The sequence below is a fragment of the Apostichopus japonicus genome, chromosome 2 (genome assembly GCF_037975245.1).
Source record: "Apostichopus japonicus isolate 1M-3 chromosome 2, ASM3797524v1, whole genome shotgun sequence".
NCBI lineage: Eukaryota > Metazoa > Echinodermata > Holothuroidea > Aspidochirotida > Stichopodidae > Apostichopus > Apostichopus japonicus.
Window position 1 is genome coordinate 12,361,867 of NC_092562.1, and position 233,134 is coordinate 12,595,000.

Below are 233,134 nucleotides of genomic sequence, written 5' to 3' on the forward strand. Positions count from 1 at the left end.
TACTGAATCGCCAAGCTGCTTGCATGTTCTATAGTATATTGTACCGTACGGACCTATTGACGCTCCGCTATGTAAAAGATGCTTCCATTTGAATGGAAATTTTGCTAATAAAATAACCAATTAAACTAAATTTTCTTCTTAAAATTGTCTTAAAACTATTTTTTTACCTTCATGTGTTCTTGTTTTAAGCTAACAGCTTTTCAAACGCTCAAAATTGGAAGTCAAATACAGTACAATTGTTCGCTATCTGTGTATAAACAGTGCCATATCAGCGTTTGATTTTCGCGGTATACAATCAATGACGTCTCACGGTGACCAGAGGCTCCTTTGGGTCAATCTCTGTGTTTTCAGACATTCCAGAGGTTCATGTCACGTAGCTACCCAAAATGTCCATTTTCGTGGTCGTTTTTTGATGGGTTACAGAAGGTTTTCGAAATTTTTTTTTTACACATGTTGATTATGGGTATGTAAACTCCCAAATTAATGGAAAATCCCCCAAAAAAAATTTGTCTCCATAGTTGGTCTCTAAGACCCATAAAATTTTTAGGGAGTGCATGTTACTCATTACCCCCACCATCCACCGAGTGACCCTCTGAGACACAATGCAGTTCGGTAAACTTCTTTATCCCCAAAAAGTCTAGACTTATCGTATTTTCTTTAAAAAAAAGTTGGGGGATGAGCTTATTTTTCATTTTCAACCTAATAAAGTGTTGTTGCAAAAATAAAGTAGCTTAAACATTGTATACAAATAACTGATACTTGAATTAGGTGATATGTTGCATAATTATCGATCGTGATTTACTTTCACATTTTCACAGTTGTCCGACATCTCATGAGTTTCTGGGGCACCATACACATGAGGCCCCGATTGATCAGCGGGAAACAAAGTAGGGAAGCATTCTTTCGTTGTTAAATTTGTAAACTGACATTAATAATTCATGACTGTTTACAGAAATGCGAGCACGTATTTCTTAACTATTTTAACACCTGTTATAATCGGATCTTTGAAGATGTTTAATCTCGAAATTTCAAACATTTAATATTATAATTTTCCTTTGAATTGTTATCGCGGCTATTTATTTGGAAATTATCACAAATATATAAAGTTGCCATTGTTTCATTGAAATATTTACTTTTCATGTCATGTTGAAATTTCGAGAAGGGAAATCGAAAATGCACAGAGGTATATAGTAAATGAGTCAATAAAGTTGATCATTCTCATATAGATCCAGTGTAATGCATAACATCAATAATTTGACTGAAAAGTTAGCATGATGGCCACACAGATAATATAGGGCGCCCGTACAAAACTCTGGAAAGACATAAACTTGCTCGAGTCTTTATTGTTCAGTGGCATATGTAAATAGATGTTTATATATTTCATAGAACCATGTCCTCGTTTGAGTAAACAGTAGACGATGATCAATATACCTTGGTATTAGAAGATCACTAGTAAAAAAATCGATATATGCACTACATGTTGAATAATAGGATAATTTATTTAATTATTTCTTGACAACAAGTGTTCATTCATACAATTACTCCCGACAACCGACTTTTCAACACTTTTCTTTACCTGAGTATCTGGTCAAAAGATGAATCGAAACAATGAAAAATGTCTACTTCCCCCTGAGAACAATATCAGTGTCAATCTTGCAAGAATGGCCCACCAATATTGCATTAGTTTCATAGACACACTCGAGCGCACTGTCTTTGGGAATATCGAGATAGCTATAGTCAATCTAAGTAGATGCGTATACATCTCAGTTGATTTGTTTTATTTACATCGATAAACTAGTCCATACGTAGGCAGAGTACTGGCTGTCAGTAAGGGTGGCGTATGTCGACAGACTACACAAACTCTACATGAGCTTCTTCTTCATCTCGCTTATATTTGTAACTTGTGTGATATTATATGATATTTGAATAGCTCGCAGGGATTCGGAAGCGCTATGCATGAATGAGGCTGCACTGTCGGTCAAAGCGCGCTAAGTTTTGGAAATGATTTGTGATTTTTAATCTTTAAAAGATGATTTGCGGTGTTTTGTTCAGTTTATCTTTGGGATGTCCCATCATTATAAATTGATTTTAATGATGAAAGATGCTTGTAAACACTGTAACTCAAAAGATACACCTTTATTGTACTTAATGTATGGTAGGCTATGTAGATCTCCTTTTGTAATTCAGGAAATTAAACGTGTAAAATTGACGGCGGTTGAAGGTCATTTGATGTTAAATGAAGTTTAACCTAAAAGCGTTGTAAACACGATAAATTCAATAGTAAAGCTTGGCTGAACATCACCCTTATTGGTAAATAGACTCCCGAAGTAATGTCGAGTGGAATTCATCAACTTTGAAGATCCCTTTAGTTAGAATCCTAATTCATGCAAAAGTCAAAGATTTAGGTCAAATACAGGTGACCGCTGAAAACATTGTTAGCATGATAACTGCAACAGTAAAACGTTCAGTAAATTCATATGCTGTTCACCACATACACATCAACCTACGTGCATTCTTGCTGTCCGTGGAAGTAAAATGTCAACAATGATGCCGTCAACGTATAAAAAACTGTGTCAACACGACAAATTACATCTTTAAGTTTAGTAACAATAATAACACACCGTTGTTCTGGTTCTATCAGCAAGGCAGGAAAAATCTGTGTTAATGTGTCATATGCAATTTGTATTGTTGTTGAAAGTAACAGGTTTTCTTGTGATTTCATCAGCTCTGCTGTTATAGCAACTGTGACGTTGTTAGTCTTACATCTCTCGCAGCAGACGAACACTATAGCTTGCATTTTTGGACTAGTCCTTGGGTGTAGAGCTGTAAACTCTATTACTGCTGGATATTCATGCTAAATTGCTGAGTAATCACCCGATACTCATAGATAGTACAGTAACTACTGTTCATGTTCCACAACCGTGCATCAGTTAATACTGCGCTGTTTTCGTAACACGGTAACATGTGTTACAGGTGGCACAATAAATACTGCAAAGCTGTTACACGTTCCCATGAAAGACAAAGAACTGCGCGACTGGACAAGGAGTCTATGAGTAGATGACGCGGTTGACTATTACTATATTAAAGCCTAATTTAGACGTGGAGCTACCCATAAGGCTAATATAGGTTCACCCTCCCCCACCTTAGGTCCCATTTTGTGTAACTGTTTTGTATTTATTTGAGACTTGCACACACTCACCTGTCCGTGAAGAATGTTTCAATCAAATGGATTTACTAATACGATTATAAAAAGTTAGGCTACCATCTGAATCTCGCATGCAGTATAAAATAACCACCGCAGTGTGTCGGCTTCGTGTTGTGCCAGCGCCGACCATGAACTCCGTATTGTATGGCTACAGAGTAGTCTTCGTCACCCAGCCGCCTCGCATTGCCACCTTTCGGACTCGTAGTTCAACGTGTAACAGCTTTGCAGTAATCACTGTGCCACTTGAAACACATGTTACCGAGTTGCGAACACAGCGTAGTAGATACTGATGCACGGCTATGGAACATGAACAGTAGTTACTGTACTAGCTATGAGTATATCGGGTGACTGTGCATATTTTGAAAGGATAGGGGAGGGACCCGCTGAAAGAGGCGGTAACAAAACGGAATGGCTCGTCTGCAGTAAAGTCAGAGACCACGTAAGCAAAGAGGACCAAGATCTGCTTCCATCTTACTTCCGGACTCCATACATAGATACCAAAAATGGTCAACAGTATGACATCTCTTCTATAAAATGATGAAAACTTCTCTTAAAATCTCTTGGCGTTGAGCTAAATTTTCTGCAACTTTTGACAGCTGGCGTGGATGAGCAGCTTAGCTTGGGCAGAAAGTAGCATCCAACCAAACTGACCCTCGCTGGGCGTATGAATACATACTACACATCCAATTTACTCAACAAATTCAAAGTATAAATGGTTATTTGAAATATGTACGGTTGATTAAGGTAAGGAAAGAGCTTTAGAGTTTTACTTATTCAACAATTAAAAAAAATAAAGAAACAAACTGTGGCCCAGCTTTATGTGGCGAACTTGTAACTGTATGAAAAGGCTGCACGAGGACCATAATTACAAAGCCTTGGGCCTCATTATGCAGAGCCTCATGAATTACTTCCACAAAGAGGCAGCCAGCAATAATGAATACAGATGAGGAACTGAAACTTCAGTATACTACAGTTTCATGTGGTTAGAATTTCGTCAATATGCAGCGTTGGTTGTAGAAATATTCTTTCTGTGGATAGTATACATGATTTAGATATTCGAACATAAACATCAGATACATTACCATCATCCACTTATTGCTGTTGCCAGATTATTCACAAAATATCACCACAGTAGACAAATCCAAATTTTCACCTACACAATTTTTTTGAGGATGGGATTGTGACATAAGGACAATGAGAGACTTAAATGATGGCTTCCTGACCTTTTGTTCCAAGGGTGTAACTGAGTACTGACTGCGTTGTTTTAGAGAAAAATTCTTTCAGAGAATCACTTTTAAATAATATTCAACTTGAACAATACTCCCTTGATCTGTTAAGAAACAACTCAAATCTCAAGAGAGGGCAACAGTGGATTTATCTATTAATCATAGTCTGTAATTGTTGAGTTCATTACATATTCAACGTACCCATATTCTTCTGGGATTCACTGGAGGTGAATCCGGCCCCGGCTTGGTGGGCCTCCCTACAGTCTATAGCTGGCTGAAACCCCTGGCAGCCCCTCTATTTCTGTCTGTGCCTCTCTGGTAGCTACTATACGGCCTCTGCCGGCTGCTTCCTCTCGAGTAGGAGTTGCTGTTGCATCGATCAAAGGTGACTCGAATTGGTCTGTAAATGCTTAATTGAAGGTACGGTAGTTTCCGTGCCCTCGGTTCCTAAGAGTTCTGCGTCGTTTGCTCTTCCATCAAATGCACCCGAACTTCCCTCCTAAGATGTCGTCACCTGTGAAGGGGAGGTAACGGAAATGATTCTATACTGCTGGAGATGGCCTGTCTAGGGAAATTTAGACCAAGTCTCTTCTCTCCATATGGTAACTCTCACCATCACTCCTGCGAACTGATCGAGTCCAGTCCAGACATTGGACCTATAGAAGCCCCAGTGTCCTTTCTCGAAACTCCTGCTAAGCCTGCTTGGTGATATGATTGTAGCCAACAAAACTTCAGCGAAGAGTATCATCGCGGCGGACTGGTACTTAATCCCTACTATGGATGCGCGGTCCAGATTTTTTAGGACTTTGTCCGATCTGTGTGTGGCCTGATCCACGAAGCTGTCTTTCCGATCGAAGACTCCGGTAGCCCGAAGTTCTCGCCAGCTTCCTCTGGGATTTTCATAGTGTCAAACATTTCGTTTGGTTCGGTTCAGTTCGGATTAATAGAGAAAAAGGTTCAGGAGGGACACTCAAGTCCCTACCAAGGACCCTATAGGTTAGGGGGGAAATGAAGACACAAACACTCAGACCCGATAACAATGCCTAAAGTGCTTGTCCACAGCATTCTTAAACCCATTCACACTACTTGTAAGTACAACTTTCCCAGGCAAACCATTCCACTCATTAACAACCCTCTTAGAAAAAAGTTATGCCGAATACTAATCCTACTTTGTGACTTGGTACGCCAATCGGTCTCTGAATTCTACCCGGAAAACCCTCATTGGTTTGCTTTCGAAGGCTCTCCATTTCTTTGCTTTCGCTGTGGCTTCGAAACATTCCAAAGATTCTGCATCTACAATATTCTGTGTCAGTATTCAGTGAAAGCTTTGACATGCTACCCTCAGACGCAGGTGCGGTTGGCTGCTCAGGGCCCAAGATCCAACAAAAGATGTCCACCGCCCCTTCAAAAGCTAAGCCTCCTTCGGGATCTCCGTACCAGTTAATGGATCATCGGAGTCGTCTCTACTTCCGATCTCAGGAAAAATGCAAAAAAAGCAGCATTAGAAAATCGTTTGACATGCTTTCAATCAGAATCTGGTTTTCTGTGGCTTGCATGTTGAAGAGCATGATTGGAAGTACATGTGGTGCAAATATTGTGTCAATCTGAAGCAATTTTAGACCCCTTCCTCCCAGAAGCAGCTTACGAAAATTGTCTACTAATGAGTAAAGAGATTGCTTTAGAAGTGACGAAAACTTCAGCCTTTCATAGTGAAAATCTGCACGTTCATGATACGGAATATTGATGGTGCCGTGAATTTTAAGCGTTTATAGCTAGTGAAAACTAGACTTACAATACTTTTGTGATTTAGTATAATAGTCAATGGGGCGTCTAATAGGCGTATGCTACCTTACAGGTTGCTTACAATTGTGTCATTTGACAGTTACAAAATGCAAACAGCATAATTGATTATGTTGGCATACTCCATATATTCTATATTAATCCGTCCGGTTGTTTTTTTCGGAAAAATACTGATGCTGCTGAATTGAGGCAATTTTACACCACTTTAGGCTTTCCAAGAGCAGTGTACGAAAACTGTTTACTACTGAGAAAGAGGTATGATGACGAAAAATTCAGGTTCTCCTATCTTTACATGGTCATGAGAAAGAAATTCGAATGTGCCATGTATAGCCAAGGTGTCAGCTATGCAATGAGGGCGAAAAGTTCAGCTAGTGAGATATTCTACAAGAACGTAGGTACCACATCATACTTTAGTGTGGGAGTCAATGTTTTTTTTATGGAGTTTGCTATCTGAATCCACAATTGCAGCAGTTCACTTTGGCAAGGACCTACATTTTTTATATCAGTGCTGACAAATGGAAGTACAGATATGTCCCTAGAATGGAATGAATGTTTTTCAGTTGATCAAGGTGACAATTCTTAGTGGAAGGCCTTACGAAGTACCTTTAGTGCTACTGTATACCAACCATATATACTATTCCCACTGCTCATCATCTCTTGCAGATCCATGATCCATGTATCCAGTTTAATTAACCCTTAGCCCACCAAGTGGTCTCTAGTGCATGTCTGCCAGGTATAAACATAACCACGATATGGAGATAACATAAATTGATTAGCGGTTTGGGCGAGTCTTCAATGCCGAAGCAAACTTAGATCAAGAATTCTCTTTCCTCATTTTCAACGTCATTTTTATCTCAGCCGGTTGCTAGCTTTCAGCTGAGCTATAGCGATTCTGCAGAAGTTCTGTCACTTTTTGCTACCGTGTTTGATTGACTGCCATTTCGTCATATTTTCAGTAGATTTGGCTGAAATTCGTAGATGTTAATTTAAAATGACTTATCCCATTAATTCAACATATCATCTCTTTTAATCTACATATACCAATTTGTAACATAATCGACACCAGCTACCAGTTTTTATCGATGATTTGTCAAATTTAATTGGTATATGGCATTTTAAATCGACATATGCCCATTTATATCGACATAAACCAATTTAATGACCGATGATATGTAATATCGGTATATATATATATATATATATATATATATATATATATATATATATATATATATATATATATATATATATATATATATATATATATATATATATAACGGCCCTTCCCGAGTGTTCATTCTGGTTCCCTGGCCTCTTGCTAACTTGAGACACCTAAATTTTTATGTAGAAAAAGGGCTCATTTTTAACCTGAGGAAAAGTGGGTGGGGGGAGGGGCAAAAATTCAGACACAGTTAATTTCTTGGTGTACAAATATTAAAACCTCTTATAACGGCTATTATATAACTTGGTTGAAGGAAATGAAAATATAGCAGATATTTCCGAAACCGAACAATACACACATAGGCGTAGGAGGCGGGGGGTTGGGGCTGCAGCCCCTAATTCGCCATTACTAATGTAAAAGAGAGTTTTAACATAATTGGACTTCCATGATTTTTCTCCATCTACATAAGACATTTCGTTGTTTACATTAGCATCCCGCGGTATACTGTGCCACTTTCACGGACCGTACGGTACACGATGGCATCTGATGTAATAACCGATGCTTGCTTATATGATATTGACATTAACACGTTGGACGCGCGCGGAGCGCTTGAAAATTTTTGGTTATTTTTAGCGGGCAAGTCGGACAATTTTGAGGCTGTTCATCCTGGAACGGCATATTCATGCTCACTGATATGATGTGATATCTGCTGTTTGCTTTACTAATTCGAACAGGCGCGTAGCGAGGAATTTGCCAAGGAAAGGGCGAAGCCTGTAGGCAAATTATCTAAGCGTAGCGCCCCATTAGTTGGCGCGAAGCGTATAAGAAAATTTTGGCCGAAATGCCTCCCAGATCGCTGGAAGTTGCACTACCCAGGACCATTTGTTGGCGCGAAGCGTACAAGCAAATTTTGGCCGAAAATGCCTCCCAGATCGCTGGAAATGACACTTCCCAGGCCTTGTAAGTTGCATCTAAGCACTTTCTATTTTGAAATTACTAGCGATATCATTAAATAATATGCTGAAGGGGGGGGGGGGGCGGTCGCCCCCTTCCCGAAATTTGTCATGTTCCCCGATGGAGTTCGAGACCAGCCACAGTTGGTTTCATAGCACCGTTCTACAATTGATTAAGGCGTATATACACACACACGCGTTATGATATACCATATGTAGTATATATATAGATCATGAGTAAGAGAAGAAAAATGGAAACGTCAAAAATTGAGTTGTCGGTGTAAGGGGTAGGGTGAGGCACACGCCTCTTCCGAAATCCTTGATCCGTCACTGGCTACCCTGTGTATATAATAGGGATCAGCGCTGTAATAATGTCACTGTTCCTCTTTCTCTTCCCGGTGTCTTGGCGTTTTTCTCCTCCTCCTTTTCTCCTTTTTCTCTCTTTCTTCTTTTTCTTTTCCCTTCCTTCCTCTCCTCCTCCTCTTTCCCCCCTCTTTTTTCCTCTTTTCTTCTCTTTTTTTTCTCTCCTCTTTTTCTTACCCGGGGGGCGCGCGCCCCCAACGCCCCCCCATGGATACGCACCTGCAAATGGTTATCGTAAATTGAAGAACAAAATGTTTTGCTATTTATAAGTATGTTTTGTAATTTAACTAACCGTCACAGCACATATTTGTATCACATGATAATACATTTGTAACGTGTATTTTGGTATCTGTATTTGTATTTCATATCTCTTCAGAAATGTTTTGTTATATTGCAGTGAGTATTCCAAGCAATAATTGAGGGAAAATACCCCCTCTCAACTATGTTAACTATTCATCAATGGTAATGTTACATGTTTTCTTATGTAATATAATGATTTTACACTACAGTGGTATTCATACGGACGCTTCATTAATATTGTTACAAAAATAGGTGACATTTTTGTTTAATCATAATTATATTGTAGTGCATAATAAGCTACCGTAGATTACGGCTGTTAAGCGTCATGGCGATGAGTGCACATGAAGGCCTCGTGGGCCGGAAGTTGAGCTTCCGCTACTATTGTTTAACTTTGTTCAGTAACTTCCTGACACGTGCTGTGTGAAAGTTACGGCCAGCCTGCACTGATACGCAGGGTTAGGACACACCTGTTTTTGCAGCCGAAGAGAAAGGATCTTTATCAAAGTGGTCGTTATATATATAGATTAGAATTAGAATCGTCAAGTTGTGATTGAACTTTTGTCGTTTGTATAGTCAGTCAATTTCTCTGTGTTCGATTTGGGTAAACCAACTGTTAGTTAGCCCTAATAACTTTATATTCTGGAGTCGTTGTGCACCGTCGCCGTAGAAGTTTTGCCGTGAATCTAACAGGGCCTAGAGTAAGTACCAGTAATCAACCTATATATATAAATCGGTCGTATAGAGACCAGACGTTGAACACCTAAATTAACGGTGACATTAATCGGGCAGAGTGTAACTCGACATCTGGCTGGGGGTTAAATTATTCCGTATCAAGGGGGAAATTACATTTACATATTTCTGCTGGTATTCTGGACCTAACGGGAGTGCCTCTTTCATTTTTACGGAACCACATATTTTAGCTGCTGTTATATTCTAGATGTAGGGACCATCTTTCCACCCCATACCCGCGGAATTGTCGGTAATTCGCCTAACAGCGGAACACAGGGCTATTCCGCCTACCCGCGGAATTGACGGTATTCCGCCTAACAGCGGAACAGAGGGTATTCCGCCTACCCGCGGAATTGACGGTATTCCGCCTAACAGCGGAACAGAGGGTATTCCGCCTACCCGCGGAATTGAGTGGATTCCGCCGAACAACGGAAAGGAGGCTTGTTCCGCCTATTTTTGCGGAATATACTATAATACTGGTTTCTGGCGGAATTAGGAATATTCCGCAGGTCATATACTGGGACTCTACACCTGACTAGTTGTCACCAGGGTCCTACATTGTGTTGCATTGATGTTTCTTCATATATATACTACATAAATGTATTCAGATGTTCATTTAATGCCTGTAGCATGAAACTGAAAGCAAGTCGTGTTGTAAATAGATTGTTTATACCTACGACCTTGTGTGCCTGAGTATTTATTTCAGAACAGAACTCCGTTCCAGTGATCCTAGACTCCAGTCGAGACCTGATCTCACACCACGGACGAGGTAGCGTTACAATATGTTTGTGGCTGTCCGCAACACAAAAGCGAAAAAAAATAGTCCTCACAACCGACATTATACAAATAATCAGACCTATTTCAAAAATTTATACTTTGAGAAATTACTGCTGGGGCCCCTGGCGGGCCACCAGTCTCAAATCGTGGGGAATCGAAATATACCTTTTTAAATCGACATATACAAATTTCTCTAAATATATATATATATATATATATATATATATATATATATATATATATATATATATATATATATATAACGGCACACCCTGGATGAAGAAAGGAAACAACGACCTCTTTGATGTCACAATGGGCAGCTACGATGGGGCCGAGGTATGCGAGCTTGTAGGACTCTACATCCTAAACACACTAGCAAGAGAATATGGGAAGGAATACATCGGGCTATACAGGGACGACGGCCTAGCAGCCTTCAAAAACACCAACGGAAGTAAAGCAGACCGGATAAGAAAACACATGATCAGCTTATTCAAAGAACTGGGGCTCAACATCACCATCGATTGCAACCTGAAGATCACCAACTTCCTCGACGTAACATTCAACCTCAACACCGGAAAACACTACCCTTACAGGAAGCCCAACGATCACCCAGTGTACATCCACAGGAATTCCAACCACCCACCAAACATCATCAGGTCCCTGCCAGCCTCAATCAGCAGACGTATCTCCGCCATCTCCCACGACGAGGAGATCTTTAAGAAAGCCGCACCAGCCTACGAGGAAGCACTCAAGTCAAGTAATTACACCGAGGGTCTCTCATACATCGCCCACCAACCTACCAAGAACAACCGAAACAACTGCAAGACATACATCGGCCTTACAGAACCCCCCTTCAAGCTCAGATACGGTAACCACAAGATGTCGATGGTTTTCACTTCGGCCTTGTATATGATGTTAGATGCCTGGCAGTTTCCATTTAGTGGGCATGTGTCCTTTTTTCGGCAGTTGCAGGCTTCCTTTTCTTTCGATGTGTGGGTGGCTGCTATACGTTTGTTGTGTCCTTTGATGATGCTGGCGATGTTGGGCATGCAACTGTAACTGACTTTCACGGTGTTTCTGTTGAAAATCTTGTGTAGTTTCGATGTCTTCGGGAAGTGTTTGTTGATAAGTTTCAGGAATGTGCCTCCTATGTTCGTGGCTACGTTGCTGCTAAAAGGTGGGTTGAACCAGATGATGTTGCGCTTTCTGTTTCGGTTGTTCTTGGTAGGTTGGTGGGCGATGTATGAGAGACCCTCGGTGTAATTACTTGACTTGAGTGCTTCCTCGTAGGCTGGTGCGGCTTTCTTAAAGATCTCCTCGTCGTGGGAGATGGCGGAGATACGTCTGCTGATTGAGGCTGGCAGGGACCTGATGATGTTTGGTGGGTGGTTGGAATTCCTGTGGATGTACACTGGGTGATCGTTGGGCTTCCTGTAAGGGTAGTGTTTTCCGGGGTTGAGGTTGAATGTTACGTCGAGGAAGTTGGTGATCTTCAGGTTGCAATCGATGGTGATGTTGAGCCCCAGTTCTTTGAATAAGCTGATCATGTGTTTTCTTATCCGGTCTGCTTTACTTCCGTTGGTGTTTTTGAAGGCTGCTAGGCCGTCGTCCCTGTATAGCCCGATGTATTCCTTCCCATATTCTCTTGCTAGTGTGTTTAGGATGTAGAGTCCTACAAGCTCGCATACCTCGGCCCCATCGTAGCTGCCCATTGTGACATCAAAGAGGTCGTTGTTTCCTTTCTTCATCCAGGGTGTGCCGTTATATATATATATATATATATATATATATATATATATATATATATATATATATATATATATATATATATATATATATATATATATATATATATATATATATATTTAGAGAAATTTGTATATGTCGATTTAAAAAGGTATATTTCGATTCCCCACGATTTGAGACTGGTGGCCCGCCAGGGGCCCCAGCAGTAATTTCTCAAAGTATAAATTTTTGAAATAGGTCTGATTATTTGTATAATGTCGGTTGTGAGGACTATTTTTTTTCGCTTTTGTGTTGCGGACAGCCACAAACATATTGTAACGCTACCTCGTCCGTGGTGTGAGATCAGGTCTCGACTGGAGTCTAGGATCACTGGAACGGAGTTCTGTTCTGAAATAAATACTCAGGCACACAAGGTCGTAGGTATAAACAATCTATTTACAACACGACTTGCTTTCAGTTTCATGCTACAGGCATTAAATGAACATCTGAATACATTTATGTAGTATATATATGAAGAAACATCAATGCAACACAATGTAGGACCCTGGTGACAACTAGTCAGGTGTAGAGTCCCAGTATATGACCTGCGGAATATTCCTAATTCCGCCAGAAACCAGTATTATAGTATATTCCGCAAAAATAGGCGGAACAAGCCTCCTTTCCGTTGTTCGGCGGAATCCACTCAATTCCGCGGGTAGGCGGAATACCCTCTGTTCCGCTGTTAGGCGGAATACCGTCAATTCCGCGGGTAGGCGGAATACCCTCTGTTCCGCTGTTAGGCGGAATACCGTCAATTCCGCGGGTAGGCGGAATAGCCCTGTGTTCCGCTGTTAGGCGAATTACCGACAATTCCGCGGGTATGGGGTGGAAAGATGGTCCCTACATCTAGAATATAACAGCAGCTAAAATATGTGGTTCCGTAAAAATGAAAGAGGCACTCCCGTTAGGTCCAGAATACCAGCAGAAATATGTAAATGTAATTTCCCCCTTGATACGGAATAATTTAACCCCCAGCCAGATGTCGAGTTACACTCTGCCCGATTAATGTCACCGTTAATTTAGGTGTTCAACGTCTGGTCTCTATACGACCGATTTATATATATAGGTTGATTACTGGTACTTACTCTAGGCCCTGTTAGATTCACGGCAAAACTTCTACGGCGACGGTGCACAACGACTCCAGAATATAAAGTTATTAGGGCTAACTAACAGTTGGTTTACCCAAATCGAACACAGAGAAATTGACTGACTATACAAACGACAAAAGTTCAATCACAACTTGACGATTCTAATTCTAATCTATATATATAACGACCACTTTGATAAAGATCCTTTCTCTTCGGCTGCAAAAACAGGTGTGTCCTAACCCTGCGTATCAGTGCAGGCTGGCCGTAACTTTCACACAGCACGTGTCAGGAAGTTACTGAACAAAGTTAAACAATAGTAGCGGAAGCTCAACTTCCGGCCCACGAGGCCTTCATGTGCACTCATCGCCATGACGCTTAACAGCCGTAATCTACGGTAGCTTATTATGCACTACAATATAATTATGATTAAACAAAAATGTCACCTATTTTTGTAACAATATTAATGAAGCGTCCGTATGAATACCACTGTAGTGTAAAATCATTATATTACATAAGAAAACATGTAACATTACCATTGATGAATAGTTAACATAGTTGAGAGGGGGTATTTTCCCTCAATTATTGCTTGGAATACTCACTGCAATATAACAAAACATTTCTGAAGAGATATGAAATACAAATACAGATACCAAAATACACGTTACAAATGTATTATCATGTGATACAAATATGTGCTGTGACGGTTAGTTAAATTACAAAACATACTTATAAATAGCAAAACATTTTGTTCTTCAATTTACGATAACCATTTGCAGGTGCGTATCCATGGGGGGGCGTTGGGGGCGCGCGCCCCCCGGGTAAGAAAAAGAGGAGAGAAAAAAAAGAGAAGAAAAGAGGAAAAAAGAGGGGGGAAAGAGGAGGAGGAGAGGAAGGAAGGGAAAAGAAAAAGAAGAAAGAGAGAAAAAGGAGAAAAGGAGGAGGAGAAAAACGCCAAGACACCGGGAAGAGAAAGAGGAACAGTGACATTATTACAGCGCTGATCCCTATTATATACACAGGGTAGCCAGTGACGGATCAAGGATTTCGGAAGAGGCGTGTGCCTCACCCTACCCCTTACACCGACAACTCAATTTTTGACGTTTCCATTTTTCTTCTCTTACTCATGATCTATATATATACTACATATGGTATATCATAACGCGTGTGTGTGTATATACGCCTTAATCAATTGTAGAACGGTGCTATGAAACCAACTGTGGCTGGTCTCGAACTCCATCGGGGAACATGACAAATTTCGGGAAGGGGGCGACCGCCCCCCCCCTTTCAGCATATTATTTAATGATATCGCTAGTAATTTCAAAATAGAAAGTGCTTAGATGCAACTTACAAGGCCTGGGAAGTGTCATTTCCAGCGATCTGGGAGGCATTTTCGGCCAAAATTTGCTTGTACGCTTCGCGCCAACAAATGGTCCTGGGTAGTGCAACTTCCAGCGATCTGGGAGGCATTTCGGCCAAAATTTTCTTATACGCTTGCGCCAACTAATGGGGCGCTACGCTTAGATAATTTGCCTACAGGCTTCGCCCTTTCCTTGGCAAATTCCTCGCTACGCGCCTGTTCGAATTAGTAAAGCAAACAGCAGATATCACATCATATCAGTGAGCATGAATATGCCGTTCCAGGATGAACAGCCTCAAAATTGTCCGACTTGCCCGCTAAAAATAACCAAAAATTTTCAAGCGCTCCGCGCGCGTCCAACGTGTTAATGTCAATATCATATAAGCAAGCATCGGTTATTACATCAGATGCCATCGTGTACCGTACGGTCCGTGAAAGTGGCACAGTATACCGCGGGATGCTAATGTAAACAACGAAATGTCTTATGTAGATGGAGAAAAATCATGGAAGTCCAATTATGTTAAAACTCTCTTTTACATTAGTAATGGCGAATTAGGGGCTGCAGCCCCAACCCCCCGCCTCCTACGCCTATGTGTGTATTGTTCGGTTTCGGAAATATCTGCTATATTTTCATTTCCTTCAACCAAGTTATATAATAGCCGTTATAAGAGGTTTTAATATTTGTACACCAAGAAATTAACTGTGTCTGAATTTTTGCCCCTCCCCCCACCCACTTTTCCTCAGGTTAAAAATGAGCCTTTTTTCTACATAAAAATTTAGGTGTCTCAAGTTAGCAAGAGGCCAGGGAACCAGAATGAACACTCGGGAAGGGCCGTTTCCGGCCATCTGAGGGGTTTGTAAAACCAAAAAACATCTTGCACGCTACGCGCCAACTGATGGTGGCGCTCCGCTCAGATAGTCGTGCATACAACTTTGCAAATCCTGGCTACGCCGCTGACTTTCTAATGAATTTCTGTCGGTCAAACTCAAAGCTATTTCGAATGGAAAAAAATCGTAAGATATTAACAAGAAATAAATTCTAATTCGGAAGATTCGTACATTAGCAACTAGCATGATTTCACCTCATTTTGTCTCAAAAGAAAACTTGTTCCATGTTTCCTAATTTGCACATTGGATATTGCAGTGCTAGTATGCATATGTTCCTTGGGGGAGGGGGGGGGGCGTTGATGGGATGATGTGTATACGCAAATAAGATAAATACAATAAGATTTATAAAGGGTACTAAATATAAGGCTGCATCAGTCCAATCGAATATCTGCAAAGTGCCCTTTGATGTCGGTGCCCCCCCCCCCAGATTAAAAGTGCTTCCGCCGCCCTTGGGTTTTTCTATATTGGTTGTCCATAGATGAAATTTTGTGCAACATTATGGGTATTTTTTGAATTGAGTTTAATCACGAGATACGTAAATTTTCAAACTCTGAACAAATAATGGGCTTAAAACCTTGAAAAGTTGGGCTGACGGATATTGTGGGCCGCGACGTAGAATCACCTACAAAAGCAATGATCCAAAGGACATGCGATGAGGTTGAACATCATGTGTGACTTGTGACAAACTTCAAAAAGGTTATGGATGGAAAAAAAACTATTGGGAAATACTTGGTTCTCAGGCAAAAAGTGTACATCTGGTTGGTCATTTTCAAGCCCGAGAAGTGCCATTTCCGGTGATCTGGGTGGTATCAAAACCAGAAAATTTCTTGTACGCTGCGCGCCAACCGATGGTGGCGCTCCGCTTAGATAGTAATTCGCGCCCCCCGGGTTAGAAAATCCTGGATACGCCCCTGCCTAGTAAATATAAGGCTGCATCAGTCCAATCGAATATCTGCAAAGTGCCCTTTGATGTCGGTCCCCCCCCCCAGATTAAAAGTGCTTCCGTCGCCCTTGGGTTTTTCTATATTGGTTGTTAATAGATGAAATTTTGTGCAACATTATGGGTATTTTTTGAATTGAGTTTAATCACGAGAAACGTAAATTTTCAAATTCTGAACAAATAATGGGCTTAAAACCTTGAAAAGTTGGGCTGACGGATATTGTGGGCCGCGACGTAGAATCACCTACAAATGCAATGATCCACAGGACATGCGATGAGGTCGAACATGATGTGTGACTGGTGACAAACTTCAAAAAGGTTATGGATGGAAAAAAACTATTGGGAAATACTTGGTTCTCAGGCAAAAAGTGTACATCTGGTTGGTCATTTTCAAGCCCGAGAAGTGCCATTTCCGGTGATCTGGGTGGTATCAAAACCAGAAAATTTCTCAGCAGCGCAAACTACGAACTGCATTCCTGGGATAAGCCTGAGAAATATGCTACAGGCTACATTCCCGAGATGACCCTAACAATTCCACCATTCGGACTTGAATACTTATTAACCCAGACACTGTTATACAGTCGGCGGACTGTAACTTATAAGCCTATACCTGATTGTGTACAATGTTAAGTAGTAGACTGTGTTGGTTGCACCTTTGCTATCAATAGCAATGTACGTGTGCTGACATAACCACAACATCAATGATGAACATTGTCTAAACATAACATTCAAATGGCACACAGTTTATACGTATAAAGGAGGTACCTCCTTTCTCAACGAGATTACATTTGAAACTTATTCCCAACAGCGCCCCTAGCTGTGTCCTTCACCTGGACTACACACTGGTAACATTTTAGCACTGTGACCTATTAACCCACTTTGGTGTCAACTACTTTCACTTTTTTTCCCGAATAGCATCAACAAGGTCGACTGAAAAGCCTCGGAATAATAGAGCCTAGGAAACAGGTACGAGGGGAAGAGGAGTAAACCACCCCAGTCTGTGCGACAAATGACTTTCATATGAATTGGTGGTAGTTCAAGGACCTACAAGAAATACAGCAAAAGTAAAATAATAATAATAATAATAACAATTTATGAAAACAATTTTCCCTAGCAACTCTGAGAGTTAAGTTTCGGAGCTATTGGTGTATAAAAGCTTCTACTTCGGTACAAATAGTGTATAAAATATGTGCAAGTACACATACGACGTAAAATTTTCAACACATGTATACTCAGGAGAGACAAATTTGGTTACTATTCGGACTAGTTATACTTTCCTGGCAAATCGATCCGTCTGAATACTGCTATTGTAGGTCTATATTTGATCTTAATTCAAAATTGACTCCCCTTGTTAGTACTGTCATCGATGTAAGGGGACTGGGGTTGAAAGTCGATCAAGTTTATTTGCTCGTGCCCAGGCCATATTTTAGGTGACAAATTTCCTTTGAAAAAGATGATACTTTCATATGAGCATTCCCAGTACACCCCCACACATACAGTGCACTGGTGAAGTTCGGTAGCATTCAGAGATCAAGGAAGTAGTGTTACATACAATCTGCGCTTTGAACGAACCAAATGCCAGGACGGTCGCTGCTAAACAACGGGACGCCGACACTGCCAAGATCGTACATGACGCTTACAGAAATTGAGGATGTTGGGAAAGTTGTGCCGTCTCTCGATTGTAAGTAGAGTTGATCCAGCTATGAAGTTTTACTTTTCATTTTTTTTTCTTCAAGAAATTGGATTGTTTCAGGTTTTCCTTTATGCCTGCAAACTTTGTATTCCGTAGTTAAGTTGTTACTTTCTCTCTGTATACAAAGTCTATTGCAAGTATCAGATTTGCGACATGTACAAATGCAAACTGCCAACTTCCAACATTGTGTGAAACCAATTACCACGTTGTTTGCTTCTGTCAATAGAATAGAAATTTAATGTAACATTGAACTTGACAAGGCCTATGCGTAATAAAGAGATTGTTCCCCTTTGTGATGAAATCATGTGTTAATGAATGTTCTAGTAAATAGTATAGGCTAGCCTATACTAACGTTAGGCCTAACATTAGTATAGCCTAGCCTATATCACTAGTGGTTCTATAATAGGTAGTGTGAGTATGAATATTGATAAGGACATGGGAATGGAAGTTTTAGATTGCATCTGAATATTTAAAATTGCATGAGGCTTTTTTTTAATTATTTTTTTATACATTTTAAGTAATCTTCCAGATTTTGAAAAACTCCAATGGCATTGCTACAGGGAGGTGTGAGAACTTAATTGAAGGATTAAAGGAATTGTCTGGTAAAAGATTTTGATACGTATACGTTGTACTAATAGTTCTTAATTTTCTCTTTCTAACCATGTGAAAATTGTCCCCATTCGATGTTTTCTTCTTGTAGAAATCTGGTTTTCAAATTCACCAGTTTCTCACCAAAAGTACTGTTTGTTCGAACATTCTTCACGTAGGAGCTGGATAGCACGATACATGTATAAACAATGGAGAGTCTGCTGTTCAAACTAATCTTGTGTTACACAAAGATCACGAAACCACAGATCTACTTCATATATGGTGGCTTAAGGAGATTTTGAAAACATCTAATTTATAAGAAATTTCACCAAAAATTAAGGAAGAAATTAATCTGTATACAAACACGGTTTTTGTTGTGATTACTGGGTACTGTATGGAGCGTGGGTTTTGTCGCAATCTGCATTAGCGTAGATGACGTAACGTTCTGTATTGTTCAAATCATATTGGAAGTATCCATCCTTTACGATTAAAAAATCGTTTCTCTGTCAAACGCAACATAAGTGTTCTCATACTTTGACAACATGTTTGGAAAATTATTTATCATTTTTTAAGGAAACTTCTTTGGGCCACCAGACAATCCTTTTAAACCTGTACTAGCCTATGCAATCTAGGCACCGATTGTTTAAAATTATCCGTTGTAAAGGGATTTTTGCAACTGAAAGAAAAACCATGAATTCAATGAGTTTCTTGTATCTCTTTTGTTTTCTTTAGTATGTAGGTGATATTTCAAATGCTGACATAGCCATTGCAAGATGAATTGGCAAAGATCAGAAACAAAGAATGGAATTCCATACTATATCAAGTAAGGTTTTTTACATACTCACAAATACTGTTGGTTTAGAATTTCAATATTGGATAATAATATTTATTATTAAAGTACATTCATAAATTTCAAAGGTTTGTAAACTGTGCTAAACTTGTTAAGTGGGTCAAAACATTTCTTGTTTTGTATATAAACAGGTAATTAATTGCTACAGGTCTATTATCTGGAAAGCTATATTACAAACTGGAATGAAATGGTTGTGACTATGTAGATCATTTAGACTTTTATAGTATCCATTATCCAAGTATGTGCCGATATAACATGTGGGTGGAAGGAGGTAGGGGGCAGAAATAATGCATTCACAAACCCATGAAAATGACAATGGTAAGGGGTGCTCAGAATTCATTTACTCTTAATAATAATCGACATCCAATGGGTTTGATGTTATAGTTTTAATTAGAATATGTTAAAGAGTAAGAGGACTATAATTTATTTTCTGTGTGTTTTTTGTTCGAGAAACTTATATAGCCTACCTGTACTAACAGTCTTCTTGCCCATTCCCTATTGTATTGATTACTGTAGAAAATATTAAGATGATAGATTATTATGGGACTAAGTGACACAGAAAATGTTTAGATTGGCCATCAAAGAGATGGAAAACTATAGTTGTATATTTGACAAGAACAATCTCTGAAGTAAAAAGGAAACACAATAAACCAGTTGAACAATTGTTGTTGTTTTTTGACTACATTAGTTAGTTTCTATTGATAAAGCAGAATTATGGACTGGTCATTGGAATCAAAACCTGAATTGTGGGTTTTGATCCTTGCAGTGATTGCTTTCAAAGTGGAGATAATATACAACAACTTTCCCTTAAATAAAATTTTCCCTGTACTGGGAATTAATATTTATCTCAACTGCATTTTGTTAATGTAAATCTCCAATAATGCATTATATTAAAGGGTGTGAAGACTCGCGCACAAAGAAACGCCTCATGTCGGTAATCTGACTTAGTTTCAAATGAGGTGTAACAGAAGTTTTAGACACCACCATCGATCCCAGAAAATACACACACAGCTCGCTACCGTCGGTATTTAGACACTAGTGTACAGTCAACACATACAGCTACGATCAATACCCACAACACAATGTACACAGCAGGGATGGACATCTCAGGTCAAGATTAAAGATAACATGGTATAATGTTTCATTACTGTCTGCATTTTGTAGCGACAAGAAGAAAACTTCACTTGCAAGTAACTAAAGTTAACTTTTTCAGAGTGCTGCACGTGGTTTGGGGCAAGTCTTCAATGCCTTTAAATCATTCAATAAAATCATGGCAACTTTATTTTCATATGCATATATATTAATTTGATTTGACAGCCACATGACAGAGAGAACCCAATGGGATCACCCAAAACTTGTCAAAGCTATGACAGACATCGGTTTGTTGCACATTCTTTAATCTATTTTATAAATTTACTAAAATTCTGACATGTTTGTACTTTGTATTATAACATAAATGTTTTGCATATCTTGCCTTCCATCCCTAAGACACAGTCACATTGAAGATCTAACTTGGATGTGAAGCTAACTTAATGCAGTTTGAACAGAATGATTATTGGTAGGATTATACATGATAGCCCCTCTCCATACTCACACTCTGTCGATTCAACTCCCCTTGGTTTGGAAATCTACATATTAAATGCATTTTTAGATGGTTTCTCCCTGCTTTTATATTTTCTCTACTTTTTGGTCTATTAAATATCCATTGGGCAACTATATGCTTTTGTTTATGCTTTTCTTCAATGTTCTATATATATATGTTCTTTTCGTACAAAAGCCTACTGTAGAAATGAGAGACAATTTTTTTCATTCTTTGCTTTTTAAGGGATGATGGATAATATCTGTTACACAGCTTACCGGTCTGCCATGAAACTTAGACACCTACAGAAGGTCCTCAGATGTAAGTTATTAACCATTTGCCCTGTGTTGGTTTTTCTCATTTACAACACATTAGGATTTTTGTTTCAATTCTACAAAGACAAGCATTGTTATTCAGTGTATTGAATACTGAAGAAGGGCTTCAAAGCCATATCTCTTTGATTTGACATCATGATATGATACACAAGTTAATTTCATCACCAGTCTCTGTGCTGCTGGAATATGGGCATCAATACAGGGAGGAAAAGGGGCATTTTACTTCTACAGTTTGAGTGGAAATGATACAATGCATTCTGTTCCCCATGTCCCTCCCTGTCCCTGTAACACGATCCTTTATTTCAATAGTATTTTTTTTTATTTTATTTTTTTTTATTTCAATAACCTAATTTTCTTGTACATTTTTCATTTATACTTTTGTGAGCAGAAAGCATGACACTTTTACCTGGTTCATTCCCCTTCCTACAACTTGTGACTTTTTAATATCGTATTGAGATGCACATGTGCTGCTTGATATCCCAAAGTCAGACCACAGAATGTATCTCTAATCTTATATTGATGTTATGTAAAAGAACCATTCCTTTTCCTGTCTAATATTGAAAATATAAGTAAATATTTCAAGAAAGCATTTGAATCTGTTCAGTGGTTATATTTCAATCCACCAGTTGATGTTTTTTTTGTCCAACTTGAAAAGCACTATTATCAGTTTCTGACTGCTCTCTAGATTACATTTTAAGTCCTCTTACAGAAGACAATCTTCCACTTCATCTCTACTTCCATTTACAGTGGATCTCATCGAACTGTCCTCTCTAAGTAACGCACTCGATAATTGTTTGCCGCAAACTCGCATGGACGACTTTATCATGGATGCACACCAGTTACGTAAAGTCGTGCAGGAGATCTATAGCCTCACCAGGAACAGAGGTCACAGTGGTAGGGTCAGCACCTATGAATGCACAGATCTGCTGGTCAATTGGATTCTTAATGTCTATGACAGGTAATCATGTATAAATGACCAGTCTTGATGACCAAGACAGGGCATCGGGGGGTCTACAGGGCCAGGTTTCAACTGTGGAATAAAGACCAAATTAATGTATTCTCTCATTTTTTATAGTATTGAGTGAAGACATTTAAGGAACCTGCCCTGTCTCTGTACACCACTAACAGTGTTTCTATAGTGTTGGAGATATTTGATCATATTTCTTGATCATAGTTGAAATTCAGAACATGTATTGATAAACATTGATATCTCCAATGGAATTCTTAACACAAACTAGGGTAGGTATGGACAGTGTTATGAATACCCCACAATGGAAGCTCATCAGGAGCTCCCATCAAGATAGTAGAAGCCTAAGCCTTTGAAATTTTGAAATCATTATAAATGGTATTTGAATTTGATTCTTTTGACAAAATTTTTGCAGTATATGACTGCGTATAACACTACAGATGAAATATAAATACACGTAGAGTATAGGTATAAACTTAATAGAGATAAAACAATCCTGGTGTGTGTGTGCGCATGTGTTTGTATTTTGGTTTGTTTTAGTTTTAGCATTACTTATGAATTGTTGTCAATAAGAGGTAATGTCGGCTATAATTTGGCCAGTTTGGCCTTCCAAGCCAATTTGGCTTTACATTTTCTGGTTTAGTACACAGATTTACCTTACCTTTTTTATCAGACTTTTATAGATAACTGTGGAGTTGTTTTTGTGGTCAAAGTTGCAGTCTTTGACAAGTCCTGCCATATCAGATTTTCGAAACATTTACTATTCTCAACCATCATATTCATGTGTTAAAAGAGAACTATGACAGTATGAAAAACTTGAATTGTGAAAGAAATAGTTTAGCAGTTCCTGGTGTAATGATAAAATTATTTTACATTTCAATCTAAGCTTTCTTTCTCCGTTTTAATTTTTCTATTGTTTTATTTGAACAGCCAAAGAACTGGTTTTATCTTTCTCAAATCATTTGAAGCAGCTGTCGCTGCTCTCTGTTCTGGCAGGATACTGCAGAAGTACAAATGTAAGTTATTATTCAGCTCTCGGTAACATAGGAAATCTCATATCACTGAACAATCAGTATGCATTCATCCTAAGAACCTGTACTCAGTGTATATAAGTACAGAGTATGCCCACTAGTAGCAATGTCTGTATGTACAGTAAGGGTGCATTAATTTGTGAATTTTATTCACTCAGTGTATGTAAGTATATGTACCCCGTGTATATAAGTACAGAATATGCCGACTGGTAGCGATGTCTGTATGTACAGTAACATCGGTAAGGGTGCATTGAGTTGTGAGTTTTATTCACTTAGTGTATGTTAGTATACTGTATGTACTCAGTGTATATGAGTACAGAGTATGCCGACTGGTAGTGATGTCTGTATGTACGCTAAGGGTGCATTGAGTTGTGAGTTTTATTCACTCAGTGTATGTAAGTATATGTACCCCGTGTATATAAGTACAGAGTATGCCCACTAGTAGCAATGTCTGTATGAACAGTAACGTCGGTAAGCGTGCATTGAGTTGTGAGTTTTATTCACTTAGTGTATGTTAGTATACTGTATGTATTCAGTGTATATAAGTACAGAGTATGCCGACTGGTAGCGATGTCTGTATGTACGCTAAGGGTGCATTGAGTTGTGAGTTTTATTCACTCAGTGTATGTAAGTATATGTACCCCGTGTATATAAGTACAGAGTATGCCCACTAGTAGCAATGTCTGTATGTACAGTAACGTCGGTAAGGGTGCATTGAGTTGTGAGTTTTATTCACTTAGTGTATGTTAGTATACTGTATGTACTCAGTGTATATAAGTACAGAGTATGCCGACTGGTAGCGATGTTTGTATGTACGGTAAGGGTGCAATGAATTGTGAGTTTTATTGATCATCGCTATCATCCTTGTCATCATCATGGTTGTTTTGTGTATAAATTGTACAATGTAATTTACTCTCTCCATGTTGAAAAATGTTTAGTTTGCATTTACAAATCAAACTGTGTGTACACTGTGTATGAGCTGGAACAATTTTTTTGTTGGAGTGAGGTGGGGGGGGGTGGAGTTTTACCGATCTGGAAACTGCACGGTTATTGGTGTCCCCTTATTTACACTGTTATGTCAGTGGGAAGAAGTTAGAACATGCCATGCATCGCAGGAAAGGTTGTATATTGTTGCTGTTACAATGAACTGTGCCCGGTAATTAATCTTCTGTATAGAAATACTCTGGAGCATTATTTTGTATGATGAGAAGTTACTCCTGTCTTGTATAAAGTGAATCTGGTAGGATTTTGAAGAATGTGGTCAATGCAAATTTGAAGAGTGGCATGGCATTTCACCATAATTGAGTTTTGGAATTGGCTGAATGGGCAATGTCTGCCTATGTGAGCAAAAGTAATGAGCACAGTGGTGAAAATTAAATTTTCAATGTTGTTTTGATGGTTTCAGCCCCATTGACTTCTTACAGTTTGTTCGAAGAACAATGAAGAATTGCAGATCAAGATCATTTTCCGTAATTAGTGTCAATCCGTGGCTGCCAAAACTCAAGTTTAGATGCCTCAGTTGTCTTTGTTTTAAGCCAAGGGGTTTATGTTTTCTTGTTCTGTTTATGCTTTGTTATTGAAAAAATCTATGATTTGACATTCCATCTGAGTGCAAAGCGCACTATCTGCACAACCAAAAAGACATTGTAGCTAGTAGGTTCTATATGTTTTTTCGAAAAAAAAAGGGATGCCTTTTTTTTTTCTCTCTTTTTTTTTGTCAAGCCCCGCCAGTTCTATTAAGGAATGTGCCACAAATGAGCTACAATGTAAAGAACCATTTATACTGATAGAGTTGAACCAATGACATTGTTTATGATACCATGTTTCTCTTTCAGATCTATTTCAAGCATTCTGTTTTGATGGTGGCCATATGTCAAAACAAGGCTTAGAGAAAATTATCAGAGCATTTGTGCAGGTATGTGGAAAAAGCAACACTGACTTTTGTTATGCAACTCACAAGATTAACTGCGCAGGTATTTGGTAACTTTTCCCTCCAAAACAACACTGACTGTGTTATGATTCTTACTAGTTATCTTTGCAGATATGCAGTAATTTTTACCTCCAATAAATCACTGACTATGTAAATTATGGTATTTAATTGACCATAGTTTAGCTTTAAATAGCAGGTTGCCTTTAAAACTTGCAAAACTGATAGCCTAGGATCTTAAACCTATTTGCAGATGTGTGTCTTTTGACAGTAACTTTAACTTTCTTAAATATAATTAGTTTATCAAAAGGATTTAAATTACTGATATTATATCTTCCATCCTTTCTTGTCAGATTACAGACTTTCTCGGGGAAACCACCAATCTTGGCGCAGGTGTTTCTGCTACTGTGAACAGTTGTTTATCGACGGTAAGTAGTTGAATTTTTATTTGTAATGTGGCAAGGGAATATGGGAAAGTTGAAGAGAAGGAGCATTTGAAACAGTTATTTGCAACATTATTATTGTAAGCTGAGAGTTATGTTTTATTGTATTGCCACTGATTAATAGCGAGGAGAGAGATTACAACCAATGTCATCACCAGTCACCTAACGCTCTTCACATAGTTGTTACTCTTAATTCATATCTTCAGCAAGTCAGTCTAGTCTCACAGGTAATTGTTAGACTATTTTGTACATGTTCTTCAATATTCGATGTCTACATGTGTTTTACCCTCTGATGCCACCAGATTTAGAAAACACTAGAATGTCACATTAACAAAAAGATTAAAGGGAGTGAAGACTCGCACACAAAGAAATGTCTGATGCCGGTAATCTGACGTAGTTTCGAATGAGGTGTAACAAAAGTGTTAGACACCACCATCGACCCCAGAAAATACACACACAGCTTGCTACCGTCAGTAATTAGACACTAGTGTACAGTCAATACACACAGCTAACGGTCAATACCCACAACACAGTGTACATAGCAGTGATGGACATCTCAGCAGTAAGTTGTTATGGATCTACCTGATCTCAGGTCCAGATAAAAGATAACAAGGTATCACATTTCATTACTGTCTGCATTTTGTAGGGACAAGGAGAAAATTTCTCATGCAAGCAACAGAAAGTTAACTTTTTTCGGAAGCCGGCACGCGGTTTGGGGGGAGTCTTCAATGCCTTTAAAGTTTACAGTCATGTTTCAAGGCAAGGCCTTCTAACATGACTGTTACAACAGTTAATGATGTTTGTCATCTCAGCAGAATCCAACAGTATTGTATGCCAGATTTTGATGATTTCACCGCTTTCCCATTTCTGAAGTGTGATTGAGAGCCGACATTAGTTCATATATGACAGTAGTTCATATATATATGGATAGTAAAAAACCCCAAAACAGCACAGTAATGATGAGCACTATAATTACGGAATCAACGTACGTGGAAAATATGGTGCTTAGCATCGTTGAGTGTCGCAGTATAAACTGCAGATTCAACAATACAAACTGTTGAGGCCTCACCTTTGACCCCGAGTCATTGGTTACTTGTCACACTCATACACCCAAGTGTATACAATTCAAACAGTCGCTCCTGGGGCACTATTTGCACCACATGAATGTGTCCCCTTGACTTCATGAATAAATTTTGTAATCCTGATTTTTGATCCAATAATACTTCTTTAGGTGTTCATGAGTTCTGTGTCACAAGATGAGTTTGTATCGTGGATGATGTCAGAACCACAAACATTTATCTGGTTGCCAACACTCCACAGATTGTCAGCTGCAGAAACAGGTAAGAAAGAGTGACACAATACAACCACTGTTCCCATCCCCTCCTCTTCCACCACCTCTTCTCCCATTCCATTTCCCCTCCTCTAGTCCAAAGAAAAATCAAGTGAGAAATGTATACTTGTAGCAGATATTTATTAACAGCACAATAGTAAGATGATATAGTAAATAGTAACAGAGACATAGAAACTGTTGGTGGGCTGTGATGCCAGCAGTTACAATGACACTGTAATAACTCTGTCAGGCAGGAACCTGACTATCAACACAAATACAACACTCATCCTTATAACATTATTTTTACAATGGGGTGCCTCAATTCTGAAATTTCTCCTTGCCTGAACTGATAATTTAAATGAATATTGATATAATACCAGCAGGTCTGTTTGCCTTTAAACTTCATAACATGAGAAATATCCATATAATGTGACAACTTCTGTTGGGAAGGTATTCCCACATATACCCTGCTTTCTTAAGAATTACTACCCATTATGTATTGTTAAATTAATGTGCAACTGAGATCTACTGAGGTTGCACATGGAGGAAGTAAGGAAGCAAAAAAACCACCAGGAACAAAGAGTAAGAGTAGCTAGCTGCATTTACATTGCTATGTCTCTAACTGGAAATATAAACTTGAGCATAACCTAAAGTTTAAGTATGTGGTATTTATATTCCAACACTAGCAATATTTAAAGCCCACCCAAAACAATATGCTACTGTTCCCCATTGTACATCAGTGCTATGCAGCCTACGCCTAAGTTTACAGCACTTTTATTGCAGATTAACCTAGGCTTAGCCTATGCATCAAATATGTAGGAATAAACTTGAGGTAGTGTTGCTGTGATTAACTGGTAAGGCTACTTACCAGCTAGTTGAACATAAAGGGTCTGGAAAATGAAATACTCAAAATGTGTTTATTTAATAGTTATTAGCCTTTAAAAAATTCTTTTTCTGTTCTGGTTGCAGTGAAACACGAGGCTAAATGCAACATATGCAAATGTCACCCAATGGTTGGTTTCAGATATCAGTGTCTGAAATGTTTGAACTTTGACATTTGTCAAACATGTTTCCTAACGGGTAGATCAACCAGACATCATCGCTACACACACCCAATCCAGGAGTACTGTTTGGTGGTGAGTGAGAGACTCCTTTTTGAAATAATTTATCAAGTTTAATTTGCAGAGGTGAATTTTACTAGTGGATATAAATGTGAAGTTTAAACTGAACTCATTCAGAGTTAGTTTTTAGTGTTTTTTTTATGGTTACATGCAGTATATAAGGAGTTAAACCCTTCCTGTACCATTAATAATGGTTTCATGCTGACAAACAGTGTGAAGCTTATATTGAAAATATTCAACACTGTTTAGTTGAAAAGCCCCATCTCATTATCTTTCCCCTAACTCCAGATATAGTTACTTGTATGTAAATTTCCTATTTTTAGTGGATAAACATTCAAGTACTCCAGGAAGTTGGATCACAGTAGGGGGTCTGTGATATCACCTGGACGAATACTCTTGAAAAGCTTTTGAAAAAGACTATTATAATCTTCATGTTGATGTATCCTTGAAACCTCAATACATTTTGGAATGTTTAATGCTTAGCTTTTTAAGTTCTCCGCATGTACTTAAAATTTCATCAAAATGTGTCTCTTTGTAGAAATATCCTTTGCTCTCTGGATAAATGATTGATAATTTAAAAAGGAAAACCCAGAAAAGTTCAACTGAATTACCTTTATGTCATCATCCATTCTGTTGACATAGCCAGATGCGTTTACAAAATTTTTAAAATTCATATCTTTGCACTCCAAAAGGCAACGAGGATGTGGATTTCAACTAAAAATTCAGGAAAAAGAATTTCTTAAAGTTTGCTTAGCATTCACCTTTAGCCACCAGATTATTCATTTAAGGATTGATTAATGATCAGTTAAGACAGCAGGGAAAGTCAGCTTGCTATTCCTGAGGGGTATATTTATTTAAATCCAAATTCAAAACTTGCAAAGCTTCATTAAACTCTGTCACAATGTCCTGGTGAAGCTGCAATAACAGGTGAAATTTCACATGACTTCCAAGCCAGCTCGAAACTTTTATAGGGTGAGCAACGCTCAGATTACAGCAAACTTTGAATACCACTGAATGGTACACATACATGCGACGCAAGTTGATTGAATCACATGTGTTCATCCTTATTAATAAACAAATGTACAGGGTGACTTTGAGTGTGATTTAGAGTTTAACAGTATGACAAGGAATCGTATTAAATATATATATATCACTATGCCACAGGGCTTCAATTGTAGTATTTGCATTGCAGATGCAATGTTTCTAGTCTTTAACTAGGAGCTCTTTGTAGAAGCAAACATTTTTGCTACGTTCCAACTAGCAAGGATAATGACCATTCAATCCAATACGGAAAATGCTGTGTCCCACGGATTTGATGCGTTTTTTTCAAGTTTTAATGATCGAGTTTCAACAGATGTTCCCTGATTGTTACAAATTAAACTGAAAGTGCAGTGAAATAGATATGATATAATCTAGCTGCCATACTATTACCATTGATGCACATTGTGTTCCTTTAGGCTTCTTCTAGGGATGAAATGAAAGCCTTTGTCAGGACAGTAAGAAACAAGGTCAGCAAGAAACATGGACGCAGGCTGAAGCAAAAGTACTTGGCTATTGAGGAGGACAAACAGACAGATGGACAAGACCACCAGTAAGACATTTATTACAGACTTTTATTACAGATGAAAATCTATTCTACCTTATAGTGTCAACTGATGAAGAAGGGCTCAATTATCTATTGTCTTTATTTTGAATATTTAACTACATTTAAGTACCAAACAATAGTGGTAACAGTCTGTTCATATTCAGAATTTGTGTTTGTTATTGCTCAAACAAGACTGTGAAGCATTGACAGTCATGGTTTGAAAACCTGGTGAGAAATTCAGGTATATTTCCCAATCATTAGCCAGGAAACCTATCCAAATTTATATTTTCTTATCAATGCTTAAGACTCATTTGGTGACCTGGTCTCCACTTTCAATACCGGTGCTCTAAATAGCTGAGGAGCTTTCCTATAAGAGGTTTATATAAGGTTTTATATAAGGTTTATATAAGGTTTTTATTAAAAGAGAAGGTTAGCGTTCCTCCCTAGCTCTTAACATACTTCTGTAATGAAACTTGTTGGCATTTGCTGAGTTTTATATTAAGTTTGTGTAGTAACAAATCAGGGCATCAAACATTCATGTGACAATATTTTGCAGCAAGCAGCAATGTATGTTGTGCACAGATGTAAACACTATCCACTGCTAGATAAAATGTAGCCTTTAGGTTAACAACATTCACCAGAAATATGCAAGAAAGTTGAATAACATTTTATGCTGGAGAGATGTGAGGTGTGGTAAACAGCCTCCATTGAGTTATCATACACTAATCAAATGTAGCTAACAGTATTTACTCCACATATGCTAGACAGTCAAACCATGCTCCATCCTGCACGAACTGTGCCAAACAATTTATTGCATCAATTTTAGGACAATTACTTCAAATTTTGTTGTTTTAGGCACAATAATTTTGATATGAGTGTTAGCCAGGAGTGTTAGCTCAGTGGTTAACACCGGTGCCTTCCAATCATAAGGTCCCGAGTTCGAGTCACTCCAAGATTAATGTATGTCGTCCAGTTACAGAGTTGTTGACAATTGACAATTCATAATCATGGACGTTAAATATGGATGTAAGAGACTTACTTCGGTCAGCTTGCGGCTTTGATAAGCCAATTAGGCTTCTTCGCCAGTTCCTGCTTGCAGGAGGATCGAAAATACATACATACATACAAAATACATATTTGCAGACTGTTAAAAATTACTGCTAGTAGTCCATGTTGTATTGCTACAACACCATTAAGTTTTAAGAAGTGATCCTTTAAACAGCTGCATCCAATATACAGTGACTGGATGTTTTAGTCTAATACACAGACCAATAGATCATTTCCTAAGATGCAGCACAAACTCAATGGCAAAACATCCAATGACAAAAGGTGCTGAATGTCATCCAGTGGTACTCTGTTTATATGAATTTAAAAGAACATGTTTTGATTGAGTTTTTACAATTTATAATACAAGTGGTTAACAGTAAGGCATGTTCTGAGGAGTGAACGGCAATGCCAATTTATCCTTTAAGGAGCAATTTCAGAGATGCGACATTTTAGAGATGAATAAACTTGAAACAAAGGAGAACAGCTAAAGAAACATTCATAGCACTCCAATGTTTCTTTGATCTTGTACAATAACAAAACAAGACTAAATTTCTGATGGAGTCATCCATCAATTATTGAATTGAGCACTCTTTAATGTCTAAGGATATTGATGGAGGGATGGGAAATTATGGGAATATGCTTTTGAAAATTGTCAGTAATTGTTGTATACCTTTATACTTTAGTAGAGATTTGGATGATCTGTAATGAGAAATGCTTCAAATCCTTAATATCATGCATGTTTCATTCATTCTATCCTCTTAAGGTATCACCATGACAACCATTTCCAAACTCATCTTCACCTTGGTCAGCTGTCAAAACAGTGAGTTCATCCCCGACTTTGAATTTATTGCTCTTTTTATTAGAAGCAACATGAGTTTATACTTACTGCTATGAAAAATTGTATATGAAACACACATATTTTAATATTTATAGCCAAACAAAGATTGGAAACATTTACCGAGGTGACACCAGAAAGTGATAACTCTGTGAGCCTTGTATTTTAGGATGAAACTTGGGTAATGGACGTAATAAAATGCCAATTTTCAAGAAAGTAACATTTAGCAAAATATATATTTGAACATGTGGACAAAAGTGAAATCTTGCAAACTAACCAAAAGGCAGCGGTCACGGCAATTCACAAGATCACACAGTTGGTGGGTATGATGCAGTAAGAACGTGGTCACTTACATCTCAAAGTGGCACAAAAATAATAATAATAGTAATCATAATCCGAAGTGTAAGCTAGTTTAAAAATCCCAAACTCACATTAAACAAAATGGAAACCCTTTATTCACTAGAAGAGTCAGACATAAACATTCCTCGTTGTATTTCAATAAATCCAAAAGAAAGGTCACATTGAGTCGATGACCGATTATTGTCCCTTTTCTGGTTACGTGCTACATTTCATGCTAATACTGACCTAATCAGAGTACAGTGCCTTACAGTAAACAGAGCTCAGTGCATGTTATCATCATAATGATGTGGATCACATGATCATCATAGCGCTGTGTGTGAAATGTTCAATTTTGTTTAAAACAATTGACAATGTTTGTGCACATTTTACCATCATAGGTGATCCTTTAAAGGTTCTTATGCTCATCCCCCCCTTGCTTTCCCCAACATGCTCCCCAAATCATTCTCCTACCCCTCTCCACCTAAAAATAACTCAAGAATCATGTTAGTTTTGTGGTGCTCCTTTCAGCCCTCAGAACATTTTAGGCAAATTGGCAATCTATTGTTATGCATATAAATAAAAAAAAATATTTGGAAGTACTAAGATTAAGTTTTGAGTTTGTTTCATTCTAAACAGATTAGAAGCAGTTGAATTAGACCCTGTGTTCCAAAGCAGGAACCAGGGGGCTACAAATAAGCAGAATGATGATTCTATTAGCCAAAAAAGCCAAGCAGGAGTTAAGGACAATCTCGAAGAATTGATTGATGCCTTGGAGAAAGAAAATGAGTAAGAAATTTTGCAACCTTTTTTTTTTGTCATTTTTTCTCGTTCTTCTTTTCTATATCTTCCTTAACTTCTGATATTACAACCTGTCCCAGGAAGTGGAGCCAGTATTTATTCTCAACAGCAATTCTATCATATTATGATGTCATATTTTAAAGGTCTCGTCGTGCACCTTGATGGCTTTGTCCTGTGTGGCCGGGAAAGTGGACCTTTTCTTTCTGGCTTGTAGGTTTTCAATCCTGTCGAAGAAGATTGTGATTCCTTGTTTGTCATCCGTAGCTTGGACGTCCGTTCCGATGGCTTGGGAGCTGGTTGGGTTTCAAAGCCTAGTCTCTTTGAGAAAATATCGAAGGCTTTAGCGACGAGGTCTGCAGTTAAATCTATTCCTTTGACGTCCACCTCCTGGTTGTCCCCATCCTCTGCTTTCTCTGTCCTGGAATCGTAACGCTCCAAGCAGGAGGTCCCGTCCCTGCATTCTGACCACGTCTTTGAGGCCAACAGCTCTAGGGCATCCTGGCCCTGGCCCTCCGCAGATGGCTTCTAGGGACCGGTAGAAGTCGCCCCCGTTCCCGCTCTGGGGGTATCTCTGGCTGGACCAGTACCTGCGGAGCAACTGCCCTGTCGGTCTAATTAGGGTTCTGTGTGGCAGCTATCTGAGTAACTAGCGGCTGGAACATTGCGGACAGTAGTAACCACTCCCAGTCAGCCAGAGGTTGCTGGGAATGTTGGTCACGAGGTGTTTTGATGCTTCTTGAAAGTGACGGGAAAGGTGTTCCAGTATACGGATATCCTAGTTCTCATCCCATAAACTTATGAAAAAAGATAGCAAATTTTTGCTCACCAAAAGTGTTGTGCTCTTCCTGGGTGGAAGAAAACTAAACTTTCTACTTTTTTTTTGGTGTCTAGTTTGTTTGATAGAGCACATTTGTTGATTATGTTCCCATATATCAATGTTTTAATAGCCAAAAAATTCAACTTAAAAAGTCCCCTTAATTCAAAGAAGCCTTAGTAATCACTTCTTGTGTAATGGCGCCAATTATATGTTCAGATATTCTGAGCGTTACGTTAAATACAAAGCAAGTTTGTGCATACTGAAATGTTATCTATTGACAAAGTGATAAATTCGTGATTAAAAATATTAAGGAATGGTGACTTTAAATTTTTACCACTATCTAGTAACAATATAGCAGATGAACATTCCAGTTCAGCCCAAACCCTCTTCCCTTCCCCTACAACATCCCTAGTTACTCTCACCCTCCCTAAATATCTGTCCATTAATATCACCCCTCTATTTTATATCATTTCACCATGTTTGCAGGTACTAAGCTCAAAGAATATAGTGTGAAAAGTAAGCAGGTTGTTAATTAATCCAGTTGAAATTAGTTTTATATAACTTACATTCATGATGACCCATGTACCAATAAATATTTTCTTCCAGGGGTGTGTGGAAGAAGTAGTAAAGGTTTTTCACTAAAACTGTCTGGTTATCCCAGAGAATATCAAACTAGAAAGTTCCCCTTTTTGCAGAAATGAACAATATTGGATATGTTTCCTTGTGATTTAATGTACTATATTCTTTTCCTTTTCATTGCCCACAGAAATCTTGCTGCTGAGCTGGTTAATTATTACCAAGAGATGCAAGATAAACAGAGAGCACCAGTTCCCAAGATGACGTCAGCTTCATCATCAGTTAGTTCCAGAGAGGATGAAGAGAGGCGAGTGAAGCAGGAAATTCTTGAAGAGCACAACAAGCGACTGGAAGACGAATTACTCCGATACAGAGAGCTAATCAGGGCAAGCATGAATTACTTTTCTTATGGAGACATACATACCCGATTAATGTAGGCCCATTGTTTTCATTGCTGTTCGATGGGGCTTATTCAACAATGTCTTGCAGTTAGTTAGCACAACCTTGCCAGAAATGGTCTTGGTGTAATATTAAGTCATTGTTCGTGAACACGTTTTGGAAAAGAATGCTTAGTTGTAGGACCCAATATGAGCAATGCAAAGTATTAGCCTCACTTTGACCTTTACTGGGGATTTATTAACTTGTTTTACACCAAGCCAAGTTGAACTACAAGCAAGATAATAAGCAAAGTTATATACAAATTGTAGACTATTGTTAACTTTTTTTTGTGTATGTTAGAAAATAGCAGTGATAGAGATAACATCACTTAAGTGTCTAAGTTCATTCATAATTTGGTGACAAAGCTTTATTAGCAAAGGGATAAATAAGCCATACATAGTGTGATAAACTTGACATTTTCATGATTGGAAAATTGATGTGGAATGGTTCTTCCACCCAGCGGGAACTGGTGTTCTTACAATGGCCAAAAAGGCCCTTTCATTTGCTGTGAGGATATTTCTCTTTAGCAACCTCTGGACTCTAGCACATGCATGTTTTTGGAAAGGATTTAAATTGCTTTCAAAATAGTTCATACCATGATAAACGACTGAGATGAGATTTATTTGGCCTGACGTCACTGAATGTAGAGATGACATGGCTTAAATTCCCACTTACAATTTCACCATCGGGCTTGTAATATGTTTTCAATTCACCGTTGGGTTTTATACCAACAATGATATTTTCACATTCAATTGTCTCCACTTTATGATGGCGATAAAATATTTCACTCTAATAACACTACGTTTCACATTTTCTGTTTCAATTCTCAATATATTTGGATATTATATTTATATAAGTATCTAAAATCACTATTAGTTTGATGTCTTCACTGTCTGTCTCACATGGTGACCAAATCACTTTTAAATAAATTCTCTTTGCAGAAGGAACAACATTTTGAACAGAGACCAACGTATCATCCGGCCTCTCTTGACAAGACTGCCCCACCAAGACTGGAACCCTATGGCCAATCAGAGCCTCAGCTTGACAAAATTGGTACCACTTCATATAATCAGCACGCTAGTATAGTCTCCCGAAGCTCAGATCCAATGCCATCTATGTCACAGAGTTTCTTTAGAACCCCTGCTAACCCTGACCTTGTAGCACCCCTTTCTAAGGGACACACTAGTTTAGTTTCTCAAAGTTCAGATCCGATGCCATTCATACAGTCAAGTTTCTTCAAAACCCCTGCTAATCCCAAAGCACCCTTTCCAAAGGATTACGCAATCAGTAGCTCCGACCATACCCCAGAAAGGTTTCCGAACGGCTCACTGGATGCCCTACACACTCACAAATCAGCATACAGTTCTCTCCAAACTCAAGTAGTAGTCACAGCAGATCCAGCAGTGGATTACAATTCCTTCAGGATATCAGGTGTGAATGACCGAACTACCAGCCCAGATGGGTTTTCATTTCAATCTCGTGACGAACCAGATTCACAATCTTTGACGATTGGCAACAGGGTATGGCCACCTCATCTGGTAGATGAGTCTACAGTTAGATTCCCTAACATGAGTGTGACTCGGGTGTTTCCTACGGATGAGGCAAAACTTGACGAAATGGTGGAGAAGATGACGGCTGCCCTGGACCATAGTAACATTGATGGTAAGGAGCAATATGTAGGGGGACCTACTGTAGATAATTCCTGTACTTCCTGGTTGTTCTGCTTGTTTTCTCCTAACTGGGTATTTGTTGTTCACTTCCATAAAATTTGTACTCTATACTGAATGACATAATAAACACTGTAAAGTATTTCAACAGCCAACTGTTTTAGGTCAGCAAGAAAGACTGTTCACATAAATATTGCTAATTCTGCTACCAAGAATGAGATGGCATAATGTTATTGTTTGACATAAGTTTCGTATATACGCTAACGTATCAGATATTTAGTTACATGTGACCCAACTCAAGCATTGTGACCTACCACTCCTCCTGCCCCCCTCCCCCCATCAACATTGAACAATAACTGATGAGGGCACTCAACAACTGTTTTCTGTTATGACCAGTGCTCAATTCAGGTCATATGCAGAATTATTTCCTTGTGATTGGTTAACTTTGCTAAACCTATGCAGTTTTTAGTAGGTACCTGCTGCACAGTGCCGGCTTGAATGGTAATACAGTCAAGAAAGCGCTTCATGTTGAATTTCCTCCTAGCATTGAAGCCAATATGACTTAGGAACTGACAAATTTTGATCAAAGCCTCAAGCACATGTAGACAGCTTAACTGTTCACAATTTTACCTTACATACAATGGTCGAATCGAGTCTGGTCAGGACCAGTAGGGATGTGTGCAGCAGGCTTTAGCCTGTACTCTCTATGTATTAATAATAATAATGACTAGTCTTATATAGCGCAGACTCCAACAAAAGTTGTTCAATGTGCTTTACAGGTGCTGAAAGTACAAAAACTAATAGAGTTGAGAGAAAAGTGAAGTTTTAAGACAGTGCTTGAATTGAATAATAGAATCTAAAGACCTAATTTCAACCGGGAGGGAGTTCCATAAAAGTGGTGCAGCATTAAGAAAGCTACGGTCACCAAAAGATCTTGTATGTGACACTGGAAACTGAAATGAAAAATATGAATTACAGATTTGATTTTTCACTTCTTGGGCAAAATTTCACTTCTTGGTGAACACTTCACTATACACATAGGTAATAGACCACTTTTGAAATTCATTTGAAATAATAATACAGTATCTGAAATTCTGAATACAGAACTGAAATCACATGTATCAAATCATTAATATTGCCATGGTAACAGAGTATTACTAATTCAAGTGTACATTTCTTCCTCCTTTCAGGACATCCAAAGGCAGACAGTAACACATTCTGTGCTGTTAACAGACTGGGAGAGGCTATGCAAAAACTGGTATCAGAGATCACCATGGCAACAAACGTTGTTTAGAAGCAGCTGAGTGAATATTACCGCATGAATCCAGAAAAGTCTTTAGAATTTGAAGGTGGTTAAGATCTGCAACAACGCTTCAAACTTAAAGAGTCTTTGGCTTAGAAATTATGAGGTATCAAATGGTACAATGAAATTTAAAAAATAGACTTAAGGTGCATTGCATTGTGAGTGTGATTACCATGTGTCATTTGTGTAACATCCATTTTATACTATGTGATGCATTATTTTACAAAAGTTCACAAACTATGCAAATTGGGAAATGACAAACAAGGCTGGATAGTTAAGAAAAAATTCTTTAATGAATCAGTTATTTTCTCTCATGGCTCCCTTTGTTAAAGATTCATTTGATGAGGTAAAGAACAAGATGAAGAAATCATCCATGATTGTACAGTATATGCAGTGTTATGCCAGTCAGGAAGGGTACTCATTAGCACCCTTAAAAGAATTCCCCTCCCCCTCTCTAGATGCAAAAGGACTGAAAGATGTTTACTGCATGTTAGCAAAAGCCGACAATGTCACTCAAATTATGATTCATCATGTCTTAAGATCAGGGATGAGACTGAGCCGGGGAAAAAAAATCTGAAATTTATTGATCGCCGTCCTGGGGGAGGGGTTTAAGGGGAGGGGGTGTCCCCCTCCCCTTTAGAATTTTTTTGTCAGGTAAGGAGGGCTTAAATGCAAAATGGTAAACTCTAGATGGAATCTATCACATCACGTAACTCGCCAAAAAATTGTGGAATTTCTGCTTGTATAATTTATCCATTAGCTTTTTTGAACAAAAAAAAGGCTTTTTTGCTTGCTTTGTGCTACTTGATTCCACCACTGGTCAAATTTGGTGTTCCTTCCCTTCACAGTCCAGCATGTTCGGCAAAAAAAAAAAAAATTAAATAAAAAAAAATAATAAAAAACGCGAATTACGAGAAAAAACGCGAAAATGAAAAAAAAAAATAATCTGAAATCCGCGTTTCCGCGGAAGAGTCTCATGCCTGTAAGATATAGTGTGAATGTTCTGTAATTGAATGTGTCAAATTCATTATAATTCTTTGTAATTGTATATAAATCAATCAGTTAATTTGTTAATTTGTTTGATCAAATATTTCATGTAGCAACCTCTTATTTAAAGACTCCTCATACAGTAGTTCATAATGTACATCAACCTTTGAAAAACTTTGTGAATTCGAACCATGTGAGTGACATGTTCTGGCCACAATACAACACACACTCTACAACACACATACAACACACACTCATGCCAAAAATTAACAGAGGGCGCCAATCACTTACTTAATGCTGTCAAACTGCACATGTGGAACCTTGAACTAGTCAATCACCCAGCGAGTCTGTATGCAAAGTTCATGGGGCCAATACTTTCACACCATAATGTTACTGTGATTTAGAGATCTGTAAACGGTGTAAATTGTGTACATTAGAACTGACAAGACAGCCCTATATGTAACAGCACTGCAGAGCCCCATTGAATAGAAGATTAATGTATACACTATACCACACCAACACATAGGGCATTAGTGCAACCAGGCTATATATCTGTCTCTAACTTTAATCTGTATCGATTTTTCCCTTTCATAATTGCCTTATTATATTATACAATGTCTTCAGTAACATACATTTGCAGGAAATTTCTCTTCATTAAATTTCTTCTGGTTTTCATCAACTTTAATTGCACTTTATGTATTCCATGCATGGCAAAGGACACTGTATAATTAACATAACAATTTAGCTGCCGAAGTGCAGCACTTTGCTACAGTGTAATTCTTTAATGTTTGAGCTTTAGTGGAAAGTTACTCTCTGTCTTTCAAAAGAATTTTTATTTTGGACTTTCTATTTTTTATTCCTTTGTAATTGTAATGACCGCACCGTGAAGAGAAAATAATGATGAACCTCATTTGAAATTATTTTGTCTGTTGTCATTTTTACAGGACTTCAGGGTTTCATTGAGCTACTAAAACAATGTAAGGCTAACATGTACAGCAAGCATGGATAGCACAACCAAGAAATTAAGGAAACCCTAGAGTGGACCCAGCAAAATAAAGAATGCAGCATTCCCATTTTTATAAGATACTCGGGGAAAAATCAACTGTACAAAAAAGGGTGACCTGGCCGGTGAAATAATTGTCCACTGTGCCCGATCCGGTTTGTGATACCTCAGATGCTCTGTAACGCCATGCAAGGAAAGTAATGAACAGCTAGTAGTAATAAACAATAAGGTCAAGGGTTTCCTAACTGATGAACTTTGAAAGCACAGTTCCAAAATCCATACTTCACTTGATTCAGTCTGCAGGTACTGTAGAACTGCTAATGTACTAATCAGATCCTGCCAGTAGAGGAGCACACAATACTGCTATTGTATATGTACATTCAGTGTCAGATGTACAGTGAATCCACTGAATTGAGGAATCAACAGACAGTATGAAATGTGTCCCACAAGGTAATGAGGGCCAGAGGGCGGTATTGAACAACTACTGTAAGCATACATAGACTCCGGATGTGCGACCTGATTACTTTGCTTCGGCTTTGAGTAAAACGTTTCTGTATACTGCCGTGTTGGACGAATCGAACCAGAATAGTAATTACCGACTTTGCGATCAGCATTATTGTTTACACCTTCACAACAAATCACATTGCATAAGATACTGTACAGTACTGTATCCTACAATACACAACTACATGATGCCAAAAATAATGTACAAAACTGTACCCAAGATACTTTGTTGACTGTGCAAAATTCACAAAGTGCTACAGTATTAACAGTTTATACAAACACATTTTATGGAAGCATTGCCAGTATGTTTAAATCTGCTTTGCAAACTTAAATATCTTATTCTTTCCTGAAAGTCCTGGGATCTCTAGAGGTATCAATTTTAAAATTTCTGTACACATTAATTTTAAAGTTCTGTACACACCTTCCTGGAGGATCAGACCCTTGACATATTTTGCAATATTGCCTTTACATAAATAGTGCGCTACAATGGTTATAAAAGACCTGACCTTGCTATTTTCTGACCTTGCTAAGCTAAGATTCTGTAAGATTCTGACCTTGCTATTTCCTCTCAGATAAAGACATATTTATTAACCTAAAATGGATACAATACTTTGGGGAGGCTAAAAGTTGCTGCAGTTTGAGGATGGGTGACAATCCTTTCGCACTTTCTAGCATACCGTATTTTGCGGATGGCCTCTGCTCAATTTGCAAGCAATCGAGTTGAAAACGCTCTAATTCACAAGAAATGATCAAATTTGAAGAATAACTATACTGTAGTGTAAACAACTTCTTTTTATATACATAGACCATAAAATTAAAAAAAAACCTGCTATCATGGTTACTTTCTTTAGTTTTAAATTTTTTGGAGATGACCCTTGTAACGCTCACGCAGACCATTTCGTCAGTTCCTCGGTATGTAACCCAAACCTAAGTATGAATTTAACTAAGAAACCAAGGCCTTTTATGGCCTCTGACATGTACAATTCTCTACCAAAAGACAACTGGTGATGAATGTCATCCATTCCAAGAGTGCTTTGTTGAACATGTACTTTAAAGAACATGTTTTGGTTCAGCTATTAGAAATTTAATACAACGGATTAACACACATTTTTGAGACATGACCCTTTAAACATCTGAGTCTCATCAATTAAAGTGACTTATGTCTACAGAAACACTCACACAGACAATTTCACATTTAGGTCTGAATCGAGGGGCTGTTGCCAACATCAATCAAGTTAGCTTTAATAGGAGCATTCCATTATACAATTTATCATACTGTGTTATTTGAATTTATTTCAAAGTTGAATATCTTGAAAACTGGAATAACTATGCTTTTCTGTACTCTAATTTGTCATTTCCCTTGGGCTATGGTTTATCAAGACTAAAATTCTGCCTAGTCACACTTGACACAAGTGGCTGATATACTGTACCATGATCAATTGCAGGAGTACTACTAGTGATATAACCCAGTGCTGGATTCAATATCCAGGCAGATAAAGGAAAGTGATGAAGGGCTGGTCAACATCAAGGAGCCCCAGTAATATCACTTTCATGAAAGAGACACATGTGCTAACTTTCTGTTTGGCGAGCTGTACCTGAGAAGTAATAGTGTGTGTGTGTAAGGTGGGGAGAGGGGGGGGCATGGAGGGGCGTAGGGAGAGTGAAGGATATTGATTGAATGATTGAATAATGCTTTCTAGTGTCCGTTATCAGTATCAGTTCTCTAGTACTACAACAGAACAGTGATCGATCACAACTGATTTACTGTACAATACATGAAAGTTGATGCAACAAACTTAAAGCACACATGAGGGATGCCCTCCACATGTCATGGTTAAGCGTTAATAACAACACCTAAATTGATTTAACGCAGAGTATACAGAGAATATATATTCAATCAGGCTGAAAATTGTATGCCATACTGTACGACTGTCTTGAGAAAGTTTTGGCAATATTAGTACAACAAACTGTAATTTATGTTGTAAATACACTGGTTGCTTAAAATACAATGTTCATCAGAAGTGGGGATGGTTAACTTGGCAATGGCACATAAAATGATCTGCTCTCAAGGTCTGAATGGCTCCCATCTTGATCTGCTGATGGAATTGAACCACCTGTAGATAAAATCTACATCACCTGAACAGATTTGAGAGAGACGGAGCTTGACTTTCCTTCAAAGCATATCAGAAAATTTGAAAACAGTTTGTGTAGGCCATAACTCACTACTCCCTATCATCTGACATGTGGTTGGAAGAGCAAAATGTAATTTCTAAACAGACACAATGGCCCCATATAACTCACAGCCTCACGGGTCTCTTTGATTTGATATTTCTAAACACCAAACATGATCCACTTTTGAATGATAATTTAAGCAACTTTCTGTCTGTGAGTATAGTACCTACTGTAGTTCTTTAGCACTGAGTAAGAAACACATCTTCAATTTAAAGTGAATGTAGACAGATGCACTTATCCAGAACTGTGTACAGTTAAGTAACAAGACTTTGTGTCTAGAGAACAACTGTAGGAAATTATTCATTTTTAACAGACTGCAGTTTTGTAAGATGTTGGTGATACCGTGATAGGCTTCAGAAATTGGAAGCTATGGGACATTTTTGCTTCTGATTTCCAGAAGGATAAAACTGGGGTTGATTTAATTTTAAGTTTTCATTCGCAACTTTTTGGAAACACACAAGGTAGACACTTTCGGATTCTGTGATAATAAAATGTATTGTAGATTTACAGCTAAATGATGATCACACATTGATCTGACAATTTGCTGTACAACAACATATCAATGACAACCAAGTGTTGCATAAACTTAAAAACAAACTTGTTGGGTTTATCTCAGTCTGGTGGTTGCCAATTTCATTTTTGAGTCCCGTACCTGCAGTCTAAGAGCTGAAATCACACATGAAAATGTCTTGGAGTAATTCTGGACAATAGTCCTTAATGATACTGTAAGGTCTATACAAACATTATCAGCAAGTTGCTGTCAAATAAATGCACACAGCACAGTGTTTGAACTTCCTCAAGGATAACACATTCATATTTGAACCTACACCCAGTTCCACATTGAACATTCTTCTACAGCATGTCAATGACCAATTCCAACAACCACTTCCTAGGAAGTTTCGAACAAAATGTACACTAAGAGGCACCTCAAATTTACTGTCATCTGTAACCTACAAATCTCAGAGTGACAATGTCACAAAAAAAAAACACAACAGTGAGTTGACTGCCCAGTATTTACTCAAAATATTATTTTATTATTATCAAAATAGTATTTATTCACTGAAAAACCTGTTGATTACAGCAAATGAAAATCCCTTTCTGTAGATGCAATACCTTCTTGGTATTACACCTCTTTCACAGACAAACTGTAGCAAGCATGTACAGCACTGCAGCTGTGCAAGTGATTGTTTTTATTGTGACTTCTACTGCACATTCCATGTTACCTGTACATTACAGTACACTACAGTAGGAGAGCATTCGTTACTTTGAGAGGCAAATTAATGATAATGGACTCATTTTTGTAAACATTCAAAATTCTAAGCAGAATCTTAGTCTTACAAATGACTGTTGTACCTGAAGGTGATTCTTAGTGTTTACACGGGTCCAAAAATCGGGAACCCTCGTGTATCGCCCTTTTCAAGAAATTGAATATTAGATGCAATGAATTATATTCTCCACTGATGTTTTCATGTTCAAATAGGTGTAAGACAAGGTATAAAACTTTCTTCAATAATTTCTATTTGCTTTTGTTCCTTTCATTCACTTCATATAATTAACATTGCACTGCCGCCACTACTTATGATTGCTCCCAACCTTATATGAATATCCAACTTAGCTCTTAAACAGTTTTTACTACTACTATCTATTGTGCAGGCCCAGGGTTTGCAATAGCCGCGGGATTGCGCGATTCCAGCAATTTGATCGCATTTGGAGTAAACGTTTGATAAAAGCCACTTGCGATTATTATTTTTTAGTTATCCCGTCTATACTCCATAAGTAAGTTAGTAACATCTTGTAAATTACCTTGTAAGTCTTTCCTTCTATGAAATATTTTTAAACGAATAAAAAAATAATAATTGTGAGAATTCTTCTAATTTCTTCCTAACACCACATTAAGTCAAGGGGAAATATAGCCTACCCATCTGTTTATTCGCTGAAATTGTGACACAGTTATAAGATATCTATGGAAGAATAGTTCATTATTGCTGTTATCTTCGACCACAAGGGAGCCTAACACCACACTAAGTCAATGGGAAAATCTATCCTAACCATCCGTTTATTTGTGAAATTGTGACACAGTTATAAGATACCCATGGAATACTTTCATTATTGCTGCTGTCTTTGAACTCATGGTAGCCTAACACCACACTAAGTCAATAGGAAAATTTTGTCTAACCATCGGTTTTCCTAAAAAAAATCAAACTTTGCATAGGATTCGGGTAACTAATTAGGATCCGGGATGTACCAGTGCTCTAGTGCAAACACTAGTGATTGTACATGAGAAAGTGTTAATATGATGAAGTCAGTTGTTTTGTTGAAGCTCTCAAATTCTGAAATGAGGAGAATTGGATGAAACAGTATAGCTGAACTACTGTAAACTATGATTTCTGTGGGTTTTGGAGTTAATATCTTGTCCCTGTCACAGTAGCTTATTCTAACAGGTGAGAAGGCTCTGACCTTCACATAGCAAAAATTACTGGACTATGAATCTATGACATGTTACTAAGGGTAACAAACCCCTGAAAGTTTGATTGACACTGATATCCCCTTAGGTTCTTCCCCAAAATCCAACCATGTTATGTGACATCAATCTGTAAAGAGCTACTGCCCAACTTATGTGTACATCCTGATTGAAGACAAATACATTGATCTTTTATTTTCTAAAGATGAGGCAAATGTATTCGAAAATTACATTGGCTGTCTTCCTACTGCAGGCCTTATTTGCATGTAAGAGACACTGCTCTACCAATTAAATGAGAACCTTGGCCTATCATACAGCAAAACCTTGTCAGGCTATTTAATTTATGTGGAATAATGCATGATGTTGTGGAGTCCTGGACTCAGCTTGAGTTAGATTGTTAAGAATGTCTCAACAGCCAAACTATTCAACTTTTATTAGCATATAATTAAGGACATATGCAGGCTTTGGCCTAGTACTATACTTACCTAACTTGGCTTGTACTTTTCTAAGTTTCTAGATAACAGAGCCCAATGTTGTGCAAACTAATGATATAACCTAATTATTCGGATGCTGTGTTAAAATTCAGCAGCAAGTTAACTTGAACTTTGCTTCATTATTCATGGTAGTCATAGTAGCTTAACTATATAGGCCTAGGCCATCACATTCACATAACATGAAATGTTGTTTAACACCCTCACTTAGTTTTCCTGCTTTACCAAGCCTTGACATGTCTCACTTTGAGTTAAATATTGTTTTCTACACAAAATATTGACCTGATATACCTAAAATGTTAAACTAAGCAGGCATACACCTAAGTTGCACTACTTGTAACCACCAAAATGAACTCCAACGCTTTTACTGGTAATGTCTCAAAGGAAACTACAAAAACATAATTGCTACACCTAACGAAGTCAATCTGAAGTGTTCGTATCATCAATAACATCGCGAAATCTACAACTCCCGCGAACGGCAATACAGCTAATGACGTCACAAGGAAGCCGAATTACCCAACATACTTTGCAACGCTAGCAGTACATATACACACTACTTGTCAGTGAGATGGTCTCCACTTACACGTGAGGGATGCCCTCCACTTTGGTTCTCCTTGGACGGCCGTCTTCGGTCAGATGACGTCCAGCCCTGCCCAAATTCGGGAGCTACTGCTCAAGTCTATCGATAAGGATGCCAAAGTAAGCTATTTTAGGGTTGAACAACTTGAAAATGTCAAGTTTTGGTCATTAATGTGAGACCGCCGTTGCGTGATTGTGTCGTCCACTGAAAATGTACAGGAACAAAATGGCCGTCGGGTGGAGCCGATCGCCAAAATTCAAGGTTCTGTAAATTACCAAGGAGACCATATTTGACCAGAATCGTCCCACAGAATCGAAGATTAATTACCCGTGATTAAATATATAAGCAATCGGTTACCTTCTATCCTCGCAGCACTGCAAACGAAGGCATTTTCAAATGTGCGTTTCAAAGATCGCGAGATGTGTATTCCATGTAGACAGGCGGCTCGCTCGTTGCAGAATGACTGTTGACCCAATCACAGACCAAATGAGCGACAGTGTAGGACGCATGCGTAGTTTGTGCTGCAATCTCGCATGCAGGGCAAAGGTGTAAAACTTATCCTGCAGCTTTGTACTGTATTTCTACTGCAAGCCTAGTAACAGCGCTTGTCGCTGTACAATGTAAATTAAGGCTAGGCCGAACTGTTAGTTATGCACATAGTGTAGGCCTAATGTTTTGTACAGTGCCTAGCCTAACATGGTAGAGTGATTTTAGTTCGATTACAGTAAAACTGGATCCAACATTAACTGCAGTTTAGATTTGAACTAGACAAAGTCAACACACGATGTTTTCATCCTCCATTAGCAAGACTAGTAATACTGGTAGTGGTAGAAACAGTCAATGTATTTAGATATATACATATAGTTGTACAGTGTTACTGTAATGTTAGGCTATTCAGTGTTACTGACAGTATTATTAGGCCTATATGTGTAAAGCATGTCTAGGCCTAACTTTGGGCCAAGGCCCACCATGGCAGTAGGTTATGTGATGACATGTTTGCAAGGATACTTTTTTGGGGGCAAGAACAGAAAGATGGGCTAATAAGTTAAGGGTGAAGGTTATACATTTTGCAAATGCCTAGCATGTCAATTGGCCAGACTGATGCCGGATTAACATACATGTGCAAACTTTCAAGAAATTCACTGTTGCAATAAAAGTTAGTCTTTGTGTCGTCGTTGTCAAATCAGTCTAACCTTCTGATGTAAATATCAGAACAGAAATATTTCATAATAAGTAGGCATGCTAAAGGTTTGTTGTTTAAAGTGAATTTGAATAGCAAGATCATGTCAATTAAACGGAAGCTGGTCACTTCGCCCAACAACCATTTCGCCCAACTGCCATTTCGCCCAAACTTACCATATCGCCCAACCTTGTTGGTCATTTCGCCCAACCAGCATGGTCAATTCGACCAACATTGATTAAATATTATACTTAAATATAACAGACAGGTTTTATATTATTATTTTCAATTTACTAAGGAAACGTTCCGAAATTGTTAGCAGGTAGGATGGATCAGTGGGGTGAAATGGTTGTTGGGCGAAGTGACCAGAAAACAAGAAAAGAAACTTCAGATATCAGCTTTCTTAAAGATGGTTGTTTGTTCAGTCATTTTCAGTGTTGACTCTAGTCAAGATATTTTGTGGTTGGACTTACTGAAATCAAGCCACCAGAAAATGCAGTTCACATACAGAAGTCTGTGAATTATTCACATCAGAGGTCACTTGGAATTCACAAGAACATTCCATAAATTTGTCAATCCTCTCCAATAGCATGATTGTAGTAGAAAATGAAGGAAGAACCATGAGTTGCTTCATAGGTGCTGTGAGGGTGATAGGGTTCGATCCCCAATGTGTGATAGCTTAAGGTGATGAAATCTCTTTGTTTCCCAGGTGGCAGAAGGTTATTGCTTCTTGCAAAGAAGCCAGAATTAGGTAACATAAAACCAATAAAATTCTTTGCAAAAACTGTCTGCAACAAAGAAAGAAAAGCAATTTTTTGAAAGAAAGAAAATGCTGCTAAAGTGCAAAGATGTATAGGTGTTTTTGTTTACACGGGAACCAATGAATCATAGTAGTATGAGAGACAAAACTGGAACTTCAAACTGCTACACAAAATTTGGCCCCAAAGAAGTCCCTGCTAGCTGATATTAGTCTTCATAAAAAGAAAATTAAGAAACACCATTCGTTACAAGTTGAAAAGCTTTGATCATTATCTTGGTGTGTTGTACTTTGGATGACTTGAAGAGGTTCAGGTATAGATAGTTATTAACAGCTAGCTGTGCATATTTTTTCATGACTTCAGAGGCCAGTTAGTAACGCACCAAATATACTAGACGAGCAAGTAGTGGACATTCATATGAAAACAAATTAAGACAGGCAGACCGACTTCTAACCTAAAAATATATACCTAACCTCAGAGATATCATCCCTTGTCAACTTCAGAAAGGTTCAAATACATGTCTGTTGAATAATTTGGATGAGTAGCACATACAGCAAACTCCTTTGCCAATGTATCACAACTTGGTGACCAGAAATCATCGATATCTGTGTATTTCATTTACCTTTCCTTGTCCTAGCATCATGTACTGTCCTTGGTAATATCACTCAAATCATAAAATGGAACTGAATAATTTGACCTGTTTGTAAAAAACAGCTTGAATGTAAAAGCAGTGATTATTTAGATTGTACAGACAAAAAGACAGCCCATATCATTTAGTAATTTCATAGCCTGTTATTCATGTGGAAAATGCCCTTTTTTTGAATTAGTGATTCCAGTTACCTCCAAGTTTTATGGCTTACATGCGGTGTTCTTTACTGGGTCATTTGACCATGAAACAAAATTAGTAAGAGGTTCTCAAAATTCCACCACTCATAGGTAACTAAGTTGTAAGTACTGTGACTTTTGATATCAACATAAGGCAAACAACATCATGTCCTTGGATTTCCTGAAAAAAATGGTCACCTTTCATTAGCCTGCAAGAGTTTTGTACAAAAATATGAACAAGACTACCACGATACCGAAAGATTTGTAAACCAATCATGGCTCATTCGATGAAACTTTTGATGAGCTGTTCCAACATCAGTGCAGCCCTGCCTCATGATTTAGTCTTAAAATAACTGCAAGGATAATCTTCAAGCTTTGCCACTTGAGCATATTAATTCACTGCAAAGTATATGGTAGGGAAGTCAAAGTAATTTCTTTTAATTTTGAAGTGACCATTTTCAGTTCCATCTCACTGCATATATGTCTATTACAGCTTGCATCACATGACCTTAAAGGAGTATACCTTACTTTCAAATGTTAATAAAATATGTCATTGAAATTATATCTGTCAATCCAATGTAGTATCATCCACAGCAATAACCAGTTGGTTTCACCAATGTCCTACATGAGAGTGTGTCATGTAGACTGTTATCTCAGTCTGTTGATAAATAACATTATTGAATATCAATTTTATTTATTTGGGGGGGGGGGGGTTGAGGTGAAAATGGATTTTCTTGCCTCATTGCCATTTCATGCCTTTCCAGTAAAAAGTGCATTTGAACTATGGCGCCACTAAGGGCAAGGGGTGGCTGGGGAGGCCCTTGCCCCCCCCAAAAAAAAATTGGGCTCCCTAGATGCAATATGTAGTGTTAAAGAAAGAGCTTCAAACAAACTCTATCTGCGTCAATTAAAAACATGAATATTGGACAGACTAAACCTGAAAATTCTGGAACATAAGTACTTCAAGTTGCAAAATATAGCACCAGATTGCATCTAAGGACTCTTAAGTAATCAAAAAAATTTCAAAGGGAACCCTTCCCCTTCCCCAGGACGGCATTCAAAAATAAACATTGTGTCCCCTAATTAAGTGCTGTGCCCCCTCCCCCTCCCCCCCCCAAGATTGAAATATCTGGCAACACCATTGCATTTGAACTTTTGTCACTTCTCATTTAATAGAGAAGGTGTGAAAAGGGCTTATTCAGCCATATTCTGTATTTTAAACAAAATATTCAAATTTTGGGTCATTCCTGTGATGCCATATCTTGCTTTCTTAATCTTACAGGTGGTTAATACTGGAGGTGTTACAAAGGCAATACTTGCTCTTGAAAAGATGACACTTACAAAAGAGGCTTTAGAGGTAGGTACAGCAAGTCTGCAGGCTCTATTCTGGGGCCTGGCAAAGACTTAATCTAGTGTTGCATAATTCTTCTGCATCAACTGTATACTATTCTTTAGTGCGGCAAGGGATGCACAGCATCTAAGTTATTTTGATCTGGGCAAAACTGGATTTTTCCGGATCCTGCACAAAATCTGACCCACCTAATTTTGCCAAGAGGAAATTAAATCGAAAATAGAACTGAAAAATTTTCCTCCTTTATTGCAATGTGTGAAGATATGCGCAGAATAATAGTGAAAGAAGGTAAAACGGATTTATATTGTAGGTCTGGCCTGAGTTGGAACAGGATAATTTTTCATTGTCCAGTTGGATAATCCAGCCAAGGGTTAATGATTCTTTACAGTGTTCATTCAAGCTTGGTGGTTCTTAACGTTTGCCTGTATCTAACGACTTATGAAGTGTCAAACAGTGTGTCAAGTTTATTTTGCAATTTTCAAAGAGAGGATGGCATCAAGGCACCCTTCAGACACCAAGTGTATTAACACCTTGGTAAATGCCTCAGACAGCAAGATGAATTATTTGGGGCGGTTGACTGGTGGTGCATTGTAAATATCTCTCTACGATATAAGCTCCAGGTGATGTTTGCTTTTGTGTCTCCTTTTAAGTTTGTAACTAAATGGGAGTGACTCTACATGGACTCGTTCTCAACATAGTCAATTATTGACTGACATTTTGTCTTCTTTCATTTCACAGGGGACAAGGCTGGGCAGGCTTGTCAACGACATTCGTAAAGCTTCGACTGATGACAAGCTGAGGGAGAGATGTCGACGTCTCATCCAAAAATGGAAGAATCAGTTTGTTGGATCGATCAAATCCAAACCGGCCGATGGCCGCGGAAGTCCTACAACCTCACAGCTGAAACAGAAGAGTGCAAGCAAGTCCTCCCCAAAGGCAGGCTCGCTGATATCCCAGACCCCGGTCACCACCGGTGGCACACCGGTAGATCAGACAAAGTCAGAAAATCGGAAAAGGAGGAAGCCTGACAGCGCCACCAGCTCTCCCGAAGATAAACGCCCTCCCAAAAAGCAACAGATCGTAGATTCAGCCAAACAGAAAACAAAAGAACATTCAGCTAAAGATGGCATTAAACGCAGGGAAGACTCTGTAACCGATCAGACAGATAGCTGTCCGCCAAAAGTCGTCATCGGAAAAGCAGGAAAGACGAGATCAAGTAAAGTTAAGAGCAACGATGGAAACAAAGAGACCAAGTCTCTGCATAAACTGGTAGTCGTTTCTAATGCCACAAAAGCGGTTGGGATAGTCGAAAAGAAGCAATCTCAAAATCAACCAAAAACTAGTCAAAGTAAAAAGTCTCCCAAAGGTGCCAGGCACGGCATCAATAGTGGCAGCAGCAGTAGCAGCAGTAAGAGGAACGGTAGCGCGGGCGACTCCTCACCCAGCCAAAGTTTACGGTATGAAGAAACAAACCAGACCAGTGTACTATCACCTCACAGAGTCATAGCAGCAAGCCCGGAATCTGTCAGTTATGACGAGAACACTCAGGATTCGTACGATGAGAGTGGAGAGGTGTCATTGTTTGACATGGACAAGGAGGACGAGGAGAGACGGGACACTCTTGACGAACTGACAATGTCCTCCATGCCAGACAGTCCAGTTACTTCTCAGGATAGCGGCTCTTCTCAACATTCTCACGGAAGTAATCAAATGTCCGATATCGTAGACGACACCACCCGAGTGGCAGAGGAACCGGTAGAGGAAGAAGATCTGTCGACGACAAGGAGGAGAGAAGTTAAAGTCGAGGACGTGAACAGATTGCACGATGAACATTGGGAGGGTATGAACGGAAACTTCAACAGCGACGGAGGGTGGAGCTCTTGGGACAGCTGCTTAGTGTTAGACACCGGTGGAGGGAACAGTCTTCATATACTACCATATGTATGCATCGATTGACGATAGCAACACAATAGAAACTATTCTCTAGGTCTCAAGTATTAAGCTTCTCTTCGAAGCTTATATTTATCATGGATATTTTTTCTCTCCATTGTGGTATGCAAACTATAGTAGTACTTTTGCAGTGCTAAGGTGTTTGTCCCCAGCTTACAAGATGCCCCTTTGTCTGGTACTTACATCCTTGTTAATTTGAAGTTTAATTCAGATTTAGAAGACAGTCACTATGCTTCCTAGAGTCTGTGATGATTGAAAGCATCGAAAATTTAGTTTTTATCCAACTGCTTCTACCGTCCATAACAAGTCATTGCGCAAATGGCCTTTGCTCTCTTCTTGCATCACCCGTCAATGTGATGTTAACATTTGACATTTGGTCTACTAATATTGTATGTGACTTTGCTGAATAGGCTCAATAGTCAGGTGATACAAGATCAGGTGCCATGTGTTATACATGACATGAATTTACTATTTTGAAAGACTTGGGTATGGCTGCCATGTCACTCATTGTTGCTTATTCATTTATTTCCAACTTCACTGATTATTGTCAAATGTAACTGCTGGTAGTATTAAGACCCCATTGGTTCCTTTTGTAGCTTGAAAAGGTCACAACCCGGTATTTGCAGAATTAAATTGTTGTTGACAATCAGTTATTGATCATGTTGGCTGACGTTCGTCTGTATCGCTTCCGTGGCAATGGTGATACGTCATTCACGTCCCAGTGACATCATAGTAGTGAAGACTGTCAGAGACATGTGACAAATTCCCTAAAGAGAAAAATGGGACATCTGTTACCACCCCCGCCCCCACCCACCCCCACCTCTCTAGAGGTAGAGCCGTAACTCAAGTCAAGGAAATTAACCTTAAAGAATAGAGTAACCTGGTACAATTTCGACCATACAGTAGCAGGGGCAGACTAAACCCTTACAAGGTTGGACCAATTATTACCAATTGTTTTTTTGTTTGTTAGTATGCAAGCTTAACTTGCAAAGTGAAAGAAAAAAACCTGTGTGTGAGCCTTATGTCATATAAATTTTGTTAGCTTCAATATGCCTATTTCATACTGTATAACTTCATAATAGTCAGTGTGCCAAGAAACTATTTACAAGTCCAATTTGGTGGTAAAACATGCTATTCATTTTTCAGTTGTAATATTGATAGTGGAGGGTTAACTTTTGTTGGAAATTATCTTCAGTAAGTTCTGTCAATACCTCTCTCTCTCTTTCTGTAACTTTCTACCTTTTTTTGGTTGTACCCATTTTCAAGATTCTGAGATTTTTTTCATAAATTACTTTTGTTTTGGTTTGGTCAAATTATCAAATTGAGATATGGTCAGATACATTAAATGTCACCTGATATAAGGAACTTAAGTAGTGTCACAAGAGCTTTTGTGTTGATGTTTAGAAGGAGAGGATGAAGAAGTAGAAAAAATTGTGATCTTTATCTATTTATGCTAATTTTCGGTTCATTGTATTGATTCAAGAAAAGTTTTGATTGAGCTGAGATTTTCTCCAGGCTGTGCGTAGCTAAATGCGGTATTAAATTCAGTTTTGCACAAACTGGCATTCTGTTATATATCAAGATGCCCCTTTTGGCTCAGTGGGACTTTAATTCATAAAGTATATGTGTGATATTTCAAGGGAATTTTTGTTGTAAAATGCAATCAATACCAGATGCCAGAGTTAATTTTTTAGTGACATTTGTTGTAATAGAAGACCTTTATGGTTGGACTGATCTCAATAGCATATCTATCTGTACAGACTATGTAAGAAAGGTACAAGGTTCATATGAACTTGCTGTGTACTTACTGGACCAAAGGAATGACCTTTATGGTTATGTTTTATTTCCTAAAGAAGGTTCTTTAAAAACTGAGAGTATTACTAATGGTATGGAAGAAGTTGTATGCTAACATATTACATACACACACCTATTTCTGCATATGTGTGTTTTTGTGACACATTTCGATGCCGTTTGAAAATGATATACCTTACACCACAAATTCGAACCATTGTGCAACGTATCCATCAGCCAGGATAAAGCTTAAGGTCACCAGGCAAGCACCATTGATTGGAATAAGGGAAAACAAGACCCAATTATATAGCATTTAATTATTGTAGTTTGGACAAATATCCCATTCTTTTCTCTCCAAACCCCATTGGCTCATGCTTTATTGAAAATCGATGGGTAAATCTGAGTATTGCAACCACTCTGAAACGCTGATACCTCTTCCATGCAAGTGTTGTGCAGTGCAGTGCAATTGATAGTTTCATATTACTGGACCTTTTCTGCCAAGTTTTGTTTAAGAATTTACAGGTTTACAGATGATAATAATAGTCCTAATTGTTTCAAGAGTCGTGGTGTATGCCGAAAAGACTCAATCGTGTAACAATGGATGCATTGTTCAAAGAGAGGTTTTTTTTCTTCAAGTAATACAATGTCAAAATTTGTGTCCTCCCTTTGACTGCGTGAAACACTACTGTCCAAACAAATAACAACTTTACTTCATGTCAAGTTTGGCAGTCCAGTCACGACGGTGTGTTGCAAAGTAGCTGCCTCGGTACAGTAATTGCTTTCTTGTTTGTCTCGTTTACCACACCCCGGTCAATTCCATAGTTAACAAAGGGTTTAATTAATGACAATATGAACAAAAATTGGTAGAAGAACAAGAAAGGTTTTGTATTTTCCATGAAAATTTCGCCATGATGATATTGTTTCTTTTTTCCGTTTGATTCTCATTTTAAGTTCGTTCTTCTGTTAACATTTTTTTTTCTTTTTTTTTAGAACTGAGAACTTTCTTTAATTAGATGAAAAATTGGCAGAAAAAATGATAAATTATTACAATGCTGTCTATTGTCTCTCTTTTGTTTCTTGCTTTTTAAGGGGGAGCAATTCCAACCTTCATCCTTGGTTTGTGTTGTAGATTAGAAATATCTGTCATGAACAACTTTACAAAACAGCTTAGAAGAGTCTTTTCCATTTGTGAGATAACACAGACAGTATTTAATGTCCATTTAATACACAAGTCAACAAACCTCAATATGACATCACATTGTGAGTTACGAATAAATAAGTTTATAATGGTTTTCTATATTGATTACACCTTTATTTTTCTGTAACAAAGATTGTTTTTGTGAGTAAGAAATGTAAAATTTGGAGTTCTTAACCTGGCGTGTGTTTGGGGAGGGGATCACGCATGTTTCGGACGTGACAGAGCATACTCAGAGTCCTGAACACTGATTGGTCAATTGAATAATATGTTAACATATAACCTCGCTGCTAGAAAGAGAAAGTTTACACCGAAGGCCTAATGCCCTTTTAATCTAAAGAATGTACATGTCTAGTCTATTTTAAAACTTTAATAACTACTTGGTCGATTTCCTGGCCCTCGTTGGTCAGCATCCAAAACACGTTATATGCCATGCACCGACACGGCCAATCGTATACGTACAATAGTATTGCTCCAAGTGCCTATGGTGCCATATTCCAATTAAAGTCTTTATCAATCCGCCCGGAAGTTCTCCTATTTTAGGTAAAGTGCCAAAATGCAGAACTTATTTTTTAATACATTATCAAACAGGATCTGGTTACTTTTGGCTTGAATGTTGAAGGGCATGAATGGAAGTACATGTGGTGCAAACATTGGGTCAATCAAGACAATTTTAGAACCCTTTTGGCCTCCCAGGAGCAGCTTACGAAAATTGTTTACTAGTGAGTGAAGAGGTTTGTTTACAAGTGACGAAAACTTCCGATAGCAAAAAATCTACATAGTCATGATACAAAAAATTGATGGTGCTGTAAGAGGCCAACTTGTTAGCTATCCGGTGATGGGTAGCGTTTAGCTAGTGAGAACTTCTGTCTAGACTTAGAGACCACATTACTTTTATGATTTAGTATGTAAGTCAATGGGGCTTGCAACTTTTTTGCAAGATGCTGTTAACTCAAATGCGTTCAAATGTTACCGGTCTTGTTCAATTCGAGAATAACAAATAGTAGAGAATTTTACGTATTGTTTTGATAAAGTATGCTACTCAAGGAGATCTATTTTCTTTATGTGTGCAGAATTAACAGTTCGCCGCCAAATTCTTTGCAAATCTAGGTCTGGAATTTTTCCTGCGTAGCCAACCTGTGAATTTGAGATTGCTATGAAAAGTGTTTTGTTCAGCTGAATTTTGTATTCAAATTATCCATCTTGAACATTTAGCAACATAACTGTTAAATATACTTGAGGAAATAATCAGTTTGCGACAGTACGTGTATCAAATGTAAACATACGTATATATGACAGAGATCAAGTTATCACTTTTCTTCCAAAACGTCAACATTTGCTGAATTTGTGAAGAAATTTGAAGGCACATTTTGTAGAGAATTTGAACAAGAGAAATAAGTAATTCCATTATTACTTTTCAAGCTGCAATAGATATATCTCAATTCACCATTTTTGTTGCATATTGCAGTATAAGTCTGCAATTCAACATTTAAGCTGATACTTGTTATAAGGGATATTCCGATGGCAATAAATATTGTACATCGGTAGTTGAATACTGAATCTTGGATAAATCAAGCAAGGAAAGCTGTGGAAGGAACATTTCCCTAGATGACATCACTGAACTGCTACTGTGATCCATCTGCTTGGAGTAGCTGAAGGTTTAGCCAGTCAAAATAGGTTATATTTGATCAAACTATATCTCGAGTTAGGTACAGAAGGGGGAGGAGGAGGGGGGGGGGGAATAGAAAGGAAAGGGAGACAGATACAAGGAATATGGACAAGTTAGATGAAACAAAAGGTCACAGACAATAAATATGAGAAATAACTTCTACAGTTTATTTTTAAATTCATACATTTGTTTGTCGTTTTACATGCTACTTCTGTGTTGTTATAGTTCACAATAATGTATATCTTTATACACAGTACACATTTACATAGAGCTACTGACTATACAAATCCTCATATTCGAAATCCAGGAGCTTGTACAGAAACCTCAAAACAGACTATATCATTGTCTTGAACTCACCCCCTCCCCCCCCCCCCCGGACCGGCTATTGCATGATTAAGAACAGTTAGAAACACTAATAACATATAATTCCACAAAGGCACCCTGGAGTTCAAACTTAACCAACCAAAGTATTGTTCTGTAACAAACAAAGAGAATGAAAAAGAACACCAAGCACAGGAAATTAATGAAAAATGTAAGTTTAAGAATGTCCAGCAACTTTGTTTCCTTCAGTTGGATGAATGAAACCACCAGAATTACTGAGTTATAGGCAATACGTCCAAGAAAAAACTGTGCAAACACTTGAAGACGTTTAAAAACCAAAACGCAATGTTCACAATATACATTTAATAAATCACAATTTGTCACGTTTAGATTGTTTATTATTAGATTACTAAGCAAACCTTGTTGAATCCGAACCAAAATGTTGTCGTCTGGGCACTTTTTCCATTACGGTTAATTACACCCTTCATGGCAGTGTAGGATGTCCTAGATACCTATGTAACGATCCACTTACAGACTACAAGCAGCACTAGGTCAGTCCCTGATGTATGTCAAGTTCCTTTCCATATTTTGGATTATAATACTAGCAGGCCTGGGGATATTTGATAAGCAATCTTTTTAACATCACATAAATGACCATGCAGAGATTCTCAGGGCTTTGTTGATCATTCTTGCCAGAACTCTTACTAGTTGCGTGTGGACTACGGGTGGGGAAGAGGATAAGTGGTGTACATCAAGGTGTTCATATTATCGAGGACGAAACCCAGAGAAGTGTTAGATGGTTAACCAAAAAAGTTAGCAATGGAATTTATACAGAGAGATCATTACACAAGAAATGGTTGATCATTTCAGCAGGGAGATGCCGTACATCGAACGATCATCTCTGACCTTTGACCAGCTGATCTTGAAGTAAAAGGTTGTATTCATCCACCTGTTCTTTCATCTTTGTGACTAGAGGTCTGTAATCGGACTCCTTACTCTTGGATGCTATGACTGTTAGAAAAAAGAGGTTTGATTTAAGGAAAAGTAATATCCACAAAAAATGGCGACACAGTCTGAGAAAATGTCAACAATTCCTAGGAGGCAATGCAGTGGTAGCAGTTGCATGTCTTTAAAATCCAGGCAAAAGTACTGCTGAACATTCAATTAATAAAGGTTGTTGATATTGGTGTTATTTCTGTTGTTGATATTGCTGTTGCTATTGTTGTAACTTTTAATGATTGTTGTTGTTGATATTGCTGTTGTTATTATTGATACTATTATTGTTGCAATTGTTAACATAGTATTGCTGTTAATATTACTGTTGTTGATATTGGTAATGATGTTGTTAATGTTGTTGTTCTTATTATTGTTGTTGTGATTGTTAATGATACTGTTGTTGGTATCGTTATCATTTTTGTTGTTATTATCTTTTATTTTTATTGGTGTTGTAACTGACCCCTGGTGCTAAATCCCCTCTGAACACCTCCCCCTTCTGTCAGGCCATGTACTAAGTGTGAGAGGTGCCATCACCCCCATGTTGCCCTTGCAATATGGACAGTCTGGAATGTTACAATAGTGATCCAATAATGAGAGGGAAGAAACAAAAACAATTGTAAAAGGATACATTCTTTCATGACAAAGTTGTTTTGTTCGTGGTGCTGCCATTTACGTTCCAGGTTGCCCAGTTGGGTGTGCGTCTCGTTTTCGTGGAGCTCTGCTTTCACCGTGTCATACTTGGAACTCAGTTCTTGGACAACTGTTTCATGGAAGACAAGATTCAAGAAAGGATATATATTCATTTATATATACATAATAGGAAATTTGGTGTGTTGGACAATTGTTAGAAAGAGCCCACTCGGCCCATCCCCCCCCCCACCCGAGAAAAAAACACCTGATAAACGGTCAAAAAGTCCAAAAACTGATGATGTGGTAAACTATCTGGAACGAAAGTGTTTACACGCATCATTCTGCACAACCACTCTTCATGCAGCAAAGCAAGTTAGCAAAACTACACCACAAGTCTGAGAAGGGTTGTCAAAATTTATTAACTTATGGGGAACTAACTAATTATCTAGATGTCTTTCAGAACGATCTTTGGACCAGGCATGTCAGGATAATACAGGTGGCGTCGTATTATAATTATACCCAAAGCCATGATGGTCAACAAGGTCTAAGAACAAAACTGGTGTCAACTAGATCGTAGTTACTGTTAACGACAAACCTTGTTTAGAATTCTTCTTTCTCTTCTCCAGGTTAACTCTGTCTTCCATAAGTTTCTGAAATTGCAAAAAATAAATCAAAAATAACTTCATAATTTATAACTTGGTAAAGGATTAAAACGAGAAAAGCCTCACAAAAAGGAAGTCCCATTTCATGAGCATCCAGATAAAAATAATGGAAATGCCAAGTTTGTTGTGTCATTAAAAAGTAAAGAAATTAAAGAAACAAAGGTACAGGACCATAAAATCAGGGTTACCACTATGACATTCACAAAGAAAAGTAACCAATTTTAACTGAAAAGACAAAATGGGTGGGGGGAAGGGGGGGACGGGGGAAGGATGCCCCATCTCTCATAAAAGGAGTCCAACAAACTGTCAGTGTTTTACTTTCCTGAAAATCAACTAATTAGCACTCTGGAGAGCAACAAACCTTTTTCTTGTTGTCTGATTCTCGCTTTAATTTCTCCAAGTCTGAATACAAGACTAATTCTTCTTCCATTTGCTTGATGCTGTTGGTCAGAGTTTCCAGCTCTAGTTTAATCTTCTCTTCTAGCTGCTCCACCTTCTGCAGATCCATCTGTAACTTCTGACTCTCTGGAGTAAAAAACAAGGTTGTTTGTCTTTTCAAAATAAGAGATGTTCTAAGGACGGATCATTGAATCATCCCAAATTCAAGATTAAAAACATTCGGGTGATTTTTATGCAAAATAATTCTCTGAGAATCCACTGTTTGTGATATATATGGAGGACTTAAAGATGGGGGGGGGTGGGGGGTGACATATTTGTTATAAATTGTAAGGTAAATTACGGACAAGCTGCTAAACAGTGGAAGTTATAGTTTTTCCATATTTTCCACTTTCCGGTCAGTTTTCATATCGTACATTAAACGTAAAGTTTCATTCGAGATCGATGCTTGCTGTCCAAAAATTCCCACTTTTGTCTTACACTGTCTGTTTATCTCCATTCAGACCTATATCTTTTGTCCCCATTCTTTCCATTCAGTCTATTTCCCATCTATATTTCATGTCCCCATATTCCTGTTTTAGTATCATACATTTGAGATGTTATTCACATCTATGCATATTGCCTCTAAATGCTGCCCCCAAATTGACTGTCTTTAGTCTTACACTGTTTGTCTATTTTATTCAGACCAGCTCACATCATTGCCATGTGTTTGGTTTTAACCTAGTTTCCCATTACTCAGACCTAACATGCACCTAGCTACATGCTCCCTGATTACCTACAGTCTTTTACATCTCAAGTGTTTACCTTCACTCAGACCGAGACTGGTAGCTTCTAACCTAACATGCACCCAGCTAAATGCTCTCTGACTACCTGCGGTCTTTTACATCTCAAGTGTTTACCTTCACTCAGAGCAAGACTGGTAGCTTCTAACCTAACATGCACCCAGCTACATGCTCCCTGATTACCTGCGGTCTTTTACATCTCAAGTGTTTACCTTCACTCAGACCGAGACTGGTAGCTTCTAACCTAACATGCACCCAGCTAAATGCTCTCTGACTACCTGCGGTCTTTTACATCTCAAGTGTTTACCTTCACTCAGACCGAGACTGGTAGCTTCTAACCTAACATGCACCCAGCTAAATGCTCTCTGACTACCTGCGGTCTTTTACATCTCAAGTGTTTACCTTCACTCAGACCAAGACTGGTTGCTTCTAACCTAACATGCACCTAGCTACATGCTCCCTGATTACCTACGGTCTTTCACATCTCAAGTGTTTACCTTCACTCAGACCAAGACTGGTTGCTTCTAACCTAACATGCACCCAGCTACATGCTCCCTGACTACCTGTGGTCTTTTACATCACAAGTGTTTACCTTCACTCAGACCGAGACTGGTAGCTTCTAACCTAACATGCACCCAGCTAAATGCTCTCTGACTACCTGCGGTCTTTTACATCTCAAGTGTTTACCTTCACTCAGACCGAGACTGGTTGCTTCTAACCTAACATGCTCCCAGCTACATGCTCCCTGACTACCTACAGTCTTTTACATCACAAGTGTTTACCTTCACTCAGACCCACACTGGTTGCTTCTGATTTGTGCATCTCGTTCTGTTTGAAGTTCAGGTCGTCCTGCATCCTAGCTAACTCCTTCGGTGTAGGCATGTGCTTTTGTCTGGCTAAATTCTGAAAACGGAATAAGAACATGACAGTGGAGAAGTCTGTAATATTTGCAAATTGTAAATATCTTCTTCAGACACATTCATTTCAGACACTGTCACTTGACTGTACATACTGTGTTGGAAGCCTGTAACTGACAGTGAATGTAACAGCTGTGTTGTGACTTCAGTACAAAATCTTTCTTAACCTTTTAATTAAAGATGAGCAACATTATATTGTTCTAAAGTGTTCATGTACACGACAACCAAACACACAAGTCAGTTTACAAAGTGTTCAAATCTTGCGGAACATTTTTCATAAACTGATGCGTCATTGGCAATCTGTATGCACACTTTAACTTTATACTCACCAATATGATACTACTCTGGATTTTATTAACTTTGTATATTGATACCGTAAATGAACACCCTTTGATACCACAAATGAACCCCCTCTGATGCAATAAATGAACCCCCTTTAAGACCGCAAATGAACCCCCTTTAATACCACAAATGAACCCCCTCTAATGGCATAAATGAACCCCTTTAAGACCGTAAATGAACCCCCTTTGATACCATAAACAAATCCCCTTTAATACCGTAAAATGAATCCCCTCTGATACCACAAATGAACACCCTTTATGTAATTCACACACTGAAATTTATTTCTTATTCGCTGCAGTATCGATGAGTACACAAAGTTTGTGAGGCACGCTTTTATACGTAGCAACATCATAGTCAAACTGAAGCTAACAATTGAAGCTTACCTTACTCATGTGAGACAAAATGCCCACGATCGATTCTTCCATGGCTTGCTTCCTCTCAACTTCAAATTTCTTACTTTCCTCAAAACTCTCCAAAAATTCTAAAAGGAGATAGCAATCAACAACAGAAACAAACTTTGAAATCAGGATTAAATTAAGAAAAATGCAATGTGAGAGAAACTGGTTAACTGTTTTGGTGAAGTAATCATTTATTAAATATATAATGCAACCAGGAAAGAAGGGAGGGGGTAGTATAGGGGGGTTGATTTATGGGAGGAGAAAGTAGCATGTGGGATGCATGTGAGGAGGTGTGGCAGAGATGTTGACTGGAGTAGAAGACAGTTGTACTTTGATACCTATTATTGGGCTCTTCACATCTAGGGCTATGTACAATTACATCTAGGGCTATGTACAATTACATCTAGGGCTATGTACAATTACTTTGTAATTGAATTTACACGAACATCTGAGAACTTTGCCAAAAGGCCATTTTAATCTGTATTTGTTCATTACCACTATAGGGTTTAATGTGAAGTCTTGGCAGATGCGATAGTTATTAACAGTTATCCAGATTGCGCGCTCTGGCCACCAAATTCAAAGGCTTCATTCTACAATGCAGGCTCATAAATTGTGCAAACTTGAACACATTTCTGATGCTTGCTGCAAACACTTGAGGTAAAACTTAAATATATTTTGGTGCCCATAGGAACAACCATTGAGGAATATAGAAAGAGAGTTTTACCATTCATTGTTTCTTCACATCTAGGGCTATGTACAACTACTTCGTAACAAAATTTACACGAACATCTGAGAACTATCCACAAAGTTCATTTTAATCTGTATTTGTTTATTACATACTATAGTGTTTGATCTGAAGTCTTGGCAGATGCGATAGTTATTAACAGTTATCCAGATTGCACGCTCTGGCCACCAAATTGAAAAGGCTTCATTCTACAATGCAGGCTCAAAAACTGTGCAACCTTGAACACAATTTTGACGCATGCTGCAAACGGCAATCACGTGAGGTTATAATTAAATATATTTTGGTTGCCATGAAAAGAGAGTTTTACCATTCATTGTTTCTTCCCTCTTTTTCAGTTCTTTATACTTTTGGTTCTTCTCTCCTAAATGGTCCTCTAACTCCATATCCAGGGCTTTGATCTCCTCCTGCATGTTACTGATTTCTCCTTTGATCTCTTTGGTTCTGTATGAAAGAAAAAATTATTTGAAGAAAAAAAAAGTACTGAAATGTAAGTTTTGCAATGCTGGTAAATGTTTGCTCTTTAATATAATTTCTAGTTTGAATGTTTCTTGTGTAAGTCCCATTGCATTTTATTCTGATGAATATGGGAATATTCAACTTAATTTCCATATGATTATACAATACGCTTCAAAGAACTAGACAAAGGTTGCTTCTTTACTTGCTGTTCAGGCAGCTATGAGCTATGTCTTCTTGATGCTTTACAGGTATCTCTTCTATGCCTTCTTTGCCGCTATACAGGTATGTATGCTATGCCTGACTTACTGCTATTCAGGTATGTATGCTATGCCTTCTTTGCTGCTGTTCAGGTATGTATGCTATGCCTGACTTATTGCTATTCAGGTATGTATGCTATGCCTTCTTTACTGCTGTTCAGGTATGTATGCTATGCCTTCTTTGCTGCTGTTCAGGTATGTATGCTATGCCTGACTTATTGCTATTCAGGTATGTATGCTATGCCTGACTTAATGCTGTTCAGGTATGTATGCTATGCCTGACTTAATGCTGTTCAGGTAGCTATAAGCTAGGTTTTCTTTGCTGCTATCCAGGTATGTAACTTATGCCTTCTTGACTGCTATTCAGGTATGCTAGCTACGCCTTCTCTCCTGTCATTAAGGGTCTAGGATATTTCAGACGTACTTCCTTTCCATGCTGGCCATCTCTTGGTTATTGATCTTGACCTGCTTCAACAGTCTATCTCTCTCCTCTGCCGGTGTACCTTTGGCTTTCTCTTCCTCTTCCAGTTGTTTCTTCTTCTCCTCCAGCTCATGGAGTTGATTGTAGAGTTTCACAGCTTCCTGCTTAATCGGCGAGTGTTTCAACTCCTATCAAACGTAACATGTCAAAAAAATAAATGAAATAATGGAATGAAACACTTTAACCTTTTACTTAATCATCTCACATGCCTTTATCCCAGTAATGCAGAGATAAAAGTGGGGTACATGACATCGAGGGAGGGAGAGGACCACCCAGTTTCCCTATCAAGTTACACAGAAATTAAAGGACAGATTGACACGTCCTACTTATGCTGGGCTATGACCGATATTATTCCAGAGAGCACAGGTAGATCAGACATCAGCCTCAAAAGATTACATCTAGGATAGGCATCATTGCCAGGACCAATGTCACCACAAGACAATTGAAGACAATTATTGTCATGGTGGCAGAGATCTGTGTCTCATATATGAATTTGATTTGCAAGGTCTTATCTAATATACGCAGTGATTGGATAGAAAGAAAAAGGGTAGGGTGAGGTTTGGGCTAGGCTAGATTGGCATTGGTGGGAGGGTGGGAGGGAGCAGGGGGGTGTAGGGTAAGTTACCTCTTCCATATTGTCCTTCTTGGTGATGAGAGCGTCTAGTCTCTGCTGTTTCTCCTCCAGTGTACTCTGAAGTTGACTGTTTGTGTCCTTCAGACCAGTGTACTTGTGACGCAATTGAGGACTCTGTGGAAATAGTCAAAGAATTTAGAAACAGGAAGAAAATATGTAATAAATTATCTGAGATTAACAGGCAGCAAATGACTTGATTTCTGGTGAGAGATGCAAGCAAACCGGATGCAACAGTTTCACCCTCAGGGACTGTTGACTTTGTAGCATGTAGCCACTGGAAGTCAGTGTAGGCATAATTGCTACAATAATTGTAAACAAGCTTTTCCAGGTCATTTATGTGACTGCGTTGAGATCCTCTATTTTCAAGTAATATTATAAACCCTATTCAAGGTCGTTTCCTTCAACTTTTGAAAAAAATATTGTTTCATTTTATCTGACCAATTTCTTGAACGTTTGAAAGCAATTGTCAACATAGCAACCATTGGCAAATTTATGTAAGTTGTGTCTACATATTGAATGGTCTAAATCCTTGGAGCAAAATACCCCTGAGAATCTCCATGGTTACTGTTATCATACATCCTTACATCCCGGGATATGTCCTGGTTTTCTACCTTTCGTGAGTCTCTGGGTGGATTTGCCAAATTTAAAAACAAAAAATGTCTGACCATCTGGCAATTCCAGTTTTAATACAGAAAGCCAAATTTCAATTGTTGCACTCCTTCAACCATGCTGATCTTACATGGCATAATGCAATTCTGTCACAATTTTCGTGAAGGTACGTTTTTCGTGAATCCAATTTTCGTGAATCCAAATAATTCACCTTTTTCCCCTACAAAGGGTAACAGGAACCCTCAGCTTAGATCCTTCTCCCTTCCCTCAGCCACTTTCTTCAGATGGAAATACTGTAACCCTCCCCACATGGCCATCACATCTTCATCTGCATACAAGACAAGTATTAATCTTACCATATGTTCTACTAGTGTATCAGCCATCATTCTACACTGGTTAACTTCATTTTCTGCATTTTTTATCAGCTCTTCAACCCTGCCAACAAGAATAAAAACACGATAAGCATTTAATAGTGGTGCCAGTACATATCTGAGATGGCAGCAGAGAAACGAGGTTGGGTTTCCAAACTTTTCTTAGGGTCAAACAATGCACAGTATTTATGACATGCTGACATTTATACAGACATTCATACACAAGAATGGTGTGCCGATGTTGAGAGTAATGCCCAATGTAAAGTTTAACCATATCTTTAAAAAGAATCTTAAGTTTGAAATTGATTTAAGTAGTCTTCCATTGTGTAACAGGCTTACTTGTTGTAGGCTATGTTGTAGCAATAGTAAAATACCAACTGTCAGTGGTAGGTATAAGAATATTATTTTTCAGAATAGAATCTATACCCTTTGTAATCAGGAGAAATTCGGAAGTGAATTTCATTAATCATTTCAAATGTCATTCGTTTTCTCAAGTAAGGAAAACAAAATATATCTAGCTTCTTACTTCTATAGGAACCCAAACAATTTGAAAATGGAAAAATTATTTTAATACAAAAGTAAAAAGGCTTTACTAGAATAACTTACTCTTGTCTCTGAGTAAAGATCTTGTCTACACTGCGTTGCTCCATTTCATTTTGGATTTTCAACTGTGGAAACAAATATGAATTTTAGTATTACATCTTTAGTGTAACTTGTAATACAATTTCAAATCCCAAAGTTGTACAACCATGGTGTGCACATCAAGTCAAATCCACTGTTTCTTTAAAACTAAAAGGTAAACTGAGACATCCATTATGTGGTAATACTGTTAAGTACATTGTCTTTATGCCCATTTATCCTTACGGTTAGGCTATTTTTAGCTCTTGATAATGACAAACAATGGCCTCCAAAGTTTCACATGCAAAGAAAGAATAGGCCTAGGTATAATACCCACCATGAAAGTAGATTGCGGTAGATGGTCTGAGACCTCATCCTAGGAATTGTTGTTCAGACGTTTTACCTTCCTATCATTATCATCTTCTTCTTGATTTTCTTTGAAATGTGATACATTTAGAAATGTTTGCTAAGCGGCCAATCAATGCTGACTGTGCTTCAAATTTTATCGAAGTGCAACTTCTCTAATCAAAATATTATTATTTTTCGTTTTTGATAAACGATTAAAATATTATTAACCAAAACCTTTCAACTCAATTACCATGATGATATCATTCACTCTGCTTGTTGCTAGATGCAGTCACCTATTTTTATTACCAAATTTGAAAAAATCAACTTCATCCACTAGGACATCCCCCCTTTAAAGTCTATTAATTACGTCACAATACACAATGAACAGGCAAATGACTTTGAATGGAGTACCTCATTATAATCCTCTTGAACCTGGTCCATCTCGGTGTCTGTGTTTAGCTTATCAACTAGCTGTAAATGAAGAAGGAAGATTAAATAGAAATGTTAAATGCAGACACAAACCCAGCCATCACTCTCGATTTATGCAATAGATTTAACTGTCTTATTCCATTTGGGAGATACCATTATTGTTACTTCACATGTAACAAGGCTGAAGACTTGATCAAGTTTAACTATGACATCATCGAGCCACATGGGGCTTTTTTGGCAATATTTTACTTAACTATTCTTGCAATGTTTAATTTTCTGTAATGGATATGGGTTTTGAAAGTTATGCTAATATATTGAAGCTGGTCACATGACCTAATGTTGGCATTGGTGCCAGGGTCAAAAATGTTAACATTTCACTTACAAAATATGAAAAAGAAAAAAGAAAGAGAGAAATTAACAGGTTTTAGATCCTAGTGACACTATGACATCACATATTTACTAAACGACAGCTCCCAGACACGACTTCTAAACCAGGATATCTCTGAAACGGAACAACGATTTTTATAATTGTTTCAGCAAGCTGTTCTTCACAAAGATCTCTGTCATATAAACTAAAGATGGTTGGGTCTGTTTCCCCTTTAAAGTAGGATAGTATCTTGTTGATTTCATTGTTTTCTACTCACACACTATTTGTCCATTGAAGACCTGGTATTCAAATTTGGGGTCGCAACTCTTTTGAGTGCCACCAGAATGGTTTGGAGGGTTGACAAAAATTATGCGGAAGAAAAAGCCGCTTACCAATGTTCACGGAAGAAGTAAGTGGAAAGATGTTGAACGTAAATTCCTTTAAAAAGTCACAAAATATAACACCATTTTGCGAGTAACGAACCCTTCATTATATAAAAATTTCTCATTTCGGCTATACCTGGAACTCTTTATCATTTTTAATTGAAACCGTTCCTATAATGTTAATTCTTTTCAAAACCAACTTCAGACTCATCATTTCAATTCATATCTTTTTTATTGTTCAGCACCATGAGCAGTTTCTTCTCTAAATTTTAGAGCTTATACAACAACAAAATATTACTATTACTCTAAGGTTGACATTGATTGGATATTATACCTGTTCATAAGGGCAACAAGTTTCTATATTAGAAAATTGAAATAACTGACAAGTTTCTCGGCCTTTCGTAAAACTTACCGTGTTGTAGTCTCCAAGTTGTCCTTGCAATTCCTTAAGCTCACTTGCCATGGTTTCAGCTCTGCAGTGAAAATAATTAAAAAATTATGTAAATATGACCAAGAATGCAAAACACATCTCTCTGTATTACTAGGGTGGTATCTTTATTGTCAAATTTTCCCATCTGAAATGTTCTACCAAAATTAAAAAAAGAAAAAGAAAAAAGAGGGAAGTCTAAAATGAGCTAACAACTATAACTTGGATAGCAACCTGACCTGAAGTGTAATGAGTTATCAGTCAGTCAGCCTCCCAACTTACAAATGCAGCCACTTTAATACTAGTGTAAATAATAATCTACCTTCCAGGCTGATATTATTATGTTATCAAATATATTTTTGAGTCAACTTTCTTTCAAGGACATTGTTTTTCAGATGAATTACTCATAATAATCTGAGGGAAAACAATGTCTTATAGGGTGATGGAATAATAAACACAAACTATGGAAATATAAAAAAACAATAGATACAATTGTCTCTTCCACACAAACCAAATATCAACCCCTGTAAAGATCAAAAGTCAGGTGTGTGTAAACTAACTTATACCCCCTTGTTTTGCTCAGCTTCAAATACTTTAAGCACATTTTGGCCTTGCTGCTTATCAAGACACACCAACCCCCCCACCCTGCCCCAAGCCCCCACCACTACCTACCCCTCCATTTACTGTGCAATCACCGGTAACACCAGGGGTCGAAATTTACGCTATTCCGCTATCCCGAGATAGTGAAATCATGAATGGAATACCAAGTTGCTTGGGTTCACTATTCCGTATGGATAGTGCTAAAAGTGATAGCTAACAACAAACTTTGACAAATCCATCTAAATTTACTTCCCTGTCACTAGTCAGGCAACAATTTTAATTTTATTTGTTTCCCGAGCGTAAAAACTTGCCTAGAAATACAAACGAAACTCTCTTTACACGTGCCAGTTGCAGTTACGTACAGTACAATACATCAGTTTACAACTGCAGTGTTTAACACTACTTAAATACTACTACGTTAGGCTACTGTACATCCCCTACGCTCATCCCCTGTCTAACACCTGTTTGTTAACATTTTCTGGCACATTTCCAAGAAACGTTACATGGAGTTAAACTGTTTTGGCTCCATTCTAGAATTAAGTAGGTCAGTCAGTAAAGGATCGGTAAAGTTATGCGAACTACTATCTTAGACGTTCAAGAAAAGTAGGTCAAATATCCCTGTACCATTTACAGTAGGTGAGTAAAACACACCTCAAAGCCAACTGACTCCACCGCATGAACAAAACAATCTATTCCCCATGATACACGAGGCACAGTCCATATTATAGCATAGCACGATATCCAGGCCCCTACAGCTATATATGGCCATCTTTATGAGAGTAACCCTTGTAATGACATGTTTTAGGCCACTTGGCATGATTCAACTAAATGCTTAATATTTTTCCCATGTTCTTGTAGAAAACGTCAAGTTCGCAAAATACAGTTAGTTGTGTTTTTTAGTTACGTGAGATCCGTAACCGCAGAGGTGGTTAGGCTATTTGCTACGATTGAGGATATAACTTATGTCATGAAATGATGATCGATGTTCCAAAGCTTGTGGGAGACCCCTGCGGCTGATATATTTGACGATGTTAATACAGATAAAGAAGTACACAATAAAAAAACGCACGCAGAAAGATCACACTAAATGTGATGAAATTGTTCTACTTTGCACAGTTATAAATAGATAAGAGTATTAGTACACTGATGTTGAAACCAGTATAATATATATATGTAACAGCAGAGGTTTAAACAGGATTCCTGTTAAGTTATCCAACTCAAATTGCTTGGTTTTGCTTCAAAAACCTATTTTATTAGACATGCTGGACATACATGTGTCCAGTGTGAAGTCTTGCAGCATGGAGGACAGTGCACTGAAATTCTCTGGTATGTCCAGCCTAATGGCATCTGGTCACGATAATCAGTCATCATGAGATTGTACCACAGATATTAACTACAAGAAGGCCAGACAATCAATTTGATAACCCTCTCTTACCTCTTCTCATAGGATAAGTAGCTGTCATTTTCCTCATTTGCTGTGTTGATTTCTCTCTCCAGTCGGCTGTTCTCTGTGGCAACCTCTGTCATCTTAGTCCTTAGAATGCCCAAGAAGTAAGATCTATCCATTACTATCCGCTGTGGTCCTAAGGGGCAGAAATTTACAGAAAATAGTGAATACTTATCTATCTCTTTTTATCAACACAGGTAAAATTTTAGTTTGTATGACGCATTAGACAGGAGTTATTTTGTAGAGGTGTTACCAGGTGGCAATGTTTCATATTTCCTAATAAAAAATCTTTTAGTCACAATGCAGGTAAGATAATTAAACTGGTATTGTGATACCATGTTTTATGCTTGTCATGCATACAGGGGTTTAGGTAGCCAGCCGTCTGTTGCACGGCCAGTTTTGCAAAATGACGGCCTATTTTTACTTGCACGGCTTGCAAAATATATGAAGCCATGCAAAGTTTTCAGTACAGAGTACACAAATATACAGAGTTACAGAAATTACACAATGATGTCAATATTGTTTTATTTTTTTCCCAAAATCTTTTATTGACTATCTAAACAGCTTGCATTTAACCCTCAGATACCTCAAATATACAAAGTTTCTAAGGGGGTTGCCCCCTTAACCCCCAAGGGCCCCTCAGGCGGACCCATTGACCCCCTCTGTGAGAGGGCGATAGCTTTGTGAACTCAACAATGCCTTCTGCATCATGTTGCCCCAAAAAGGTAGGACACCCAATTTAAAGATTTGGACACCCACATTTCTGCCTACATCCCTGCATGTATGGTTTGTTTCTATTGCAGGACTGCTAGTCTGGTGATATTCACAGCAGACATAGTACAAAATAAGCCCCTTTTCCTCCTTCTTTTAATCTACAGTTTTGTAATTACTACCCTCCCTCAGACAAGCATTTTTTCCAAATTAATTTAAACTGAGGTCATAGGTCAACAGATAATTCCTACACACTGTACCTTTCTTGCCAGTTTTCAATCCACCAAGACCTTGTTGCGTGGTTGGTCTTTCAGCAACACTTATCTTGGAGTCCAAAGCTGAGAACAAAACAGAAACAACATTTCATTCAGTCACTTCATGCATATCTCCTTTTTATTTCGAAACCTTTCAAGTTACTTGAAAATCCCCTTTGTGAGTGAGTTTATATCTCTACAAGCCAATCCCACTTTAATTACTTGAGATGCAAACTTGCACTGTTGTATACATGACCAAACCCACTGACTCTCTGAATCGCTTGCTGATCCAGTTAAGATGGTTGGGTATGGTCTTCGTTGGTTGGTATAGTCTTAGATGGTTGGGTATGGTCGCATATGGTCTAAGCTGGTTGAGTGTGGTCTCATATGGTTGGGAAGGTCTTAGATGGTTGGTTATGGGTCTCAGATGGTTGGGAATCATCTACGTTGTGTATGGTCTAAGATAGGTGTATATGGTCTTAAATGGTTGGTTATGGTATAAGATGGATGGATATGGTCAAATAATTATTTCTGCTGCCCTTAATGTTAAGCTATTTATATCACATTATCCATCATTGATACACCTACGCTCTGAAAGCCATGCCTTTTATGACAACTTGCATTACATAAGAATTCATAATTTCTTTCTGTTACAACTTCCCATTGAATTACCATCTTCTCCTATCTCACATACAAGCAATTTCAGAGAAGTATGTAAAACATTGTTATCTTAAATGAAATCATCAAAGCAACAGATTACCTGGTTATGGTTATCACAAACTTATCCCAGTTTATAGTCAGTGACTCAGTACAGCCTGTCCTTTACCAAGTGTCATATCATATGACTTACACACACACACACATGCACACCCAAACAGCAGTGAGCAATGAACAAAATTAATGATTAAAATTATGCCTGACTTAAAACTCACCTCCACCTTGTCCAGGGACTCCACCACCTCTGGTTCCAGGTCTCGCTGTACCAGGAGCCTACGGAAATCAAAAGGGTAATTACCAGGATATATATATGGCAAAAATGTCCTGTTGTGTTAGCAAATTAAAAGCAGTCCAAAGGATGCACGTTTAGATCATGATTTGCGCTCTCAAAATGTGATGGCAACCTGCTGCAGAAAATCTAAACTTTCTTTGATGTGATTCACTGCTAGCTTAAGGAATGCCCCAGTATGTCACTGTTGGGAACTCATTAGAAAAATTACTTATTATCTGACCTGTATCTACTACATCTCAAAATTCAGAGGGGACTCACTAGACATTACTCAAAGAAAAGTAACTGTACTTATTACCCTAACTAGTACCAACATCTCAAATTCAGACTGTTAGTAGAGAGGGAAAACAAATTCTGCCAGTGTAGACATATATTGCTTTTTGTGCGTATGCAAGGCAAATGCCAGTGGGAATTCGGTATTTAAGAGTAGATTTTTATAAGCACCAGTTGGCATTTTTTCTTAAGCAAGTGGCTACATTTTGTGAAACTTTAGGCTTAATCTACATACACACACTATGAACACTGTAATATTCACTTACTTTGAATGTTATATTTCCTTGATTTGTTGTAAATTTGATTGTCTTACTCTTACCCCTGTTCCAGGCATTCTCATTTGAGGTGCTTGTTTCATAGAGGAGGATGGTCTAATCCCACTTGCAGGTCTTCTACTGCCACTGGTAGGTGGTCGATTCCTGCACGAAAAAGGGAAGGACAATAAATATATTTTGAGTGGTGAGTGGGGGAAATTAACCCTAAGACAATGTTGTAACTCTTCTTTGATGATGAAAGGTCTTACAGGACTTAAGGTTTGAAGAGCCTGTGTCTTGCAAATAGCAGAAGTACAAGGAAAATCATGGCATATAATACACAGATTCAACCATGACTGCAGTCACCATGGTGAACCCTGACTACCATCAATAGCACAGTAAGGAGCACTACTCAAAAGAAGCCTACACCTGAAGTACATGAGTTAGGCATACACAATTACAGTAGGTTGGGTTTTTAGGGTTAGCCACCACTAGAACCATTGGATTCATGAAATGTTCTATATAGCTAATAATTTGCTAAGATTATCTGCATTGGGCCTAACGCTTTACCAGACGTTAGACGATATAGGCTAGCCTAGCCAAAAATAGGCCTAGGCCTACACTGTGAAGTGACGTACATTTTTGTTATTTGATTTATATTGATACGATCTCAAATGTTTTCACAATCGAAGGAAATGCAGCAGATCCCTTTCAACCAACTTATCGTTTGACTGAAGCTCTAAAACAGAAACAAACTGTCAAGATATGTTGAATGCCGCAATCACTGTACTCTCTCCTACTTTTGTGTGCCTAGGCAACCACAGACGCCAGGATTGGACTAGTCGACTTTGCAGGAATGTGCAAAACTAAAATGATGGCGCTATAAATGTTTAACTGAAAGAGTCGTTTTCAAGAGAACCCACCTGTGCAACTAGAACAACGTACTGTATTTGCATACATGCAAATACCTGTCATTGTAGTGCATGGTGGTGGTGAAAATAAGTTAGTTGTTTTGAAAAAGTACCTTCTTTTACGTGTGAATTAACTGTTCGCCGCCACAGTTTCTTGCAAATCTGGGTCTGGATATTTCCCCCTGCGTAGCCAACCTGTGAATTTGAGATATGAAGAGTGTATATGTCCAGCTGGCACTCACCAGCCAGCCATGTAGATGATGGAGCGAGCAAGTAATCCCAATATTGTAGCGCGCTTGCGCAGTACAATGACAAAAGATAAAATATATCGCTTTTCTTTGTTTTGCTTTTCTCGAAAACTAGAAGGTTCACGATTCATGTTCACTTCCTTTTTTATTTTGGGAGAAATGAACACGAACAAGCTGATTTTTCTTTTTGTCGAACAATTTAGTTTAGGCGAGATAATATTTAAGTTGTTTCAAATATGTTTCGGCCAGAATGAGCTGTTTTTCTGTTTCGAGAAAATGATATCCTTGGAATAAACCCTTCTTTGCCAAAATCGCTTTGTGTAGATATTTCTTTTTGACAAACACAAATATGTAAAAAAAAAAAGGCAAAATATCCTTATCAAATCATTTTTTTCCCGGTTAAATTTAAACTACCGGGATATCAGTTAAAGAAACTTGTGCAAGTTTTATAGTAACCTCATGGTGTATCTGGTGAATCCTACGGAAATTTCCTATTGGACGGCCCTTCTGCAAATTACTATGTAAGTTCTCAAGCCACTGAGCTACCATATTAAAGGCATTGAAGATTTGCCAAAACAGCATGCCGCCATCTTAAAAAGTTCACTTTCCGTTGCTTGCAAGTGAAGTTTATCTCTTGTCGCTACAAAATGCAGACAGTTATGAAACGTGATACCTTGTTATCTTAGCTGGACATGAGATATCGTTTGTACACTGTGCTGTGGGTATTGACCGCAGCTGTATGTACCGACTGTACACTAGTAATTACCGACGGTAGCAAGCTGTGTGTATATTTTCTGGGATCGATGGTGGTGTCTAACCAGGGAGTTGTTCCATAAGTCCCTGGTCTAACATGACTTCTGTTACACCTCATTCGAAACTAGGTCAGATTACCGGCATTAGACGTTTTTTTTGCGCGAGTCTTCATACCCTTTAAATAAATCAGGACGTGAAGTCATTTTTCGTACGAGCAATGAGTATCTCTGATGCTTTCTAATGCTGGACGGGGACAATAAGTATCGATCATGGAAGTAAATATAAATTATAGCAAAAATATTTCATTGCTTGGATTATGGGCAAGACCGGCCAACCTGTCGTTTAAAAAAAGATGGAAATGTGCCGCAATTTTCAATCCGAAAAAAACATGGACTCCATTCTGCGACTCCAAATAAAACAAGATAGGGATATTAGAAGCAATCGCATAGAACTATTTTTTTTTTGGTTTATACACGGCACCTCTAAAAATATATATAAGGCTTGAATAAGCTACCGGTTCGTGAAAGTACCGTGTCATTTATAATACTTTCAGTGCATGTTATATAGGACTACGTCGTTAAAGGCATTGAAGACTCTCCCCAAACAGCGTGCCTCGCTCTGAAAAAGTTAACTTTCCGTTGCTTGCAAGTGAAGTTTTACTCTTGTTGCTACAAAACGCAGACAGTAATGAAACGTGAAACCGTGTTATCTTTAGCTGGGCCTGAGATGTCCATCGCTGTATCGTTTGTACACTGTGATGTGGGTATTGACCGCAGCTGTATGTACTGACTGTACACTATAGTGTCTAATTACCGACGGTAGCAAGCTATTTTCTGGGATCGAAGGTGGTGTCTAACAAATTTGTTACACCTCATTTGAAACTAGGTCAGATTACCTGCATTAGATGTTTCTTTTTGCGCGAGTCTTCACACCATTTAAAACTAACCTTCTCTCCCGGTGGTCGAATCTAAAGCAAGATAAGGATCTGAGATACGGTCCAAATAATTTATTGATATGCTTCATCGCTCATCAAAAGCTTATCGACCTCATTATGGATATTGTTTCTCTCCTGTTCCTTTCTTTTTCATCTTTTCTTTTAATCTGATCTATCTCAAATTTCAGAAAAAAACCAACCAATCTTTAAAGACTTTCCCAAATTTCTCTTTACTTTCCAACTTTCTGAATAAGAAAACAAAAACAGTATGCCTCCTTGCGCAAGAGTTATTACTAGACGATAAACATTAAAATATTCATCCCCCGAGGACATCTTCGAGGTATAAAATCAAACGCAAAAAAAAAACAGACAAAACCTTCTGCCAAACGTTCAACCCAGCTTATAGTGTTTTGAGTGGAGCTCCGACACCAAAGCTCTATTGTAGAAGAGTGCTATGTTCTCTTTTGTTAATGGCACAATTGGAGTGTGCTGGGATCAACAAACGAAATACACAGCCCATGCTTTCTTATACGCTTCATGCAATGCAGCAACGGTCAGTGTATCAACGCCGTATATACAGTAGTATCACATAGACTATTACACACACAGCTGGAAACCTAGCTGTTTGTAATCAAACGGCTCATATTGCGCTCTGGTTGATACACGGCGCCCAGAAGGGACATATCGCCACGCTGTAAAACTGCTCCGGTAAGTAAGAGTTTCTTCGCTTTGTTTGTATAGAAAAGACATTGCAGTTTGGTGATAAATCAAGTAGGAAATTTCTTTATTCCTTGTCACTTTCTGAGTCGAGAGTTATTTCGGGATAATTTGACTAACAAATTTGACTAACAAATTTGACTAACAAATTTGACTAACAAATTTGACTAACAAATTTGACTAACAAATTTGACTAACAACTGTAGCCTAAAGGAAGAGCGACAAGCTAAAGGAAGTTATGTTTTTTTGACTTGTCTTTGTCTCAAGTTGAAGACAATTTGTATATTGTTCACATGTCTGTTCCCTTGTTATGTCAAAATAATGTCAGCATCCAATTACAATACTAGCGTCTACCCCGATTATTTTATGCAAAACACGTAGACATATTACATAGGCGATATACGCTATGTAGAATTTTCCGTGAACTTGTGCAGGTTAGGCCTAGATAGATCTGTGTAAATGTTAATGATAGTTTTAGAAGACAATAGTTATTTTCATTTTTCCTTGAACATGCAACATTTTGTGACATTTTCGACCCGCCGTCGAGGTTATGAAAAACAAATCAAATCTACTTTTTCAAACTTATTCGATTGTGACCCGAATGATTTGCATACGCATCTGGGTTATGTAGTTGGTATTTTAAGTAGGCCTCAAACTAAAAGTAACACCTATTCTTTCAAATTTAAATTACATTGTGAAAATTGTTATTGATTTATAGCCGTAATAAAACGTATAGGCCTATTTTAATGTTCACGCTCACACCGTACATCGATCACGGTATAGTGTACGTTGAATAACTCAGCTTGCGTCATTTTAACCATTAGAAAATGTGTTTCTGTAGTATCCAACGCTACATTTTTATTGTACCCCAAAATTGCACCGATAAATAACTATATATCAACTTTCCATTGCATAAGTTACATACACTCCTTACGAAGTGGGTGGAGGGTGGTTGAAAGGGGGTGGGGGGGGGGGAGAGGCTCGAGTGCGCGAGTATAAGCAATATGTTTATAGTTAGTGGAAATTGTATTATTTGAATAGCACGTGCAGCCTATACGTGTACAGTGATTCTCATTATTAGTGTTCATCGATTGAAAATGTCATTTCTGTATTGGTATAAATTCTTTTGGGGCTATGCCAGGAAGAGTCAAGAAGTGTTTTAACCATATGTTATATCAAGTGCCTTATAAGACGACACTTTCTCATCGACACTTTCTCATTCCTATCAAGTGAATACTCATGTCCCAAATACTTCCAGTATTCAGTATGATTTTCCCACTCAGACATATAATTTACAATGTAGGTGCATTTGCCGCCATACACAGTTCCTCTTTCAACAGAATGATATAAACAGTGGTATATGCCTATTAAGCTACGTGTGTTCAAAGATTAGTTGTACGATTTCGGGGATTTACTAGAACGACATTCAGACGAATCAAGATGCTTGCTAATAGTTTTATTAAAAAGAAAAACAGCCGTAAATCCTCGGATTAGAAGCAGTAGGCCTATAATTTCATGTCAATACACCTGCATTAATACGTCATGCAGTCGCACACAACGCTATAAGAAACGCCTGTTGCTAGGCTTTGGTACTGCGTTATATATACTTGTAACTCTCACTTGTGATAAATCAACAAGAACTCATTCAGCCGAAACTGTTCTGTGTGATCATATTTTACTTACTTAGGGGTACTTGACCGACTAACTTATATTGCTGTATTGAATCTTCGCAAGCACTGTATATCTTGTTTGTATGTTATTCACAGTTCAGTGAAAAGTCACAGGAACAGAGTTGTGACGTACAGTTGCGTATATTGATGGCGCACTGTGCCTATACACGTCCCTCTTCGATCTCTCACCGAACAAAAAAACAAAAACAAAAGCAGCCATTAGCTGTTATTAGAACAATTCTATTTACCCTTTTTATTCTGATGGAGGCTGCTCCCTGACCTCAATTACGTGGAACCGGTCTAATTCAATGACACCTGGGCCACACCCTCCCCTCCTTTGAATCCTGAATCCGCCTCTATACATGTGTGCCTATATAAAAAAAATATGGAAAATGTGTCTCGCGTTGCAGCGTAACAGGTTGTTGTTGATTGTTGTTATTTTGCTGTTGTAATTTTTTTCTATGTTGCTTCATCCTGTTGTGTTTTACGTTTGTACATTGTGAACGCATGAATGAATGAATGAATGAATGAATGAATAATTCAATGACTGAATTCACGCATATATGAGTAAACGATGAACGAATGAAAGATATTATAATTGAGAATGCACTCGATCGTTGGGTGGTTTTATGTTTTCTTTGGAGGGGTATCTTACCCCTTCTAGATCTAATTCTATATCATAGCTATACTCCAAAATGAGCATTATTACAATGACTCTACCAGCAGATCGATAAAGTGGTGTTGAGAAAAAACCCGCACATCAGTATTATACTGATTGTACCGTCCAACCTGTACGGTAGTCAGATATTACCAGCGTAGTTAGTTCGAGGTCATAAGCAATTGATAAAGGTGTATGAGGCATATTACTGTAAAACTCATTTCATCATGATGAAACATATAAATATATATATAATTGTAATCGTAGTGAGTTGCATAATCCAGAACAGTGAAAACACTTCCAGCCTCCACCGGGATTCGAACCCGGGCCTCCCGCTTTATATGCGAACACCCTAACCACTAGGCTATGGACGCGGGTTGTATGTCCAGAGGTTCGTAACCGTCCGCGGTAAAGGAAGGTCGTAATTCCACTGTATAGGCGTTTGTCACCTGTATCGAACAATATATGCTACTAGTTCTGTTTTAGATATCAAACATGATGCCAGCCAACTAACTCGAAATCATTTGTGATTCCTAAAGCCGGATCTCAATGGGACACTTTAAAAGACTATATGTTAATGAAATGGAGGTAAACGACAAAGGCAAATGAATTTTTATTTCCCCAATTTTCCGGATGAAATCCGTAGTGTCCTGCACATAGGACGATAGGGCCGAAACAAGAGGTTGGATGAGAAGATCCACAAATTTGGAAATTTTATCAGTCGCTGTTCCATTACCATTTTATGGGCCTCCTGTTTATGCCTTCTTTGTGAAATTTGGGCAGAAAATAAAAGCGACCATGTTTTGGGTCGTTTTCAAGAAGGTTTTGGCCTAACTTGCGGTCAATGGAACCGTTAGAGACTATCTTTTGGGTGACTCTTTTCACGTTTTATGTGATTCCTTGAGTAGGATCAGAGTCCAGGAGTTTGAAGTGTTTAGGGTTGCCGAGTAGTCTGTTGGCTTCCTCTCTGTAGAATTGTTTACCCATAGCGACAATTGCAAATCCATTGTCGGCTGGCCTGATGACAATGTCATCGCGCTTCTTGCGTTCATTCGTCTCTCAGTTTTGCTGATCAGCAATCTCGAGATTGTCGCGGAAGTCTGGGGCAAGGGTCTGTGTTTTATTACATCCTCTTCAATGATGATATTATTATACACATACCAATCGTTTTATGATCCATTTAGCGTAGGCTATATCCCCCATTCCCCACACACTCACTCCCAACAAACACACCCACTTCAGTTCTAACCTATATAGTTTAATCCCCCACCCCTTTAAATCGTTCATTAAACCCATCCACCTGCTTCTACGCAAATGTTGCACTATAACATCGGCCTATACAGCACAGTTTAAATATATACACCATATCCATCCCGTTGTTTCTGTCGTCCACATTATAAACAATGTAGGCCTACTGATTCTACTTGGAAAAATTCACAGTTGACTGGTTAATCGGTTATTCAAAGCCAGACTTAAATGATACAAATGAAAGAAGACTTACATTAACTCCACAAATATCATACATAATGGGACGTACCGCTTAGCTGGTTTACAATAGCCTTGCTGACCTCGATCTCGTATAGTGGAACCACTTGTGGGTATATATGGTTGGCTTTCGTTTTCAAGGTTTTCACCCGTGTATATAAAGGTACGTATATCCAATTGTACCATAGCTGGTTAACAACTTGTTGGATATAGCTAGCAGACAGTAGATCCACATAAACAACTCACTAAGTTCATCGACAAAACCACTTGGCATAGTCTGGATGACGAATTTCTAAGTAGAAAGCTCAACATCTTTGGAGATTATCAGGGCGCAATGATACATAGCGAGGTATAAGAGGTATAATACTACAATATGTAAATCTGTGCACCCAAACACACTCTGCAGGTAGTATATATATATATATATATATATATATATATATATATATACAGTATATATATATAACTATATATATATATATATATATATATATATATATATATATATATATATATATACATATATATATATATATATATATATATATATATATATATATACATATATATCCATACAGAGGTCCATACAGAGTACTCTACTTTGGATATGAAATTGCATATTTCCAGTCGATTGCATTATCGTGAGTGAGAAGGCGAAACAGTGTTTCGTATACCGTCGTTCGCATATACACGGAACAATGCATGGCTATATAATCAGATAATTAATTGGAAGTTGTGCGATATATTTTGCATCGTTTAACGGCTTGTGGCTTGTATAGCAGGTGTAGTAACGCAGAGAGCTGTTTTCTATATACGGTCACACACACACACATGATATACTAAAGACTTGAGCAAGTCAAAACACATAAAATTCTCTTGGTATACAACATAAAGACCCTGCAATGAATACAAGGGCGGTTTGCATATTAAAGGTTGTTTCTTTTACTAATTACCTCTTTTATTTTTCTTAGTATCTGAAGATGCGGTTTACTGACCTAACACGTATAACATGTTAAAGGTTTCGATGCCAGTAAATAAATTGCTTACTTTGACCCTGAAATTATCATGAAGAGAATAACTAAGTGAAACTATAGTGAGATTTCACCTCTCATATGACATATATATATCTCACCGTACTGCCATGACTATCCATACAGGATATGTCCACAAACGGAACTAAATGTTTGTTAGTACTTAAGTGGGGGTGGGGGGGGGGTTGAATGTTCATTACAGATATCTCTATCATATTACAGACATTGGATGAAGTCTCAATTGGGCTGGCTTTTCTGTTAACACTGTAACTTAGTTTTGAAGGTTTTTGTATATTTTGTTTATAGTTAATTTTAAAAGTTAATATTTGTAGCAAATTTGTTTTGCTTATCAAGTATTGTTCGAATTATGATTCCATTCAATTTCTCAAAATAATACAGCCCTTAGCTCAGTTTCATACCTATACATTTGGATGTGTTAAAGAGTTCGTTCCCTTATATTTCCAACAATGTGTATGTCATCACTGCAAACAAATTGGTTTCATTGTAAAGACATATATCCCAAACCAAAACCAACATTGAATCAGATTTCAAGCGCAGTTTCTGATATTTAGCTTTTTTTTTGAATTTTTAACCGGATTATAAGATATCCTAGAAAAATCTTGACATTTTCAACAGGAAAAAGACCTCTAATTATTTCCTATGTCCTTTCTGGAAACTATATAAAGCTCCACCCCTCACCCCCCCCCCCTACATCCCAACAAACTATATCATAATGTGAATCACTCGACCTAAGTGTAAATATAACAATAAAAGAAATGACGGTCAAGATTCAGAGACAAAGTGCTTTGCATGCATTTAAAACTTTTCATTTTTTGTTAAATACATCGATTAATTTTGTGTAATTTTATATATCAAGTTTCATTAAAGAGACTTGTTATAATGTTTCCTTTTTTCTTCGCAATTTTTCTTTTTCATTGAACCTCATCAAGAAAGAAGGACAGAAAATGGCTGCGAAGCACGACAAGTTACTAATCTTACTTACCGTTCTGGTTTTCATTTTCTCTTTGGTGGCTTTCTTCGGGGTCGGTATCTTTATAGCATCAACGGACGAAAATGGTGAGTTGAATTGAATTGGCAAAAAATATACGGTAGTGTACTTGGAAAAATATGTTATCTATGCACCAGTTTTTATAGGGCTTATTAACCTAGTCGAATTTAGGCACAAAATTAGATTTGATATATTGCAGATTAAAACACACCAGCTATCAATCTAGAGTGGATTTCTGTAACACTTTTAATGTTTTAGGAATGACACTTTAGGCAGATGAAGGTCATCAACTGAAGCGACTGGACTATAAAATCTAATACGCCGACCGTAATGTCAATTCCATAACAAACAAATCAATGAGACAACAAATATTTGTTTATGGCTTCAAATAACGGTTTACTGTACATTAGTAAAATGTGAAGAAGATGTCGTGTTGAATGTCAAACAAGGGTGTTATCTTGTTTATATGAAGTTAAAAGAACATATTTAGGTCGAGGTATTAGAATTTATGAAACATTGGATTAACATTAAGGCCTGCACCGATGAGCTGAAGTCATCATCTCTGAAGTCTTACTGGAGCTATCCAGAGTTGAAGCATATTTTAATGGCGAGTATCTTGAAAAGCTTAATAGGCTATACCAAAATAACTATGGCAACCAAACGTTTCTTTGTTCTTGGGCTAGGATATATCAAGACTAAAATTAGGCTGTCAAAAATCATCCCATTTTAAAGAATCCTAAATCTCAGAACTGCTCCTTGAAAGCTCATAGCAGAATACAAACACTGCACAATCTCAAATATGTTATTTCCATAAACTTATATATATATGGACTTCCTTATTCGTTATAGAAATATAATATGACGTAAGAGGCAAAGCGTAGTCCGGTCATGAAATATAAATGGGATACGTATAGGCCTACACTCTACAAAACTCGAGACCGATAAATAAAAGAAAAAAATATGAACACAATGGCTCATTGCTTTTTTGATACGAGCCAATTAAAGAGAATATGTAGCATAACAAATAGACACAATTGCTCACCCATAATAACCAGTTACACATGCCCCTGACCAGTTCATTTGCATAATAACAGTAAAATAATCATTTATACTACTACAATATGTGAAACGTGCACGTCCCAATGACATTCGGTGCTGCAATTTAAACATTTGATTAATTTAAATGCCTTATGTTTGTCTATCAAGTTTTACGTTGCCATCTGAGGATCTGACCTATAGTTGTCTACGTGTTATATTAAGTAGTCCAGCCACTTTCATTGATGAGCCCCAGATGTGCGTTTCTAAAAATTGGAAAGTGGTACAGAAATACAACCTAGACTGAAAATCAGTGCTTAGTTAGCGGTCTAAAGCACACCAATATCTATTTTGTGCCTCGAGTCATGCTTTAATCCCTGCATTATCTAGTTTGTAGATAAAAAACCATACTATATATAGTTATACTCCGGCTCCCTATCCCCGTTGCCTTTCCGTTACTCATCCGTCACATGACCCCCACCCCCACCCCGACACCTATAGTGTTTATATGACTCTGTATGAACGACAGAAGCACAACATTTTTTATGATTTTAAGGTATTGTTTTGTTTTTCTAGGCGGCCTTGCTAACATTTTGGACAAATACGTAACCAAATTGTCGCCACCTGTTTGGTCATACGCCATTTGGTTCGTCATCGGTCTGTGGCAGACGATATGGGTAATTTACGTGTTCACAACGATGTGCCGGCACACCGAGATGGGACCGATGTATCGCAATCCACCGGTTATCAGTAAACTCTTCATGTGGTCGATGCTGGTGGCCTTGGTCATTAATTGTGTGGCGTTTCTGTTCCTGATCAACGACTGGCTGCTTCTATTCGTTATCTTCATGTTGGGTCTCTGGTTCACGTTATCTTTGGCACTGGTATACCTTCATGTTAGACTCGATGAATACTGGGTACTATTGGGACTCAAGTACAGGTGAGTTGTCACGGTACATTACATTATTTATAGTTTGTTACATTTTCTTCTTTCATATCGGCCTTCCACGAATAGGTGTCGAAGCGCACGGATTTATTTAAACAAGGAGAAGGTATAACAATTGTGGACATGGGGTATATGAGGTACATTGACACAGGCAATGGAGGTGAGTGTAAGTTAACATGATAGGATACATGCTTGCTACACTGACTATGGCCAATGGCGCTTGTATTTGTCCAAGATAATTCCTTTACTCTGTGCATCAAGTTCTAAACCCACACAGATATCCCTTTCGTCACATAATCTTAAAATCGATCGTTTTGATTCAGACTCCAATCAACGAGTTTCATGACACTATAGAGATGTGATAAGTTGCCACTCAGTTGCCACTCAGTTGCCACTCAGTTGCCACTGTAGACACCTGTGGTATACATGGTGCTGGTTTACAAACTGCCAGATATCCTGGAATCCATGTATAAAGTGCACACGGTTGCGCATGAACAAATCACATCACTCATGAGTGTTCAAGGTGATGTGAGAAGGGGCTATTCCACATCAGTGAAGATGCATTAAAAGATTTACCCCAGTCCCGTTGCCATGAATTCCATCGTGACTATTGGCGTGAGCCTATAAACTGGATAAATACGTATATTTTTACATGTTTTTTCCCACTTTCACAGGAACGAACTAACGATCCTAGTCATTGGCATACACAATGGCGTCTCAATTGCTACTACTTGGGTAGCACTTACATGTATTTCTACTATAGCATCTCTCGGTGTCTCCGTCGCCGGTTTATCGCCAACTCTTTCGGAGTGTCTTGTATTTACATTATTTCTGATTCTAATGACGGCGTATTTTATTCTCGACCTCACCATTTGGGACCGTTACTTGAGGTTTACCTTTACTGTTTATCCGATTGTCTCCTGGATTCTGCTTACCACCGTCGTTGAACGTTGGGAACCTTGGAGCGGTGTTAATCTCTTTACTACATTAGGGTTAATCGTATCTTTGGCGATGTTCATCGTCAAGATTGTCATGGTGATCATTAGGAGAGACAAAAATTGGGGTCTCTTCGTTGATAGGAACGACGTCGATATTGCATAGTGGTTTCATAGTGGTAAAGTTATAGTATTCCTGACTGTAATGGAACCAAAGAAGATAAGAAAATAAAACAATAATAATATAAAAGACTTTGGTTTGTATATGATGTCTACGTTCGCACAGTGTTAGATGAAATTAGTTCACTAGAACCATGGCAACCAAAAGCAAACAAAAATGTGGTTGTTGCTATTACTGCTTGCATGTCTTCATGTTTGGATAGGCTGCTTCTAGCAAAATGAACAAGTTACTAAACAGCATCATTTTTTTTTATTAATATTTTGCTTACGCTGCTATATATTTGTCATTCGAACACATATGTAGCCAATCTATAGTTAAATTGCAAGTATTGTTTTACATATAAATATATATATATATATATATATATATATATATAATATATAAAGCACATCTTTTACTAATTCAACAATCATCTCTTGCATTTTCACTAACAGGGAGGAATTAATCAGCCTTATAATACTCGTCCAAAATGGCGTCGCATTTTATGCCAGCGTCACCGCTATCTTCTCAACAGCCGCCATATGTTCGGGAGGTGTATATGTCGGTGGCCTGTCACTAACCTCGAGCTCTTGTCTGGCTGTAGCAATCTTCTTCATCCTTTTAGTTGCCTATTTCGTGCTAGAGGTCACACTTTGGGACCGCTACCTTCGTTTTACATTTTCCGTCTATCCAGCGATTATATGGACCCTCCTTGTTACAGTCATCGATAAGTGGGAACCGTGGAATGCAAGCAACGGACTCACTCTAGTTTTACTTATCATCTCTGCGGTGATGTTCCTCATTAAGTTAATTGTTGTTATTGTCAGACAGAAGAAGGATTGGTCATTGTACGTTGAAGGAAGATTCGTAAGAATATGACATGATTTTACGCCGCCATTTTGCGTTGTTAATTTTGGGGATTCAGATATTACTGTAGACTGCAATCCTATCTGAATAGACGTGCAGTACAGGGATTGAAGACCAACAGTTCTATTTTCATAACAAGGACATTGAAATTACTAATATACAATCAAGAATACCTCGAAAGAAAAACCACAATATACATAGTAACATACAAACACAATGCGTATTGTTTATAGCCGACCCTGCACGCATGATAAAGTAATGTTACTCGTGTATGCATGCTAAAACAACTAGGCTTTATATGTATGTCATGATCATCATTCACTCACATCAGTTTGCAGTTTGTTGTATGAATAAGTTGGAAACAGATCAATATGATGGTTGTCTGGTATGTACAAAATGCAAGTGACATTCGATATGTTTACTTTTTTTTAGTCGATATATTTGAGGAGCACAATTTTTAATATAGCAAGTCAATAGTAGGTAAAGAGTACTCGGGCGCCTTTGTATTTATTACGGCACGTTTGTCTGTATAGGCCTTTATGTATATATGCCTTAGTTTTGTTTTAATCATAGTAGAAATGTTTTGAGGTAAATTGGGGTTATTGTGCTAAAAATGCTATAGTAAATGGAGGATTACTGTAAGAGAAAAATGTTCACCATAAACGCATTTAAGACTTTAATTGGTACTGGCAAATTTTACTCATTTTTCAAATGCAATTCTCTAACAAAATCCCCCCAAAACAACTTACACACTTTTAGAGACCTGCTATAGCGTACTTCAAGTTGAGCTTTCTTTCGGTTGCCATGGTAAACTAATACAATGTACAAACATGTACAAATTGATCGGCGCCATTATAGGTATTTATTATAACAAGTGGTTGTAACTTAGAGAAGGCTTGGAACTCTTTCATTTACAGAGTGATGTCATAGCGCGATATGAATATGCATGAATATTTTCCGTAATTTCCAAAGTCGATCTCCTCTCGGCATACATCTTGCATGAGAATATTGATATCTGATACCATGTATTTAACTGTTTTTATCTTTTAACTCATCTTTTAATTTCATGTAAATTTTTAGCATATTGTGCTATAGGTAAAAAACACGTTAATAATTTGTATACAGTTTGGTTTTAGAAGCATATAGAGTCATATGTAATACGTGTTTTTTTTATGCGTTAGTGGTCACAACCCTATTGAAGGCTAAAACGTTTGTATTTTGATGGTTCTGTGTTTTTAAGGTGAAATGTATTGCCTCTTTTCCCCTAAATATGATATATTGTATGGTCCAAGGGCGTAGGAACCGGGGGGGGGGCTGGGGGCGCCAGCCCCCCCAGTGAAAAATGTGGAGGGGCGGAAGTATCATTCCGCCCCCCGGTTCGCAAGTCAGAGAACCCCTTTTTCATTTCCAAATGAAAAAAAAAAATCATTTGGAGCACCAAATTGCATCTAAGGCCAGGTGAAAATACAAAATTAAGTTTACAAAATGGAGTGGGTGTTGAAGTGTGCTATATTTCACCAAATTGCATCTGAGGCCACCTGGAAATGCAAAAAATTCCAAAGACCCCTCCCCCAGGCTGGCCATCAGTCTTCAGCCCCCCCCCCCCCCACTCAAAAGTACCTTCCTACGCCACTGATATGGTAACTCATGTTACGATTATCGTGCATTCTATATTGCCACTTTCAAATCATTTTGCTTTCATTAAGACATATTTTGCTTTATTATATAGAAACTCCTCAAGGTCTGGGTATATACAGTAAGTTCGGAATTAGGTCTTTTCCATGGGAAAAGAAAGGAAAAAGACGTTTGAAAAGTTTTAACAATTTTTAGCAAACAATGGTAAAAGTGGCCCAAAAGTACTAAACTGTGATGATCTTGGTTTCTTGCGCAGTTTAAATGATAAATTTCTAAGTTCTATGCAAGTTATAAATTTTTGTTGGAAACAAAAGTTCCGTTATGGTGAAGTCACCACTACACGTTCTAAATTTTAAGGTCTTACTTATTTTAATGTTTCTTTCATTAAAAATGTCCAACTTGAAGAGAAGTGGGGTGGGTGGGGGGGGGGGTGCATCTCGGAATACTTATGTGGCTTAACATTGTTTGCTGGCTGTGTGCCTTCACTTCTAGCCGTGGATGGTCACGTGTCTAAGTACGTAGGAAAACTAAGATTAAAGGAGAATCAATCCAAAACAACATCATTAAATTTTGTTACAAGAACGCTCATGTTATCCCTTTAACCAAAGAATAACATTCTGTTTAGGAGACATATTTCCGATTGTTTAGGAGACATATTTCCGATTAATATCCATTGGTATTGTAAACATATGACTTAAGCAAGTCCAAAAATGTCATCATATAATTTACAAATGTTGATTTTAATTTTTTTGCTAAGAATTTGTAAAGATCAAATTTTGTATATTATTTATGTTATAATGTTTGCTTATATTTTACTGGGTCCTCAGGAATTGACTGGGTGTATATATATGGCAAATCATAATCTTGATATAACTTTTAATTATCTATCTTGATAGTTTTGAACATGTAATGTGTATTTTAGTCCTAATTAAAGACCTAAATTAAAGTTTCAATAATGCTTCAGAATGTACCATTTGGCATCTCAACGCTTAATGTTTTACTGGTACCACATCCCGTAAGTTGTAAAACTCCCTGACCCTCCTCTGGTCCTTCCGTAAAAATACATTCCCCTCTACCTAAATCTGTCGGGGAAATTTAGAATCCCCGCCCTCACCCCCCCCCCCCTCCCCCAACACACCTTTCAAATCCTGTATACCCCACTGATCTGTAACTCGTCAGTACATTACACCAGTTTATGAGTATGCGACCATATATACGCCTATACACCTATTCCCTTGACTAGATTTATCCACAATCACGTGACATGTCCTTGCCCGAGCGCAATTCAATTTCCTAACGTAACTCCAATGCGTCAAAGTTGTAAAGTTATACTGTAACCATAAAAAAAAACATGCTACTCACTATACAAACGCCACAGCTCCTCGCCTAGTATTCTCTTCCATGCTACAAAGAAAGTATACGCCGCCTGTGTTGAATATTTCAAGCTGGCTACGCCCATGACGTCACCCTTGATGACACCCTTAATTGGCTACACCTATATATGTCTTATCGTCCGCCTTATTAGTTTTCTTGGATCTCAATATTTTCGTCAATTTTGTACCAAATAGTCACCAGTGGCACGGAGAGTTAATTTACCATCAAGTGATTATAATATTAATAAATAACATAACTTATTTCTCACTTAATTTGGACTTTTTGGAGACACGCATAAATACATGTTATGTGAGAGAAAATGTACATTTTGTCCAGTGTTTTTCTCCATCTTGACTTAACTTTTTATCAATTTTATCATTTTGATAAACGTGAACTGAACACAATACATATACTTGCCGTACGGAAAGGATTGTATACACATCACTGAATATCGACACACAATATGGATAGCTTGCGCTGAAAGAAAATACTGCTAAGAAAACAAAACCTGAATAAAAACAAACGTGTAACAGGCAGCAATCAATACACCGATGAGATTAGGCTGATGACTGGAATAATTCATTATACGTAGCCACAGGATGTCCTCCTTTAGTCCTTACTCGATCTTTGTCAATAGAATTTATTTCAAATGTTGGAATTGACATTTGAACTGAGATTTGACATTTTGCACCAAAATACGTGCAATTTTCCAACAATGACGTACAATTGATTGTACGATCAATGAATGAACAGAGGGCAAAATGTTTGAGAGGGTAAGTACAGATTTAACCCTCTAAGAGACGCATTGGAATACATACAAGGGCGGCGGAAGCACTTTTAATCTGGGGGGCACCGACATCAAAGGGCACTGCAGAAATTCGATTGGACTGATGCAGCCTTATATTTAGTACCCTTTTTAACTCTTATTGTATTATCTTATTTGCGTATACACATCACTCCATCAAGCCCCCCCCCCCCCCTTCAAGGAAAATATGCATACAGCACTGCAATATCCAATGAACAAATTGGGAAACACGTGCACGTGCCCCCTGTGCCCCCCCCCCCGGTTCCGCCGCCCTTTAATACATATATAGGTCATATCGTAAGGGACTATAATCTTATTCGTGCAGACGCCGGAAAGCTATATGCTGCTTTATGAAGTTTTTATTTTAATGATTTTTGAGGAAAATATTCATTAAAAGCATAACTGTAATATCTGTAAAAAGACCAACACGATGGCCGGGTCTAGTATAAGAATTAACTCCTGTAAGTGATAACCTTATCAACTTATCATCCAAATACAAAGACATTAAACCGTAAAATAATATGTGAAAATATCAATTTCTATGATAAAAACGGACCTTAATTATTCAACAGTTCAAGCTATTTGTGTATAGAGTTTGTCCGGAGAGCATATATATGTCACCGATCCCCAGTTTATTTGAAGTCTTCATTATTCTTATAGGTATATTATGAGAAAGCAATTTCCTTTATCCCATTGACCACGGGCCTCGGACTGTAGCCTCACTGACCCCCAACCCCTCCCCTCTCGTCTGCAGGCCAACACACAAATAATATCATATTCTATATATGTGAGCACCGATGAGCTAGAAAATGACATTTTCTCTAATTGTTTAAAATCGTCAAGTGTAGGTAGACTTTACTGCAAGTTCATTAAAAAAAAAACGATTGCGTTTGATAACCTAAGAGGGGACTATGTATGTGAGGGTTGGGGGTTGGGTTGGCCCCTGGCGCTAATGTTTAGTAGTCCGGGCGAGGAGGTCTAAAGGGAGGGGTCCCCCTCTCCTGTGATAAAGTTTGTTAAGAATGGATTGTGCTACGATTCATGAGAGTTGGTGCTCTATTTTGCCACTTTTGAAACAATGTAAGTAGTACCGGAAGTGTTATATAATTAGGTAGGCTACTGTGCACTTGGATTTTGTTTGAAATTTTCTGTCTGCCAGTGGGGCCGGTGGGGGTGGCTCTTTTGTTGTCTGGAAATACACGTACATGGTGGTGTCCCTAATTGTATATGGTGAGACTGTCTTGCTCAGTTGCTCTTTCGGAAACTGTAGCCTGTGCGTGAATTTAAGGTTGAGGGAAGTTAATTACCTCCCCCAATCCCCTCCGGTCATACCAAACTTTACCACCACCTTCAGTTAGAGGAAAAGCAAATTGTTACCAGCACATTTCCGGTCAGTAGTGTCATGAACAGATGTGCATCTTGAATCTCTAAACGTTTGTCTGTACTTACGGGGGGGGGGGGGGGATAGAAGGGGTGTGTATGCTCATCCATGATCCCCGCCCGATTATACAGCTCCACGTACTCGTACTGGGCTCTCTTCATTCCCATTCCAGTACTTTGCCAATACCCGACGTATTCCTCAATTTGTTTTGAAATACTGAAGGAAGAGAAACAACTCAAATTGTCTTGTGGAGGATTGAAAGGAGGATGGTTGGGAAGGAACTTGCAGTTATGTGAAAGGTAACCTAGCTCAGTGTACCGTACGTATTAAGGGAAATGACATATGAGCATGCATTGAGGAAACGGCATGGGAATAGGGGGACTGGATGGGAACTTGACATTCAAGGTTCTGTTTATTATTGTATGTTCTTTCGATACATACATTTTACCTCCCCCTCCCCCACAACCTCCCTTTTGCTTCAGGAACCATGGAATACCAACTTATTTTGGCAAGGCGGAGTGTATAGCCTAGTGGTTAACGCCGGCGTCTCCCAGTCATGAGATCCCCGGTTCGATTCCCCGCCGACAGCAATGTGTGTCGTCTGGCAAGGGTGTTGTTCAATAACAACTTCCTGACATGGACGTTAAATGGATGTGTGCCGAGAGATTGGCTTCGGTCAGCTTGCGAGTCTACAAGCCTCCATGGCTTCTTTCGCGAGTTCCTGCTTGCGGGAAGATCACATATACATACATACATATTTGACAGTGTACGGGGTAATTGTACTACGTCACCCTAGTATCAACCACTGCGTTGACGATTACGTAATCGTTTACTGTACAAGTGTACAGCACTACAGAATACACCGTACAGAGCCATCATCCGGTAATATCCAGGCAAGCTTTATAACCGTTCCCACATGCGACGTGCATTGTGCATTGACTGTATTCATAAGCCCGGAGTACTTACGGGAACACGAAGCGCGTTACCACCTCCACCTTTTTAAAATTATTCACGTAACCAGTAACTAGGTTACATCGATCACAATGATGGAGGTAAAATAAAATTACAAAAAAATCTTCTGGATGCAAAAATTAAGAGACTTTGATTTGAATTAGGCCTAAGCCTAACATTAATGGTAGACCTAGGCTATAGCCTAGGCATAAGTAAGTTAGGCCTATGCTATGTATAGCTCAGTCCAGCTATAGTCTGTGGCATAGCCTAGGCAATGCTTACAGTTGATACTCAAAAGTTAGCCGTAACTTCAACTTAAGGGTTTCCGTTATGTTTTTCAGTCGATTGCTTTGAAGCATGATTTGAGAGTACAGTATGGAGCACTTGGTGTATATTCAGCCTAGCAAACCTGAGAACATTGTCTTGCATCCACTGTGCAACAGTAACTTAACTTCTATTGAATGTTAATTTTAACTTTAAACTGAATGTCACACCACATTCCGGTTCTCTCATCTAAGTCAGTGCATGAAATATCCTAGAACTAAAGACTAATACTAGTACTACTACTAGTACTAGTAATGTGTTATCGTCCCGTTACTGTGTGAATGCAGTTGCTAACTTTAATTGTCATAGAGTTAAATGATAAAAATGGCAAGACCTATGTGGGAGGATAATACCACTTTGCTGTTCTAGTGCAAACAGTAAAAAAGGTATATTCCAGTGAAAAAGTGATAATTTTTTCTCACAATTTACCCAATGCGAACTTTGTAAGATCGTATCTGTTGGGTAGAGGCAATTGCTAATACAGCTAGAAATAATCTAGTTCAATTAACAAGAGTTTTCACTATATGCCTACTGTAACAGTGGTTCCCCATACCTACTGAAATTTACTGGAATAAATGTGAGCAAAACCAAAAGAAAACAGCCTTCTGGAAAGCCTCAGTTACAAAGATATTAATGTCGTAAAATTTGATGCATCTGTATGTCATCGACTATCATAAGCAATTGCTGTATCTGTCCTGACTAATAACGTTCATTTAGTGACCTGAAGAATAGTAAATTACTACACATCCATCTTTCTGTTATTTAAAATGCATGCTAGGCTTACATCATCGTACAGAAAATCCAGACATTGAAAGATTGACAGTAAAGTGAGTGAACGTTTGCACAACAATAACAGCTGGGTTTCTGTTTCAACATCGTTCGGTATTCTGTAATAGGATAAGATACCGTTGGAGCTTTGATTGCAATGCCCAGTGCCGGGTTGCTTACAAGCTACAAGATTGGGTAAGGTGTTGATAATGACATGTATCTAATTTACTTCTCTCTAACAGGTTTTGATATATCATGCTTCCAGTGGAAAAGAGCTATGCAAAGTCTCTAATGTAAGTATAGTAATGTCATCCTATATTAAATTGTATATTTACTCTGAGGGAGACCAGCATGATAGCATTCAATTGGGTGCTATAACTTTAGTTTACAAACTAACCTCAGTTTTGAGGTTGATAAGTTACTCCCATGTAGTGAAGTTGGGTATTAAGTGAACTGCTCTATGCCACAATATACTGTCTTGAAGATAACAGCCAGAGTTGATTTATCAGAAAAAGCTTGCTGTAAAATGAGACTTTTAATTGGGTATTTTTAAAAATTTGTTGATGCTTTTTGGTACTGTTGTATTATATAAAAACAATATCTGTAGCAAGTACTTAAATTGTATATATGTTTATTTTAATTCTATCTTTGTGTTTTACATTGTTTCTAGCTGAAGAAAACATCCACTATTTCAGATGTTAAGAAACAGTATCAGCTGAATAGTAAGTATATAGAAAATAATATTTGTATGTATGTATGTATGTATATTAGATCCTCCTGTAAGCAGGAACTCGCGAAGAAGCCTTATTGGCTTATCAAAGCCGCAAGCTGACCGAAGTCAGTCTCTCACATTCATATTTAACGTCCATGATTATGAATCGTTAATTGTCAACAACTCTGTAACTGGACGACTTACATTAATCTGGGAGTGACTCGAACCGGGGACCTTATGATTGAAAGGCACCGGTGTTAACCACTGAGCTAACACTCCGTATTTGAATATCTCTGTTGAAAAAAGGAATATTTTTCATTGAAATGAAGTCATTCTTCATATATATATTATTATTGAAATTGTAGTGAGTTGAAAAATCCAGAACAGGGAAAAAACTTCTAGTCTCCACCTGGATTTGAACTCGGGCCTCCTGCTTTACATGTGGACACCCTAACCACTAGGCTATGGACGCTGATTGTGTGTCCAGAGGTTCGAAACCGGTGAGGAAGGTCACCTGTATCGAAAAGTGCTAGTTCTGTTTTGGTGACATAGTTTTTGCCTTACTCAAACATGTTGCTAACCAACTCGAAATAATTTGTGTTGCCTAAAGTCGGATCTCAAAGAGATACATGTCTATATATATATATATTAATATACATACCACTAGTGAATAAAGGGAACATGTATAGGGAGACTTGGTGTGCGTGGAGAATTTTTGCAAACAGTAAGTGCATTTGCCTTTTTGAAAAGAAGTGGTTGATTGTTCAGCTGTGAACGTACAGACTGCATCTCATGCAGTGCTAACTTTTAACCTTTAACCTCCAACCATCACATTCATGCATGCCACTACTCTCAATGTAACATAGCAGTTTGTGTTTCAATGTGTTGAATACATCGGAAAGTGTGTGTATAAGGTACTCGCTTTCAGACTGTTTTTAGTTGAAATTGCAAGCCATTAATATCAAACATTCAAATGATCCCGTTTAGGTCAAGTACAATAAAGAAACAATTGGCTGAGTACATGTTATATCAAAAGTGATACGATCTTCATAGCTGATGGTGTCATAAGAAAGTTAGTTTTCACATATTGACCTTCCGCTTAATTTAGTTGTTTTCCTCTTACAGAAAAATCTGCATATCCAAGTCGCCAGTCATACAGGCTTGAACCAAGTAAGATGAATTATGATCTTTGATCCTTATTTTCTTATTGAGCACGTTGTATTGAAATCATGACAGACTGTAACAAAAATTTGAAATTCTATTTGAATTGTCAAATAGAGTACGTAATGAATATCAAATGGAATTACCTTAAGGGGCCAGACATTGTGTCGATGGGGATATAAAGTTGTTTCATTTTGCAATCAAAACTTTATCAATGTTTTAATCTGATCTTGAAAGGGTAGTTGAACGATTTTGTAAAAGATATTCAATTTTTTTCCGCATGGAAATAATATGATATAACCAGACATGTTGGTTCGCAGCTGGTTTCAAGAATTAAAGTTGGGGAGGAGATTGGTTGTTTGAAGACTAATAGCCTATCCTGCAATGTGTGTCATTGGACTGGGACCATTGGAAACATCTCATTTTACAATATGTTGTCTCTCCTTGTCATGCTTGTCTTGTCTTGCATTCCAGAGGGTAAAAGTCTGAAAGATGAGCAGACTCTGAACTCGCTTGGCCTTCGAAGTGGAAGCAAGTTATACTTCAAGGACCTCGGTCCCCAAGTTGGGTGGTCTACGGTAAGTATTCATGAGTACCCCGAGTTTGAAGAAGCTCGCAGGTACAGAAAGAGGGGTTTGGATGTACATCTGCATGTACATGCATCCACTTGTCCAACAGCAAAACTCGTTGTGGGCAAAGGTCACCGAGGATAACTGCAGATATTTATAATATTATATTGAATGTCCAACATACATGAGTTACAGTCACGTTTAGGTGATATCTTTTTCCCTCCTATTCACCTCAGGTATTTCTGACAGAATATTTTGGACCATTGGTTATTTACCTGATTTTCTACGTCAGACCAAGTATCATCTACGGTGCTGACGCTGCTGACCAACCGAGAGACATCGCTGTCCAGTAAGTTCATTTGTCCATTTGAAAGAATCCATGAAAGAATCTCAGTTGCTAGTGATGTTCTCTAATATATAAGTATAATGTTATGTTATGTAAATTAAATAAAATCTTTTATACAACACCTAATTATATTCCGGCCATTTGATTGGTCAATTGCTCGTCAATTGCATGCAAAATCCGCTCTATTGCATGCTATGATGATAGAACCATGCGTTATACTTTTTTGATAGCACTTTTTTCAATGGTAAGAGAGCAGAGAAACCTGTCTGTTCAAAACAATCTGTTGCATGAGTGCATTTTACATCCAAGTATATCCAAATTTGAAGGTGTTGTATAAAACAAATAATGAATGGTTTCCATTCGTGCAATAGTGCAAATATTTCATTCGTTGAAAGATGTAATTTGTTCCATTCAACTCGGCTGCGCCTCGTTGAATGGAACATTCCATCTTTCAACCCATGAAATATTTGCACTATTGCACTCATAACCATTCATTATTTGTATTATATTGCGCACTACGCGTGATGCATCTGTGCGCTTAACAAACAATCTAGAATATACTGTGACATAAAACAGTAAATACATAAAACAGTAAATTACATATACCATATACAGATATATACAGGAATAAAAGATTGAAAAATGATTAAAAGTACTGGTGAAGAGTAAGCGATAAAACAGATTGACTACAAAATCTACAAATAACCTACTGTACAGTTTAAATGGAAACTTTGTATTGTATTGTACCATTGTATGTCCAAGCAATAGAACCAATAACATGTTATTCTGGCAGAGACACTAAAGTGAAAGGCAATGCTTGATGGATGGAATGCTTCAGGAGGTGGACTTTCAGGCTACCCAAATGTAGGCATTTTTCTTTGCGGTCAAATTTTGGAAAAGTAAAGTGTTCTATCAAAATGACCATTGGGTCAATTATTACTATGGAAGTAGAGAAATGAAAGGTTTTTTATCTCAATACATTACATGTATAGAGATATTGTAACAGTAAGTGGGACTCTCTCTTCTCTTAAAAATTTTTCAGCGTCTTCAAACAAAGTTCTTTTTCTCTGGAATTTCCAGAGCAAGAATATATCATATAGACCAACAAAAGTTACTATTTTTTATTCCAGAATTGTATCTCATTCTGTGACTTTTTCACCAATTTATGTCCAAATCGGGCCAATTTGGACTGAAAACACACTTTGGCAGACCTGTTTTGCACACGCTCCAAAACTTATGTTTTATGAAAGAGAATAGAATAGAACTGTCTTTCAACAGTGGTATCGTCTAAGATAGGGTCCTACTGTATGTATTATATATTTTATTAGCATTTTAAACTTTCATTTGTTGTTTACAGGTAGGTATTAATAAGAATTTTACTACCTATATATGACATTTTATGGCATTTATTTGCTTTATTTGATGTTTAAATGATTTTTCTTTCTTAAAATAACACTGAGCTGCCGCCCCTACTATTAGTAAAAAGGTCCGTTTTTGATGATTAAGCCCCGCCCCCAAGTCTGTTTTGTAGCAGATTGGCTATGACTCATAACATCTACACGAAAATGGCTACGCTCGCGACCAATTTCTGTAGTGTAGTTAGGTACGCGAGGTGTTAGTGTATTGCATGCTAATTACATTCTGTACTGCTGAATTCTACGTAGTGCATTTAATTTATATTAGGCCTTCGTTTTTTAACATCCATTTAAGGATAGTACTGGTGTTCAGGTAGCTTTTCAGAGCAAGGGCCATGATAAGTTTGTTTGATTGCCCTTCATGTATTTTGAATAATTACGTATACACATTCTTGTATTTCTGAAGGCTACTTACTGTAGGCCTAGTGCATTTAAAAAATATATATATATAGGCCTAGGCCTATTAGGCTTTCAGTGATAGCCACATTAGCATTGTACTGGTGTTCAGACAGCTTTTCCTAGGAAGGACCAGGGTAAGTTTGTTTGATGGGTACGTATAAAAGAGGAGCCGGCCATAGCATCACAACTTTTATAAGACTATAAAAATTGTATAAGGTTATGTTTTATTTATAAGGATATAAGATGTATAAGGTTATATGAAGTATGTTTAGCTTTCTTTTGAACCTGTAATGTTTGACATCAAATGTACAAAGAATTAAAATAAAATAACAAAATGGAGAGGAACTGAGGTGGCTATTAGGGGAAGAGGAGGCCACCCATCACTTGCATATAAAAACTTGTAATCTTCTTTTACATTATTTTTTTCCAAGTCATAAATCCATGAAATCTTCATGTCCAAAAAATTGAGATGGAAAAACGTGGGTTGTTTTGATATCTAGAAATGGACACAGTTTTGATGGTAGTCACCACTACAGTAACATACAGTAGGTCAATAGGCCTAGCTCTCAAGGCAGGCATCAAGAATATGGTCGAGTTGTTCGCCTCTTCTAATTTGGCTGTTGTCATTGACGTCAAACTATATGACCAAAAAGTCCAACAGAGACTGACCTAAGATGAAGGATACCACATAAAAAACAAGTTCTTAGGTATTCTATGACATTACTAAACCTTGCAACGTCGTTCTTTCGACTAACAGGCAATGAGCGCTAAAGGCAAGACTAGCAGGATAAAGTGTAACCTGCAGAGACTATTCGTGGCAAAGTAGCAAAAATGCAAGTTATGTATTTGTTGTACCATGATTGATCTTGATAATTGTAGAGACAGAGCAAAGATTTGAAATTAGGAATCAAAATTAAAACTTCCAGTATTGAGATACTGCATCATTGATGCTCTTGTCTCAGAGATGTTTCACAGTTTTATATTAGTTGCCATCATTATTGTGTTTTTGTTTCGTATGCCGATTATTTAGAGCAGAGTATTTGGCATGAATGTATGCTCTTTGAGAGCCTGTAGGATACAAGAGAACTTTTTGGTACATAACCCTGTCTTGTTTTATAAGGGTACTGCATGTTGTTACTGTATTTAGTATGTTTATCTAAAGCACCTGCATATGGTTTGTTATATGTCCTGATATAATTGTTGAATATGCAAAGCATGTAATACAGTATAATACAGTCACTTATTACGAAAAAGTTAACACAGGAGAACATGTTTCCATCTTTCAGTCTCACTCCACCCTTTATAACAATCACTGGCGTGATGTTTCTTGTAAAATGTAGGAAATGTAGTTCATACTGTGGAGAGAAGTGCTCTACCATCTAACCGAAGAGAGAAGAGAAAAACCCAGTTTTATATATGGTTACTTGTGTAATACCTTTGTCTCCAGGAGTTAACATTAAAAGTATGATTATATTTTTCATAGCAGCTTAGAAGTGAATGATTATTTGTTTTTCATAAAGTATTAAAGATGCAAAAGCTGCATAGATACATATTAAGCTGCTACACAACTTTGTAAATGTTTTGTGGTAATAAATAGCCATTCTGCATATGAATGCATGTTGCTATGATATACTACATGTTTCTATGATATAATGCATGTTTCTATGTAATATCAAATGCATTGTTCCAGGCTGGTATTTTGTACCACTTTTCTGTCAGTGTAGAGCATTATGTAACATCATCTCTTCTTACAGTTTATATATTTTGACATCATTCTGTAGTTACAGTAGATTGGTAAAGTAGTCTCTCTTCTCTTCAGTATCGCAGCTGCTTGCTGGACGTTTCATTACGCCAAGCGACTGTTGGAAACCATCTTTGTTCATCGTTTCTCTCACGCCACCATGCCCATCATGAATATCTTTAAGGTATATTTGCATTCAAGATTTAAAGTAAGATCATTATTATTTTATGTCTATTTCCTTCACACTGCTATGCCACCGAAGTGCATGTTCTTTAGTACAGTGTGTTTACATAACAGGGTAAGCCATGCTGTAAGTTACATCATGATTGAGATTCTTCATAGTTTTGACATCATCGGGTAAATTACACTGTTATTACATAATGAGGTATATTACTCTGTTATTACATAATGAGGTAATATTACTCTGGTATTACATAATGAGGTAATATTACTCTGTTATTACATACTAAGGTAACTTACTCTGTTATTACATCAAGAGATAATGCACAGTTATAAGATATATTTTATTAGCTACTAAACAGCTGAGGTTCATCAGTTAAAGTGACGGGATTATCTAGTCTAATACACAGCCCAATAGGTCAGTTACTCAGGTGCACCAGAAAGCTCAATAAGGAAAACATGAGAGTATCATGGCCTCAAATGACATGTTTACAACCGGTGCATTATGAATTAATCATTAAGCATGGTGCTCCATTGTTTATACACAATTAAAACAAAATGTTACCTTCACATTATTAGAACTTACAAACCAATTAATTAACATTCATTACAAGTTCAACTTGGATAGCCCTCGCTTGGTTTATACCCAGAATAAAACGAAGATTTTCCGGGTATTAACATGATCTACGTAGAAAACAAAACTCTCTCCCTTATCTCACTCCTCAAGGTCTTTTTTAAAGTTTATTCCTAATACAGCTGCTTCATGAGCCAATATAAGGAAGACAGCATTGGTGATTTTGTAGATCATGTGATACTCAGAAAATTTTTTTGCCGGGTATAAACCCAATAGAAGGCTAACCAGGTTGAACTTGTAATGTTTAGGCCTGTACTGAGTAGCCGAGTCATCAGTTTAGTCTATCATGTGCATACCAGATGTTTAGCATATATTCTAAAAGTCAACACCTTGGAAACATGGAACAGCTATCAAAACATGACAAGCAGTTGAAATTTATCTTTTCTCTTGGACTATGACCACATGTAGTTCTTGCTTAATTTGTTTTAAAAGAATTTTACATATAAAGGTCATTATTGCTGTGTGAAGGATTGAAATTTTTCAAAAATGAGAATTATCTGTTACAGTGCAGTTTACTATGTGTTTGTTTTCCAGAATCTGTTGAATGTGCATGGAAAATATGAGTCTCCTTTGCCATAAGTCTATTTCTTAAAATTGTTGCTTATTGAAATGTCTTCTATAAAGTCTTCTAATTATTTCCTTTCCCGCAGAATTCCAGCTATTATTGGGGATTTGCTGCCTTTGTGGCGTACTTTATCAATCATCCCTTATATACACCTCCTCGTGAGTACAAACGTTATTAGTCTCCTATTTTAACAGCTTCTTGTACAAAGATGTCCTTGTTTTTATTGTAATGCTCCATACTTTTGGCACTTGTGAAATAAAACAATTTAATCAATTAACAAAAGAAAACCCTCTGGTAAATGATAAAAACCAAAATATGTTTTGGCTAGAACAGAGTTCACACCAGTGGCTTGTGGAATAGAAGCCTTATGCATGACCAACTCTTCTTTCATCAACAGAGTTTGGGAACGCTCAATTGTATGGTGGTTTGGCAGGATTTTTGGTAAGTTTGAAGAGGAGTCACTTAAAACTATCAATAAAGTGATAAATATAACTAATATAAAATGTTACAAAAATATATCCTGGTAGGGATAAATTTTTTGTTTTCATGTTCATATCGGTACATAAAGAGAGGAGTTGGGTAAGAGTGAACATGACAGCATAGAACCACAATTGTTCAGACTATATTGTCTGTCTTTGTGGTGGTGTTGTTATAAATAGCAATGTTTTCTAATTCTTACCCGTGTCAAGTTTTCTTGGCACTGTTTGATGTTGCTGACTTTGCCATAATTGCTAGTCCTACCACCTGTATAGTAGCATGAAACAAGAATTAAATTTAAAACGGTTACACCATAGAAACATGTTATTGTTGAAGACTAACACACAGCATACACTTTTACACCCTGGTTCACTTTGCCTATATACTGTTCTCTTGGTGTAACTTCTTTGACAGTGGTTAGCATCTGTCAGGAGTGTTGTCTTCCTGCTGCATTTAACGGCATGCATGTTTGTGTCTATTCCTGCACAGTTTGCAGAGTACGGTAACTGGCGCATCCACATGGCTTTCCGCAACCTCCGAACGCCTGGCACCAAGGAACGTCGTATTCCAAATGCTACAGGAGACCCCATGACCATCCTGTTTAATCTGGTAACCTGTCCTAATTATACATATGAGACCATCGCCTGGGTTAGCTTTAGTGTCATGACACAGTGTCTTCCAGGTAATTTCATAATCTGTGCTTGTTTTACAGATTATTTTTTGTAATCGTTCAAATACTGTAAAAGGTGTATGTTTACATGTTTATGCTGCTCATTTCAATGGGATGGTGCATTAGTTACCATAGTAACACTAATACACCAAAACAACCACCTGAAAACCTTTGCTGGTTTTCTCATGAAAGAAGACCATAGAACCCAACCAACATCTTGACCTGAATTGATATAAATGCTTGCATACAATGAACAACACCTTCAAAATTAATATCTGAGGGAAGATTTTTCTTTGCTTAGGAAATAAATGCTTCAAAAGCAAATATTTTTGAATAGAATTTGGTACAGAAGCTGGCAGTTGGTATTGCAAATGTTAGAATGCACAGTTTGTCCCTTGTATATGAATATAGCTATCTGCAGCTATTTCGCGAACCATATTCTTAGAAACCCACTGTGCTGCATTTTAAACTGATTTTATTGTTTGATACATATCATATGTAAGCTTCTTGGATTTTGCTACAAATTTTTCAAAAATTTTTCATTTTGATACATATATTTTGAAATGTGTTTGAATTTCCGGGCATATGCTTCATAAGCGATTTGCATGCGATACATATTTTTCGGTATACTCTATTTTAATGCAGATATTTCATAAACCATTTTGATAGTTTTCACAAACTGATTGCTTTTCTACAAATATGTTACATAATTAAGCTATTTGGATTTTACATTTGTATGTGTCATAAACTATGAAATACGTCGTTGACAGGGCTGAAAACATCATTGATGTAAAATGCTATTCTATTTTGTTTATCACATAATGAATGCTACATGGAATTTTTACTTTTTAACCTTTCAGCTCTGATGTTTGGCGTTTGTGGGTTTGTTCAGATGGCTATCTGGGCGAAAGGAAAGCACCGTAATTACCTGAAGGAGTTCAAGAATTACCCGAGAGGGAGGAAGGCAATTCTGCCGTTTCTTATTTGATGACCCTGTCCTGCAATTTTTTGAAAATTAACGAATTAAAAGAATGATTCATCATAATTTGTTTTTTTTCTTTTTTGTTCTTCTTCCAACTGGAAATTAATTGACATGAATTTTTTTCTATTCCTGATTTTATTTTTCAGTCACCTCCTTTCAATTATTTAATTTTTTTGTTTTTCAATTTGTAAATGGTGGTTTTGTGACAAATATTATATCTTTAAAAGGCAATGTTTTCATGAATAAGGAATTAATGTCATCCACATTTTTACATTAGTCATTGTGCATTAAGTACTGTGATCCACAGTGTGGCAAAATAAACCATATCATGTACCCATTTGGGTGTGCAAGTCAGTGTTTTGAGTCAATTCTATATCCCAGCTGAATCACTCTCTGTTTCTCTTAGTTTAATGTTCCATGTCAGCATTATGAATTGTGAAAACCTTACTACATTCCTTCTTGTCCAAAATGGTGCAGTCAGCTGGTAATTTGCATATTGTCTCCTCTACACTAAAGAACTTGAGCCAGGTTTGTATTGCTGTTTAAGGTTATCTTATGTAGCTGTATGATTGAGAATGTGCATGTGTTGTGATAGCAATGCAACAAAGTAACAAAACAGAAAACCATGACAGGCCTTTGCGTAGTTTCAAATGTTACATCGCAATCAACGCTTTGGAATAATTATCTTTATGATAATACAATGCTTTGGAATAATTATCTTTATGATAATAACTGTTGTGTCCTTGTGTAATGTTCATATTTTATATAAAAGTGCTGTATTCGTTAAATGAAGCATGAGCACCTCATTGTTCACCAAAGAACAGGTGAATAATGCATTTGTGTAAAGAAAATGCATTCCTTGAATTTGTTGTTGTGTTGTTTTGTTGTATGATGTACTGAACTGTCTGGTGGTTATTCATTGCATGATATTAAATTATTGAATGGGGATCTCTATATAAATATATCTGCATTAAATCTCTAACTATTGCTTTGAATATAAAGTTTGGTATCTGAAATGTTTAATATTGGTGGCCTTTCATTTTGCCTTGTTTGATGGTGTCTGTTCTGTTTATAAACTGAATCTGAAAATAACTTTTATGTAATTAATGGTGGTAAAAGATTCAAAGGATATCTCTCATGTACTTGTAATGGTAGAATTCCTCAAAGTGTAATGTATTTTCCCTGCATGTTCAAATTCTCCATATTGCTGAAAATATCTAGGGTTAGTTAACTGTGTCATTTGAGGAAAGATACATTTGTATGAGCTGTAGTCCTAAAGGAGATGTTAAAATTTGACCATTGTTAACCGATGGTTGGAAACTTTCTAGTAATTTTTGTTGTGTTTTGGGGGACAGGGGAAATTGATGACCTGTCACATAATTACTGTGTGTTGTGCAAAAAATGTACAAATTATCCATTTAGGACTTTTATTATCAAAGCCACCATTTGAATAGTTATTTGCCATTTGGCAAAGTTTTGGAAGGCATAAAGTTTGGAAGACTATTGCATGGGAGGCCGAGGCTTCTATGGCACAGGTACTGTGTGGCCAGATGTATAACGTATTAGTGCTTAAGCATTTACCCTCCAAGGGTTGTTTGAAATTTGTATTCCTTCAAAAGCCTTGGCATGTATGGGATACATTGAAGTTTCGAATGACTGTGCAATGCTTAAGTGTATTGTCTGTCCCTCAGAACATGAAATTTGAAGATCTTTATGTGTGAAGGGTTTGTGACCAGTATAGTAGTCACCAAAAAGCTGGTACTTTCCACTCTTTGAAGGTAACTCGGTGTAGTTCAGATTCCTGATATAAGGCCCCTAATCTCCATATTAAGAAGCTGTATATTACCTCAAAACAAGAACACCAAAGTGCTGGACATTCCTTTGTTTTGAGTTAATTACCACAACCTTCCAAAAGTTCAAATAAATTCAATATCCCAGAATAAAGCTGCAGTGACTCGTGGTTAAGGCCAAGCCTCAGTCTGTGATGTTAGCATTAGTAATGTTGTGGTATGTATGTTTTTCTGTTTATTGTGGATCATTGAGGTATCACCTAAGACGCAAGCAAGGCTTGAGATGTAGATGTCACATTGAGAGATGCCATGCAAATCAAACTTGTCTAAGGAGGGGTATCAACACTAGCACACAGGGTTCTGTTTATGGTCGTTATAAACATTTATGTAATACAATTTTAACAGGATTGAATCACTTTTCAATGTAAGTAAGCAATCTGGTGCTGATATTACACATTTTGATCATAAATAGGTGTCGATGCATTTTTTTTCCTTTTTTGATACACACCTTGATTGTATGAAAATTTTGTGGTGGAAAACAAATAGAAATGATGAGTTCCTAATTAACAAATTCAAAATCTTGTAGTTATCTTTTCACTTATTTTTGGTTCTTACAGGAAAGACAATACACTCTACAATGATGGGTATTCTAGTGGTAAATGGTGAACCCCCAGAAATTCCCAGAGGCTAGTGTTTCACGTAGCTTATAATGCCATCGCCATTATCCACTCTACCATACGACTGGTGACTAGTAGGCAGATTTTTGTTTCCACAAATATAAACAAATAAATGAAATCTAGTCTTATACACTTATTTAACAAAATGATTTATTTAACTCATGACAAGGTCCAATAAACCAACCGTGACCAGTTTACAAAGAATAGAAACATTTAAAAATAATCTCATAAAGACATCCTTTGGCCTATCAGTGCATTTTTTCCCAACACTGTTGTGTGTAAATAACATTTGATGATGAAAAAAAAAATAAAGTTCCATGGAATTGCTCATCATATTCTTTATGTTACCTTTCAAAGACTTTTTCATATCCATGCAACCAGTGGCGTAGGAAGGTACTTTTGAGTGGGGGGGCTGAAGACTGATGGCCGGTCTGGGGGAGGGGTCTAAGGGGAGGGAGTGTCCCCCTCCCCTTTGGATTTTTTTTTGCATTTCCAGGTGGCCTCAGATGCAATTTGGTGCAATATAGCACACTTCAACCCACCCACTCCATTTTTGTATATAATTTTGCATTTTCACCTGGCCTTAGATGCAATTTGGTGCTCCAAATGAGATTTTTTCTCATTTGGAAATGAAAAAGGGGTTTTCTGACTTGCGAAGTGGGGGGGCGGAATGATACTTCCGCCCCTCCACATTTTTCACTGGGGGGCTAGCGCCCCCCAGCCCCCCCGGTTCCTACGCCCTTGCATGCAACTAATCTAGCCTCCCCTATTAGAAATATTGTCTAAACTGAAAGAGGTGCAATGTTAATTGTAGTTTTGCTTTATATTAAATTTGACAGCCTAGGACAGCAGCCAAATAAATTGAAAAATCTTTTGAAGCTATGGAACTTTTAATACCCCATCCCCTATCAGATATAACCCTGAGACAAAATCTTCTTCCATCTGACAACTAATTTGATAAATCCATTAAACTCATTGGTCTCTCTTTTGGAAGTACAGGGCTGCTCAGGTCAAGGCACATGAACGATAGAAATATCTAACAGTAAAGAGTAATATCAAATATTTTGAACACATTTAATTATATAACTTTCATATAATTGCTAAAAGTAGTAAGAAACTATATTACAAGGCACAGAATTGAACTGCTTAAGGATTTGCTTGGTGGTTGCGATTGCAAATATGAGGACGGAAAATTCACTCAAGGCATATTATTATTATTGGAAAGTCTGACAAAATCTTATTTTATAGTTAATAATTATTCTTTTACTTTTTACTTATTCTTTATACACACACACAACAAGGAAACGTTTGGAAGGAATCTTACTGATCCAATTTTCTCCGTAACAGTAAGTAACTTCTTTGTTTTCAAAGACTGTAATTATGTCCAAATTTAAAAACCTATGCCATAGCATCATTTTTCACTGGGCTACCATTGGAGGTAGTTTGGTCCCAGACGGTGGCCTGTCTGAGGCAAAGGTCTCTAAATCTGTCAAGAGAGCTCGTAACTTTTTAATTTCGTTCTTCTGAATATCGATGATTCTAATGTTCTCATCGTGTTTCCCTTCTCGGTCTGACATGGTCCCGTTGACCACGTTGTTGTTCATCGACATGAGGGGGTCGGGACCTTGGCTTTTGTTCTTCTTGTTAATACCCATGGCAGCTTCCAGATCATGCACCTGAGTGCGAGATATCTTCAGCTCGCGGCGCAAGTCATTGATTTCCTTGATCAGAGACACATTTTCCTGTGAAAAGCAAGGATGTAATAAATATGTCAGGAAACGTCATGTATGAGTTACAAAAGCTATGATAAGCTTTGTTAAAATCTTAGGATAACACCACCAAAACCATGGTTGTTTTACCTAACGTTAAAAAACTCATCGACAGGCACACGACCACCAGAACATAAAGAGTTTTGATTAGAATTGACCAAGGTTGCTAAAAAGCACTTTAAATTCCTTGCCAATAATGAATGTTGAAAAGAAAAAAAATGGCTAGCAATAATTTTACACCCCACCCCACCCCAATACAAATATATATATTTGTCCTACTTGTTACACCAGGGGAGCTTTCTAAACTTTCATGAATTATGTGTTTAGTCATAACAAGTCAGTATTGTGTGTTAGTCATTACAAGTCAGTATTGTGTGTTAGCCTTACAAGTCAGTATTGTTTTAGTCATTACAAGTCCGTATTGGGTGTCAGTCATTACAAGTCAGTATTGTGTGTTAGTCATTACAAGTCAGTATTGTGTGTTAGTCATTACAAGTCAGTATTGTGTGTTAGTCATTACAAGTCAGTAGTGTGTGTTAGTTATTACAAGTCTGTATTGTGTGTGTTGTTCATCACAAGTCAGTATTGTGTGTTAGTCACTACAAGTCATCATTGGATATTTACCTGCATAATCCTAACGTTATCAGCTCTGTGTATCTCTGTGTCTTTGGCAAGTTTCTTTCTGAGTGATGCTACGCTCTGTTCAAGATGCTTCCTCTGTCGGCTGTATTCCTTCTGGATGTCAGCGTCCACACTGGCTGACTCAATCTGAATGTCAATCAACAAAATAGCAACATAGAAATAATTACACAATACATATTAAAATGGAACTGGAAACAAAATATCAACAACAGCAATTATCATAAATACATATCTCAAGTGTCTGGTTGCTTTTTAAATAAATTTACCTTACGAGTATTTTCAACGTACATTGACACAGTGTTTCAAAGACTGCAAACAGGAGCTGCAAACATAAATGTGTCATGCGACTTTTCTTGTGCTAGGTTGAGAGACTGACTAGCATGCAGACTATACCTAGGGTCATGTAACCATCACCACCTGTAACCCCCCCCCCCCCCTTGTATGTATGCTGTTCTAATAAATTCCCAAATTGAATGGTTAGAAGCAACAGATACCAGAAAATATGATGATGGCAACATTGCTTGAATGCAAGTGTTGACAATGATAGCTATCTCGTAATATATAATCCTCAATAGATTGATGAACTGTTACAAGGAAAACACAATTCTCATGAACCAAAGCAATCATGTTAATAATATGTAATTCATTATAACTAGGACACGTAACATGTTCCCAACAGTAATTTCCTGCCGGTTTTAACTGCCAATATAAGTATTGGACACAAAGGTCCCTATTGGGAACAAAATAAGTGTGTTTGTGTCAGAGGTGTAACAGTTTGAGAGTAGGTGAGGTTTGGTCTCTGAGCTATGTTTGTTGACAGTTACAATGTCCTTCAAAAGGAATATTCTGGTGGCAGACGATGTGACATTGACTACATTCTACTATATTAGTTGATATGTCTAATTCTCTTCTTGCTAAGCCTAGACTTCAATCCAATGGTCTGTCTGTATAACTTACGTTATCGTCCTGGACATGTTTCTTGTAGACTTGTTTGATACTCTCCTTCAGTTTCTTAGGGTCCTGCACGAATCCCACACAATTGTGCAAGTCAGTCTTGATGCGTTTGCAGATCGCTTCCAGATCGTGGTTCTGTGAAACAGTAGATATATATAAGAAGATGTGTAAATGTGTAAATCACTTTCAGTGACATATATTAAATACTGCAAATAAGGAGCTCTCTCAACCTTACCTTAACACAAGAACCCCGATAAAACGAATAGAACTGTCCGCCTAGAGTTAAAGGTCATTGACAGTATAATCCCAAAATATGCTAGAAAGTTAACTAATGGTCACTCACACTACAAATATTTACTGGCATTTTACTATGATACCCTTGAGACATTTAATGTCACAGAGACATTTAATTCTCCATAGTGAGCACACTTGAATGTCTGCAAGTAATCATTACAGTCAGAATTACCAGGAATGTACTTTTGATAACATCTGTCAATTTTTAACATACTGCTTAAGTTTGGGGCCGATACAGATCACCTTTAACATTAGACCAAGTGATAGAAATATTTGATAGACATAATTTTGCACCAGTTCTTGTTTTCCTTCTCTCCACATCTGGTTCCATACCTTTTGTCTCTCAAGGTGCATCTCCTTTTCTGTTGCTTTCAATTTCTGTCGTAGTTCTGTGATGTTCAACTCTAACTGAGTGTTCTGCTTGTGGAATCTCTCCAGCTCACTCTCCATCTGAGAAAATTAAAGAAGTAAAAGTACACTTCACTGACGGCAATCTTTATTTGTTTTGGCAAACATTTTACTCCATTGAGAGGCACTTCATTAACACAACTGGTGAAGTATCATTTGAAATTTTTTAGGAAAAAAAAAGAATATGAAAAGTTTTTCAGAAATGAATCACCTCTTGAATCTGGTCCTTCATGGCCTTGATGTCGTTTTCACGAGGTTCAATCTGCTTCTTAAGTTCTTTGATCTTGAAGTCCAAAACAAACTTAAATTTCTCCAGCTCTTGGTTCTTTTTCTTCAGATCATAGATTCTCTTCTCCTATAACAGTGAAAAGTACAGTGAAATGTGAATGTAACTTCTGTTAAATTAATAGGCACTCAGTAGAACTTACTTGGTAGGCAGCTCATGGTTACTTTGCTTACAGTGAAGAGTTAAGTCTTGTACACAAACTTGCAGAAAAAGGCACTGTTACTTGTATAATAAAATAAAACAAATTGAAAAGAGGAACATTGAAAAATATTGATATATGTCTGATATAGCATGTGTAGCTGGCATAGCCATACATTGTTAATATCAATAGCTTCAAACATGAGCTTGTATATAACATATGTTTAGCTGCCATAGTCATACAGTGTTATTGTCAATAGCTTCATACATGAGCTTGTATATAACATATGTGTAGCTGCCATAGTCACACAGTGTTATTGTCAATAGCCTCATACATGAGCTTGTATATAACGTATGTGTAGCTGGCATAGCCATACAGTGTTATTGTCAATAGCTTCAAACATGAGCTTGTATGTAACATATGTGTAGCTGGTGTAGAGCCATGCCCTTTTGGCATAGCTGGCCTGCCTTAGCATCTAACTCCACCGGAACTGGTCAAACCCTTCCGTTCAGATTGGGAGACCCTTCAGGGCGTGGTGTAGTCTTGAAATCCATTGTTCTAAGATAACGTTACTTTTACTAGTTAGCTCAACACCTGCAAGAATTCTATTTACCTTTCAACTACGTTTTTGTCTGCTTTTGCAGCACAATTGAAGTTGTTTCTTTAATAGCTCAATGAGAGCTCGCTAGTCGGTGTCAGAGAACACGCTAGTAGATTTATTACACATGGACTAGAACAAAAACCATTCGTCTATTCCATTTTTGAAGTCATTGGCAGAGACCAGGAGCTCCCATCACCCCACCCCCCCAGGAATGTCACCAACGAACATCCTTTCCCCCGGCGTTACACTGGCATAGCCATACAGTGTTATTGTCAATAGCTCCATACATAGTCATACAGTGTTGTTGTCAATAGCTTCATACATGAGCTTGTATATAATATCCACATATGATTAATATCTCACCTTATCCTGGATGGTCTCGTCTCTTTCCTGGATCTCCTTCTTGAGTCCGTAGATGTCTTTCTCCAGGGACTTGATCACTCCTTGTAGCTTGGTCTGTTCATTCTGTAACTTCTTAATCTCATCTTTGTGGTCCTCAATCTCCTTCTGTAAACTTGTAAACTAATAAACAAAAGACCAAAAATTAAGTAAATTACCACCCCATTTATAAACAGAGCTGGATTATTTTAAACAACAGTTGGGGACTGCAAGGCACCATATACGGTTGACCCTACCTCCACCTTATGAAGGTTAGAAAATTGGTATGTTTTTGCATGTAAGGCTTTGCAGAGGCCCTAAGACACTGATGGTTCCTAGGCACTTACCTAAACTGCGCGTATACCTAGAAATGTTCACACAATAACGACAGCTTAAAAATATTGCCCACTTCAAAATTTGAGATCCTTTACAAGTCATTGGTATAAAGAAGTTGGAAGCATCTTAAAACACAAACACAAACCAAGTTACACTTTTTAAGTAAGTTTTAAATATCAAGTTTTTAAAGGTCTCATCACTTTTGACTGCCTAACCCACAAATATGCTATTGTATCACATAATGGTCACTAGTGTTCAAAATCTCAACAATCATTTTTGCTACCATCTTTACTGACACAGACAATTTGTGTAACTGTCTCCTTTAAGCCCTCTTCCCTTCAGAGTTTAATAACAATACATTTACATAAAGAAAGTCAACACAACCCTAACAAAATCTGAATTAAATTCCGAATGTAAATCAAGACTTATCACCTTACAGAGAATGTTATAAGTAAATGATTGTATTCCATTCATTAATGTTGCTTTTTATATGTTCTGATATATAGAGATATTTAAATAAAAGAGATGAAAAAAAGAAGAAAAAAAGAGACTCATCACCTTCTTCCTCATGATGCCCGTCTCTCCTTTCAGCCTAAGATTCTCCTCCTTGGCATCTCGCAGTCTCTTCTCGTATTTGTTTTTGATGTCCAGGATCTCTCTGTCTGCGTCTTCCTCTATCTGTTTCTTCGTCTCGTCATACTCTCTCTGCTGTTGTCTCGTCTCGTCATTGGCCTGTCGTCATGATAGATAGAAATCATGAGTCTTAAAAGTTCAACCAGATTTTTGTGTTTAAGCACCAAATTGATCAAACTGAACAAGTATGATCACTCAAACCAAGATTGCAACCTACTAAAGCTAAGATTCCCTCCTGAATATTTTGACCAATAAGCAAACGTTTATATTATCCAATTCCATCCTCAACACTGTCACCCTAACACTGTATCACTAACATACATCTCATGTAAAGAGAAAATTTCAAACATTTTCAAAATTTACTACTTTTTTCTTCATTATTTGAATCCAATTTTGACAAGCCACGATAATGAGCTACATTGTTATGGAATTTTCTTATCGAAAAACTTTAATTCTCTTTTAAACTTTCAATTGTTTTTAGCAAAATCAATGAAAGAAGTTCATACCAAAAGACACAAAGGACAGACAGAATGACCAGGGATTTGATCAATTTCTTGCAATAATGTCCGAAAGTTTGACTTTGTTCTGTTAAACTATTATGAGAAAGTACATTACATTTCACCATCAAGCCAATTCCTTTCACGCTATCGTGTGCTAGACTTTCTATTGTTATCTATGGCCATTCCACATGGTCTTTCAAAATTGCTCCAAAGGTGATAGTAAGCTATTTTTAAAATCTAATCTTCCAATGTTTCTGTGATCTATTTTAATACTTGATTAATTTCTGATTTCATCAGCTGGTAATTACCTGGTCTAACAGTGTGGTCTTCTCCTGTAGTTTTGTTTCATAATACTCTGTTAATTCCTCCAGTGCCTGCTCTTTGGAAGCTTCCATCTCAGCTAGCTGCCTCTCATAGTCCTCTTGCATCTTCTGACTCTTGGACTGAAGCTCTTGATACTTCTCATACTCTATCATCAACTTTTGGTTGTTGGCAGATTCTGAACGGAAACAAAAAGATAGTATCTGGAATTTAGGATATTTCTCTGATCTTGTAAAATTCATTTAAAAACAAGATGATTATGTCCTTTTAAATCTTATTCGTACATTTGTATTCATGCATGTTATCAAACAGTTGCTCTTTAGCAACAAAGACCAGCAAGAACACAATTTAGCTATATGCATTCTGAGTTTACATAAACACCCTACCCTTATAAATATAACAAATTAATCAAGTGAAAGTCTTAGTATGATGACACTGAAACAAAATGTTCTAATGATGAGACAATAAAGCATAACAGAAAATTATTCAGCCTTTTAAAGGTAAACATATCTGCTGAAAGCCTTCACACGACACAAAATATCCTCCCCATGTTATGGTTTAGGCAAGTTGGGGAGAAACCAAACTTAAAAAAAACTGGATATCTACAGCAAAAAGCAGTAGAGGGGAAAATATATATAAGAGGGCCTGACATTCTGACCAGCAAGATTATTCTTCAAAGGTGAACTGCAATTCAAAAATAAGTTTCCTACCCTTTCAATCATAAAAGACAATCCAGTTCATTGGAAACAAAATATCTGGTATTCACAGATGATGGCATTATATTACTTAAATAGTTTAGAAGACTTGACCACTATGAATGTAAACTTTCTGACAGTGCATGCTGGCTTATTTTCTTTCATATTCTCTACTGATCAATTTTCCCTATTCACTGATTTCTCGATTTGAATATATCACAGACTCAGAGTAGGTTAGTATGATAACCTCTAATGACATATATGTATATATACCATTGGTTAATATCAAAACTTACCCAGCTCTTGTAATTCTTTGCTTTGTTTCTCCATCATTTCTGCCAACTCCTCGTCATGTTTTGCCTCTTGTTTATCTTTCTCCGTCTTCAAGACCTGGTTCTTGGTCTTCAGCGATTCCATCTCCTGGATGAATTTCTCTGTCAGTTCTTTGATCTTCTCGTTGTAGTTCATATCCTTGAGCCTCAGCTGGTACTCATTCTCCATCTTGAGCTCCTCCACTCGCTGCTTCAATTCTGCCATGACGGTGTTCTGAAGAAAAAGAATGTCAGATTAATCTTGGTATCATGTTGATTAATAGCAAATTTAAATAACAATTATACTGACATTTCAGCAAATTTGCAACATAAATTACGACTCACTCTCTCACTGCATTTGATTACACTTTCTTCATCATGTACACATCAACAATTTCCAGATTTTCAACAGCAACACTTTTACTCCCAGTATTTACCATATCAGCGAGAAAGCAAATCCCAAGTACTCCTTTAAAGACCACCAGAATAAAAGCAAACTTATCCAACTCAATTTGGGTAGACCAAAAGAAATTCTCAAAGGATTCATAACAAATGAACCACTTTAACTAGTTCACCAAACTTTCCAGCATACCGAATGTAACTTATTTGATAACTCTATCCAAGCATTTCAAAATAAGGGTCACCTCATTGTTGTCATTTTTTTTATTTTGACTAATCTTCTTACCTTTTCCTCTAAATCAGACTTGGTGATGAGAATTTCTTCAGCATATCCAACTTCTTTATCTCTCTTAGCTAGAGCTCTGCCTTCCTTGTCACTGATTTTCCAGATCATGAGGACAGCATCCTCGGAGACGGTTATCAGGTACTGGTCATCAAAGGTGATCTTCATCTATAGGTAAGCAATTCATTTCATTGAAAGGTCTCAGCTCGTTATGATACATTGTCTGTCTAACATACTGTGCATGTTACTTAAAACAAAGTGGATACATATACTATTCATGCATAATGTTACAGTGTCAGCATAACATACAGAACATACTGCTTAAGAAAGTGGACATACATCACATTCATGAATTTTACAAGGGAGTGGAAGATTTCTATTTGAGTGATAGGTCCAGGAATGGAAATTTGTACTAATATATCAACCAGATGCTAGCGTACTACAGACATTATTGATGTGTGAGAGATTTCAATTTCCCTATATATGTTACAAAATTGTAAAGTGAAGATTTAAAGTATACTTGAATCAAATGAAATGAGTACAAGTCAGGGAACAAAAATGTCATTCGTTCACTATCAAGGTTAATGAATAAGTTTTTACGATACACTATGAACATACTATAATTATTTCTGTGTACGAAACAATACTCCACATCTTTGTACATTAGGTAGCAACTTGACCTGTGACCTTTGAATTATTATCACAGTGTGCGGTGCAAAGACAGTTAAAGTGTTCCATGTAGATTACAGAAATGAGGTGCCAAGGATTTTTGTATAACACACTCCACCAGTGCTGTCATGATACAGTTAAAGACAGTTGTAATAAGTTTTGCATTGGTTACCTTGGTGATGGCTGCATTGTGTCCCATAAGCTCTTGCCATTCTCCAGGGACTTGAAGAGGAAACTTAAGACATCTTAGAGCACCCCCTCCTGTACCAGCAAAGAGCATTCTACCGCTATGAGACATGACCACCTGAGACAGGGTCACTTCGTTAGAGTCAACCTCTCGCAGGATCTGAGAGAAGAGAAAACCACGTCAGGTTATTTCAAAGTGTCTCATTCTCCGAGCCGTTTAATTGAATAAACAGGTAATCTTGAAATACAATCCGTTTACCCATATAACTAATATCTAAATTACCTACAGTGGCTTTGAAAATTTAATAAAATTGAGCAAGTGCTATGAATATAAAATCTGAGCATTTTTTTGCAATATAAAAACATGTAAATATCTTATGCCAGACAAAATGCTACCATCGTATTTATTGAATTAATAGATCACAAATGGAAGTATTTGCAAGATTACAAGGTTGATTTGTGAGGACTGTCTGATTGCTCAAACACCACTAAATCAAGTTTCAAGTTTATTTGTATCATCACCTTCAATTTATATTTTATAACATGATTATTATTAAATTAATATACTTATATATAATAAATGATATGCAATAATCAGTATACATATACATATGATGGGTAGAGGAGTCAGAATAAGCAAAGCTTTTCGAGTCTGATCCCTTACAATAAAAAGTAAAAACCAAACGTACATCACAAGGTAGCTCAAAGGGCATGTAACTAGTTTATTTGACGTAGTACGAATACTCGTTACAAACTAGTCTGTTAATACTTCAATCGTGAAACTGAGCTGTGTGTTGCTGGAGACATTTAAGCTTTTTCAACTGACTACTTTGTGTTTGCATCTTCAACCCATAGAAACTGTTCAATAGGCAAAAGGCCAAACGATTAAGCAGGTTGCCAAAGCTTTATTGGTCAACTCAAATCTTCTTGTCAATAAACACTTATTTCTCATGTTTAAAAACGTTTAAAAACTTAAAAATGTAAACCTGCAGAGACGTTATCGGTATTATCTGTTCAAATTATTGAGTACAAACCTGTGAGTCCGATATCTCCTTGACAGTTCTGTCTGAACCAACTGCAAAGGTAGTTTTGCCGTCTGGGGTGGTGGTGACACTGGTGTAGCTGCAAGACTTCAAGACGCTCTCCCCCTCTCGTTTGCCCGAGTAAGAGTTCCATTCATAGACGGCACCGTCCATCCCGCAAGAGATGATCTTACTGTCATCAGAACTCCACACTACTGACCGGACCTGAATTAATGAGTTATATTAAGGGGAATAGAATAATGAAACCTGTGTACAGTGGACCCTACAAAACTAACTAGACTCAGTGTAATTATGCAAAGATTTGTAATATTATTTTCACACTAATCTTTTCTTGTAATGGTAACTACACAGGATTGTTTGATGTAAGTTTTATTCTTATATACAACTATACTTGTGAGTTGGCAGTAACATATGCTAACCACAAAAATTGGCAAGTTTGTTTCTGTGTTAATGATTTCTATGTCACATCACAAAAACACCGCAACTTTGGACAGTTTAAGTATAAGTTAGAAAATAAGAAAATAAATATATCTTGACATAAAAAATATGATGCAGGCTTAAACCAGTGCTGGGTTTACCTTTCCATTATGACCCTTTAAGTTGTTGACATTTTCAAATGTGGAAGCAGAGTAGATCTGAATAACGTTGCCGTGGACCGCAGCAAAGAGGTGACCACCATTACTGAAGGAGCACTAGAAGGAAAGATAGAGATGTGACATTAAATCAGTCTTCAATGTAAGCAGAAACGGCGAGGTGGGGTGAGATGGGGTCAGGTGTGGGATAGGGTCGAGTGGGATTGTGCCAGGTGTGGGATACAGTACAATAGCGATTCATCCACCAAACTTCAATAGATGTTCCAAACTGCATCGTGGATGGTTACCAAAAGGATTACTTTCTATAATTTCCCATCATAAGTCATGAAAAGGGATTTGATTACGGAAGAAGTATAAAGCTAATGCTGAAACTACAAGAAATTCTAAGAAACTTTCAGACTTTCAAGATAAAGGCATTTCAACCGATATCCCAAAACAAGCACACCCCCCCCCCCACCCCTGCTCCTATACATCTAGTTAGTGAAATCTGAAAATGGTCAATAATACATTTGTTTGAGAGAGTGATTGTAACAATGATACAAAAGTCATCAGGGAAAACTTGCCAACTGAAGTTAATGTCAAACAAATTCCATGAAGAATACATTACTGGAGGTAAGAAATGAATGAGGTGGAGCATACAACATCTTTTCTGTTAAATAAGCAACTATCATTGTGTTTCTCCAACTTTAAGATGACTGAGATTAGAAGCGGGGTGACGATGCCCTTAGAGGACTTACCTCTTTACAACCTCTGATGGTGAATTCCTTGAACGTCCTGATGTCATCAATCAGGAGATTCATTAATCTCAGTTTATCGCTGAATCCCACCAGGATGTAGAGACCGGATGGATGGAGAGCGATACTGTATGCCTCCTCCTGGAACTCTTTATAAAGCTCTAGAGAGCTAAGGAATAAGGACAAACAAAGAACGTTAATATGTTAAGACAATTACTGGTACTGCGACATATCAATAAAAATGATATATGTAGAGATGAACTCTTGTGTACAATGTTGCTTTTCTAGACCAGCTTAAAAGATGTCGCAATAACTTACATGAAAAAAAGACACAAGAAAAGCAAGACATTTGAAAAATGAAACTATCCTAATGTTTGGTTTGTACCGGTTTTTAATTGACATGTTTCTTAGATTAAGTTTCCAAATGGATATGTCATGTAAAGAAACTGAGGTCAAGCTTACACGTCTCATTGGCACTAGTCTGATAATAGGTCTATTAAATTTATATCACGCGCGCAGCGGGTTAAAATCTATCATGTTCATGACCTGTTACCTAAGATACTGCAACACCAAGGGCGGCGGAACCGGGGGGGCACGTGCCCCCCCACTCTTCCTCAGGTTAAAAATTTGCCCTTTTTCTACATAAAAATTGAGGTGTCTCAAGTTAGCAATTAGAGGCCAGGGAACCAGAATGAACACTCGGGAAGGGCCGTTTCCGGCCATCTAAGGGGTTTGTAAAACCAACAAATTTCTTGTACGCTCAGCGCCAACCGATGGTGGCGCTCCGCTCAGATAGTCGTGCATACAACTTTGCAAATCCTGGCTACGCCCCTGACTTTTAATAAATTTTTGTTGGTCAAACTCAAAGCTATTTCGAATGAAAAAAAAAAATTGTTAAGATATTATCAAGAAATAAACTCTAATTCAGATGATTCCTACATTAGCAACTATATAGCATGTTTTCACCTCATTTTGTCTCAAAAGAAAACTTGTTCCTTGTTTCCCAATTTGCACATTGGATATTGCAGTGCTATATGCACATTTTCCTTGAGGGGGGGGGGGGGGGGGAACGTTGATGGAGTGATGTGTATATGCAAATAAGATAATACAATAAGAGTTATAAAGGGTACTAAATATAATGCTGCATCAGTCCAATCGAATTTCTGCAAAGTGCCCTTTGATGTTGGTGCCCCCCCCCAGATTGAAAGTGCTTCCGCCGCCCTTGTGCAACACTGTTGCATCCTTAAAATTAAATGAGTGGAAGGTTACTGTACCTGTACAGATTCATTTAGGCACCGCTATTTTAAACCCTAACAGGTCTGATGAGGAATTATAGAAATTGCATTTTAGTGACAAAAATATCAAATAATACAAGACAAGAGGAAATGCAGCAGCTGTTGAGGTGATCGTAGTTCATACCCGTACCTTACCACAGAATATAAGCTATTGAGGTAAGGTGGAGATGGGGGCGGGGGGGGGGGGAGCAAGGGTGAGGAGGAGGCAGTTGAGATTGAATAAACCTTCTTTTAAGTGAGACTTATTCAATCTTCCACATACTTACCTGGTTTCATAGTTCCAAACACGAACAGACCTGTCCATGGAGCAGGTAGCAATGAGAGGTTTACGGATACAGATGTCTAGGCCGGTGATGATACTGAAATGGAATGGTTGCGACAGACTCTCGAAAGTAGCCTGGTCACCCTAGAACAAAAGGACATATTTCAGAAAGACATGAATCAAAAATAAATTCATTTGAATTTCATTGCATAATTTATATTAACTACCATCCACCATTTCCACTCAGGATAACAAGTACACTATACTGTAAATTTGATTTAGTTGCAATGATGTTGAGAATCAAAGTCTTAATTAAAAGTCTTGGTTTTGCTCAAAATGTGGCATACACCAGACCCAACCACCACAAATTGCTTTAAAGAAGGATTGGTGTTCATCGTATAGGATGGTTACAAACATCCATTACCAATTGTCCCACAAACATTAGTAAAAAGTGTTACCTTTCCTAGGTCTGTGGCAGAAAGTGCAATACAGTATAACTGGTTGTTGGTAGTAGTAGCTATGAGGGTCTCTTCGGAGGGACTGACCGTCAGATTTCTGATGTCATAGCCTTCTGTCCTGGTAGGATCTGCACCAATAGCATTATTAGGGGTCTGCAAAGGAAGGAAAAACCATAACCCTTAAATGAGTTTATGATACAATGCAAGAGAGACGTTCAAAATCCATTATAGAGCTGTCTATTGGCAAAAAGAAAAAGAAAAAAGAATGGCAAACATAATGAAAGAAAACGAGGACTTTCAAACCAGAGAAAACTAGGATAACATTTCTTGAGGTCTGGTAGGAAAGAAACAGTGAGATTTATGACTTTGCAAACAATGACACACAAAAAAAATGCAGCAATAAAATGCTTCATCTAGTGAACCCACTGGAAAAGTTTCCTATACAGAGCAGTTAATGCATGTTACAGTGAACATTGAGCACTAAAAGTTACAGATATGTACCTTGATCTCTCTAGATTTCTTGAAGCTCTCCTTGTCTTCAGTCCTCTCAAAGAGATGAACGATGCCTTTGCCTCCCGAACAAGCGAATCCCTTGGAGTATGAGATGATGGATGTAATGAGAGCACCCTCACCTGCAACAGCCTGCTCTGTTATAGCATTCCTGAAACAAGATACCAAAATCAAAGAGAAAAGAAAAAAATAACACAGATTTAACCACTAGGACACAAGAATAGCAACTGAATTTTAATGACTACAGACTGCAATCAAACCTGCTTTTTAAGAATTACTTGAAGGTAAAAAGACAAGAATAGTTTGGTGATCTGTGAAATTAAAATTACATATAAGTAAATGAGTGACGGAGAACAGATTGGGAAACTATAAACAAATTGGACAAGGGCAAAAACAATTTTTCTGACATTAATAGGATTTTGACCAGTGACCCCAGGAATACCATTTCTGTACCTTATTAACTGAGCTATACAGCCCCTACTTGGCAAAAAACTTTAAAAGTTAAACGAACAAGGAGAGCAAAAGCAATAAATTGATATTTCTGGAACTCACATATCTCCTTCTTTTGGCTGGAAAGATAGAGACATTTCGCTCTTGAGCTCTCCAGCTTCAAAGATGTACAGCTTGCCGTTATCTGTCCCAACGATGACTCTTTCGTCGGATATCCATGCATGTGACAGATAATTCTGAGGTTCTGTCTTCTGAAAAGCAAACTGTTTGAGATTTCCCTCGCTGTATCGGAACAACTTGAAGATTCCATCGCCCACCACGCAGATCTGTGTGTTATCTTGAGGATTGAAGGATATCTGAAAAAGAATTACGGTAAAATTCATAATCATTGGTAAATTCTTTCCAAAGTGAGTGGCAAGGCACTTGTTCCTGTGCTGGAAACTATTTTGCAAATAAAGTTGTCCTTCTCCTATGACACTAATTCCATCTTTAGACCTACATGATGAATTTTTATTTTATTTGGTATCATCACAATTCTGAATGTAACATCATTAAAAAAGAGTTTCTGAATGGTCTTAGCTGATGGCCCAGTAATTGTGATTGTCTCTTCATTTTGTCCATAGTTTAAAAAATTTCTGATTAGTTTTGCATTGATGAACTTGAGGTAGTGTTATGATCACAACAAGCCAAAATTAGAAACCAAATTACCTTACTCAAGAAATTACCACAGTTGAATTTTTAGAAAGATAACGTGGAACAGTAAAATTCTTACCTGGTGAATATCATTATTTGCTGGATTAGATGTTTTGGTCACAGCAGTAACTTTGGATTTTTCCCAGGTCCAGTAGACCAAGGTCCAATCTGGTCTACCACCTTGAGCGATGAGATATTTGGAGTCCGGGGAGAAGGCTAAACTGGCGATCTCCTGGGACTGAATGTCAACTGAACTCAAGGTCTTCTTCTTCCGGAGTGAATGCAAATCATAAATAGTAATGGAGGCTTTCTCTGCTCCTTTCTCAGCTACAGCAACATATCTATATATGGAATATATTCATGAAATATATTAACAACCTACACCTCTCAGGTAATGTTATAAGACATTTCATTTAACTGCTACTGTACCTTTAACTGTTAATTATATGAAGATTTGATCCAGTATACATTTCTGGTCAGGTGTAGATAATAAACAACCCATATGAATCATTAACCTGCTATAACAGAGTAAATGCTAAGCCAAGTGATGAAATTGCTACACACATGCAGTCATTTTTAACAGTGTTTGAACACAGAACAATTGATCAGAAGCTTTTTCTGTATTTTCACAAAATCATGTGAACACTAAGTTATCCCATCTTAGAAATAGAAGCTGACAAGGGTAGAGGAATGGAAGTGAAATAACAGACCCATTTCCAGAATGCAATCATCCTATAAAGTGGAGATGCAGATCACAAGATAGAATGACGCAGTCTTTAGATGTGCTCCCTCTCTGCAAGATTTTGAATAAATACTCTGAGCAAAAAGCCAAATATGTTTACCTTCGATTTGGACTGACACACATAGCTGAAGTGCCTGTGCTTTTATCAGAGCCTGGGATGAATCTCTGTGATTTCTGGTCAATATTGTACAGTAGAGTGTTGGCACCACTTGGGTACACAATGGTTTGTTCATCAGCAAAGCAGACATTTCCACTGACATCTCCTTTCAGACCAAAGGAATGTCTTGGTGTTGCCACAGCTATTGACATGTTAATAACTCACAATGTTCTTCTTGCACTAGTAATCTGAAAGCAAAGATAGAGGGATAGTCCAGCCATTACATAACTATTGTATTACTATTATATTACTATATGTCAAGAGTCTTAACATAAGTCATTCTCATACCACATGCTTATCTTTAGTGTGTGTCTCCCTTCCAAAAATTAAGTCCAAAGTAGTCTAATGTCCATGTTGTGGCTTCACAGTGAAATGCATACCCCTGTATAGTGTGCCTCTCTTTTAAAACTCAAGTTCAACTTAATCTCTGTTGTGGCGTAGCAGATTCGCAGTCACAGTGAAATCAATGCATCCTTTGGGTGTGTCTATACTAAGTCCAAAGTAATGTCAACGTCCTGGATTCAAAGCCTTTCCAGTGACCTGACTGCGAAGCTGGCATCAAAATGGGAACTATTCGATTGCCGGGTAAACTGCAGTTATGCCTAATTTGAGTAACAGTTCACATTGAATTTTACTGTACAACTCCTAAATGTGTGGAATAATCCACAATTGTGTCTCAAAAACATAAATATGATGTTTCCTTGTGACAATTTTGGCTGTTTCCGCTGGACTTTGTAGATTAAAATTGCTATTGCAAAGGGGTTACACTTTGACTTACAATAACAGTGGCTATCAAGTATCATTAGTTTGACTGTAACTAAGTACGCGAATTTAGGGCACACGCAAAGTTACCGTACAAGTTACAGTAAGTCTACCAAGTATTAGGCCTAGCCTACTACTATACTGTAACTTTTGTAAGGTAGCCTAAGTTTGAACGGGTACCGTTGTTTTCCGCACACGTTACTTTCCGCTGAAACAAAACGGTGTTTTCCGCAAACAAATTTGTCAGCGGAAAACAACGTTTTTTTCAGCGGAAAGTAACGTTTTTTTTTTTTGGAGGAACAGAATAACTTACTGAATTGATTAGGCACATGGAATGATTTAGGAAGGTGGAGAGGATTTAACTGTAACAGGATAAATCGGCCATGATTTTAGATGTAACTCGTAAGAAAGGTGGTGCAAAATGCGTGTTCGGCTATTAAAACAGCCCTTACTTATACAGCCATTTCCAGCAAAAATCAAAGATACCGCCTTTTACAACTTTTTTTTTTTAAACTATCATTACGCGGACCGCACTTTTAATACTTTATTAGATAGTCAATCCTTCATAACGCGGGTGTCCCTTTGCCCTTTTATCGGCCGACCACCACATACTTCTTTAATAATCCCTAATTACACACCCCCAAGCCTCCTCTGTATTATAAGCAGCTTAACTTTTCTGACACGAACTCAGTCTAACCATCCTTTATCGACGTTCTTTGATACTTTCTCATGTTATTTTAATCATCCTGCCTGAATTTGGTATCCTAAAATTGCGGAAAATATAGTATACAGGAAGGTGAAAAAAAGGTGTTTTCCGCAGAAGAATTTTTTCAGCGGAAAGTAATCAGCGGAAAGTAACGTATGCGGAAAACAACTGAAACCAGTTTGAACCAGTACGATTAGGCCAACGTGAAAATATTTATACTAAGGCTAAGATGGAAGTCGCTACTTACTTTCTTGATATCGATAAAACGGCAAGTATAGAAACCTCAAACAGCATTCATTTTAGATTCATGTTGACTGTAGAAAACCGAAGTGTCTTCCTCAAGTAATATTATGAAGTCTTGGTGATTCCACGACTGTGCCTACAGCCTAGCCGAATCCAGCTTTGAAAGTTGCTACGGGCAACAAAGGGCAATATTGCCAGGTATAAAATAAATGTAATGCGTAAGGAAAGTTTTGAAGGTCTATAGTCTTTTGAATAATTCATGTTACATTTCAGTTATATTAAACACTTTTAAAAGGTATATATACATTTCAACTTACCATAATATAATTTTTAATGAAATAATAACAAAATGATTACTCTTGACGTGGTTAGAGTATAAGGACTGTCCGTCGTCTGCTACGCATGGAATGAAAAAAGAAGATTGGAACACGAATTCCTGGGTTTCTTTTGAAACTGCTCAAATGACTTTCTTTGTTGAGTCTTATCGTTTCATTATTTTCCTAAGCTTTTATTAAATAACCATTTCAATTATGACGTCAATTGCAAGTCTCCAAGTAATTCGTACATGCAATAAAAAATTGTTACTAGCAATAATTACGCCTAGTGTTACATCCTACTGTTCAAACTTACATAGTTCGAACGCTTTCAACGGTACAGTATATCCAATTGAGTATGAGTATCGTACTTGTAATGTTGCTAATGGCAGGTGCACGATGTCCAGAGCCATGCTGACCAGCAAATTAAAACGTTCGCTTTTGCGACTACACTCGAGGACATTTGCAAAAACTTCAAGGTTGAACACGGATAGACCTGGTCCTATATCAACACTGAATCCACCAATAGAATACAGTTGTGACAACATCGCAGGAGTGGCAAAAGACAACTTTTGTGTCATTCCTAACTTCATAAGTGATGAGGAAGAAACAGTCTTGTTGAAGGAAATTGACAAACATTTCAGAGGAATCAGATATGAATATGATCATTGGGATAATGTAAGTTGTTTTTTATAGGTGTGTACTTCACAAAAGGAAAATGAAGTAAAACAAGTTTTGACACTATGTAAAACCTGATATTTTGCTTACCAGTCAAAACGTCCCCTTACCAAAACCTCCCCGCTTTTGGTCAAAATGTCCCCGTTTGTCAAAACGTCCCCATTGGTCAAAACATCCATGTAAGTCAAACGTCCCTGTCTATTACATTCATTCACAGTTGTGAATATATATTAATTTTAAGTTATAATTTGGCTAAGTTATCGGCATGCAAGTTGGATTACAGGCGCTAAATAAATCATGAAGGACTATATCGTTTAATTATATTTGGTATGAAAAAGGTATAGGCTATATGTTTTTCAATGATTTAACGAATTAAGGAAAACAAAAAATACAGTATTATACAAGAAAGAATTTGGATGCGTATACTATACAATATATATATCTATATAATATTTTAAATTGAGTGAAATCACTTATCGTTTATTTTACGAAGTAAAATTTTGTCACGGGTACGTGCCCCTGTTGATATTTGACATTTGAAGTATAGAAAATATTGAGCAGAGAGCATGTATATTTAGAATTAAGTATACATGTTTCGGCCCCTAAAAAGCGGTTAGTTCCGTTTTAGACCATTAGCACAATTGTACGTTATGCATGCATGCCTTGGTAACAATAGTGACCGATAGTCACGGCCAGGCACTTCCCGCGCATAAAAACTGTTTTCAACCTAAACTATACTTATCCTTGCTCTTTGATTTGAACTAAAAACATCCACACTTGCATTCCAACTGATTATAAAAGCGGCGACGTTTTGACTCACAGGGACGTTTTGACTGCAGGGACGTTTTGGTAAAAAGCAGGGACGTGTTGGTCTTAAAAAAGTGGGGACGTTTTGGTAAAGGGACGTTTTGATTGGATACCGATATTTTAGTGCATTTTGAAAGCAAACTAAAACTATAGTATAATATAATGTATTAATTGGGTTGCACTATAGTACTACTATAGCATTTGCATTTTACATGATACGATTTATATTATACTGTATGATACAATTATAATAACAAAATTTACATATAAACAAATCTGACCCACTGGATACATCCAAGTTTGTTGAAGAACATAGCTGATTTTCCTGACCACAATTATAATTGCAGGCAATACATGGATATCGAGAGACAGAGAAATCTAAATGGAGTTTAGCCACAGAAAACATATTACAGAGGGTGAGAGATGCTGCTTTCACTAAAGGAGCAACCCAATTGCCTCTTGTGCATGTCCTTGATTTAGCAGCAAATGGCTATATCAAGGCACACGTGGATAGTGTCAAGGTAAGAACAGATCTTCCATTGCATGTGTCAAGTTTGTGGTCACTCACTGTGAAGTTTGTGCTCATCCTATTTGTACAGTTTTAAATTGGCATTTTAATACCATGTGCATATTGCTGTTTTATGACAATGGGTGCTCTGGCCTCTGGTATTACAGCAGGTATTCATGCTCAGTATGATGTGATAAATGTGTGGATTTTTGTAACAGGAATGTAGAGGGTTGATCCCAATTCACCTCCTCTATGAGAAATTCCACCATGTTGTTATCTTGCCTACATTACTCACCTAATTGACAGAACAACCTTTAATAATGGAAATTGCTTGTTTCTAATCCAAAGAGTGCAAATGTAGTGGTGAAGAACTATTTTCAAGATTTTGTGATGCGTATGTGGGTAGAGGAGAGGTAGGGTGTGATTGACTCAAGCAACCAACTTATAAGAATTATGCTTTGCCCTAAATAGTGGACCTTGATGTCAACTTTATCCTGAAGTTCCACTTGTAAATAGATTTAAGGTCTGATAGAAATATTAAAATATCTTTATTCTCCACTAATAGTGACAATAGACCATTAAATAGGTTCTCAAAGTGATCATTAGAAACATCTTCTCTATAGTAACTAAAATGTTTTGAAACATAATGATTTTGAACTTGTTTAGCATGTCAGTGTGTTTCAACAACTTTTGTGAGGTTGCAGGAACAGCATAGATGGTTGTTCAGCAAGGTTTATGTATAATTGTCAGGTCAGCCTGGATGGTTTACAATAAACCATGTAGTCTTTAAACTGGTAGTTCTGATCAATTTCTGATACATTTGTTAGCCAAGGGTAGTTCAGATTGTCCAGATGTTAAGTCATCTAGCTAGTATTATGATGATATATAATAGATAACACCTAAAAATTTACCCAGAGTGTTGTAGATTTAATTATATGTACAGTAACTCTTGCTTTGTTTCCTTTACAGTTTTGTGGGCCAACTATTGCTGGTCTCTCTCTCATCTCGCCTTCTGTGTTAAGACTTGTTAAGGAAGATGACAGCACACTGTGGCTGAAGGCTGTGTTACCAGCAGGATCATTGTACATTATGAGGTAAGATTTTATTTTTATTTTTGTAACTTACCAAATAACTTGAAGGTAACTGATTGAGAGAGAAGAAAAAACTCTGAATATCTAAAAAAACATCGACAACAGTTATGGACTAGCCAATAGAGAACAGATATAAATTAATAACAAGTTTGTAACAATCAAGTTAAAAATTGCATTTACACATTTCTGACACATATACAGACAAGTGCATAGCCAGAAGATTGGGGCAGTAATAAAAATGAATAGGAGAATAATTTGCCACCCAATAGTTCATTCATGACATTCATGTTTAGTTGACCTTACTAACACATCTATACAGTATGAATAAAAATTTCATTTAAAACACCAAGACCAAGAAACAATAGATTCTTCTGCTGTCTTTTCATTACATTTGTATGTAATGTAACTTGCTTGTTTATCAATCTTAACCTGGTTCGTAACTTAATATCTAAGGAGTTTGATCTTGACATATTATCTTCTTTTGTGATTGCAAGTTTGGTAGTTTTACAAGTTTGCCATCTAATAAAATATCTAGAATTTGAGAAACTAGCAGTGCATCTCACACTGAAAGGCCTAATTAGGAGGATGGGTTTGATTTGAATGATATTTACAGGGTTCTGCCGCTGCCGGTCGGCGCCGGTCGGGCGCGACCAGCACGCTGAATTACCGACCGCCACAATCTGCCTGAGTGAGTTTCCGACCGGCACTTATTTTCGATAGGAACTCCAAAAAACAGCTCCATAGCCGGAGGGTCGAACGTACAGAAACAATTTGTTTGAGACTAGGGGAAATCCAGTTCATAACTGTTCAAAATATCCAACACATCACAGTGTCATACTTAGTAAATATTACCAGAGTTCCGCATTCCAGACCAATGACCGTTTTCCGTTTCCAACTTCCAATCGTACTTTTGATAGTTTCATTTATATCTATTTTTATCGCGCGAGACACAGGCACTATCCAGCTAGCTAGTACACATACTCAAAACACTCGGGAAACACTTCGTACAGAATACTCGGGAAGGGCCGTTTCCGGCCATCATGGGGTTTCCTAAACCCAAAATTTTCTTCTATGCTCCGCGCCAACCGATGGTGGCGCTCCGCTTAGACAGTCCTGCCGGCACTCAATCCACCCTGGGCAGAACCCTGTATTTACATTTCAAAATTAGCAATTAGGACAGTTGCAATGAGCCAGATCTTTTGCATTAAAACATCAAGTGGGCAAATTCCTGTTTCGTCCTCTATGCTTTTTTCCATCTCTCATTATGAGAGACAGCAAGTCTTCCTCCTCTGCCTGAAGAGAAAGAGGAGGAGGAAGGGCAGTAGAATTCATTAACCTTACCTTTCTCCACTATTATTATTATGCTTTTCAGAAACCAGATAAGGTTTGACTACACCCATGAGATTCTCAGGGATGAGGATTCGTATATAAGAGACGTGAAAGTAAACAAGGGACGTAGAGTCTCAGTCATGTTTCGTGATCAGCCAGTAGAAGATCACAGTTGAGGTGCAGGCAAGCGGAACACCTTTGGACAAATCACAGAAGAGTTTACTACAACATGTGGAGTAGTATTGTAACAGTCACTGGTGGCGCTCATCCTGTCTGGCTTCCTTTAAAATGTCAATAGTATTGCTTCTAGTAATTACCTTCAAATATACTAACCTGGTCAAGATTCACAAAATGGAATTTTTTCTTTACTGCACTATCAATGAAATAAAAAGCATGTTTATTCACTGGGACATTTCTTTTCCTTGACCCTTCTCAAATATTGATGAAGAATTTGGAGGACGGAGTGAAAGTTTCTCATTTCTGTGGATTCACTTTTGAGTGCTTTTGTACTTTATTCGCTACTAGGGTGTGCAAAAGTACAGGCATTTCAAACATGGGCAATGAGATGCTACTGGAATGTCCCTTTAAGCTTCTATTGATCATATTTAGATGTGGATGCAATACACAATGACCTTTATCCTTGTATTAGTTTATCAATACTATAATAGTCGTAGACAGACTGGTGTCTATTGTAAGCTGGGATCTGTATTCGACCATTTGACTGGTTAATGACCCAAAGGACAACCTGATCACTCTTTCTACAAAATTTTTACTCTTATTTGGATGATGTTTTAAAAGATGCTGGAATAAGGTGACATTTGAGCAGGGGAAGAAAAATTTCATCGTATGTTTTTGATGTTCTGCAGTGATTATTAAGTGCAAGTAAGTAAATGGTACAACTACAAGATATGTGCTGGATGCCATCAAGTCACGCATGTAGAGAACTTGTATGACAAATAATTGTTGATAGGTTATAATTCATTATATTCCAACGGTGCCGTTAACTTTCTTCTGTTCTACTTTGACCTTGTGTGGAATAAGTAAAAATACCTGATGAGCATCATCATCAAATAAAATGGCTGAATAACAGAGTCTAGCAGGCAGACTGTTAGGCATTATCTCCTTAGAATCTTTACAAAATTCTTTAGAAATATTGTTAGTCCAAATTCCAAAATACAGACTTTAGAGTGTGTCTAAAAATATATCCAAGGACAATTGTCCCAAATTTATCTTAACTTGCCATGATTGTTAGGAAACTATTCCTTTTAGTCTGTAACTCAAAAAGTCTGTAATCCAATCTAAGCATTTTCTTTTACAAAAAGTAAGTCTGAAAAAGTTGTATGCAATTGTGTGTATACTGGACTGTTTTAGAGATATTAGGTTAACTTTTTACACATGAGAGTTTATACTTATTGATCTCTTTTTAAACTGTGAAAGTGAATACGAAAATATAGCAAACACATTAAAGATAATGACACACATCAAACATTTTTTCATCTCTTGTATTTTTTTTCCATTCATAAAACTTAAGCAATGACACATCCTTATTGCAATAATGTGTTCAGATTCCAGTCTGCATGTTAAACATTTCATATGCCATAATAACAGTCAGCTACTTCCATCACCTCCACCCTCCATTTCATGTTCAACAATTTAATAACAACTCCTGCACAGCTGTCTTTCAGATGCTACTTAGATCAAATTTTGTGTCTCATTAGGTCAAAAGGGGATTGACTTGCTGCTCTGACGATGATAAATATTTAATAATCCATAACACACTTCACAATACATTAGTATCACCTTGTTAGTCTGCCCTTGTGGTGAATGTTACAGGTCACTTATCTCAATATTGTTTCCCTATGTATTTAACCTATTATCTAATACTCCCCCTCCTCCACCCCCTTCCCCCCACTTCAAGCCTGATTAATAAATAGGGTTAGGTGGCTGTACCTGTAGCTTTCCAGATATTAGTGAATACCAAACTCATCATTTAGCTTTTGTGTAATCTGAGTCACAACTGACAGCATCTGCTGATACAGGCAAGGTGTGTCACATGTTCATGTCCACACATGACACATGCCTTATCTTTCTGGTAATAGCATGTTTCATTCAACTCCATTCTATTCTCCATATCTTTTCCCCCTTCGTGCTTCTCTCTAGCTTCCATGGGGCTGCTACTGTCAGCTGTTTTGCATCCTGTTACATGTTGTACATGTATCGCACCATTTTGTAGTCTCCACCGTTTTTCTGCCACCTTTATTTTCATTCTATGCCATCGCTCTGTCCCCAATTTCTTTTTCCTTTCCTCTTTCCTTTCTTCCCGCCCGTGTCGACTGATCCGTTACTGTTCGTTTTGGCTGTTACTTGCAGAGCGTGTCCCGTTGATTTGATGTGGTTGAACAGCTTGTTCCTGGTGGGAAACTCGTGTTGACATACATTGCACAATAAAACATCCTGTAACAAAACAAATGTAACAAAAACATCAAATTATATATTAATGAAATTAGGCTACCTGTAATTCAGAACTCCTTCCAATGTTAAACTTACTGTGTAATGTCTCTTACTCTTCATAATCTGAAATTTCTCAAACCTTGTATTTGCTTCCCTTTATTTATACCTTCTTATGCCATCTTTTGTTGTGTGTAGTTTGGCTTCAATAACTAGTGAGGGAATGGGTGAATTTTATATTGCTATCCAACCTTGAAGAACCCCCTTCATTAATGTAAATGATAATTATGGTGGGGGTTCACAAAAACGAGCTTTCAGTAGTTTTCCAGTGAATCTCCCCAACCATTCTGTATATAACAATATATTGTCATTGTCATTCTTTGCATCATTACAACATAGTCACATAGTCTTATTTATACTGTTATATCTGTTGCAATAATTGAAATAAAGTTGAAATATATTTTCTTGGAAATCAACGCTGGACTCAGGTATGGTTAATAATATACACCGCAATCATACAGCTATGTTGTACGACGTGTTGAGATGTTTTTACATGTAATGCGCCTTTTAAGAATATATTTACATTACATTACAGCTATAAGGTTGGGCTGTAAGTTGCATACTGATCGGTAATTTAGTGAGTTTTAGAAAGAAAAAAAAAAACACATTTTGAAATAAATAGTTTGTTGTATCTCACCTGATTAGAAGAAACAGGTACTTTCTTTACAGTTGCCTGATTTACCTTGGGTTTCTTGGTTTTAGATTTAGGCCTTCTGCAATGAAATATTGGACAAAATGAAGGTAATTAAAACTAAAAAGGTGTACAGAATATCATAAATGGACATAGCAAATAAAATACTTGGAAAGTGCAAAGCAAACAGCTGAAGAATCAAGCCCTCCAAAACAAATAACAAACTAACAAGCAAACAGCTATTTCTTTTAAGCTTACAGTGAGTGTATCCATAGGAAAAAAGAAAGAAAAAAAAAATGGGGATTTGTTGCTATGAGGGAGAAAAAACAATGAAATCAATAACATAATGCTGTTAAGTTTAGTTACGGTCAGACTTGTCAGTGCTCAAATGAAGAGAGACAAAGCAGAACGAAGTTACTAGTGCTCTATCACATTTTCTCTATCACGTTTAGTCATCAAGAAGATAACGTACATTTATTATAGCAATGGTTTCAATTTGGTTGCAAGTTAACAAAAGTTGCCAATTTACAGTGAACAAGATTGCAGTTATTCAAACTAAGACACCCTTGTTGGCTTTTCAATTGAGCACGTATTAATTAGCTGGTAATTGAAATTTCCATCTGATTTTTCTGGAAATTTCCTCACCCAGACTATTATCAAATGAGTTTTTGCACATTAAGCATGCACATAAAGAAAACAGTGTCAACAAACTTTTCAAGCCATGAGCTACTTACTGTATACTCTCAGCTGGTTCCTTTTCTGTCGTCTCCTGCTCTGTGGTTTCCGTGACGACAGTCTCGTCACCATGTTTGACTGCTGAGTCTATGCCATTTGTCTCCTCTTGGGGTTTTTCTTGACTATCTAAAGTGAGTTTCTCTGAGAGTTTCGAGGCAATGTCTTCTCCTTCTTGTAAAGGAGCTGGACTTTCTTCTTCTTGATCCATGGCCTGCTTGAAACCCAAGAAACAGTTTATGCAGTTATAACTTGATATAATATACATGCAGTATAAAGACTTCTAACTTAATGTGAAGACAATTGAGTGACTGCCCATTAAGTATAAATACTGGACAACCAGAGTACCAGACCTTACTTATCCATTGTCTAAACAACAAATTGTCCACAAATATTTTGCAAAAATCACAATGACCAAGATGTACACTGTAGGAGAGATTTGGTCTCCTAAGAGTTTTGGACTACCATTAAAATTTATCCCAGTTTATACTGTTGAGAAATTTTCTTCTTTCTGCACCCTCAAGTCCGATTACATAACATATAGCAATCAAAGCAGGTGTATCATGAATATTCATAGCATACTATCACACTATTACATTGTCTCCTTGATCACTGCACAAAGCCACCAGATCTAGATACAAGCAATTTACCATGAAGTTAATTCAACGCGAGTACCGATTCTCACCACACATTGGACACAAGGACACCAAAAGAAGTTATTACTAAAACAACACCTGTATCTTAGTTTCTATCAAGAAGGCAGCCAGTAGTTGTTGGTGATTCTCAGTCCTAACAGAGACTGCTACTAGTGTGCACGATGTTGTAAGGTTCAATTTTCCAACAAAACATTAATTTCCTATTTCTAATATGCAGACAACTGACCTAAGAAATAATGAAAGAATAGATAAAAACTGAGTCGAGAAGAATAACCTTTTGATCCCTGATTGACAGAATGTCTGTACTTTGGAGTCTTTAGAGATATTACTTACGTCCTCAAGAGCACTTTGCATTTTCTTCTGTTGTCTTCTTTTCTTCTTCTGCTTCTTTGATAACCTTCAAAATATGGAAATTATTCATCAGGAATATAGCATGCATTATTCACAGTTATAAATCTTCCAAATGGTCATTTTTCAACAGATATATACCACTTGTGTAGAGATATACCTTTGTAGTAATGACATTCAAAGTGGAATTCAAGAGACCTGATTTGGAGGATATGCTAGATCTATTGAAGAAACCCTTTTGAAACTTGCTTTTCAAAATGTATACCAATCCCTAGCGTAGATTCTTCAACCCTTTATCTTTTTGCAAATGTACCAAGGCCAAGAAAACCTGCATGTAAGAGCTGGGATGGAGTTCAACTTGTTCAAGCTAGTCGCACCATTTTGGGCACAACAAACTAACTTCCTCACAGAAGTATTCACTAGTTGCCAGTAGACAAAGTAGAATGCAGAGAATGATCATGTTATTATGTGCAACATGTTACTCTAAATCATGTGATTCTCAAAAGATGGCCAGCAGGCCAGATCCGACCCACAACAGGTTGCAATCTGGATGGCACAAACACAATCTGGCACTAAATGGCTACTCAGGCCATCCATTAAGACCTCAGACTTGCGCACCCAAAGGGCAAACCCTGAACATTGCTCACTCTTGGAAAGGTGAGATTTTGATTCTGTTTGGCCCTTTGTTCCAGCCACTGCTTTTCTCTGGCCATTTAAGAGAAAATTAATTGAGGACCCTTTGCTGTAGACTACCCTTGCATGTTGGATATTAAGTTTCAATGATATTTGAATTAGATGTAAGCAACAACTCGTCTGTTGGACGACTACCAAAGCTGAGTTTGGTGGTCACACTTTTGGTCTTCTCGGACATTAATAATTTGCCCTGCACTTGATCACTCCTGACCACAATAAAGCACACAACACTCTTTATCATTTGTGTAAGTAATACGGCACAACATGCAAGATTTTTGTGGCTGGCAAGGTAGCTTATAGAAAATATTACCTTCATCAAACCCCACCCACTTGGGACAATTCTTATTCACTCTACTTCCATGTCCTGCTTCAAAGCACTTGTACTGACAGTATGAACATCTTTTTTCTATTAGATATAGGTAAGAAACTGTTCATACTGTCGGTAGGAGTGCATTGAAGCATATATGAGTGGACAGTTTAGTTTAGTATTGGCATTACAGAATTGTCCCAACTGTCTGTCAAATGCAGATAATACACAATGCATCAAAACTATATTATTCACGATGGTTTTCATATCTTACTTTTGTTTACTTTCTTCTTGTTCCACAGGTTCTTCTTCTCCATCCTCCTCTCCTCTGCTTTTCTCGCCATCTTCCTCATCCCTCTGTTTTGCTCTTCCTTGTTCTTCGTTCTCCAGCTCTTGTCTAAGAGCTGCTACATTTTCTTTGTGCCTTTTAGAGTTTTCATGATTTAGGAAACTGTAGGGAAGATTTTGGATTTTTGGTTTGTTTTTCAAAAAGCTGCAGGAAAACTAGCTTCAATCACTATAAGTATACATTCTTCATTCACAGAAAATTGTCACTGTTTTTTTATGAGCAATCATGATTCTGAAATGGTGCTTCATTGCTTTTTTGTTAAAGATCAAATGAAAATGTGGTTTAATATCCCCAACATCATGTTGTATTTGACATTTAACATCAATATTGTACTATCGTTCAGCTATCCTCCTAGACACGCCACCCACTGTTAGCAATTCCACCTCATTACACCTTCTTTGGCATTCTCTGTAAAGTTCAAGACCAGTTTCGTCTTGCTGACCTCTCAACCCTTCCAATCAGCTTGTGCCCCCTTCTTGCTCCTCTCATCTCCTTTCTACTCTTGAAACCATCCTACAAAATTACCTCCTATGTTAGGTTTACACCTTTCTCTCGGTTAGAGGTAAAACATACTTACGCCTTTTGGCTCCTGAAGGCTTTATTACATGCGACGCAGTAGAGGTCATTGACCTTATCATTCTCTGATGATTCCTCGGAATCTGCAACAAAGATCAAATGGTCATAGACATAGTTTAAAGGTGATGAGTGTTGATGAGGAAACACATCTTCATGAAGTGATGACATATTTACTGCACTTCTGCCAAACAGACTTGAAAATAGTCTGAAAAAGTCTGAAATAGTCTGAAAAAGATATTTGTGCCAAACTAACACAAAGAAACTCATATCTTTTACAGAAATGACTTACAATATGAAGAGTTTAAAGTAGGAAATGGAAGCAGTCGGAAGAATGCAACTCTGAAAATCTAACTGAGAAAATAAATAAAATATGTAACTATGCAAGAAATAATGTCAGAAATTACAGTTACATTAGAACCTATTTATCTACGAAAATTATGCATTTAAAACACTTTTAACCTATCGATTTATTAGTGTGACTGGCTAAGAAGTTTTACACCCCAATAGGAGAAATTATTCCATTTCATGTCAAAATGTTATGACATGCAAAAACAACAAATATCTTACAGAAATGACAGTGATCAATGTAATAAGAGATGCATAGCTTTAATTAATGAATGAATGATGGAACAATGTAGCAAACCATGTAAGAAAATATGTCACAATCTGCCAAGAAAGGTGTAAAGAAATATTGAAAATTTGTACGTCTTTGAGTCAATGTAGTAATGGCAATAACTCAAAGACTAATTACTAACAATAGAATGAATAAAAATATGTATTTTCTTTTTTAATTTTTTTTATATAGCGCTTTATACCAGCGATAGGTCTCCAAGTGCTTTACAGACGTTATATTATCCCTGGTCAATGATAACCTGTCCCAGAGACAAACCCTCCAGTCGGCAGCAGTTATATACTGCGCCCAATGACAAGTTACCTCATTTAACCCCTGGGTGAAGAGAGGCAAGTGAGATAAAGCATCTTGCCCAAGGACACAACTAGGCAGGAATCGAACCAGCAATCCTTGGATCACAAGTCCGACGCCTTAGCCAATTGGCCACCACGCTCTCAATGTATGAGAGTCTATAAGAAATATATCACCAATTACCCAAGCCAGGAAATACCAAAATATCACAATGCCTACCACTTTCCTCGCTAAGTGAATCGCCATACTCAGCGGCCATGTCTCTCTCCATCTGCTGGAAATCGGCTTCGAGTTCGTCCATGGCTTTTTGACCTTTGCTGATATATTCATGAACTTTTCTGAAATAAAGCAGGTAAACCTTCTAGAGAGGAATGTTACGCTAAAACATTTCACGTTGATCAGTTATTAAATTAGTATTTGAAAACAAAAAAGCAAAATAACCCTCTATGATCTTGACAAAGATCACCATTGGTTCAATGGATATATTTCCTTTACCAATTAAAAACACAGCCTCAGATATTAAGCTTCAGATCTGTAGGCAGAACAAGAACCATTAAACTTGACCAAACTAGAGATGATATTTGCATGATTAGGATTACTGTTACAAAACTGTGGCTTAATGAGATCCAGAATCTCTATAAATGTGTTTTATTCTTCAAAGTGTAGCTCCTTGACTCAGCTTTAAACCTCACGTTAACATGCTTTCCAGCTCAAACTCTTAACTTGATGTATCTCAGCCCCCAGCTACTGCTGTGTCAATATATCTATTCTCTTGGCTTCCTATACCCTATCAACCCAGACCTGTAAAATGAGCACTTTGTAGGGCCTTAAAATTAGGGGTACCAATTGTAAATTGAGGCAATTGCACACCAGAGATGTTTATCTCCCTTTCCAAATTGACTGACTTTATTGGACGGTCCAACAACAGTTATAACACCAATGCAGAGGCATGCATCTTACTTGGCTCTCTCTATTCGTTGCTTCTCCAGTCTTTCTGCATTTTTCCTGGCAGTCTCTGCTGCTTTCTCCTCCATTTGCCTCTAGAGAATTCAAAGGATCAAGAATATTTATGACATGCAATACTTACAGGTACACCAACTTTCTCCATTCCATGGATGAAAGTTTCCCTTTGTGGTCTATGCCAGATGGATCTAAATTCACTTTAGTCAAAGTCCTTCAACAATCGTAATTCTGTTATAAATACTTCATCGTAACTCTAATTTTTGTTTGGCTGTGTTCACCACATGCAAGACTTATGATTATGAAAAGTTTGAGAAAGCCATCATAGACAAAGCTACCCATAAATAAAGATATAAACTCTTATCAACATAAGTATTATCAGGGGCGGATCCAGGGGGGGGCCGACCCGGCCCCGGCCCCCCCTTTTTGGAAATCAGTTGCGTTTTTTTATGTGGGAGTACTTCAAATTCCTAATAGGCATAACTTGGTGAAAGAAAAGCCTATATATCCAGCTGCTCTTCCCTGAAACGCGATCGTTTTTATTCCAAATTTGAAACTAAGGCAATTACCAGGCCTACGCGACATCACATATTAATTAGATACGGCTCAGTACTATAGTGCTGACTATTACTGTCAGGGAAAATCAATGCACAGTTAGCAAGTATATCATAATTATCTGAATGAAACGGGGTGTAGGCGGTTTTACACTATCTAACGCAACATAGTCGCCAAGAACCTGAAGTATTTTTAAGGGAGGACCCAAGGAACATGAACTTATAGCATGCTCCTCGTGGTGAAACATAATTGCACCTATTAGGTGAATTGAGTGTACTGTTAATAGTAGGAGAGACTAGTGTAGGTTCTTATGACCAACTAGACCGGTTTCTGCTCTCAAACTTTATAGGAGGAGCTTCATCAGTAGTAGCCTTTGAATATTTTATATTCGGCCTGGGCGTCTCGTTCTCAAAATGCATCTATTTTCTGTGCACGAGTTTTTATGGACTCATAGTGCAGCTATAAGAGCATCTAAAAGAGCTTCGTGTGAACCTTGAGAGTCAGCTGATTCTTCGTTAATATGAAACCTTGAGTTAACAAGTAAACCTTTGAGATTTTGGGCCCTTTTGTATAGGCTAGAATCGGTTCTTTTGGAAACAGTTTGGATAATTCCGCGTGCAGGGGCGTAGCGAGCGAGGGGGGGGTGGGTAGTGTATATAATAATTTGGTCGCTGTCGGCAAATTTTGGGTCTGTCGGCAAAAGGAGAAAAGGTGAAGAGAGCGGAAGGGGAAGAAAGAAGGAAAGCTGAATAGAGAAAAGGAGAACGGAGCTTCTTTATCGGTTATTTCGATTTTCCTGTTCTTCATCTGATAAACCATTCACCAATCCAATCACCCGACGCCTGCAAGCTAAAAACCTCTCGGCAAATAACTGATAATGTCACGGCCGTCAGTATAGCTACTGTAGCCAGGCTCAGCTAAGCGAGTGCCAGAATCGCCGGCAACTCAGTGAAAGAAATGGAATTAAAGGCTTCCGTATAGGCCGTAGCCCATGAGTCGTGCTATCGTGTGCAACGTGTTGTTATTATCCTCTGTTCAGAATGACGTCATCGCAGATGTCATTCGTTCTCCGTGGAAAACTTAAGGGCACGGCTCACGAATTGTACACAATTTTTAACGTTTCTCGCTTGTATATCAATGAATGTTGTTATTTCTCATTACCGGAAAGTTTTCTGAACATTTTCATCACGAAGTTTCACTATTTCAACGATCGGTTGAAGAGAAAACACAGTTCGATAATTGGTCCCAATTAATTCTTCTTCTGCCGACTGCCATAAAAATAATATCGAAATGGAAATTCTACGGTGCCAAATTTGACTTAAAATATGCACCAGATTGCATCTAAGGACGTTTCAAAACTAAAAATTTTCCAAAGGGGAGGGGGACACCCCCTCCCCTTAGACCCCTCCCCCATTTCAGTCACCACTTCCAGATCCGTCGGCAAATCAAATTTGACTTAAAATATGCACCAGATTGCATCTTAGGACGTTTCAAAACTAAAAATTTTCCAAAGGGGAGGGGGACACCCCCTCCCCTTAGACCCCTCCCCCATTTCAGTCACCACTTCCAGATCCGTCGGCAAATCAAATTTGACTTAAAATATACACCACATTGCATCTGAGGACGTTTCAAAACTAAAAATTTTCCAAAGGGAGGGGAACCCCCTCCCCTTAGACCCCTCCCCCATTTCAGTCACCACTTCCAGATCCGTCGGCAAATCAAATTTGTTGCGTTAGATAGTGTAAAACCGCCTACACCCCCCTTTCATTAATAAGTATATCATAATTATCTCATTGAACATATCTTGTTTTATGTTTTTTCTTGGGGTGAATCTGGCCTCATAATTTTCGCGCAAAAGAAAAAAACGAATCGACGCAATAATAGTGTATGCATTGTACATGCACTGTTGAGCGTTCTTAAATATGTGTCTATCGAGAAAAAATATGTGCCCAAAAAAGCGTGTCTGCAACGTTTCTGGTTTTCTAGTTTTTGGCGAAATGTTTCACCATTTTGCATCTAAGCACTCACAATTAACCAAAAATTTCCAAGGGGGAGGGGGCCCCTCCCCTAGACCCCTCCCCCAGGACGCAGATTACTAAAGTGCTACCATCGGGATGTCGGCCCCCCCTTTCTCAAAATCCTGGATCCGCCCCTGATTATGAAAACATTTTCAAAAACATCTAGAAAAGTCTTGGACATTTTATGGATGACGTCCCAATGTATTAACCAGCCAAAATTAAACATGTTCTACTTGTGAGTCAAACAAAAAGTTACCAACCTTTCTGGCTTGTACTCTCTTATCACGTTTTCTAGCAAAGGACACCAGTTGCTGTAAGAGGAGATAATTAACAATATGATTAATACATTGTTCCACATCTTGTTTCACAAAATAGGCACAAATAGTTGGTAACCACTTGTTAGGAAGACAACAACCCCACCCCTCCCCCTTCTACTCTTGCTCCCCTCATTTGTTGTATGCAAATAAGGCTAAACCTTCATGTAACATGTAACAGGTGCTGTGGCCAAGTGGATAAAGGCAGTGGCATTTGAAGCAATGAGGCTTAGCAATTAGGAGGTTCGTGGTTTGATTTGGTTCATGGTTTGTTTGGTTTGATCCCTGGCCAGATCATAGTAGGGTGGGGTTTTCATTCAAGAGCAATCTACAGTTTTCCCATCTGAAATGACTTTCTAACTTGAAAAGATTCTAAATTTGAGTTAAAATGTTGAATTGGAAGCCACCCGACATGAAAGTTGTAATCCATAAGCCTTTGCGGGCTTCTACCACATTCGTCATCAAAATAACTAGTACCTGATTATTATTATTATTATTATAACAGCTCCAAAAGTGTTTTATAGGCTCCAGTAATAGTATGTCCTCAATGAATTATTATCCCAGAAATATGACTTTTTCAAGGTTTCCAGCCTGTTGTCTCACTACCATATCAAACTAACAACACATATTTCCCTACAGACTTTTTTCTTGGCAAGAAGCACAATGATGTACAGCTTGCTGTTAAAACACAAAGCCACTTTAAACAATAATAAGGAGCAAATGTAGCCATTTATTGCTAAAGAAAATGTCATCTCTTTTTCACATGAAATCTTTCTTGGTATTTCATATTTTAAGTAGAAATACTCCAGAATGTTCTTCCATATTTCATTGCCTTGATTGCATTATTTTTAATGATTCAAATTTTTCTGTAACTTCTTTCCAAGAAAGAGTTTACAAGTCCACTTACTGGTCCATAAGAGACTGATATATAATCTCCACATAATTATCTCATGTGAAAAATCTCCATTAATTGATTTCACTCAAAATCCGTAACCTTCACACAATTTGGTCGACCATGTCTGTCTATCACAGCCCACTTGATTTATCTTTCTAATTTACCATTGAGAAAGCCCCCATCGATACGTGCCATCATTTCTGTGGCATCTGCTGTGGTATCTACATAGTATAGTATTGATATTCATCGGGGAAAGCCTGTCAAAACTATCAAAACCGGAGACTCACTCTGACTTGTTCATTCCATTCCTTCTTTCCTGCATCTCTGATCTTCTTGTTTTCTTTCTCCATCAGTTTTGACATCTTCCCGTTTGCCGCCTGTCTCGTATCGTACTGCTCCACCCAGACGAACGATCTGGATGTGAAGTAACTCAGCCAGTAATTGTAGAATGGCTGAACCACCTGAAAGTGAAGGACATTGAGGTTAAAAAACAGATAGAAAAGTTAAGAGTAGAAAGAAAAACAAAACACCGAGCAAATGTCATTAACATATCATTCACCTGATACATGATATTTTTTGATAGGTTTTGAGGAGCAACAGCTGTAATGAGTCAAATCATTTTACCTTTTTAGTCGAGTCAAGTGATAGACTGGAGACACTGTATTACCTCTATGTAAAAATTTATGAAAAAAAAAGCCTTCATCAATTCACTTCACATTTACAATTTTCAGTGACTTAAGTGATTCGAGTGACTCTTTAGAACAATGGCAGGGACTCTCTTGACAGCAACAGTTGGGGGTTTGTGGACAACTCTGACATCCACAGGGGGTTTGTGGGGGGGATAAAGTTTGGGAAACCCTGCTCTAAATGCTCCACAAAAGTAGGTCAGGTATGCCCAATAACTTCAGGGCCCACTATCATGGCAGACCGACTATCAAGGTACTGATTCTTTCATGATTGGTATCTGTGAGAGTGTTTCTCAATTTAAACTCACTTCTTCATAATCACTTGTAGAATTGCCAAATGTAGGAACTTCATAGTCACTGTCATCTTCTTCTTTGTACCGTTTGTCCTCTTCTGCGATCTTACTAAATACGTCAGTATAAACAGAGTAGAAACCCTGAATAATTACAACAGAAGAGAGATAAAGCTGTTGATAGTGTTTTTATAACTTATAGTGTCATTCTCTCTGGTTTAAGCAAATCTGCAACATCCAAACTGAGTTGTAAAGTTAAATCCTTTTTAAGGATGAAGTGGAGATGGACATTTAGTAAAAATTTCCTTTAGATTGTAGTTTAAAATTAATTTACCTGGACACCGTCATCAAAACCGCTATATACCGAGGAACTGATGTATGGCATGATGTTGATGAAGGGACTTAAATATATTTACCTGGTCACTGTCATCAAATCTGCTATATTCTGAGTAACTGAAGTATGGCATGATGTTGATGAAGTCACTTAAATATATTTACCTGGTCACTGTCATCAAATCCGCTATATTCTGAGTAACTGAAGTATGGCATGATGTTGATGAAGTCACTTAAATATATTTACCTGGTCACTGTCATCAAATCCACTATATGCCGAGGAACTGAAGTATGGCATGATGTTGATGAAGTCACTTAAATATATTTACCTGGTCACTGTCATCAAATCCGCTATATGCCGAGGAACTGAAGTATGGCATGATGTTGATGAAGTCATCTTGGTAATCATCCCCAAAACCTTTCGAGAGACAAAAACATCCAAATGAATTACAAGAAATTCTTCAAGGAGGATTTCCTTGAAAGGTTAAACATTTGTTTCACTGAAGAAGTCTGTGTATTGCATATCATGACTTACTTAAGTTACATGATTAAAAAAAGCCAATACTGATATACGGCCCACTTCAATAGGAATACTAGGGAATAATTAAGTGGTTAGATTTTTCGAATATGGTAAACAAGGAGCCCGGGCATCCAGCATATAGAATTTTTCAAGCACTGAGTAGCCCTGTAACAGTAGATTTCTTGTATTGGAATTTAAAAAAGGAAATAAAAAAAGTGGTGTTGTGTAAGCTTGCACGGTTTCGTGAAAACTTACAACCGGTTTTTCTCTAGCAAAAAACCAAATCTGGCTCATAAACCGGTTTTTTTCCCCCTCCCAAATTGCATTGAAAACATCCAAATCTCGATCGCTAAGATGCGTATTTTTGAAGCTTTACCAACAGCGTGTTCAAGTATGTTCGTTCGCAGTAAATTGTTAAAAATAAGAAGAATAAATTCAAGAAATGTTACTGCCTTCATGACTCTCATTTTATAACCCACGTTAACTAAACTGAAGTAAATATGTTGAAAAGAAATGTGTTAGTAAAATTTTTTCTTAAAGTTTTAACATCACGTACACGTATCGTTTGTCTTGTGTTTACTGTACTTCACGAAGTTCAAATTCGTGTTCAGAAAAAAAATATCACGTTCATGTTAAATGTTATATTATATGTTATATTTTCGGAGATGAGGGCCGAGCGTAAACCCCATTATGACCAATTGAAGATCGTAAACAAAAATGCCTTACAATATGATTGGTCCAATGAAGGTACCAAATTGCACGAGGCTTTAGCCATGTTCGCGGGTGGTATCTTGGCGGTAAAATAAATTTCTCTTCAAGGAGTGAAGAGAATTTACCGTCTACACTTTCAAGTACAAGTTGAAAAATATCCCTGGCAAAAGCGGGGATTAGGTCGGCAAAGAATATAAATTGTTAACGTTTAAGTTGGAAACATGTGTTCTTCAACGCAAACGAAAAACCAACTGAGAGACGCCTTGTCTGATAACTGATAAGAAGAAATGTTTAAAGGAAACTTACAAAGAAAATAAAATCTATTAGCGTACAAAGGAGAATTGTCCCAACAGCAACATCTGTAATTTCCAGCCATGTATGCAACATTTTTACTCCTTTAATATTCCTTGACTCAAGCATGACGCCAGGTGTGTCTTGTGAATAATGGACTGTGATTGTTCTAATGTTACTTGTTGCATCTTAGTTGTTAAACTCAGAGCCCCCCCCCCCCCGTGATTGTTCTAAAGTTACTTGTTGCATCTTAGTTGTTAAACTCAGAGCCCCCCCCCGTGATTGTTCATTGTTCTAATGTTATTTGTTGCTTCTTAGTTGTTAAACTCCCAGAGCCCCCCCTCCTGCGACTGTACATGTCGTGTGGTATTGTGGATTGCGCAATGTACCTTTCAAGTTTTAACGTTCATTTTTTGAACACGAACTGTGATCAATGTGTTTGAAAAGATTTTCTCCATATCCTCTACTATTAAATTGAAGTTGAATAATAAGAACAAAACAAAGAGGACAAACACGTCGGATATAATTTATTTTGAACTGCATCTTGTCATTTGAGTGTGTACTTCTCACAACTACTAACGTTGGCCACCAAGGTCAGTTCAATACTACAAGGTACCTAACTGATGCACGCATATAAGGGCTGCATAGCCTAATGTTAGGCCTAGCTATCCACCCTCAAGCACTGATTATGGCGTGTGCCGATCGTAGCTGACAATGTCGTCTTTCAGAAAAGCTTTCTCTTGTTGCAATTTACTTTCATATTGCAAAAAGAACAGTAAATAGGAGAAACCAAAGTCAACAAACATTGTTTTTTCCAGTATTTGCAATTCACATTTCGGTTTTTTCGGTTTTTCGGTTTTCTTAAAATAAAAAATAGTACCGAAATTCGGTTGGAAAAAACCGGTTTCGGTACTAAAACCGGTTTACCGTGCAAGCCTAGTGTTGTGCCAGCTTACCAGTTCAGATATACAGAGACTGTTTTAATAACCTGGGATTTTAAAGCATCAAAATTTACAGTATGACCCAAAAGTATCTCTGAACAAGGGAATTTCATGTTACCATGGTTAGCTATTGATGGGATACAGTACCCAGAATGTTTGAGATTACCTCCTTTGATGATCGCTTCTCGGTGCTTGTCGTACCAAGCTCTCTCTTGTGGATCACTTAGAACTTCATAGGCCTTCTGGATGAAACCGAACACTTTTGTGCTCTCCTCAATATTGTCTGGGTTCTTATCTATAAAATACAAAGATATCTGGAGTTTGAATTGTGTATGGAATCGTTGGTGGTCCTAGCATCACAAAGTTAGTGTAGCATGGTTGGTCCAATTATGATGCATTTATTAAGCCTTTGCAATATGTTTCATTTTTAATGACACAAACATGCACATCTACATTTTTGGGGTGTTGAGGGATCTCTTGGCAATTTCCGTGACAGAATCTTCACAATATATGCCATACAACTACTTGAACCTTTTAATATAACATTAATACAGTTTCTGAAGGTAAAGAAAGAATTCCAGAATTCACTCTACCTTTTGTTAGTTTATGCAAATATAATGAACAGCGGTCATACTAATTAGCTACAACAACAGGCCCATTTCACGACAACTCACGACAACTCAAGACAACAAGTTAAAAATACCATCAAATACAATGGTTGTAATCAGAGTGTATCTGGAAACACGATTAAAACTACCTGAAACCATCGTGCATACATATTTTTCACAGGAAAATCTGTTTATGTCGTAAAAATAGTCAACTTTCTCTGTATGTAGAATTGGACGACGTGATGCTATTGTGCTTGCGCAATGACTTTGGACCGCACCATTATGATATGAATGGGTTTGTGTTAGTGTTTGGGAACTACCTTTGTGTACAGTGTCAGTAGGGTGGGTTGACCATGGAGCTATAAACAGATGGGTTGATGAAAGAAAGCACCAATGATGAAAGAAAGAAAGAAGGAAACAAGGACAAAAAAAAATTGAGACAGAAAAATGAGTTCAGGAACAAAAGAAATGAAGAAAGAAACAAAGAAATACATGTAAATAAAACTATATTATGAAGAGTTCATTACATTGACACAAGTGTGTGGGCACCATTCTTGACTTAAAAATTGCACTTATCTGTATTGTAATGGTGAGGTCTAATATCATTGCGCAAGCGCAATAGCATCACGTCGTCCAATTCTACGGACGGAGAAAGTTGACGATTTTTATGACAAAAACAGTTTTTCCCGTGGAAAATATGTATGCACGATGGTTCCAGTCAGTTTTAACGTGTTCCCAGATACACTCTGATTACTACCTTTGTATCTGATGGTATTTTAAACTTGTTGTCTTGAGTTGTCGTGAGTTGTTGTGAAATGGGCCTGTTGACCCTAATTATTACGACCCATGAACACGTACAATCTGAAAGTTCTAAAAGGAATAGCCAAACTGTCTAGCATATGTAGGTAATTTAACACAAAATAGCGCCTAATTATGGCCTAAATAAAGTAATTGCCAGCACTGACGATTTGGACATAGGGCCTATAGGCCATGGCCTACATTACTTAAGTATAGCTTTGCATATACGCGACTGAGTGTAAGTTAGGCCTAACGTTAGTTGTCATACCAGGATGCCACTTTAACGCCAACTTTCGGTAAGCTTTCTTCAGTTTCGTATCATCTGCATCTCTGTCAACCTGGAGAACTTCATAATGGCATTTCATGGAAGCCATAATGTTCAAAGTGATTATCGAAACGATTCTATATGAATTCAGTTGCTGAAGGGCTGTATCACAGAGAGATTGTTGCCTAACTCTCTGCAATCTCGGCAGTGTTTACATGCAACATGCGCTAGCTGAGGATTGTAATCAAGCGCTTATCATGTATGTTGAATGATGTATACAATTAGTCTGAACTATTTTGTTATCATTTCATAGTATTGATCATAATATGCTATAAGTCCGTCAAAATACTCTTGAAATTGATATACTAAGCTAAAATACACATATTGTTCAGAGAGATTATAGGCATACAATGGAGTATATGAAGATATATATTTTTTTTGTTATGAAACACATGTGTACACCACATATGTGTAAGATAGAACAGGGAGTTTATAGCATCCAGAGTTTAGCGCGCGGACAAACACTATTGCGCAATGTCACAAAGCAACAAAAATAGCACATTTGGTGATGGAGTTTTGGTCAAACAAAAAAGTGACAACAAAACATTTTCAATAAATTGCAATGGCGGACCGTACACCACTGACCATGGAAGAGGTAGTTGGTAATATTTGTCTGTTTTACTATATCCCATTGGGAGCAACGTTTATAAGTTTGTAACACCTGTAAAACTTATTAGACTGTATTGAAAAAGAATTCATTCGCAAGTGAATGTTACTGTTAGTCTATGTAAGCTAGGCTAAGGCCTTCTCAGGCTAGGCCTACTGTAACTTGTATGCATAATGTAAGTTAAGCTTCTGTAGCGTAGGCCTTGCTCATGCACATATGTATCATGTGTGTAGGTTTAGCCTACACACAAGTGTTGCATAGTAGCAATTGTATTTACATTATTCTAAGCATGAGTAAGACATAGATGCAACTTTAGGAGTTGCCCGAACACGTAGGTTAATGATACATTACTGTGACTAGTTAGGCTAGGCCTTCATAAAATGATGAATGATACATCATACAGTAGGCCTAGGCCATAGTACTACATAGCTGGTGTTGTCAGAAATGCATCTGACAGTCCAGCATTTCAAATAAATTATGTTAGCAAGCCTAACTTGATATTAATACGTAATTCACACATTAAAATAAAATTTGAACATGCCGATGCTCACAGAGCACACACAGTACACAATTTAGTATTGCACACCACACTCTTTTATTTAAATCAAAAGCAGATGCACAAACAATCTGACATTACATTCTGAATATTTTGAATAAAACTGTATCACACACTACACATAACATCGCAGCATATCCATTAAAATGTTGAATGAAGGTGGCGGGTGGAACTGGAATCTCAGCACTGTTAGAGAGCTCTGGCATCATCTTATAACAGCATCTTCAGCAGGTCACCTGAGAACTTGTTTGTATTCTGTGGCAGGTTATGTTGTATCAGTTAATGATTGTAAATTTAAAATGTAATATTAGATCCAATTGTTTGGCATTGGAAACAGTATCAAGGTATACAAAGTTTTATGAACATTATTTTTTGAAACCCTTTGGGAATGGGAAGTTGTTATCATTGATATATCATAGGTTCACTGTTTTTTCTATTCTTTCCATTTTCTAGGAGGAAGAGGTCTCATTAAATGATGACTTACAATTTCAAGGTATGCTCTATGTTACATGACCTTACAGTTGATTTCAGACTGACCTAAACAATATATGTATTTTGTTTGTTTGAAATTTAAGTATCATGATTATTTTAATAATTTATTGCAATATTACCTATCATATGACTCATCTCCATTTAGCCATGCAAATAATTTCAGAAAAATGTGTAATTGCAAGAATGCTAATTAATGGTAATATTGTACAAGCCACTGTGTGTAAATTTAAAGTTTTGAGACCACCAGAATTTCTGAAGGATTGTCAAATTTTCAAAAATAGATGCAGAAGAATCTTTCTTAGCAAATGTTTTTAGGCTTTCAGTCATTTATATAGCCTGTTTTAAAAGGTTGTCCCTTCTATGGAACCTGAATGCAAAGAATTGATTGACACATACTCAATAGGATTGTTTTATTGTACTATTAAACTTGGAAATGATACAAAATTTCCATAGGAGTTCAGTGTTTTTAAAAACTTTTAAAACAAAGCAAGTAATGCTTTGGACATGGAAACCTTTCAATTTGCCTACAGGAGACACAAACCCAAACATCATCATTGGTCACAGATTTAATGATAATTCATGTGTAAGGTTGAAGACTTAATCAAGTCTAAAGATTACATGAACCACACATGCTTTATTTGTTGTTTTCCTCTAGTGTTTGTAATCTATGTTTACTATAGATATACAATGGAGATAGGTTTTGCAAACTTGTTCTGAATTCAAAATACTGAGGCCGGTTAAGAGACCTAATTATGGCAATTGCTTTCAGGGCCAAAAGTTCCTCATGAAAGGAAAAACAAAGTGAACCTAGGAGGTTTCAAAACCATGTGGGACTACAACATCACAGATTCACAAAGAGGCAGCTCCCAGATACAAAACTTTTAAACTAGAATATCTTTCCCCAAACTGGGCAAGATTTTCATTTTTAATTTGTTGAAGTTGTTAATGTAAGCTTAAGATGATGGTTGGGTTTGTGTCCCACTTTAAGAAACAGGAGCATGATTGCAAAATTTAGCAAATCTGATCTTCTTTGTTTATCCCATAGATTTCAGTGACACAAAATTATTGGATGATGTAGGGGACTCTGAAATGAATGCAGGAGGAGCTAGTGGCATCATGTTGGGAGATGAGGATGAAGATGACACGGAGGTAACTTAAAAAGAAGTTAAAACTGGACTATTTGGACACACCTGGGAGGCTGTCCAGATGAGCAAAAAGTCTGGATAAATCTGGCTTTTTTACTATCTATGTTTGACCATTCATAGTGCAATACAGTGTGTTTTGTGTTAACAGTGTTACAGTCACTATACAGTACTCCAGTAATTTTATATTTTGTGTGATTGTGCCATTTTGTGGAGTTTTTGTATGGAGATGTGCATCAATAGTAGGATGTTGGGTGGGCTCAATGATACAGACGGTGTGTTGGACATGTATCTGTCATACTCCACAGCAATACAAGGTAGGCACTGCTGATATAATGATATGATATAATGATCCCTAATGTTAGACATTGGTTCATCCTTATGAGAAAGATTTTGCAGTGTCAGTTGTAGCTTTCTTTATTGACTGAAATTGACAAATTAATCAGTTAATGCAAAAGTAGTTATGAACTGGTGAGGTCGCACCTCTTTTTTTTTTACCTTAGTGACAAACATAAGAAGCCACACATGGAAACAAGAGAGAGGATTTAAATAGGAGACTATATAATGACAGTTTGTTGAGAATACAGAGGTAATGAATGCTAATTAGTAGCTATGTCAGTATTGAAAGTGTAGGACAACAACCTGTGAGTGGGTGCTGCCAGAAAGGAAGGGGGACGGGTGGGGATGGGGAATTAAATCCAGTTCATCCAAACGTAAAATCTTGCGAAGTACCCACATGCAGTTTGATTCATTGCCAAGCATCAATAATCTATGTTAATGCATCTAGATAAATCACGTGTATGGGAAATCCAATAACTTCCACTAGAATGAGTTTGGAACTGATGTATCACATCCATCTTGTGTTTCCATTCCTAGTTGTTGTCTGGTAAAAAGAAAACGCCACCTTTTTGGAGCTTCGAGTACTACCAACAGTTCTTTGATGTGGATACCTCTCAGGTGGGGAGACGGTTACTGGGGTCCTTTGTGCCGCAGTTTGGCCAGACATACTTGGAATCGCATCTCCGACCTTCACCAGACCTTTATGGTTTGTATACAACTCTACATCTTTCCATTTAAATAAATTAAAAAAGGGGCCTCAGTCTATTGCTGGACAAAACAAACAGGTAGGCATGTATGCCTACCCAGCACTGTGGAATGAATATGTACAGAGTGAAGTAACTGGAGTGAAATGGTGAATAAGAAACGTTGAATCCAGAAAATGGATTTTATTTGTAGTATTAAATAAAAATCTTTTAAGTACATGTAGTAGTACTTAGTTATAAGTAATGTTTAATGAATAAAAGGAAGTATGGTATGGGATATATGTACTGTGTATTAGAGTTCATGGTGGTATCAATTTATCCATATTGTGTGCAAAACCAAAGCTTGATATACTGGCTAAACAGTGTTTATTTGAAGGAATCTTTGGTGAGTGATGTGCACAGAATTTCCATGGTGATGGGTGCCAGCAGGGGGGGGGGGGAGTGGGGGATTTTAAGGTAGAAAATAAGCCTTTCTGGAAGGTCATTTTGGGCCTGGAGGAGTGGTCCTAGTGTTCCCCTTTAACCCTCACAGACAATGGAGGGGTGGAAGAATGAGTTGCCCCCTCCACCCTTAAAGCACACAGCTGCCTTCATTGACAATTGTTTGATAGACTTTCAAGTAGGAATCTGTGACTATTTATTTATTTATATATATTATTTAAGTGCATATCCATCCATGCCAGTGTCCCTTAAAAAATTTAACATAATCCTGTATTCTAAGGGATAAAATGTTTTGGAATTAAGTGGAAAAATCTAGGTCTGGTGACACCTACAGTATGTTTATTGTTTAGTTCTGTAGCATTCATAAACAAGTTATCTTAAATTGTCATAAATTTAATTTAGACTAATTCTGACTTTTCTTGCTGATGGCAATATAGACACTGGCCATACCAACAATAGCCATAGCAAACAAGAATATGTTTTGATGTGGTTTTTTTTTGTATTTCAAATTCAATGAATGTGCTTTATGTGTTTTTCATATTTGATATTGTAATAAATATTGCCATATGGACAGTGGTCATGTGGACATTGACCGTATTGATACTGGCTAGAGTACATGAACAATGATCATAATGTCACTGGTGATATTGTCACCCGAGGCCATAGACAACAAGTGTGTGTTTTATGTGTGTTTCATGTCTCAGCAGTGAATAAGTTTCATTTGTGTTTATCTATGTGTTTTTTATGTCAGAGAATATCATGACCATATTGAAGCTAACCATATCAATACTTGACATATCACTGGCCACAGCAAACAATAAATGTACATACTGTGAAAGAAATTTAACTAAATATTGCTAGCTGTGTTTACAAATAGGAAAATGTAACACACTTATTTTATTTGGTAAGCAGACAATGTTATGAAGATGGGTGTTGGAATCCATCAGTTTCATAAAAAATATGAAAATTTGAATGATATATTCTTTTGTCACAGGCTTGAGTATGCCTTTAATATGAATTCATGATGTAAGGATATTGAAGGGTTTCCCCTCCAAATTATCATCCTCATATTTCTTAATTTTATTTGAATATACATTCTTGTTTTTTTTATTCCAGGCCCGTTCTGGGTGTGTATCACCCTCGTCTTTACTCTAGTCATTAGCGCTGACCTTTCTCTCTACTCTCAAGAATCGTATGAAGAGGCCCATCACAACACACACTTTTCTTGGAGTAAGTTCAGTGTATAGGAGAAAGAAACCCCAATCAGTGCCTGGGAAAATCCCCAAAACACAGCATTGATATGTTTAATAGGAGTATGGCAAGCCAAATGTCTAATACTTCAGGACTTTTATAGTAAAAAAAAAATAACCTGAATTATTGACTGATAAACCTGGCAAATATCTACAAATGATCCAAGTTTTTCTAACCATAATCCATCTTTTCATCTGTAATATCCAGCTTTATTGCTGATGAACATGGGTTCTCAATTGGAAAACCAAGTTGTTAGTAAAAAGAAGTGGGATTATTTGCAAAAAAACTTGTATTAACGGCCGATAAACCTGGATTTATCATATATATGGTCGAAAATCCAAAACTTTTCAACTGATAAAGCTGGAATTTTAAAATAATTGGAATATCGATCAAACGTCCAGGTTTTCTTGCAGATAATCCAGACTTTTCAATCCATAATCCAAATTTTTCGGGCATCTAGACCTTGGTATTCAAACAACCCAGGTTCATCAGTCAATTATCCAGTGTTTAGGACCAAAAACACCCCTTGCATATCTGATCATTGGGCATTTATGATGATTCAGTTGGAAAGTTTTCAGGCTTTCTGACCCCCCCTATTAAAGTCACATGTCTAACTGCCCATTGAAGTATGTTTCCTCCAAATTGAACCCTCTCCTGCCCCTCCCCTACCCCCACCCCACCCCACCACCCTCTGCTCAAAGACCCAGGCATCTTTTCCCCCAAACCACCAAAATTAACATTTACAGTCCTATCTGATTTCTTCATTCATATCTATTTTTATTGCATGTCTATTCTATGTCATGTCTATTTTTATTACATGTTTTTTTGTATTTTGTGTTTTCTCCATAGTAAACAGGGCAGCACTGATGGTCTTTCTCTATACTTGGTTAGTGCCTGTTATACTCTATGCTCAGCTATACTGGAGGGGAGTCCCCACTGGCCAGACATTCATTGAAATGGTCTGTCTCTACGGTTACTCACTAACTCTCTTTGTTCCTGCATCTGTGAGTATACTTAGATCTCTCCCTATGTAACAATAAATCTCCCCCTATGTAACAAGAGATCCCTCCCTATGTAACAATCAATCTCCCCTATGTTACAAATCTCTCCCTATGTAACAATAGATCTCTCCCTATGTATCAATAAATCTCCCCTATATACAATAGATCTTTCCCTAGGTATGTAACAATAGATCTCTCCCTGTGTAACAATAGATCTCGCCCTATGTAACAATAGATCTCTTCCTATTTAACAATAAATCTCCCCTATATACAATAGATCTCTCCCTAGGTATGTAACAATAGATCTCTCCCTGTGTAACAATAGATCTCGCCCTATGTAACAATAGATCTCTTCCTATTTAACAATAAATCTCCCCTATGTACAATAGATCTCTCCCTAGGTATGTAACAATAGATCTCTTCCTGTGTAACAATAGATCTCGCCCTATGTAACAATAGATCTCTTCCTATTTAACAATAAATCTCCCCTATATACAATAGATCTCTCCCTAGGTATGTAACAATAGATCTCTCCCTGTGTAACAATAGATCTCGCCCTATGTAACAATAGATCTCTTCCTATTTTACAATAAATTTCCTCTATGTACAATAGATCTCTCCCTAGGTATGTAACAATAGATCTCTCCCTGTGTAACAATAGATCTCGCCCTATTTAACAATAGATCTCATTAACGGGACATTCCGATAAACGAAGACGATTGCGGCAAAAGAGATTGTGAATGTATCTTGTAATAAAACAACAGAGTACTTACATGTTGTGCTCTCTGCCATTGAGCAAGAAAATGTTTTTTTTTATGTGAAATCATACATGCTTTCATTCATAATCAGAATAAACATTTCTTTTCGTAATTTTGATCTATACAGAAAAGTATTTGTTGGAACTCAATCTCAAATCAGTGCTGCTACATATCTATACATACAGATCTACATGTCTACACATACATCTACATATCTACACATACATACACATACATACCCATAACTGTAGACATGTATGTGTTCATCAAATTCATTGCAAAAAGGAATTTGAGGAGTAACCTATCAACGATAATTTAATCTTATGAAGAAATGTATTAGTGCAATTATCCCTCTGCATGTTAAATTGTTAAATTGAAAGTTTCTTTATACTTACTAACCGTGCTCTACAATATATGAAAGAAAAATCTTCTCTCGCAGTAAAAGAGAGGTGAGAGTATTTAAAATTTTTCTCCCACTTGCAACAGCTTTGTAGGAGTTTTTTTGGAAGGGTTGGGGAGTTTGTATAGTATAGTAAAATGGCAAACATTGTTAACTTCAATCAACAGCATCAACATTTTGATCTTGATATGTGGCCTGCTGAGATCGCTCCAAAACAGCACTCATGGCCACCAAAACTTAGGAAATGAGCGTGGAACTTGAGGCAATTGCAATGGTTTTCACTGAAGTGCAACCTGCTCCTGATAGCAGTTGTTTCGAGAAGGCCTGTTACATAATTAAGGTCAACGATGTCCTTGTATTTCAAAAGCTGTTGATGTCTTCGTTTTTCTCTCCTCAGCTGCTGTGCATTATTGGTGATGATTACGTCCGAGGGATTATCGTGCTCGTAACTTGTGGACTCGCTGGTTACGTCCTCTTGACGTCCTTGTGGAAGGGTTTAGAAAAAGACAATAACAAAATTGGGCTCATCACACTGGTATGCCTAGCCCTGTTGCACATTGCATTTGCATTTGCGTTTTTGGTAAGTGTACTCTTACTGTGTCTATAAATTACATATTGGATTTCCACCAGTGCTATGTTTGTGTTAGACGCAATGAAACCCTGCCATCTGGGAGGTCGTAGGTTTGACCCCTAGCCTGCCAGAGTTTGGTGTGGTTTTCACCGAGACGAAATCCACGGTTTTCCTACTTGAAACAGTCTGCCGAATTTTACGAAAAACCACCAAATTAGCCGAATCTTTAAATTAGATATCCTCCAATGATCCACAATTGTCTAGTTCAGTTTTACTTTATTAACTTTTTCTTCAACTTGCACCCCTAGGCAGTTATAAAAGCTTTCATAACCATTTACCAGCTGTGGATGAATACTTTGTGCATTATGCATGGGGGTGGGGGGGGGGTCCGGTGGTTTGCTAATTCAGGTGGCAGAGAAAGGAGGAGTTAAGACTTATTTACAGATGTTACAGTAGTTACAGATCTGTATGATTTATTTCAATCTGTTTTTGAAAAATGACTACTTTTACAGCTACTGCGAGGTCTGATGTTACTCTTGAAGTTCATTGATATGTAAACATTTGACAATTTTGGACAAATCTCGCTGGACTACTTGTGGTGGAACCACAAATATTATATTGAAACAATCAAGTGAATTATATCATATGGGAATGCTGTTCCTAGAACCACTACTGATTATACTTGTGATGGAGAGAGTTGCAGTGCGCTCATCTCTGTGGCTGCTGTACGTTAGCTGAAAAACGGTATCATTGGAAGTTACATAATATAAATATATGTGTGATCCATTCTCACACAGTGTCCTGGGTACTGTGACTTCTGACGACCACTCAATTAAATTTATATTCTGAAGGTTGGAGAGGATTGCTTGGAGGTTTCCTGCACCCTTTTGTCAAAACCCCAAATCCTGTTAATAGCACTTGTATGGCATAGATATTAATTTTTTCCAAATTTTGTGTTGATCTGGTGAATGTATGTTTGGCAACAGTACAGGGAGTGATTTCATCATGGCAATTGAGTTGAAAATTCTTTTTAGTATTTTTCTATAATATTTAACTAAATTTATCCATAAAAGGAAGAAGTACATTTCTGCCAAATAGTTGCATGACAGCATAAATACAGATATATGTCATAATGACATCACAGACCACCTACAGTAATGTGACATACTCCCTGGAAGTATCGAAGCTCTAAGCCATTCCAAAGTAGGTTACTTGGCAAATTATGGGCACATTACTGAGTTCACTGGTTTAAATCTAGTCAAACAAATATTTTTTTTTTTACAGCAACTGTTCAAAATTTCGATTCAACATTGACTAAATTTAAGAAAAAGTTTTTTTGCTACTTGAAAGTAGGGAGTTTTCACATGTTCATTGCCATGGTTATCGACGTCTTTGAAAATCCATCGTTAAAGAGCAAATTGTGATCTTCTTGATATGTAGAGTAGTTTTGATATATCATTTTCACATTCTCTTTCAGATGTTTTATATTAGCTTTGCTGATGTTGATACACCTGCAGCAACCAAACCTTCACCCAATGATTCAAAAGTTCCTGCTGTATTAAAACTGTGAGAGAATAAGCCAATGAGAGAATGTATCCTGCTGTATTTGAAATGAAACATGGTATCAGGGCAGTTATCTTGTAGAATGATACCATGTTGAACAATATATGACAGATATTACAACAAGTATCATTTGTAATTATGATAACAGATATCATGTGAAGTGATAATACGTTTCATGGAAAAGTAATGGTGTATCCAAAAGGTTGTTATTACAGGTATCATTGGATATGACAACAAGTATCATTTGGAATTATGATAACTGATATCATAGGAAATGATATTAAGTTTAATGGAAAAACAATGGTGTATCCAAAAAGATGTCATTAAAGGTATCATTGGATAGGATAACAAGTATCATTTAGAATTATGGTAACAGATATCATATGAAATGATATTAAGTTTCATGGAAGAGTAATGGTGTTTCCAGAGAGAAATTTGGACAGGTATCATTGGATAATGCAAAAGTATTATTTGGAATGGTCAAGTTGGGTAGCATACAGGTGGCAGTGTGTAGCGGACTGTTTGCTCTAACCAAAGTTTAGTAATGTGAAGGTGGAGTTTCATGTATACATTGTTTCTTCATTAACTGATTTGTCATACCTAAATTTGTGTTGCAGGTAGATCCAACCGATATGTAATAATAGGATGGGGAAATTCCCCAGACTCATTTAGATTACCAACTCTTCCAGTTGTAGCCATGGTACCCAAATTTTACTGTAACTTGTAGCTACACACAAAATGTTCCAAAAACGTGCCATCCTGTGTACTCACATTTACTGTTCTTACATTAGCTTTGTGAAAAAAACAGTTTTATTTCTCGCAAATTCATCCCGTCTTGAGTAGTTAATAGGACTTAATTAAGCTAATTAGTAAAGAGTAAGCCATTTTCTTCGTCGGAAATGATTCATATTCTTAGATTATCATCCACAGAATCACTAGTATGAATTTGAGAGGGATCTATACCATATCACATGTAATTTAAAGTGATATTGTGTGTTTTAACTATCTTGGTATTATCGAGTTTTGTTTATGAAAGTACTTTTTTGCCTTGATTTGGCCTCCTTTTCCATTTTTACTCTGTCCATTTGGTGCTGTTATGAAAAATTGCCAGAAATTAGAAACCAATTTCACTAACAGCTTTCGAGGTTGATTTGAAATCAATGCTATTCAACACTCATATCTCAACAGCGATTTATCATCAACTTACCATAGTCACATATTACTTGAACTAAAAATGTAAAAGTCGAAAATCTTGAAATTTTCCAAGTTTGCTTCCAAGGTGTGCTTAAAACTGCATCTGAAAATGTCTCTGGGAGACTTGATGTTTGCGGATGGGACCTCACATTCATTAATCACTTCCGCACTTGCCTACATGAGTTTCTCAGCCGGCCTAACAATAGAGGTGCTCGGGTTAGTTGTTTGGGGATTATTAATATTAAAATCCATAACTCATAGTAAATTCTGAAATTGAGGGGGAAAAAATAAGAAAAATTTGTTTTTCTACATCTCAAAGTTTCCCAATCGATGTCAGTGTTTCTCCTGATGAGTTATTGGAAAGAAAAGCCAAAGTAAAACATTTGGTAGCATGTGACCAATTATCATATAATTTATTATATTTCTGGAAACGTATATTTTTCTCGTCTTTTTCATTCGTGGGTATATTTTCATTGTGATCTGATTTGGAAATGAAGTGTTAAAGGACATCATGGGCCAATAGAATTTTTCTTTTGACAATGAAACGTGGTTGCGTGTGGTTATTATTTTAGGTTTTGGTTTGTACCGGATAGGACAGTTGTCAACTGGGTATGAAGGTATTTGATATATGTGCATATATAAACATATATATATGTATTATGTGTTCACCATATTTATTGTTTTCAATTTGAAATTATTGTTTAAAATTAAATGATAATTGATTTCTTTACTGTGTTGCATACGTTTCATTCTTTCGTGTGTGTGTGTGCTTGTTCAGCAAAAGTAGCTACATTTGTTGACGTTATAGCTTTTTATGAAATGTTCTTAAATGTATTTCATTGCTTCAGTCTTGCAATTCGAACAAGATGGCCATCCATGGAGTTGCAGATCTCATCTCATCTATGATGGAATGGATACATTGACCTTTGACCTCGACCCTTGATAACGACATAAGTACTATTTTTTTTAAATTTGTCACATTATTCTCTACATATCTTGTGGTTTAATGGTTCTTCCCAACATACTGACAAGCAGAAAATGTGCAAGTGTGCAATCTGAACATTATAGGCACGTATTTTAGGAATGGCGTGCAAACAGAACAAAAGGTTTAAGTTAACCACTCTTTACTTACATTCACGATCGCGGATGGGATGACCATGCGTTTGTTTTTGATGTTACTAGTTTGAAGAAGATCCTGCTAGGACCGAAACGTCAGGCCAACTTACTTTTATACATTCTATTACACAGGCTCTCTAGTGGATAAGCAGTTTGCTAACAGTTTCATTTTATTTTAGTTTGATTAGAGTAACAATAAAAGTAGAGGGATCCTAAGATTAACCTGCGTGAAGAGTGTAGCGGTCTAATATGAAACTACGATGCAAACATATATGTATTACGTCTTATATAGGCATATCAGTTACATTGTTAGCCCCAATGTTTTAACTAAGAATAGGCCTACTGAGGCACAGTCCCCTACACGACCCACCCACTCAGCTCACCCCAGCCCCCAGTAGTTCCCTTGTTGGCATGTTGTTAAGTTTAATGGCATTTTCTATCGCCTCAGGGATTCGTTCACTCCCTCTGTAGCTATTCAGCTTTACTATTCACTGGTTTGTTCTAAGATATCTTACGGTGCTGAAATTTATGGCATGGCTAAAACTACCATACTTAAGCCTTTACAAATCCTCCAAAATAGAATGTTAAAAACCATTACTTTTCAACATCGACGTTATCCTACCAGTACTTTGCACAAAGACCTTGGTATTCTTAAGGTCAGCGACATTCATGTTCTCAAGATGTGTTCTTTTATTTATAAGTATATCAACAATATTCTCCCCGTGTCTTTAGTGATATTGTTAATCCCTGTAATTCCGCGTATATTCGTAACAGTACGAGGAATAATACCCATTTTTCTGTTAGCAGACATCACTCGAAACACGGTCAATTACTCTTGAACAACTACTGCTATAAAACCTGGAAAGTGCTTCCAAATGATATTAAAACTGTTAAATCTTATGTAACGTTTAAGCGAAAACTTAAAGCCCACCTAATTGAAAACTACGCTGACTGAGTATTGATTATCTCATGTTTATTTATCTCTACTCTTAATTGTTACCTTCATTCATTGTTTTTTGTTATTTTTGGTCGCTAGCTCGATAAACTATTGTTTTCTAGTGTCCTGTTTATACTATACCACTTTGTTCTATTGTTCTTATGTATAGACGAAATAAATGAAATTAAAATGAAAATGTAAAGCAAATAATGACAACACAAACCTAACAATTTACACCTGAATTCCCAATATGGCACCCCAGAACATAGAGGGTACAGCTACCATCAGACTGCCCTGCGTGCTTTTATATCTTCAATTACCTGTGTAAAACCAGGGGCGTATCCAGGATTTTCCAATAGGGGGGGCGCCAGGCATGAATGATCGCCGTCCTGGGGGATGGGTCTAAGGGGAGGGGTGTACAATTTTTGCTTTCAAAGAAGGGCTGAAATGCAAAATGGTGTCATATGCACGGGCGGCGATCCGTACTTCCGAGTGGGGGGGGGGGGGATATGACCTTGTTGACTATCTAAGCGTAGCGCCACCATGGGTTGGCGCGAAGCGTACAAGAAAATTTTGGGATTAACAAACCCTCTAGATGGCCGGAAACGGCACTTCCCGAGGTTTTCAAGCGGCATATACCCAACTTTAAAATAGGGATGTCATGTCCGAAATATCTCATAATCAGGATCCAAAATACTTTTTTTTTTAATTTCGGGTGTTATTTTGGGAAAATTGCCCCTGTCAATCTTGTTTCAGGCGCAACGTTAGAATGTTCGAGAGCCCTGTTATATTATTCGATGAAGAAAATGGCCTCATGCAGGCTATTATAGGCCTATACACATGCAATACACAATTACACATAGTTACATTCCTAGGTACCGATTGCTAGGGCATCCAGGTGAAACGTGTATTAAACATTACCCTGGTTACATGAGATTCTCAGCTGTTCGAGGGAACATGTACGTGTGTAGACCTACTATAGGGCCTATATGAATACTATGAGGGTGCATATATGTACTATATCAATACCGTGAGCGCAATAATACATTTTGTTGTTATAGGGCCAATGAAGCCTACAGTCAACTATTTTTGCTTTATAAAGACGCTTTATTTGAAAAGATCGCACTGCGTTTATGGTAGGCGAGAAATGAAGCTATAAGAAAGAGCCGTACATTAACGAAGATGCATAAATGTAGGCATGAAAATATTCTTATCCCTGGCATTTGGTGGGGGGGGGGGGATATGGTGCATTACATCCCCTCCACCCATTTTCATGGGGGGATATATCCCCCTCCACCCCTGGACCCCATCAGTGGCACTAAGGCGGGCCCCTGGAACCTACCCGATAAAGGCTTGCTTCAAGGCGCTAGCGGTGTGCGCTAAGCGGACACTTCCTTAGTTGATCCATGTTTAGTCATTTACATTCCCCACTTTTCAATTGGGATTAACGCCCCTGCTCATACTACTGGTAAACTAATGCACATCATGATGCTAGGCCTAGTCATTGGCCTACAACATGTTATGATGGTTAGGCCTACTACGTCTCGGAAACATTACTTTTGTTCTAGAAGAATTTGTGCAAATTTTCACACATAAGAAAAGGAGCATAAACGAGCTTATGGTGTGTTGGTGGACATCAATTGTCAACAGAGGATGTTAAATAGGAACATAATCTAAGCATTCTGGTGAGATTTGCTTTCAATTCCTATGTACCGTTTTTGAGATATTGACCATCACATCACACCTGTTTGCTTCTAGTTCACATGTGGTATAGAATATTAGATCTATAACTTCAACTGTGAATATGGCCAAAACGGTACATAGGAACCAAAGTCTCTGGTACATCGGAACAAGAGTGAAAGATATAGACTAGAGATTGTACATATATATTCATTTGCCTTGATCGTTTATTTCCATTTCATTTAACAGGATTCACAAATGATTTCGAGTTGGTAAGCGGTCATGTTTGATCTCTAGAGGCAGCAAATATACCCGTACCAAACATAAATTTAGCATTGTTCGATACAGGTTACAAAGGCCTTTAGTGGAATGACGACCTTCCTTACTGGTTTCGAGCCTCTGGACATATATACAATCATTGTCCATGGCCTAGTTGGTTAGGCTGCTCGCATATAAAGCGGGAGGTCAGGGTTCGATTGTCATGTTTTCTTGCTATTATGCTGTGTTGTGGCAAACTCACTTTTTGTCAAATCAAGTGACAAGTTATTTCTTTGCCAAGTTATGTAAAGTCACAAGTCATTTTATTTCCATCAACTCATAGTCAAGTCAAACATTCACACTGGCGGATCCAGGGCCGTTGTTTGGGAGGGGCCAAAGTGGCATTAGAGTGATATGGGGGAGGGGTCTAAGGGGAGGGGGTGCCCCCCTCCCCTTTGGAAAATTTTCTATTGCTGAATGCCCTCAGATGCAATTTGGTGCGACAAAAGTGTACAATGGTGATGTTAATTTACTTCTAAAAAAAATGTTTTCCAGGTGTAATTTTCTAAAATATTTATAAAACAAAGTTGGGATCATCTTTCTCAAGAAATTTTATTTCTCATAGGTTATAAATTTCTTACAACCAGCCTGTAACTGCAAAATGGTGTTAAACTGTAAATCCTCATGCTCATACATTTACATAGCTCCCAACTCTTGAGAAGGCAAATGCTGGTCCATGCCACGAATCGCCGTCCTGGGGGAGGGGTATAAGGGAAGGGGGTGTCCCCCTCCCCTTTTGATTTTTTTTGGAATCCTGGTGATGCCTACATGTAAAATGGTGGCACTTAGAAAGGCTTTTGTCACCCAAAATTTTCTGAGAAATATGCATTTTTTTTGTGTGTAACATCAATAAATTGAATAGTAGGTGATAATTCATTCTTTCCCGTGGCATGAAAATGTTCGCTGCTCGCCCCAATGAAAAGAATTATAGGCTAATTTGAGGTTCAAATGATGCTGTAAAGGAGGTTTTATACTCTATTATGCTAAATGCTAAAGAAATGATGGTTGCTAAGTCAAAATTTGATGCAAATTTTTTTATGTATACTTGACAATTACAATGCGGTTTTTTCGGACGCTTGTGCGGGTCAGCGGGTTTGGGTGTTAGAATGCGGGTCTAATTCCCGCGAATTGCGGGTCAGTTGGGAGCTCTGCATTTAATTTTAAACCAGAAAACGAAATGGTTTAGACTAGTCTACCACTGCTATTCCTCTCGATTTTTTTAATTTCCAATCATATGATTTAGCGGATGTTCGGAAACACTTTTTGGCTCACCTTTGGGGGAGGGGCATGGCCCCAAGGGCGGCGGAACCGGGGGGGGGGGCACAGGGGGCACGTGCCCCCCACTTTTCCTCAGGGTTAAAAATGTGCCCTTTTTCTACATAAAAATTGAGGTGTCTCAAGTTAGCAAGAGGCCAGGGAACCAGAATGAACACTCGGGAAGGGCCGTTTCCGGCCATCTGAGGGGTTTGTAAAACCAAGATTGTTCTTGTACGCTCCGCGCCAACCGATGGTGGCGCTCCGCTCAGATAGTCATGCATACAACTTTGCAAATCCTGGCTACGCCCCTGACTTTTAATGAATTTATGTGGGTCAAACTCAAAGCTGTTTCGAATGGAAACAATTTGTTAAGATATTAACAAGAAATAAACTCTAATTCGGAAGATTCCTACATTAGCAACTAGCATGATTTCACCTCATTTGTCTCAATAGAAAACTTGTTCCTTGTTTCCCAATTTGCACATTGGATATTGCAGTGCTAGTATGCATATTTTCCTTGAGGGGGGGGGGGGGGGCGTTGATGGAGTGATGTGTATACGCAAATAAGATAATACAATAAGAGTTATAAAGGGTACTAAATATCAGGCTACATCAGTCCAATCGAATTTCTGCAAAGTGCCCTTTGATGTCGGTGCCCCCCCAGATTAAAAGTGCTTCCGCCGCCCTTGCATGGCCCCCCATGCCCCCCCCCCCTTTGGATCCGCCAGCGAACTTTCTTCAAATCTAGTTAAGTCATGTTATCTGCCAGTCAAGTCAAGTTAAGTCAATTAAATCACGAATCATTTATCGCCCAGGCAATAACACTGTTCCGTAGGTGTATGTATGTATGTATAGGACTAATATATGTATATATATATATATATATATATATATAAATTACCATCAGACAAGCAGTAAGTTGGTTATACTCTCGTCCAAACTGTAGAAGCTAGGGTATCCTAAGCTGTTAATATTAACACCAACATTTTTGAAGAGAATTGTGGAGAAATGCACCATTCAGATAAATAACAACCAGTAATTCTACAAGTCAATCTGATAATAATTGAATTACATTGCATCAGAACAGAACCTAACAGCTAGGAATGTGAACTTTCGTTTTCCATTGATTGATTCAAAGTTACAACAAAAACATTGGTAAATATGGATTATGTTTCAAACAAATCATTTGTGCTGATTCTATAACCCTTGTTATCGGTTTTTCGACTCAGAGGTAAAACCATCATACATTTAATAATTGATTATTTCTTTATAAATGTTATATTAATAAATAATCATAGAGAAAATGCTCAATTAATTAACTGTGAAACGAACTTACGTAAAGTTTCTTGTGAACATGCAGAAATGCTAGAATCGGGTTGCATGAACATTTGAACATTCGGGAAACATTGGCGATATAAGTTAACGTTTTCAGTTATAAACTATGTAAACAACGTACATTTTCATTACTAACTTCATGTTGGAACAAGATGCGCTGGAAGTGAGTTGCCCAAGACTGCCTGTCAGCCATGTTATCAATAGCAGTTTTGTGAATAGTATGATTGCCGTTGTTATATCCTTTACACTTTTAATTCTTAGAACTGACGATTCACTCTTTCAAAATTGTTGTTTGCGAAGCCGTAGAAATCCTTTCTATTGAAAAACGTCCGATAAACTTGGATTCATTAAGACTTTGACCTATATAAGCCATGTTATCAATATCAGTTTTGTGAATAGCATGATTTCCGTTGTTCGTTGTTATCCTTTACAATTTGATTCTTAGAACTGGTAATTCACTCTTTCACAAAGTTTTTCTGTTTGCGTTGCCATGGAATTCCTTTCCATTGAAAAACGTTCGATAAACTTGGATTCATTACGAATTTGACCTTGATTTAAGCATGCAGTTACCGTACGGTGTATACCTCACTTTGATCTATTTAGTTCACTATTCATTTCATATCTCGTAAAATTGTAAACATCACTATCAATTTCATATCTTTCTTTCACGGGATTTCCGCGTGCTTCAGATTATCGTTAAACCCTGCGGACGATTCCTTCTATCATTGAACTTGCTACAAGTCTTCGTCGTTAGGTACCTATAGGTACCGACAGTTCTTCAATCCATCAAAGCGACATATATCCGTGATCTTCTTATTCGTTACGGCTGATTACATTTTGTGTCTTCTACATCAATCTGATCTTTCCAGCCATGTAATATCAGCCTGCTTCAGATTTCGTTAAAGCCCAGCAGACTATTCTTTCTATTATTGAACTTACTACAAGTCTTAGTCCTTAGATACCGACAGTTCTTCAGTTCATCAAAGCTACATATCTCCGTTAAATCTTCTTCATCACATTTGATGGCATTTAGTGTCTGGTTGATCAATCGGAGAGAATCTCTCCGTTCTCGGTGCATAAGTTTACACTCACCGGAGCCTACGGACAGCAATGTGCTGGATTTGCTGCTTACCCCTGGAGCCTGGGAGGATGCACACGCCACGGACATGAGTCTGCAGTTGAAAGATGATGACAAAAAACGTTTACATTTCAATTAAAGACACTTTGATGCTCAGGTGTTCGCCAAGGCCGCTTCCCTCATAGAAAAGCGCTAGACATCGCTTCACAGTTTAATGTAATGATACAATGCGGCCCGATGCGATGCGACGCGGTGAGTTGCAATACGCTTAAAATATGACACAGGTACAATTATGATATTATATGATGTGATGTGATTGGACGTGGTATGGTGTGGTATTATATGGTATATGACAGGGGAAAATGAAAAGGGTTATATATGTAATGTTGCGTGCGCTATTCGGCCGCTTGTCGTCACAGTTTTACCCCCTTTCTGCTGGATTATGAAGGGATATCCTCACAAATAGACTGAACAGGCTGTACTAAGTTTCACCTGTAAAATATTGGTCTCTGTTACCAAACCACGGAAGGCATTGAACAACATAATTATATGCTGCACTTTTGTGTTAAGGGACCAATTTTACTGATTAACGGGTACTCACCTTTACCAGTTTAAACTGGTAAAGCAATGAGAACTAGCTGGCTACGGTCGCGTATCATTTGGCTCCTAAATCGGCAGCGTTTGAACGGGGAAGTCTAATGACAACTACACACATATATAACACGCAGGCTACTGATGTGTAATTGAGTATCTGAGTAGATACCTTTACATTCAGTCTTCGATATTTAAATACACACAGCATAACGTTCTTCTTTACATACGTTCTGTTACTTCTATGATTGTTAGTGACATCAAGTTTACCCTGGATCCTTTGGTATTTGTTTTCGTTGAGTTTTTTACTAACTCAGCCTACTGTATTTTGTAAGTTACATTTGCAACAATCTGACCATACTAGTACCACACGGAACCGTAAAATGCAAGATATGGTAGCTAGAAAAGTTTGTTGCTCCCACGCATGGGAACTTGCAAAAATCGTACATCATCTGAAATGAATGTTTTCATACAGTGTTAGTTACAGTGAAGTGATATCGAGCTACAGTTGAGTTGGAATTAAATGTGACCATGACGGCGTCGACGGTCTTCCACTCCTATAGATCTGTTACAAAAACGAATATTCATTAAGGGTGCGATCTTACCTTGTCACCTGACCAACCGTCTTGAGACTTATTCCTGTTTTAACTCGTCTCCAGTACGGCAGAGTTTTTGGTTGACCCTCACTGGTCGCATTGCTACTATTAGCCGAACCGCTCTCCGATTTTAACAAGCATCTCATGGGAGGGGTCACTGCAACCTCATGCGCATGAACTTCAGTTCTTTCTTTGGATTTCTCAGAGGCCTTCTCAGATTCAACTATGTTTTCTATTTCCTTCTTTTTGACTAATCGACGAAACCGACGACCAGGCAGCTTTGATTTGACGAGGGTGTTAACCGTCCTATCGAAACTACTAGAACAATCAGAAGGTGACGACGACGACGGTATATCCTTAGTAATGTACGTCAAGCCTTCCTGTTCATCTTCAGTAATGACGTCAGCTTGCATTGACTCTCGACCCGTTTTAATTGGGTCGAGTAATGAGTTCAATTTTGGAAGCGTGCCCATGTTTATTAATGCTGAGGTAAGAGAGGACCTTCTAACCATCAAGTCTCCGGGGTCGAGTGGAGAAGATCGCCTTCTGGTATGCAAGTCAAAAAGTGCCTGCTGAAATACGGATGAAGTTGGTGGAAGTTTAGGCCTAACGTCAGGAGTGACATCATCAGCGGGTTCGGCCAAATCGTTTTCGCCTGACACTTGCTCGTTGTGGTCGTCGCTGTGGTAATTCGAGCCAGGCGATATTGGTGGCAGGACACCAGTGAGGTTCTCCATACCTAGTAACATTGTCGTAGAGTTGCTGCTTAGCTGATTGACTGTTTCTTTTCCTGATATGTTCAAGTTGTTGAATTCATTTCGCTTTCGATGTAAGTCAGGTCTTGCGGGGCTACGGGCTCGTCTTAGGCCCACTGGTGACAGCGGGGGTCTATTCCCTTCCCTATCAACACTTAGAAATGCGCTGGTTCCTTTTGTATACTTCTGTGTCTCTATACTCGGAAGATAGATCCCCCGTGTATTCCCTCCCGACCTGTTCGGTGACACTGATTTAAAGTTGGTTTTCAAAGGAATTTCCTTGTTATCTTGCAAACTTGAAACCGCGGAGTTATATATGTCATCTGGTTCCATGTTGAGGTCTCTGTTTTTTACTACTGAAATCAGTGGCATGTTAACTATAGCCTTTACATACAAAGTTCAAAACACTGATAATTATAATACTGTATTTTCGAAATGTTTTGACGAGTTTCGTAGTAGCTTGGGTCCACTACAATATACAGTACGATGGCATAAGTATGTACAGTTCCTATGACATAATAATTATAATAATTCCCCTTCATGTGCGGAACTATCCGGAGTTATAGAACAGACATTCAAGTTGTACTGTATCGGGAACGGCTAACCAAATAACCATTTTAAAATCAATTTAAAGTTAATATGACACGAATATGTGTTCATGCGATGTAAATTTACGACGCTATTCGGTGAGACGATCTATTCACCACGATTGGAAAGCCTTGTTATAGTATCAATATAAGATTAACAAATGTTCAAACAATAGGTTCAATTCCAAGACAGTTTAAAACAACGAGTCCTTCATGTTCCGCAGATTACGTAAATAGTCTTGTTCCAATACGAACAAATAGCTTCTTTCATCCCCGACTTAAGTATTCGAACAACAAAAATGATCTCTCTCTCCACCTCTCTCCCTCTATAGCTTCTACATATGTTGTTTTGATTGTACGTATAGAGCAGTTGGAATTAGCAATTAACAGGGCTGAGTATACTTGTAACCCCTACTTTGTATAGCCTACTTTCAATACTGAATAGTTCTTGTTTGGTAACCTATAACAAATAGTTTATCGATTATCATTGGCACCCAACGAGTGAAAAGCATTTTCTTTTTTTGTTAACCAAAAGGATTTATGCAGAAAATCCCTGGACGTATAACTCAGTCACGACTGAGAAATGGGTCTATCGATCTGAAGTTCGTATTATCACAGGGTCCCATCGCCGGAGCATATAAACCAGGCGCGTATCCAGGATTTTCTAACCCGGGGGGCGCGAATTACTATCTAAGCGGAGCGCCACCATTGGTTGGCGCGGAGCGTACAAGAAAATTTTTGGTTTTGATACCCCCCAGATCACCGGAAATGGCACTTCTCGGGCTTGAAAATGAGCAACCAGATGTACACTTTTGCCTGAGAACCAAGTATTTCCCAAAAGTTTTATTTCCATCCATAACCTTTTTGAAGATTGTCACCAGTCACACATCATGTTGGACCTCATTGCATGTCCTATGGATCATTGCTTTTGTAGGTGATTCTACATCACGGCCCACAATATCCGAAAGCCCCACTTTTGAAGGTTTTAAGCCCATTATTTGTTGAGCATTTGAAAATTGAGATTTCTCGTGAATAAAATCACTTGAAAACATACCCATAATGTTGCAGAAAATTCAATCTATGGATAACCAATATAGAAAAACCTCCTTGAACCCCTAACAGACAGGTGAAAATTGCACGAGTAGAGGAAAGTATGATGAATAATGTTGGTGAGGAAATTTTGGAAAATTCTGACACAGTTAATTTATTGGTGTAGAAATATTGCAACCTCTTATAATGGCTATTGGTTGAAGGAACAGAAAAATAGCAGATATTTCCGATATCAGGTATATCGAAACCGAACACTACACACATAGGCGTAGGTCCCGTAGGAGGCGGGGGCTGCAGCCCCCCCCCCCCGCAACCCAATTTTTTCCCATTTTTTTCGGACACCTACTGAAAGAAAAATAAATAGCAATGAATAGCTTAAAAATGATCTCCGTGGTAATTAAAATAAAGTTGTAAGCTTGGCCGACATTACTACTGTAAAAGAGAGTTTTGACATAAATGGATCTGTATGCTTTTTCTCCATCTACATAAGATATTTGGTTGTTTACATTAGCATTTGGCGGTATACTGTGCAACTTTGACGGACCGTGCGGTACACGATGCCATGCGTTGTAATGACCGATGTTCGCTTATATGATATTGGCATCGATATGTTGAACGCGCGTTTTGGCTTTTTTTTCGGGCAAGTCATTACAGCCCCCAAATCCAATTGGGCTCCTACGCCTTTGACTACACACATATACAGTTTTTGAGGCTGTTCATCGTGGAAAATGCATTTCAATGCTCACTGATATGATGTTATATCTGCTCTTTGCTTTACAAATTCGAAGAGGCGTGTAGCGAGTAATTGCCTGTAGGCAAACTATCTAAGCGAAGCGCCACCATGAGTTGGCGCGAAGCGTACAAGAAAAATTTTGGCCGAAAATGCCTCCCAGATCGCTGGAAATGACACTTCCCAGGCCTTGTAAGTTGCATCTAAGCATTGTCTATTTTGAAATTACTAGCGATGTCATAAAGAAAATTTGCTCGGGGGGGGGGGCGGTCGCCCCCTTCCCGAAATGTTCCCCGACGACTCGGTCGAGTTCAAGACTAGCCACAGTTGGTTCCATATAGCACAATTCTACAATTGTTTAAGGCGTCCATACACACACACGCGTTATGATAGACCATATATAGTATTTATATAGATACATTAGTGAGAGAGGAAAAATGGAAACGTCAAAAATGGAGTTGTCGATGTAAGGGGTAGGGTGAGGCGCACACCCCTTCCATAATCATTGATCTGTCACTGGCTACCTGTGTATATAATAGGGATCAGCGCTTTAACTATGACTGTTCCTCTTTCTCTTCCCGAGGTCTTGGCTATCTTCTACTCCCTCCTTTCTCTATTATCCCTCTTTTTTTTCTTTTTCTTTTCCCTTCCTTCCTCTCCTCCTTTTCTTTTTTCCCCCTCCTTTTCCCTTTTTTCTTCTCTTTTTTTCTCTCCTCTTTTCCTTACCCGGGGGGCGCGCGCTCCCAACGCCCCCCCTGGATACGCACCTGTCAACTTATGACGCCAGATAAAATTGAGTTAGAGCCAGTAAAGTTCAAAAAGGGGAAAATATATATGCGATTGACGAAAGAGGCAACCTGAAAGGCAAAGTAGCAATAATGAGGCAACATACTGTAAGCAACCTGGTGAAAGTTGCATCCAGTTCCTACGTCCTCTTTTTAGAGATGGCAGCATTTGTAACTGATGCTTTTTTTTACCATATGTAGAAGTAAGCCGGTATGATGTCCTAAAACCTCACTAATAAAATTCTAGTATGTTTCTTTCTATAAAGTTTGCATCCAGTTAATTTCTTACTTCAAATTCGGGACATATCTCAATATGAAAACACTATATCATTGACATATATTGTTAACTTCACATCTCCTTAGGTACTTTCTTTTGGTAACCATATTCAATACAAGGTCAAAGCAATAAAGTTAATATACAGACAATTAGAAGAAAAGGAAAATAAAGCAAAAACAAATTGCTGTCAGTTTGCAACTATGATATCACACCTATTTGCTGTAAGTTTACCTATTATAAATATATATCACTTTAACGCTATGTATAGTTACCTAAGTGCATGTCAATTTCACCCGGATGCATAGTATATGCTACTTTCTCATCAGTTTAAAATGATTTCCCCTCTTGGCTGTATCCTATCAAGTGGGTTAATAAATTTGTAAAAGTTATAACGCAAGCCGTATTGATCCTATAGCAGGATCTTATTCAGAGACTAACTTAAACGAAAACAAACTAGGAACACATAAAGAGACACATATTGACAGACAGTCAAATGGGACAAAATGATTATTGCATAGAACAAAAATAGACACAATAGAGGAGAGGTGAGATGAAGGTATAAAGAACGGTGAGAGGTTTAAAGCAGGGATTTGTTATAGAAGTGGGGTGTAACAGGGGTGTAACGATAATGGCTACTTAGTAATGCAGATGGAAAAAATGGAAGGTGGATTAGTCATTCCCATCTTGGATGTGGAGACTATGGGGATGAATGAAGGGGAGGGGGCGTTAGATAGAATAACGTTCTCTACTGCGACGAACCTGTATCGAGGCGGTTAACTAGAAAGTCAATGCCTGGATTGATCATATACGGGTGTATTTAAAAACATATATAATATATGTGTTTTTTCAACACACTTAAACAACTACACGTCCATCGGAGCATTCAGTCTGTGCACGTACGAGTGCAATGCATTCCGAAATTCATTGAATCAAGTTCTGCTCTTGTACTGAAACGTAACAACATATTGAAACGGATATGAGTCAAAACAAAAGATCTTGCTTAACAAATGTTTTTAATGGGACAATGGAAGGTGTAAGACATCGCCCTCTACTTTGAACAATACCGATTACACAAATATCGATATAAAACCAAGAATTGCGGTTACGTGGATATCGTTGGAAAAGTAATCACTAAGTGGGTGGAAGGTGAGGAATAGGGATAGGACGGATGGTAGGGAAACGTCGAGTGTGTATTGGTGAGGAATATATATATATATATATATATATATATATATATATCTGGTTTCAAAGGTAGTGCTTCTATAAATTTGTGTTTGTGGGGCAACAATGTGACCCCGAATTGTTTGTTACATTTTTCATATTCCCATAAGTTGTACGAATTATTCCACTGTATAGCGAAAAGAGACTCGTTGCCGCCTTTATACGCCATACAATTGTTTTGAAGTCTGATGTGAAAGAAAAATAAAGTAGAAGAAAATACAAAAGAAAGTACATAGATAAGCCTAGTCGATACGTGCGTGATAATCTCATTTAATACCATGCTGTTTTCATATGGAGTCGTGTGTAAGGTAGCCTCGAGAAGACCTTCCTTGTTATCGTTCTAAAAACGTGTCAGATTACAACCCCGATTAAGGAGATACTGTTAACTGCCGTGTATACATTGTTGGTTCTTTAAGCGAAGAGTCACTCCAGCTTCGGTCTACACCGGTACGTGCATCACTACCAAAACCGTTCCTGTGAAAAAAGATTCAAGTTACTGATTTCAAAAGGTAAAACTTTTTAATTCCCCCCCCTTCCTGTTGGCAAATGAAGGGGCCATAAAATATTTATTATTTTGCTTTGCGTAGATTTACTATTAAGACTGCTGTGACTGTCCCTGATTTTGTATACATATTCATGAATGACTATAAGCTATACAATATATTACTATATATATGCGAGAGAGTTTCTAAATACTGCGTTGAATCTATACCGTTTGTCGTGAGTTCTTATTGTCGCTTTCGGATGTGATTAAAACAAAAATCGTTGCTCAGTCGGGTCATACATACGCATTGTAGACAGGTAATCAGTTAACCTTGTTCGAGTATTTTCGTCTATATCAGTCACGTGCAATGTGCTTGTCCAACATGTGAAGATACAGTACAGCGACATTTTTTTGCACTTTATCGTCTTGAATTCGAGTTGTCGTAGTAGTGTACACTAACCGTAGCATATAGACTTATATATGCTTATAATATATATATACATATGCTATTGCAGTGTTATGCGGAGTACATTTATCCGAGTACAGCTGAGTACCTCTAAGTACTCCAAGTAACCTACAGCCTACATATGCAATATTTCAGTAGAATAGTCAAATAATTAAAGTATAAGTAGGGCCATGGGGTAGGTTGCTCACAAGGTGAATGACAGTAAAACAAGACAACAGCTATGACCACCTTTGAATATAAAATAATTAAAAAGAATGTTTCGGAACACTAGAGTTGAATGATCTGGTACTGTCCAGTAAGTTGCACAATGATTGGCGGGTTTACGTATACACGTCTTGAGAATTAATTTCAAAGTAAAACATGCTTGTAAGAACAGCATTTTTCCATTGTAAGATGCAAATACAGCCCCAAATTATAATATGAATGAATTAAATCATTTGTATGTTTAAGACGTTTCAAAATATCACCGAACAGTTGTTAAGATGTTTATACACTTTTAAAATTACGAACCATAATAACGTATTAAATGATTTATTAGTCATAATAATAGACCTCAAAAGTATATCACTGTATGCTTATTACTGTATAATTATCACTTCCGCAGGAACTTGTAAATCGAAACCTTAGCTGTTCGGGTCACTCCGGTCGTGGAGATCAACTCTCTGTAATGGCTTGACCTATAGTATTTGTGGACATCCCCCCACCTCCACTCCCCTAATTCTTACTAAATTGTGTATTCTCTGTAAGTTGAACTTCATCCGCTATCCATAGTTAAAATTAATTTCTCCCGCGTATGACCTGCAAATGTTCCTCAGGCGCGGATGAATGCTACCCTTTGCAAATATACAGAAAATTCCCAACGTAGTTATAAGCGCAATTGATTATAGACCTATTTATATGCCTCAGAGTATATACCTGGTCCAGTTTATGGCCTCTAAAAGTGTATTTCTTTATATGCTCTCAGACACCCCCACTCTCCCCTCTCTTCCCTCTCTCCCCTCTCTCCCCGACAATCCAAAAGAATCAGAGTCAACGACAGGGCCACACCCTCCTTCATAAAATCACCTGTTCGCTCCCCTAATTATTATACCAATTAAAATGACGTTTAGGAGACAAAGTGAAATGATTATGAATAAAAATGATATCATCCATTTATGATGTGTTTAAAAAAAACTGAGTGTGTTGAAATACAAGAAAGCTAAGTGTACTTGGAATCCCCAACCCCTCAACCCAAATCGAAACTAGACACGACTTTTTTTTGCTGCATTAAAGATTTGAATCGCAACTTTCTGTAACTAAAAGAATGATTGGTCGTTCATCTGTATAACGGCTCTACAAACTAGCAATGTGTGTACATTCTTCTAACCGTACCAACCGTGTTGAAGAACGGTTTAATTTCTCTTAAAGGAAACAAAGAAAACGGCTGGCACTGACAGCCTAATATGACCTTGCTGTCAACTTGATATTTCCCGGAAGGGAACAAAGCCGTTTGATCAGGTCGCTCATCACAAATATCTCTTTCCTTGTATCCTTCGTAATGCTACATTGTCACTAATCAAGAAGCCTGTTTCAAAACAATTCTGATGGCTACTTGATTAAAGGGTCCAGACTCGAAAAGTCTCTACTTACTTCTGGTTCCTCCACTTCCATTATAGCATATTTTGAACTTTGTTTCTTGTTATATCATCATAATGTGAGTAAATTACTCATTGACTCTGTTACTGTTAATTTATATGGAAAGTGGAAAATAAACTTGAAACTTGAATCTACGGGGTTTCTAGTGCCCTCTCGCATTCGTAGATTGTACTGCGCGGAGTGGTCGTTATTGACCTTTTTACCGGTATGTGTTAGAGTACTTCCCGGTCACTTCGTTTGACCACCAATAGTAGTGGTTAATGGCTAAGTGAGTGTAATATACCTGGTCTTGTGAAGGGCAAATTTCCTTGACTATTTCCTTAGTATGTACTTGTACGCACATCGAACGTATGTGTGAACTACCGTTGTGTATTTCCTTGTTGGTTTCCTTAGAGACCTATGCTATAGGGTCTCTTCCCACAGAGTAATTCAAATTACCGGAACGTAAAACAAACCTCTCCTTTAACTTTTGAGTGCCATAGTGTTGATTTACACGAGAAAACCTTATCATCAGATAACAGGCAGAAGCCAAAGACGTAGGTAGATAGAGGTATCCTGCGTTGCTTGCTTATACGTGTCTTCAGTATAGTATAAGTGGTATTGTCACAAGAGTGATCGCAGGCAAAGGAGTATAGGTCTAAGACTCTTAAGTAGATGATATTTGCCCTTTAATTATAAACACTACCTTTGTTCGAGGACGATCCGGATCGAACCAAGGTTACAAATTTAATGTTGCTAATGTGTACGCATATCTCTTCGCTTGAACAACCAAAATAGGTTCTCTCGATTGAGCAATATTTAATCGGACGAAGTTATGCTTGTGATTTGTACGATCGCGTCGTTTATGTAAGAAATGTGATTGAATTGTATTAAATGAAATACAGAAATTGCTGGACGGCACAGCTCGGAACATGGCTGAAATGCATCATGCAGTTTTACGTTAACGGAGCGTAATTCGACCTTAATTAGGCACAGTGTGTACGTACACTCAATTAACCTATCATACTTTATAATTCATCGTTCGAACGAAGATCTCCCAGTATACGGTGTCTTAACATATCTAATACAGTCGAAGTTGTGCGGATATCATACCATACCTACCAGTTATATATAGGCCTAAATTACCAGTCATATTGGTAGGGCATTTACGTGAACAAATAAAAAGTATTATTTGACTGTCGCAATGTACAGCGTCATTGGTCTACATTTTTTTTGGCCTGCGCAAAGGGGGTGCGCGCTCTCTGCCCGTCCCCCGACCATACCCCCCCCCCCCTCACCTGAATACGCGCCTGTAACCGGAACTACAGGAAAGGCTTGAAAACAATTGTACCGCATCATTAAGTTTTTCAAAATCGATCTTTTGAATAGAAATTACTTTAATTGTTCTTGAAACAGACTCAGTGTAATGTACGAACCATTCGCATTGAAACGGGGTTTGTTCTATAGTCAAGAATGGTCGTATGGCAAGTCGTTTTAACATTTACCTACCAATTCTACTTTAGTTAAATTGCTTTCCACGTAAGTAAAAAAAAACATTTTTTTTATTCTACTTAAATTGAATTCAATTTCACTTAAGAGGAAACATTTGACTTGCGTCGAATTCTATTTCACTTCAGCTGAATTTAATACGACTAGAATAAATGACACTTAAGCTTAACTGAATTCGACTTTAACTACATAGCATTTTACTGTAGTATATGACCTATTTTGCTTAAGGTGAAATAAAATTCCACGTAAGTAGAATTGAATTATTTACTTAACTATAGATTTCTTTTTCACTGAATTAAAATTGAATTCATACTTCAATGGAAATGACTTAAGTAACCTATATGGCCTATTTTATCTAGCCCAAGTGAAATAGACTTAAACTTAAGTATAATTGCATTGTACTTGAGTGAAATTTCACTTCACTGAAGTGAAATGCCATTTTACTTAAGTAGAATTCAGCGTCACTTAAATGGAGTTTTAAATTCTAAAAATTAATATGCAAGTCAACATTTGTGTTAACAAACCTTTAAAAGCAATTAATACAAAAGAATCTTGTAATGAGTAATACATTTAGTTTGGAAGTAGCTTCAGTTTGTTTTTCTCCAAAATATGAGGTAACTTTAAACTGTAGATGAGCACATGCACATAGATGTGCAATACAGTATTTTAGTTCCTTGCTTTGCTCCACTTACCGTCTTTTTTTTATCACTTTAAACAATTAAAATCATGCAATAGCCAGCACATCCAACATTGTTACGTCTGCCTGTACAATATCACAAACATAAACACGTTTGACGCGTATATTTTTGGGTTCAAAGGGCATATTACTTCGATTCATATTGACATGTGTATATTTGTATACATTTTCACTTGAAGAATTTCTCGGCAACAATGCACATCTATCAAAACGTCGGGAAAAGAGATTAGGCCTACGTGTCGACATAGGCCTACGAGAATTATTTCATAGTTTATTTGGCGCGAAAATTATGTATTATTATTAAATCAAAACTCAATTCCAGTATCTATCACCTTTTAAAGTTGCTTTGTTGTCAATAAACAGGTTTTACTTTTGCTATCGTCTTGTAATGTTTCACTTCAGGAGGGTGTGACAGCTACAAATTAAAATGAAGATGAAAACCATTATTTTGCTGCTCATCTCGACTTTTGGAATTTGCAGAGGATCAGGTATATATATAATATAAGATACTCCATCAGAATATAATATACTACATCGCAACTTTACCATGTGAAATTGCTATTTGTCTCTGTAAACAGAAAGATGCGACCTTTTTCTTGAGCGGGAATTCATAGACCATGGGGCTGTTATTTGATATAAATTAAACCAAAACAGTGTCATTTCACTACACTGTTCATGGAAAAAAGACAGAACGGGTCTAAATTTTAAACGTAACGAAACTTTCCGAATATCACACATTATTGTTTTCATTTCCTCCTTAAACATGCCTTTTGGAAATTCATTTTGATACACTAAAACGCTTGTGTGTAACGGTGGTGTGAATCTTAAAATTTGTCCATGCCTGTATACTCCGTATTATTTGAAATCAAATCATGGCAACAACAAAAAATCAGAAACCGTTTAAAAAGCCTCTGCGAAACAACTGAGTCCCTGAAAGTTGCAGGAGGAGAGATTTGCTTGCATATTTTCGGACCCAAAATACTGCAATGATACTATTTTCAAAACAGCTCGAATTTAGGATCGACAGGGGTACGGCAAACATTTTTTTATCAAAAAATACTCTGGATTTTGGCAAGGTACTACAGCTATTTTTCAGAATTCAAAACTTCAACGATTTCCACTAAATTGGAAGGAAATAAAGATATTTCTTTGAGAGAGAGAGGGGGGGGGGGGGGAAACGGACAGAAATGACATAAAATAGGAGAGATTGGCAATATCGTTTGCAATACCGTAAACGACTGACTTTTACCAACCGATTCACACAGAGATTACAGTAACTACTGTAAATTTTAGTGTTTTGTGCCACAGTACTAACTGGATTGTGCTGATAAATTTGATTAATCTGTAGCATGTGCTATTAGGATTAGTAAGAACTGAGGATATGCTGTGTGTAACAACAAAAAATGCATAAAGCTGTATATTTTGGGATTACACATATCCCGGATTCTTACTGTAGTTCTGAGTTCTTACTGTACTAAGTAGTATTGTAGTTTTACTGTGGTACAAAACTTGAAGATTTATAGTAGTTACTGTGATATATATATGTATCTGTTGCCTTTACGTGTCCCGCAGTTGCTTAAACAGTTGTTATATCACTAGAATTTCGAACAACGTTTGAGTCCCGAATTTGTTTTATTGATAATGAAGTTTAATTATCAGGTAATTATGAGGGCATCCGCGGCAACCTGATGATAATGCCCTAGCTGGTAGTTGTTGCCGTAGGTCACGGATGGTGTTTTTAGGGCGTTACGGCAGCGGTAGGTTAGATACAGTCCCGCATTTTCTTTAAAAATCTGAAAATCATAGTTTTGTACATTGCGATTCGTTCAAAGAAAATGATTCGAGTGACAACTGAAGTTCAAGGTACTACCCTTTAAATTGTTAATTGTGATTTTTTCTCCGAACCATTGATATATGTGTTTAACGTGTAGAATACATTTTTTTGTCTTTGCAAACTGGCACAGGTAGGCTACACAAAACAAATACAGTTTGTGTTATCACCAGTATGTTATTCGTTTTGTTTTAGTGATAGATGATGTCCGACTGGTGGAAGGAAAAAACGCCATGAGTGGACGAGTTGAAGTTTTAGTCAATGGTGAATGGGGGACAGTTTGCGATGACTTATGGGACGATGACGATGCTGAGGTGGTCTGTAGGTACCTTGGTTACTCGGGGTCCCTAGCAGCTCGAGGCTTAGCATATTATGGAGTGGGAACTGGTTCGATCCTTCTCGATAATGTTCGCTGTGACGGAACAGAAATGTCCCTAAATGACTGCGACAAGAATGTTATCGGCGACAACGATTGTTCCCATAGTGAAGATGCTGGTGTTGAATGTCTCGGTATGTGTGATATGTAATATCTAGTACGCAGTTATTATGTAGGCGTTTAACTTCATGCAGAGAAACAGCTATGTAAATTGCAAAGTACTTCTGAAAGATATACTTCCGGATAAGAGATGTAATCTGTCCGTTATAAAGAAGACATACAAACTGCTATTAAGTTCAAAACCGTGTTAGAGTGCATACCCTGTTTCACATGTGATTGCTCGAAGGTGACTTTGTGTTTTTGCATAGATAAACTGGAAATTTAAGTTAATTGCTGCAGGTGGTCCGGGACGTCTTCATGGTAAATGTTCTTCTTTAAAAAACCTTTCCTTTCCCAAAGGTAAACGTTTCATCAAAATACAATATTTCAACAATGATGAGCAATTACTAATACAATTTGAAAGGAAAGATGAAACACGTCCGCAGGCTGCTCTATTGCCGTCATGATGTCAGCCGACGTTGCCAGATACCTTGGATACCTTGGACGCACCGTACAAGAGGGCACACGCGCGCGCACACACACATCATCGAAATTAATATCTTTGCGAAAAAAAACCTCACTATCAGTTGTAGGAGTTTTGTTCTCCCTAGTTTCCTTGTAAATATTTAAACGCTTACCTCTTTTTCTGAAGTATCCCTTTAAGGTTCACGATGAATGTTCAGTATATGTACGGTCGAAAAACAGTCTGCTTTGAACCAACAACCCATAAAAGCTGATGTCAGATATGGTGCACTTCTTTTATAACTCACTCACCTTCAGTTTACATAAAGCAATAAACACCAACGGTACACAGCAGCAGATAAAAGATAAATCAAAACGCAATGTAAGCCAAAGTCGCAGAAGCTGAATTCAGTTTGACAATAAGTCACGTAATATCAATACCCTATAAAACAACGCGTTCCTGTGTTTTGTTTTGTATCAGGGTTTTAACACGTTAAATTAAAACGTGAGTTGCACTGACAATTTTTACTTCAATTTCGCATCATAAATTACGTCATTATGGCAGAAATACGAATGAGGAAAAGAAAAGACATTTCTAAGTAACAGCAATGATACATTTCGATATACATTATGTCATTTTAAACGCTCCAGTACCGCAGTGCAGCCGATATAGGCAACATTTCGACAGTTCTACATTAAGGGATGAACACGGGTGCCTTATGATTACCTTCGTATAGACACTCAAAGGACGCTGGGGTTAGGTGTATGGCTTGTAAGTGACCACGCACTGGCCGGTCGTTTTAAATTATGATGATTAATTAACTGATTTAAAGATAACTAATCTTTGTTTGAAATCGGGGGTTACAATGAAGACCGCGCCACACACCATCACACCATACGGCAGGAATGAACTGATATTTCCGGTATATTTCCGGTATAGTTTGGTGACAAAAACCGTGGGCATAGGGATTCTTACGGTGTTTAAAATAACACATTGAACCATGTCATTTATTATTCTAGAAAAAAACTCTTCACATTAAAACTATGAAATCGTCCAGCACAGTGTCTGGAACCTTGTACGGCCTATATCCCTTTAACCCCTTTTTCATTGAGTAACTTTTTTAATTAAAAGCAAAGCTCATCATAATCAAGTGACAAAGATCGACATGTCAGGCATTTATCCTATAAACATTTTGCCAAATATGTAACGTTCTTGCTGCAAATCAAATTTTACCTTCCAAATATAAATGCCGGGAAGAAAAATGTATTTTCCTCGATGAAAAAGAGAACACATCCGATGATATGCATTAATGACATTTAACATAGAAGTACGGTAACAACATAAACGTGCCTTTGTCATACAAGTAACAACATCCTGTAATATCTCGCTAAACGTATAGCAACATCCGATGATATTCATTAATGACATTAACATAGAAAGTACGGCAACAACACAAAAGTGCCTTTGTCATACAAGTAACAACATCCTGTAATATCTCGCTAAACGTGTAGCAACATCCGATGATATTCATTAATGACATTAACATATAAAGAACGGCAACAACACAATAGTGCCTTTTAATACATGTAACAACATCCTGTAATATCTCGCTAAACGTATAGCAACATCCAATGATATGCATTAATGATATTAACATAGAAAGAACGGTAACAATACAAAAGTGCCTTTGTCATACAAGTAACAACATCCTGTAATATCTCGCTAAACGTATAGCAACATCCAATGATATTCATTAATGATATTAACATAGAAAGAACGGTAACAATACAAAAGTGCCTTTGTCATACAAGTAACAACATCCTGTAATATCTCGCTAAACGTATAGCAACATCCAATGATATTCATTAATGATATTAACATAGAAAGTACGGTAACATGTGCGGTACAGTAACGACATGCTGTGATATCTCGGTAAAGGTATATAGCAACATGCATGTCATGTGCATTGAAATAGCCATCAACCAGTGGGCTGAGAAGAAACCAATCATGAGTAAATATCATAATTGCGTGTTTTCCCAGAATGATTGGAATTTATGCAAATAATGCGCCGCTTTAAATGATAACTCACTTCATATTTACAATACATATTAGGTGAGAATTTCTCCTAACAATGATATCTCCTTTCTGAGCAGCGACGACGGCGACGACGACCACAACATCAACTTCTAACCCTCCACCTGCGCCAAGTGGGTCCAAGTTTAGGAATGACTATAGGTGTGGTGCGGATTGGCTGGCACCAAACGGAGAGGTTGCAGAGTGTGATCCGTACGATTCTTTCCCTTGTTGCTCCGCTAGAAACTACTGTACTTTTTCTCATTGCAGATGTGATAATTGTATTGATTATCGCTCAGGTTTGTACAGATGTTTGGAACTTGTAGTTTCTCAAAGTCAAATGTGTTCAGTGTTCAATGGCGGTGATGAGGCTTTGTTAGGAAAGTTGGGGGAGGGGGAAGGGGCAAGGGGGAAGGGGGAAGGGGAGAGGAAATGTGTTAGAATCTCCAGCCCCCCCCCCCAAAAAAAAACTGCGGAAAGCCAAGCACTTACCTTAGTTTAACATCATATTCGTACAAAAGACCGACATAATGCATAGAATTGCATCTACCTGAGATCATTATTCCATGAGCACTTTATTGGAAGCATACGTTACTGATCATGCGATAAATTCTTGTTACATAGTCAGTGTTATATTCGCATCGTCGCATGTTTTTTTTTAATATAGATAAACTTTCTGAATTTATATTCTAAATTAACTGACTTAGTAACTGTTGTTACCTGAAGTTGAAACTGTCGGTCGTTCTGGTTTTATCACTAGATCTGCCGAAATTTAGAGATGATTTACGATGTGGCGGTGAGTTTTTGGCACCAAACGGAAGGGTTGCTCAGTGTAATTCTAAAGGGTATTACCCCTGTTGCTCACCTCTCAATGTATGCGGTTACACAGCTGAAGACTGTGACTGCGACCAATGTATTGACCATCGAAATGGTAAGGCTTCATATTTTGCTGAATTTTTTACTTCCCATATATTACTCAGGGAAATCGTACGGAATGCCGTATGTACCAAAATGTCCAAAACAATATAAACATGTCAAATATATGCATGTGTTTATATTATTTTGGACATGCTTATATCATTGTGGATATTCTGAAACATGTGGCGTAACTTAATACGCCAAAATGTTCACAACAAATTTGGAGTTCGCAGTTTCATTCGACCCTCTTGTATTATTATTCGGCACTCTCATATTACTTTGGACTACTCATTTTATTTTTGGACACACTTGTATTAGTCTCGACATATTAATATAAATTTGGACATGCTTATATTGTTTTGGACATTTTTGATACAGTGTGGCATTTTCGTAAAATCTATCAAATATAGCCACTTGTCATGCTGACATGAGTTATGTGTGCAGCTAGACGGCATTTTCATTGGGTGTATCGAGGATGATGTGGTATTCGACTGCAGTACTGTAATACTACTCACGTAGCTCCGACAGTTTTACTTGGAGATCACCAGGAAGAGCAAATACTAATCGCAACTTACTGGAACCCTGACATAGAAAGTTAGTTTAATTTAGTTAAGAGTATGTAAATCATCCACGTTTGGCGTTTTTCGAAATATTAACAACAAAACAAAAAACTGTTTCACTTTACTTTTACATTAATGTAAGATTTGTATGTAACATTAATATAAGCCATTATACTGTTAAAATTTTGATGTTGACATATATCATACTCTCACGATGACGTCATCTAACCGCATCACTTTTTCTCTGACAGAATACCAAGGTATTCGTCTTGCTGGTGGAAGCACTCCGAATGTCGGCCGAGTAGAGGTAAAAGTGAATGGTGAATGGGGAACGGTTTGTGACACCTACTGGTACTACAACGAAGCTCATATCGCCTGTAGAGAGCTTGGGTATCCCAGAGCTATCGCTGCGAGAAGAGCCGCCTACTTTGGTCAAGGCACTGGAAAGATTTGGTTGGATAATGTACATTGTGGCTTACTGGAGCCGTCTTTAGATGACTGTCAAAAGAACAACTATGGACACCATTACTGTGATCACAGCAATGACGCCGGCGTGGAGTGTGAAGTTTTTGTACCTACCATATACACACCACCTAGTAAGTCAGGCATTGTATAGCTAGAATTGCAAAATATTTGTTTTGTTTTGTAATGGAGAGAGGAGTGTGTTTCTTGGAAGGGGTGATGGGATTGATAAAGTAGGTCTCAGAAAGGTCTGAGGTTAGGGATTCAGCCTAGCACTAGAATGCCTGTTCTATACGCAGGGGACCTGACCTACTAAGAAGGAATGCCATGGAAATATGACGTATTATCTTGTGGTGCGAAACCAATTCGTGCATAGTAGGACGCAGTTAAACCGCATGGAGCTGCCTCCGTAAAATAACTTTAAACCAGTAATGGTTTGTGAGTACATTGTCACACACTACAGATTGAATCTAAATTTACATAATGTGAATATAAACCTACATATCGTGGAATGAATAAATCGTCAATATATCTCTGTAATAACTCAAACTTTTAATATTTTATTTTTGCAGTTATTGAGAGTATTCGGCTTGTTGGTGGAAGCACTCCGAATGTTGGTCGAGTCGAGGTTCTGATAAATGGTGAATGGGGGACGGTTTGTGATGATGATTGGAATATAAATGACGCAAATGTCATCTGTAGGGAACTTGGTTATCCCGGAGCAACAGTTGAGAGGATTCGCGGGTACTTTGGTGAAGGATCAGGTAGAATCTGGTTGGATAATGTTCAATGTACCGGATCAGAGGATTCCATATACTACTGCCCACAAAATAATTTCGGTGAACAAAACTGCGCCCATTACGAGGACGCGGGGGTGGAGTGCGCACCAGTAGAACCTCAAAGCACGTCAAGTCCAACGTCTGGTACGTAATAAAATACATTTTTATCACATGTCAAGCAAAATGTCAGCAGAACAAAGAAAGACCCACTCTGCTTACAAATGCGTTCACTGATCAATGACATAATGTAAATAGTATAGTAACTTCGAAATTTATTTTTCGTTTTCAAAAAGAGAACTTTCTGTATCATCACAATGTCCCAAACACATGACTATTTGGCGTTCCGCATGGGTCATTCTAAAGAAAAGGAAATAACCATGCAAACAATGAGGAACGGAATATATTGAACTACAGTGTGCACATGTCTAGCCTTTGCATACACACCCGGATACTAAAAATGATTAAATTAATTAATGTAATTGATTCATGAAATCAATGGGGCCATCTTTTGCTTTAGTATGTATTTTTATTGAAGTAATGCCATTAGTAACATTATAACATATTTACGAAGAAGAAATAAAATAATAGGAATGATTTATTTTGATGTGCGGTATTTTATTTATAACATCATACCATTTCGAGAGGACTACCTTTGTGCCCTCTCAATCCCAGGGCATGTGTTCATGAGAAGGTAGGTTACAGTTGGGATAGAAATGATACATAAAGGAATGGACACAGGGGTCTCACGGTTACCTTCCTCTAGGCTGGTGCCGGTTTTCATCCCATGTAGAGGTCACTTTGAGACCTTGTCTGGAAGTACATAAATGGCTATGCTTGTAACGGCTGATTAGCATGAACGTATCGTCAAAGGTTAAGGTCAACGTTTTCTTAGATTTATGTCACGCAAACATGTTTTGTTAATGTGAGTTGTTCGATTATTGCATTAAACTCATGATTTTGGTTTTAAAATGTAAACATGGATTGGATGTTTCAAAGTTTAATATTTTATTTATAACATGTAAGAAAACTAAATTTCTTATGAACTACGTTGTTATGGGATGGTAGTATCGATCAGCGTTGAATATTATGAGGTTGATCAACTTAAAATCAATGTGTATCTATCAAAATATGGTGCGGTAGTACATCCCAACACTGAAGTATTAGAATATTAACTTTTGTTGCATTTGTGGTAGACGATTCTATTTTGAGCAAGTCAATATGCTAATTACTTTGACATAGCGTCACTGGGAGTAACCGTGATGAATAAATTAGATCTTTTTTACAGTATATGGCTACACTAAACATTTACTTGAATTAAATAAATTATTTGAATTAAGTTATGACGTTTCCTAATTTTAAAGTAACAATCTGCTTTAAGATCATGCATGGTCTCGCTGCTTAAATCTTTACATATTGTACTTCCCTACAACTTTGTTCCGGCTCTCCCCTACCGAGAAGGCTGCCGATTTGGCGGTGAATAATTTTTTATTTGGCTTTTTGCACCGGTCTGGAAATAACGAAGCAAACAGATAATACCAAACTACACAATGTGCACATTTTGAGGAATTGCATGTAATTCCGGACACTAAAAATGATCAACATTAATTACTGGAATTGCTTCATGAAATAAATGAGGCCTTCCTGGGCTTCAGTGTGTAGTTTTAAAGAGAGTCATTGGAAAACAGCATATTTACGTAGGGAGAAAAGAAATAATAGCAATTATAGGTTTCGATATACGTTATGTAATTTATAGGCACAGGAACCACGGTGACGCCGATTTTGGCAGCATATAGAGAGGACTACCAGTGTGGAGGTGATTGGCTCGCACCAAACGGAGAGGTAGCTCAGTGTAACCCTGATGGCATTTATCCGTGTTGTTCCCCTTATAACTGGTGTGGCATCACTTCAGCCCATTGTGACTGCGAAGACTGTGTTGATTACAGGGTAACTGGTAAGAATGAAAATAATGTTTTGATTATAGGACATATGGTGAGGTGAGGAGTTGTTGCCCTAGAACACCTTATTGGAAACAAAAATATGCAGTTATAAATAAAACGAAACTTTTGATGTATTTTTAAGTCATGTTATTAGGTGACAGACTGGTATAAACAAAGAAGGACATGTTGTCAAGGACAGTACTTTGAACAGAAGTTTAGAGGGATATTCGAAATTGCAGTACGGTTGATCAGTAACTAATTTTTCTCTGCTTTACAATGGCCAAGTATGATGTTGTACATGATATGTTATCGGGTTATTAAAGGTCAGTTGAGTCATTGTATGGCAATGGAATGCAACACCAGAGGCTTTTGATCTAAATGGAGGTTAAACATGTCATCATGGTGATTGATTGAGGAGAGCATGTACCTACGCAAAGGCATGTTACTGGGGAACATTTATAGCCTATTTCATCATTGCTGTCTCAATGGGTGGTGAGGGGCAAATTTTACCTCTGTATTAATAGGTGGGGACCTGGGGGGGGGGATAATTATACCTAATACAATTAAGTTTCACTTGAAAGGTATAAAGTCATTGAGTAGTGAAACACATATTGTTGCTATGGGATATAATACTGGGCTGAATGGTTAAATTCAGTGACGGACTAATGACACAAGATAAGGCAGTAATGAAATCCACCATCGCAGAGAAAGCATTCAATGTGATGATATTTGTTTACGGTTATTTACTGGTGTCAAGAAATGTTAAACTTTTAATTAAAGGGAACAATATTGCACACTGTATGTTGAAAACCCAATCTCAGAATCGTGCCCATAACTCAAGATATGGTTGATTTTATGTGACCTGTTTTGGCTGTTTAAACCTTGAAGTTCAACTACTTCATAAAAAGTGGATAATAGTAGGGGGACTGTGATTTCATCTTGGAAAAATGCTCTTGAAAAACTTAACTTTGGCTATTATGATTTTCGTGTTTATTGATTCTCGAAACCTGAAAGATTTGGAAAGTTTGCTAGTTGTTAAACTTATCCGTCGTTTTATTCTTCTTAGTCTATTTTTGTGGAAACCATGTGATTAACAAATTCTCAAGAAAGATATTTTCATTTATATTGCCCTTATTGATAACACCCATTCTGCTGTTGCCAAATTCACTTAGAATATACCACAACATTTGAAAAGTTCACATCTTCGCGATACAAAGTGTTATGAGGGCATGATCTTTGCCTAAAGATGCAAACAAAAAGAAAGTTTTGCTAAGCAATCAACTAAAGCCACTAGGAAACCCTTTTAACTCTAAATAAGTAATATCCACTTTGTTTCTCTTTACTATAAAGATACTCCTGTCGGGACCTCGAAGTTTCGAGAAGACCTTCATTGCGGTGGTAGTTGGAATGCACCAAACGGGGAAGTGGCCGAGTGTGACCCTGAAAGTGGGAGCCCCTGTTGTTCTCCTTTCAATAGTTGTGGTATCAGTGCTGAATATTGTTATTGTGAAGATTGTATGGATTATCGTCAAGGTTTGTTTGATAGTGGATTATTTCACGTTTATTATTTATTATTATCGGTCTAAAATAAAGGATTTACAAAATTGTTTCCTAGTAGATGCAATTTTAGCAGAGTTTTGACTGGGCATAGTTCCAAAAAAAAAAAAATTAAATGCAGTTGTTATTGTTTCTACAGCTGTTTAAGTTGACAATATTTTCAAATCTGTTAAATGCAATGGATTCTTCTTGAAGGCTAACTCAATGACGTCGCCTGATCAGTGATAAATATAGACTTTAATTTCTAATTTACAATTAAGGTATGGTCAATCCGACCAATTGTTGCATTGTGTTGGATACAAGGGTAATTGAACACTTGTATAAACTATTTTAACATTTCGACGGCCCCTAAACGTTTCCATAGATACCAGTGATATAATTGTACCAGTGTACTTTCTCAGTTATCCAGGATATTCGACTAGTCGGTGGAGACACGAACAATGTCGGTCGCGTTGAAGTCATGGCACGTAGATTATGGGGTACAGTGTGTGATGATGATTGGGATTTTGAAGATGCCGAGGTCGTATGCAGAATGCTTGGTTACACTGGAGCGATCGAACCAACATACGCCGCTTTTTTCGGTGAAGGATATGGCCTGATTTGGTTGGATGACGTGGAATGTGTTGGAACAGAAGAGTCCATCAACGATTGCCCAAAGAGCCGTGTTGGGACTAGTAACTGTCTACACTCTCAGGACGCTGGGGTGAAATGTATGGTTTGTAAGTGACCACGCACTCATCAGTTTTTTGAAATCCTGATGATTATTAACTAATTTAAAAGAGACATACTTTCGTTTGAAATGAGTACTAAATATGACGAAAGCGGCACACAGCATGAATAAAAGCGATAACGATCACACGCTACGACAGGAAATAAATGGTGTTTAGATTAGCGTCGGCGGACAAGACTGTCAACATATGGGACCCTACGATGTCCACCAGCCCTGCCTGAATCAGTGAAAGTCCAATACCTGGATCATCATTTGACAAACGCCCATTAACCCTTTAATCCCTTAAACGTTGTTTGCATTAACTGACTTAGTGAGTTAAAAGCAAAGCCCATTATAACCAAAACAAAAGCAAAAAAAAAAAAGAAAAAGAAAAAAAGAAGAAAAACCATTCATGCATTTTTCATACTAACATTTGGCCAAATATGTCGTTAATGTGGAAATCAAATATCACATATCAAAAATAAATCAAAGAAATTGATTTTACCTTGATATCCCCCCCCCCCCCCCCGGGCCAAAAAAAAAACACATCCAGAAACGGTTATAATAACTAGAGTCATTAAATTGGAAAGTCGGGGAACAAAAAGTGCCTTTTGTAATCAAAGTAAACTATTTGAGGTTTGGGGTACACCTGTTATATGTCGCTAATTGTAGTAACATGCTTCTCGTTGTATATTGAAACCGTCATTATGAGCATATATCGTGATAATGATTTTTTTCATTATCATTTATAATTAGAAATGTGATTTTCTTTTCTTATTGTTAGTGTTATATATGACTCGTCGTATGCTCCATGAATGCAGATAAACGTTTTGAATTGATATCCTAACTTAACTGATTTAAGAACTGTTATTACCTTAAGTAGAAACTGTCGTCGCTCTGATTTTATCACTAGCTCTACCAAAATTTAGAGATGATCTCCTATGTGGCGGTGAATGGCTCGCACCGAACGGAAGAGTTGCTCAGTGTGATCCCAATGGTTATTACCCCTGTTGTTCACCTCTCACTGTATGCAGTTTTCAAGCTGAAGACTGTGACTGCGACCAATGTATTGACTATCGAAATGGTAAGGTTTCATAGTAATTGCTGAATTCTTTACTTCCCATATCTTACTCATGGAAATCTTAGAAGATTGAGCCACTTTTCCGATGATGCTGACTTGAGTTGTGTGTGCAGACGGCGGTTACATTGGGTATATAATGAGGACTATGCGGTATTTGACTTTAGTACAGGAATACTACTTATGTAGCTCCGACAGTTTTACTTGCAGAGCTCACTAGAAAACTTAATACTCGGCGAAACTTATTGGAACCCTGACTAAAAATTTAGTTAAAGTATGAAAATCATCCACGTTTTACGCTCCTCGAGACCTCCAAAGGAAAATGCTTAAACCTCTATTTAAAAATCATGTAATATTTGTATGTATAACATTAATACAAACGGTAAAACTGTCCAAATTTTGATGTTGACATATCTTATACCGATGATAACATCATCTAACCGCATCACATTTTCTCTGACAGAATACCAAGGTATTCGTCTTGCTGGTGGAAGCACTCCGAATGTCGGCCGAGTAGAGGTACAAGTAAATGGTGAATGGGGAACGGTGTGTGACACTCACTGGTCCTACAACGAGGCTCAGATTGTCTGTAGAGAGCTTGGTTATCCCAGTGCAATCATCGCGAGAAAAGACGCCTACTTTGGTCAAGGCACTGGAAAGATTTGGTTTGATAATGTAGTTTGCGGCTTACTGGAGCCGTCTTTAGATGAATGTCAAAAGAACAACTATGGACACAATGACTGTCGTCACAGCAGTGACGCCGGCGTGGAGTGTGAAGTTTTTGTACCTACTAGTAAGTTAGGCATTGTAAAGCCAGTAGGCCTATTATAAAAGAAATAAAGTGAGGAAAAGGTTTCTTTTAGAAGGGAGTGATGGCATTGATAAAACAGGTGTCAGAATAATTGATTCATGGTATTTAACCTTGTACAGGGTTGAAAATGTCCCCCTTGCTCTAGAAACGGAGAATCTAATCTACTGAGGGTACTTGTTGTTTTATCCTTTAGTGTGATTTAACCTAAATTTATCCGCAATTATATTCCTACGTATAATATATTTACACCAGTTATTATTGCATGCTGTCAGGCACTGCAGATTCATTCTAATTTGTATATAATGTGTATATAAGCCTAATTGTTTTAGTTTTGGGCATATCGCCAATATATATCTAACAATGCTCAAAATTGTTTACTATTACAGTTATTCAGAGTACTCGACTTGTTGGGAAGGGCGGGGGGGGGGGGGTGGAGGAGGTTTGTGATGATGATTGAGGTTTAAATGACGCAAGTATCATCTTTTGAGGAGTTGCATACACACTCGGAGACTAGAATGAATAAGTTAATTATTATAATTGAATCATTACATCAACGAGGCTTTTATATGCTACAGTGCGTATTGTTTAGGTGAAGTTGTTCGTAACAATTTAGCATGATAGAAAGAGAAAAGAAGTTTCTTACAGCGAATATAGGTTTTGACGTACGATATCTAATTTATAGGCTCTAGTACCAGAGTGCCGACGGTATTGGCAGCATATAGAGAGGACTACCAGTGTGGAGGTGATTGGCTCGCACCAAACGGAGAGGTAGCTCAATGTAATCCTGACGGTATTTATCCGTGTTGTTCTCCTTATAACTGGTGTGGGATCACTCCAGACCACTGTGACTGTGAAGGCTGTATCGATTACAGGATAACAGGTAAACTTGAAAATTAGAGAATAATTGTCCCTTTTATAAATAAATTATTAAAACGTTTAGCACTTGCTGACTTGAATGTTGACTTATGTGAACTTTCGACTATAAACGTTGCATGTCGAAACGATTTCATTAATGCGTGTACATTTTAATATTTGTTACAATGTCTCGTGTAACAGATTCTCACAAAGTACGTTTTCAAAAGTTGATTAAAGTGTTATGTACTAATATCATGATGTGTATTTGCTTTACGCCTTATTTTTCAATATAATATTGCGTGAAGTATATCAGTTATGAAGAAACGAGATTTTAATGGGCGTACCATGATAAGACCACAACAAAGATTATGTAAGTGAGCGGCACGAATTTTATTTAGGTCTGGTAAATTTGACTTGTGTACGTGCTTTAATATGGGCTTCGGTTCAAGAAAACTGTTTTAAATTGTAATTCAATCTGTTCATTTTGTGATTTACTAGTGGAATTGATGTTTGTCCCAATATTAGAACCACAGACAAGCACTACTATGCAACCAATTTTATCAAGTTATCGAGAGGATCATCGCTGTGGAGATGATTGGCTCGCACCAAATGGAGAAGTTGCAGAGTGTGATCCTGATAGTGCCATACCTTGTTGCTCTTATTATAACTGGTGTGGTTATAAAGACCTGGATTGTGACTGTCATTATTGCGTTGATTATCGAAAAGGTAAGTGGTTTTTAGCTAAGCACAACATCACCAAGGCTTCCTTACTATTTTGGAACTTGATTCAAGCATCCGGTTGCAAGAAAGGGGGTAATTCGTGATAGTGCAGGTTTAGCACAGCATGTGTTTCAATGTACAAATCTACCATAATTATGTTTTGGAAAGGTTTTGACGATTTGAGAGTGCATATGATAAGAGCAGAAGGAATGATGTCACTATGGCAACTAAGTTCCCTTCTCTACTTTGTTCTTCTGCATTTGTAAGTCATTCATTTAGAGGAAAGCATATATGTGTACCAACTGCTTAAGAAATTCTATTTACGATGATAACGACAACTAGGAAAACATATATCTTATAATTAAAGTATCAAATGCTAAGGATAAAGCAACAAGAACATTATAACTGGAAAGAAAAGCTGGTTAGAACAGTTAAATATATTGGTCACGAGAATCTGGTCCCTTGTTGTTGGCTTTAAATGGGAACGTATATAGGACGAAAGCGGATCTAAATAATACACTGCGTCAACAGTATATCATAAATAGTTGTTGCACTTGTGTTTTCCATATTCCAGTTCCATATAGTTACAGAGATGATTATCGTTGCGAAGGTGGTTGGATCGCACCAAATGGAGAAGTTGCCAAGTGTAAGGTTGACGAATATCCTTGCTGTTCAAGTGATAACTGGTGCAGTAAAAAGCCCGAACACTGTTCCTGTGAAGCTTGTGCTGATTATCGGCATGGTAGGTATTGAAAATCATAGGGGGTCAAATAAACTACGTTTTGGAGACATGAAGTGGGGAAAGAAGAAGTGAAACGGATTATGTTGACACGTGGTGGAAAAGCATTTGAAATGGAAAATCTCCATGCAACTTGTTTGACCATATTGACAATCTGACCAACTTCACCATTACCTCGAATTTATTAACTTATATGACAACATTGGTTCCTTCCAGTCTAAGAACGTCAGGTTTAATTATTTACCATGATCAAGTAAGGTATCAGTGGCGAAACCATACCGGCATCAGGTATGAGTTTTAACATTCATCGACCTGGATCGCACTTAGCCACGCCAATTAGAATAATCAATATTACATCAGTTTTGCAATCAAATAAAACGATGATCTAAGAGAGAACTCGGTGTGGTTATCGTCCTGCTTAAGGAACCCTTTGAGCGCAAGGTAACTTTCTTTTTCTGTTTGTTGCCCATAAAATAACGTTCATAATATTGTTAATAAGTGAACGTTAACAATGTAACGTGTATTTCATAAAGTATGCTCCCTCATAAAAAAATCTCTCCAATTAGGTAATGAGGTATTTCATTCAATTTAGTATGCCGCAAAGAAAATGTTCCAAGTAGACCCTTTACCTATATGAACAATATGTGTCTTGAGCATAAAATATCAGAAAAAAATGACGTCCGTCCATATCAGGTATTTCTCATTGCAGTGATCGAAGGAATTCGCCTTGTTGGAGGAATCACGCCGAATGTTGGAAGAGTTGAGGTATTCGTGTTTGGTATATGGGGAACGATTTGTGATGATTTATGGGACATAAACGACGCTAATGTTGTCTGCAGACAGCTTGGTTTTACGGGGGCGAACAGGACGAGAGTTGCCGCTTACTTTGGTGAAGGAAGGGGAACGATTTGGTTCGATGACGTCCAATGCAGCGGGACAGAGGAATCCTTACACGACTGTCCCAAAAGTAAACCCCGTGTAAACAATTGTCTCCCAGCCGAGGACGCAGGTGTAGAGTGTACACCATTTGACACCCAGAGCACAACAAGAACGGTTGGTGAGTGTAATATGTAATCAAAGTTGGCATCAATAGTCAAATGAAATGAAACCTATATATTAGCAGTTTTTTGCAGCGGGACAGAGGAATCCTTACACGACTGTCCCAAAAGTAAACCCCGTGTAAACAATTGTCTCCCAGCCGAGGACGCAGGTGTAGAGTGTACACCATTTGACACCCAGAGCACAACAAGAACGGTTGGTGAGTGTAATATGTAATCAAAGTTGGCATCATTAGTCAAATGAAATGAAACCTATATATAAGCAGTTTTTTCTTAAATTTTTGGTCAATTACCTAAGTAGAAATTCTCGATGCATAGTTGCAACTTTAAATCAGTACATCAAGTTCACTAACAATTCAAGAACAAGTAGCTGACGAATTTAGAAGAAAATATTACTAAACGTCCAATGAACACTTTCCATTCAATAGAGTGCGGAAACTATATTTTGTTCAAAAGATGAACATTGTTAAAGGAATTAGGCCAACAAAACCGGTGATCATAATGTGAAGTGCAATCATGTCTCGTTTTCCCATCTTCAGAATAACTCGTGTAAGTGCAGGGTTTCGTAGTGCATTTATTATACCTCAGAAAAGTGGTAGACATTATATATTACTCCTTATGTTTAAGGTTTCGAAGCAGGATATGAATAACTTTGGGATTTTCTTTTAGTGAAACTTCACTTTAGTTCATCGGTAGATACATTTGTATGCAACTGATTAAATAATGATATATCGGCAGATCAGATTTTAAGCTAAAACTAAGGTGACTCAGAGCTTATGTCTTATTAAGTAACGGAGGCAAATTTAGTCAACACCGTAAGATGGAAATGTTCCAAGCTTAGCTCTGTTCAGATATTAATTCGCCACTAGCTAATCGATCAATTTACGAGAAACCATCACTTACGTTTTTGTTAAGGAAAATATACAAGATCATCATCCATCATGCATAGAACCTGTGAAATCAATTCAACTAAAAATATCCATAATTGCAGTTAGTGAGAGTATTCGGCTTGGAAGTAAATCCATTTTTGGGCGAGTTGAGTTATTGGGGAAGGATGAATGTGGTGGTGGGGTGGGAGGGGGTGGGAGGGTTGTGGGATATAAACTACGCAAATGTTTACGTGTTTACGCAAATGTGGGATATAAAGTACGCAAACTACGCAAATGTGGGATATAAACTACGCATGTAGAGAGCTTGCTTTTGTCGGAGCTAGATCTTCACTTACTTAGGTGAGGGTTCAGTGAGGACGTGGTTAGAAAACGTCTAATGCACTGGGGACAGAGGACACGTAATATGCCATCACCCCAACTAAAATGTATATTTTTCAATATTTGTCACAATTTCTCCTGTAACGGATTCTCTCAAAGTACGTTTTCAAAAGTAAATTTTGTTTTGCACCACTGTCGTATTACGTTTCTGCTTTACGCGTTATTTTTCCATATTATTTTTGCGTGAAGTATATCAATTATGAAGAAATGGTATTCTAATGGACGTATCATGGTTAGAACACTCATACTAAAACATGGTAATGAGCGGAAAGAATTTTGTATAGATCTAGAATATTTGACTTGTGTAAGTGCTTAATTACGGGGTTCGGTCGTTCTTTATACGGATTTCAAGAAAACTGTTTAAATTGTACTTTTGTCTGTTACTTTTATGATTTACTCTTATCTTGAAAGATGGAAACGGCAATCTGTATTTTATATGTTATGTGGAAGTGTTGTTCTCCCCAATATTAGAACCACAGACAAGCACTACTATGCAACCAATTTTATCGAGTTATAGAGAGGATCATCGCTGTGGAGGTGATTGGCTCGCATCAAATGGAAAAGTCGCAAGATGTGATCCTGATAGTGTCTTGCCTTGTTGCTCTAGAACTAACTGGTGTGGTTATATTAGTTACCAGGATTGTAACTGTGATTCTTGCGTTGATTATCGAATAGGTAAGTGTTTTTTTTCGCTGAGCCTCACAGCACCAAGGCTTCCTTATATTCTTGGTACTTGATTCAAGCATCTAGTTTCAAGAAAGGGGGCAAAATTCGATTTAGTGCAGATTTAGCATATAGCATGTGTTTCAATATTCAAATTAACATATTTATGTTTTGCTAAGTTTTTGACGATTTGAGAGTCATCTGGCAAGAGCAGAAGGAATGATGTTCCCTTATCTACTTTGTTCTTCTGCATTTGTAAGTCATTAATTTAGAGGAAAGGATATATTTGTGTAAAATGCTTCAGAAATTGTAATTACTATGATACCGACAACTAGGAAAACAGGATTTCTTATAATTAAAGTATCAAATGCTAAAGGATAAATCAACAAGAACATTATAACTGGAAAGAAAAGCTGGTTAGAACAGTTATCGCAATGCCATTGCAAACCAACCATAGTGATCCAATTACAAAAGTAGGGAAGGTCTTAGACAGTCAAAGTAGGTTAATTACATGCAACCAACCAAATCACTAGTAAGGAACAAGATATTGAGATGGGGTTTTCATCTAGCAGACTGATTTATGCTTTTCCTTGCAAAATAATCGTTATATTATCGGCAAAAAATACCCCCAAAATAACATTGGTGTCAAAAATAGTGGTCATATTGAAGATGCCGGTGTAGAATGCATACCCTCTGAGTCTTCAAGCACAACTACAACTGGTAAGTACTCAAGAAATATTCAACGGAACAGTCACCGAATTTTTTCTTTATGATATACAGGTTTTAAAGAATAATTTATGATCGGCAAAGTAGAAATGCTTATTTCGTCCTCTTACATCACAAATGTAACTCGAACGTACTGTTACAGTTTAATGATTATTAACGACATGCCTTGTTGCTGAACGGGCATTGATGAGTTATCGTAGTAACGTAGCCATAACGTAAGCCGGAAGCATTCTCCAAATGTACATCAGGATTTTGCGTGTTTTGCTTGTCTTTTTTTTATCGAATGTAGCTCTTTTGCGAACAACTCGGAACCTTCCTTGCAAACCGTTATTGATGAAAACAACCGATAGAAACTAATTTGAATGTGTTGTTGATATAGTGATTGAGGATTATCACTGGCTTATAACAAGCCTTTCATTTCAATGAGTGTTCGAAAGAGAAGACAGCCGTGTACATTTCGCACCAATTTCTGTTTCTAAACCGCTAGTTTAACGACTCCCCGTCACTCAGACTCTGACCACTTTCTAAATACTGATAGAGATCAGGTCACCCAATTATTTATCGGTTACAATGCAACAATTGTGAAAAAAAAGTTGCTCCCAACTTCCATTTCCCTATTAGTAAGCCAGAAATACCACATACACAGAAGAATTTGTTCACCATTAGTGTTTTTTTTTTTATTGTTACGTGAATCTGGTATATTGTAGTTGGTTTGAAATGGGAACGTATGGAGGACGCGGGTGGATCTAAATAATACACCACATCATCAGTATATCAGAAAAAGTTGTTCCACTTGCGTTTGCTTGTATTCCAGTTCGAGCAACTTACAGAGATGACAATCGTTGTGAAGGTGATTGGCTCGCACCAAATGGAAACGTTGCCAAGTGTGACATTGAAAGCTATCCTTGCTGTACAAGTGATAACTGGTGCAGTGAAAGTGTCGACGACTGTAGATGTGAAGGTTGTACTGATTATCGGAATGGTAGGTTTGGATCGTCAAAAATCATAAGTGGCACGTAAAATTCTTTTTGAGACATAGAGTGTGGAAAGGAGAACTAAGAGATTATGTTGACACGTGGTGGAAAAGCACTTTAAATTGAAAATCTCCATGCATCTTGTTTGACCATATTGACAATCTGACCAACTTCACAATTATATCAAATTTATTACCTTATATGACAACATTGGTTCCTTCCAGTCTAAGAACGTCAGGTTTTAATTATTTACCATGATCAAGTAAGGTATCAGTGGCGAAACCATACCGGCATCAGGTATGAGTTTTAACATTCATCGACCTGGATCGCAATTAGCCACGCCAATTAGAATAATCAATATTACATCAGCTTTGCAATCAAATAAAACGATGATCTAAGAGAGAACTCGGTGTGGTTATCGTCCTGCTTAAGGAACCCTTTGAGCGCAAGGTAACTTTCTTTTTCTGTTTGTTGCCCATAAAATAACGTTCATAATATTGTTAATATGTGAATGTTTACCATGTAAAGTATATTCCGTAAGTATGCTCCCTCATAACAGGAAATACTCTCCAATTAAATAATGAGGTAATTTTGCAACTTAGTATTTCGCAAAAAAGAAAGAAAAGAAAAGTAGACCCTACCATATGAAAAAAAATGGCATAATAAAAAATATAAGATATCTTGACGTCCATCCATATCAGGTATTTCTCATTGTAGTGATCGAAGATATTCGCCTTTTTGGAGGACTCACTCCGAATGTTGGAAGACTTGAGGTAAAGGTGTACGGTGAATGGGGAACGGTTTGTGATGATTCCTGGGAGCTAAGAGACGCTGCTGTTGTCTGCAGAGTGCTTGGTTTTACGGCGGCTCGCACTGTGAGAAATCACGCTTACTATGGTGAAGGAAGTGGAAAGATTTGGTATGGTGACGTCGAATGCAGCGGGTCAGAAGAATCCTTAAACGACTGTCCCAAAAGTAACGTCGGTGTACACAATTGTCTTCACAGCGATGACGCTGGTGTAGTGTGTACATCATATTACACACAGAGTGGACCAAATCCGGCTGGTGAGTGTAATGTTTATCAAAATTGTCTTTAGTAGTCAAAATAAAATAAAAGTTTACTAGCAACAGCATTTTAGTTTTTAATTTTTGATCAAATACCTGAGTATTCTTAATGCATTTTTGCAAGCAGTGCATTAAGTTCACGAACATCCCAAGAACAAATAGCTGACGAATTTGGGAGAAAACATAAATAAACGTCTAATGAACATTTTCCATTCAATAGAGTATGGAAACTATATTCCATTAAAAAAATTATATTGATGTGAGAGGAATTAGACCTTAAGAACCGGCGATCATAATGTGAAGTGCAATCATGTCTTGTTTCCCCATCTTTAGAACAACTCGTGTTAGTGCAGGTTTTCGTAGTGCATTTATTATACCTCAGAAAACTGGTAGACTTATTTATATATAATTTATAATGGTTAAGATTTCGAGGCAAGATATGGATAACTTTGGGATTTTTTTATTAACCCTCACTTTCGTTCATAGGTTGAGCCATTTGTATGAAACCGATTAAATAATGATATAACCGGCCTATCAGATTCTTCGCTACACTATACGATTCAGAGCTTATGTCTAAATAAATGTGGCAAATTTAGTCAACACCGTATTGATAAAAATGTGTCAAGCTTAGCTCTGTTCAGATATTAATTCACCACTAACAAATCGATCAATTTACGATCAACGGGGATTGTTTGTGGGATTTAAACGACGCAACTGTTGCTGCAGACAGCTTGGTTTTGTCGGAGTTAGATATTTCGCTCACTTAGGTGAGGGTTCTCTGAGGACGTGGATGATAACATCTAAAGCACTGGAGGACTGAGGACACGTTACAAGGTTGCCCTCAAAATAATATCGGCGTCGAAAATTGTGGTCACTACGAGGACGTAGGTGTGGAATAAACATCATTAGATACACCAAGCACACGACGACTGATAGTGAATAATCAATCACAATCGGTAATGGAATCTGAATGCTTCCTAGGAAGATCAGTGACATTGTCAATGGAAGAAGGCGGACTTACAGAAATTGTTTCATTTCAAGCAGAAGAGAATTGTGCACCTTCCAAAACGTTACCGTCAGATCACATCTTTAAAATGAATGCAGATGTGGACATGAGGATTATTAGACCCTTACTTGTGACTTCAAAGAATAGGCACATTACGTCGCAGACACGGTACTGTAGTATTGGTGCACAGTGTCGAATTCAATAATTCAATATTTGTGATGTCATGTAACTAAAGAGGGGATGTTCAGAGTATCTGGGAAAGGCCGTGGTTGAGTGAGAACGGTGTCGTTTACTAGCAGTATTATTAACGATATGGTGCAACGGTCATAGCGATCGTGTTTTCAGGAAGGTAGCTATCTGGCTATACATGTGTTAGGCTTCCCTATAAAAGGTCACCGAGGATCAGAGACTACATATCAAAACTGGATATTGTTCCAAATTCTTTGGTTATAACTTGATTAGTGAATGAGACACAATACACTATTTTCGTTATTAGTCTGTGTGATAGATGATGAATGTCATGAATATTTTGCCCAACCAGATTAGACAAATCCTATGCCATTTGGGAGAATCTCAAACTTCCTTTTTTTCGCGCAAAGGGCTATACACTTGATCAAGTCTAATATGACATCATCGAACCACATATGCAACATTCTTCGTATCTATTTATTCATTCATATATTTGTATGTTTATTTCTGAAATGAAGATGGATTTTGTATTTACTGAATCCGACATCATGAATGAAATTAGTTTCAGTGTCAACGCGGCAAAGACTCTACCTTGAAAATAGGAAACACAAAACAATGAGAAACGTAACAGGTTTCAGATCCCAGAGGCGCAATGATATCACAGATATAAAAATGACAGCAGTTAGACACGACTTTGACAGGATATCAATCAAACAGTGCAAGATTCCCTTAGCAGTTTTTTTTTTCACAAAAATCTCTTACAAATAATACAACGGTTAAAATTTAGCTTTATGTCCTCATTAATGTGAGAAAACGGGATATCTTTATTTTCCCCCAATTTGTGAAAAGTGGCTGAAACAGACACAAGATAAAAGAAAAACAACTAGTCCTCCTCCAGTACCAATAACCTTACGGTTAAAATGATGTTCATCACGTGTCTACGATTCCGATGTTAGTATTTCACTGAAACGTTAGCTCACTAAACTAAGGAATAACATTAAATACTATGTTCATTAATGTGTGCACTTGTTTCTCGTCTGACAGGCGTTAATATAAAAGCATTAATTGAAAAGTATTGCGCTTGTGCATGAAAATCTGATCGATGTTTGTTTAACGCAGAATAGAAATAACAATGTTCTTTCTTATATGTTTTTCCACTCCAGATTTACGTTACAGAAAAGACAACCTTTGTGGATATCCTTGGCGCGCAATAAGCGGAGATGTAGCTGAGTGTAACCCTCGTGGTGATAACCCGTGTTGTGGACCTAATAATCAATGTGGGAACACCCGACAAGATTGTTTCTGTACAGACTGTATCGATTATAGGGATACCATTTAAATGAGCAATCCAGTAATGCCTAGAACAATGGTGACTAAATAGTAGCCTACTCTATATCTCCTAACGTAAATGCATTTCCGTTAATATATTCTAGATCACGGAAGTAGTCTCAACCTGGTTTGTGAGTCTTACCATGCCGTGACAATTATGGTTTGATATGCCTATACTAACCCTTCATACTAAACATTCAACCAATTACGTTAGAGGCTTATAACAATAATATCGTCTGATGGATAAGCACAACTGAAACGAAATGCCTACAATGTTTCATTATATCGGTATCTTCGAAAAGTTACTTGAGGCATTTGTGTGGCTATCAGGTTAGAAGCTTTCTACCGTAGTTCACGGCTGAATCCAGCATCCTGTGTAGTTCAGGCACAACTTCGGTTATTTGTCTGTAAGAGGCAAGGTCTAATTTTACGGTAGCCTTATAGTGATATGAAAAATTGTAAAATAACGAATTCATGGTTGTCGCTTAATAAGCTCAAAGAAAACTCAAAACTCAAAAAAGATATCGAAACTTCACCAAGGTTATACTGTTTACTTTATTGTTTATTAATTTGTCGACAGAGTTAACCTTTAATGATATCACTTTGTGTGTTGCTCATTTGTTTTCTATACTATTTTACTAACGTATGGGATCAAGGTTCTTGAATAAATGTTAATCCTTTTTACTTGTTTTTGACAATGTACATCAGTTCAAATAAGAGGATGAATTGTGAATAAATAACCGGAAGTTCCATGCTTTAAAGTTAAGAAGGTTGGGTGTTTGGTCATTTATATTTCAGGGATAGACTTGCCAGTGAGTATTTGTTAACGAGAGGCTTAAACGCATGGTCACCTAGTTTCTTTTCGAGGATGTCTTTTCATTAATTGGAAACAGTTTCTTGAATGTGTAGTTTTGTTCACGTTCAAATGGTTAAATAAGTTTTGAACTAAACTTTAAAGGAAACAGATATTGAGTCAAACTTTCGATAAGATTTTTCCTTATTTCTACTGACTATCTATTTGCTATCTTTCGTTTCAATTCTTAATTTGAGGGAATGCTTAAAAAGGGATTCCGTCTATCAGAACAGTACACATGTGTGGTGCTCTAAAATATTTATCAGACTCAATGCCTATGGCTAATTTTAGTTGTAAAATTCTCAAATACTGCATTATCATCTGTAGTAGCACACGCCCATTAAAAGCCCCCTTACACACTAAATCACAAATATACGTGGTCTCTAAGTCTGGATAAACGTTTTCACTAGCTACACGCTACTCATAACTGGATAGCTAATAAGTTGATCTTTCATGGCATCATCAATTTTTTGTATCATGACTATGTAGATTATTTTGCTATCAGAGCCTGAAGTTTTCGTCACTTGTAAACAAACCTCTTCTCTGAGTAGAGAACAATTTTTGTTCACTGCTCCTGGGAGGCCTAAAGGGGTCTAAAATGACCTCAGGTAACCTAATTATTGCACCACATGGACTTCCATTCAGGCTTTTCAACATGCAAGCCACAAAACAAAAAAACGAGATTTTGATCGTATCCAAAAAGATGTTCTCCTACTGCATTTTGCAACTTTACCTGAATATTCAGGCGGATGGATATAGGCTTCAATAGGAGTATGGGCATGGCACCCTATACTCGACAGTGACGAGACGAGGTGCTCTCAAAAGGATGGATGCCTCAGGGTGTCACTGGCTCGGTCTCAGACGAGAGACCAGTGGTTCTAATGAAGATGGCGGCTGACCGGCGGGCCTGAATCTGTGATTCTGCCAAGACTTGGAAATCTTGTAACTAGTCTGTGTTTATATACCAAATAATGAATGTACTAAATTTTTATACATGTACATGCATGTCCATGCTCAATGTTCGACACACAAAGAAAAGACGGGAACATTTTAATGAAAACAAAAAGGAAGATTATTAATCCAAATCCGACACCAAGAAAAAGAGAAAAAGAAAGAAAGACATTACTATTACACCAAAATTATTATATTTAAAAGAAAAGAAAATATTATTACTCCTTGTCCCACACGTAACAACAACAAATAAACAAAAGCACCATAGGAATGAAGATATGACTTTTACTCCAAAATTATCAATTACTATTATTAAATACTAGACACCAAAAAAAAAGGGGGGGGGAGTCTTTTAGATTTAATAACATTTATCCTAAGGAAGACTCGCGTTCACTGTGAAGAACCTGGTTATGTTATTTCTTAGCTGTTTAAATTCCCTCGGTAATTTCGCACTGCTGGACCAGCCCATTGTGGCAATCAGGGGGAAATAAGCAGTTTTCACGTAGAAATTACTCACCCCCCTAAGTTCGGTAATGTATCAGCTTTTGGTCAGACAATTGTGCCATACATGAATGGTCTTGTGGGATTTCAGTACCGAGGCCGTTGCAGGCGTTGTGGAAGGCCACGGTCATATAAGGTTTCACCATAACCATAATGTCTACCATATACGTTATTCATTTCGGAATCGAATTAGTTTACAAAAGAAATTAGTTGGCACAATGAAATGTAGTCTCTGTAAAAACTGTACCTCACATCAAATAACACACGTTATTATGGACTCGACTGTAAAGCCTATGACCAAACAGTTTGCCAGTAAACCCCTTTACGAACTACACCGTGGGAACGTTAACCTGCAATGCATGAATCGGTCATAGCTGATAATGGATTCCTTTAGATCAGTCATATGGCTTTTCTTTAAATGAAATCTTGTTTATGCTTCTTGTCGAGAATTTTTACTAGGCAGAGAAAAGTTCAGGAAGGGGAGGGGGTAGGGATGAGGGGGTAGGGGTGAGGGGAGGAATGGGTGCGTGAATGTAGGGAGGGAATTGGGAGAAAGGTGGTGAGGCGCTCAACATGCGTGTGATATTTTATACTCTCTATTTTAACGGGCGAGTACTACATTTATAATTCTCATTCTATATATACTTTTCCTACCCGCTGTTGACATCAAACTGAAAGCAAGCATTTGACTAGGTAGTGATGCCAGGAAAGTAAATTGAGATTATCTTTACAAAACGTGGGTTATTGTTTGATCAACCTGGAACATCGTTTAATAAACATGCATTATTGCTTGATAAACCTGGACTTTCGATGGTTAAACCTGGACTTTCGATGGTTAAACCTAATCTTTTAATGTAATCCAATTTTATTGCCGAAAAGTCTAGATTATCAGTTCAGAACGTTGTCTACTGGCAACATTTTAAACCAATAATCCACACTTATCAAACGATTATTGCAAGTCAAATGCCCTATAATTATATATCCTTGGTTTTTAGTTCAAAAAAACAGTATTATCTACCGATAAATCTGGAATATTTAGTGATAATCGAGGTTTAAAATTAACAATTAACATAGATTATCGCTCAAAAAACCTAGAATAGTGCAGATAAACTTGTAGTATCGAAGAAAAACTTTGACTATCTATTAGGTACCTGGATTATCCGAGGTTATCGGTTTAAAATCCAGGTTTAACCCAGATAAACATATGTAATTATCGATTGAAAAACATGGAATATCTTTACAAAACGTAGATTATCGTTAGATCAACCTTGATTATCGATCGAAAAAACCTGAATAAGCCTGGATTGTTGAAGGATAATCCAAGTTTACTGCTGATAAACCTGGATTTCTTTACGGTGTATTTTTCCAGCTTTGATGATGACCTAAGGAAATGTGTTTAGCTTGATACGTCAGAGTCCAAGAGAAAAAGATGTTGGTTGAGTTCTGGTATTGTTAAGTCCTATTTAAAAATAATGTTTAGCTTTAACGTACTTGAACGTACGCTAAATCTCTGGAATGTTCCTTGAACGTTGACCCCGACTCCTCAGTGAACGCCTAGATGGTAGTGTTAAGCCGAATGCATATGGTGAATAGCATGGCATAGTCTAACCCATGTAGGGAGCGTCATGTTACAGCCAAGAGCTGTGAACAGTGGCGGAGCGTCCATACGACGGACTCAAATGGACTGTTGGCGCCATTTTCAGCTCTTTACCACTTTTTACTTATTCGCGATTATTGACCTATTTTTTATTGCGCTCTCATCTACCTATTGACATTTGTCACATTTTGTAGGTGTAATTTGGTGATGACACCTATTTTTTCTTCGTTTATCTGCAAATTAGCCAGGCCCGGAAAGGGTCGTTTCCGGCGATCTAAGGAGTATCTTTACTCAAAAAAATGTTGTACGCTACGCGCCAACCTGTGGTGGCGCTCCGCTTAGATATTGTCGAAAGCGCCACTACAGACCATTCTCGCCCCTCCTGACCAATACCCCTAGCTCCGCCACTGGCTGTGAATATTTCAATGTGGTGCCAGGTGCCACCTTCACCCTTTCAATGTTATCTTTAAGGCATCTCCTTCCCCCTCCCCGTTAGCCTTTTAACAAGGAATATAGACAATCAACTTACTGCAGGGTCTTCAAATTTGCTTACATGGTACTAAACCTCGTCGATCCTCATTTTGACGTAGCAATACAATTTCGTTTTGGTTGCGTCACGTGCAGGTTTAATAATACACGTAACCCCTCAACCAATGTAAATACAATATAACAATTAAACAGTGAGTAATGCTCATTTTAAGCATAGACCTAGATGATCTCAACAACGTTAATTTACTGAATACTATGTTTTATGACTTTGATCTATAAAGAAAAGATTGCTATACCACTGCTAGAAATGTGGAACAAGTAATACAAGTACCGCTACAGTTCGCGTGAACAATACAACCACAATAAAGTACACCGGTAATCGTCGATACAGAACTGTCTCATTTAGCTTCACTAACGATTCTAAGAAGCGTTGGTGAATTAATAGGCTAATCCGCTTGTCACGTGACATACAGATGGCCACGTAAATGACTTCAGTTTTTCATCTATTCATACATGTTCACTTATACACTGAGAATGAATGTGTTTCCTTTGAATACAATTTGAATGGTGAAAGTATTTATCCAGGCAGTTAGTTCAGTTAGGCACTCGTGAGTAGGGCCTGTATCGCCAAACAGACAATTAAGACAGAGACGTCAGGCAATCAAATAATGGCAATGGTTCAATTAATGTACTCATCATATGTCGACTTTGTGACACATATTTTCGTTTTTCATGCCGGAAATAATGAAATAAGAAATCGATATTTCAAGCAAACGTTTGATAAGTTTTACTTACAATACAAGATCGAAATTTCTAAGAAAACCGAGAGCGATTTCGAAATTTTGATATGAAAGTTTAAAATGTAATGTCCTATAACATTCGTTTTGAGATCAGAAGTATCTTGCATCTGGGGCTCTCAAAAACATTTCTAGTTGGGATAGAGATTATGCTTAGGCTATTGGATTAATCATCTTACTCAAGGTATTTTACGGTGGTGTTAATCAGGGAGATGTAACAAGCTCATTGTGCTAATCGAGGGTGGATGCAGGATTTGTAAAGGCCTGAGGAGCTGTGGCCCTTGGACCGTTAAGGCTAACTCACATGTTGATGGAGTGGATCTGGTGGTCCTCTCCCAGAAAAACAGAATGGAAACTTATTTAATGTGAGGAACATTTAGTATTAAAAATAAGGTGTTAACCGCAATGTTATGCGGATAAATATTTTTTTTGTTATATTTTCTTGTGAGATTGAATGGTGCATACCCCCACAACCCCATGAATAATTGCTTGTCAACTGCACTAAATTTGCTGCACACAATTATAGTAGGTCACTTGCTAATTTATGCATCTGCTTTCCTTCTTTGATACAAATATAAAATAGAGCATGAAATACGAGGGATTTTGTTTCATAAGGCTTAGTTGCAGCATGACAGTGTAGAAGAAAGTCTACTGTTCAAACCTCATCTGTCACTTTTAAACCACAAATTAGAACTCTCCAGCAATATAACAGTTCAGGAATGTTCCACGTAGCGTACTCGTCAAGTTTCGTATTTCTACGAGATTTGTAAGCGCACAACTATCTAATTCCTCAAGTTCTGACATCATCACCAAACAGCAGGGTGCGCTCCAAATGTTGCCCTTCAACTAATTGACCCCGTTTGCTACGTGAAACAATAGTCATATGAAAGTACTCTCCTGCAAATCTCGACAAATTCTTGGAAAAAAGGATTAGCATAGATCTATACCATTGTCATATTGTTTTCATTAAGGATCAACCGCGGAAAGGTTTTTCCACTATATGTAAACCATTTTTCTTAAAAGGACATGCACTGTTTCTTCATGTGACGCAAACGAACTTCCTTTGTGCAGCCAGTATCAACTTTATAGTTAGGCCGCCGAAATCACACAATGGCTGATTCGATTTTTGACATGTAGAAACAGGTCTGTAAACTTGCAACCTGATCTTTTTTTCAAAGGTCACTCCAGCTGTTGACAAGTTTTTGTTATTGTGGAACAGAATCACTAGGAACTACTAGGGTCGCTCTCTTTTTGCGGATAAAGACCTGGCATACCATTTTAACTGTAGGCCTACCGACTTCTGAGCTGAAGCATTCAAGTTACTCTGTGTTGCATTGTGTTACATTGTACGTCGGTACCATCGAATACTATAATCCCTGCTCCACATATGCTTCTATAAGGTAGGTTGTTAAACGTTTAAATACGGACAATACTATATTGTGACTGTACTGGGGTGGGTGCCGGGGGGGGGGGGGTGGGTCAAACCTGTTCCAGCTGTGCAGTGTACATCTTCAGTTCGGATTATAAGGTAACTAAAGGTCTACAATTAGAGGCAATAAAGACAACATTCACAGATTTAAAGCAAGGAGCGAATGAAAACATGTTTTGTGTGTTTGCGTTACTGACATTTTACGTATCACATAGTTTGCATTTTCGTTAGTCTGTTTTGTCAGCAAATGTTTGATATTGCTCGAGAAAAACAACTCTTAGCTCTAGTTTGTAATTTCCGTACATTTTTTACATATCAGACGTACACTGGTTCTTAAAGGTATGCTGTATTGGCCCATGTTAGATATTCGAATATGGTCACTTTTGGTTAATATTCTGAAACTGTTGCTATTACAACCTCCGAGGAACTTTTCCACACTGGGACATTCAGTCATATTGTGTATTCCTTAACAATGTCTGAGAACAATTTGGAGAGTACAGACCTCCAGGAGAGTACTTTTTGAAAACTTCTAGCACTTATAGTGTGCTATAACTTGGGGCCTATACTGACTGCCCTTTAACGTTCTCTATAGGTAAATGACTGTTGACGCTAAGAATAATAATCATCATCGAAATAAAATAGAAACGTACAAATCCGCAGAGCCAATGAAATCGAGTATGACTCAACTAGTTCCTTGTTATTTTTATAATTTGTATTTTTCAAGGAGTGTGTAAAAGGGTAGAGTAGTGTGGGATGGGATGTGAGTGCAGTGATTGCAGTAGGGGAAGTTTGCAGAAACAGGTAGAACCAAGAATCGATAGACTGTCCGTTACCATGCAGTCTGCGATGACGACTTCATTTCATGGAATACGATTGTGGACCTTCTAGATTACAGATATTAATTGTCAAGATACACCATGTGAAAAAGTTTACAACAGCCGCTAAATAAATTATCATATTTTTCTCGTCAATAAGTTTTTCGCTCTTTCAAATTTGTTTATAATTTATAATTTTATCTTTTTTGACTTACTGTTAAGAATGTTTTCTTTTAAGATTATCACTAGGCCAGATTATTCGGACCTCACATTACATTGATTCCGGTGGACGTTGAACAGCGATTATTTACAGATCAGGCCTAACTAGTGCACTTTTACAATTTCCAGTAACATTGTCAAAGAATGCGGTTATCACTAATATGATCTGGTCATATCGTATCTAATTGGTTTGACCTGTCATACCGTAGCTCAACAGAACACTTGCTAAGGTTAAGCTTTGTGTCGTTAATAGAGCATTGCATCGTTACACCAATTCCATCATTTTTAGGGGAATGGCATGTGCTTACTATAATATCAGTGATATTTTCGGTCAAAATTGCCAGATTTCAAGCTGTACGTCGATTGACCTCTCCGAAACTTGCTATCTTTTTTGATGAGATGTGAACCGAAAACAATCACCTACACAAATGTCTATACTCGCGGTGAGCTTAAGGCAAGGAAGGATACAAATGCTTTTCAGTGCAGCCCTTGGTGTTTCTAGCTTTAGCGGCCAATCTAATACTGGCCAGCTCGGTTGGTTCGGTTGATCACAAATAGATTGTGGCCAAAACCTAGCTATTAAAACGATTATTAAACAACAAGTATGAAGGACTGAGTGATGTTTTATGACATTTTGTACCAACATACGGTTGTCCGATCATTACGATGGATTGTTACTCCGTCTTGTCTAATTGGTGAGACACCAATCTGTAATACCAGCATCCACCACTGCCCGTACAGACAATACCAAATAACCAGTAGTCGTAACAAAAAATATATATTACATAGTGAGTATGCAGTTAATAGCTGCGGGTCCAACATTTTTGAAAGGGATTTTGTTTTCAAAAAGGAATTTAGGGGTAAATTAATTGTTAGGTTTGTGTTATTATTATTTGCTTTACATGCCAAAAGGGACCTAGTGGGGTCACCGAATGACCCCCCTTGTTAAAGAACGCCCTGATAAGTGATTGATGAACTAAAAAATGACCCCGGAAAGTTGGCATTTAGAAGTAAAATGGTGCAAAGCGATGCATTTAGAATCCCTATATACAAAAGTCAGATCAACTGAGTCATTGGAAATTTTTCTCCTACAAAAGGCATTACGATTATTGTCCAAGTATTTGGGGTGCAAGACGAAAGATATTCTATGCCCATCCAAATCATTTGGAAGAGGGTAAGGGTGGTGGCAAGGTTTGGTTTATAAGATTGCGCTTAGTAGCAAATGGTTGAGATAGATTGCAAAACATTTAACAAAACTGCAAACGTTGATTGTATAAGCAAAAAGTTTTGACATTTTTCGATGCACAAAATATGTTTAGGATAGGCACACACACATTAGTGCAAATTAAAATAACTGTATGGGGTAGGCAGCAATCTCTTGCATGAATGTTAAGTGGATATGATCGTTAACTATAATTTGTGCATGGGGAAAAATCTAGTCACGACAGGCTACTTCGCGAGAAGCGCACTAAATGTTGTAGGTTTCTGTGCTGAATGTGAGGTAATATCAATGTTATATAACTACTCCATGCCAAAGAAATACACCTCACCCACCCCTGCCATGAAAAGTACAAACATCAATAGATTAACCTATTCCCCTCATTTTCGTTCTATTAAGAAAACACGATTTATTTTCAAAAATGAGGGCGAGAACGGGCCACCCCCTGGATCCGCACCTAGACATTAACATTAAATTGATAACCTTCGCTTTGTTTCAGACTGAGTATCCCCAATGAGAACAAGTCTAAACGTTTATTTTGAAAGGTCAATATTACGAAGTTCAGTTGTGATTTCTGTAGCGATGGAGCGAATTAAAATACCTCGTAAACAGATTAAAATTTGATTTATCTCGTAAACAGATGGTAATTCATTTTTGCTAGGGTCACAGTGTATCCAAAGGTTACACCTTTACTCATCTTTACACAATGTTAAATGCACTTTCAAAGGGGTTGAGCTGATTTCTTCCCCATTGAAAAATGAGTCAAACGTCGCGTATATTCATTTCAAAATTGCGTGGTCGAGAACGATTTCTGTCAGCATATTTCGAACACATTTATGAAAAACATACCTCCCAAGTATTGGCATATGTCCGTTTTTATTAATACGGGATACGATATGAGACATATCTTTAAGCCTGACGAGGGGGCGTTGGTGTGACAAAAAGGGGTGGGTGTGATGGAGACCGATGGATAACTAGGGACCCTGGGAAAATACGATGAACGACACAAACGAAACGAACTATTTAGGGATACATCTGATGGCATTGGTGGAACATTCAGCTAGATCATGTGGATTAACAACAATAGTAAAATATAATACAATGATTACTTTTGAATACCGTATGCATGTAAGCTACTTCATAATTATCGCATGTATCCGAGGCAGAAAATAAAGCTACTAAAAAATAAACATAAAAAACTACTAATACGACTACGAAGAAAATAAAACGTTTAATCGAGGGATTTTTACATTCAGTCGAGGAAGAATTTTGAAAAATTATGTCCGCTACACCCAAACACATTAACAAGGACTACAATGTAGTTAATCACAAGTAAATTAAATTAGTTTTAATTTTCGCTGATTAGGCAAGTTGAACTAGAATATATTCAAGCTACATTTGAACTGCGTTTGCATGCAATTGTGAGTATCTAGCTCTTTTAATGATGTGTTTTTCTTCATGCTTAAGCACAGGGCGATATCAACTCAGAATATATACAGCAAAGTACATCGGTGCTCAAACCATTTTGGAAGTAACAATACTTTATAGGCTCCCTATGTGCCTACTCCCAACTTAGTAGGTACAACATAACATTAACGTTCAATGTTAGACAGAATGGGGGAAATAAACGCAAATGCGCTTTTCTAAAACAGTCATGTAATTACCCAACATTGACTTAAAATATAGAATTCTCTCTTGGCCATCCTTGAATCATTAGGTCGGTTAAATAGGGCTTCAAGTTATAATGGGCTGGGGAGGGCGTTACTGCTTTCCCTTTTCTCAAAGCCTGAAGTTTTTAACGGTAAGAGTGCCGTATTTTAAAGTATTTCATATTTAAGTTGTTGGTTCTTGTACATGAAAAGTAGGTTACTTGCTTTGTTTTGTTAAAAGTATAGGCTAGCACTGTACCTGAGTTTGTCAAAAATCATGACATGAATTCACAGGGAAAGACCTATTATATCAATTTAAAAATGAAATTCAAATCATTTTTATATTACCTCTTACAACAAAATTTGTTTCCTATTCATTTTTGTTTCATTTAAAGGTTCGTGGCTGTTTCTGATGTCTTCAATTAGAAGGAAAGGGACTTAACATGAACGTTATCATCTTTCTAGTCATCTCGACGATTGGAGTCTGCAGCGCATTTAGTATGTCGCATTTTACATCTTATCCTCGATATCCGTATATATAATTTCTCAACGACTTCCCGTCTGTTTTTCTTAATATATTTTTCGTCGCTTCTAAGCAGCAGAAGTAAAGGTATGTGTTGGTAGATTAATTCTACATCCGCTTTTGATATTTAAATATTATGTCTATATTTGTTTTATACAATATCCACCGTGTATGTTGAATGGCTTTAGTAAACACCCTGTGAGTCCAGTAAACGTTCACCAGTGATAATCACTCTACTTCTTCTGATTTCCTCACCTCGGTGCCCAGCATGCACGTCCCCTGATGGTCGGTGAAATTTCAAGACTTATTAAATAAATTATAAGTAAGCAGTAAGCACTATTGTTGACCACTCCTCATCAACATATGTATACCACCTTTCTTAGCTCTTCGCGAATTTGGTAAATTCCGTAACTATTTGGATCAACAAACATGCTTTGTAGTTAACAGCTACTTCGACAATTGTAATAGTTGCTATTTGGCCTCAGGAATTTTCACCTAATGAACATGACTTTCACAAGCCAGATATAAACTTAACGTTAGTCCAATTCAGCGTGATTTGCACTATTCTGCCTGTTGGCGCATCAAGTTCCAAGCTCGACTCCTAACTTTCTAGTGCACTCATAGGCTTGCCCCCACTACTTATTTAATTCTTGTCCACATGTACATCCGAACTATAGGCTCTAGTTGTAACGATTTTACTGTTCCACCAAACCATAGCAACAAGGGAGGGGAGAAGGGGGGGGGGTCGGAAGATGGTTATGGGGATGATGAGACGTTACACAAAGATATATTTACCGAATCAGGGTAGAAGTCAGTGGTTATTGTATTGCAGTAAACTGCTAACCCAGCATTTCAGTAGCCCCTTTAAAGACGAGAAAGACAAATAACATTGTTTTGGTCAAGAATGAGTGACACATTTTGATGAAATATGTAAGTGTGAAATTATGCCAACATATGTGACCCATGATAAATGGGGCAAGTTAAATCACCTCAGTCCACTGTGAAACTGAAGAATGTGATGTTTATCGATTAAATCTAAGTATACTCATCAACAGCTAGTTATCTGCTACCGTTATACATTAACGTGAAGTACTTTAATTTATTTAAGTTATAATTGATTTAACTTATGATCTCGCTTCTTTAAATTTTTACATATCAAATTTTCCTATAATGTCGCAACAGTGAGAAGACCACCTTACAGAGAAGGCTTCCTATCAGACCCAACTCTTCCTTACAGGGAAGACTATCAATGTGGAGGTTCTTGGCTTAAACCAAATGGAGAGGTAGCTCAGTGTAACCCTGATGGCATTTATCCGTGTTGTTCCCCTTATAACTGGTGTGGTATCACCTCGGAACACTGTGACTGCGAAGAATGTATTGATTATAGAAACCATAGTAAGTCTAAAAATAATCATGCAGGTAACGTTCTTTCATTTTAATTTGACGTGAATTCCAAGGTGACTTTTTATGATGATAATTGTTTTGACAGATAACAAAAACAGAAACACCAAGAGTAGATAATCGTTAACCATCCTTACATGTTACTAATATTTCCTATAACTCAGACCCAGCTCTTCCTTACAGAGAAGACTATCAATGTGGAGGTGATTGGCTAGCACCAAATGGAGAGGTAGCTCAGTGTAACTCTGATGGTATTTACCCGTGTTGCTCCCCCTACAACTGGTGTGGCATCACCGCGGAACATTGTGATTGCGAAGACTGTATTGATTACAGACCAAAAGGTGAGAATACTAGTTTTAGACCGAATGATGCCATAACGTCATTTCCATTATTAGTTTAACCAACTCTAGGATAGGCTCCGTTTACAATAGTTAACTGAAATTGATAATACAAACTGGACATCTTCGTACTGTTTCGATCGAATTGCTTTACGGGGAGATCTTCTTTGTTTGAAATGAGCTCACTGTATGACAAACAATAAAATCAGCAACAATTATCAAAAGGATAACGACACAATTACACTGTTTCATCAGGATGGTGGTTGACGAGGACTTTGTTAGGAATGGGAAGTATGATTAAGGTAGAGAAGGTATACCTTTAGTCCTTTTAAAAATCCTAAATACTCGGCTCATAACAATAACAATTGCCTTGTCTTTTTTTTGTATTCAGTCTATAGAACATCATATTAAACCATTGGTCCGTTCCACCATTTCGAGGTAATTGTTGTGATATTGTTGTGATATTGTCTTGGGTGCAGGTAATCAGCTTGCCTAGTATTGTGAGCGTGGATGTTCGAGTTTTGTGTAAAGAAGGCATTCAGAGTATCTGGGAGCATTCGTGTAATGAACGAAAAACAAAACTGAGGACATTGAGACTGACCAGATCAGTAAGCTTCAGTAGATTCAAAGACTTAAATAACACGTTTGTGTGCTCCCTTGGGTAAGAGAGAGTAATACGTCTGATCGCTCTTTTCTGTAAAATAGTTAGCATTTTTAACATGCCAGACCAAATGATACAACAATAAGTCAAGTATGGTATTACTAGTGTTTGATAAAGAGACCTTAGAACGTTCATAGGAAGGGTGTGTTTAAGTTTTTACAAGATGCCTACGCCTTTACATCTCTAGGCAACAATCATCCACACTTTAGGCTACAATTTCCTACAGTATTGATAGTTAAGTGAACCGAATGTACCCAAAAGGCCCAAACTAATAAATATGTGGATCGGTCTGTTTGACTTGTGTTAGGATCATTTATGACTAGCAACAAAGTGATAAACCGTTTATAGAGCAATGGATATATTATTTTGACTGCAGTCATGAGAATATTCATGTTGTTGATGGAATTATATTAACATTTGGTTTACATTTGATTTACACTCCTGTATTTCAGACCGAACTCTTCCTTACAGAGAAGACCATCAATGTGGAGGTGATTGGCTTGCACCAAACGGAGAGGTAGCTCAATGTAATCCTGACGGTATTTATCCGTGTTGTTCCCCCTATAACTGGTGTGGCATCACCCCGGACCATTGTGACTGCGCAGAATGTATTGATTATAGAGACCATGGTGAGTCTAAAAATAATAATGCGCTGGTGACCTTGTTTCATTATATATTTAAGTGAATTCCAAGGTGACTTATTTTATGATCATAATTGTTTTGACAGATAACACAAACAGCAGCACTAAGATTAGATACTCGTAAACAATCTTTACATGTTACTTATCTGTCCTATAACTCAGACCCAGCGCTTCCTTACAGAGAAGACTATCAATGTGGAGGTGATTGGCTTGCACCAAATGGAGAGGTAGCTCAGTGTAACCCCGATGGCATTTATCCGTGTTGTTCCCCCTACAACTGGTGTGGCATCACCTCGGACCATTGTGACTGTGAAGACTGTATTGATTATAGAGCTCTTCCTTACAGAGAAGACTATCAGTGTGGAGGTGATTGGCTTGCACCAAATGGAGAGGTAGCTCAGTGTAACCCTGATGGTATTTACCCGTGTTGTTCCACTTATAATTGGTGTGGCATCACCGCGGACTACTGTGATTGCGAAGACTGTATTGATTACAGACAAAAAGGTGAGAATACTAGTTTAAGACCGATTGATGATTTTACATCATTTTCATTTTAGTGTAACCAAATCTAGGTTTGGCTCCGTTTACAATAGTTAACTGAAATCGGCAATACAAATTGGAAATCTTTGTAAGACTATCAATGTGGAGGTGATTGGCTTGCACCAAACGAAGAGGTAGCTTAGTGTAGCCCTGATGGTATTTACCTGTTTTGTTCCCATTCTAATGAGTGTGGCATCAACGCGTTCTACTGTGATTGCGAAGACTGCATTGATTACAGGGCAAAATGTGAGAATACTAGTTTTTGACCTACTGATGCCTTTACATATTTTCATAATTTGTTAGGTATTAGTAACCTTTATAATAGGTAACAAATGAAAAACTGTTTTACAGCAATTTTTATATTGTTTTAACAGCAATGGTTATATTATCTGCATTGTAGTTATTGAGAAAATTCGTCTCGTCGATGGAAGCACGTCGAATGTTGGAAGAGTTGAAGTAATGGTGAATGGTGAATGGGGTACGGTTTGTGACGACTTGTGGGATATACGAGATGCAAACGTTGTTTGTAGACAGCTTGGATTTACCGGGGCGATCACAGAGAGGCTACGCTTACTTTGGTGAAGGATCTGGTAGGACTTGGTTAGATAATGTCCAATGCATCGGGACGGAGCAAACGTTACAAGATTGCCCGAAAAATGTAGTCGGTTTCGAAAATTGTGGTCACCACGAGGATGCCGGTGTGGAGTGTACACCATTATACATCGAAAGCCCAGCAACAACTGTTGGTGAGTAATGAGTAAGCGAATGAAACAGGCACTAATCGAATTCAAACTATTACCGTGACCTATTTTAAATTTAACAACGTGGTGACCGAAAGAATGTCAAATTACAATAAATGGTCCATCTTTAAAACTTGTCCCGTTTAGGCAACTTTCAAAACGTATTGGATTTAAGTGACCGCTTTCATCGTATGAAAAAGTGGATTATGTACCTGCTCACTAACGACGTAACTTCGAATGCAGCAGTTCAGAGAAATTGTATCAAGACTGCCCTCAACCCAAATTACGGCTTCGGAAGCTGTGGCCATAATGAAAACACAGGTGTGTTGTTTGCACAATTAGACACCCAGGACACAGCACAGGACATAGTGTAGGTTTATTATTCATAAACTCTTTACATGAAATGAAACATTCCTAGATTTCCGTAAACTTGAACTGACTTGTTGTAAGTTTTGTATTCTTTATATGTTTTAACTTTCAACATTGTTCGAAAACTACAGCTCTACCAGTTCTTTTGAAGTTTAGAGACGACTATCAATGCGGTGGTAATTGGATCGCACCAAATGGAAAGGTAGCTGAATGCGACCCCGACGGTATTTATCCGTGTTGTTCCCCGGCCAACTGGTGTGGATTAACGGTGGACCACTGTGATTGCGATGGTTGTATTGATTATAGAAGAAGAGGTAAGAACATTAAGCGAGTCTCAATAACAATAACGAAACATAATAATTTCCTGTAGCATGTAGGAATCACTTGTTCTCGTGGTTGATTCAATATTGTCGTAAACACCTAACTATTTAAAAAATTCTTCAACAAAGAGATATGCTACCTACGTAATATTTCCATTGAGTTATATATTATATTCACTCTCCGTTAGCATTCTATTCATGTTGCATTCTTGCAAGACATATAAATTTCTTTGTTAATGCAGATCAGGGCATAGGCATAAGTATTACAGTCCATCTTCAAGTTTCTTAATCACCACCCCTTTTTCCGCGTCCCCCTCTTTGGCCGTCAGTTTCTTCCTTGTTTGCACGTTCCGTTTTTGCTTGAAGTCGCAATAAAATAGCTTTGTATCATATTTTGGAAGATGTAGTACTTGACATACATCTTTTAAGAAAAGTTTTTACGTATCTATTTTGAGTAAAGTAATCGATATAAGAACATGATACCACTATTTCATTGAAGATGTGACTTAAAATTTGCTGAAATAAAAAAGAAATTAGAATTTGAGAAGTAGTGCCGGTTGAATAGACAAGGGTAATTTCAAATATGTGATTTTGTAATTGATGGCACTACATTACTTACTAATGACATTATTCACATGTTGCTGTTCGATCATATCAGTCGAATTATAATGTTGAGACAATAGAAGTTAAATGAAGTCTATAAGGACGAGATGTTATTGCTTTCTACAGGAGTCGAAAATGTCCGCTTAGTAGATGGCGGCGCACCTAACATCGGAAGAGTAGAGGTGAACATAAATGGCGAGTGGGGTACCGTTTGTGATGACTTTTGGGACTCAGTTGATGCGGATGTTATTTGTAGACAACTCGGTTATCCAAGAGCTGTGCAAGAGTATGGGGGATCTTACTTTAAAGAAGGGACTGGCAGGATATGGCTTGATAATGTTGAATGTAGAGGTTTGGAAAGCAATATCGAAGACTGTAAAAAGAATGATATCGGAGTACACAATTGTGGTCATCATGAAGACGCAGGGGTGGAATGCATCTTATCAGAATTCAAAGAGAGTACATCAGGTATGCTTACAAAAACGAGAGAAATTAGCGATACGTTGAAAGTTAAAAAATGGTAAACTGTGACGTTTATTTGCTCAATGCTTCAATTGACTCCAGTACATCAATTTACCGTTTGCTAAACTTGGCTTAATTCATTTAACAGATTTAAGCTAGCTTTTCTGTCTACATTACAACTGTCTGCTAATATGGAACACTTTCTAATACAGCTACACGTACCGAACAAATCGGTCCAGAGACGGCACAGTCACCATACAGAGAAGATCATCGATGTGGAGGTGATTGGCTGGCACCAAATGGTGAAGTAGCACAATGTGACCTTGATGGCATTTACCCTTGTTGCTCGCCATACGACTGGTGTGGAAATACCACGGAACACTGCGAATGTGATGATTGTGTAGACTTCCGGATAAGAGGTATGTGCAGAAATATTTACACTATTATACATCCTTATTGTCGTTTGTGAGTAGAATTAATACACGACTACTCTTCTTCACTCCATGTAAGTAATAAACTTCAATGACCGTTTCCTGAATCCAAGTCAGATGATGCCATTACAATATGATATGACTTAATCGTAGAAACCATTAGAGAAACACAGACTGCTAACGGAGATGCGTTAAGCTTTAATAGTCATTTCAAAATACAGTGGTCAGAAATATTTCACTCTGTTTTGTGTTCACCTTGCTTATTCGTATTACGTGCTTACATTTTGCCCCTATTATTTTCTCTTACTTTTCATTCAGCCTCTGAAGAAGATCAGGCAAGGACCGAAACATCCAGCCCACTTACTTATACACATTCTCTCACACAGGTTCTATACTGGATAAGCCGTTTGCTACCAGTTTTTGTTTATTTTGGTAATCATTATAAATGTGAGATTTTGTCCATTGTAGGTGCAGAGGTAAAGGACATTCGATTGGTCGATGGCGAGTCGTCTGCGTCCGGTCGGGTAGAGGTTTTGGTCAATGGTCAATGGGGAACAGTCTGTCATGACAAATGGTCCATTGAGGACGCGAAGGTAGTGTGTCGATGGCTAGGTTTCCCTGGAGTTATACACGAAACTAATTGGGCAAGCTTTGGTGAAGGAACTGGCCCTATCTGGTTGGATAATGTCCGTTGCGCTGGAGATGAAAACACATTAAATGAGTGTAAAAAGTATGAGATAGGGAACCACAATTGTGAACATCGTGAAGACGCTGGAGTAGTTTGTGAACCCTTTTCAATGCCAGGTATTTATTAACATAACTAAGGTCGTTGTTTACATCCCTCTGTAACCCCTCACTCCACATACACACAAGTGTCACTATAAGAGCAAGGACACACTGAAAAATCTCGATTTGCAAGGAAGTCATTCAAGCTCGGTGAAACGGCTCGCATTACGGTTTACCCTTGCATAATTTGTAAAGAAAATGTTAAAAAGCACACAAGCAACATATTTTCTAAAACATACCTGTTCAAGTGAGCTTAACCTCAAATTCATGTAACATTCGTGTAAACTAAGTATAGTTGACATTTATAACAACTTTCTACTCTTGTTGTTTTCAATTATTCAGGCTCAGATGGTATTAAAGCTATTCGTCTTGTTGATGGGGATTTTTATTGGAATGGTCGTGTTGAGGTACTAGTTGGACGAGTGTGGGGTACTATATGTGACGATTTCTGGGGCATGAACGACGCTCAAGTCGTTTGCGGTATGCTGGGATATGGCGTTGCAGATGAAGCTAATATTCATTCTTATTTTGGTTCGGGAGATGGACCAACCTGGTTGGATAACGTTGAATGTTTCGGAAATGAGACGACATTGGATGAATGTAAAAAAAATGACATCGGAGAGAATGATTGTGGAAATGATGAACATGCTGGTGTAAAATGTAACCCATGTAAGCTATTCTAGTTTCCTTTTGTGCAATTTGTGCACTAGGCACTACTGACGACAATTTATCAAAATACCAAAAAGGCTGGATTATTTAACCTCTTTTCCCCAGCTCGTGGACTATTCGAGTCCGATATAATCTAAGTTACAAAAATACAAATCTTGCATTGATAAGTTGTCGTCGCCACGCAAAGCACCGTCTTTGGCCTTTTTCTAACATCTAAATCATAAAGTGCACAATGTGCTCTGTCAACGTGATGTAAGTCTAGACTCCAATTTCAGAATTTGACAAAAATTGCTCAATTTTGGTCATATTCCGAGAAATGGTACGCTTATGACTCCTGCAGATGATCTGAACTTTTACTGTAAGCTCTGTTAATACCGTAATGATGTAACTGTTACATTACAGTATCGTATGATGTCATTGACCTGATATTCGTAATTATTAAACATCTAGAAACTCATAAAGTTCAGGAGTAGGAGCAGTGTATCTTTTTCACACACAGTTACTGCTTACAGAGATGATAGGAAATGTGGTGGTGACTGGCTCGCACCAAATGGAGAAGAAGCCAAGTGTGACCCCGTTGGCTTATGGCCTTGCTGCTCAGACGAAAATTTTTGCGAGAACACACAGAACTTTTGCGGTTGTGAAAACTGTGTGGATTACCGTATAGTTGGTAAAACGAAACAAGATTACTTTCATTAGCCGTTTTATCCGTAGCCAATTTATTTGTTGGGCCACTCTGTATTAAGCCTAATCAACAAATAAAAGTCCTATTTAAGAAACATGTTAAGTTGCCTTAACGGTTGTTAAGCCCATTGCCTTGTTAATGTCTTGGACTTTGAAGGAGGTATGTGCTCTCTTTAATATTTCGAGAGAAAGTTTTTATGTGTAGAAAGAACTAAATACATTGAACGTGGCTGACGGTCAGAACATATTTTGTAGAACAATACAATGTTTCGTTACAGTACAATATACAATGTAATGTTATGTGCCATTCAAAGTCTACTCGGATAAGAGGAATACTGTGATACCAGAACTTTAAGACCTATTCATACTTTATTCTGCAATCATTGTATGATGTGTAACCATTGATATTTCATGTTGACACACTTTAACTGAAACATGTCACAGTGGCATAAACAGGATATCTGTTGACGAGGTGGGGCTAAAGAGGGCTTATCTTTCAACTTCAAGAACCTATTAGTCTTGCCTACCGAAAATAAGGCCATCGAACAACGATCACTTTGTCAAACTATAACATAAAACGATTTGTAATAGAAAATAAGATCCGTCGCAGCTCCCGAATACTACGAATGTATCTTCTCACCATGCAAGTTTGTGCTTTATTTTTGTCCAGAAAATGTGCATATTGAGGACGTTCGCTTGATAGATGGCTCTAAGGAAAACGAAGGTCGCGTAGAAGTTCTGATTCATGGTCAGTGGGGTACCATCTGTCACAACTCTTGGGATAATCTCGATGCAAATATTGTGTGCAAACAACTAGGTTACACAGCAGCAAAGAATATTTACCACAATGCCTACTACGGTGGAGGAACTGGTCCTATTTGGTTAAACAATGTTCAATGCAATAGAAGCAGTGAAACTCTCAATGATTGTTCCCATGATGGTTTCGTCAGTCATGGTGGATGTTCCCACTCTCATGATGCTGGGATAGAGTGTTATCCACTAGACATCACTCCTGACACAGGTAAAGTTTACCTGAAGTAATGGTGAACATCATCTTCAAGTTTTCGGTAACGGGAGTCAGACTCTCGTGATCATGACCGGTCCGGGAAATAAATTGCCATCGGCTCAATGATTCGACCGGGCTGCTGCGGTTTTGGATTTAGTACTTCATTGCCGCCTTGGATGCTTCTTAGGAAATCCACGCCTTCGGCATCTCTACCTCCTCAAACCCAACCCTTGCCTGTTTAGAACTGGTAAATCGGTCGGACAATCTCCCCCTAATCCTCATCCACCCACATACAAAGTGTTTCTACGAATGCAAGGTATTCATATCAAGAAAAATGTATAGTCTGAGGAAATTCAATGAGTTTGGATGCAATGAAGTTAACGGCAAGTTATTTGCGATTTTGAAGTATGTTGCATAGCTGTATCTGCATCATATATGATGTAATAATAAGCATAAATTACAAACATCGTGATATTAGCTCAAAGTACCATTCTAACATGGACAACGTTTTGATTTCACCTAGGGATTAACTACTTACTTTCTAATTATATTTTGCTTTCAAACAGCATGAGCATAGATTACATAATTCCAAAGTAAATCCATGTTTATAATGGAACAACTGACAGCCCCCCCCCCCCCATCTCTCCCAAATCGAATTTTGTTTTTAAAAATAATAAATAGTCCACGGGTCATTTTGTGTACATGAAAATTAATGTAAGTGTTAATTACCAGCACAGATATTTAGTCCATAATGTTACTGATTGAAATGTGTACCCACGTAACTTTTTTTTAGAACTCAAGGTTTGTGTGTAAAATTGTATAGGAAATGATGTGAATACCCCTCAAGATGTTAACTGCTTAACTGAAAGTTAGTTTTACAGTCATTGATTAGCAAATGTTATGAAACGCAGTAAAGTACAGATATGGGCTGTGAATGGTCCACTATATCCACGTAGGCAATAGGACACCACAAGAATAATGTCACTTCGTAAATGTAATTGTGCAGCATAATGCAGCTATTGTTTGTTGGCGGTAAACTGAAGAAAGAAAGACTTTTAAACAAATTCTCGAGAGGTGCATCAAAAAGTCAACTGTTATGTCACAAATCCTGTTTTATATAAATCTAGTTTCCTTTTCACAAACAGTGTGACTGCTCTAAGATATGTTTTTTTTTTATTACATATTGATATTTATCTCATGTGTACAGACTATTCGAAAGAGAATCACATGGAATAAGCCACGACTTAAAAGTAGTTGCAATAATTTAGCTACGACAATTTTTCCTTTTGCATTAGAAATTGAAGATATTCGCCTTCGGGATGGATATTCAAATTCCTCTGGCCGGGTAGAGGTCTACGTGAATGGGCAATGGGGTACGATTTGTTCGGACCAATGGGATATCGAGGACGCCCACGTTTCGTGTCGATGGTTGGGGTGGGATGGAGCTGATTCCGCTAAAACAATGGCATTCTTCGGTGAAGGATCAGGTCCCATCTGGGTGGACAACACTCGTTGCCGTGGAGATGAAGACACCCTGAATGAATGTAAGAAAAGGCCGCTTGGATATCATAACTGTAGACATCACAAAGATGCAGGAGTTGAGTGCTCCATGGGAGCATCTACAACATTCGGACCAAGACAAGGTATGCGAAGTAAATAAACAAACAAACTAAGGCAGACGATTTGCAAGTGTTTTGCTATAATCCACATTCCATTCGTAAAGGCCATAAGTTTCTTTCAAGTTACTGAAGAGTATGAATCGTGATCTATATATCAATTCTTAAAAGTAGCATGCTGGCAGAAATTAAAAAGGTTATACAGATAAGCAAGGGCTCCGTTTTTTCCTTTTCTTTTGGTGTTGCATGGTGCGCATGTTCAGTTTTCTACGAGCATTTACTCACTAAACTTTACTAACTGCTATTGGGTGAGTCTTTAAGATATTATGAGTCTTTAACTAGATATCGCAACCGTCCTCCCAATGTTGCTTTCAGTTTATGATTAGAAAGATCTTCTTTTAGGAGACCATTCGTTTGAAGCAAAAATCACAGCGGTCATCAATTCTCAGTGAGATGCTCACCTATTAACACAGTTTATTGAATATTCAACATATATTTCATTGGATTCAGCCAAACAAAAACAGGTGTAATATGGCTTACGGAATTAAACCAGTTGTTTTTCTTCTATAAATAAAGTTTGATTATTTAAAACTATACTTAGAATAAACATATTGGGACATATATGACGATATACATTTAACTCACGTCTGTATAGAAATGACAGGAATTCAAAGACATGAATAGACCAGTGAACATGAATGAGAGTAGAAACTACTAATGTTGAATCAATCAACAAAATTTGCAAACTTTGACTGGGTTCCAAAGTAACTAACAATATCGTATGTACCGGGCTCATTTACTACGAAGGTCAGGCAACAGTGTCTTGTTTCCATAGTCCCAAATTCACAATAATTACTCAAAACCTAAGTTAATATGTATATCAAGCATTTCAAGAAATCAGTTCTAGAGCAAAAAAACAAACTAGAAACCACCTTCGATGGACTATCCCCAGTCTGCCAATAACATTTTAATACATCCGATAAATTCACATAGCAAATAATTTGGAGGTTTTACGGTTTCTCTGGTTCAAATACTTTGGCGTAATTTGCTGATGATAGACAATGTTAAAAGCCAATAAAGATACACAATTGAGTTGTTGATTCAATTGCTCTACTCCGCCAGTACTAATAGTGTTTTTTTTTAATTCAATTTAAATGAAAAAACTACTACTTTGTTAATACCAGGTGCCCAGAAAGTGAAACGTTTTCAATTGTTTCTTGATATATTATATCAATCAATTTTCAAGCACAAAATACACATAAGAAGGATCAGATTAATTTCTGTGTTGAAGATAAAGAAGATGCCCCCTTATCTTCAGTCATATTAGCCTATGGATACTTTGTCCAAGCTTGACCTACCCAAATGCAGAAAATATAAGGCAAAAAGGACGATGCTTCACTTTGAATCGGTTACTTCATCCTGAAATGAGTTTAGCTTATTATGTTTAATTCTGTTATTACAGATGACCGTCTACCTCACAGAGATGATAACCGATGCGGCGGTAACTACCTGGCCCCTAACGGAGAGGTGGCTATCTGTGACCCTCTTGGAGAGCACCCTTGTTGCTCTTCGTTGAACTGGTGTGGTAGCTCTTCTGATCACTGTAGTTGCGAAGGCTGTGTCGACCAAAGATTCGCCGGTAAGTTGCTATAAATGCTCAGGAATTAGAATTGTTATCTGTAACGAAAGCCTTGACAACTATATTAATGACGTCTTTTTATCATTGTTTGATACAACAAAACTGCCATACTTACCCCAGTGTCCGAAGGCTGAAGGTGATTGCTTAAAATGGCTGTAAAGGTGTAGGTGAAAACTATGCATCTTATAGTCTTTTGCTTGGTTTCCGAGCTTTGTTGTTATCCTTATTGTTACTTCATATGTTGTACTCATTTTTGTTTGATGTGTGTTGTTACCATAAAAGTGTTCCACTCTATAATATGGTCGCTACTAAGAATTTCTCCTTTTCTCCATCCAATGCACATCCCACTCCACATATACCCGGTCTGTTTGTTTCAAGGTACAAGTTTCCGCTCTGATTTGCGATGTGGTGTGAAGTACTTAGCACCGGATGGCGAAATCTCTAAATGTGACGGCAATAGTACGAATCATTGTTGTTCATCTAGTGGCTGGTGCGGATCTGGCTATGACTATTGTGGCTGTGTTGGGTGCGTCGATTTCAGAGATGAAAGGGGTAAGAGAGTTTGAGACTAAAGTAAGTAAGTAAGTAAGTAAAAGTTTATTTCATCCCAAAAGGGAAAATACAAGCTCGCATATGTACATATAAGACAAATACAAGATGATAAAGAGTAAAAAGACATAAGAATGGCAAACATGGGAGTATCAGAGAATTAAAGTATAAAAGTTTAAAGGCGTGATGATAAAACAAATGTAACACCCGTAAAGATGGCAAGAACGGGAAGATAAAGCTGGCAACTAACGATTGAAACGAAAATTAAAGAGCTTAATGCACTGAGGGATAAAGGAAGATTTGTGTCGATTTGTTATTGCACTCGGAAGCCTCATCCGCCCACTGCGAGATATTATTGCACTGCTGAGATTTAGAAACAATGGGTGATTCTCGTCGGCAAGGATGGCGTCGAGCTTAGACTCTATAACACTATGATACATGCACTCCATTGTGAGCTGGTCCCCACCCAGAATACGATTAGCCTGTCTGATAACAGAATCAATGCGACTCTTGTCATAAGCAGTCACATTACCACCCCAGCAAGATGGATTGAGAGATTATATGACGAAAGCATGTTCATGAGGTAGTATCAACTTTGTTAATTTATTCAGTATCATCTACTTGAATGAGTGTCGTGTTTCTTTTATTTTCCCATTTTATTGCTACGTTTTGCTAAATTTGACGAAATTGTCCAAAAGCGGAATTTAGTGAAACAACAACTCAAACACTCTTATGACATTGCATTTCTCCCAAGGTAAGTAAACCATTGATATACAGTACTATAGAGTTACATATTTGTGCATCCAAACCAGTATTTAATGTTGTATATATCAATGATTAATCTCTGACAAATGACTTCTTCGGTCAATTGTATGTAAACTGCAGTGATTATAACACATGTCTCGAAGAAACTTCATGGGAGCCGTCGCATTGGGTTACGGACGGTCGCGGGTGGTACAAGATCTCTATGTTTAGTATGATATTCACTTTATAATTATCGACATGTTCCTGTTTTTAATATATTCAAATGAGTTTGAAAAGTTCGTGTTTTTTGGGGGTGATCTTTTGGGTCGTTTACGAAAACTGTGTGGTTCATTGTAAAAGTATACGTTAGGTATTAGGCATTCGAATGTCACGAAAGAGCTACCGTAAGTAACTAAAAGACAATTAAAGAATTACAGGATACGATATTAAGCTGTTGAACCGACTAAATATATACCTAAATATATACCTCCCCATCTGTCGTTTACGGATGTTTTTGTATGAATGTCAAAAGTCAGCCACCTAAGTAACTTTGCAATGTACAATAACTTGATAAGTTCAAATTTGGTTCTCTTAAAAGTTGCTGGGGGTAGTCACTAGATGTAAGTTAAGCGGTGGGTGGTGTCACTATAGCTGATGTTCATTGTCCGATATAACATAAATTCCTCACCACTGACGTCGATGTAGGCCTAAGAGAACCATCATGTACCGATTGATTGCCTGCTCAGAATTGTGAACGCATTGCACTGAGCTGCGTTATGTATAGTCGAAGTACCTATATGTAATGGTGTTGTAGCTACATTATTGCGCACGTCTGGAAAACCAACCCAATGCTTGCATGTAGATTGATGTTTTTATTTTCTTTCACAAAAGTGAAAAAAACGATGATTAAAATAGTACAGTTATACCTTTGTAAGTGTAAGTTACTTGTTACTGATTTGAGATCAGCCACTTAGGGAATTACAAAACCAGCTATGATTACAGTGTCACATACAGTGGTGTTCCAATGAGGGGGACAAGTGAATGTTGCCCCCCCCCCGCCCCAACTTTCGCCTACCTTCTCTGAAACCTTTTCTCCCTAACAGACATTGCACAATCTCCCGACTGAACGTTTTAAAAATCAACCTTACCCCACCACCCTTCAAACTAACACGCGCCCAGACACGCGCCCACACATACGCACAAACCCGCATAGCCCTCGCCACTGATCACATAGGATGTTCACGGTGAACACTGTTCGCAAATCTTGTACAACACTGTGCACACATGCGCATATCTTAAAGAAAGATCTTCGAACAGTTCCACTTAAAAGTTGAAATGTCCACTTCATTCGCTGCACGGAAGTATATTGTCATATATTAATGATTTCAATAGGCCTATGTCACTGCGGGTAAAAGTGAAATTTTCGTGCGATTGTTTACATGTGATGGTAATATATGCGGCAGCCACTTTAATTTTTCATTTTTAAAGTTCCATATACCAACACATAAAACGATACATTGCATGAAGCTCCTGGTTTTTGTTCCGTAACATTACAAATCTTCCTCCTTATGCATCCTAAACCCTTTCGCTCCCTATAACCCGTTTTATTGTAGGAACAAGTTTCCGTTCCGATTTCCGATGTGGCGAGGGATTTTTAGCACCGGATGGCGAGACTGCGAAATGTGACGGGCATGGTACCAATTATTGTTGTTCTTCTAGTGGCTGGTGCGGATCTGGCATTGAATATTGTGACTGTGAAGGCTGCGTCGATTTCAGAGATACAAGTCAGCAAGGTAAGCAAGTTTTACTTTTTCTCTCTATACCTCAGTGTTTTCATATTGCTCATCGCAAACACTAAAATTCATGACGTCAAATGAAAACAATAATTGTGACGTCATAGGCTATTTGTTCTAAGACTGCTGGTAAGTTTTGAATCTTACATACTTTCTTGAATACACACGGTATACATATTTTGGAAGGTACTTGAAGCTACCGCTGTGACTTTCGCTGTGGTGGGGACAGCATGGTACCGAATGGCCAGGTTGCTATTTGTAATGGTAACATTACTTTTCAGACGTTGGGTAATGTGGTTCTGGACCTGTTTACTGTAACTGCTTCCATTGCGTTGACTATGGACCACCGGGTTAGGCACAACAATATAAATACCAATACGGCTACCCTGAATACATTTCAAACGGTGGTTCGTAACGTTGTACACCTACCGTGTTGGTATGACACAGCACCCCGACATGTTAACATGGTGTATAGTGTGAAAGTTGTAAAGTCATAAAATATTGTGTTTTTGACGAGTCGCCAAGACTGTGTAACACAACATGAAGGCAGTTTAGCAATAAAACAAATCATCTAAGTATTACTTGAAAAGTCATTATGTTTACATTTTGGTAAATAACCTAACTTAATAACCACTCGTCAATTTCAAAAATGTTCGTCACGTCATTGTTATTGTTAGTGTAGATTGACTACTCAAAAATTATGTTTCTGTAATGTTGTCAAGATATGCATAAAACAGCAGTACCGGTCATTCAACAATTTAACATCTTTTGTCAAGATTTAACGAACAGCGTAACTTTTCAACCCGTGCAACTTCATAGTTTTGACATGTTGTCGAACTTTCCAATTTTTAGTCAAGAATTTTTCACACAACTTTTAGTTGCCTGAAGGTCAAATTTAACGACGACGTCAGTGCGTTGTTTCAATCCTCTTTGCTGCAGTCGATGAATCTATCGCAGTTTTATCATCATCGTTCACCAGAATTGACAATCGATGTGATATATTATAAGCTTTTATAATATTTTGGACAAAGAAATGTCTCAAGCTGTGTTTCATCAATCGTTCCAGTCTTATGAAGGAATGGCTTGAAAAAGTGTATGTCGGATTTGTTAAACACAATCTCGCAAAAACCTTTTCTTTTCCGTCAAAATAAACATGCTTCAAAATATTACGATAATTCTTTTCTTGAATTTTCTTTACAGAATAACCATCTGTCGTGCCCCGTGTTATCCCAGATGTACTTTACTGTTAGGATTTATCCTAAATAAAGTTCATTTCCATGGACATACTTCCCTACGCATGTATCATTCTGAAGAAGAATATTTCCGGTGGCTATTTCCTCTTCAACGTGTGGATAATTGAGTGCCAGCTGCTTCGATTTTGGGAATGTTCATTTTTGTAGATTAGATATGGTTTGGCGCTGTGGGTGGTGGGTACATCACTGTCAACCATAACCCACTTGCTCGATGAGCCAACCCTCTGGTTGAAATGTGATGAAAATGTGCATTTAATTCCAAATGTTGTTACTATCTGTATGTACCATGTTCGGAAAAGAATAGTTTATTATTTCACCCTTATTTAATGATTTGGATGCTGGGAATAATTATGTAGAATTTGTAACTTTCAATTTACATTTGCATTCCTTGTTTCAAGACACTGAACAGTAATCGTGTGAACATTTAATACAACATTATCGTAATCAATAATGATGATGATGCCTATGAGATAAAGTAAATTAATTTTATGTGGAAATTATTTCTTCCAGGATAGACGTAAACTTAAAGATTGAATAGCGGTATCGCAATCATAATATTATTGTCGAGGGCGCAAACCCTATCCTGCTAGACCTGAGCAAATTGTATAATGTAACAATTTGCTTTTTTTCCCTATTTTCTTTTGAGATATTAATGTTGCTGAAATTAGAATATTTCCTCCCAAGGTTATTAATTACAAGGAGTACAAGATTGAAATCAGAATGGATTTATATCACCCTGAGTAATAGTAAACAAAATGATGTTGGACAAGTCTAAAAATTGTACTCAGTATAATTAAAAATTGTAGAAAACTCAAAAACAAATAAATAGAGCACAGAATATCAAATTTTGTTGTATTCATTTTATGTTTCTTAACCACGAAGCAATCGGAACAAAGTTTTTAAAAAAAGATTGTCCGGAGTTAATTCCGTGAGAAAATTGCGGGAAATCCGCTGCCTCTTTAGGTTAAACCACATTGTAATAACAGTTTATAAGGCAAAGATATGTACTATGAAAGGATTTCAAATTTGGAGATATTTCGTGGAAGCATGAGGCAAAAGTAGAGTGACTGGGGTCGTCATGGTAACTGAATGAGCATGTTTTATTTTTTTTTCCTTTATAATACTTACAGTATTTTCCATAAAGGAAAATAACACCCCCTGCCACCCCAGTGTCGGTGCTAGGCCTATCACGATCATAATGACTGTTGTATCTCATAAAGCTCAACAATTGTGCTATGAGATTATTAGTTATTAACGGTTTATTCTCATATTCTCCCCCTACCTTATCCCCAGCCCCCCCCCCACCACCCCGATGAAAAATAGAACTTGGGTTGTAATGAGAATAACGGATTTGATTCGAACGAGGAAGTACAAATCTATATTTCAAGGTAAAATGGCAAACCTTCGAGTTAAACCTTCGAGTCGACATTCCAAATAGACAAATTTCTAGAAAAGTCGATTCACGCTGAAGAACCGTGGCACGTTATACGGAAAAAGTCAAAATTTTGATGTAAAGCTACAAAAATGAGATAATCTTTAAAAGGTCGCAGTTTAGTTAAGACATCCTCAAGCCGCGTATGCTAAATCGTGACACAGAATCTCCCTGTTTCACACAGAAAAAAAAATTAAAAAACGTCTTTAATCATATTCAATTCTCCTGAATTGTATACCATCATGTATTTCATCATCGTGAACATCAAAGCATTAAAATTTATGATGTCGACTGAAAACAGTCGCCACATACATATGGCGACTGAAAACATGACATACAGGTCACTGCGAGAGGTCGATTTCGGCCCTATTCAAAGCATTGATTAACCAAGTTTCCAGGCGGGTGTGGACACTTCTCTAATTGTGGTATAGGACCTAAATATCAATAAACTTTCACGACAACCGTTTTATACATCCGAACAAGTTTGCGTTGGAGATTTCCAATTTGAGATCAGAAGCCAGCAGTTGTTTTAAGGCAACTGCATGGGGCTCTCTAATGCACCTGTTTATAATACAGATCATACCGATGAGTATGATGTATTGAAGGTGAAATTAAAGGTGGTGTCAAGTCAAGGTGGGGGGGGGGGGAGGGGAGTGTGTCCCTGGGGTTGTTAAGGCTGACTCACATGTCTCGTCTAGGATCCTCTTCCAGAAATAAAATAATAAACTTAGATTAGACGTCAAATGGCTGCATTCTGAGGCATATTTGGATCATAATTATTTCTTCACGTTTGTTTGTTTCAATAACTCAAGTCCTGCTTTCTAAGTACTTTAATGTTATAGGTTGTTTTAGGATGAAAAAAGGTGATTGTGGCGTGAACACATCCACAACCATGGAATCCCAAAATCCAGACCTGTTGATTTTCCACTCGCTAGAATTGTTAGACACACGATGGCATACTGCAAACCTATCATGATCATACTTTAAAATGTTTTCTTGCATATTCAAAGTATATGCATGCATATTCATGCATATATTTGCTTTACTTTCAAATCGACCATATCACATACTAGTGATTTGTTTAACCCTTTTCATTTATTTCCCAGGCTTTATATAGAGGTAGGTCTACTCTTTGGAGGGTCGCGTTTCACTTTTTCAATGTAGGAGTTAGAACTTTCCATCAGCATTTCAGTTCAGGAATGTCCCGCACAGAGTACTCTCTGAGTTAGCGTCGTATTCTTGGCAATGAGAAATTGCAGCACTATAGTACTGGCTTGCATGATAGGTTAGACGTAATATCTTTTTTTTTTTGAATTTGGTATGAATGAATTTGATGTATAGGCCTAAAAGGCACTAATTTTTATAGTTGAAACTGTCCTTTTGAAGTCCTGACATGAACACAGAACAGCAGGGTGCTCTCAAAATGTGGCCTTGCAATCATTTGACCTCGATCGCTACAGGGAAACGACAAAAGTCATGTAGCGACTCTCCTGCAAATCTCTTGTAGTTCATAGAAAATTGATGAGATAGGCCTATATATTGTCGGTATTCCGTTTTTTTAATTTTATTACAGATCAAAAGCGAACGTTTTGCACCATTGTTAATTCTTTTTCTTTGAAAGGACAAACAATGATCAAAACGGTGACCCGTAAGAACTCTCTCCGCACAACACAGCGAGTCGCAACTTGTTTCGCTGCCTACCGTACGTCATAACTGTTTCGTTGTTTGACAAGAAAGAAACAAGTTTGGAAACGTGCAACCTGATATTTTGTAGAAGTATAACTCCAGCTGTTTATTGTGAAGGCTAGAGAAGTTGATCGAATTCCAGTTTTAGTTATTCTTAAGCAAAGCCTTCAGAGTGACTCTCATTTTGGAGATTAAGACCTCATTACCATTTCACGTACCAATTTCTAAGCGGAGAATCGCTGTTGCTTTTTGCTACATTGTATACTACGGTGCCATCTAGACCTGATATCCCGGCTTCACATATACTTTCTCGCGGTAAGTTGTTCACGTTTATATGTATATGTTAACGTTTTCATCAATATGGACAATACTCTTTGGTCACTGTACT

General features: G+C 37.6%; 13 protein-coding genes, 1 non-coding gene and 1 pseudogene across 33 annotated transcripts in view; 10 read left to right on the forward strand and 5 right to left on the reverse strand.

Annotated features, from left to right (window-relative positions):
* Positions 1–17,860: 17,860 nt before the first annotated feature.
* LOC139978300 (dystrophin-like) lies at positions 17,861–38,744 on the forward strand. Of its 2 annotated transcripts, none has more exons than XM_071988378.1 (16): positions 17,861–18,254; positions 19,587–19,677; positions 21,022–21,083; positions 21,530–21,604; positions 22,366–22,576; positions 23,516–23,601; positions 25,452–25,531; positions 25,897–25,971; positions 27,218–27,326; positions 28,286–28,452; positions 29,895–30,028; positions 31,833–31,889; positions 32,880–33,029; positions 34,625–34,820; positions 35,814–36,534; positions 37,730–38,744. In XM_071988378.1, the coding sequence occupies exons 2-16, from the start codon at positions 19,628–19,630 to the stop codon at positions 37,831–37,833; spliced, it is 2,277 nt and encodes a 758-aa protein (XP_071844479.1). In that variant the 5' UTR covers positions 17,861–18,254; positions 19,587–19,627; the 3' UTR covers positions 37,834–38,744. The 2 variants fall into 2 exon arrangements, with proteins under 2 accessions (XP_071844479.1, XP_071844469.1); XM_071988368.1 differs by having other exon boundaries at positions 19,594–19,677.
* Positions 38,745–45,707: 6,963 nt separating this feature from the next.
* LOC139978320 (uncharacterized) lies at positions 45,708–55,005 on the forward strand. 3 transcript variants are annotated; one of them, XM_071988408.1, is made up of 3 exons: positions 45,708–46,219; positions 50,146–50,220; positions 50,953–55,005. In XM_071988408.1, exons 1-3 carry the CDS (start codon positions 46,157–46,159, stop codon positions 52,168–52,170), a joined length of 1,356 nt encoding a protein of 451 aa, XP_071844509.1. In that variant the 5' UTR covers positions 45,708–46,156; the 3' UTR covers positions 52,171–55,005. The 3 variants fall into 3 exon arrangements, with proteins under 3 accessions (XP_071844509.1, XP_071844500.1, XP_071844519.1); XM_071988399.1 differs by lacking the exon at positions 45,708–46,219 and adding an exon at positions 46,239–46,646; XM_071988418.1 differs by lacking the exon at positions 45,708–46,219 and adding an exon at positions 46,781–46,799.
* A 1,960-nt stretch (positions 55,006–56,965) lies between these two features.
* On the reverse strand, positions 56,966–73,753 carry LOC139978312 (intraflagellar transport protein 74 homolog). The gene is made up of 18 exons (XM_071988389.1): positions 73,572–73,753; positions 72,999–73,098; positions 72,333–72,390; positions 71,407–71,484; positions 70,424–70,571; positions 68,374–68,434; positions 67,194–67,253; positions 66,423–66,484; positions 65,802–65,880; positions 64,828–64,950; positions 64,146–64,330; positions 63,316–63,449; positions 62,249–62,346; positions 61,389–61,509; positions 59,790–59,953; positions 59,362–59,416; positions 58,765–58,896; positions 56,966–58,151 (listed from the first exon to the last, which is right to left on the reverse strand). Coding segments are annotated over exons 1-18 (1,776 nt in total). The 5' UTR covers positions 73,574–73,753; the 3' UTR covers positions 56,966–58,035.
* A 2,542-nt stretch (positions 73,754–76,295) lies between these two features.
* LOC139978329 (uncharacterized) lies at positions 76,296–89,625 on the forward strand. 4 transcript variants are annotated; one of them, XM_071988450.1, is made up of 4 exons: positions 76,296–76,487; positions 82,291–82,417; positions 83,961–84,324; positions 85,005–85,793. In XM_071988450.1, the coding sequence occupies exons 2-4, from the start codon at positions 82,306–82,308 to the stop codon at positions 85,429–85,431; spliced, it is 903 nt and encodes a 300-aa protein (XP_071844551.1). In that variant the 5' UTR covers positions 76,296–76,487; positions 82,291–82,305; the 3' UTR covers positions 85,432–85,793. The 4 variants fall into 4 exon arrangements, with proteins under 4 accessions (XP_071844551.1, XP_071844560.1, XP_071844533.1 ...); XM_071988459.1 differs by lacking the exon at positions 76,296–76,487 and adding an exon at positions 80,359–80,472; XM_071988432.1 differs by lacking the exon at positions 76,296–76,487 and adding an exon at positions 80,519–80,658.
* Positions 79,127–79,198, reverse strand: Trnay-aua (transfer RNA tyrosine (anticodon AUA)). Its single transcript has one exon. It is a non-coding gene; the product is annotated as a tRNA-Tyr (tRNA).
* A 2,755-nt stretch (positions 89,626–92,380) lies between the features above and the next one.
* Positions 92,381–105,749, forward strand: LOC139978351 (probable very-long-chain enoyl-CoA reductase art-1). Its single transcript, XM_071988486.1, has 11 exons — positions 92,381–92,539; positions 93,773–93,823; positions 94,201–94,252; positions 95,368–95,412; positions 95,878–95,981; positions 96,209–96,321; positions 99,952–100,057; positions 101,338–101,410; positions 101,650–101,693; positions 102,219–102,411; positions 103,260–105,749. Exons 1-11 carry the CDS (start codon positions 92,531–92,533, stop codon positions 103,385–103,387), a joined length of 918 nt encoding a protein of 305 aa, XP_071844587.1. The 5' UTR covers positions 92,381–92,530; the 3' UTR covers positions 103,388–105,749.
* Positions 105,750–105,980: 231 nt separating this feature from the next.
* Positions 105,981–124,464, reverse strand: LOC139978346 (cilia- and flagella-associated protein 57-like). The gene is made up of 21 exons (XM_071988473.1): positions 124,305–124,464; positions 122,533–122,777; positions 121,770–122,031; positions 121,100–121,353; positions 120,539–120,698; positions 120,038–120,190; positions 119,584–119,723; positions 118,026–118,191; positions 117,274–117,387; positions 116,687–116,899; positions 115,639–115,812; positions 114,801–114,965; positions 114,101–114,350; positions 113,097–113,287; positions 112,214–112,387; positions 111,305–111,463; positions 110,127–110,270; positions 109,841–109,957; positions 109,217–109,348; positions 108,242–108,385; positions 105,981–107,590 (listed from the first exon to the last, which is right to left on the reverse strand). Exons 2-21 carry the CDS (start codon positions 122,739–122,741, stop codon positions 107,267–107,269), a joined length of 3,645 nt encoding a protein of 1,214 aa, XP_071844574.1. The 5' UTR covers positions 122,742–122,777; positions 124,305–124,464; the 3' UTR covers positions 105,981–107,266.
* A 216-nt stretch (positions 124,465–124,680) lies between these two features.
* Positions 124,681–130,513, forward strand: LOC139978474 (alpha-ketoglutarate-dependent dioxygenase alkB homolog 7, mitochondrial-like). Its single transcript, XM_071988740.1, has 4 exons — positions 124,681–125,292; positions 126,447–126,620; positions 127,577–127,701; positions 129,071–130,513. The coding sequence occupies exons 1-4, from the start codon at positions 124,831–124,833 to the stop codon at positions 129,201–129,203; spliced, it is 894 nt and encodes a 297-aa protein (XP_071844841.1). The 5' UTR covers positions 124,681–124,830; the 3' UTR covers positions 129,204–130,513.
* LOC139978433 (dnaJ homolog subfamily C member 21-like) lies at positions 130,512–147,337 on the reverse strand. Of its 2 annotated transcripts, XM_071988656.1 has the most exons (14): positions 146,938–147,337; positions 145,430–145,558; positions 143,130–143,218; positions 142,486–142,611; positions 141,779–141,952; positions 140,543–140,593; positions 137,710–137,789; positions 136,969–137,087; positions 135,829–135,910; positions 135,177–135,353; positions 133,888–133,951; positions 132,901–133,112; positions 132,173–132,248; positions 130,512–131,481 (listed from the first exon to the last, which is right to left on the reverse strand). In XM_071988656.1, exons 1-14 carry the CDS (start codon positions 147,041–147,043, stop codon positions 131,290–131,292), a joined length of 1,677 nt encoding a protein of 558 aa, XP_071844757.1. In that variant the 5' UTR covers positions 147,044–147,337; the 3' UTR covers positions 130,512–131,289. The 2 variants fall into 2 exon arrangements, with proteins under 2 accessions (XP_071844757.1, XP_071844766.1); XM_071988665.1 differs by lacking the exons at positions 143,130–143,218; positions 145,430–145,558; positions 146,938–147,337 and adding an exon at positions 142,966–143,031.
* A 133-nt stretch (positions 147,338–147,470) lies between these two features.
* On the forward strand, positions 147,471–158,743 carry LOC139978481 (protein YIPF1-like). The gene is made up of 8 exons (XM_071988753.1): positions 147,471–147,589; positions 148,611–148,650; positions 149,695–149,798; positions 150,668–150,836; positions 152,392–152,505; positions 153,376–153,530; positions 155,083–155,265; positions 156,734–158,743. Exons 1-8 carry the CDS (start codon positions 147,557–147,559, stop codon positions 156,824–156,826), a joined length of 891 nt encoding a protein of 296 aa, XP_071844854.1. The 5' UTR covers positions 147,471–147,556; the 3' UTR covers positions 156,827–158,743.
* A 6,515-nt stretch (positions 158,744–165,258) lies between these two features.
* LOC139978358 (uncharacterized) lies at positions 165,259–168,608 on the reverse strand. The gene is made up of 2 exons (XM_071988499.1): positions 166,931–168,608; positions 165,259–165,828 (listed from the first exon to the last, which is right to left on the reverse strand). Exons 1-2 carry the CDS (start codon positions 168,046–168,048, stop codon positions 165,546–165,548), a joined length of 1,401 nt encoding a protein of 466 aa, XP_071844600.1. The 5' UTR covers positions 168,049–168,608; the 3' UTR covers positions 165,259–165,545.
* Positions 168,609–172,655: 4,047 nt separating this feature from the next.
* Positions 172,656–194,152, forward strand: LOC139978419 (scavenger receptor cysteine-rich domain-containing protein DMBT1-like). 2 transcript variants are annotated; one of them, XM_071988644.1, is made up of 16 exons: positions 172,656–172,832; positions 177,497–177,584; positions 179,123–179,437; positions 182,019–182,237; positions 182,699–182,869; positions 183,668–184,012; positions 184,451–184,801; positions 186,411–186,608; positions 187,945–188,127; positions 188,553–188,870; positions 189,774–189,944; positions 190,402–190,731; positions 191,432–191,629; positions 192,130–192,330; positions 192,899–193,066; positions 193,773–194,152. In XM_071988644.1, the coding sequence occupies exons 2-16, from the start codon at positions 177,524–177,526 to the stop codon at positions 194,135–194,137; spliced, it is 3,594 nt and encodes a 1,197-aa protein (XP_071844745.1). In that variant the 5' UTR covers positions 172,656–172,832; positions 177,497–177,523; the 3' UTR covers positions 194,138–194,152. The 2 variants fall into 2 exon arrangements, with proteins under 2 accessions (XP_071844745.1, XP_071844737.1); XM_071988636.1 differs by having other exon boundaries at positions 172,657–172,835; positions 177,499–177,584.
* A 25-nt stretch (positions 194,153–194,177) lies between these two features.
* LOC139978486 (uncharacterized) lies at positions 194,178–202,110 on the forward strand. The gene is made up of 5 exons (XM_071988767.1): positions 194,178–194,321; positions 195,861–196,064; positions 197,593–197,760; positions 198,470–198,817; positions 201,176–202,110. The coding sequence occupies exons 2-5, from the start codon at positions 195,881–195,883 to the stop codon at positions 201,349–201,351; spliced, it is 876 nt and encodes a 291-aa protein (XP_071844868.1). The 5' UTR covers positions 194,178–194,321; positions 195,861–195,880; the 3' UTR covers positions 201,352–202,110.
* A 5,256-nt stretch (positions 202,111–207,366) lies between these two features.
* LOC139978504 (scavenger receptor cysteine-rich type 1 protein M130-like) lies at positions 207,367–230,462 on the forward strand (annotated as a pseudogene).
* Positions 230,463–232,683: 2,221 nt separating this feature from the next.
* Positions 232,684–233,134, forward strand: part of LOC139978364 (scavenger receptor cysteine-rich domain-containing protein DMBT1-like) — a 62,233-nt gene continuing 61,782 nt past the window's right edge. For 3 of the 12 annotated variants that reach the window (XM_071988552.1, XM_071988572.1, XM_071988521.1), the window contains exon 1: positions 232,692–233,061. The gene's annotated coding sequence lies outside the window, so the exon portion shown is untranslated. Of the gene's footprint in view, positions 233,062–233,134 lie in introns of all 12 variants that reach the window. The other 9 variants (XM_071988513.1, XM_071988562.1, XM_071988589.1 and 6 more) reach the window with 7 other exon arrangements.

Bases quoted from the DNA above. Each gene is read 5' to 3' on its own strand.
- LOC139978486 (XM_071988767.1), top strand. From the start codon at position 195,881: ATGCAACCAATTTTATCGAGTTATAGAGAGGATCATCGCTGTGGAGGT. The intron at 196,065-197,592 runs GTAAGTGTTTTT...CTTGTATTCCAG, and splicing joins TTGCGTTGATTATCGAATAG to TTCGAGCAACTTACAGAGAT. The intron at 197,761-198,469 runs GTAGGTTTGGAT...TTCTCATTGTAG, and splicing joins TTGTACTGATTATCGGAATG to TGATCGAAGATATTCGCCTT.
- LOC139978312 (XM_071988389.1), bottom strand. The intron at 68,435-70,423 runs GTAAGAGAGGGT...TTTTCACTGCAG, and splicing joins TACTTATCCTATGAGAAGAG to AGCTGAAACCATGGCAAGTG. The intron at 64,331-64,827 runs GTAACTTACCCT...TACGTTTGATAG, and splicing joins AGAAGGACAATATGGAAGAG to GAGTTGAAACACTCGCCGAT.
- LOC139978419 (XM_071988644.1), top strand. From the start codon at position 177,524: ATGAAGATGAAAACCATTATTTTGCTGCTCATCTCGACTTTTGGAATT. The intron at 177,585-179,122 runs GTATATATATAA...GTTTTGTTTTAG, and splicing joins TGGAATTTGCAGAGGATCAG to TGATAGATGATGTCCGACTG. The intron at 188,128-188,552 runs GTTTGTTTGATA...GTACTTTCTCAG, and splicing joins TTGTATGGATTATCGTCAAG to TTATCCAGGATATTCGACTA.
- LOC139978320 (XM_071988399.1), top strand. From the start codon at position 46,497: ATGTGCGTTTCAAAGATCGCGAGATGTGTATTCCATGTAGACAGGCGG. The intron at 46,647-50,145 runs GTGTAAAACTTA...TTAATCTTACAG, and splicing joins ATCTCGCATGCAGGGCAAAG to GTGGTTAATACTGGAGGTGT. The intron at 50,221-50,952 runs GTAGGTACAGCA...TTCATTTCACAG, and splicing joins TTACAAAAGAGGCTTTAGAG to GGGACAAGGCTGGGCAGGCT.
- LOC139978329 (XM_071988432.1), top strand. The intron at 82,418-83,960 runs GTGAGTTGAATT...TTGTTTTTCTAG, and splicing joins AGCATCAACGGACGAAAATG to GCGGCCTTGCTAACATTTTG. The intron at 84,325-85,004 runs GTGAGTTGTCAC...CCACTTTCACAG, and splicing joins CTATTGGGACTCAAGTACAG to GAACGAACTAACGATCCTAG.
- LOC139978433 (XM_071988656.1), bottom strand. From the start codon at position 147,043: ATGGCTTCCATGAAATGCCATTATGAAGTTCTCCAGGTTGACAGAGAT. The intron at 145,559-146,937 runs GTATGACAACTA...TGTATTTTATAG, and splicing joins GGCGTTAAAGTGGCATCCTG to ATAAGAACCCAGACAATATT. The intron at 132,249-132,900 runs GTAAGTAGCTCA...ATTTCATTGCAG, and splicing joins GAACCAGCTGAGAGTATACA to AAGGCCTAAATCTAAAACCA.
- LOC139978474 (XM_071988740.1), top strand. From the start codon at position 124,831: ATGACGTCAATTGCAAGTCTCCAAGTAATTCGTACATGCAATAAAAAA. The intron at 126,621-127,576 runs GTAAGAACAGAT...TTTCCTTTACAG, and splicing joins CACACGTGGATAGTGTCAAG to TTTTGTGGGCCAACTATTGC. The intron at 127,702-129,070 runs GTAAGATTTTAT...TATGCTTTTCAG, and splicing joins GGATCATTGTACATTATGAG to AAACCAGATAAGGTTTGACT.
- LOC139978481 (XM_071988753.1), top strand. From the start codon at position 147,557: ATGGCGGACCGTACACCACTGACCATGGAAGAG. The intron at 148,651-149,694 runs GTATGCTCTATG...TTTATCCCATAG, and splicing joins TGATGACTTACAATTTCAAG to ATTTCAGTGACACAAAATTA. The intron at 153,531-155,082 runs GTGAGTATACTT...TTCTCTCCTCAG, and splicing joins CTCTCTTTGTTCCTGCATCT to CTGCTGTGCATTATTGGTGA.
- LOC139978346 (XM_071988473.1), bottom strand. From the start codon at position 122,741: ATGTCAATAGCTGTGGCAACACCAAGACATTCCTTTGGTCTGAAAGGA. The intron at 113,288-114,100 runs GTAAGTTTTGAT...GTTTCCGTTCAG, and splicing joins CAAAGAATTACAAGAGCTGG to AATCTGCCAACAACCAAAAG. The intron at 109,349-109,840 runs GTATGGAACCAG...ACTGTTTCACAG, and splicing joins TGCACCTTGAGAGACAAAAG to AACCACGATCTGGAAGCGAT.
- LOC139978351 (XM_071988486.1), top strand. The intron at 93,824-94,200 runs GTAAGTATAGTA...CATTGTTTCTAG, and splicing joins AGCTATGCAAAGTCTCTAAT to CTGAAGAAAACATCCACTAT. The intron at 101,411-101,649 runs GTGAGTACAAAC...TTTCATCAACAG, and splicing joins TCCCTTATATACACCTCCTC to AGTTTGGGAACGCTCAATTG.
- LOC139978300 (XM_071988378.1), top strand. From the start codon at position 19,628: ATGAATTGGCAAAGATCAGAAACAAAGAATGGAATTCCATACTATATC. The intron at 23,602-25,451 runs GTAAGTTATTAT...TTTCTCTTTCAG, and splicing joins GATACTGCAGAAGTACAAAT to ATCTATTTCAAGCATTCTGT. The intron at 28,453-29,894 runs GTGAGTGAGAGA...GTGTTCCTTTAG, and splicing joins TCCAGGAGTACTGTTTGGTG to GCTTCTTCTAGGGATGAAAT.
- LOC139978358 (XM_071988499.1), bottom strand. From the start codon at position 168,048: ATGCCACTGATTTCAGTAGTAAAAAACAGAGACCTCAACATGGAACCA. The intron at 165,829-166,930 runs GTAAGATCGCAC...TTTCAACTGCAG, and splicing joins ACGGTTGGTCAGGTGACAAG to ACTCATGTCCGTGGCGTGTG.